The sequence below is a fragment of the Echiichthys vipera genome (assembly GCF_963691815.1).
Source record: "Echiichthys vipera genome assembly, chromosome: 16".
Classification (NCBI taxonomy): domain Eukaryota; kingdom Metazoa; phylum Chordata; class Actinopteri; order Perciformes; family Trachinidae; genus Echiichthys; species Echiichthys vipera.
The window spans coordinates 22,108,826-22,397,183 of NC_139841.1; the positions used below are offsets into that span (position 1 = coordinate 22,108,826).

The 288,358-nt window shown below is 41.5% G+C and overlaps 9 protein-coding genes across 17 annotated transcripts; 5 read left to right on the forward strand and 4 right to left on the reverse strand.

The window, feature by feature from the left end:
• Nucleotides 1–25,066: 25,066 nt before the first annotated feature.
• col27a1a (collagen, type XXVII, alpha 1a) lies at nucleotides 25,067–98,625 on the forward strand. The gene is made up of 61 exons (XM_083929625.1): nucleotides 25,067–25,420; nucleotides 30,237–30,307; nucleotides 35,280–36,796; nucleotides 41,825–41,878; nucleotides 48,198–48,251; nucleotides 50,016–50,069; nucleotides 50,214–50,267; nucleotides 57,398–57,442; nucleotides 60,113–60,166; nucleotides 60,624–60,668; nucleotides 61,788–61,841; nucleotides 62,626–62,670; nucleotides 66,073–66,126; nucleotides 67,973–68,017; nucleotides 70,343–70,396; nucleotides 70,598–70,642; nucleotides 72,403–72,456; nucleotides 72,841–72,894; nucleotides 73,617–73,670; nucleotides 73,765–73,818; nucleotides 74,252–74,305; nucleotides 74,454–74,498; nucleotides 77,085–77,138; nucleotides 77,238–77,282; nucleotides 77,365–77,418; nucleotides 77,511–77,564; nucleotides 78,920–78,973; nucleotides 79,678–79,731; nucleotides 83,906–83,959; nucleotides 84,232–84,276; nucleotides 85,070–85,114; nucleotides 85,386–85,439; nucleotides 87,350–87,403; nucleotides 87,754–87,807; nucleotides 87,901–87,954; nucleotides 88,056–88,109; nucleotides 88,214–88,321; nucleotides 88,415–88,468; nucleotides 88,584–88,691; nucleotides 88,809–88,862; nucleotides 89,546–89,599; nucleotides 89,985–90,041; nucleotides 90,150–90,203; nucleotides 90,292–90,345; nucleotides 90,468–90,521; nucleotides 91,030–91,083; nucleotides 91,331–91,438; nucleotides 91,950–92,057; nucleotides 92,447–92,554; nucleotides 92,657–92,710; nucleotides 94,265–94,327; nucleotides 94,413–94,466; nucleotides 94,547–94,582; nucleotides 94,716–94,733; nucleotides 94,848–94,883; nucleotides 94,988–95,014; nucleotides 95,143–95,193; nucleotides 95,282–95,450; nucleotides 95,543–95,652; nucleotides 95,773–95,991; nucleotides 96,121–98,625. Exons 1-61 carry the CDS (start codon nucleotides 25,368–25,370, stop codon nucleotides 96,265–96,267), a joined length of 5,301 nt encoding a protein of 1,766 aa, XP_083785751.1. The 5' UTR covers nucleotides 25,067–25,367; the 3' UTR covers nucleotides 96,268–98,625.
• A 2,396-nt stretch (nucleotides 98,626–101,021) lies between these two features.
• On the forward strand, nucleotides 101,022–134,501 carry cdk5rap2 (CDK5 regulatory subunit associated protein 2). Of its 5 annotated transcripts, none has more exons than XM_083930315.1 (51): nucleotides 101,022–101,134; nucleotides 104,858–104,913; nucleotides 106,852–106,913; nucleotides 107,711–107,821; nucleotides 108,873–108,949; nucleotides 109,117–109,240; nucleotides 109,345–109,517; nucleotides 109,611–109,758; nucleotides 109,982–110,035; nucleotides 112,830–112,946; nucleotides 113,022–113,141; nucleotides 113,295–113,391; nucleotides 113,547–113,761; nucleotides 113,912–114,082; nucleotides 114,220–114,330; nucleotides 114,411–114,548; nucleotides 114,682–114,861; nucleotides 115,008–115,202; nucleotides 115,515–115,706; nucleotides 115,910–116,039; nucleotides 116,135–116,274; nucleotides 116,373–116,489; nucleotides 116,619–116,762; nucleotides 116,877–116,989; nucleotides 117,107–117,246; nucleotides 118,975–119,115; nucleotides 119,211–119,320; nucleotides 119,477–119,620; nucleotides 120,130–120,219; nucleotides 120,346–120,533; nucleotides 120,630–120,978; nucleotides 121,078–122,623; nucleotides 122,857–122,958; nucleotides 123,401–123,543; nucleotides 124,684–125,087; nucleotides 125,244–125,476; nucleotides 125,821–125,872; nucleotides 127,263–127,432; nucleotides 128,156–128,503; nucleotides 129,100–129,225; nucleotides 129,360–129,476; nucleotides 129,700–129,889; nucleotides 130,509–130,639; nucleotides 131,004–131,216; nucleotides 131,323–131,412; nucleotides 131,533–131,795; nucleotides 131,985–132,137; nucleotides 132,225–132,363; nucleotides 132,704–132,750; nucleotides 132,867–132,921; nucleotides 134,025–134,501. In XM_083930315.1, exons 1-51 carry the CDS (start codon nucleotides 101,082–101,084, stop codon nucleotides 134,147–134,149), a joined length of 8,847 nt encoding a protein of 2,948 aa, XP_083786441.1. In that variant the 5' UTR covers nucleotides 101,022–101,081; the 3' UTR covers nucleotides 134,150–134,501. The 5 variants fall into 5 exon arrangements, with proteins under 5 accessions (XP_083786441.1, XP_083786442.1, XP_083786445.1 ...); XM_083930316.1 differs by having other exon boundaries at nucleotides 120,133–120,219; XM_083930317.1 differs by lacking the exon at nucleotides 101,022–101,134 and adding an exon at nucleotides 102,504–102,623.
• A 181-nt stretch (nucleotides 134,502–134,682) lies between these two features.
• On the reverse strand, nucleotides 134,683–149,534 carry nup188 (nucleoporin 188). Its single transcript, XM_083930455.1, has 43 exons — nucleotides 149,516–149,534; nucleotides 148,048–148,102; nucleotides 147,713–147,786; nucleotides 147,542–147,626; nucleotides 147,337–147,417; nucleotides 147,165–147,209; nucleotides 146,959–147,051; nucleotides 146,730–146,849; nucleotides 146,365–146,576; nucleotides 145,799–145,913; nucleotides 145,444–145,644; nucleotides 144,826–144,906; nucleotides 144,640–144,732; nucleotides 144,412–144,531; nucleotides 144,203–144,329; nucleotides 143,872–144,030; nucleotides 143,556–143,682; nucleotides 143,357–143,444; nucleotides 143,177–143,253; nucleotides 142,948–143,062; nucleotides 142,666–142,786; nucleotides 142,505–142,571; nucleotides 141,935–142,060; nucleotides 141,576–141,816; nucleotides 141,255–141,461; nucleotides 140,971–141,140; nucleotides 140,766–140,835; nucleotides 140,441–140,508; nucleotides 140,156–140,351; nucleotides 139,726–139,803; nucleotides 139,530–139,615; nucleotides 139,267–139,412; nucleotides 138,989–139,167; nucleotides 138,576–138,776; nucleotides 137,682–137,774; nucleotides 137,415–137,567; nucleotides 137,036–137,173; nucleotides 136,844–136,918; nucleotides 136,296–136,511; nucleotides 136,041–136,172; nucleotides 135,881–135,954; nucleotides 135,525–135,654; nucleotides 134,683–135,363 (listed from the first exon to the last, which is right to left on the reverse strand). Exons 1-43 carry the CDS (start codon nucleotides 149,524–149,526, stop codon nucleotides 135,184–135,186), a joined length of 5,226 nt encoding a protein of 1,741 aa, XP_083786581.1. The 5' UTR covers nucleotides 149,527–149,534; the 3' UTR covers nucleotides 134,683–135,183.
• A 1,685-nt stretch (nucleotides 149,535–151,219) lies between these two features.
• dolk (dolichol kinase) lies at nucleotides 151,220–154,525 on the forward strand. Its single transcript, XM_083929551.1, has 2 exons — nucleotides 151,220–151,336; nucleotides 151,920–154,525. Exon 2 carries the CDS (start codon nucleotides 152,058–152,060, stop codon nucleotides 153,627–153,629), a length of 1,572 nt encoding a protein of 523 aa, XP_083785677.1. The 5' UTR covers nucleotides 151,220–151,336; nucleotides 151,920–152,057; the 3' UTR covers nucleotides 153,630–154,525.
• A 732-nt stretch (nucleotides 154,526–155,257) lies between these two features.
• Nucleotides 155,258–161,048, reverse strand: phyhd1 (phytanoyl-CoA dioxygenase domain containing 1). The gene is made up of 11 exons (XM_083929487.1): nucleotides 160,958–161,048; nucleotides 159,391–159,549; nucleotides 158,938–159,013; nucleotides 158,753–158,800; nucleotides 158,621–158,676; nucleotides 158,479–158,541; nucleotides 158,353–158,374; nucleotides 157,770–157,898; nucleotides 157,559–157,675; nucleotides 156,584–156,710; nucleotides 155,258–155,404 (listed from the first exon to the last, which is right to left on the reverse strand). The coding sequence occupies exons 1-11, from the start codon at nucleotides 160,988–160,990 to the stop codon at nucleotides 155,356–155,358; spliced, it is 879 nt and encodes a 292-aa protein (XP_083785613.1). The 5' UTR covers nucleotides 160,991–161,048; the 3' UTR covers nucleotides 155,258–155,355.
• Nucleotides 161,049–161,903: 855 nt separating this feature from the next.
• Nucleotides 161,904–180,384, reverse strand: lrrc8aa (leucine rich repeat containing 8 VRAC subunit Aa). Its single transcript, XM_083930456.1, has 3 exons — nucleotides 180,254–180,384; nucleotides 167,974–170,098; nucleotides 161,904–166,331 (listed from the first exon to the last, which is right to left on the reverse strand). The coding sequence occupies exons 2-3, from the start codon at nucleotides 170,086–170,088 to the stop codon at nucleotides 166,056–166,058; spliced, it is 2,391 nt and encodes a 796-aa protein (XP_083786582.1). The 5' UTR covers nucleotides 170,089–170,098; nucleotides 180,254–180,384; the 3' UTR covers nucleotides 161,904–166,055.
• Nucleotides 180,385–184,397: 4,013 nt separating this feature from the next.
• On the forward strand, nucleotides 184,398–186,893 carry dnlz (DNL-type zinc finger; the record flags this gene model as incomplete). The annotated part of the gene is made up of 3 exons (XM_083930152.1): nucleotides 184,398–184,780; nucleotides 185,715–185,854; nucleotides 186,740–186,893. The coding sequence occupies exons 1-3, from the start codon at nucleotides 184,499–184,501 to the stop codon at nucleotides 186,891–186,893; spliced, it is 576 nt and encodes a 191-aa protein (XP_083786278.1). The 5' UTR covers nucleotides 184,398–184,498.
• Nucleotides 186,894–187,346: 453 nt separating this feature from the next.
• uck1 (uridine-cytidine kinase 1) lies at nucleotides 187,347–191,180 on the forward strand. Its single transcript, XM_083929816.1, has 7 exons — nucleotides 187,347–187,516; nucleotides 189,079–189,238; nucleotides 189,621–189,717; nucleotides 189,831–189,973; nucleotides 190,051–190,145; nucleotides 190,231–190,279; nucleotides 190,361–191,180. The coding sequence occupies exons 1-7, from the start codon at nucleotides 187,424–187,426 to the stop codon at nucleotides 190,552–190,554; spliced, it is 831 nt and encodes a 276-aa protein (XP_083785942.1). The 5' UTR covers nucleotides 187,347–187,423; the 3' UTR covers nucleotides 190,555–191,180.
• Nucleotides 191,181–191,322: 142 nt separating this feature from the next.
• Nucleotides 191,323–235,193, reverse strand: rapgef1b (Rap guanine nucleotide exchange factor (GEF) 1b). 5 transcript variants are annotated; one of them, XM_083930164.1, is made up of 25 exons: nucleotides 234,949–235,193; nucleotides 212,424–212,569; nucleotides 211,610–211,788; nucleotides 209,705–209,861; nucleotides 209,520–209,608; nucleotides 209,270–209,425; nucleotides 208,578–208,628; nucleotides 207,923–208,037; nucleotides 207,642–207,828; nucleotides 206,709–207,227; nucleotides 205,744–205,946; nucleotides 200,244–200,336; nucleotides 199,218–199,303; nucleotides 198,502–198,607; nucleotides 197,713–197,788; nucleotides 197,238–197,326; nucleotides 196,476–196,564; nucleotides 195,536–195,721; nucleotides 194,258–194,342; nucleotides 194,058–194,152; nucleotides 193,884–193,962; nucleotides 193,696–193,797; nucleotides 192,959–193,056; nucleotides 192,751–192,879; nucleotides 191,323–192,492 (listed from the first exon to the last, which is right to left on the reverse strand). In XM_083930164.1, the coding sequence occupies exons 1-25, from the start codon at nucleotides 234,974–234,976 to the stop codon at nucleotides 192,342–192,344; spliced, it is 3,294 nt and encodes a 1,097-aa protein (XP_083786290.1). In that variant the 5' UTR covers nucleotides 234,977–235,193; the 3' UTR covers nucleotides 191,323–192,341. The 5 variants fall into 5 exon arrangements, with proteins under 5 accessions (XP_083786290.1, XP_083786289.1, XP_083786288.1 ...); XM_083930163.1 differs by having other exon boundaries at nucleotides 207,642–207,825; nucleotides 209,270–209,428; XM_083930162.1 differs by having other exon boundaries at nucleotides 209,270–209,428.
• Between the last annotated feature and the right edge of the window lie 53,165 nt (nucleotides 235,194–288,358).

The window sequence follows — 288,358 nt, forward strand, 5'->3', positions numbered from 1 at the left end:
TATGCAACCGGCGAACATAGGAGCCTTTTGGGGGGCAAAGGAGAACATAGGACATGGGCAACATAGGGACAACGTCATCTTTACCGTGTTCATTGTCTTAGTTTAGCATGTTAGCATGCTAAAATTTGCTAATTACTTAACACAAAGGACAACTAAGGCTCATGGTAACAACATTAGTAGTGCAGGTTTTTGGCCATAAATCAACGTATTGGACAAGTTAAAATTTTGACCTAATGATTTTGAAAAAGGAAAAGTCATTAGGATTCATGTCTGTGCAAAATTTCATGGCAATCCATTCAGTACGCCAGATGCTGGCATGGCTTAAAATCAGTCTCCCTCTGGTGTCCTCATTGTCCTTCTTTTCTCTGCTACTTCTGGCAGGTTCACATGTGGCTTCTTTTGAGTACTGCCATGGTTTGGGCATTCATGGGCAGTCTGTTAATGATGAAATATTTTGGGAACTGCTTCTGGTACTACTACTTTAGTTGTATTCCAATGGGCTGGGCCTGTCAGTGAGGCACTGAGTGATTTATCAAAGGGATCCTCAGTCACTGCTGTCAGGATCAGTGCTGGGTGGAGACTCAGTCTGTAATAGAGCATATCACATCACATGTTATTAGAGGCTTGTACTGTATTTGTTGATGGGTTCTGGTGTGGTTATGCGGTATCTTCCCCTCTACTTTGTCTCATACGCTCACTGCCAGATGATCAAGATATCAGCAAACACTCTAATGCTCCAATTTTGCCTTTCATCGACTAACAGTGTTCTCTAAGTTGACTCCAAGTCCACTTACTATCTTGCAGGGTTTTCTGACACATCTCACACACACACACACACACACACACACACATTATAATGATTACAACTGTGTTATATTACATCATCTACCATTTACAGATATTCAGAAGAGGAGTGAATATTGCTGGCAAATTCATTAACAACAACAACTTAAAATGTCATATGTAGTGTGTTGTAAACCATTTATGAATTGTTAATATATATATATATGTATACAGTATATAGACGTATATATACAGTATAGTGTATATACAGTACTACACTTAAAGGTCCCATATTGTAAAAAGTGATACTTCCACGTTTATTATAAAGCTAGTCAAGAAACTCAAACTCAATTCACAAAGAAATGCACACAGCCCGTATTCACAAACTGTGACGAGATGTCAGAACTTCTGCATGGCTGTGATGTTACAACTATATTATATATAGGTAGAAAGTGCAGCTACAGTGCAGTTACAGTCATTCCCCGGCTGCAATGACCGCAGACGAGGAAGAACCAGAAACGCTGACCAATCAGAGTAGACTGAAAATACAAGTACAGTATGGACCTAAAATTGAGCATTATAGGTCCCCTTTAAAGTAGAGGATCACAGATTCTTGAATATAAAAGTATAACGTGACATCTCCTCACATGCCACACATTGTAACAATTTGCAACGTTTGTCTCTAATAGAATTAGCAGTCTGATTGCAGCTATATTTTAATCACCAGAGTGAAGGTAGATAGGAAAAGAGTCAAAGAGAGAGACACAACGCACACAAGTGTTTTGCAGGGATGATTAAGTTGTAATAATAGTAATTATAAAGCTGGGTTTGCCAATAAAACCGCCCCATCATGCAACACATCTCATTAAAGCTTCCTCCCCAGCAGCGCCACAGGAATGATGGTTTTATCATGTTCTAAATCCATGACAGTGCCAAGGATAGCTGTCTCTTTAAGCACGCTTGTATCAAACCTAACCTAACTTTTACGGCCATGGCTGAGGTTTAGAGATCCAATAGGGTACACCAACCACAAATTTATACTACTATATTTGTCTGACTGTAGGAACTAAATGAGTCCTCCAACCGTATGCTTCTATTGTTTCATGGTCAAACATAGAAGATGCCTCAAGTGAAGTGTTACCATCTCACCCCACTTTTATTTTACTTGCCAGTCAGCACATTGTTGTTTCCCTGGCATCTATATTTGGTTGTAGATCCTGAAGGAAAGGCAACGTAAAAGAAAAACTGAGGAGGTAAAAGTTAAAGTTTGGCATTTTTTATTAGCTGTTTTTTATTAGTTTTTTAAGTGTACAATAAGATCAATTCCACAGTCACATCTGTCGGCTAACATGAAGCTGTAGCCAGTTAGCTTAGCTTGCACAGATACCAGTAACAGGTAAAATGGTTATGTCTTTGTTTAATCTGTTCAAAATTGTGTGTAAAAAGTGTAAAAATGACAAATCACTGTTTTATGGATTGTTATGTGCCAGACTATTCCAACCGTGGATGTCTTTACAGTTGAAAGCCCAGTGTCGTTTCTGATAGACACTCAGCAGTGCCTCGTGCATTGGTATCAAACGCCAAGGGCTGTGACAAACGGTGGTATTTGCTGCTCTGAGAATGAGAACGTGCTGGGATAGGATGTGAACAAATCAGATTTCTGGTATCTCATACGTGCATGAACGTCTGGCCAATCCTTGCGTCAACGTGTCTTTCTGAGAAGAGTCAGGCTAGCTGTTTCCCCCTGTTACCAGTCTTTATGCTAAGCTAAGCTAACTGGCTGCTGGCTATAGCCATGTTGTTAAAGGATACACATGTTTCTCCATGTACAATCTGCCAGAAAGTAAATGAGCATATTTCCAAAGAAACAATAGTCAGCAGAGCAGGGCATCTCAGCTGTGGTCACTTGGCCACTTTACCTATTGAATGCCCTACAGAGCATACACAAATACACTACAGTATTTTTAAGTTACACCCATTCTCCAACTTTATTTGTAATTAAAAAGTGTTTCAAAGTCAGTATAACTAATACGATTAGTGAAATCTCTTTTCACCCTTATACCAAAAATTCTCAGACTCAAGTGTCTGCAACAGTGTCTCTGGTTGCTTTCAAGCTATAGCAGTCGTTTGGAAGAAAGGTGTATCTCTCGCTAAGATCAGTGGAGCAACCTTCTCTATTTCTGCTGGCCTCAGATCAGTGGGCCCATTGTCCTCCCCCAGAATGTGATCTTAATCTGACTTGACTAGAGTTTTGTTTCAGGAAGGACTTTCAACCAACCAGACGTGAGACGCACTGCAGTAAGCTGCTTTTCCACCTTGAGGGCTGCAGCCAGAGGTTTCACAGCAGCTGAGATCTGCAGCTCCTGTTGGTCAGCGAGTTTTACTGATGTCTTTTATCTTTACATTATATCATAGGGTCATACTTTGTATTGGTCTTTGTGCCAGAACTTTATCTTATGTTTGTAATTTTCTTTTACTGAAATTCCTTTTCAGCATCATTTTTTTATTTGAGGGAGCTTTATGTGGATGCTTGAATAAAAAAATAAAAAAAACATGTCTGCGCTATGTCTGTGCAGTCCATTGTCTCATGTTGAGAAACAGAAGCAACTATTCTGTAATGATAGCTGTGACTATGCAAGCTCTATTCTTGTACCAAATGGTTCTGTCTGTTGGATCAGGTGCCAGAGAACTGGCTTTGGGATTATGGTATCATGCTCACCCTCTTATTTTGTCATTCATTGTTCTTCTTTCAATCCTGGAAGATGCTTTCTCACTTTCACTGCTGTCTTTCTCACAGTCTTTTGCAAGTGTACATCCGCACACCAGAGACACAAAGATTGATGGACAGACTTTGTTTCCTTTGGGATGTTTTTGGGCCCGGTGTGATGTTGTAGCCCAGTCCGCCCCTCGCTGGTCAGCTGTTATGTTAAGTATGCTGGGTGTGCATCTCTATTGTCTGGTCAAAGGGTATTCACTAATCTTATCTGGCTGTCATCCATGACAACCTGGCTGCTGCTGTTAGAACAGTTCATTTACACTCCCTATATTTAACACATAAATATCCGTTTACTTGTCTTGACCTCGGGATCCCCCAGTTAGAGCTGGTTAATGTGGCCCGGGAAAGGGAAGTTTGGGGTCCCCTGCTAAAGCTGCTGCCCCCGCAACTCGACCCTGGATAAGCGGATGAAGATGAGATGAGATGATGAGATGAGATGTGATTAATAGAGGTATTTCATATGCCTGAAACAGGCTGAACAACAAGAATTAGGCACTGACCTCAAAATGAATCATCAGCTATCCCATAAAGGTAAATAAAAATACCTACAAATATAATTGATTTTTTAATTTTAAAGAAAATTACACTAGACACTACCAGAAAATGTAAGATTGGTAGGAGGAACTTTACTGGAAATTCACAGATTGTGCCTTTTTTATTATCGGGAGGGTTTTGTTCATCTCTGTTGTGGTGTGTGTGTGTGTGTGTGTGTGTGTGTGTGTGTGTGTGTGTGTGTGTGTGTGTGTGTGTGTGTGTGTGTGTGTGTGTGTGTGTGTGTGTGTGTGTGTGTGTGTGTGTGTGTGTGTGTGTGTGTGTGTGTGTGTGTGTGTGTGTGTGTGTGTGTGCGCACGCGTCAGAGAGAACGAGACCGCTATGTGGTTTCATCCACAAACTGTCGGCTCAGTTTTGGAACATGTTCCGGGAAAAAACAACTCACTGCAGGTTCTTCCCTTTGTGTGTGTGCGTGTGTGTGTGTGTGTGTGGGTGAGCGTGTGGATGTGTGTGTGTGTTTTCAGCTGCAGAAATGCCATAAAATTGTTATATCTCAGGTAGAGATCCACAAAACTTGATTTCATGTGCTCAGTCTCACTCAGACTCAGCATGTCACACAGCTGCTGCACTGTATGGTCGCTGTGCATGCTTCGATGAGCAATGAAATGAAATGTTCTGCAATGGTCAGACAAATCTGACACTGAAGTGTATTTAACGTTAACGCTGTAATAGAAACAAGATACAGAAAGGAATAGATTATCCAGGGTCATGTAGAGCAGCGATACTCAATTTATGGCCCGCTGACCATTTTCTAATTCACAATGAAAATAAATTGATTCGCACCACACTGTGAATTTAAAGAAGGTGCCAGACCGCATAAAAAAGGTAAAATGTGCTATTCATTCTGTCCCTGCAGGAGCACTTGATGTCTGCACGATCTAAGAGTTTCCAGCTATGTTTAATGCTGTCAAACTCTTTCAAATGTAAGAAGAGCATTTACAACTAAAATGCAGCTGCAGCTATTAAATGCAGTAAAGTATTTGATTGATCTGTCATGTATCTTTGTGCCAAGTTCATTTGGTTTAAGTAAACAAGTCAGTTTATAGAAAGAAAGAAAGATGAGTTAAGGGCATTTTAATGTTTATTCATTTTATCTGATAAATATTATTAATGTTTGGCCCCTGGTCTCCTGTCATTTTGCAAAAGTGGCCCCCAGACAAAGCAATTAGACTATCTCTGATGTAAAGCATAACTCTAAATCCTTTTATTTCCTGGTTTGTGTACTATTTTATTATGTTTATTTATTCTACATGTTATATTTTAGTCATGATGGCTCAGAAACATCTGGTAATATTTTGATGCTCCTGTCACTGGGGATAATTTGACTCACATGCACATTAAGCTTACTGTTCTTCATGCTGCGCTATAGACCAATGTTTACTTATCTCTCTGAACCTTCATTAGACATTTTACACGTTGACAACTAGGATGGCAATGTCAGCTGATCAGTTGAACCCCCACTTTGGTCCAGGATAAAACATCTTAACAACTATATGGATGGATCCCTCCATGATTCCCAGAGAATAAACGCTGATGAATGTGGTGATCCACACACTTTTCCTCTGGCGTCACCATGAGGTTAACATTGGATGGTGAAATTTGGTAGAAAAATCAATACAACTCTCATTCATGCACTTTCTTTGGCTATTGAGATGTCTACCAAGGAGATACGTGTGAGTATATTTACACTCATATATCAATAAATTGATATAAATATAAGTAATCTCAGTGTTTTGTGAAAAGGTGTTATGTGTTTCACCCTTGTTGGATTTCCCACCCCCTTCCTCTATATAGTTCTCTGATAGGTATGAGTGCAGCTTTAGAAATATGTTTTAAATATTAAAGTTGAGTTATACCAATTCAATGCTGTCTGTGCGTATGTGAGCAGTGTTGTGTCTTCAATAGGACAGAGTGCAATATTTTGCGCCAGGGGTGCCACTTCCTTTGATGCATGTTTACAGTTTATGTTATGCATACAGTGTGGACGCAGACGCACCCACATGCATTCCTTCTTAACCCTGTGGCAGACTGAATGTAGCCTTTTAATGGCAGGAAGGGCTCTGCCCTTTTAAGTACAAAGTTGCAGATTTTATGAATATGTTGGACACTGTATGTACTCATTTCAGTAAAAGAGCCTTCATTCCATGTCACACGTGTCAACCCTATGATTGTCTGTTGTCTATCATGCTGTTTCTGACCATCTACGCCTGAAGGCTGTGGTCTTGCTGTGCCAAAATATTCCCACATGGCAACTGAACGTAAACGGCAACATTTTACAGAGGAAAACACAAAACACTTGGAAGTGGAGTTGTTTCCAGTGACGCAAAAGCAACATGATTAACATAACAACATGCAGTGTTTTTTGTAATAGATGTGACAAATGTGGAAAGTAAAGGTAATTTACAAGACTGTTGTTAGATTCCTGAAAACTCTGGATTAACTTCTCTTTGTATCCACACTCGTGTGCACCCGAATTATCCGAAACAATAATATGGAGAGCAATGAAATTAAATATGGGAAGAGTAGGTTGTCATCCAATTACCTAAATCCCCTGCAGGTGTGAGAATTGCATTGTGTACATAGACGGAGTAGCGGACAGGCCTACTGAGCTCAGGCCGAGGGGCCCAAAGAGTGTCAAAGGGCCCCTGGCCTCGAAAAGACACATAGCCACCACAAAGAGATGCAAAATGACCACAAAGAAACATAAAACAACTACAAAGAGACTCAATGTGACTACAAATAGATACGAAACCACAGAGAGGTGTGTAACAACAACACATAGACACAACATAACTACAAAAAGTTGCAAAACAACCACAAACAAACAAAAAATGGCCACAGAGAGAGGTTTAATGACTACAAAGAGACACAAAACAACAAAAACAGGAAGAAAGAGCATCACAAAGTCTGCTCCTTTGTAGTCCAGAAGGTGGGGCCTTTTGCATGTCTGCGCCCAGGGGCCATCCTCTCATAATCTGTCTATGATTGTGACCACATTGAACATGACAGTAATTGCCTTGTTATATTTAATTCACATAGTGTAAAGTAAGAAAAACAGTTTTGACTTTGTGACTGCTGTCTACTTTATATGGTTTAACAGATACATATAAAGCTTTACAGTTGGGGGCGGCTGGTTGCTGAGTGGTTAGAGCAGTCGCCCCATGTAAAGAGGCTGAAGGTCCTTGAGGTAGCGTCTGCGGGTTCGACTCCGACCTGTGGCCCTTGGCTGCATGCCCTCCCCCCCGTCACCCCATTTCCTGTCTGTCCTGTATAATAAAGGCTTGAAAAACTGCCAAAAAAAAATCTTTAAAAAAACCTTCTTAACCACGCACACGCACACACACACACACACACACACACACACACACACACACACACACACACTACCATGCAAGGCACTGGCCCAAGCAGCGGGAGCAAATGGGGTTCTTTCCCAAGAACACTTTAAAAGGTGAAGCCATGGATCACCCATTGGTGTATTACAGTCAATCGTATTCATCTGGTCACAACCTGAATACAACATGCATGTTAAGGATTAAGAAGGAGGCCTGTCTTTACTTCCCTGCCTTAGTTTATGCGTGAAATTGAATCAAACACAAAAATTAAAGCCCCGTTCACACATGCACTGCAAACCTGAAACTATCTAAACAACTATAAAAACAAGTATCTAGAACGCAAATCAGTCGCACATCAAACAGACTGTATTTGCAAGCGTCCTAGTACTCAGACCCTATAATCTCGAGGTGAGCCCATGTGTGAGAAGTCACAGCAAGCGAGTGGGCATGTCGATGACATCCAACATCCGACGCCGAAGAAGAAGGACGATCTACATGAAAATGACAAGAAAAATGTGTAACTGGAGCGATGACGAGATATAGGAACTTCTGTCAGTAAAGGGCCAACGCTGAAATTGTCAGACAAATTCAAGGAATGGCAAGAGACCCGGTTGTCAATGATCAAATTCCTAACTGGCTGCGTAACTGCCGTGTAATCCACATCATGTCCTGCCTCCTGCACGCTCTACCCAGATGCCACCCCTCACCTTAACCAAGAGTATTTCCACTAAGACAGTGAGACAGTCTCCTTTTGTGTGCTACATGTGTGGTTAAGGGCAACTTCGGGCAATGCCCACACCTGACACTGCTCACTGACGTAATTTCATTTTTCCTGAAAATACATTTCTTATTCAGTTTAATTCAGTCGGTTTCATTGGTATAAAAGTCGAGGACAATATTGCTATATAACCAGGATGTTAGCAGTAAAATAGTACAAGTTGGTTTGAAATACATTAAAAAATATTGTCACGTGCACATTTTTTCTTTTTGTTCGATGTTAAAACTTGTTATGACAACCGAGAAATATTGACTGTCCAGGAAATATGTCCAGGAATTGTACCGTATCTGACCAAGAATGATGCTCCTGTTTGCTGCATATGAGCACTTATAAACACGTTCACACAGCGAGGATTACCCCGTGCAGAACAGAGCAGGCATTTGATCCAGTGGTGAGGGCCATATTTTTTTTTCATCATGTCGAAAATATGAGCACTTCATGCGGACTATCACTAATCATGTGAAGGAAGGAGCCTCGTACACAGAAGGTGCTTTCGATGTTTATGTGTCGGAACGTAAACAGATGAGAGCGTCAACAGGCCAGGCTTAGGGTAGAGGAAGGAGTTAAAAGGCTCATCTTTCATCTCTAGTTAAATGAAGCCTTTTGATGGATGTTTTCTGTGAAACGAGTCTCAGTGATGCCTTAGTGAGTGCCCTTCATAAGGCAGGACCCTGGCTCTACACAGGCCTGCTGTTCTAGCGGGAGGCAAACACGGGGAATTCTCAAAAGTCCATCTGTCTCTTCCTAACCTGTTTGGATTTCTGCAGGAAGTTCAGCTAGCGAATATAGGTGTGACTGTACTATGATATTAATGAGTTTTGTAGAAAGGCCCCATTCAAAATAGCCCCTGAAAAAAAAAAGAAAAAAACACGGCCCCACTGGGATTTCAGTTGAGCTCGCATCCTGCCTGCCTCTGAGAGAGAAGGAAGGAGTGGAATCAAAATTTTATAAATTGTGCACTTATCTTCTATTTCAGTTGCTGGAACGAGAAACAGCACAGGACAAATGTCCAGGTGCCAGTTTTTTTTATGGCTGAAACAACATTTTTCTCCTATAACCGGAAGCAAAAATCCAGGAATATATAAAAGAAAAGCGCACATAAACTCAGAACACAAGATATAGGAAATAGACATAGACAAACAGAAGTGCCCAGAGGCATTTTTACTGACTCCAGCTTTAGACAAGCCTGTCATTAAGGTTTGGTTTACTGGGACAAGTGTGGCGGTTTAAGCCAGGAGGCTTCATATGAGACAAGGCTGCCTAAGACTGAAACCTTGTTGAGAAAATGACAGTGGCCTCCGCCTGGTCGCTGGCACCAAAAATACACAGCTGGAGATGGCTAAGCATTGGGTTTGGGAACGTATATATAAAGTTAATTATTATATAAGCTCAAAGAAAAATATAGTAGGCTGTTGCTAGCTTCTAATTTTCATTCTGTCTCTTGACTATTAGACTTTCAGTAACAAGCTCTCTCCATGTACGGGAGGATTATTGGATTGTGTTTTTTTTTAGTGAGTCACTTGTAGTATTTGTTAAGTCGCTTCTTGTTGTAGAATTATTGCCTAATTTTCAGTCATTGTGTTCATAATTCCAGATCTTTTTCTAAAATCCCTTATATATAAAAACGATCCATTGCTTCAGGGGTGCCACTTGCTTTGATGCATGCAGTTTATGTTGTGTAAACAGTGTGTATGCAGCAGAGATTGCAAACAGAATGCAATGATTTGCAAATCATTGAAAACTCATATTTAATTCAAAATAGCACAGATGTTGAAACAGAGAAGTGTGATAGGTTTTGAAAATCATATCCTCATTTGGGATAGAGTCATGTTTACCCCACTGCTGCATCTTAACAAGATGTTAAGCGTTTGGGAACTGAGGAGACCAATTGCTGTCATTTATTTACCATTCTTGCTTGATGTAGGATTTCCGCTGCTCAACAGTTGGGGGTCGTGTTTTACGTTTCATAATTCTCCAAACATTTTCAATGGGTGACAAGTCAGAACTGCGAGCAGGCCACGTCAGAACCCGGACTCTTTTACTACGGAGCCATGCTGTTGTAACACATGCTAAAATAAGCCAGGCCTTCCCTGAAAAAAATATGTTGTCTACTTGGAAGCATATGTTGCTCCAAAACATATATATCGTTCAGAGTTAATGGTTTTATATGGTTACCCCTGCCATGCGCACTAACGCATCCCCACACCATCGTAGAGGCTGGCTTTTGAACTGTGTGGTGATAACAAGTCCCTCTTCTATTTAGTCCAGAAAATGTGGCGTCCATGATTTCAAAAAACGATTTAAAATTTGGACTTGTCAGACCACAGAGCAGGACAGTTTTCCACTCAGTCCATCTGAAATGAGCTCTGGCCAGAGAAGGCGGCGGCGTTTCTGGATCGGGTTTATATATGGTGTCCTCTTTGCATGGTAGACTTTCAGTTTGTATTTGTGGACACAGCGATGTACTATTTTCACAGGCAATTGTTTTTGGAAGTGTTCCTGAGCCCATGCAGTGATGTCCAGAAGAAACAGAATTGTCTTTTTAATGCAGTGCCGTCTGAGGGCACGAAGATCACCAACATCCATTATTATTTTTTGGCCTTGTCCCTTGCATACACAGGTTTCTTCAGATTCTCTGGATCTTTTAATGATATTATGTACTAACCTCACCATTTCACAACTTTTCCAGTGTTTTGTTGCCACTTTCACAACTCCTTTAAAACGTGTTGCTGACATCAAATTCAAAATGGGCATATCATTTCCAAAAACAATGACATTTCTCAGTTTCCGAATTTGATATGTTGTCTTTGTGCTATCTTCAATTAAACACGGGGTTTCAATATTTATGTCAAATTCTGTTTCAATTTCCATTTTACACATACTTCCCAACTCTTTTGAGAGCGGCGTTGTAATATCTAAACCTTAAATGAATGGACTGAGGGATTCTGCAGCATGCATTGTGCATAAACAACCACCAGAGGTAGCATTGTTCCTTTATGGGCCCATCACTCTCAAGCATCACACACAACTTTAATATTTTCCTCATTGATACTTGTTAAAATTCAAATGTGTCCACAAGTGTAAAACTGGTTGTGATGCTGCTGGTTTGTTGGTCAACAGAAGACATACATTTTATTTCTCCTACACTTCCACCTCCACCTAAGGGTTTGCCCATTTCACCCTGTGGTGTGCGCAGCTCGTGGCCTCTATTTACCTGGGTTCAGGGAAAATGGAAGGCAGAAATAAACAGTGAAAAGGTGTGTGCTAAAAGGGAAGAGTCAGGAAAAGCACAAAATTATGGAGGGAGGGACCCTTATGAAATGAAAGAAAAGACTGATTTAATTATAAAGGGAGTGAGTGAGAGATTAGAGGGAGAAGAACAACAATATAAGGGGATGGCTACATTCATATAAAAATGACAAAGAGCACATGAGAGGCTGCACTGTGCCCTTCTTCTCCTCCTCTAGACCTTGGAGAAACTAACCATGAATCCAGCTTTTGTGATGTAACAGTGTATTGACCCTTGGAGGGGCCCCTGACCAAAAGAGGGTGTTTACTTGAACACGCAAGGAGCTCTAAGCGTTTCACAGCCCCCTGTTCTCCAGTGTTCGTTGACTGCCACTGGAAATGGCACAGGAACGGCCCGTCTCTCCTTGGCTCCCTCCCTCCCACAGAAATAACAGAGGCACATAGAGACCGTATTCAATGTAAGTATAAGTCACTCCAGCTACAGTCAGTCACATGTGCCAGAGCCGCAGATTAGCATGGCTCCATGTACAGTGGAAGTCCAGGCCAACACAAAGCAAGTCACAAGAGAGATTGTTTGTTTGGAAGAGAATCCTACTGTCTGTCATTAACGTGGACACTGCTTTTCCATAAAGACCAATTCACTCAATTCACTGAACTGTATTATAGAGCATTATCACCACGTATAGGATCCCAGTGGAAGCTGATGTCATGTCTTGAAATTTCCAGAGGTTAGACAAGCTTGCCTAAGACCAAGCGGTCAAACATCCCCAGACAACTGAGTGAATAAATGTAGAATAAAAGGGGCACGCTTTGACTTCCATTAGTTCAGCAAAGCACTCAACTCTATGTTGAACCAGTGTCGGCGACTGACAAGGAAGAGACACTCATACTCGTGGCAGAAGGCTAGAAGCTTCCATGCAAGGTGCCACCTGCTCATCGGGAACTAATCTAATCATTCAGATGCACATTCACACACCGATGCACAGTTTGGGTTCAGTTGCTTGCCCAAGTACACTTGGACATGCGGACAGTTAGTAGATAGCTGACAACCCGCTCAGCCTAAGACACAAAGTGCTAAGGCTGATGGGAATGTCATTTTGCAGGTATTTCGTCATTAGCCAACGTATAGGACAAATTCAAAATTTGACATATAGAAGAAGCCAGAAGAAAAGTTAGGGAAATCCTGAACTTTCATTTCCAAAAACGTGACTCAAAGAAAAGCATTCATGAAGAAATGGGGATTCCTTAAAATACGTATGTGTTTGTTACTGTGGTAATTTGTGTCAGTTTAACTTGACCTTAATGTGACCACAGTATATACAACTCTGACTAAACAGCGTTATCACTGAAATGTGGCATTTCTTCCCAAAGTTTCACCCTCTTATAACTCAGAGTGCATAGAGTACTCCTGAAAAAAAAAATAGAAAAGTATAGCTATACCCGGGTGGCACGGTAGGTGGTGGTTAGCACTGTCGCCTCACAGCAAGAGGGTTCCTGGTTCGACGGGCCCTTCTGTGTGGAGTTTGCATGTTCTCCCCTTGTCTGTGTGGGTTTTCTCCGGGTTCTCCGGCTTCCTCCGCAGTCCAAAGACATGCACACGTTAGGTTAATTGAATTGAATTGTACGTCTCTGTTCGTCTCTATGTGCCCTGCGATAGACTGGCGTCCTGTCCAGGGTGTACCCCGCCTAACGCCCGATGTCAGCTGGGATCGGCTCCAGCCCCCCCGCAACCCCGATAGGTACAAGCGGTTGAAGATGGATGGATGGATAGTTATCCTCAACATGCATGAAAACTTTTGAATTGAATAGATGTTGTCAAACCCTGCATTGCCCATTGGAAGACAGACAATAAGGCAATTTTAATATACCAGTACACATCAAAATGGTGTCAGTCAGATTCACCCTGCTAATTACAGCATAAATCTTCTCACCATTCACTGCATGAGAAAGCAGAAACCAGCAGAAACACACAATGAAGACGACGTGAGGCAAGATGGTGGAAATTTGCAATAAAAGCAGTTACAGCAACAGTGATGTTATGGAACAAGCTCATTTTTTCTGTCCAAGAGAGGCAGTTATTCATACAGTGTTGTAATTATTTCGTAAATATTTTGATGATGTATTACTCGCCTCCAAGCTTGCATGTGTTTTAAAGCTGAGTTTTGAAAATGATCATTTCCAGATTGGGACATTTATTGAGTCATTATGCAGACACAATTGGATCACTGCAGGCATGTACATTACAAACAGCATTTGTGTCCTAATATCATAATGTTTTAAGTTGCAACAAAAATGATCTGACTATGATGAAATATTGGAACCAGCTGCAAAAGATCCTCTATGCATTAGTGCAAGTGTGGTGCTTTTAATCAACTAAAATATTTTGTCATCCTCAAATCCAATAGCCCTCAGTCCTATTCGCAGATGTCTTTGTGGGCAAATCATGTTGGGCTTACCCTCCACGCCCAGCCATTCTCCCTCCGTTCTCACAGAGTCTCTGCTACCTAAAGGTTGGATTCTGCTGTATCATTATCATATATATGCTCTCGCAGAGACACGCTGCTGTGCATTCCACTGGCAACATTAAAATACTTCTCTTATTTTACAACAAAAGCACAAAAAGGCGAGGGTTTTAGGATAGAGGAATGATGGCTCTTAAAAAAGAAATTGAGGTTCTCAGGAACAGCACTACTGTATAACAAGACCAGGTTTTAAAAGCCAGGCTGGCAGCTGTGTGAGGCTCCACTTAGGCACAATCATGTTCACAGTGACAATACCAAGCAACGACCTCTGGTGCAGAGAAATGGAGCTGGCATCAAAGTTTCCCCAATCATGACAACTGTACACAGACACTATGTCCATTTTTTATACAGTCTATGCACAATAAAGAAATGCTGATGATAAGCAGGTCATATTTACAAGGTACACCGTCTTCATTTAGCAGTCTAGCATTCTAACATTTGCTCATGAACATGGATGGTAAATGGTAAATGGACTTGTACTTATATAGCGCCTTTCTAGTCTTCTGACTACTCAAGGCGCTTTCACAGTGTTTGTCACATTCACCCATTCACACAGACATTCACACTGATGGCAGTGGACATCTACAGACCATCTAACCTAACCATTTACACCACATTTACACACCCATGCGCAGCACGGGGAGCAATTCGGGGTTCAGTGTCTTGCCCAAGGACACTTCAACATGTGGACTGGGGGAGCTGGGGATCGAACCACAGATCTCTCAAACGGAGGACGACCCACTGATTCACAGCCGCCCCCAACAAAATACACCTGAGGTTAAATTGACTTGATGATGGCTTAAGAAAAATATGAAAAATCAAGGCATGACCAAATTCCGCTGGATTGTTCACCTGGAGAACATGAATATCTGTGCAGAATATTATAGAAATCCATCACATAGTTGTCAAGACATTTCACACTGAACGCCCCACTGGTGACAGTAGAGAGGAGGTCAGAGGTTCGCTACAACCATGAGGATATATCATCTGGAAACAGTGAATTTCTGTAAAACATTTGAGCCAACCCAATGAATACTATGGCCTGAGTGAGAAGATTCATCCACTGGGGACTTTTATCCATCCAATAGTTAGGATAGTTCATGGCAATTCATCCAATAGCTGTATTTCATTAGCAACAAAAGTGTTGGAGCAACTTACCACCTAACAGACTGACATCCCTAAAAAAAGATGAGGTAATCCAGGGACACGGAGACCATGAAATTCAATGATCAGACCTTGAAAATGGAAGCAGAAAGAAACTAAAGGCACGGTGCAGCTCTCAGATTAGAAACTATAGGGATTAAGGGGTGAGAGTAGCAATGGGTGCTTATTTGTCCAGAAGACCGAAACATCATAGTCCTCTCATCCCGCATAATGTGTGATGGTTTATCAGCAGCATGGAAGATGTCTGCCTTTCAAACCTAAATACACTGCAGGTAAACACAGTGAACCTAAGTGTTATCATTACTAGTGTTTATTTTGGGAGCAAATGGTAATGTGTGTTGAGTGTAACAATCTGTTAGAATAATTAACAGTCTGGCACTAAGAGAAGGAGAGTGTGAAGGGTCCCTGTGTCAGTCTAGCCAGAGAGGTGGCAGTGCATTTATACAGTATAGGGCCTGCTCCAAATATCTGCGTTATTATAACACTATTAAATTATTGACTGAATGACGTTGATTCAAGCAGACAAGTGGTCCTCATATAGCATAAAACTAAATTTCCACCATACTGACGCCTCACCTTGGGCTACCACATTTACTTGGAACTTCCCATCTCATGCACAACCAACTCCTACGCCATGCCCACTTCAAAGGGCAAGAAAATGCTAAATAAGCAGGCAAAGGTTGCCATATGAACATTTGAAAGTCGGTAAAATACCACCTTGTCACTGAGCTGCAGGCGAGCATCTTTGTGCTGGCTTGAAAAAAAGTGTCTTTGTTCTACTTTTTCCCTCGTTTCTCTAGTGTTTGAGTCGATCACTGCTGTTCACATAGCTTTGATTTTGATGGTAAAAAAACTACCCTGTGATTTTTATACATGCTCCAAACTATTTAGGGTCATTAAGTTCAGCTGGAGGCATGTTTACGACATGGAACGGCTTCTTTCATATTTTTCAAAGGGTCATTAAGTTCAGCTGGAGGCATGTTTACGACATGGAACGGCTTCTTTCATATTTTTTAAACTACACGGAGGGAGGATCTTGGTGTCAAGATGATGGAAGACGAATGGGGAAAAAAGCACAGAGCGAGGTTTCTCTCACCAAATTTCTCTCACAAGCAACCAAGTCAACTTCAAAGTGCTCCAAAGTCTCCTTTTAAAAGGATAGATTCAAAAATCAGTGCGGTCGATTCCTACAGTACCACGATGGGATGTGTGGTGTGGTGTGGCTTGGCTCTGCACAGAAGTACAGATTAAAAAAAGTGTAGTTTCCAAAGAAAATCCCATCTGCCGACCAAACTCTGTAATAATATTTAATAACAGGTAAAAGGTTTGTAGAAACTGGTTTGAAACAGGACAAACGTCAAAAGATGGATATTTAAATAGTTTGGATATAAAACAATTAAATTTTTTTAAGTGAAGTGCTAAATGTTACTCAGTAATTAAACAAAATGTCTATGACTGGAGTAGTGACCTAAAAGGTCTGATGTAAAGAGCTATTTATCTTTTTTTACTGCTTTTATTATACTCACTTCTGTCTCATAACAGACCCAGAACAGACGGATAGTCCTTATGTGCACGATATATATTGCTACCAATAAATTACTGGTAACAGGAAGTTTTTATTATTGTGTATCATTCCGATGATTTAATCATAGCAGCTGATAAAACAAAATGCTTTCGTAGACTCAACAAGTGCAGCTTCTACACACAGTTACACACACACTGCACTTATGACTTGAGTATGCACTGACATGTCTGATTTGATGGATTATTAAGCATTTAATATGAATTTTAAGTACCAGGATATATTTACGAGATTTTTCGATGTACTTCACAAGAAAATAAATAAACATTTGAAGAATCAGAGCTGTTGTTTGGTTTTATTTTGAAAGTGACATCAGTCAGAGTTCAATTGTCCATCTTTACTCACTACATCATATCATTTCTGACCCTCAGGTGTGAATAGACTCCAGGTTATGATTTTCTTTTTTAAAGTATAAAAATGTATCGGTATCAGCTGAAAAACAATCCATACCGTGCGTCCCCTCCATTTGAATTGACTCTGTTTAAAATAATGCAGTTCTATCCCCTGCAATAGGATAACCTCAGAATAAAAAGCCTCTTCATACACTGATCCAGCCGTTCAACTGGAGGAATGAGCCAGGCCTGAGGAACACAGAATGACAAGCATTTTTCACTCGCTATTTCTGCTCTTTTACATGATATAAGCCTTCCTATTGCTTGCCAGAGGAAATGAAATGTTTATTATACAGCCCTGAGGGCTTTTGCAGTGAGAGTTTGGTGGACTTAAAGAAAGGATAAGCTCTCTCCCCTCCAAACTTGGCTTCCTCTCTCTCGTGGCATATGAGAGGCAGGAGGTGGAGGTAGGGTCACAGAAATAGTAAAAGAGAACCAGCATGAGGAATGAAAGAGGGGCTAAAGGAGTTAAGATTGGCAGCAAAGTCAGAGCTCTGCCATCTCCTGCATGAGCCTTGGCATGGATGCCCTGCTGGATGCAACAAAGCTGAGCACAAGGACATAAGCCCTTCCACTCACCCGGGACAGCTCTGCGGCACATTAAAACCTCATGACCTCCCCGCTGGGAGGCTTGAGTTTGGATGGATGGACCCTAAGTCTGTTCAATCTCTCCCTTTTCCTATAAAGGTTTGGATAAATGGAGGCCAAGCTGATAGATTTTGAAAGAAATGCGTTAAATAGGAGTGAAGCCATAGGGTCTGTTTTGCTACAGGAAACCTAATTTATTTCTCTCAAAAGCAGATTTTAAAATATATGGTATTTTATCTGTAAACACGTGAGATATGCTGGAGATGTCATTAATGGAAAGCCCTGTGCTTCAGGCTAAGAGAGTTACAGTAAGCCCCATTTTGATGTGTAAGGACTCCAGGCTCCAAGTCAGGATTTCTTGAAGAAGAAGAAACATTCAGCTTGGTCATACTAATAGTGATGGCTTGTGTCGCCGAAGACAAAGTTATGTCAGTGGTGTGGACTGGACACTGGCTCATATGGTCCTGTGACTTGTGATCATAGGAATATTCTCCAATTTCCTGCAGTCGCTGTGGCCACAGCGAGTCAGATCATATCCCGTTATCAGACCCATCTGAAAGTGATTCCCAGACACAGCTGCCTATGTAGTATGCACACAAGCAGCAACATTTAGACTGTATAAAACACAGACATGGATGAAATCTGCAGGCTGTGCTTGCCACCTGTCACATCCTTATTTATGCATAACTTTAAGCCTTCATACCATTGTAACGTGTGAGTTATATTAACATTCACCCCCAGTTGTCATGAACAAAGAAATGAGGAGCTCTTTTCTAAAACGCTATAAATCCATTTTAATAGTTTTCAGGAAAATTACATTTTTTACCTAGACCCACACATTTGGTTAATATTCAATTTATCTTGTCAAAATGGTTTATGACTCCGTCTGAACATGTTGAACGGACGGACGAAACAAAAAACTCTCCCGCTTCAGAACGCCGCCATGTTGGATTGCATAGAACGCTCACTAAATTCTGATTGGTCGAAAGGACGTATCGCATTTAGGCTAAAAATAGGTTTGGCGCTTGTCGCGGTTTGGAAAGGAACTGCATCTTGCGGACCATCTTAAACAAGGAAATATAGCGATTTGGCATGAAACATTGATGAAGCAGTGAAAAGGTTCTGTATACAGCAAAGTGGCTCAAACTCATTTTTTTTAAATGTGGCTTTTATCTCGTTTTGGAAAAGAGCTCTTCAAATAAGCCATATACAAAAACTATTTTTGCACCAGGCTGTAATATTTCTGCTGTACAGTGGTCGTTTTAACATAAAAGTCTATGGGGACTGATTCGCCTTTGGAGCCAGCCTCAAGTGGCCATTCGAGGAACCACAGTTTTTGGTGCTTCTGTATTGGCTTCTTTTTTCCAGCACCAGAGGTTCACTCAATATGTTGTCTGACTGTTTTGAAAGTGTTTATCACCGTTCTGAATGGTCACGCTCAAAGACGGAGTGAAAAGCCAGAGATTTGCACTCATTATACACACAGAAAAGGAATAAGTATTGTACAGAATGAAAAAGAGAGGGTGGTGATGGAAGTTTAAATCCTGCTTGCTTTCCTCCCTCCACACCTATTCAATTGTTGCCTGAGGTGGGCGCGGATATCTGTTGGTTTTGGGAAGTTACAGAAATTGTCGAAGGCTAAAAATTAAAAATGTGCAGGCTGGTCATCAGTGGAATCTGGGATAGTAGTGTGTGTGTTTGTGTGTCTGGAAAGGAAGGTGGGAGTAAGGGTAGAGAAAGGGAGTCATGGAGCAGTAGTTGACGAATCTGAGTGAAAGACCATCTGTTTGGATCTGGGGGTCCGAGGGAGTGACACTTCCTGACCACTTCTGAATTATGTCAGAATGATGGAGACTTTCGGAGTAATCTCTTCCTGAAAAAGCCCCCTTAATGTTCAATACCCGTCTGTTGTGATTATTTCAAACATAGATATTGTACTCCTGGTGTTTTACGATCCCCTTGAGGCAGGATAATACCTCTCTAGTAATCTGTTTCTGTGTATTTCCTGCAGGATTTACTTTTTCCTTTCTTCCCATTTGGCTCGTGTCCGGAAGGAGACAGAGAGTGGCTGATGGGGGGTAGGGTGAGCCATCTCTGGGATGCAGAAACACTAAGCCTGGTGTAGAACCTGGCTCCATGGGGGGAGTGGATACAGCATCATAATGACCAAGCCAAATATTTGTCTAGTCCATATTCTGAGAGCATAATGAAGTCCTTTTACAGAGGGCATCATTGGAATCTGGACACTGATTTTATGCCAGAGAGAGCAGGTTTCACTCGGCCCTGCTGTTTCCACTTAGGCTACCCAGGTCTCTGGTGGCCCAATCCAAATTCAATACAGAGCCTTGTGTCAAGAATAAGAATGAATTATGGCTCTGTTTGACAGATGATAGTGAGTCGGAAATTGAAGTTGGATTTAATCAGGAGGTGAATTGCATACTCAGGTGGGATTATATTATACTGTGAATAGAAGAAGAACTTGCCTAGAATTTAATATAAGGGTTGCTCCTGCTATACATGCTGTCAGGGTCTGCTGTTTATGGAGGGAGGAGCTTGAAAGATGGAATTTCACAGCACCCGATCCAGCCAATTTCTCTCACACATCTAAGACCCTGCATACCTGTGCACACTCTTACAGTATGTATATACAGTACATCTTCTATATACTCACACAGGTGTGGACTAACTTCCTAGTGTGTTGTGCCTTTCTGATGGTGCCAAGTTGGTCCTGTGTCAATATTCTCTCTGAGTGCCAAAAAATGTATCAGGGATGAAAAGAGGCAAAAGCTATACAGCCCAGGACTCTCCCGCTCCACTTTTACGTACTGCAAGAAATTTCTTCTGCAGGCTAACAAGCTTTACCTGCCGCAAGGAAATTTCTTGCAATATGTGAAAGTGGAGCAGAAGAGTCGTGGGCTGTATAGCTTTTACCTCTTTGGCCCAAATCTTCTATCCTGATATAAGTAATATCATAGCTCGCTAATGATCATCACAATATAGCAGTTTCCTGTTAATTCAAAAGATGAATATGAAATAACCACATGGCATATACTTGACAAATGAAAAATAATGTGCAAGGATCTGTAAATAATGCAGTTAAGCCACTGTTTTTTTGACATTGCGATAGATATAATATACAATACAAATGACAACTGTGTGTATTCGCAAAGTCTTCCCGAAACTGAAAGTGTAAGGGACTGTATTTAAATGATCAGGGTTGAGAGGGGAGGGTGGTTGAACATTATGCTTAACTCTCCATAATCTCTTTAATTTATTTTGGTTAATTTCCAAAAATTATATCTATTCTTTTCTATTTTCCTGAATTGTGTATTTTTTATGTATGCAATCCAGGGAATAAATTGCTTTTTTTTTTTAGAAGAGATTTTATCTTTTACATTTTAATAAATCATATTTTTTTTGTGCACTGTCAACGTGGATTCATTCATTTCAGGGAGAAAAAATGTATCTACTCTTTAATTCATTTTGCCATTCATAACCAAATTGCACAAATAATTTAAAGTGGTTATAATATTCATTTTTATAATAAGAATTTATTTAATTACCATGTGACAATGTGAAAGCGAGTCACTCACAGTGATGAACATAAAGATTTATCAGCCGAATCTGTAGCTTATAGAGCTTCGTAATGAGTTCCAGCTCATTGTTAGGCTGTCTGTTACTTTACTGTTTTGGTTCACTCTTGTTGCTCTCATAGCAACCAGCCAATCTTGTGTTCACAACTTGTTTTCAAGTTTCCAAAAAAATCCCTATTTGTAAGTTTAAGATGGTGTGGTCCAATTAAAACATCAATATGTTAATGGAATAACAATGTCCACATATGTTGTATAAGTGGAATTAGCAATTGGTAAAACTCAAAACAGTAAAACAACCAAAATGATGTGTCCTGTTAAATATTCCAGCAGTTCTTAATTTTTGAAACAAACACTGTCACTGTCACTTTAAATCACTCAACCTTTCACCCTCCCTCCTAACAATTTGTGTACAGTCCCTAAACACAGAGCAAGGTGTGAAAGGAACTGTGTTATGATTACTGTAAATGTGCATCATTTTAGCACCTTACAACAACATCCCAACCCTCAACACAAAAATACAGTAATAAAATAGCAAACATTGAGCACATAGTGGGGAAACACAACTCCATAGTCCACACTTTAACAAGCGCGGGTCTGTGTGGTGTTGACACTTTGAATCCATGGTAGCCAGGTCTGAGAGCCTGCCCCCAAAAAACCTTGCCTCCCCCAGCAGGTTATTCTGGTGTTATTATGAGAACTCAACATGCTCATTATGGTTGTGGCACAGCTTTCGGGGTGGCTGTCTACTCTGGTGAGCCAGCACTGGAAATGCTTGTGGTGAAAGAATGACAGGGGGAGAAAGAAAGAGAGACAGAGATTGAGGAGAGAGAAAGGAAACAGGGAGAGATGGAGAGGGTTTAGCAGATAGAAAATTACAAAGACAAAAGAAGATAAAGGAGTCAGCGTAGAGTAGGGTGTGACAGATAAAAGGGAAAACACAAAGAGAGATGAAAATAGAAAGACCTCGACATGGAACTGAGCGTAACACAAATCACAGCAGACAGGGGCTTGTTTGACCACTTTCCACCTCCCAGTGCATCACTAAACCATCCCTACAGGAAGGAGACAGAACTACTGGACACAACCACCTGTAAAGGAAAAACACAAATCACAGAGACACACACACACACACACACACACACACACACACACACACACACACACACACACACACACACACATTCCTTGTATGAACAGTCTTCTTGTGTGCAGTGGAGCTGAGAGAGACAGCACTGTCTGGTTCACCGCCACCACCTCCATAACCTCTGCCACTGCCCAGCGTGAAAACACACCTACACAGAGGTGACTGTCTTTACAACCTATTTATTTGTTGGCCGATGTTTATGTCCATTTTTGTCTGAAAAGACAGCTTACGTTACTTTTACTTATGTTTAAATGATCAAAACTATGCGGCCAATGTAATAAGTTTAATAAAAAGAATTGAACTTTTTACATAACTTCAGTCATTTTTCATCAGTTCATGCTGCTTACTGTATGTAAAGCAGCGACGACATCCGGATAAATATAAACCATGAGAAACGTGAACACCCAACCAAGTCCAGCGCTCAATTTTCTTAGCTTTTAGTCTGCAAAACACTGTATTGGTTGTTTATATGTACAGTACACAGCTCACTGTAAACACTGATATCCAAACAGCCTGTGTTGCTGTTACTCTTGCTGTGCATCAAAGAACAGTCTTGTGTCCTCACTAGGCCCAGGCTGCAATTTGGGCTCAAGGCGTGGCCCAGCACCCATTGGGCTGTGTCCGCCCTGCGCACCAGTAATGACCCCTTCCCTATGGGGAGCGTTTGATCTGGGCTGCCTGTGTGCTTCAGCAGGGCCTATTTCTGGAGCGTGGGGGGGATAAAGGGAGCTTTCAGACTTGGTGCCAATGACCATAATTAAGCAGCTTTAAGGGGTGGCAGTGAGCGCGCTAGCAAGCGCAGAGTTTGTAATTTTAAAAGAAGGGGGCAGAGTCGCTGTGGCTCATTGGAAGTACATGGGAGGGTCGGGTGGCACCCAGCTCTGAAACACAAGGGACAGAGTGTGTGAATAGGACTTTAAAGAGGATGTTAATGACTTACGTCCATTAGCACCCACCCCTGAGGCTGACTTACCAACGGCCTTGGGCTGAAATGCATAGAGATCGCCCTGACTGACACACGAAGTCAGCTCCACCCTAACAAAGTGTCAATCAAGGCGACCTTTCAGTGCTTGAGGCCTCTGGCCAGTCAGCTCAAAGAGTTAGCGTAAATGGACCCAAGTCCTTATTCTGTAGCCTCCTCAGCTAGTTGTTTGTCCACTGACGTTAACTTTGCTATAATACCACTTGTGTTTGGCTATGTTCATCCAGATTCAGTGAGATTATGGCGGTGTTTAGGTGATAACATCTTCCTATCTCAGAAATCACCCATTTATTCACTTCAAATTGCTTTAATTATAATAAAAACATGTTTGCTAAAAATGATTAGTCCTTATTTAGAAAAGAGATGATGGGCTGAGGCCCAAGCAGGAGTGTTTTTCTCCGAAATGTCCAAGGTAATTTGCAAGTTAAGCTGATGTGAGTTTGTTCATTTGGCCTCAATAAAAAGATCTATTCAACCCCCACAAAAACACACATTTCTCATTTACGACTAGGATCATCTGGCCATGCAAATACTTTTAGTTGTAGTATTACCTGCCCAGGTTTTGAGATGTGTGCATCCATCCTAATATGACACAGTAGAGGTGAGCGGAAATGCATTTGTGGTAGTCACAGCATTGAAAATGACATTTAAGTTACTGTGGATAATCCACTCTGAGTGGGTTTCATCTGAATCTCATTAAACTAATAAAAATGGTCCTCGTGAAAACTTCTTTTTCCACTCTTTTTAGGAGCACAAATTGTCTTAGTTATCACCCTGTTAAGCATGCATGCTCATGAAGCATCTCAAACAGATGATGTCAGGTGGTAATTACTGGCTCTTGCGGCTGTGAAGAGGTCTTTGGTAAGCCTCATCCTGCAGCAGGCCACGACCCCTCTTCGGGTAATGGGAGCTGATCCAGGTGCTGCTCCCTCTCCATTAACACTTCTCTAACACAAAAGACTGGTGTCAATGCTGATGTCTCACTCAGGGAAATGTTGCAAAAATATCTGTATGAACCAAACAACCGGCCCAAGATGTAACAGTATCAACCGCCATAGCCTATGTGTGTGTCTTTGTAACAAAATAAGAGAGACATCTTTCCAGAAAATGACTGAAATCTATATGGTAGACACCATTGTGGCTTGTGAGTGTGCTTTCCATGTGTTACTCTTTTCATATTCAAAGGAGAGCTGAGACACACTTGAAGTGTGCAGTACTGTGCCCTAATAAAGTTCTCCTTTTTGCCACTAATTCTCACACACCATCTCTCTTCCAAGAAGTGGCTTGAATGACTCAAGGCCATCCTAGATTTTTTTGCAATCACCCACATCATTACCTATATGGAGGGACAACAAGGTAGGTGCATAGAGGAGAGTCCCTGGAGGAGCTGTAGGCGTTCCTGTTTTTTGAAGTGTCACCGCTCATTCATATGGTTTACCGGTACATGGGGCTTTGGGTGAGATCCATGTGGCCACCCCCTGGAGAAGGCGTGCAGTTGCTCGATGCAACCGCTGGGTTTGTAACTTGACACCTGGCCGTGCGGTGCGCTTGCCATCGCTTTACCCACAGAAAGCCTATTTAAAAAGGAAAGGGATGAGTCCAACGCTCCTGACTCCGTAACCCCCCTCCAAAAAGAAACCAGCTTTCTCTCCGGCGGCGCGTCCCTCAATCTGGATCGGCATAAATGAATGAAACACTGGGGAATATCGACAGACAATCGCACAGGGAAACTCTCTGTCAAAGCAGCCTGCCAGAAGGAATTTATGTCGGGCTTGACAGGCAAATCAACATGAGTTTTTTCCTCTGGAACTTCATCTCAAGCTTGTCAAATGTGTAAAACGGTGACCGGTGTCTTCTGCCCCCCTTGCAAAGGAGTCACGCTGTGATTAACGGTCAGGTTTTTGACTGCCAGGACAAATGAATACAAATGAATTTAGGCACCCGAAGGAGAGATTGCAGAACCTCTCATCTAGACACAAAGTAAGTACCATTTTTTTTTGTTTTTTTTTGAATGTGTCTTTGTGCTCTGATGAGAGGATGTTGGAAAGGGCTGAGGTGTGAGACGGATCACTGGCGGGGACTGAGTTACAATTTAGGGAACTAGATGCCTCCATGTGCGTACCTGTGATGTGCCGGCTGGCTGTGGTCCAGCTCACCACGCAGGAGTGGCGGCCACTGGGGACTACTGAGGCTCCGTATGGGGTCTGTTTGGACCCTGGGTGTCATTTGTAATCTGTGTGACATTTACCACAACTTCGAATAAGTCAGTTTGTCCAAATGTTTCACCCCCGCCCCCCTTATTTTGTCTTCTTTAAACTGGACAAAAAGACAAAGCATGATCATTTGTGCAGGCTGCATTTAATATTCCCTCATGTCTCTGTACTTCTATGCAAAACAGACTGTGGTTTCTTAAGGAACACTTGTTGTTCTGTAGCAAATTTACACTAGGTGCACGCAGGCACTTTGTCACTTAAGTGAATCCTCTGAACGAGCTAGAAAAACAAGCAATTATTCAGACTTCTCAAGTTTCCGGAGAAGTGCATCAGCATCCTCTCTGGAGAGTTGGCTCGACTGTGTTAGGACGCTTTCCATGGTTTCCCTTTATGCGCATTCAAAGTCCAGAGCCACATTTACGCAGGGTAGTTAAAATGAGTTATTCTTGAGGTCCAACTTAATCCCAACTTTAACGAAAACTATTGCACTTAGTTAAATAATACAACTATCAAATGTAATAGTTTTCCCAGACAAAACATCTGCAAGAGTTTTATGACTCTGAGACATAAAATGCAGATGTTTTATGCGTGTGTTTAAAGCATAGATTTTAACAGTGATGTTACTGAGATATATGGACTGAGGTATTTGCTCTTCACTTGGCTACAGTGCTGACTTTATCAGGTGAGTAAGTAAGCTACATGCAGCAGTCAGCTGTTGCACAGTTGCAAAAAACCCTCATCTATCCATTAATGCATTCATTTGTTTACATGCATGCTTCAGTCTTATCTTAGAGTGGTATTTGGTTTTATTGCCCGTGGTGAACATCTGGTTTAGTGGTGAGATAGTGGAGATGCAGTCATTTAGGGAGCAGGGAAGTCTGGAGATCTGCTCTCCAGTTCCCTGCAGTTTCTTGTAAAAAAAAATACACTGGCCAAACCAGCATCAGCTTTATTTATCACACGTGACTCCATGTTTTGCAGAAACTGCCGTTCTTTAAGAAAACTAAAAGGTCCATATCCTCACAAATGTAGCAACCCCCCAAGCAATGGTGAAACTGTGACATTCATTACCATGCATTGCATTATAATAAAGAGTCTACCTGTGGGGTGTCCACTGCATGGAGCATCAGCCACCACACGTCCACATGGTGTCGCCCTTTATGTCTTGCTCCTGGAGTTTTTGCATGCAATTAAACAGGGCAATGTGTTGGTATTTATTTAGATTTTGACATTTTTCAAAACAACTATAATATTTGAAATATAAAAAGAGATACTTTCTGAGTTTGTCACTCTGTGTTTAAAATCCAAGTAGAGCAGGGTTTCACAATGAGTCACGTGCAATTTAATGTTTATTTGCTCTTAGTCATAATAATAGTTGGAACAAGACGGCTGTTGCTGATGAGATAAGTAGAATTAGGCGAGAAAGTACACTTTTCCATCCTGGCTGCAGAGAGAACAGATGATGGACGTACATGTCTGGTCTTAAGAGATGTCAGTTACCTTCTCTTACTCATCAGCCAGTTAGTGTCAGCTCATCCATAGGAATTTTCCACTGTGTGTGTGTGTGTGTGTGCGTGTGCGTGCGTGTGCGCGCGTGTGTGCGTGTGTGCGTGTGTGTGTGTGTGTGTGTGTGTGTGTGTGTGTGTGTGTGTGTGTGTGTGTGTGTGTGTGTGTGTGTGTGTGTGTGTGTGTGTGTGTGTGTGTGTGTGTGTGTGTGTGTGTGTGTGTGTGTGTGTGTGTGTGTGTGTGTGTGTGTGTGTGTTCTCAGGGGGGCAGGGTCGCCTTTGGGAAATCCTTTCAGGGAATCATTGAGTAGTCCAAACTTGTGAAAAGAAACGGAAACTATAGTGGCTTCTCGGCCTGTTTTTTTCCTCAACCTTTGACTGGTTGCTGTTGCCTGTGGGGAGGGAGGGATGGTTGTTTTGGGGGGTTGAGGGATTAGTATCAGAGTTTAGATTTGGGCAACGAAGGGTTAGGAAATACAGAAAGGAAAGAGAACAGTGGCTTTGAGGAAATAAATGCATGTTTTCATCTGTAGAATACGACTGCAGACTGTAGAATGTAGCACCCAATGATCTCTATGACTGAATTTCTTTGCCACTCAGATACATTTTGCAAACATTGTAACCAACTTCCAGATACTCTGACTCACTCTCTCCATCGTTGTATTGCTCAGTCATACTGTTGATCAGTCTATGCACATTTAGTTTTTCCATGAAATGACTTGGCTTTTTAATAGCCAAGGGGATGATTGTCCTAATGTGCTAATCCCAGTTAAATTAAGCAGTTGACCGAGTAGAGATGATGTTATCAGCAGTAACAGAGCAGCGTTCCTCTCCCTCCTGTCTTTGAAATGTGAGTTCAATTCTCTGCAGCACAATATACAGTAGGTTAGACTGTCTGCTTTAATCGATGACTCAGGGGGAGGCATTGTTCATCTGGCCTGTATTTTGTCCACTCAGCTTAGCCAAGAATTCCCTCAGGGAGTCATGACATAGCTCACTGTTGCAGTATGAAAACCCCGCCAGACAGGGTCAGTGTACAGATGTCAGCCCCACTGATTTTAAATGTCCACTGTGCACAAATCCACCTCAGTGCAACCGCCTCCAACTGCTGCACAGAAGGAAAATCCGAACCTGTCACACACACTTCAAAAAGCACCCCAATGAAAATAAGAAAAAAGCTACTGGGAACTTTTAATATGAAAAGCCAAAGAAAACAGCACCGTTTCCAATAGAACTTCGTCTGGTTTCGACAGATGTAAACAGCCTGAGAGACAGAATGAGAGTCAGTTTTGCTGCAGTAAAAAATCTTTGCGTTCATGACTCATTTCCAGAAAGCGGATCTCCCCTCAGCTGATAAGGCACTGAGTGAGACTGTAACCAGCTGGGAGTCTGGGAGAAACACACTCACTTCCTCTCTCTCTCTCGCACACTCACACACACACACACACACACACACACACACACACACACACACACACACACACACACACACACACACACACACACACACACTCACACTCAAAGCATCCTGATTAACCACAGCCAGCTGTTTGTGGGGTTGATTGTGCTGAAGCTTTATTAGCGACAAGGAACTTCAACATAGACACCACAAACACGCACCATCACACACATGCTGATTTGGATTCGTACACTCACCCTGATAATGATCATTCAGGCCAGTGTGGGAAACAGGCACTGGTTAGTGCGTGGGTTGTTCGCAGAGACATTTCTAAAGAGATCTGAGCCTAGCAGGTAAATATGATTATGCAACATTTACTGTCTTTCCCACATTTTATGTATTTAGAACCATTTGCTTATGCCCCGACTGCCTGCTCCGCTCTGGCCCTCCATCCACAGCTGGTATACACATTTCCCCCTCTGATGTATGTGTGTGTGTGTGTGTGTGTGTGTGTGTGTGTGTGTGTGTGTGTGTGTGTGTGTGTGTGTGTGTGTGTGTGTGTGTGTGTGTGTGTGTGTGTGTGTGTGTGTGTGTGTGTGTGTGTGTGTGTGTGTGTGTGTGTGTGTGTGTGTGTGTGTGTGTGTGTGTGTGTGTGTGTGTGTGTGTGTGTGTGTGTGTGTGTGTGTGTGTGTGTGTGTGTGTGTGTGTGTGTGTGTGTGTGTGTGTGTGTGTGTGTGTGTGTGTGTGTGTGTGTGTGTGTGTGTGTGTGTGTGTGTGTGACCATGTGTGTCTGGATGACCTCCAGAGGTAAACAGTGGCTCCCCTGCCTGTCACCAGATCTCAGTCCCCCACAGAGCTCTCAGTCCACTTTCCAATCAGTCTCCTCAGTTCTGCTGCACACCTGAGGGTGTTGAGAGAGGCCGCTCTGTTTTTGTTTTCTGTGTGTGTGACATGTGCGTACCATACACATGTTGGTTTTGGGAGGAGAGTTGATGGATCAGTCTACTGTAGTATTTCTGTCTTACAAACCACAACTTGAAGCTGTGTGCGTTTGTGTGCTGGAGAGCGAGTTGTAAGTGGTTTTGCAGAATCCAGTTCCCACTTGTTATTCATGTGGTGTCAGTCTCTGAAATGCATAACATTTTGGTTTGTTTAAATCGTTATTTTGGTGGGAAGTAAAAACAATGGTTACAAATTATTAACATATCTGTTAGGATACTTAAAACATCAGTTTTCAACACCAGTCTCTTGAGACACATGCCACAGTTTTGTCTTCATTTAAGCATCTTCAACAGGATCTTCATACCATAATATGCTCCTTTTTTGGCCAAATGCAAGCAATTCCAATGTAAAGGCACCTTTTATAATGGGGTTAAATAAATAAACCTTCTCTAATGCTTTATAGAGCTGTTGAAATTATTAATGAGGATCATTCACATTTGATTTGTTGGACCAAAGTATATATTTACCAAATACAAAGGATAAACACCAACACAACCTGGCAACCCAAAATGTGTTTCTGTTAATGGATTTCTAAATTAAGCATTCAAAATGATTTGATTTATTATTTAATTGATGTATTTAAGCTAATAGTTACAGCTCATAAACGGCTTTATAATTGGTTTAACTGTTGTTTGATTCACCGATGTGTAACTTCTGCCTCTCTTCTCTTCCCTCAGGAGAGCCCTATTGCTCTGTACCGTATTATATTGTACTTGTTACCTGGGACTTACACAAGTACACCCTGAAGGTAAGATGCTACTTTAATGTCACCTTTACTTCTCTCACTTTTACTCACTTCACTTTCTCACTACTTTCTTTTTCACTGAAAATTTACCAGTGGAAAAAGAAAGGTTCAACTTATTGGAGCACTAGGGGGGGATTTTTACACTTATCCTTCGCCTATTTGGCCCTTGCCCAAGCATTTAAACACATTGCTATGAGAATTGGGCCAACCGTTGCCATGACAACAAGTGTTGAGTAAGCTGTGAACGAGGGAGTGATCAGATCTTAGATTGAAAGCTGACCATTATAGAGAAATATCTCAAAACGCTCCTGTTTCACAACTACGCACTCAGTAGATTGGACATAAAGGTCACTGTTGTAGACATAAAATAACAAACTAATATTTTCTAACAAGTGTTTCCAACGCCAGTGTGAAAGGAGCTGCTCGTAACGATGAACCTACAGAAGATTATTATCCAAATCTACCTTTCCCCTCGACTTTACGTAGCTTTATATTGCTCACTGCTCTTAGCAGTTAGTTGTTTTCACTCAAAAACTCTAAAAAAGCACTGTAAACTACCTGCTCAGCACCAAACAGCAGACAGACACAGTTAGCGACTAGCTGGTGAAGATTGTGGAACATTTAGCAGCTAAAGAGAAAGATATTCCCTTAGGAGTTAGACCAAAGAAAGAGCTAAAAGAGAGTAATATTGAACTTGCAGTGGCAGATGAGCAACTGTTTGCTTCATCAACTTTAAAGCTGCCAAATAATCTGTCATTTTAGGTTTTAATTAAGAAGGCAAGTTAGGTAATAATGGAAATATGAAATACAATCTGTTTGTTTTTGGTTCACCTGTAACAGTGAGTTACTTGTTATATGATTGGGCAGGTAAAAAGTGTTCTTTTTGGGCAGCTTGTGATAATTTTAATTAATAAAGTTATAAATACAGTCCAGTGAATCGGCCGCTTCTCTCCTCCAATTATCATGATTGAGAGTGACAGGAAGCTCAATAGGCCCGACACGCAGTCACTGTAAACTGTTGAGTGACAAAACCAAATGTCGTCTCAGTTCATTGCAACAAGGCTGAAACCTTTCTGTTCCTATTCAAGGTCATAGCTCTGTGATAAAAGCCTTGTAAAAGCTTACAACTATTTTTTTAAGTCATGCATTTTTTATTTAAAATAAAATGATTGATCATTTTCCATCGCTATATGGTTTTGGATATAGATAGGTCTAGATGCAGGTGAAAAAAGGTCCCAGATTTGATTCAGGCCAGGGACCGTTGCTCCATGTTTCTCTCATATCACTACCAAATAAAAGCAAAATGCCAAAAAAAAACCTCTTAAAATGTATTTAAATATTTTGCCATGTATTGCTGTGCAGAATTTTTTTTCACTCAGAGATATCACAAGTAGCTCACTGTAGACCAGCGAAGGCCAGCCAGAGAGACATCTTTTGAGTATGTTTGAATGAACTGGTGACTTCATTCTCTACAAGGGATAACATTACAGACTGAAGAGCCTTGGACTTTCTCTCTGTCCTACTTGAGCGACTTGGCACGGAGCAAGGCTATGAACTCCAGCCATGTGTTAAACACAAGTCTCTCTCTGTCTGTGTGTCTTCACATTATTTTGTATATATCTAAAGCCACATGGTTGATGCATGCCCCAGTAATATTACAAGTGGTATTTAAATAAAGAAGTTTGGAGACAGGAGTCTATGTACAGATACATGTAATACACCCTCTGCCTCAGTGCCAAGTCCTGTTGTCCCTTGCTGCAGTATAGACCACACAGAGAGGGTAATTCACTGTGTGGATTGGTGTACACTAGATCCCATGTAGGTCTTGTTTCCGCTGACTATTTTATAAAGCCCTAATGTTTAGAGGCAAGGAAAATCTTACAGGCCTATATAGAGCATGGAAAGACCATACAGAACTGGCTAAAACAAGAAAATGATTGTTTAAAATGTCATTGAGTGCCATGTTTTATTCAAACTTTATTCAAACCTGGTACGCATCAATAGCACTCCATAATTCCAGACTAGACGGATTAGTTTTTGTTTGACATGATACACATGAGAACTCTTTCTGGAAAAAACATTTGAGTTCTGAGTGGCTTCCTCCCCCAGGTCTAATTCCTTGATCACTACCACCACTACCAGAGATCAAATTCCACTATCATTTTTTTTTTCTCCAACTTTCCGTGCAATTATATATTTCCAAAGTCTGAGCCCCCCGTCAGTGGTCTAATGAAGCAAGCATCGTATTATACAAAGACAAGCATCTCATTGAAGTCCTTTCTCCCCATGGCTTACCAGTACAGCAACTGTTAGGACATCCCATCTGTCTTTCCCCTCATCTTTCCCACTTTCTGTCATCTCATCAAAATTGCGTTCCCACTTTTCTGTCTGTTCAAAAGCAGGGCTTCTATACACATGTCCCCATTAGACAAGGTCCAGTGCCCGCAGGTCAGAGTGAGCCCAGAGACAATAAAGATGTCGAGGGGCCTGGGTCTGAGATCACAGGTCATATAGAGAGTGGGACCCCTGAGGCTGAATAGAGAGTCAAAGTTGGCGGAAAAGACTGGAAACTGTATTCTGCCTGCAGGCATCGAGATGCTGTACTCACTTGTGGTCACTGTGGTCATGTTCTGAAATTCCAAACTGGCTCTATTGATGAGAAGGACAGAGAAGAGTAGGGAAGAGGGGAGGTTTTCTGATGATGCCGATGTCCTTTGGCTCATTAATACCCCTTAAAAGAAAGAGGCCATGCCTTGATAACTGTGAAGCAAACAGCACATATACTTTAGAATACAGTACAGCCAGCAAACAGACGTGCTAATTGGTGTGGAAGTTATATAATTTCCCCACCAAATGTACATTTAAAGCCTGAGCCTTGTCTCTTGTGCCTCAAACACATGTTGTTTTATATAGTATCCAACAGTGTCTCTTTGCCTTGTAGGGGAGTGCTTTGGCCAGATGGTTACTAAGAGAGGATTAGGTCCTTTAGCCCGATGTGCGTTCCTGGTACTGACTGCTTCGGCCTTGACTGAGCTCCCTTCACAATTTTCTCCGCCAGCCGTGGTACTTGCATCCGCACGGGGTGAACAGCAACGGCAAAGTCTTGTCTTGCTCCGTTCCTCACATGACAATGTTGATGAAGGGGACGGTTATCGGCAAAAGAATGTGATGAGATTAATTTCATGAATCTATGTAGCTGGATTATCAGTAAGAAAAAAGCACCAGAACATGAACATTATTCTTGATGATTAGCTGTTACATCACAAGTGCAAGACAGACTTCTCATGTTCATGTTTCATTTATTTTGTAAACCAAAAATATGCACATTTCATACTTGTATTTGGAGTTTCCACTAGAACATGCTTACATTCTTTAATGTTCAAAAAAACACATTATATTTCTCATGTCTGTCTGAATTGAAATGCTCCATTTTAGCGCCTGTCTCTTTAAGACCCCGTCCCAAAAACGCCCATTGATCAGCATTTCAGATTCTTCCACCTCTCCCTCAGCTCTCGGCGTCTCTGCACCGTCTGACTGTAACGGCACTTTTTACCTGTATATAGTATATTTGTGACATCACAACCTTAAAGAAGTCCTGATGTCTCAGTGAAAGTCACAGTTTCTCAATACAGGCTGTGCATTTCTTTGTGGATTGAGCGTTTTGATCCTTTTACAGTATTTAGCACTTCAACCTGCTTTAATGAATTGTCATTTAGCCCCTGCAAATAGCATAACCTGACACACCCAGTTTAATGACCACGGACAGGAAGGCAAAATTCAGTAAAGATCATACATTTGGAACAACAGATTTGGTTTGGCTTTGAACTTTCAAATTATTCTTTCATTACTCTTTGGAGATGTTGTATGGCCAAATTAGACTTTTGGAGTGAACAGCTCCTTGAAGAATTTTCAGGCCTTTGTAATAAACACACTGTGTTCTGAAGCTGTCTGTCGTTGGCATGCTTAAAGCTGTTTTATGCTTCATGAGAGTATTATGGTCAAAACGATACCACAACTTGCCATGTTGGAGAGAGGCGTGAGGCTGCAAACCGCTGACATTTGAAACAAAGGCCAACCTCTGTGCAGTGTCTACCCACTCAGTGAGCAACCGTCCAAGGTCGCTACATACTCCCCTATCATCAGCCTCGTTTTATGTCTATGTGGACCTATACATAGTCATTTGTTTTGGCATAAAGTTGCCCTAGACAGCCCACAGAAGCAGTTTGGTGGCCTCAAACCCCAGTTAGTTTATTATTCTTTGTATTTCTTTTATTTTTTTCCCTCCAACCAACTTTTTTCCCATCTCATCACCCTGAAGTGTTTGTGCTCCATTACTTTGTGAACTGCTGTTCTGTGTTGGCTGCAAGACCAGTCCGACAAGATGTATGGCTATGATGCTGCCATGCCTGTCATAAATTGGTTTTATTTTGTTAATGAGAAGTTAGTGGAAAATTGGCTCGTAGGCCAGTGTAGTCAATCCAACCGTTGGCACTGGCATAGACAGCTGAGTCTCACTTGTTTCAGGAAGAGCTGTGTGTAATTTTTGAGTGTTACTCAACAAAAAAGAGCCTATTATTCTGCCCATTTCCCCCCAGTGTTTCACTCCCAGTTAGCATGGATGATTTCACTGAAGTGTGAAGTATGTGTTTAGGGTCAACACAGTTTGGACACATACAATAACAAAAGAGTTTATTATTAGTGCAAATGGTCAATGGGAAATCCCTTACTCTCCTGTGTCCTGTCGTTGTCCATGTGTGATGTTTGACATTTTTTTAATATTAGACGTACTAGTTTATCCCTTGGCAATTATATATGTAGCCATTTTTCTTTTTCACAAGGCAAATGTAAAAGGATGTACTTGTTCCTGATTATGGCAAAAAAAAATACAGCTTGTCGAACAGCACTGATGTGTAACCTTCATAAACAAACTGTCATCATTATTTGCACCTCTCACACCACTCTCTCTTTTGTTCAGATGTGGACATCCTCCAAAAATTGGGGCTCAAGGGAGAGAAACCGTCACGCTCGGTACCAGCAGGGGTCATTCCATTCAGATCAGGGATCATCCTCAACCAGCGGGCGCACATTGAAAATCCATTGCGCTCAGTCTTCCCAGCAGCCATCTGGCCCAACCTGGCACTGGTCCTGAGTGTGCGCTCACATCGTGTCAACAGTGCATTCCTCTTCACCCTGCTCTCAGGCCGCAAGAAGCTCCTTCTCGGTCTGCAGCTTACACCACGAAATCTGGTCCTCCACACGGGACCGAACACCTCGGTGGCACTGCCCTATGAGCCCCATGATGGTCAGTGGCACCAGCTGGCAGTGGGAATTAATGGACAGAGAGTGACTCTATATGCCTCCTGCGGAGAGCAGAGTGTTCATGCAGACTTTGGGTGGGATAGTGAGGAGGGACTGGCTCCAGAGCTCCAGGGCTCCTTCTTGCTGGGGCGGACAAGCCATCAGCAAGCCTCAGCACACTTTGAAGGAGCCATCTGCCAATTTGACCTGGTCCCTTCTGCACAGGCAGCTCACAACTACTGCAGGTACATTAAGAAACAGTGCAGGGAAGCTGACACTTACAGGCCTAACCTCCCTCCCTTGTTGCCTATCCTACCACGAGAAACAAACATCACAGCTACCGCTGCTACCCCTAAACGTGGTGGCCCGGAAACACCCAAGAAGACCACAGGGCTGAGCCTTGCCAGGAGTGTTGCCGCTGCTGCCTCGGCAGTCAGATATATAACCCCCACCCAAACAATAAAGCCCAGCCATGGGACCATTCCTACACCTTTTCTGGGAACTGTGATGCCGGTCACAGTCCAGCTTGGTTTGGCATCCCCACCTCCCAAGGCCAGAACTGAAACTGTCACTGCACCACTCAGGACAAGAGTACCCCCAACAAAACCACCAAACCCAAGACCCACCACCTCAAAAGCTTCAAATCAGAAACCCTCCAAACCCACTCCCCCAAAGTCCACTTCTCATACCAGCTCCAAAAAGATGATTGCAGGAACAGACAAAAAGAAGAAACCTACTATTCCAGCCACTACTAGCACCAAACCCTCCAAAACAAAGTCTGACTCTGCCTTATCAGAACAAGGTGCAGTCCCAAAGAAACCACAACCCACCACAGCCAAGAAAACACCTCCCAAGCCTAAAGTTACACCATCCAAAGCCACTCCATCTAAACCCAAAACAAATTCTGTCAAAGTTGTCCCTTCTAAACCCACGATATCCAAAGTCAACCCCTCGAAATCAACAATCTCCAAAACTACAACTGCTAAAACCTCCAAGTCTGTCTCCAAGCAGGTCATCAAACCAACAAAGCAAGCCAAAACCACCAGGGCTACAGTCACCCCGCCACCAACCAGACTTTCATACAACCCAGTAACACCACCTGCTACTGATGGCTTCCAGAGCTGGGAGGTGCCACCCACTCAGTTCTCCCTGCTGGCTGGACCTATAGGACAGAAAGGAGAAGAAGGCCCATCGGTAAGCACCTCTGGTCTGTTGGGTTGGTGTGCGAGTGTGTTTGTGCCAGAAAAGAGGCAAATTAAGTAAATTTACAACAGATGCATACAGCTAGAGCACTCTTCTGTGGATTAAGGGCTAGCTAATACTACATGCTTTAAGGATGTAATGTGCCGCGTGGATTAGTGGGGGAACGCAGAAACGTAGCAATAAAAAGGGGCACAGGCTATGGATGACTTTAGAAGATTACAGGAATATATGTATATGTAGCACAGCCAAGATTGACACAATATGGTCCCCTTTTTGGCTATGGTCATTAGCCTGGCTGTAGCACTAAGGGTCTTGGCTGTTTATGCTGGCAGTCATGAGTGTTGAGTTTGATAGTTTATGTTAGTAAAGTGGTGAAAGTGAGAGAAGTATGCTTCTTTAGGGATATCTTTGCTGATCTTTGTCACCAGTAAAAGACCAGGTTTGATTCTGGTGCTCTGGGGCTGGAAATACGAGAGCGCAGAGATATGTAGATTAATGTGGCACTATCTCTTTTCCCACACAGGATAGAAATCCTACTTTTCCTCCCTCTTTTCCTCCTTCCTCTTTGCACTGAACCCTCCAGGCTGGGTGTGACGTGTCAGGTCTGACGCCTTGCCGTCTCTGCACCAGATTCCTCTTTCAGTGGAGGTCTCATGGCCCTATTTCAAAGCAAGGTCAAGGGTCAAAGCAGTCAGTAAACACAATCATTCAGCTTCCCCATGCAAAGGAGGGCTGGGCCTATACTATATCACAAGGAGCAGGAACACTGGAGCAGGCAGGTCCATTTTCAACTTTTTCTTTTTTCACACACATCAAGCGTCTCAGTTGCATCTTGACTGATAACTAGAGATGGCCTTTAGGTTCATGCTTGATTTTGAGTAAACTGTGGCTCCTTCTTAACAGAAAAGATTCCCATGCACACTCATTTGTACAATATTTGCCAACCCTCCCGATTTTCCGTTTTTTACTAACGTCAGATGGTTTGTTATATGCATATACATACCTGGCAGGTGATCGGGTGAATCATCTGTCTATAAAACTCTCTCTTAAGTCAATCAGGAGAAGAGACAAAACATATTTTCCATCGAGAAAAGCCTTCAGTGCCTTCAAGCCTTCTTCTTTTAATGAAAAAAAAAAGTCCATTTCTGATATATAAAATCCTCCCCTTATCTGCCAGTAGCTCCTGACAGGACACTGATTAGCCGAATAACTTCTACAAAACTTAGATGTGTTAGTTGGAGCCTGACTAGATGGACTTTCATTCAGTTTCCTCCAATGGTAACAATTGTCCCATATTTCCCCCGGGTGAAGTCAGACATTAATCTTAATTAATGCGGAAAATAATAACTACATATTTATCTAAAATGTGAATACAGCAGAGAACAGGGCTGCTGCTAGAACACTGCACTTAATTATTTCAGAAGCTTAAAGTTTAGTTATGTTTCCTCCGAGGACTTTATAACTACATTTTTTAGTTTTGCAGCTAAAATGTCCTACGATATTTTCTGCAGTCGCATTCCTTTGTGCATGGAAAGCAGCAGCAGCAGCATGCACAGACTCTCTTAGGGACAGGCGCAAATAATGAATGAATAAATGAAAAATGTGAATAGCAGTATATGCCAGAGATTCACACAAGTTCACGCCAGAGGGTGAAGTATTCTGTATTATTTCCAGAGAATTAACAGTCATATTGAAAGTATATAGTGTACTTATTACTGCCAGACCCCTAAATTAGTTTTCCAAATCTTCCCTTTTTTTGTCCGGGTAGGCAAGTGTGATTTGTGCTTGGCCACAGAGCAAAGAAAAGGACTTTGTTAACTACTTGGTGGCAGATATGGATTCAGAATTTTGTTGTTTGGCATAGACAACTCAACTGTTTGGGAGTTTTCTTGTGAAGCTTATTCATAATTGTCCACACAGTTCTTCACCTCATTGTGGCCAGATTAATCCAACCTCCTCAGCACGTTCTGGGTGTGTTTGTAATTGTATTTAAAGCTTCTGAATGAGTCATTTTAGTCCAAGGTGTGAGCAGGGCCTGTGTGTCAGATACGTGTGCCTTACTTAGTGCCTTACTGCAGTGGTCTGTAATTTGTCACTGTAGATTGCAGAGTGCAGTATGTCAAGGGTTGGCTAATTTACATCTATGTTGATGAACACACCAAACTTGACTGTCATTGAACCAAATTACTGTCATTTAGAAAGCACACGACCTGCAATCCCAATATGAAGTGCTGTAATCTACCACAGAAAAGAGACTGTGGACAGAAGATTAAGGGAAGTTGTTCATCAAGGACTGTCTGACACATTTAGAGCTGAAACTATCCTGAGGCTAAAAAAATATGTCATGTGACGCCACATTTATGGTAAATTACACCAATCTGAGAGCCAAGACTTTATGTTAAAATGTCTAGGTTCTGATATAAATGCAGTTATTTGGCTCAGGATCACATATTTAGACGTTGAGGATTTATTCTGAGAATATATCAGGGATTAAACAGATGCTTCCTGTCAAAGTGTATATTTGGACCCATATGTGTCCGTGTTGCCATGTAGTGCCCCGGGAGATCCCAGATGAACCCAGTCACGCTTCCTTTTCAGCATAGCTTGGATATCATAAACACACATACCATGTGCATATACTCTCTCTCACTCCTTCTCACAGCACAGTCTTGCACACGCATTTTGACAAATGTAAAGCCAATGAAAAGCATTGCATTCACTGGGCTTTCAGTCAGTAGCTTTGTCTTTCATCACTCTTGCTGCCTAAAGCATCAACAAATCTACTACTGAAAGACATAATAGAAGTGTGATTTGGACTCTTGTTTCTTTTGTGCCGATTCTGCACTCTGTCTGCCAGGAGAAACAACCAGTGCAGGCACAGATATGGTACAGCTGAAGCACATTTGGCTCCTCGCTGCTGGCTTATTTCTCTGCACACCTGAATGTGATTTATATGTTCAGGAGTTTTATGTGATTGCTGAAAGTGAGAGTTGTGTATTTAATCTGATTATCTTCTAATTGGAGCTATACTGGCTGTGAGTTTTAATTTGATTTCAATTGGAACTCTTATACCTCTCATAACTAGGCTTCTGTATTCAGTTAAATTATACCTGCAAACAGCCAGGGTACTAAAATGTTACCACAATAGGAATTTCTAAGCATTTACTTTGAAATGAAGGCCATTATGGTTAGTTTGCAAATTTGCACTCTTTATTCCGATGGTATAAAAGTCGAGTAGTTTCACGAAAAGTCAAGCAAGTCATTTGAAAACATTTTTGAACTTTGAAACAATTGATCGTACGGATCACAGCACAACTCTGAGTACATAATGTAAACATCCAATCTACTTCACACTTGGCAGGTATATTGCTGGGTACGAAAGAAAGTGCCGTGTCAAATGTAATGCAGTCTGAATCTATCCATATAAGCCACCACCATTTGCATATATATTGATTTGCTGCCACTTTGAATTGAGTCCAAGTCTGTTTCTGTGTTGTTGTTTTTTGTACCTCCTACAAATTTTGAGCAATCGTCAATAAATTTGGTACAGAACATCTTTGGACAAAGGTGGAAAAAGTGACTTTTTCAGATTTTTTATGTTTCATTTAGTTTTATTATAGCTGGCCCACACTTTTTGCTATTGCAACCACATTTGGTGGACAGGTTTAGATAAGATGTCTGAGCAGCCGTGACAAATTTGGTGCTGTTTGGCTAATAGGTGGTGCTGTAGCGGATTAATCGAACTATAAAGGAATGAATCTGAAGAACCGTTCATCCAATTGACAAACTTATTATGGTATTTTGCTGAGGGCCCAAGGGAGTGCAGTGTTGAGTGTGGAGTCAGACTAGCAGTTCTAAACAATGCGGCTGTCAGCGAGCAAAACATTGGTACTGCACTAGCCATTCATATTCAGTTGACACAAGTTATGTTCTAACTTCCTCACAGGCACAGTTAGCAGGTATAAATCTTACTGACGTGGGAATATTGTAGGACTGCTACTTCCCTGGCTAGAGAGCAATAAAGAAAGAAATATGTTGAAGGGGGACAGGTGTAAAGAGGAAAGGACAGTAGGAATAAACAAACAAACAAGTGTAGGGAAGGAGGACCAAGGCAGGGGGTGGAAGTGTGAGGATGGACAGGAGCATGTGTTGATGTTGACAGGTCCTTAGGCCACCACAGCGCATGCCACCTGTAACAGTGGTGGTGGTCTCAACCATGGAGGTCATGCTGGAAAAGACGATAGGGGGCCAGTGCTAATCTTCAGAGTGATACAGTTAGCAGGCAGACTCGCTCAACATACAGCTATGGTCGCAATAACCTCTAGACGCAGGTTGTTGTTGTTTTGAAGTTCAAATTGTTTTTGAAGTTGTGCTTTGTGTCTTGGAAGTTAATTGCCTTGTGAAAAATGAGCCGAGGAAACTAAAGAAAGGGTAAAACTTTCACACCTCAGTAACTGTGCTTTACGGTAGATGCTGCTGCTTTTTTACTACATCCGCATCTCATCTATGTCATCGCAGGCATTCAACAGCATAGTAAAAATTTGCTGTAATTCATTTACAGTGAAGAACACATTTTAAAAATCAGGATCCAGCACCCTATGGGTAGCTCTTGTTAGCCAGAGCAGCCGCAGTCTCTCTGTTTTTAGTCACTTCTCCTTTTCCCCTTTTTTTGATTAAAAGAAAACGAATGAGCACAAGGCTGATACAGTCACACAGGGGCATTGAGTGGCGCAGGAAATGACCTGTTATTTCTAGTGTTTCTATGGTTTCCTGCCACACAGGCCAAGAACTTCCTGATGGATAAGACTGAACTCTCATCACCATGACATGGAATAACTTCAGAGGGAAAAGGTGTAATTTTTTTTACACTGCGGCCACTGTGCAGCCTCTCTGTGGAAACACACAAAGCCGTCTTAATGACCTGACGGGTTTGATTTAGTATGATAGAGGGGGAATACTTAAGTATTGAATAAGATCGTTTGTATGCTGTCACTCAATACACTCTCTCTCTCTCTTTAGGGACTGCCGGGACCTCCAGGGAAGCCAGGCCTGCCAGGCAAGAGGGGTCCTCGGGTATGTTTCCTTGGTGGCTCTCAAACCTCCGGCCACATCAATCACGCTTCCATTCCTAACCTTTAGAAATGGTTTTATCTGGTGTTTGATTGTCTTTTATGGAACCATATCAAAAAGTGTGTCTTTATGTAGGTTTACTGCAGGGATCTATTTGTGTGTATGTGTGTGTGTGTGTGTGTGTGTGTGTGTTTGTTTGTGTTTTTGCCACTGCTGCTGACATACATGTTGACGGAAACTCAAACACAAACAGTCTGTAAATAACCCAATTGGCTGAGAGGTGACTCCGAAACACGGACAGAGAGGACTGTATCTGTGTGTGCCAGCCTAGAAGGCAAAGTCCTAGACCATTTTCTAAAGTTACAATAATAATCCGCCAAGTTAGGCTCCACCATCACTTTAAATCCCTTCCATCACCCAGCTGACACACACTCACATACTCACACACAAAGTTTTCCTATGCAGGCAGATTGACCATATTCAGCACGGGGCTGCGAGTGCTGACCTCCCACCCCTAAGCATAAACAGGAAAGCTCCTATAAAGACGGCCTTTCAAAAGGCTGGCTGTGCCACAGGATGCCTAATAAAAGCACTGTAAACAGACAGAGAACACATGGCTCCACTGGACTTTCTTCTCCGCAGTGAGCCGTTGCAACAGGCTGCACCAACACTTCATAGGAATCCCGTTCTGGACTAATGAAAGGCCTCTTTCTCCAGGGCAGTTAAATAGATATTGGTGGGTCTTCTTTGAGGGATTTTACATCCTCTGTTTCTCTCTGATGTATAGGCTTGATTTGACATTTTCTAGGCATTTCAACATTTCACTATGGGGTGAATTGCCATGAAAATTTGACCTTTCCTCTAACGCCACAAGCAGGTAGACATTTGTAGCTCTGAGTGAAATGTCTCGACAACTATTTCATGGATTATGGAACAAATACCTGCAAAATTAATGACATTCCCATCGGCATTGGCTGTACTTTGTTTTTAGCATTTTAAAAAACATATATTAGCATCCTAACACCCTTAACTAAGCAAGATAGCGAACACGGTGAACATACCATTAGCATCCTTATTAGCATTTAGCTCAAAACACTGCTGCACAGTTGTAAGCACAGTCTCACAGAGTTGTTGGCATGCCTGTAGACTCTTAGGCTGCACTGACACCAAATCTGGCGTCGCTTCATTCAGCTCAGGGCTGTGACGCGGTCTCAGAGTGTCACCTAAATGGCCCATTTTCATCTTCATTTTTGTTCCCCACATTGTTTCTTTCTGAATGTTTGTAGGGTACAGTATGTGATAGGCCACCAAAATTTCATGTTGGGTTGCGTTTCTCCAAAGGTTGATTAAGTTTAAACTTTTTGCTGCAGGACACCTTTTTTCAGCATCCCTACGGCCACAACCTAAACATAACCATCCACATTCAGAAGAATGTTAGGACCGGCGTTTTTGCCACAACTATTGATTTGAACATTGAACACTGAACACATGAAATTTTTTTTTAATTAACTACAAAAGTGTTACAGTGTGAATTAGTAGACAAACACGACAGACAAGCCACTCAATCAGTCCAGGTAATACAATAATCCAAATGCATCGAATACACAGTAAATGACTGACACTTTATGTCCATGGGTGCATGTGCTTGTGTCTTTTTATGTGTGTTTTTTAATTATTACGTGCTTGTGTCTGTCTGTGTCTGAGAGACTCTTAAGCTAAAGTCTCTGTGATCCCCCACCACTTTAGATGTATAAGGAGGTCTTTGTCTGGCTCTAATTAAAGCTATTTAAGCCTCCGCAGCACCTCCCATCCCGTCTCTAGCAGTTCCACAACATCAGCCCCACTTAGGTGGATTTCTTATGATCCAAATCAAACCTACCTGGAATAAAACTTTAATTGGGCGTATCTGAACACAGAGCTGCGTGAACTTGTTTAAGTGTATTATAAGTATGACAAGTATGACTGTGAATGGAACTTTTTTTTGTATGACTGAGCAACAGCGTTCCTCAAACTATGCACCCTATTTACCTTGAGGGTCTTAAGACTTTCTCTTTTTAAGACTTACAAATATGCACTGCTATGCAATTCCTCCAGCTTAGGTTAGAGCCTGGACAGGTGTGGACATACAGTTTTGACTCAAACCTGTCCTTTGTAAAGCCTCTTTGCCTGTCTCAAACCTCATTAATCAGCAGTATCACCTCATACTGATTTACATCCTGGCGGCTTAGACGTGGCCTTTGTCAACCACAGCAAACCAGCTGTTGAACTGCCTGTGGCGTTGTCAATGGAAGTGGTCGGTTTGCAATGCGCAAACAATGAAAACAAGCCTGTTAAATAAAAAAGCACTTGTGAAGGCCTTCGGTTCTGATGGCACTTTAACAGGTCGCTTGCAAACACGCCGCCTGTGTCCGACTCTGACCTCACAGTCATTTTGTTTGACGCACACACTAGTACACATCAGCGCTCACACAGAAATGCATACACACCACAGCACTAATCCCACGCCTGTGTAGCACAGGCATATGTGGTTGTGTTTATGACCTGCCTATATAAAGAGTGAGACAGATTATGGAGCTTTCCTGTAAACAAAAGCATTTATCAAGTTTAATTGCTGCTGCCATGTGTGTGTGTGTGCGTGTGTGTGTGTGCAAACATTGAGCTGCATATACACATCCTCACACACTTTTAAACTCGCACTCACACACACGTCTCTCCTCCTGGCCACATAAGAGTGTGGTTTCAATTTGGGAAAGGAAATTCATTTGTTCATCACTGAAATAAATTAACTCCAAATCTGAATTGCAGGTTGTTTAGGCTGCAGGCTCGCAGGTGGTGCTGCATGATTTGATCATAAGCATCATCTCGTAATGTGAAAACATTTTTTTTGCTGAGGATAGAGCTCTGCCAGGTTTCTTTTTTTTTGCATGACCTTCCGTAGCCTTGGATTACTGGAAGTCTGCATGATGACACACAGAGCACCATTGAGCCCACCAAGCACCACCCATGAACCTTGACCTCTGATCCCACGCATGTGAGTGTGAGACGCTGTCGCTAGGGCAACCGCTGTCGGTACAGAAGCTTTTGCTAGGTGTCCATGAATAGCCAGGGTGAGTCTCTTTGTAGGTGTGTATAATGACGGCGGTTGTAGGAGGGTGTGAGAGGAAACGTGCGGTGGATGCAACGCGGGTACACAGGCTGGTATCTATCTGAGGACTGGCTGCATGTATTTGTCTGGGGCCTGCTGGGTCAAAAGGGTCTTTGTGTGAGCGAGAAAAAAAAATCTGTCACCCATCTTTCCTCATGCTTCCCCTCCAAACCACTTCTCTGTCACTAGACAAAACCCCCCTACCTTGCTTCACCTGCATGTGAAGCTAATTCAGATCCCAGATGGTCATTTCATATAGAAACCTGGAAAATGATGACTATAAAGGACTAAATGAGGGATGGTGATGGGTTCTGTGTGTCGTTTGTAGTGCAAAGCGACAGATCAGCTTTTTAAGGGTCGTAATAAGCTCTTGGCACAGTAAAAAAAAATCACAGTCCATGCTCCATTTCACTACTTTGGGCAATTAAATACATTTTTTAATACCAGATTTTTAATGTCTGGCATAACTTTAGCTCTGGGTTTCCGTCATAATTTCAAACTTGTCATTGCCATCATTACCTATTACTGTTATTGTTGTAAATAATACTTTTGACTACTTACTGTTTCCTTTTTCATACGCTCTGGTTACTGCATGATGTATTTAGCTTTTAAAATGTTGGCTTTTGAAGCATATAAATTTATATGGTTGGCTTTTTACCAACACGACTTAATTCATTCGGCCTGTCTGCTTCTGTTATTATGAAGTTTTACTGAAATTTATATGGTTTTGGGCTGCAAATTGTACTCTTTTCACTCACTAGCTATTGGGACAGTGAAATATTTTCCTGATCCTCGCAGGAAAAATTTCAAGTGTGTGTGTTGGCTCTTTAATGAAGAAGACGTCCAGGGGTTTCACATTCTCTTGATCTAATGTAGGTTTATCAGACATCTCCCCTTAGGCTCTCATTTGGCACAGCATCATACAGGATCTCTTTTATCTTTAATACTCTGACTGTATATACATTTAAACTGTCTTTTACGAGCCAGCGTTTAAGTCAGACTGTGTTTACGGCATTGCCCGTTAAAAGGCCTCGTCTTAAATATTCTGTATGGGGATGTAACCTTTGGAGTGAAGTCATACATCCGGATTTAAGATCCACAAAGTGCATAAGCAATATTTTTTGGCTTTAAGCTGCACATATGGTGTCGATATAGAATTCTGCAGATTTAAGCATATATATTTATATACCTCAGAGCAGACAGCATGTATGTTACCATAACATTAAACAAACAAGGTAGATTTTGACCATTTTATCTCAAATTAGAATCGTAATGAATTGCACAGAGCAAGCAACATTATTGCCACAGAAACCACCGTAACGCCCTGCGTCGCTCATTCAGAGGTTGGTGGCTTTTCATTTGATAGCCCTCAGCTTGTGTGTGCCCCACCCTGGTCTTCTCTAATTAGACACCTGTTGTGCGCGCGAGGGACACGACATGGAGGCAAGAGCACAGTACCAAATGGTGGTGCCAACCCGTGCCTACTAGTGTACTGCCCAAGTTGCGGTAAACCACAGGGTCAATTTTGAAGCATGTAATTGAAACATAGTCTAGTTTGTTTAAGTTTATTTAGGGCGCAACAGCGTCCTTTAACACTGTCTGGACACACACTCTCGAGGGAACGCCAGATGAATGCAAACCAAAACTGAAAGAGGGAAGAGATTGTGGGAGGAAAACGGGCTAGATCTGTGTGTAATGAAGTGATTACAGAACAAGTTATATAAAGTAAGCAAACGACAAAAACATATACAACATAAGTTCAAACAGGTGGGTAAGAGTTAAAAAGGGAGGTCCAGCCTGTATGCAGATGGATGTGTGTGTATGTGTTTTGCATGTAATTGGGATTGGTGGGGGATATGGGTGTGTGTGTGTTTGTTTTATTTGTTACAACGGACCAGATCATATCTCATCCAAACAGCATTTTTTTCTAGATATCAGTTTGGAGTGGGGAAATGAGTGTTCTGTGTTTCACTCGACAGATAACATCACCTTTGCGCTTAGTAACACGCTGTTCATTCATGACAAGCTCTGTCTCATCAAAGCGCCCTTTGAAAGGAAGAGCAGTTACAGCAAAAGGCATGAATGTTGTCATGTCTGCACCCGACCAGTCTGTTTTTAAACTTTTCTCAAAGGTTTTCTTGTAGTGCTGTATAACCCAGCCCATACCCCACATTCTTTTTTTTTACTCTGTTGGATAATAAAGAGCAGCCTGTCTGGATGTGACTAGATGTTGTTTTTTGATGCTGCAGACCAGATCACTTATGTAATGGCTTCCTGATTTGTTTTGACTCACCTCAATGAAACCCACTGACCCGGCTTTTAAAGCAATTGTGGCTCTTTTTCCGCCCTCTCTGACTCGCTCGACCCTTGACCCACTCCGGGGGTAGGTTAGGGGCCCACGGGTGCCGCAACACGTGGAGGGCATGAGTGAGGTCAGAGATCTACGGAAAAAAAGTCACTCAGAGGAAGGTAGACAGACAGATAGATAGACGGATGGCGGAGACGTAGCAACAATCCCTTTTGTTTATGTCTGATGGCTGCAACAGAAAAATTGTTGTAGATTCATTCTCTGGCTTCCAAAGATTTTCTGCTAAACCGTCCCATGAGGGCTGTTGGACGGAGCGAGATGGTTCACATTACCAATATGCTGCTACTGTAGATCTCGCTTTGTTTGCTTTCAGACACAGTCGTGTTCATTTCCTCGGCAAAAGTCAATGTGGACAGAAACACACACCAGTGAAGGAATTCAAAATGTTATGATACGAGGTGATCTGTATTACTCATTAAGACGCCTGGCAAATGTGTGTTTGTGTGTGTGTGTGTGTGTGTGTGTGTGTGGGGGGGGGGGGTCTATGGAGGCAACATGGGGCAGGAAAACCACATCCATATGGTGAAGCAGATCCACAGAGCTGCATTTTCCATACGCTTCTACCCCCAACACCAACCCCAAATACCTCACCAGTCAACTCACACACACACAGCTGATGTATAGGAAAATAGGTTAAAGGGGTATGAAATCTGAGGTTCTCCAGACAGACCCCCAACAACCCTCTCCCCTCTCTAGTCTCATTCACAGTAGCAAAGCCACAGTCTGCATCAGCTCTATCCCAATATGATGATTGATTGAGAGCTCCATCACCGTTTGATTATGTTTTTCTCCTTCTGGTTTTTCCACAGGGCGACCCAGGTCCCCATGGAAACCCCGGCCGACCTGGTCCACCCGGGCTAAAGGTACACACTTTAACTAATGAGCACAAGTCAGACTTTATTTGTTAGGACTACTACTTGCCTCCACTACTAATTGGATAAGAAGTTTATGATTTTGCCTCTTACGTGACTCATGAGGATGTTGTACTGAAGATTTTCAGCTTTTCTATATCACCTGGAGGTCATTTAGAACAACATGGGTGACGGATTTCTGAGGCTGAAGAGTTGGGGCTATCAACAAGCCATTCATCAACAAACACCACAGCAGTTAGGAGCTGTATCACTTATGTGCTGCCAAGATGAATGTCATGTGAAAGTTCAAGGAGGTTTAAGCTGTGAGTCTATGAGGTTCCTATGAAACTCGAGCGAGGGGAAGGGTTGTTGGAGACCAGGGGAGTTGACGTGATTTATAAGAGGAAAATCATTACGAGTCGGAAAGTGAGAACTCCAAATAAATCTGTCCGATTTGAACCTGTGAACAGGAGATGACCCTGCCCAAGACAAATTCTTTGCATCCCTCATCTGATTGTTCGGACTGATGTATGCTTTAGCAAACACCCTTGACCTCTGGCACTGTGTGCTCAGAGTACATAGTAAGAAGCACAACCTGTATTTAAAGTGCATTATAAAAATGCCTTCCATAAATGACAACTGTGTAGCTGCCCTGCCCAGAGCCCTGACCTCCCCAGGTCATCGCGAGGAACTGTTTGTCCCTGTCTCCACTATGTAATTTATATGATTCTTTGTTGTATTCTTTATGTTTTACAACCTTTGTCCCACCATTATGTACCTGATTCTCACCCTTATCTGCTACCTGCTTATCTTTTATGTACTTTAAGGAATAGTTTGATATTACTTGCTTACTGCTTAATCAGCCCGTGTTTCCAGTCATTATGCTAAGCTAAGCTAAATGAAATTTCAAACTCTTCCTCTAAGAGATGACAAAAAGTTATGTTTCACTGAGCAGAAGCCACTCTTTACCCCACCCAGATTTATACTGTCAGTCCAGGCACTGAACCGACCCTCGGGTCACAAGTTTGCTTCTAATCTTTAGGCCACCATTGCCCCAAATCGTTAGCTACAGTATGGTTGTGGTAGTTTACCTTGATACAAAGACTGGAAAGGGAAACATCTAGCCTGGCTCCGTCAATAAGTAGCTAAATGCACTTACAAGTGTCTCTTAACCTCACTAGTAATCACTTTATATATTGTTTGTTAAAAAATAAAGGAGGTATATTAGATCATGTTCTGAACATTTTTTTGCAGTCTCTAAAAAGTCACTACTCCCAGCCAACAAAGTAATTAGTGAGCTTTATACCTGCTTAGTAAGTGGACTTTGTATTAGATTTAGTTAATATTCCCCAAAAAGGTTGAACTATTCCTATGAGATGCACAGATCATATACCCATAGAAAAGTCCCCAGTAAATAATGACTGTATAAATTAAAACTTCTTAGACCTGGCAGGTGTGTCCAGAGAGGGGTTCTTAACGTTAAGAAATTAAATGAAGTTGTAAATAGCAGGGGTCCATGCACTCAGCGCTCAGTCCAATTTCCGATTCCAATGCTTTGATGTGCTATGGCCTCGTTCTTGTTACCTGCTGACAATGAAGCTCGCTGTGTATAACTGGAGGGGCACTGAACCCACGTAATGCACTGCTCCTAAGAAAAGCATCTGTACTGTGAATTTATCCGTCACATGGTAACTCAATCCTGTTGTTGAGACTGAAGTACATTTGGTTAATTTTCACCCATACAAAGTCCTCCTTTGCGTTTTTCTTTTTCCTCAGGGGAGAAAAGGAGACCCTGGCCTCTCACCTGGGCCGGCACCTAAAGGAGAGAAGGTATTGTGCCCCCCTTTTCTTGCACGCTACATTCATTTTTAACAACGTCCTGCTTGGCGAGCTCCTAGCACATTTATGATTGCTTTTTGTGCAACCAGTCATTGCAGCTTGTGTACCTTTTGATGTTCTTGCTTGGTGTTTTAGGGAGACTCAGGGATTCTTGGCCCGGTTGGACTGACTGGACAGGAAGGTCGGAAGGTAAGACCGAACAATACACTTGAATACCGTCGCACCAAATTCCTTCCAATGACATGAAATCAAGTGTTTTTCAATGCTTGTCAATGAGCACCTATCTACCAACTGAAAAGTTTGCGAAAGCCCAGAAAAGAAAGTTTGCATGAGCCATAGTCACCTTTTTATCAGCTTTTTGTTTTTATATTGTGTCTTTTTGGATGGTTTTATATTTATGTGTGTGTACGTGTGTGTGTGCTCATCTTTGTAAAGATCTCTCCTTGAATTTTCCTTCTTAATTCATCCATCTCCCTTTCTCTGTTTGAACTGTGTTCACCATTTCTTCCATCTGCGTTGGCTGGATCCAGCACAGAGGGGTTTTAATGTTGGCAGGAAGGATGTCATGAGGGATGAAGGAAGGGGTTTTTGTCATCAGGGAAACGAAAATGGGGATCATGCACTCATGCGCTTAAACACAAAATCACCAGTGTCTTAGATGTTACTTAACTTGAGTGATTCATGAGTGTAGGGAAGAAAAAGTAGGACAGAGGTTCTGATAGAAAGGAGTGGAACAAGCGAAGACCAAGATTGACTCCAGGAGGAATCATTGAGTTGTGCATCTGTATTCATGACTGTGTGCATGCAGTCCTACATGTGTGTGCACATATCAGACATCAATTAGATAAAATACAGCAGTGAAGCCCAACCAGGGGTATGTACATAGGGGGGGTATGAGATTAAAGTATACTCACTAGCTAGTTATCAATTTGGCAGAGAAGTCAGTAAGAAAACAGCTTGGAGTGATGCTTTAATGGTTGAAAAGTTAGTGGATAGTTAAAATGGTTAGCTAAAAGTATTGGGTAAACACTAGTTGAAGCAGTTGAAAACGTTATCTAATTGACCAAACAGACCTAACCAATTTTATAAAAACAATATTGCTATGTATGAACAATGGGGTTTAATAACTTCTGGATTACAATGAATTGAAGTGAACATCTAGATGTCATCAGATGTCATCAGACAGCACTGTGAGGGTACTTCTTAGGAACTACTGTAATCACGATCACCACAACTGTCTTAGTGATTCCTGTGTTTCTCTGGTCTTAAGTAAAATAATCTGTTTCACTTATTCTTAAACAATCAGACATAAACACACATCTCATGGTGAGGAGAAGATTTCACGGTCACATTATACATCAAATCGAATTGAGCCCATTGATGCACACATTTCAAACAAAGTAGAAGCATTAGTCAAGTAATTGAATGCAGCAGGTAGATTGTATGCATTTCAGGAGAGGTGTAAAGTGCCTCTGCATGTATTCACTGACTTCCCATTGCCACAGTAACAGAGCTCCAGTTGGATGGCTGCCTCAAACTCAACATATGGCTTTTGTTAGGAGTCAGCTTTTCTCTGTGTGTCTATGTGTCTAGTTGTATGTCTCTGTCTTTCTCTTTCACACACTCAGGCAGAATGGAAAATGTAAAGCTGGTGGAAAACATTCGCAGATTTCTTTCAAGCCAAATGAGTCTCAGCAGTGATGTGACGGCCTATCAGAAAGTTGGACAGTACCATGTACATGTGAGAGTCAGAGTGTAAGACGGACGGCTGTATGACCTCTTATACTTCACTGATGTTAGACATATATTATTACTTGGCAGGGACAGAAACTAAAAGTGCATAGTCTCTTTCTGTTTACACTTATTAAATCAACAGTGCAGATGCTCAGCAAATTGTCTTTATGAAGCCCAAGGGCACATTGTAGCTGCCCCTTAGGAGTATATCAGAATGACAGCACATCATGTTGTTGCCATGGCATCTTCATCAACACACACTCTGACATCATCGCAGCATGCCTCAGGTATTGGTCAATGAACCACAGACTGTAAAGGAAACTCGTAAAAGTAGCCACAAGGTTTCATTTCCATGCACAAACAGAGCAGCTAATTAACCCATTTGTGCTTTACAATGTACAATAGCTTCACACAGGTCTCAGTTGTGCTTCATGCTGTTGATGTTAATGAATCTGGACTCTACATGTCTACACATTGCACCACCATGACAGAGACGTGAGTCAATGTCCAAACTTCTCAGCAAGAGCAGACTGTCTAGAAACAGGCTTTGTTTTGTTCTGTTCAGTCAGCTCAGGTGGAAAATCCCATGCGTGTACTCTCCTGATGCTTCTCTCCACTGAGACACTGAGGCACACCGGAGGGTCAATACAATTTTGAGTAGCAATGATGACTTTAATTGCAATTACATCCCAGTTATGGGCCACCCTGAAACACCCATGTGCTGTTTCTTCCTCTTCATACCTCTTGAGCTGTTCATCCCGCTCGTTTGGCTTGTTACTCTGAAGCTGTGGTTTCGGAAAACGGGAGAACAGCAGCTTTTCCTCTGTTCTGTTCTGTATTTTTCCCTTCCACCTTCTGTGTCTCTCTCGCACACACCCAAATACACACACACACACACACACTCACACACACACACACACACACACACACACACACACAGAGGCTCTTTATCAGGCTTAGTTTGACACTTTAACCGGGGATTCTGGAATTTGGCTGCTGGTTTTCCATGGAAAACTTTAATGGAGAAAGCAGTAGGGCTTTGAACGGGCGATGGCCGAGTGTGATTTTACACCGCCAGACAAGCCAAGCATGTTCCGCTCTGTACAACATTTGTTCTACCAAGCAGACTCTGAATGACTTTTCAGTATGGTGGGTAGGGTCAGGGAGAGGGGACACACACGAGGCCAAACCTCAACTACAAGGCCACATTACAAGCCACACATCTTATCTTACTGCCTCCATCCTTCTTTCTCCTGTGTCTATTCTCACAGCTAGTTGATCTGTGTCTTCTCACTGCCTTTTCTGCATCTGTCTTTAACTCTACGACTGCTTTTTCCACCTTAAAGCCGAGACTTGCTGTACAGTACAATAGCATTGTAAATGCAGTCTTACAGTTTGCCTTTACATCTTTAAAAAGAAGTACTGGTCTTAGTGCAGTTTGTATTTATTAATGTATTACCTTGTCTCAGTAGCCCTATATCCTTTAGAGTCTGCAATTACCAAACTCATAACTGTATGGTGGATGTTGACTAAAGGAATTATTTGACATTTTGGAATATATGCTATATTCACCAAGAGTTGGATGAGAAAATCAATAAGACTCACATACAAGAGCTAGAGTCAGGATTGCAGTTCGTATAGCTGAGCATAAAGAAGACTCTGAACAGCAGGTAATGCCCAATAAAAAACATATATATTTTTTCCATTTCTGTTTCTGTATATATTAATAATAAGTCATTGAGTGTGGTCTTTACCTACTCTGTAAAGTGTCCTGAGATAACTTTTGTTATGATTTGACACTATAAATAAAATTGAATTGAATTGAATTGAATTGAATTGAATTGAATATATTAAATGAATGCGCTTTAGGGGTTCTGGCCGCTGTATTTGTAAACCTTGGATTCCCTCTGCTTCCAGTCTTTATGCTAAGCTAAGATAATCACCTTCTGTCTCATGCTACTGACTTGAGAGTGTTATCGATCCTCTCATCTTACGTGTGGCAAGAAATCAAATATGCTTATTTCCAAAAAGTTTTTCTTCTAAAGTGTCAATGGTTTCTGTATCTGCTTGGCCGTGTAGCACTGCTAATTGAAGTGGACCCAGAAAAATCAACACATGTAAAGAAAATGGAAATGCAATATCATTTTTGTTATAAAATTGTAGTGAACAACTTTGCTAGCTGTAGCTACAGTATATTATATAAATAATAAACGTGAACATATCTATCTATCTTGAACTCCAGACACAGTCAGACGATTCAGATGCGGACATTGTTCGAAGCTTTACGTACCGCAGAAGTTTCTGTCATGCTACGTTCAGGAAAACTGTATTGAGACACATTATGTTGGGTGTTTGCTTATAAGAAGTGCCTATATTTTCATGTGCTTTTCACATATTTGTTATACAAACATGTGTCAGGATTTTAGGGTCAAGGATAGGTGATACTAGACCTCTATGTATTTGTATTGCCTCTCAGTGCACAGTGAAACATTTGTGTTCGTAAATGTACTCTGATTTAAACCTCATAGTGGATTGTCTAGTGATAATTGCTGACTAGTTTGGATTTTCTACAGATAATTTTCCTTTCAAACTACGTCCAAACCATAGTTCCCTTAACAACAACATCCTACGAATACAAAGTAGAATGATTTTCTGTAATTTCCCTACAGGAGCTGCACTGTGTATTAATCATTCTCATTTTGAGTTCGACATTAAGCTGTCTGAAGCTCCCCAAAGACCTGTTCCAAACCAAACTTTCTCCATTTAGCTCCTGCCCACTGTTCAAACTAACAAATCCACATGCTCACCATGATCGTAATTACGGGAGAATTCAAATCAACCATCATTTTCTTTGCATGTTTCACAGGAAGAACAACAAATCATTTATCTGTCTTCCAGCATACTAGCAGTTTAATAGTGATACGGCATGCACGCGAACAGGCTGCTGAAATTGCGGTTCAGACGGGGATGAGATGACGGATTTTTTTCCACCGGGTAGATTTCAACCAAATTGTACAGTTAGATGCTTGCAGTTGTTACATCTGTGCCCGCCAGACATCCGCATAGAGGGTTTATGTTCTGCTGTACATGCAGCACATGCATGGAGCCAGACGATTGCTCTGAGCAATCATCTGGTTCCATGCTGCAGAGGCAATTTGGAGAGAAAGAGGTGGAAAGATGAAAGCAGAGATTAATAAGGTATATTCCTGCCACCAGGGTGCTGTCTAGTGGAGGTAGGCAGTGGAAGATACATATTCATTATTTACTGTTGTTAAAAGACATGAGGTTTGGGCTCATTTGAACACCATCATAGTTAAGTGTGTACAGAGTAGCTGGTAACAAGTCAGAGGAATGACATGTCTTCTGCAGGCGTAGTATGTCTATTATTTTATTTCTGCCAAAATGCCATCGATGTTCCCTGGGGCACTCCTCGGCTTAGTGAGGTAGCATGTGAGTGTGTTGGGGTGGGTGGGAGGGGGAGTGTTTTACAGGTTGCTACCAGGGAGCTGTTGTAAATGAAAAGCATTCTGGTGGGTTTATCTGATTGAACCCACATGCTCTTTAAGCAAGTGGCTTTGTAAACACAGGCGGGCCGGTGGGAATGGCCGCTCTCATTAGCAAGCTCATAATGAGTGAGATAAGGATCTGAGATGGTCTGGCCGGGGTTGGGAAGGTATGGTTAGTAACCATGACCCACAACATGTGTATGTGTGTGTGTGGGTGGGGGCAACACATGTTTGTACTATAAGTAAGCCATGTAAAACAGTGTGTACATGATGTATTGTTGCGTGTGAATGTGCATATGTGTGTTTCTCTTCCTGTCTTTGGTTGCATTCATATATGTGCACACATGCAGGGGTTGAATTGGGATTTGTTACGGGGCTCTGTGGTTTCAGAGTTGCAAGCTACCAAAGATTGGAGGCAACCTGCAGAAAACTATTTTGCGTTAAAGTTTTATTTTGTGAAAGCAAAACATTGTTTATGTAGATCAGAGCAATTTACATTCTGTTTTGAAACCTGCCAATTTCTGACCTATTTTTCTCCCTTAACCTTGTCATCCACCTGTCACTCTCTGCCATCTGTGCTGTCTGACAAGTGCGCTGAGGTCATGTTGGAATAATTAAGGCAGATATAAGTGTAAAGATATATGCAGTGTTGAAGATGTGCTAAGTTAACTGTCTCCTGATGGCATAGAGGAGCGTAGGACGGCCCAGGCCTAATTAATTGGAAGGTGTAGTACCTTCTTAAACGTGGATGGAAAACAGAGACCAACTTAGGAGGAAATCAGGCTACAGATGGTCATTCAGATTTCGACACATGTAGGCGCGTCAGCTCGTTATTATAACAGTCCAACATTAAATGGAAATCTTCAAAACGTCAGACACAGGCGCCGTGTGTCTGCATGTGCATTCATCCCTGCTCTCTCCACAACACTGCTTACCAACAGGGCTTTCACAAAATGATGGAACACAAACACATTTCTGCTTGTGTTACGGGAGCGGTCTGTCAGCACCTGGTGACATCTCTGTTTGTTTAATGTGAATTACTCATGTACTTTTATCCCTGCTCCAAGCGTCTCCTCCTAGTGGTCTTTTGATGATGTGCAACAGACGATGTAAAGTGATAGCAAGAGAAAAATGATCCAAAAGAGAGCTTAGATTTATCTTAGATACAGAGGGAATGGTATAATGTTTAAGAATTAGCTCTGTGATGAAAAAGAAATCTAAAACTCATATTCATTTGATTTGAACTGTAACATTGGCGACAAATGCATTTGCTGACACGGTTGCGGTACCTTTTTAAATACCGAATGTGGATTAAAATGCTGACAATGGCACATTGTGCTGGTATGAAGGTATGAGAGAGTAAGAGTGATCATATACTATAATGAGAAGAGAGATGCTGTGTCCTCTCCCCATGCTGCACTCAGATGTCAGGGCTAAAGGATGGTTTACAGGAACTCAGGGAGTCTTGGCTTGGTACTCTGAAGCTGTGGTTTAGGAAAATGGGACAACAGGAGTCTTTCCTTTCTATGCCCTTCTGTTTTTATTTTGTTTTTTTTCTCCCCGTTTCCTTTCCTTTCCCCCATTCTCTCTCACTCTATCAAACTGCGGTCTGGAAAGGCTTGTCTTCCTACCTTTGATTTAGTTTTTATCCACCCTTTGTTGGGGGTCTGTGTTGCTGAAGTCAGCAGAACTGTAGAAAAGCACTATATCAGGCTGTCTTTAATGTAGTAGTCTGCTATGCAGGCGGAGAGAGCTAGTATCTGACTCAAATAGGAAGGCATTTATATCCTCAACATGCCATGACTCTGGCACGGCCTCTCAAACACCATTTCTCTACAGTATGAACACAGCAAATGGAAAGTCTGACCCCTTGACAGTAAGGGTAGATTGATTCCTTGCATATGGCACTGAACTTGTCTGTTGTGAACATGCATATTTTACTTTGCACAAAACTCCACTTGTTGCTTGTCAGGTTTTTCCTCGTCTGTGAACGGTTTCAGAATTTATGTTTCCCTTCACCCGTCCATTATTTAATGCTTCAAACTAACAACCCATGTCTCTTTATGTTTGTCTCTTTAGGGACAGAAAGGTTATCCCGGTCCACATGGTCTCCCTGGAGAGCCCGTAAGTATCTTTCTCCATTCCATAGATAACGCTTTCCCTGGCTTTGATACTCCGTAAATGTTGTTTTCCCATGCCACAGCTCTTCTTCACACTTCCATTAAAGGACCCATATTGTAAAAAGTGAGATTTCCATATTTTGTATATTATAAAGCAGGTCGAGGTGCTATCTAAATACTGCGAAAACAAAACGCTCAATCCAAAGAGAAATGCACATGGTCAGTATTCAGATATTATATTGTATATTTTTATTTAGAAAGTACTGCTTCAGTGCTGTTACAGTAATTATTAGGCATGCAAAGACACCACGAGTGCAGAGGTATAGATGACCAGGAAAGGCTGACAAATCAGAACAGACTTGGCTTTGTTTGTGAGACAGTCTTAAAGAGACAGGCACTGTTTTTTGAACGTTACACTTTAATATTTCATGATTAAAGCATTTAAACATTAGAAATACAAAAGACAATAATAAACCTGAAAATGAGCACATGCCCCGTTTAATCCCACACTTTATAAAAGTTCAACATTCACATAACTTGCATCTCATGCCAAGATGATGTAATGTTCTTGTTCTTTTTTATTGCTTATAGAAATAACATCCCTCTACCTGATGTACACCCCACATCCTCTACTTTATGCATTGGTATCTGAATATTTTGTCCACCATTAAGTCCCTTATTGATGACTCATCATTTATATTCTCACATCTCACCTCATTCTTTAAAAGCTCAGTCGTCATGCACTCGCACAGTCTCTGTGTATTTGTGTGTGTGTGTACACCAAGCATGCCTGCAGCGTAGCCAGATTAGATTAGCCTGTTATGAAGCACTGGTGAGGACAGACATCTGGCCAAAGAGCTGTGCTGTAGCGATGCTCTCCAGGATATCAGAAAGCGGTGCCAAAGAGAGAGAAAAAATAGAGAGAAGAGAAAGAGGAACAAGCCAAATAGGCCAACAGTGACACCCTCATGGCTATAACACTGCAGCTTCGGGGAGAAAGTTTGAATGACTTTCTTTCCCTGCCACAATGTTCGGCCTCTCCTACGTCTCCTTTGCCACGATGCTATCTTAATCTTGTGCGTGCATTACATTTCTCTAGTACTCTCTTCCTTCTCTATCTGTCACTCTTTCTTTCGACTGGGGGAATCCGTTCAATGAACTCTTTTATTCATCACTACAAGTGGGAGGGGACGTGACTACACGTGGGAGGGGACTGTTTAGTCCAGCCCAAAAGACTATTTTAAGTATGGAGCATCCAGCCCCGTGTTCAGAGCTATTTTCAGTTGGGATGGGTCATACTACTGTTAGTATTAAGGAAAGGCCTGAGTCATGGAAACCAGAGTGGAACATTCTCCTCATTGTCACACAGTTTTAAGAAACAGTAACGTCACCAGCATAGGGAGTTCCCGCACTACTCATCACGGAGAAGGAGTACTCTTTCTCTCTTACCCATCACGTCCTTCCACTCTGTCCATCCGCCCCCCTCTTTCCCACAGAGCTGCTGATGATGATGATCACGGCTCTAGCCTTGAGTCTAAATCACTGCAGCACCAGTGACTGCACAACTGTTTGGCATTTTGGACTCTTAAGCTATTGAGAAGCCAGCTGGTGTTCATAAAGTGTTGATGCCTCTTTGTTAGTGTAATTCACCATGGGCTGCGCTCAAGAGACCCACTTCACTGCTGGCCAGTTCAAGAGCCAAACCTCAGTCGGCCAGATTCTTGTCTGGTTTTAACTGGATGCATTATGCACTATATTTATCCAAGAGAGGGAATGGCAAGCAGTGCACATGGCTGCATGTCCAGAGTGTGTCAAAGGAAGTTATACATCAACATTTGTGCCCTGCAAATTTTGTGTGTGTGTGCGTGTGTGCGTGTGCGCGTGTTGCCCAACCAAACTGCTAATTAGCTTTTATGCACAGACCACATCTCATCAAGTTTCAGCAGTAACCATGAGTCCTGGTACACAACAGTAGGAATGGGCGATATGCTGTGGTGGAATACATTTACTCAAGCACTGTACTTTAAGTACCAGTTTAAAAGTACTTTATTATTGTCATTTCGTGCTCATATATACATATTATCCACCACAATTCAGAGGAAAATCTACATTTATTGAACAGTTATAGTCATTTTGCAAATCAACATTGTATACCCAAACCCCAAGATCATCTTATCAAATATCACGCATTGTTTTAAATTCAAATACCCAACAGTATAAAAAATACTTTACAAAAATATCACAATGACAAACAACAGCCATAAAGTGCAACTTGCTGTATACATGCATGAATCAGTAATACTTTAAAGAACAGTATACATTCACTGGGGCATTTAGTGCTTTACTTTTGATGCGTTCGACTTGCTGATACATACTTTTGGCAAATAAACACATTCATCTCCTTATTATACAGTAGGTGGCTCTTTTAACTCTAGCCCATCTACTCTACACTGTCTCTCCATCTATAAAACTGTCTGCTACTGTGCAGAATAGCCTGCCTGTTTGTGTTACTGTAATTTTGATCACCCACCCCACCCCACCTCTTTCTCTCTCTATTCCTCTCTCTTTCTCTCTCTCTCTCTCTCTCTCTCTCTCCCTTGCTCTCTCTCGCTCTCTCTCTCTCTCTCTCTCTCTCTCTCTCTCTCTCTCATCCCCTCTCTCTCTCTCGCTGCAGGGAGAGCAAGGTCCAGTCGGAAGCCCAGGTGCCAAAGGTTATCCTGGCAGGCAGGTGCAGTAAATCCTCTGCTGTGACTGGTACAGTTGTAGTCAGGGCCATAGTAAGGGCAGAGGGCCAAATGGAATTAAGTTATGTTGAACAGCTGACTTGGAGGAAAATATTTGTGTAAATGCTGCATAGAGGAGTTGAAATATTTAGCAATGTCACAAGCTACAGCCTCAGAAATGACTGATTTGTATTATTTGTTTGTAGATGAAGTGATTTTGTCCACTCCCTCTATAGTATGTTGGCCTAATGGCATATTTACAATGAATTCTTCACTTAATAAAGTGAATAGAATTTAACTTTTAAAACAACATGGTGGTTTTTATTTAATGTGTGATGGCTTATTTGGCCTACCTCTTTTTAATGTTAACATGATGCACAATGAGAAACACATTCACAGTTTATTTGGGAAAACATATTTTTGTTGAGCAGCTGAAATAAAGTTCCTCTCTTTGCTTTTCAGGGTTTACCAGGGCCTATAGGACCAGTGGGGCCTAAAGGCGTTCGGGTAAGTTAACGCGACATCTTCCCTTCAAATGTGCTGCTCAAGTTTGATTCTATCGGTCTAAATGACTAACATTGGTGCTTTGACAGGACCGGTGAACATGTTTACAGGGAAGGGGTCAGGCTGACAGCTTTCGGACATCTTTTATTAAGCAATATTTACAGAAGGAGGCTCAGTTAAAACACGCAGAAAGTTGTTTAATTAAAGGTTACAAACTGTTGGAATTGTGTGCTGTAAACCTGTTGTTGCATGACGACATGCATGTGCACGTAGATGCAACAAAATCCGGTGCCGGCATCCACCTCTGCACACATAAACACATTCATATACCCTTCTCACCCACTATTAATAGTTTGCTAAACTGAGGAGCCTTTACTTGTAATGTAAACATTGTATTACTGTATACGGACACTTACTGAAAGACTGGCTGTTGATAAGCTCAGCATGCAAACGCACACCCTTAAGGTACACAAACAAAGAAACACACGCGCTCACAGACACAAACAGGGATTTTTATGTTGAGTTCCAATAAAGGTTCTTTATCAGCTCCCCTTGGCTGCTCCAAAGACTCCCCTGCCCCCACTGGCTGGAATTTCCTGTTTAAGCTCCGTATGAGGCCCTGCTGTCTTAAGGAGGCATTCTAGTCCCCTCTCTCTTTCATTGAGCCACCTTTCCAAATATTCTGCACTCTCTATGTAGCATACTCCATATTGTGTGCACGTCAACTTGCCTGAAACTAGCTACTACTGTACCTGTTCTTCCGGTGTTTCAACTGTTGTGGTGTTTGTATGTGCTTGTGTTCCTCTATGTGTCTCCCCCCCCTGCGCCGACAGCTCAGTGTGATGTCCTGGCTATCTTCAGAGATCCCTGGCGTGAGGGTATGTGCCCTTGGACTACATCGTGGAAGCCAGCACCATGCAGTCCATGGGCATATACACTTGCCTCATGGCTTGGTTCTTCATGGAAGTCCACCCTATCCATGCTGGACCCTTCGCCCCATTGAAACCCCGCCCTAGAGCCAATGGGAGTTGCTGTTCCTTCTGCTGATTTTGTGGCGTCCAAACACTCACATCCCATATTCCTCCTCTCTCCTTTTCCCTGTCTTCCTCTCCTCTCCTGCAGGGTTTCATTGGAATCCCGGGGCTTTTTGGCCTGCCTGGGCCTGATGGCGAAAGAGTGAGTTTATTGTCAAAAGTGTATTTTCTCTCAAGAAACTCAATAATTGCAAAATGTACAGGGACCAGTTGAACCTAGCTAACGGGCCCTATGAGATGAAAACAGCGCCTCTCATTTCCCATTTCATTCAGCTGTCTCATTGTTGTTGTTATAATGCCGGAAACAGTCCCCAGCTGTCCGAGACACTGTATAAGACTGTGGGAGTGTTGATGACTCATATGATAAAAGCCCCCTCTTAGAGCCTTTGAACTGCCTGAACTCATCAAGGCCTCCTCCTTCTGTACAGCCTCTAAAACATAAAGAGATTAGCCTACTTATGACATGCTCCAGGAGGTTGCGTCAGCACAGGGCAGGCTGTAATCAAGACCTCTCCAGGCAGCCCGTTAGTGAAATCACTCATACCTTAGCTGCACACACAGCAGACGGTGTCTGTCTGTCTCCTCGCACATCTCACGAGACTGGTGTTTATTTAACACACACATATATATTGTATACACTGCATATATGAGATGAAGGTCTAAATCATTCATAATGGGCTGGGAAAATATTGGATAGGCTGTAGTCAGCTGTTCCTCACATCTGTCTCAGGAGTTGAGAGAAGCTCACAGCTTTGGCTTTTTAATGGTGTGTTGGGCTTGAATTAGTTCTGCTTTGGTGTTGATGTGTTTTTTTTACATAATGTCTGTCTTTCTTCTTTGTTTTTCTATCTTTCCTGAACCCTTTCCTTTCCCCCTTTCTGCTTTGTTTTCTATTCTACCCCTGTCTCTCTTGTTTTGACTTTCAGGGCATTCCCGGTGAACCAGGGAAGAGGGGCAAGATGGGTAGGCCGGTAAAGTTTTGTCTCAACATACTTTACAGATAATCTTTGAAAAGTGTGATGAATTGTTCTCGGTTGACTGTGAATGTATCATTTGTTATTAATGACTTGTGAAGGATAAGACTGAGCTGGGGAGATTGGGACATACAATATATCAGATTTAAAATACCATTCCAATGAAGTGATAAAATGCATTTTCCTATTTAGGTCATATTGAGCGCTCTTGATGTAAAGTCTCCTATACCTACTCTGCTCGTGAAAATTTACAAGGCCTAGATTTACGTCATTGTGTCAGCTCAATATTTCCATGGTGGTTGGAAGGGTTAACTGCAGCCTGAATGCATGTGGAGTCCCACCAGCCAAACATCAGGGCTTGGATGCAACAAGAAAAAGGCTTTTGTTGAAATAAAGGGCTTTTGGTCCTTCCCCCAGCATGGAGCCAAGCCATTTCAAGGAAGCTGTCGGTTCTGTTGTGTGTGTCAGATAATGTTCAGAGTTAGTTTGACAGACTGTTTCAGAAAGAGTGCGTAACCCCAAAATGCACTTCTGAGCTCATTCTGCAGCTGTTGGGTATTGGCTTTTCAGTAAATTAGGCATTTTTAGACCAAAAAGCCAATGCTTGTTTAGTGTGAGGTTTTGAGAACGGCAGCTTATTCTGTAATTAGACATATGTTTAGGAAGTAGTTGTGGATGCAGATTAACCATGCGCGGGGTTTTGGATCATGCGTTTGCATTTGAATCAGGCTTTTATGTTGTGTGCTCCCGATTCAAATAGGGCTGTATTCTTATAGTCTTGAGCTGATTTAGTTTTTTAAAACAATTTTCTGCAATAAAGACCTTGGTATGGTCATTTGACAGCTTGGAACAACACTTGGTGGTAAATAAGAAGAAATGACTGAATGCACTCCTCAAACATAGATCAAACAAGAGCATTATCTAGTGTGCAGTCTCTGTTTTTCCGTCTTCTACATGTTCTTCTGTCCAGCACCTAGTATTTATTATCTTGATGTGCATGCTCCCGTAAACCTTTTTAGGACAGTTTTGGCACAGGTCACACAAAACTAATAGTCTTCATATGGAAGTGCTGTCCTGTCAGCTTGGTCTTTTCTTGCTCCGAGCACATCCTTGATGTTTTGATGACAGCCGCAGCTCTGCTGTTCATGGCCGAGCGCGAATTAATGTGAATGTATCACAATCCATAATTATTGTTTATGCAGTGCGTGCGTGCAGAGTGTAACTTTGATCATTTAAGATTCTGTAAAAGGCCATTTAACCGCCCTATAAATGACCTGTAAACGTAAGTGGAAAACATGCATATCATCGTCGTCGTTGTCATTTGATTTCAGTGCTCCTGCATGGAAAATGGAAAGTTAGGACACTTATGAAGATGATCCCTTAGAGATCATCCCTCTCCTCCCTGACGGAGGACAAAGAACAGAAGAAGCACCTGAACTGCAGCCAGACATTTTAATGGCCTTAACCACAGCGCTTGTGCTCTGTCGAGGAAACACACACACACACACACACACACACACAATCAGCCCGGAATCTACCAAAGAGTGATGAGGGAACGGATATATCTAAAACAGTGGAGTGCCGAAAAAGTTTCCGAAGTGCATCGCCAAGACATCTGCATTTCAACTTTACTTTTATTTTGCACTGTTTAGGGTTTGTTTGTCTGTTTAAGGCTGTCTTTGTCAGGCTCATCAGTTGCAGGTCCAACACAGTCTAGTATCTGACAGTGAGTACTGCTGTGGTGTGTTACTATTTGCTCTTGAAGCTAAAGAACAGGGTTTCTGACATCATGTAAAAAGAGGACTGCCTCATATGAATCTCATCAAAGTCTTTTTATTAAGTGCTGTGCTTGGCAAAGCTACGTTTCCCACATTTGTCCATGGTTCTTACGGCAGTGGTGACAGCTGTATGATTCATCCTTTGGGTCAGTGTCATGCTTCATACACTTCTGTTGCACTTGTGCTTCCCCCTGTGCGCATCTCTTAGAACCATAAACAGTCCCATGCAGTCTTGGGGGAGGGGGGGATCCTAAATGTCATCCGGTGGCCAAATAAGAACAGAAAATAGCTTTTGTGAAACTGTACAATTACCTCATTTAGTGCAGTTATTTTTGCGTTGTTGAACTGTTGGGATGTGTCAGTAGATTGAAGGAAAGGTGAACTATTCCCAGAATGGTTTTCTGTCAAATACAAAGGGTTACATTTAGTCCGCAGATTCTATTTCCAAAGCAAGTCACAGATTAAAATAAACATACATGCTGTATATCTAGAACATCTCTACTATTACAAAAATAACTGCCATTTTCTGGTGGTATCCACAATAGTTGCATTTCGCGGACCACAGCAGCAGGACCTAGTCATTATGAATGTTTCTGGGTTTGAGATGCGTTGGCCCTCGTGCTTTCTGCAGATGTGGTTTGTCTTTGCAGCACCACTTAGCATAGCTCAGATTAGCATCCCATTTACTGCTAAATGGACAGAGTAAGTACTTGGCTCTCATGCATTCATAAAGTGTACTCAGACTGAGTAGAACATTTGTCTGCCCACACCCGGCAGCTGATAGATGTCATGCATATAATGGGGCACTTATGCTCTTATATTGTACATATTTCAGATTTCTTTATGTCTAATGTTATGTTTAACTCGGTCAAATTGTTATAATCGCTGTGCAATTACAGTAGTAGCATTCTTAGTTGTGTAACAGTCACTGGTATTTGAGAAAACAAGTTTTGTAAATTTGAGTCCATGGTTAAAGACATAATGATTTGCTCCACTTTTGTCATATTTTACAATGGGTTTCTTGAATTTTGCAATTGCTTATTGTGGTTTTTTTTTTATTATTGATGCAGTTTTTGCATATTAAAATGGCTACAACAAAAATATTTGAATATTAACGATATATCAAATTAATACTTTTATGCGATGTATGCTCCACCTCTGCTTTATGGAGATGAGATTTATTGCATCTTTCAGCTCATTGTTTTTGTTTCCTGGTCTGTAACTTTACTCTTTTGTTTCTGTCTCTGTGCTCTGAGACACAGCAGGCAGATGTTTTCATCAAAAAAGCTCTTAAAAAACATACCTATGCTGCCCAGTACCAAACAACAGATGGACAACATTAGTTACTAGCTGGTAAACATAGTGGAGCATTTAGCAGCTAAAGAGTCCGAAATTTTCCCTCAGGAGTCTGCAGAGACCAAACAGAGCTAGAAACAAAAAGTGACCAGAAACACAACTCAATTGAAAGCTAATAATGCTCCATATCTGCTGGATGTGTAGAAAAACAACGTTTAATAAAGCAGACAGTACTAATATAAAGCCTCATTTAATGGATGTCTGAGTTTGATTATCACAGTTTGTGTGCAGCCAAACATAAAAGCCAGTCTCTCTCTGTCCTCAGGGGTTTCCAGGGGACTTTGGGGAGAGAGGACCACCTGGACCAGATGGAGAGCCAGTATGTCACACCCCCACAAACAGTCACACACCTAAATACATAACCAATCCACATGGTCACACACAAACCCACAGCCCTCCCACACACACACACACAAACTGAGAGCAGTGGTTTCACTCACACACTCACCCCCTGGTGTTTTAGTACTGACATTTTGGCAGTGCTGGTGAGTAAATCACCTTGCAGTTCTGCATGTTTTTTCTCTTTCATTTGAAGTTAGTTTTTTGCGCCGGACAAGTTTTACTGCTGTATTTAATTTCATCCCATCCCGATAATTTTACTTGGCAGTCGTTTTCCGAAAACCTGCAGCCTGAAGGGGGGGATCGGTTTGCTGGCCTGGCTTTCAAACCTTTTCCATTCACCAGTGCAAACTCGCCATGAACACACACACACGTGCAGTATTATTAGGACACGATATCCAAGAATAGTAAATGATGTCATAGGATGTTGTTTTGAATAACTGTGTCCAATTCAGTAAAGACAGGTCAGCAAAGATCAGTCTGCCGTATGTCTGCGTCCACATGGAAGCCGTCAGCTTAGTTGATGTTAGCATTTTCACGATTTCTGGATATTGTCATTCAGACAAATGTAGCACTTCATCAGTCAGAGTGGTAAACTCTAAAATGAAAACATAAACACATCAGCAGGTTGCTCTTTAACACACTCATAAACATAAAGTGCATTCAAGAAAGATTTTGCTCACTCATCCATAACTTTTCCAGGGGCTCATTCCTGTAAATCAGGAAACTGAACTCCCATTACACTCTTTCTAAGCCATGATGCTTTTTGTCTTCCAGAGTGAATTATGCATCGGACACATCAGATGTTGGCGTACATTTTGAATTGTCTGCACAAACTAGTTCCACCCCACATGAGCGGGGTCACCCCTATGTTCCCCGGTCACGTACAAAGTGGCGAACATTGGACCAGGGGAACATAGTTACGCCCCCCCATGAGCCACTCTTTGTCATCTCTACATTTCAAAAAAAGAACGTTTTGTGTATTTTACTTCTCCTGCAAAGTTTACACTGTCTTGTTTTTTTTTTTAGGAAATTAAAAGTAGCTTTACAAAAATGATCTAGAAAGAATCATCTGTAAAAGTTTGCCTTGTGACACGTTTGAGATTCACTGCTCTAGAGCCCGTATAGCTAGTAGCTCTGTGACGCCGTACTTAGACACAGCAGGGCTTTGACCTAAATGCTAACATCAGCATGCTAGCATGCTTACAATGACATTGTTGACATGCTGATGTTTAGCAGATATATTTACCACGTTCCTCTTTTCAGATTAGCGTGTTAGCATGCTGACATTTGGTGACTGATGATCCATCAGTGGTTTTGCAGGTATTTTAGTAAAAACCAATGATGATGGCACTAAATAAAAAGTCAGGGGATCAGTTGTCGAGTGATTTAACAAAATAAAAGTCAACAACACGGTGACGCTAGAGAAAATCAAAGATAAATCATCTTAAAGCCATAAATGTTTGTACCAGTTCATCAGGCAGACATTGAGATATTTCCCTGGATAAGTGAAAACCTTGACCAGCTGGTGGCACTAGTTGAAAAGTCAAGGATCACCAAAATCATTAAGATTTATTCTCAGAGGACCATGAATGTCTGTATAAAATTCTTTTGAACCCTTTTTCATGGGCTCACATCGCCCTCCACCTTCACCTCAGACACACTCACACACACATAGACATGCACACAGCTCCCTCTCATAAGCTGTGATGAACACTGAGCCACTCTTCTGAGCATGTTTGTTTTAAAAAGAGCCAATAACCCCAGAAACTTGCTCCTTTTCCCGCTCCCTTCATCTCACTGACTCTCTCCTCCTCTCTGACTAGGGTGAGCTGGGAGCCCCCGGTCCAAACGGAGTTCTTGGACTTATTGTGAGTAGCACTTTGTGTGTATTCCTGTGTGCTCGTCTAAACATCCTATTTTCCCAGACACGTACTCCAGAAATACATCGCTGTAAATGACTGTTTTTAAATGAGACCGAATATGCCTGCTTAATTGAAAAATAACTCATTTAGCTCTTATCATCACTTACACTGCCGACCAATTTGGTGGGAAACTAGCTACTCTCTGTAGATTCTTTACCACTGTAGACGCTTCTAAATGTGGATGCTTTTCAGAATTCACCGCGGAAGAGAAAGCCTTAATTGTAAAGTTTGAATCGTCCATTTGTCCCTCCCACTTCCTCTTATGACAAACATGACTCCACTGATCAGTCAAACAGACCTTAATGAGGCATCTTGTTTTCTTCTTCTATCCCTCTTATTAACTATTTTTGAACAGGAACTCCCCCTGCCCACCCATCCCCTCGCCCACCATGCCTGCTCAGCCCGACAACAGCCACATAATTGCGTCTGATTATAATGTCTCCCTGGTTTCTCTTGTCGTGTCCCGTCTTCATCCGTCACTGCCGCTCCTCCCGTTCTATTCTAGGCCACCGGTGGTGGTAGTAGGCCTGTAATTGGAGGACTCTCTGATTACAGCTCTGCTCTGAGCTCCGTGTCTTCTGCATCCATCTGACCCGACAGTATGCTCTACAGTACACACCAGCAGCAACTGAGCTGCACTTCAGAGACATAAATATACAAACACCCTTCTCTGGGGACTGGAGGCCTCAACTCTGGGTGAAGGCAGGCCACTGTTGAAGAAGGGAAAGTATTGCATTTAGACAACTTATCAAGAAGAAGAGTGGGGACCTTCTTAACAGCAGCTTTATCAGTTTTTATTTCTCTTCCTCTTCCTCCTCCAACTGGGGTGGCAGCGTAAAATAGTTTTACACACACACCATCTTCCTCCTATCCTGCTTTGAAATGATGGAGGTTGAAAAGGTTGTGATGCTGGCCAGAATTGAACCTGGGCGCCCCCTGTGGCATGCATTCATAATAAAAGTAGAAATCTGAATTCTATTAAGCACATTAGACAGATTTTAATATATTGTATTTCTTCATGCATTTTTGCAATTGGACAGGAGAAATATGGAAATATGTGGTTGATAGGGACAGTTGGTAGGGACAGCCGTAGAACAGTTACAGACGTGTGTTTTTTAGAGATTCAGATTACTTTATTGTCCTTTTAATGAGCATAAAATGAAAATTCGTCTTCGGCACTAGCATGACATGACTACCATATGCGCCACACACGAGCCTTATGCATCTTAAAATCTTTTTCAAGTGACATTAATAAAAGTGATCCGTGGATTTTTCTTTCACTGGCATGCGATTCCATCAAAACATCACAACAATGCATGATGCTCAGCAATATTTAACAATAGATAAATAAACATACATTAAAATAAGTGATGGTGTTGGTCCAGAATGTCCTTTAATGGAAAATCACTCCAGTTTAATCTTGAGTAGTTTTTTATTACATTATATAATCTTGTTCATTTCACTTGTTAGAAAGTGTTTTCTGTTTTAACACTGAACACCAGACGAAGTAACTTTTTGCGAGGGACATTTTTGTCTATTTATCTGCAAATTCAATGACATGCTATTTCACACATGCGGATCAGGTCTATGATGCAGATGCTACAGTTTTAATAGAGATACAAATATTTAACACACTGAGCCAAGGGCCACCCTGTCGGTCTTTGAAAGCAGAAAAATGCAGAGCAGCCGAGAATGAAAATAAGATAACCACTTGCAGCCTGTGATGCTATAACAATACTCTTTCCTCCTCTCACACACTGACAAGAAAGCAGCAAATGCAATCCAGTCTTTAAGCGTTCTGTATAATTGGTCCTTACTGAATGAAAGAAACCCAGTTCTCCCTGGTCATTATGACTGCAATCTTTCTTTGCTCTGAGCCATGAATCCCAGCTCTGGTTCCCTTTCTTCCAGTAGTGAAACAGATGTTACCTCGAGTATGCCTTCGTTACAGCCACATCTTATCGATTCAGGCTTCAGATGACACACGATCTTGGCCTCAGGCAGCAAGTTCTAGTCTTTATCTCTCAAGTTTGGTCGTATGTTATCATCGTTTTGTGTTGTGTGCAATGTGATGGCGGCATCATGGATCATCTGGATTCAAGACAATGAGGCTTATTCTTACGTTTGAATAATGCAAAAGTGAACTGTAGTATATTCATTGCGTTTGTGCGTGTTTGTTGAATGAAAGTCAAGTGTCTCAGACGTGTTTATCTGTAATTGAATGATATCACAGAATCTGAATTGCTTATTTGTGCCTTCTTCTGGTGGCAGGGTGATACGGGACCTTTGGGAGAGATGGGCCTTCCAGGACCTAATGGACTGAAGGTAATCTCACACACACATGGACACATCTTTGACACATTGTCTTTCAGTTATATTATTATGTGTTATATAAAACAAGAGAATGGTCAATAAGCAGAGTTTGGACACAGTTTCAGTAGCCTATGTTCCCATGAGGGTGGATTTGAGGTGAGATTTAGTTTTTGGGGAGTCCCTTTCTAACCCATCTGTTGGTGCTTGTTCCAGGGGGTGCCCGGGAATCCAGGAGAACCAGGACTGAAAGGTGATAAGGTGATCTGAATATTCCTGTTATTGGCCTGTGTTTGAGCAGCATGTGATGGATATGTTCCTTCTTTGCATCCTACTGTAGCCATCTCTGTCCGACCTTTACACATAGAGCATGCTTTGATTAGGTCCCGCCTTCAACAAAACAGATACAAACTTGTTTTTCTTTTACTCATATAAAGCATGAGATCCAACAGGTTTCTCTTATTTCCACCAATATGAGTCCTTTCTGTGCCATTTCTTTGAAATCCATCTTGTGATATTATGCTTCCTTGTTTGGCAGTCAGCAGGTGCTTAAAAATACAGAATTAGTTTAACATTTTGGGAAATAGACTGATTTGATTTCTTGCAGAGTTAGATGAGTTAGAAGATCAATGAGAAACAGGAAACACGTCCCAGGATATGGTTATTGTAGCGTAGCATAAAGACTGCAGTGCAAACAGGGGGAAGCTAGCTAGCCTGGCCCTGTCCAAAGGGAACAAAATCTGTTTACAAGCACTTCAACAGCTCACTGAGTAACATTGTAAATCTTGTTTGTTTGATTGGTTTGTTTAATTGATTATTTTTGTTTTTTACGAGGAGTGAGTTGGTTTTGCTGGTTGTCTGGGAACCTCACAGTGATGACAAAACTCTAGAAACTCTATGCACCTAGCTAATAAGTGGTCAAGCCAAGTTGTTATGCTTTTTTACAAACTTCTCATAGAAGGTGTAAGGATAACTGTTCCCCTCAGTTTCCATCCTTTAAGCTAAGCTAAGCTAACCAGCAGTTCGCTCCAGCTCGATATTTACTGTACAAACATCAGAGTTAGATAACATCAGTATCAATCTTCTCGACTTACTCTCGGCAAGAGAGCGTAAGAAAGAATTTCACAAAATGTTAAACTATTTCTTTAAGTTTATTTTGAATATGAAGTGGGACAAATAATAATATATATATATATATATATATATATATATTATATATATATATATATATATATTGTATAGCACCGTAAAGGGTACTCAAAGGCGCAAATTTAAAAGCAGTTTAAAAGCAATTGTTAAAACAAAACTAAAATACATAAAACACAAACTTATTAATGTAAAATGATTAAGACAATTTCAGAAGATAAGAGAAGAAGAAGTAAAACAGGAACATTATATTTTTGCTTGTCTGAGACCCTTGGTGGAGGGATTCACAGCTTACTTACTTACTTAACACCGTAAGGCCAGTATTGGCAGTATCTGCTTGAACTGGACAGATAGGTAGAGTCACATATTTAAACTAAGACCAGCATCAAAGTATTAAAATCTTAAGATGACTAGAAACATTTGCACTACAATGATTGAACCTGGAGACTAAAGAGTTTTTGATGGGCCTCAGTTGAATGAAACATCATTGTAACACTTACGTTTCTTGAGCTTCTAATGAATGGTAAAGAATACACAAAATTAGGCACTTTACATCTGTACGGAGACCACTTAGACAAGAGTTAAAGTAATTAACTGAACACTGGCTTTTTCTACAAGACATATGGGCGTACAGAATGGATTAATTGCCATCAGTGCCTTTCATAAAACAGGCTGACGCCACATGAAGAACTTGGCTAATGCGATGAACTTGTCTCATTGTGTGTGAATGTTTACAATTTACCAAACAGTGATTAGTATTGTCTGTGGTGAAAGCTGAATGCAAGTGATGAAGTTCCCCCTAATGTTCTACACTTCTCTCTCTTTCTGCCCATACCTCATCTGTGTTCCTGTTTGTCTCCTCCTCTCTCTGTCAGGGGGAAATCGGGATACCTGGAGAGCAAGGGGAGATTGGATACAGCGGAGACAAGGTAGATCACCGCTGCGACAAATATGTGCATGTCATAAATGTTCATGCACAGACCTTGCCCTGCATGCTGCCTCCAACTAACACTTCAGGAAGTTACACAGCCTTTGTTGCAGAACTGATCTTTTGCAAAAGGACTTTCCAGATGTGTGCTGACTAGTTTATGGAAATTCTTATGTAAACCCTCCTCATTTGTCTGCGTGTGTAAGCAAAATCTAACCCTTTTAACTTTATAGAACAGAGTGATCCCACGAGATAATAGACATACTGAGCAGAGGCATGCATGTCTAATGTTTTCTAATTCCCTAGAGGAGAAGTCAGGGTTCTGCTTTTTGCTTCTGAATAATGTGCGACTGTCTGTCTTATGTGATGTGTTTGTATTGGACAGGGCATCCAGGGGGCTCCAGGGTTACCAGGCATCCGTGGGAAACCAGGACCACAGGTTAGCTCTGGCTCTAAAGACCAGAAATACATTTAAATGCTAAAATGTGGATGTAATGCTTTAAATGTAAATGATTCTGGGATCGAAACACTCATATCTGTCTGCTCTGTATAAGGCTACAGCCGGTAAGCTTAGCTAAGCATAGCATAACGACTTTAAACAAGAGGTAACAGTTAGCCTAGCTCTGTCTGACGGTAGCAAAATCCACAGATGAGCACCTCTAAGGCTCTATAATCTGTAGCCCTAACATGTAAGTCATGTAATACCCTTACTATTCCTTTAGTGTCCCATATTGTAAAAAGTTTCAAGGTGCTATATAAGTACTGTGAAATTAAAGTAAAAACAAGCCACTCAATCAACAGAAAAAATGCACACAGCCCGTATTCAGAAACTGTGCTTTTAAACGAGCCTTTCGTAAGGTTGTGATGTCACAAATATAATATATAGGTAGAAAGTGCAGATGCTAATGACCTAGAAACACTGACCAATCGGAGGAGACTGGGCTTTTTCGGAAGGGGGGCTTAAAGAGACAGGCGCTAAAGCAGTGCCTTTTTATAGAGAGAATGAATACAGGTATATTCAGACAGGCGGGAGGAGAAATTGACCGTAAAAGCATGTAAACATGTTCTAGTAGAAACCCAAAATACAAGTATGAGCCTATAAATGAGCATGATGTTTTCCCTGTAAGAAATTTCTCATGTTTTCATATGTCTTTGTTACAGGGGAAGCTAGGAGAGAGAGGCCCTGCTGGTGCACCTGGACCGCCAGGCCCTGAGGTTTGTATTTACATTGCTGTATTGAATTTGTGAGTCTGTATTTCAGACAGAAAATAGAAACTTATTTTTTTGTTTTTTTCGCTGATTATGACAGGGTTTTCCTGGTGATATGGGACCACCGGGAGATAACGGCCTTGAAGGACCAAAGGTGAGAAAAACCATCACCTTGGCCGAGAAGCCTATCAACTGTTATATGTTTTCAAACATAAAACAGAACAAGACAGAGTTTGCAGTCATGATAGCATTACCTCTAAAAGCAAAGTGCAGCTGAGGCTCATGGCAATGTCATTAGTTTTGCAGGTATTTGGTCATAAAACGTAGTATTGAACAAATAAAACATTTGACCTGACAGTGGTGTTAGTAAAAGTACTCTAAAAGTAAAGTGATCCCCAAAGTCTTAAGAATATGTTTATACAACATTTAATGGTTATCCATCCAATGGTTGTTGAGATATTTCAGTCTGGACCAAAGTGGTGGACCGACTGACCCACAGACACACCACTCATGACTAAAACATCTGTGTAAATACCACATTTACCTTTACACATTAGCATTCATTTGACTGCTTTTTACCCATCCAGGGAAAGCTAGGGGCCAGAGGTTTACCGGGGCCACGAGGGGTGCCTGGCTTGGAGGTAAGACTTTCAGACACCGCCCACATTGCAACGACCCCAAAGCACCAAAAGGCATTTAAAAGTTTATGGCACAAGGCTTCTCTTTGCTGAGTGCTGCTTTATGTCCCCAAACATAATTCATGCTAAGATCAATATCATCTGTTTGCAGGGCGATGAAGGCCCGATTGGACCACCGGGCCCAACAGGACTGGAGGTGAGTTATAAGATAAACACCTGGTGTTGCCTGACTGGTGAAAAGGAAGGAGAGAGCTAATAACAGGGAACGCTGTTACCAGTTTAGTGTGTGAGAAAATACCATTCATGTGTGTTTAGTCATGGTCTGTGTGTGTTCGATCACGTAAGTTTGCATGTTTGTTTAAAACGTTACACATTCAGGACAATCAAACCATCCATCGTGTGCATCATTATGGTTTCATTTCATATCCCTTGTATATCTGTGGTAAACAAATCATAGAGAGGGACAGGAAGTGACAGAAATATCACTGAGTCAACGACAGAAACCCAGCTGGAGTACTGTGGAGCTAAATCTGTTTGCATGCTTTGCGGCATAACAAACTAAATCAGTCTTGCGTTAGCAGAACAATGAAATCCTTGCATGGAGTTCGCCACCTGGTCTGCATTGGAAGCCTGTTAATGTAACTCTGCATGAGGCATTGAATGTGTGATATAAGCCTACTGCGATCAGTGTACTCAGGTGTAACATGCTTTTCGTCTCAGCTGTCTGATACAGCATGCAGTTTAATTTCATTGCATAATTTTAACTGTGCATCCCAAAGTTTGTTGTACCACGGCGAGGGCTAATCAGAATTTTATTTAAGGTCATAAACCAGGTCATCAATATGGATTGTTTTTGGTTTGCATTGGAGAGAAGCTGCAGATATGTACGGTTGGAGTTTTATGGAGGTTGTTATGGCTCTCTAGACAATCGTCCTCTCAGTCTCAACGACGGACTGCATGTAATCCACATTCTTGGCCACCAGGGGGTGATAACTGCCATCACCGTGTTTATATGTGGCGAGATTTATAGCGGCCATAAGGTGCTAGAAGATGTTAATGGGTCATGGCAGAAATAAAACATTTCTCGACTTTTTTTTCAAATGCTTCATTGAATCACAAAGAAAATTGACCATTTCTAGTCATGCTTTTAACACTGCTCTTCTAACTTTATTTCGTTCCCACTGTCCCAGATTCTACCTGTTTTTCTTCATCAGTTTATCGTTAAGTTCTTCCTACTCTGAGTCACCCTGTGCTGTCTTTGACTCTAGCCTCCTCCATACTCCTCTGTCTCCAACCCACTCACTTGTCTCATCCATTAACCCCCTCTCTCCTCCATCCGAGGGGAAGTGGTGTATGACTCCTTCAGGAGCTGTGATTGATCTCTGGCCAGGTGCCACAGGTCCTCCACCTTGTCCTCCTCCTCAGCCAGCTGTATTTTCACTTCAGTGATCTGCTCAGAATGACACCCTCTCTCTACCTTCCGTCTCCCCTTTTTTCACCGTCTCCCTCAGCTTCTCAGTAATGCTCTTCATCCCTCAGCTTAGTGCAATGTCTGTTCTTCCCTTCTTTGGCTAAGGGGAGACACTGCAGGTGAATAGGGTAAAAAAACATGTGAATTAATAGATTTCAGCATTAAACTTCCCCAGTTGATGACTTGCATTCAGACAATATTTTCTGTACTAAATAAGTTTTCTGGCATTATCTTGGTAAATATGCACTCATTTGGATTCATTCCCAGGACAGAAATCTAAAAATGAATAAAGCCAGATTCATGGCGATATCAGGGTGATATCAATAATCAACAGATATCACCCTGAAACTTCCCCAGTTGATTACTGACATTAAGTCAGTTATTTTTTTGTATTACAAGTTTTCTAAAAATGTTATGTTTAAATATGCAAATAGGCATCATCTTATGCTAACTTTTGGTGAATTTAGGAGAATGAGTGTAGTAAAATAAATACCTAAGGGGCGGCAGGTGGCTGAGTGTTTAGAGCAGTCGCCTCATGAAGAGAGGCTGAAGGTCCTCGAGGCAGCGGCCGTGGGTTCAACTCTGACCTGCGGCCCTTTGCTGCATGCCCCCCCCCCCTCTCTCTCACCCTATTTCCTGTCTGTACTATAATAAAGGCTTGGAAAACTGCCAAATAATCTTTAGAAAAAAAACACCTAAATGTGTATTTTGGTTGTTTTCTTTCCAACAAAAGAAGACATGTTATGGAAGTGAAATAGCCCAAATGTGTGCATGAAAAAACAACATCTTTGCCTGTAGTGTCTTGCCTTAGTGCGGTAAGTCGCAGACATAAATCTTAATCAGGTGATAAGAAGTCACAAGTCCTGGACAGCTTGTATTAATTCTCATGTTACTATAATAATCTTCTTTTACTGTGTGCTCCTGAGTAAAATATAGTGTTGGCCTGTACGGCCTTATGAAAGCTGCCAACCGGTCTGGAGTAAAACATTGGAATTGTTGAGTCACTCAGTCTTTAGGAGTTTGGCTTCGACATCTCTGACCTGGAGTTATTGCTGGTAAAAAAGCACTTAGCCCCCCTCTTAACCCCGGGAATTATTGTCTGTGCAAGAGGAACATTACAGTCACTTTCACAGTCTGCCAAAATGTACTGTCAGCATTACCTATACACGCAATTGCACATTTCAGCAGCATGTATATTGAGCCGCGACAGCTCTACTACTTCCCAGCCTTCTCCTCAATGTGTCACCTCATAGGAAGCAGACTGGCATGTGTATGTCTTGTAATTCACTATTCATTATTGTCCCTTTTCAGGGTAGGATGGGCAGAAAAGGATTTCCTGGGAAGGTTGGGCCAGAAGGAGTCAAGGTGAATAAAGAATAAACTGTTTTTTTCTTCTCCATTTACTCACAATTTAAAAAAACATTGATTCAATTATATTATATAATCAATGTCATATCTCTGCAGGGAGAGCCTGGTATCACAGGGATAGTGGGAACCATGGGAGAAAGGGTAAGAAACGCTAACATAGACACATTTCTTTTTCCAAATGTCCATCCATTCATCAATCCAACACTGAGTTTGTGTATTTCAGGGTTTGGTGGGTTTCATCGGACCTGTGGGAGAGGCAGGACTTGCAGGAGAGAAGGTAAAATAACTTGTTCTTTCCTTGTAAGTGTAATCACTTAAATCCTCGCAAGGTGACTTTGAAAACTGAATGTTGCACTCGTGTGTATTCAGGGGGATCGAGGGGAGATGGGCCATCCCGGGCCACCTGGAGAAAAGGGATCAACGGTAAGACACAGTGAACAAGACATTAAAGTTTGATAACATTTAAAATATGATTATACACATTTCTTCTGGTTGTCATTAAGAAAATCCCAAGAAATGGCCGTCTTAAACTAAACTGTGTGTGGTATTCCCATGGGAATATACTGATGTGTGGGATTAGGTCAGTACCACAAGATTAGGCCAAAAATGGAAAGGAGGCACATCCCACCATGGACGATTAGGACCTTGTTTTCTAAGCAGTGGTTAAGCACTCGGCAGGGCGCCTTTTGGATGGAAAAAGTTGTAACATTGGTTTAAACAAAGGACAACATAGTTCCAATGGCTCACGTCCAATAATTTACCCCCTTGACGTTATTTAATGGCCACAGGAAGTGCTGACTTCTCATTCTGTGAAATACTCCTGGGATTGGCTGAAAACAATAAAGAAACAAATAAAGACAGCAATTCATTTTCAGACATCCTGATGGACACCTAAGTGCGCCCAAAGATCTTGTGTTCCATGGGCCTTGGTTGTCCCGCACCTACCTTGCTCTTTCAAACGTAGAAAGTGGCCTCTCTCTCATATAGTTTCTCCACAGTCTAATGCACACTGTGTGAATAAAGATTTTAGTCGTCATTCTTGCTGAAACAGAGAAGTTTCCTGCTGCCTGACAGCCAGTTGGATTACTCTCAGGGCTTAGTCACACACACAAACACACACACACACACACACACACACACACACAAGGAAGTTCCCCGATGTCTGCAAAAACAGAAACAGACCCCCTGGAAAAGTCTGCATCATACAAAGCGAAGGGAGCTGACCAGCAGACATCTTTAGCCGTTAACAGAGACCTCATACTGCAGGCATTTATGATTTCTTTTCCTGTGGATGCATGAGATCAGAGCTGCCTACTGTGCTATGGGCTTGTTTATTGGATAGACTTTTATTGCACTCAGCTGATCTGAGTGGTCTGACTGAAAATACTCCCCCATTACATAGTTATGCTTTTACAAATGGTCCGGCCAGAAAATGAAATAAAATAAATGAGAAAGAGAAGCAGCCAAAAAAAGTATGTTTTCAGATATAAAATCATCCCCTCAGGCAGTCTGTTTTTCTTTTTTTCCCCACTGTCTCTTATTGTTTCAGTCGATTTGCTTCCCAGTGTGCAGAGCTTTTCTGCAGATGTATTAATGCTAGTGTGTGTGTGCGGCTAAAATCCAATTCATTACCTCAATCAGATCCAAAGTGTACATATGTAGGATTGAGATTGAGTTTGTGCCTTTATAACCTGTCTGATACAGACAGTTTTAGGGTTTAATTTGCATTATATTGTCATGTAATCTTTCTACTGTGTGCGTGCGTGTACATGTTATAGGGTCACCCAGGGACACCAGGTGAGACCGGGCCTACAGGACCACCAGGAAGACCAGTAAGTCACCACTCTTTTTTCCCATTTTGAATTTTTCTGCAGTCTTTTTGCTTGATATCTTTTTAACAGATGATAGTCTATGAGCTGTATCAACAACTAGCTTTTGTCTGAGGCTTGGAGTAGCAAATATGACTGTCAGAGAAAACTGACAGATAATAATAGCCTAAAGGTTAAAATAACAGATGAACAAAGATGTCTTTGAGTCACTGCTGTATCTTTTTAGATGACAGTAGTATGTAGTGTTAACAACCCACAGGCTGCAGCGAAAGTTTCTCTGAGCATTATGAGAGCTGGCAGCCTCCTGCTGAACCTGCATTACCCTCTTGTCAGTCAAAAGCGCAACACCTATAACCAATTAGGAGCTGCCCCTGCCTCCCCTTGCTCTGTCCTTGCCACGGTCAGGTTTGACAGAGCGCGGGCTGAGCATTGGCTGAAGGAGGGGGCCACTGAGCCACCAAAACAAACATAAATACGGGGCTCTGGGGTGCAGCAGGACAGGATTCCAGAGCAGGCCCTTTAATTGGTGTGAGTGACAGATCTAACAACAAACCTCATAGTGTGTTCCTGAGGTCAGACTGCCCCCCTGGGTCAAAAACCAGGGGGCTCTGTGCTCTGTCAGTGTAAAGCTTCGTTTTATCTCTCCTTCCCTTTTTCCTTTCCCCCTCTGTTCCCCCTCTTTATCCCCCTTCTCCTTTGTTCATCAGGGCCCTCCTGGTGCGGCTGGGCCAGCCGGTACCAGAGGACCCAAAGGCTTACGGGTGAGTTTGAGGTTTCACACCTGTTGTTTTTGCAGCTTAGCTGTTGACCGGTGTCCTGCAGTCACTGTATCATAGTTCCCAGCCCTACTACAGATCATCCACTCTATAAAAGAGTGTCGATACACGTCACTTTGCGTCTTCTGTGCATGCTGTAATGTGTGTCTACAGGAGCCATGTGCCACGGCTGTTGTCGATCTGTTGGAAAAACTTTAGTGGGGGATCATAATGAAGTGATATGGAACTGCCTCTGAACTGAGGTCATGTGTGTTTAATGGACATGGGCGCTTGCATAACACGCTCTCGGGTTTAGAGTCAAAGCATGAGTCTGTTCCTTCCCTTTCAGAAGTCACTGCTCATTATAACTGCTGGAAGAGCTCCAGTGATGTAAAAGAATCGGCTCTTTTTTTCCCCTTATAAATGGAACAATGAATATTAGTTGACGGAAGGACCCAGGGTCCATCCAGCTACTCGACATATGTCCTGGAAAATGTGAATGTGACTATTCTGGAGCTTGATTTGTAGATACATTTGGTAGACTGAGGAAGGTGATTTATTGGGGGATTATCAAAGCAGAGTTTTCCAATCATTCTGGGCAGATTAATCGATAATAAAAAAAATAAGACTTTTTTTGCAGCCCTAGTTGCCAATCAAAGGTATAACTAATACTATTAATGATGGCTACATACCATTTAGGTAAATCACCGTCTCTACTAAAGTTATTGGAGTAATCGGTGTTGTTAGATACATGTGTGCTTTTCCTCTTAGAAAGTCGGCTGTCAGGAAAAAAAACCTGTCATCGTAAATGTAAAACAACTCAAGAAAGTTCAACAAAAGGACAATGATAATACCGTAAATACAGATGCCAGTAATCACCTGAGATTTGTCAAATTACGGCTTTTCAGTTGCACTCAAAGTGAAATCGACCCCGGAGTATTTTCACAAAAGATGAAAACAAGTTGATAACAGCTGGAATTTTAGCCAGTTTAATACTACCATCAAAAATGTTAGACCTACTTGAACAACATACAGCAAATAAAGAAAGGATTTTTCTCTGCTCATATTGAAGTAGACGTCAAGAGAATGCATTGGCAATAATTAATAACAGTAGTTGAATTTTGAAGATGAAGGCTTTAACTATGGCAATGTTCTTGGGGTCAGTTGACACACTTCTGCACACAATGTTGATCTCTTGTGGGGTTCAGATGCTGTGGCTGACCTTTTTCAAAGATTTTAAAAATATGTTTTATCGCTACGGTCTACTGAGCCAGCTGGAAAGAGGGATAAAACAGCATTGATCTTCTCTGTCTGAGGCGTCCATGGGAGATGGGCCTCGCTACTCTCATGTCTCAAGCTGTGTTTTCAATTAATGCTAATGTCAGCAGCTTCCAGTGCCAGTAAATCTGCCTCCTGCTTCATGACTTATGTTGGTAGTTCAAGCTGAGAAATCCGAGTGTAGCAAGCCAGAAGACATAGAGGTGGTTCTCTCACAGACAGTAAATATGTGCAACCACAGACGTCTCACCCCCCTCTTCCAACCACACACAAGCTTTGTCTGCACAACAAAGTTTTCATGACAAAAACAAAATTCCCCTTTGTTTAATGTTCCAAGTTACCAAAAAAATGGATTTCATTTAAAGGTCCCGTACTAAAAAAGTAAGCTTTGTAGCAGATCGAGGTTCTATATAAATCTGTGAAAGTCAAAACCCTTGATCTATGGAGAAATGCACACGGTCCATATTCATAAAATATAGATCTGGAAAACCTGGAAACCCTGAACAATCAGAGCATCGAAGAACGAGCTATGACGAAGTCTGACTGTTGCGTCACCTCACATCGCCTGTATCTTCACCAAAAGGTTGCATTCGAACACAACGAGTAGATAACAACCAACTAGCACATACGTTCTGCTCCTGTGTGAAGGGTAATAACTCCCAATACCAGCAGGTGGCAGGTAGTCTGTTTTCGTCAATCAAAAAGGGAAACCGTAACACTATCAGAACAGCTCGAGATGATGGTTAGTCAGCTACTACATAAACAACACAACTAACAGTCTCATTTGCAGAGGCACTGCTTGCGAGCAGACAAATCAGGGAACTGCTTGGGGCCCCAGGCCAGTAGGGGGCCCCCAAGGGCTCACAGACTTTAAAACTACAGCAGTGGCAATGTGCAAAGTTTGCAATGACACTATGAGCATAGACTGTATAAAAAATGGATGTAGCGCCGGGGTCCGTTCTCTCAACTTGATCCAATCGTACCCGCTACGGGAGTCGGCATCTTGTTTTGTCTTTGACTCCACCTCATTTCCTTTTTCCCAAAAAAAAGCATTGATGTGACGTTGGGGGGAGGGAGATATGTCCTTCTGGCTGACGTATACCTCAGAGGAGAAGTGAGGGCCAGCAGCTAGCTATCACTCAAGAGGCCAGGCCCCCAATTATTTATAAACTTTAACCTCCAATGAAATAAAAACTAGCCTGGTACAAAAAAATTCACCCTCCTCAGTGTTGTCATGGAGATACGACCTTAACATACAGACTGGAATGTTTTTTTTGGCCCAGTTTAATTAGGTTTAATTATGCTGTGAAAACGGCCTGTGGTAAAAGGGATAATCCACTCAAAGAGTTGTTGATAGACGTGCAACATGAGGAACTGTGTCATTCATAAGATGATTTCAGCTCTGAATAAAACATCTTAGTGCTATGGTCATATAAAACTTTTACACGGACTTAAACAGCATAATGTCTTTTAGATGTTGGCTTGCCACTTGGCTTGAGACATAAGGTCTTAATGTTGGCATAAATGTAACATCTGGCACTGGACTGTTTTTTAACATGGAAATATTGTGTCAGAGACCAAAAAATAAAAGTGCATGTTGGCATCAGACCAGCTCTCTCTGTTTTCCTGTGTGTAAATGTTTTATTTGCTTGAACTAGAGCCCCTTTTTAACTCAAATGTGTGGATTTCAGCCACGAGGAATCACCCTAATCGTGTTTTGTATCTAATAACTCCTCATGACGTCAGACCTACAAATGCTCAGCTAATGATTTCCATACTGAAGAGCATATTAATCTCATCACATCTCCCTCTCGGCTCTTATTAGTGAGCTAGTTTAAATAAATGTTTTGGATTGTTTTGAAATCATGCCTCTGCTGATGTTCCCCTCTCTGCTTTTGTTCAAAATGTCTGTTTCAAACCAATGTAACTCAGTGTAATTCACTAACTTTGAAGCATAATATTTGAGTGAATGTGTTCTACCGTGACCTGACAGGGTGAAATATTTTCCCTACACATCGATCGGTTAATCCAGCTATGTAAACGCAAGCAGTGGGTAGCAGGTACCCCAGACAGGAATGTTAATGAGCTCTGCTTATCCAGCTCTATGTACAGTATAATAGGCTTATAGCACTTCATCTCCACAGGCCAGACTATCACTGTGCCCAGTCATCAACCACCTACACAAGGCTGCCTGTGTGGCTGTGTCATGTTGCTTTCTCCTGTAAAACAATGAATGATCCAGAGAAAATCACTTTTTATATATAGTCACTGTTAGCTAACATTGACCCACGGAGTATCACATTATTGGAGGATCTCCACAGCAGTCGGTGAAGTAGCATCTCCCACTGTATAGATGAGAAAGTTGTGTGGGTGCAGGTGCAGAGCAGATGTATTGGTCCACTGCCTGGCTCCCATTTATTATCACTGCTCACTGGACTAGCAGACCTTTAAGCGCTTTAGATTGATTGTGTTTGACAGTTGCACACAGGTAATCTAAACAGTCAGACTGATCTGACACTGACAGTGTGTGTTTGTGTGTGTGTGTGTGTGTGTGTTAATGAATGTATCTGCGTGTGCCCAGGCTTTGTGACCTGATTATTAAAATAATGATTCATAGACCACTGACTTCCACTGCCGTGTGTGACACCTTACCTGTCTCTATTTCTGCTCTATCCCTCTGTGCACACATTCAGCTTTAAACAAACACACACACACACTTATACAACTTACTTCCTTATTTACCCTGAAAAGTGTCACATACAGGCCCTCACACTGCCTCTGACATCAGGATATTGTTGGCATTTAAGCACTATACAGAGGTGTTTATTTGTAGCATGTTGTGGCTGTCTGGCTGTGTTACAGTGACATCTGTTGGTGAAGTGACAGCTGTCTTGTGTTTCAGGGAGCGATAGGTCCCGACGGTCCAACAGGAGAGATGGGCTTAGAGGGCAAGAGGGTAAGAAATCTGACTTGATTGTGTGTATTTATTGGAATTTTCTTGTTGACATATAAAACTAGACACATTAACAAAGGCAAGCTGTATAAACACAAGAGTAATGCCCATAGAATAGCATTTAATAGTGTTAAAAAGTATATCATCTTGCATGCAAAATGGATTCTTAGAGAGGGAACACCAAAAACAGCAAGCTACAAATCTTCTCAGTAGTAGAGGCAGTAAATATACAGTGAACTGACTGCTTTCTCTCATCCTCCCCTCTCTCTCCGCAGGGCACTGATGGTCCTCCAGGAAAAATAGGTTTCCCTGGTCCACAGGTAAAGCACTAGGGTACTTTTCCACTCCTTCCTCTCATATATTCTTTTGGTGGTTATGTTCCTCTGGAGAGGCAAAGCTTCAGAATGATTTAGAAGACCTGCATGATACCAACAGTGTGGCCGCTCACGGTCAGAAACATTTTTACTCTGGAGGAGGGAACTGTCCTTGGAAGGTTTCTACAGACTGCGGGCCAGATTTACATACGTGACAGTTGAACGCAAAATTATTTGCACGGCCCATTGGTGAGATTTTCGAATATTTACTCAGCCTGCAATTAAACTGCACTTCTGGGAATTAGTTGAGCATTGGGCATCGTTCCTTGTTGTTCCAAGGTCCAGATTCACACACAAAGGTAATAGAGCCTTTGCAGTCAGGGCTGCTAGTCTTTCAAATCTTTTTAAACCCCACTTTTTTGGTTTCATGTTTTATGACATTAAGGTTTTTACTCTGTATTATTATGTGTTCTGTTTTTTTATTGTAAAGCACTTTTGAGGTACTATATCATTTTTTGAAATTATTATTATATATCGCTGAAAATGCTACTGATCTTTATGTATAGAAATGTTTGTAAATCCAATGTAAATACTTACAGTATCTTATCAGACAAATGCACTTGCCGTTACTCAGTAAAAATCCAGATCAAGTTAAAGTTTAGTGGCCACACAGTCACGACTCGCTTTCCTCCTCTTTGTTTTGGGTTGTAAAATGGTCAGACATTGTACTTTTGCATTATTCCATAAATAACATGTCTTTATCCTGTCTCATACTCTTCCTTTTATGGTGTCCCTACAGGGGAAGATCGGTGAGTCAGGAGAAACTGGGCCTAAAGGTTTTCCTGTGAGTTCACTTTGCTCATGCATAGAAATAATAAACATATAGTACTTAAGAGACTTGGACGCAACGATGGACTCAAAACAGCAAACGTCTTATTGCATGTTGGAAGTTCTTTGTGTAAACAACCCATACTGTTTTGTCAGCTATATTCTGTTGCTGATGCTATCACAGTAAAAAACCCAAAGCTTCATAAAAACTATGCATGTGTGTAGTGTTTCATTAATGTGAGATGATGTGTACATGTATTCTGAACCACTTACCCTTCTGTCTCCAGGGTATCCAAGGGCCCTCGGGACCTCCAGGGGACAAGGGAATAGCAGGCGAGCCGGTATGACCCTTCAACTATCTCTCCATCATTTTGTATATTTCTTTACTGTATATCTTATTTACATCTTTACCACTGACATATCGTGACACAGTCATCTGCCTGAGTCTCATTCCCTCTCTCTGTCCCCTTCGATGTTCTTTGACGAGGCAGGATATTGCATTATCTTTACTCCGGATCATCAAACTTTTTCCTCGTGTTTTATTCGATTCTCTTTGGCAACATACCCTGGTTCTCTTTGCCCAGTCCTGTTAGCTCCAAAATATCACAACCAGCCAGGAGGATGTTTATGAGACATATTTTAGTGGATATTAAAAATATATTTGCCTGTATTGAATGTTTCCTCCAGAGCAGCCAGAGACCTGTCTCATCCTTTACACATCTGCTCTGTAGTGGCATGGGAGAGTGAACTGCAAGCATGCTGGGGGATTGACTGAATAGAGCATTTAATTTTTTTTAATTTTTTTAAAGTGCAGGTACAATATATGTGATTATTGCCATGATGGATAAAACCTCTACCGTGGAAGATTTGCTGTCTGTTTTGGTTTTATCCCATGCACACTAAAAGAGGCAGACCAGAAAAAGTTGGATCACCCATATCAGAAACAGGGACCCACTCCCTCTTTGTTTTCACTGGAACGAATGAATCACAGGCTAATATTCTCTTGTTTCCATGGATCTCCACCTATTACTCTTTCAGTGGGACACTGAATGTTGGTTATTTCATACAGCAGACTGTTTATACCTACAGTAGAAAGAATAAATATTATGAGAGCCTGAATTTCAAATGTATTTTGCTTTTATGATGCGTAATTAGCATTTCGTTAGCTTTTTTTAATGGTAGTAGTTTGAATTTAGGCAAAGCTATATAAATAAAGATTCAAGACAAAGTGGATTTCACAGCTATCCTTTGTGTCTGAAAATGATTGTTGGTAATGATGGTTATCATACCTTGTACATTTGCTATTTTCAGTATTGAAACAAATAGTTTTGTTTTCAGAAGGGAGACTTTTAAGATATTCTTCCCTTAAAAATTATCTTTTAAGTTTCATTTACATTACAAGCCTTCTGTTTTCATTTGTTTAAGGGTCATTGTAACTGGTGATAATGATAATAATGACATATTCTGCAACGGTTATCATAAATCCTGACAATCTCATACCGTTGCAACCCTAGTGTTCATATACAGCCTCTGTAAATGTGAAACCAAACAAGTGGCTCAGACCGAGTCACATAAAGCTATTCCAGCCAAACTGCAACCGTGTTCATGTGACAGGGGAAACAGGGGGCAGGGGACAGGCCATAGATAAATATAAGTATAAGAGTATAAGTATAAGATAAACACAGTGGGAGTGGCAGGGACGGCAAGCAAATGAGTGCTGGTGGAAGGATGGTATTTGTTTTGAGGGGCTGAGCTCAAATATTAACAATATTGCCTCCGAGTTGCAGACTCCACCTTAAAATATAATTTCTCCCTCATAAACATGGTTCAAAGTCATCTTTCTTCCTTTCATTTGATCGTTCTCCATTGTCTCACAGCTGCTTTCACTGAAGAGACATTACACTTCTGAGCCTTGCCGTTAACTTTCTTTGCAATATGAATTATGGCATCACTTTTGTTTGGACATGATGTAAATGAACCAGGGGAGCAAGCATTATTCATATGCAGTGAGATTAAGAAGTATTCATGGCAAAGCGTTTTAGAAAGGTAATTAGTGACACAGTTAGTCATTTCATTCAGAGCCAAACTGTATACACATGGTTTACTGATGCATCTGCTGCTGGCTCACCCATAGTCACCCTGAGCCAGAGATTTTCTATTTTGTTTGTACAAGATCTGATATTGATTAGCGTGAAATTTCCCCAGTTGGTTTTTAGTCTTTCATTCAAGCATTTGGGTTGTCATCTCATAGGGATCACCTGGGCCACCGGGGACTGTGGGACTGTTAGGAGACATTGGTCAAAAGGTGAGAGATTTTGCACTCAGCCATATGCATGCATATTCAACATGGATAAGGTCACTGGTGTTCATCTGCACACACACAAAGGGTAAGACTAAATGATTAAATATGTGACATCTGTTGTTCACTCTTCTCCAGTGAATCAACAATGATCTCTGATTGAAGTAATCTGCCCAATTAAACTAATTAACCCACATTACAAAGGTGTCCACTTTCCCTTTTTCTCGTGACAATGCGTAATTGAACTCACCCCTGACACATCGTTCATCTCCAATGCCAGAGACTCATTAGCCCTTAATTTCTGTCCTAAATCATTCAACATTTTCCTTTCCCCTGTCCGCTGCGTATTTATAAAGGGTCCTCCGGGCAAGGTGGGGGAACCAGGACTACCAGGCGAGCCAGGGGAGAAGGTGAGACAATATGTTGCTGCAGTTTTTACGTTTGAGAAAGAAGAAACGTTGCCTGTGTTTCGATGCTAATGTGAATGTGTCTGTATGTGTCAGGGAGCCATTGGACCTGCTGGGAACATCGGAGAGCAGGGACTAATTGGACAGCGGGTGCGTTTATCAGCATTAAACTGTTGAATATTTGTAACAGATGGAGCCGTTCATTTCTTTAAACTTTGTATATATGTGTGTGTGTTTGTGTGTGATAACAGGGAGAGCCAGGCCTAGAGGGCGAAGCTGGTCCAGCTGGTCCCGATGGAACCAAGGTGGCGAGTTTACCTAAATTGTCCTTCATGTTGTAATATTAGGATATGGGACACAAACTCCAAAACATAGCCACAGATTCATGTTTTGATGTCCATATGTCCAGGGTGAAAAGGGCGACATGGGTCAGGAGGGTGACAACGGAGAAAAGGGTGAACTTGGGCTAAAGGGAAAGGAGGGCCCACCTGGAAGTCCTGGACTCAATGGCGTCAGAGTAAGTCTGTCTGTCTCTCTGGTCAAATTCATACACACATTTTTTTTGAAAATTGACTTTAAACTGTTTCCTAATTTTTTTTTCTCTTTGAAGGGTCCAGAAGGAAAACCTGGCAAAATTGGGGAAAGAGGCAAACAAGGGTCCAAGGTATTAAAATCAAATCATCTCTGATAACACTTTAATCCTTCAGACACCAAAAGTATTCTTATGCAATAAACGGTGGAGTTAGCTGTTCTGTAACATATCCTTTGTGTATGCTCAGGGTGCCAAAGGTCATCAAGGTCACCTTGGAGAGACTGGAACAGTGGGGAAGACTGGACCCCCAGGTTTTGTTGGACCAAAGGGGTCCAGAGGAACCATTGGACACGTGGTAAAGTGGAACAGTAATGACATACATATTTATCATTCCTTTTTGAAACAGTTTTCATAATATTTTAAAGTTCTATATTACCTACAGTGTGACTGACGACACTTTTGTTTTCTTTAGGGAGCTCCTGGTCGAATGGGTCAACAAGGGGAACCTGGTCTTGCAGGTTATGAGGTAAGATCACCTTTTAATAAGTGGACATTGAAGGTTAACCTGACTCTCGCCAGCTGTTTTTTGTTCCGCCTTGCTTCACTCATCCATCTGGGATCGCTCCATAGCAACGTGATTTCAGGAGGCTGGGCCTTATCAAAAATCCTTGCATATGATTGGATAAACCACTGGTCCGTATTCTTTATTGACGTGCTACTTCAACCACTCACATCAAAAACTAACGCTGATGAGAGCGAAGGGCAAAACATCGTTTCCGCCAACAAAAGCCTTCAGAGCCGTTCTCTGGTGTTCTTTTAAAGAAGAAATATTTGCAAGATTGAACAACACGGATGAAATAGCAGCATCCATGTTGATGCCTGCTTTCTCGATGCGAGCTGTCATTGTTGTCTGAATCACAAACAGTCGCTTCTCCGCTACGTCACATCTCTAAAACCCCGCCCGGCGGTCCTGATTGGCCTTAACTTTTTTTGCGGACCCTGAATGCAATGGAGCGAACTAAAGACAGAGCGTTTCAGACAGAGAGTGATGTGTATATTTTTTATATTAAACCACATTAACATGTTGTAGTAGATACTCAAAATACAAGTAATAACCTGAAAATTAGCACAATATGTCCCCTTTAAACAAGAATTTTGCCTTTAGTGTATCCTTTAACATAACATAATGTCTTGTGTCCGTCTTTGCAGGGTCATCAGGGATCACAGGGCCCCATAGGGCCTCCAGGACCAAAAGGTGAAAAGGTACACCTCGTTTACTTTATGCGTAACTCTGTCTGTTCCAAGTTTATCTCTGCACCAGTTAGGTTTGGCCACAAATTGCCTGAAAGTGGATCAATAACAGCAAATGAAGTAAAAAAAAGCATCTTAAACTACACGTCTCTGTGTAAGCAACTACTGATCAGCCTTGTTTGGATACCTCATTGAATGGCTGTTATTTTTACTACACATATGGGGAGGTTATTAGGTTTCATGTAATCATAATCAGCCATGTGAGCGTATCTAAAAAATGCTTTCCAATTATGCAACATTTTAAAAGACATTTCAAAAGCTAGATGCAGTCTACTGAAGCAACAGGGATGTGTGTGTTATTTAACACATCTAACATTGTTCTCATTTCCATTCGCAGGGCGAGCAGGGGGACGATGGGAAGGTAGAAGGTCCTCCTGGTCCTCCAGGTGACATAGTAAGTCACACCTGACTTACTTTTCTTCCTCATTCTATGGTTTGTCTGCTATAACATTGCATAAATCAAGTAATTTGCTGTTAACTCATATATTTCTTGTTCTATCAGGGTACTCCAGGTGACAGAGGAGAGAGAGGGGAATCTGGAGATCCGGGATATAAAGTAAGCTCCATCACTGCAGGTGATTTTAAAAGGATTTATTTGGGTGTTTTTAGGTTCATAAGGTTTATATTCTGTTACTCTTTTTCAGGGTCAAGTTGGTGTGGATGGGGAGAGAGGCAGATCTGGAGCCCCTGGACAACCTGTAAGTGTCAAAACTTCGGATTTCCATACACAGTTCTGTCATTAAGTCTACATAAACAACCAGCGGGCATGCTCACACAGGTCGTCTTTATGCGCTTTCATTAACATAACTGGCAATTTCAGGGACATCCTGGACCTCGTGGGCAACAAGGACCAAAAGGGGCCAAAGGAGACCAAGTAAGGATGTCAAAACAAAAACATCTACATGTTTCCTAGACAGTGATTGTGCCTCTGCATGCATGCTAGAATACTTTAACAGTTATATGCAGTCCTATTTCTTCTCTGTATTTCATTAGCTTCAGTCCGTGAGAGCTTCAAGCTTTTAAATGATGTAGGATGAATGCTTGAGTAATGATCTTAGGTAAACAAAAAATTATTTGACCTAATTTATTGACAATCTAAGGGTTGCAACAATGTCTGTAAATCTCTGGCCAAGTAATAAAGTTAGCTAATGTTGCAGAAATCCAACAGAAACATCTTATAAAGAGGCCATTAATCAGCCTGAAATTACTGTAATAATACAGAAATACACAGCCGTCATTTGCTTCTTTTGCTATGCTGGTCGCTAACACCTTGTTACTTCACTGTGTGTCATTGGCAGTGGCTAACAGTGACCAGCAGACGTGGGGCAATAATAACCAATTAGGATCTTATTCCCACTTTAAAATATTTTTTCTCTCCCCAGGGTCAGAAAGGTAAAAAGGGTCAGTTGGGACAAAAAGGAAACAGAGGAACAGAAGTAAGTATACATTACCTGATTGTACACACCTGATTATGTGACTTACAGTATTTCATTACAAAATACAGATGTTTTGAATCCGGCTATCAGCCTTTAAAAAGTTTGTATTCATGACTAGAACACTTGGAAATGAAGCATAAACAAAAGTGTTCATTAACTTAAGTAACGATGGATGGAAAAAGAAGCCTGTAACTCACGCTGTCACGCTTGGTCCAGATTTCTAATTCTAAGTCCTCTCTTTCCACAGGGTGGCGGTGGTCTTTCTGGTCCCAGAGGTGTGGTCGGCCGAGAGGGACTGGAGGGTGTGCCCGGGGCGGATGGAGTCCCAGGAAAGGATGGCAGTACAGGCATTCCGGTGAGACTAACAAAGAAATCTCTTGTTCATTAATCAGATTCATCCTATTTACCCAAGAGTCCATAGCTTTGGTAGCATGCCCTGGAGGCATAAATAAACATTAAGCCACACAATGCAAAACAGAACAAGCAACAATATGATGACTTCCCTTTAATGGGGCTGAAAAATACTAGATCTATCCTGAGGTTGGTGCTAGAGGAAAGTCATTAAACTCATGGTTTATCCACTCAGAACAATGAATGTAATCAGCACATTTCATGGCTCTCTATTAAATATCGAGATGTTTTGTCTCAAAAATGTAACAAAGCTTAAAGAATTCCAAATATGGAAAAGTCTTATCTTCTGATGATCTCTGTGGCAAAGTGCTGGACAGATAGACAAGTTTGTTCTGTATCGTCATCCTTAGGTCGTGCCAAAGTTTAAATATTAATAAATAATTTTAACATTTTAATTTTAAATTTAATAATTTTAATGCTTAACCTTTGCCTTTTCCTCCATTATATGTCACAAGGGAGAGCATGGTGATGATGGGGAGGCTGGTCTTCCTGGCAAAGCGGGTTCACGTGGTAAAACTGGCGTTCAAGGACTCCCAGGAGATCAGGGGACCATTGGACCAAAGGTAAGAGGGATACGTGATATGCACTATAAGGCATTTAGACTAACAAGCCATGAATAAAATTGAACTACAAGGGTACTTGGAGAGCACAGACGTCAGACCTTCAAGGCATGCCCTATCGCACATTGTTGATGCAATGTGAAGTTTGATCAGCTCAAAAGTGTAATGGGTTCTTCTTTGGCCCATGCTACACTATTCCACCAAGTTTCATGAAAATCAGGCCAGTAGTTTTCCCATGATCCTACTTACTAAGAATCATACTTTTAGATATAATGTTCTGCTGTGCAGGTGATATATTGGTATGACTGCTTTGATTATCAGATTAATGCAGAGATCATTATTTAGCCCATGAGACCTTCACTCACTCATTTGATCATTATTCATCCATCCAGGGTGAGCAGGGGCTCCGAGGCCAGACTGGACCTCCAGGAAAAAGGGGCTTTAGAGGTGGAATGGGACTGCCAGGGTCGCAGGGGGGCCAAGGACCCAAAGGACAACCTGTGAGTAGCATACGTAATATAGACAATGACTCACCAACACCATCAATTATATAATGTCATGACATGTGGGAGATTCTGATTGCTGACTTGATTCTTCTTCAGGGTGATACAGGGGGACCAGGTTTTCCAGGGATCCTGGGAGTTTTTGGACCGAGGGTATGTTCACCTACAAACAGCATGTGATTCAACCACACACATTACAAGTACACAAGTAGAAGTCAGTTTACACTGTTGACAAAGCATTTGTAGCTTTTTGGTAAATGGATGTACATTGACTTAAAGACACAGACACAACAGAATCTATTTTCAGTCACTGAGGGACTACTGAACAGTAAATTAGCTGCTGTAATAAGGCAGTTGAAGTCATTGCTGTACAGTTTGCTTGATCACTCCCCCCTTAGTAACAACCTTGGGGTGTCTTTTACTATTGCATAACTATATATATCCCATTTGACACATTCATTAAAGAAATGAACATCAGCTCATCTATAACTATTCTGTGTTGTCCGCAAGCCTTTCAAAACTTTTCTCACCCATCACCAGATCCCATTTACAAACAGCACACTTTAAAGGTCCCATATTGTGGGATTTCCATGTTTTTTTTAAATTAGAAAGCAGGTTGAGGTGCTATATAATTACTGTGAAGGTATCAAAACACTAAATCTCATAAGAAACTATTAGTATAGTATTCAGAAACCGTGCCTTTAAATGAGCCCCAGGACTTCTGTAATGTTGCGATGTCACAACTAAATTATACATAGATAGAAAGTGTCAATACAGTGATGTGACAGTCATTCCCCGGCTGCAGTCAAAGTGCAGAGGTGCTTGGAGCAAATGCAGAAGACCCGGAAACACTGAGCATTCAGAGCAGACTGATCTTTTTTGTGAGGGGGACCTAAAGAGACAGACACTAAATCAAAGATTTTCAAACAGAGGGTGAATACAGATATATTCAGACAGACAGACAGACATGAGAACAATAATGAACATGAATATATGTTTTTGAACATTAAAGCATGAATACATTCTAGTAAAAGCCTAAAAGCAAGCCAACAGATGTCCTCCTCACCTCCTCTCCTGTTTGTGGTGTTGCTTTCTGGAACATTTCTACGATAACCAGTTTTGAGAGCATGTGGGCTTTTATGTAACTTTTCGATGATTTAAAACAACTGCTGGTGTGAAGCAAAGTTTCCATCATAAAGCATAAACCCGTTCCTGCGTCGGGTTGAGTGTCGGTAAAAATTGATTCTATTGAAATCACTTCACGCAGTCTAAAGCCAAAACCTGATAATACAGCTGGAAACATTGTCTTCAGTATGGGAACAGTTAGTGGATGTCAGATGTTCCGTGATGAGACGTAGATTTAGTTAGGAGATAGGGGTTGGTGTGGAAAAAGCAGTGGTGGAAAAAGCACTGAGCTCTAGTGATATCCGAGTGTAGAAACACTCTGCTACAAGTAAAGGCCGTGCAATCATACTTAAGGGAAAGTACAAAAGTATCAGCATCAAAATATACTTTAAGTACCCAAAGTTGAAGTACCTACCTACTTTACTGTACCTAAAGTACAGTAATTGAGTAAATGTGCAGTACTTAGTTACTTACCACCTCTGGTAAAAAGACATTCTGCAAAACTAACATCAAGTATTACAGTATTAAACAGGTGTAGATGTGTGAGGAATGTGTATAAATATTAATCACTGCTTTTTTCAGGGGCCTCCAGGAGACTTTGGTCCAAAGGGCATACGAGGACCAAAGGGGCCACAGGGCGCAATGGTAACTAGACTAGCCATCTAGATTACACCGATGAAATACACTGAAGCTCTTATTTAATTATTTTTCTCCCTTTTCTTTCCATCAGGGAAGTGGAGGAGTCATTGGCCCTATAGGAATTATTGGTCCCAATGGAAGCGCAGTACGTGTTACACAGATTGAGATAAGCTTTAACATTTCTCTTCTTTCTCCAGCCAACTAACTCTGTACATCTCTCTACAGGGTCCTAGAGGAGAGAAGGGCAATCGTGGAGAGACTGTAAGTCTTGCATCCTTAACCACGTCTATTCCTTTCAGTTTTTTACACTTTGATTACATTGCCTACTGTAGAGAAAGCCGATTTGATGACAATATTCAGCCTGAAAATATGTCTTTCCTCTCTCTCTGAACAGGGATTCCAAGGCCCAATGGTATGTTTGCATAGTGTGTCATTTTCTGTTGTTACAGATCATTTGTATTTTCTATGGACACTTGATTGACAACATGAAACCTCATGCAGCACATGTGTTTTTCTTCATAATTAGGGGTCTCCTGGACCTCGTGGACCCCCTGGACTTCCAGTAAGTTTTCCACATATAAAGGTTTAAGCAGCTGTCAAATAAACATCATGTCATATTCAAGTTGCCTGACTCATCGTCTAAATAACTATTTTTTTTCCTTTCAGGGTCGCCCGGCTATCCCTCTATCATTTGTAAGTCATGTTGTGTTTGTTGATTTTATCACATCCGATACGTCTTAAAGTAGAATATGTGTCATCCAGAAAGATACAATGACATTGGTAAAACAAAGATATAATAAGATTGGGTTATTTCATTGCAGAAGGAAGACGGTCTTTTGTTTATGGATTCATACACCCCACTCAGGACTGAGGTTAGTGGAGTATGACGTCTACATTTCTCTGTATTGTTACATCATTTATTGCAGACTGCACAGACTCATCTCTCTTTCTGTCCTCCAGAATAAGCCTGTGATGGACCTGCCGATGCTGGACCAGGGCGCAGAGATCTTTAAGACCCTCCACTACCTCAGTAACCTGATCCAGAGCCTGAAGAACCCACTGGGCACTCGGGACAACCCCGCCCGCATCTGCAGGGACCTGCACAGCTGTGAACAGAAGTTAAATGATGGTGAGTTTGTGTGCGTGTGCCTTGCTGGAGACTGACACAGAGTGTTTTATGTTTAGATCGACTAATGACCCCAAATGTGTTTGTATTTTTAGGCACTTATTGGATGGACCCCAACCTGGGTTGCACATCAGATACAATAGAAGTCTCTTGCAACTTTACTGGAGGTGGACAGACTTGCCTAAAACCAATAACTGTATCCAAGGTATTTAAGACACAGCTTCAATGACATCAGCAAAGTCTGCTAGATTATACAGTCTAAAGAAATATTACACACATGAGCACATACCAGACTTGTTAACCTGTGCCTGTTTTGTCCGAGCAGCCAGCAATCAGTGTCGGGCGTGTCCAGATGAACTTCCTGCACCTGCTGAGCTCAGAGGCAGAGCAGCACATCATCATCCACTGCCTGAACATATCAGTTTGGAGGTCAGCTGAGAATCAGCCGGCCGCCCTGAGCTCTGTGAGATTCAAGGCCTGGAGTGGGGAGGTGTTCGAGGTCGGAGGAGAGCTGGAGCCAGAAGTCATAGAAGATTCCTGCTGGGTAGGACCGACATGATGTCACCTGGCTTTATGCCCTATAGATGACATCATTCTCGATTTTCAAGCGTTTTGCCCTAATCATGATGTTCGTGTTTTGGACTAAAAAATGTCTTGTGCATCTGGGTTTCAGATAAAAGATGGCCGCTGGCACCAAACCCATTTTGTGTTCCACTCCCTGGATCCCTCCCTGCTCCCTGTCGTCGACATCTACAACCTCCCCAGGACTACACCTGGCTCACATTACCACCTAGAAGTAGGCCCTGTATGCTTCCTGTGAGGGCGGCCGTGTAAGTCTTTCTGAGCATGGGGGGATGGATCATCACCCCTCGGTGACACCCTGATGCGGGCGTGGAGATCGGAGAAGTCTCCAATCCATGGCAAAATAATCCAAGCGAGTATACAAGTCTTCCTCCAAACAGATCCTGCTTCACTCTTCCAAACTCCCGTTGGACTGCAGACACAGAGGGAGGAAACACGGGGAGACATGGGGAGGCAAAGAAGAGCTGAGGAGGAACAGGGGAGTTCTTGCACTAATAGCTTCTCCATATGGCAAAAGCTTCTTCAAGCTCTTCAAGAAGGATCTCCATGTGTACGCCAGCTTGGAGGAAAAAAAGGCTCTATGCCACACAATCTCTCGAGAACATTGCTAAGTGAAGGGAGACCAAGGCCAAGTTAATCAGCGGACATTATAGTAACTTATTTTTTAAACTGTATACAATCTGTATACAGTCTGTATACTGTGTGTACTTTTTTGGAAATACCAGGAATTCAATTCTGTCAGGAGAGAAGAATTAAAGTAATTGGAATCAGTTAAATGTACATATATACGTATGCTTATTATTAACTTTTATACATGTATATCTTATGTAAAGAAATAATCTTCAAGTGCAATAGAAAATGAGAAGATAATTTGATATTTTAAACTTATATGGAAGGATTTTTCAGGGGTGCCATTTAATTTGCCTTTTGGTGCTCATCTCCGTGTGATCTTGTGAATAAATCCAGAGGCAGGCTCATTTGCTTAAACTGAGCAGGAAATCACATCTGTATTTACTAGTGCTCCAAATGGAAGAGCATGGCTTTCAGTTGCCTCCCTAATGTGGGAAAAACCAGTGTCAGCTCCCAGTAATAACGTCTGAAGCCACACACTGGTGCACACAGGTCGTCCACAGGGAGAGTCAGAGCATTACATAGTTATTGCTATACTTATTACTCATACATTATTGAACAGGATGCCACTGATGATTAGGGAGAATATCTGCGGTTGTGGAGATGAGAGGTCAAAGTAATAATAAATAAAAAAAAGAGTACGGAGCTCTAGTTCTCAGTAGTGTTTTATTATGTTCTCTACAACTGTGGAGTATCAGTTCCTTGCTTCCTTTTTATGATAAGAGTTAATATTTACCCAGCACCACATGGGACCAGGAGTCTCTTCTTTTACCCCACTTACAGTAGACAGACTACAGGTACAGGCATTCCTTAAGAGGAGAACTGAGCCACAGGAGAGAGAAGAGTGCGTGATCGTCCATGAATCAAAATAAAACCCCCATCTCATATCCCATCCTTTTCTCTTATACATGGTGCTAAGTAAATGATCTAAGGTGCTAACCATAGTGCTATAATTACACCACTTTGCTGAAATATTCTGATGTTCATAGTGCATGCTTGTTTAGAAGAATAAAAAAAAAAGTCCATATAATATATTGCCATAGCTTCCATAATGCACTATAATGGAAATGTCCCAAACTACATAGTTCCCCAATAGTCTGTTTTTATTCAGTGCTGCAATTTACAAAGATGCTTATTCTGATTGAAAATGTCTTAGAGGTAACTATTAAAAATTAAAAAACAAAATTCTCATTTTATATCCAGTATAAATCACAGGGTTTGAAGTATCTTTTTAAGAATAAAATTGTCTTTTACTCTGTACAAAGCCCCCCCCAACAGCTGTATGTAATATTTTTTAGAAACACAACTAGTGGAGATAGTTTTAATTAAATAAGTTTCTTCGTTGTAGCTGGACACAAGTGTGTATAATTGTGCAAACCTTGCTGTATACAGTGGATCCCCTCTTGCTAATTTAATGTTATTTAATGTTGTTAACGTGGTTGCTGACTGAGCAAGTTCTGTTGGTTGAAGCAATACTACTCTTACAACTTTATCAGTTTGCCCAACTGGTCTTGGAGTTTATAGATTTTTTTATGTGTAAATTTGGGGCTCCAGAGAACAAATTTATTGCAATGTTAATTATCTTTTATTTTTTTATTTTTTGTTATTTTGCTTTGTTTGTTTTTCCTCTATGATAATCAACCATGTACTGTACAAGGACTCTGTGCTATACTATAACTTGTGTTTTAAAGAAATATGCAAATATGTGAAAATTGTTTCTTCTTTTTGTAAATCTGTTGTAGACATTAAAACGAGCTAAAAAAAATACCTCACACTTTTTTTTTCACATGCCTTGGAGCAAAGATTTTCTGTTGCCTTTTATAGTTAAAGCCGGTTTGGAAATATCAGCCAAATACAGTAAGTCCTCAAACTCTGAAAAAGACCATTTCTGGTGCCAGCATCCTTTATCTGTCTACTGTTTATTCATTGTCCAATGTCCATTTGTTCAATAAATACTTTCAATTTGTGTGTGGATTATTACTTTTCAACTATTTGAATGGCTGGAATACCCACAAATAAATAAAATAATGTTATACCATTTACAAAGGTATCTGAAGCCTTATACGTATTCAAAAAATACAATTAAAAAATTGCACATGTGATTTCTTACTTGCTCACTCAAGATCTTCCTGGTTAAGTATCTAAAACTGAGTTTCTACACATACACTTATATGATGTACCAGATGCAGAGTAAAGAAGATAGCCAATGGTTTTTGCTGTACAACTATGATATGGTTACTTTTATATAGAAACTCTATTTTAACACTGACGGATTGTGTGACTGCAGATGCTGTAACACAAACTGAGAGATATACTCCATCTACAGTTGATTCATAGCAGTCAGAACAGAAGCATAGACCTCCAAGGGGAGGGGCTTGGGGATGTATTGAGCTGGTCGCTATATTAACCTGTTAGCAGGCCCTTGTGCAAAGATACAGTCTGCTGTTTTGGGGCGGCCGTTGGCTGAGTGGGTAGGACAGATGCCCCATGTAAAGAGGGATGAAGGTCCTCAAGGCAGGGACCGCAAGTTCGACTGCGATCTGCGGCCCTTTGCTGCATGTCTCCCCCTCTCTCACCCCATTTCCTGTCAATCCTATATAATAAAGTCTTAAAAACTGCCCCAAAAAATAACCTAAAAAAGAAAAAGATATGCTGTTTGGACCTTGCTGACCGTGTATGTAATTTGTATGCACGCCGAGTTTCCTAAAAGTGCAGTGCAACCAGTACTCTCATGCTGGAATAATGTTGTATTACGGATTTACCTGTGAGCACAATAAAAACAAATATACACATGGTCATTTAACTAGATTTTGACACACAGGGCCCTTCTCTGTGAATGGGCCACAAAATCAGAAATCAGAAAGGTGTTTATTGCCAAATACGTTTACACATACAATTAATTTGCCTTGGTGTTCAATGAGCACACTAATTAAAAATAAATAAACAATACGCAAAGTACTGTAGTCAAGAACATAAATAGAAAAATGACCATAAACATATGAAAAAGACACTGTGACATATATAACAAATGTTGTATCATTTAAGTAGGGTGTGCAAAATTTCACAGTATAAACATACAAAATTGTAGGCTACTTATCATGTAAATTCCATAACAATTAGTCAAAGTTACCATTACAGTATCGTGATTCTTTTGGGGCCCAACTTGCTCAGTTGACAATTCTGCTTTGATTGAGCCAGTTATAGGATAAAAAGGAATTTATGACCATCATTATATCTTACCTGGGACATCACACTACATTTTATATACCTTACAATTAAAAACAACTATGTAACATAGCAGTTAATTGTCAAACTGTACCCAAGCCTAGATGAAAATAAGAGTTATACCACTTGATGTCGCTATTGTTGTCCGGATACATTTCACCTGGAGCTGAACCAGCTGTTTACGTCAAGGAAGTTAGAGATGTCTCAGCCCTTTCCTGAACTCAGCTTAGTGGGTGATAAAACACCCAAACTGTAGCCATTACTGTAGACTGTATACCTACTAAATGTTATAAATAGCCCACTGCAGCAATAGTGTTAATTATTCCGCGCCACCATGCAACACACCCACTATCACACTCGCCACACACATGCAAATTATGTTTAAGCATACTCTCTGATGACTGTTACACTTACACACACACTAACACACAGACACCCCACCCACATATAATGATCCATGTACCAGAAAGTCCTATTTATTAACTTGTTTACTTTTGTTAAGAATGCATGACAAACACTTGACACAGATATATGCCCCTACTTAGCACCAATGCGATTATGCTGCATTATAATTAACAACGAGACCGGATTCCCCTTTGTGTGAACGTGATCATCTTAATTTGTCACTATGATATGGAGCCACCATTTCTTAGAAATGTGTTGTCATAGTATTCAGCTTCACTACATAGCTGAATACTAAAAGGAGCCAATTCTTCACCTGACTCCCACAGCGTCTGTATTTTTGAGCCTCCACGTCCCTCCCCAAAGTGTTTGTTTTGGCCAATCGCTTAGTCCCAGTATCTACCCTGTTCCATGCTGCCTTTGAGTTACTCGTAAATTCTTTATTTTGTAAGTCTTAAACAATTAATTTGAATATAAGCATCGTTGTGAAGAAATAGTGAAACATATACTGAAATTATTACTAGTATAGTCTATGTTATTGTACTTTATATCGTCGTATTCATCTTTTAATTGTATTTACTGTGGGCGTTTCAGTCGTGAATCCAAATATGTCCCACACAGCCTGAAGGCAGCGCCAGTTTCCAACGTGCACAATGGTGACGTTTACCATATCATGATGGCGGTTAGCCTGGACTATTTTGAATTCCGTCCCGCTTTTCGAAGTTTACCCCGCGTCTAGTCTGTAGAAATGTGTTATTATTCCGGAGAGGACACAAGATAAGTTACACCTCTATCATGGATTCCGTCTTGGGAGCAGATTTGACGCTCCCCGTTGACATCAACGGAAGGTAAACCCAACCTACGATAGCTAGCGAGCTAACGCTAGCATGTAAGAGTACGTTATAGCCATTAATCCTGCAGCAGTTTACTAACTAGTTACCGCTACACGGGCCCCGGCTATTAACTGGAACAACATGGTAACGCTATACTGAGGGGTGCATTACCAGGAATTAACTACATAACGTTATACCTCACTGCGCATATACATATATATTTATATATATTTATAATGTTAGGTCTTAAGAAATGACTCTTTATTATGTTTCTGGTGGTAAACGAGTAGGTCATCTGACATTTGGATGATCACACATGTTACAATGGCACATCTAACACAATTAGTAAAGCTAGTAACTAACTTACATAGACAATGATTTTTTCTAGTTTCGGTTGCTTGTGTCTAATGAGGTAGTATCTCAAATAATGAGTTAGTATCTCAAAATAATGAGTTAGTATCTCAAATAATGAGTTAGTATCTCAAATAATGAGTTAGTATCTCAAATAATGAGTTAGTATCTCAAAATAATGAGTTAGCATCCCAAAACAATGAGTTAGTACCTCAAATCGATGAGTTAGCATCTCAAAACGATGAGTTAGCATCTCAAAACAATGAGTTAGTACCTCAAAACGATGAGTTAGCACCTCAAAACGATGAGTTAGCACCTCAAAACAATGAGTTAGTACCTCAAAATAATGAGTTAGTACCTCAAAACAATGAGTTAGTGTCTCAAAACAATGAGTTAGTACCTCAAAACGATGAGTTAGTACCTCAAAACGATGAGTTAGCATCTCAAAACAATGAGTTAGTACCTCAAAACAATGAGTTAGCACCTCAAAACGATGAGTTAGCATCTCAAAATAATGAGTTAGTACCTCAAAAGGATGAGTTAGTACCTCAAAACAATGAGTTGGTACCTCAAAATGATGAGAAAGTATCTCAAAATATTGACTTAGTATCTCAAAATAATACTTTCTCATTATTTTGAAAAAGTATGTCTTTAATTCTGAGATAGAAATTCATTATTTTGAGATACTAACTCATTTTAATGACTTACAGGATCTTTTCTTATCTTTTTTTGCATCAAACTGGCGGAGATAATAGTGAGAAAAATCTCTTAACTTATAATAATAATAATAATAATAATAATTATTATAATAATAACGTATTCGTGCTCCCAGATTCACTCAATCAAATTGAAGTGCGATGGAAACACTGGTGCAGAAAGCCTGTCATGGCGTAGAGACTACCATCACGTTATTTCCGTTATGAATCCTATTCAGCTCATTACATGTCGCTGTGATACTGCTTTGGTTGGCGGGTCGTGCTCGTTGTTGACCTGTCATTCAGAGTGAAAGAAAGCGGAAATGAGCAGCGTGTCAGCGGGGCTCAGGCTGAGGCAGCGACGGCTCCCTGCGCTCTTCACGCACAATGTGGAGTAACTTGTTTTGTTGTGTCCCCCCCGCGTGTGCGCCTTGACGCGACAGGAGGGTGTGATTGCGGTAGGTGGACTGTGCATTATTAGCGCTGCTATATGTGCTCTTGCTGGAATAGTTTTTGCTGAATATAGCTTAAGTTTATAGCTTTTTTCCCCCCATGCTTGACCAAAAAGCTAGTCGTAGCATATGTGTTTAAGTTTGTAGTATCCCTCTCTCTCTTTTTAAATGACCTAGCTCAGCCGTGTCCTGTGTAAAGGCGGTCATCCAGGTGGTAAGCGTGCCTCAGTAACCCAAGATGTTAGCTGATATGTGTGGTTCAAATTGCTTATTCTGTAATTCTGAAACCTGATTCACTTTGCCCTTTTAGTTACAAAAAGCATGTCTTCAGTTCAGTCATTGTGTTTCTTCACAAACTACTGTTGGTGACATTGCTGTGAAGCTTCAGCTGCTTCCACGTTGAACAAAAGTCAGAGAGAAAAAGGGAAGTCACTGTTTACACGCTCTTAAATTGTTTCCATTTGGTGCTGGAGGGGTTACTATAAATTTAGCGTGGATAACACTGATGCATACATGTGTTTAATGTCATTTATTCTTTATGAGACTTTCAGTTGTGACTGGCTTCTATGGAAATGGTTTAACATATTTTTGTTTGCTGTTTTTACTGTTATCGCGGCTCTTGTTGTAGAGTGCTTCCTCTCCATTTACACAGGAAGGGGTTGCTAAGCATGTGCAATCTCAGTGATGCAACAATGACCTTCGGTGGTTTGTTGAGGATATTCAAGTCACGCTGCTCATGTTCTTCATGTTTTATTGTTTAACGAATCACAGGGACCACTTTGGCATAAAGCATCTTGTTGTTTTTTTGTCGAGTGCTTCATGTTGGTTAACTCTGTAGTGTTTGCTGGCAAAGCAAAAGGAGGATGGGGAAGAAGAGCTGTGTCATCATGGTTTATTGTGGCAGCCTGACACTGGGGAAGCTTTAGAATGAAGTGTAATTATAGCAGGGATATTCAGAGTTCCCAGAGTCACAGAGAGCCTAGAAAAATAATTGAAATGGACAAAATGGGTTAAGAGTTATAGTCATCTGATTCATGTTATTGTTTATAGTAATAGAAAAACACCAAATAGCAATAGTGTTGTTTTTAAAAGGTCTCAAGTGATGATTAGCTTACAGCAAGACAAAAACAAGACACAGGGTCTGGTTTATAATAATCTCATTTGCACATACATATTTTATAAACGTATCAGCGTGTAGACATATAAACAATTCATGTTGGAACTGTTGATTTTTGCTGATGAATATACTGAGAAGCAGCAGGGCGGCTGTGCGTCCACTGCCGGGGAAGGTATGGGAAGTAGTTGTGCAATGCTGTACATTATATTATTAGACACAAGGGTCAAGGTTGAGGGACTTGAGCTTGAGCCCAAATAATTCATGTTTTGTTTATGCAAGTAATTGACCTCTTAAAACCAGATTTGTAAAGAGATCTGCTTAATAAACAGCTTTACTACATGTGCAAATCAGCGATACATTTGTGTTGTGGTAGTACAACCCCGCTCCCCTTTGTGTCATTGTGATCCAGATGTGTGTTGCTGATGTTTGGTGCATTGTACCGTGTCTGTGAGTGACGCCACTGTCCCATCACTGTGTGATGCTTAGTTAGCTGATCAGAGCCACAGTAGTCTACTTGTCTACCAAAAAAAAAGCCTTCCTCACCCACTGGTTTCTCTGTGTTTCTCTCATCTTGTCTGTCTGAACATGAGAGCAGGGCTGCCACTGGCACATGGTTTTAGACACACACACACACACACACACACACACACACACACACACACACACACACACACACACACACACACACACACACACACACACACACACACACACACACACACACACACACACACACACACACACACACACACACACACACACACACACACACACACACACACACACACACACACACACACACACACACACACACACACACACAGAAAGGACACTCCGCCAGAGTGGATGTAAATGAAGCAGAGAGTCATTCTTTAGCTATTTATGGTTTCTTCTTGGGGCTCAATGGAACTGGCCAGCGTGAGTAATGCATAAACATGGCGCATTTATGTAATAATCTGAGTATGTGTGTACAATGTGCAAGGATAGAGACTAGAGAGCAGAGCTTCTTTTCTTCTTAAATGTGAATTGTCTTTGATAAAAGTGACGAAATGTAACGGTTATCCTTTTTCTTAATATTTGTAGTGACTAGGGTGCATTGCTAACAAAATGATTGTGTCCACAGCTGCAGACTGCCAGACTCCTTAGATGGTGGAGAATATTCCACAGACAGCATGACAGGTACAGTAAGACTTTCTTTTGTTCCCTCTTCCTTTTTTGCCTTGCTTAGGTTGTGTGTCTCTTGTGTATTAATTAATACTGCTTTTGAATCGTTGCTGTGGCGTCCCACAGTTGTGTCCCCATTAAAGCTCTGATGTGGGATTAGCTGTATGATGTTAATTAGCAAATCCTATTTGTAATTCATTGTCAAGCTCCGGTTGTGTGCCAATAATATACTGAGGGCTACAACAGTACATACAAGCCAGTAAACAATTGAGTTCTAGATATAGGTCAGCATCTGTGGCTTTCTGTCAAGTTGGTCGTAAAGACAAATGCACAGAGGCACCCAGGCTAAACACTGACAGTTGCATCATTGTGATAGTTCTTTTAATGGTAGTTCTTGTACGTATGTGTATATTAAAGCTGCAAAAAGGGGCTGGGTGATAATTCAGTGTAATAATTTGTCATCTTTTAATGGAATTGTGATCCTATATTGGGACATACAGTTACGTTGTCTCAATTGAAAATAACAAGCACATACTAACTAAATCTGATATACTGAAAAAATAAACAAACATATATACATACTGTGTGTGTTTTTTTTATATATATATATATATATATATATATATATACTGATATTTTGCGTGAATATAATTGGAAGATTGCAGTTTTTCTTTTTACATCAGACTATTTGTGTGTATTTATGTAAACATATTCAGTGTATAGTAAAAAAAACAAACTTTTTTTTGTTTGTTTGTTTAGTCATTGTTTAGTCAATGAAATGTCAAAAAAAGCAAAAGTATTTTCAGGATTGTGGATAAAAAGAGAAAAACAACAAATACTCACATTGGAGAAGCTGTAACCAGGGAATGTTTGGAGTTTTTGACTGAAATATGTCTGAAATTTATGATCAAAATAGTTCTCAGTTATTTTTCTGTTGATCAATGAATTATTTGTTTTTTCATTTGACTTTTATGAGTAATGGTTTTGTGGAAAAATATGTTTATATTCTACAGATCGATGTATTGAAATAAGTATTATTATTATTATTATTAATCTGTGCCAGGACTCAGGTATCATATTAACACTAGTACTACAGAATTAGGCCGATACTCAGCCTTAATAGTAATATATGTGCTGGAAGACGTGTTGTGTCTCTGTTAGCTAACTGAGTTGTTACAATGCTACCTTGGCTATAAGGTCTGGATAGAAAAAAAATATTTTTGTTAATTCAAAAACATTATTTCAGGTGAACTCTCCCTGCACTTCTTCCCTTACTTTCTTACTGTAAAGTACAACAATGAAGCCAGTGCTGAAATTTAAAAAATCATCAGGAGAAAATAAGCAGAATTGTACTTAAATCATAGAAATTGGATCAAACTCTGAAGTTTAAAGTTTAATTTCCATCCATGGCTGCAGACAACATTTTGTCTCCTCCTGCTGTGTCGCTACCCCTCTCTTGGTTTTGCTTGCTCCTAGTTTATTCTCAGTAGTAGTCAGACACTAGAACCAGGAACCAAGAGTTATGAATAAAGGCTAATAAATACCATCTGTAGAGATGTAGGTTCATGTTTTCATTGAAGACATTGACATACACCAGAGGCAACAAGGACAAAAGCAACATCTCTCTGATTTAGAAACAAAATGTAAACAAACAACCCATGCCGTAAGTGGAAGACATCAAGTTGTGAAATGGAGAAAGTGTTGCGAAATGTGTTGACTAGTGTTACATGATCAGCTGTGGGCTGCTTGCATGGCAGCTCTCCAGAAGCTGTCTCACCTCTGATGCATCTGCAGTGAAAAACATCTCAGCTTTCTCTTTATCTCTCTCTCTTTAAACACATTCCTGAGAGCTGGGAGTTGACTTCTTCTTGTCGGCAGGGAAGATTCGCTATGCTATAGAGACCCTAGTTGTGACTCAAACGAGTAAAAGTCTACCTCTTTGTTGTTTTACAGCTCCGTCCTTCCCTGACAAGATGTCCCCAATCAAAGCTCTCACCATGAAGGACTATGAGAATGTGAGTAATGGATATCAAGTGGTTTGATGTTTCTTAAATTGGGGTTGCTACGATGATACAACGCCTCTTGGATTGCCCCAAACTCTTTTTATATAACATCAACATATGATAAAGACTCATTTTAATGAATTGTTAAAACATCGACATACTGAGCTTGTCAGTTTAAGCTAATGCAGTCATTTTTACCCCAACACAACAAACAGGGTATTGTCGTTAAACCTGATCCTCAGTATGATTAAAACCAAGCAACTCTGACCATTTATGGAGATTTAGTGATGATGCGCGTGTGTAGGAGGATGATTGAGGTGAAGCCTATATTTCAGCATTTGAGTGGAATGCTAGCTCAGATTTTTTGGCTTGTGCTGCCTGACTAGCTTCATGATGATTAGAGGTTTACGGAGGGGTCCAGACTTCTACCTCCTCCCTTTGACAGTCTACCCAACCCCCATTACCAGATGTATGCTGTTCTGAGCCTGCAGCACAATGATGCACAGTCCACTTCACACACATTCGCACTCCAACACACGTACAAGTATGAAGGCCTCCCTTTATTTTAACAATAACCATACACATGACCCCTTTCTGCCATGTAAACACGTTGTCTGGCTTTACTGTGGTTTTCTTTGACCCAAATTATTTGTCCTAACTTCATTTTCTTATTATTTAATATAAGTAAAGTAAATGCATGGATTAAATTTGTTTGTTAGACAAAGAACAATGAAACATTTTCAATCATATGTCATTTGTTGGTCAATTCTTTTCCTGTGTATTAAAATGTTTTTGTCAATCTTCTGCAGCAAATCACAGCTCTGAAGAAAGAGAACTTTAATCTGAAACTGCGCATCTACTTCATGGAGGAGCGCATGCAGCAGAAATGTGACGACTCCACTGAGGACATTTTCAAAACGGTGTTGTATTTACTTTCGTATGCAAAACATGGGTATTAAACTCTTTGTCTATGTCATTCATTTATGTGGCCCCCGCAGCGTCTAAGGGGCCTTGTCCACCAAAGTGTTTGTTCTTGCGCCCAGCATATGTTTGTTTTTCTCTTTACGTTGGAAGGAAAGCGTATTTAGATAATGCGACAAACTGCAGTAGCGCAATGAGATCTATTCGGCCACTGTCACTTTTTACCCACCCATCCAATCACATTGGAGGAGTTATGGGACAAATACCACAAAAACTAACCGTCACATCCTGCATGACGTGAGAGGTCAACAACAACAACAGAGGAGAAATTATTACTTCTCGTATCTATGTATGAACCCAAATAAACTGGAGGATCATCTCTCCCTGCTTCAGCCATCTCCACTCAGCCCTGTGCCAACATTATATTATTGTATCATAGCAACCAAAGCGTCTCGGCTGAAAAAAACCTGACGCGCCTCCAAAATGCTCACAAGTGCTCCCAGCTGTGCCTTTTTCAGAAGAGCGCCTGGCGTTTTCGCCTGGGGACAAACTCATTGGTGGAAATGGCCTTAACGTTGCATGTGACTCAGTGTTTCCTACCGGGACTACTTGAGATCACAACTTCAGCCACAACAACAGGCGGATTTAATTCAACCAATATGGCACATGTATGATCTTAGAACAGCTGTGTTGCCTTTTTATTATTTTTTTTCTTTTGTGTGAGATGTAAGCACATTGGAATCTTGCTGTCTCATTGGGGCTGCTTGTATTTCATATCTTTTTTTCTTTTCTTTTCTTTTTGAGAGGTGAAGTGTCATGTAAGAATGTTATCGTTATGTACAAACTCCAAGATAAACTTTAAGATTCATTAATTTGGTAATATTGGGTGGTTTCACATCTTTACATTTTGCATCTTTTTGTGGTGGTTTTTAGACATTTTACGTTTCTATGTTGTCGTTTTGTTTCCCTCTGCATCTCGTTAATATTTCCCCACTGTGCCGGTGTTTCTGTGATGACTCCAGATTCGCTATAATGGTTGTCTTTTTATAGAACATTGAGCTGAAAGTGGAGTTGGAGTCTATGAAGAGAGACCTGGGAGAGAAACAGGAGCTACTCGTGTCTGCATCGTAAGTATGGTTCCCTATACAGTTCAGCATCGGCTAAACTCACATGCCTGGTGTCATTTTAAGAATTCTGAAAAAAAAAGATCTTAGTTTGCAAGAAGATGTCATGAAACCCTGTGTCGGAAATGTAAATGAGCACTAACCTAATCTCCCCTGTGAATTATTTTCAGGAAAGCCTTGGAGAGTCTGGCAGGTCGAGAAGCAGGAGAACCCCGGCGTGTGAGAGAGCAAGCTCAGAGAGAGATGGATGCACTTCGAGATGTGTTCAACAAGAGGATAGCTGAACTAGAGCAGGTGAGGAAAAATGATTTACTATACTTCCTGAGAGCAGTAAGTTTCTAATTCATCCTTTAAGGTTGGAGCTAGTTGTCTAATTTGATCATTTTGCCTGATTTCAGTGTCTGCGAACAGCAGAGGAAGAGGTTGACAAGATGGCAGCCATCGCTGAGCAGGAGAAGCTTAAAAATATTGACATGGAGAAGCAGTTCCAAGCTCTGGGTCCACCAAGCACCTTTTCCCCTGTCCCCAGCCCAGTCCAAGACCTGCAGCAGACCCTACAGGAGAAAGACAAGTGGGGACACAATAGACAAGCAGAAACATTAATGTATGTATGTTTTACTTCTTTATTAGAGTCTAAATGTTGTTGTTTTTTTGCTCACTCCAGGATCATTGAGCAGCTCAAGATCACTTTAAAGAACCAGGAAGCTGTGATCCACCAGAAGAAAAGTGAAGACCAAGAGACAGATGCACCATCAGCTGAATGTTTTAAACAACTATCGGATCTTGTCGCCAAGAAAGATCAGGAACTTGAGGTATAATTTATTGCTAAAGATATGTCAATTAGGAGCTTTCACTCTGCAAAGATACAAAAACATATCAAATAATTTTAATTTTACAGAGTTACAAAATGTTTAAATTCATTTGTTGCCATGTTTTGAGAATACATACAGTAAATTCAGTTTATTTATTGCCAACCACTTCACTGCTTGCAATATTAAAAGGCACTTGAGTGACATATGGCTGTCTGTTTCCCAGGCAATGAGGAACGAGCTTCATAGAGAGAAGGACAAAACAACACCGGACCACCAGGTTGGTAGTGTACTTAAATAGTGTACTTTTTTCCCTTTTAAATCTTTTGCTGTTGTTTCTGTCTTGCCCACGGGAGACATTTTACATCAATAATTGTAATGTCATTCTTTCGTTTCCAGAAATTGCTTCACACCAAAAGCTAACTCATTTAACTGTGAATTATTGTGACAAGCTATATGTAACACCCACAGACCAACAGATGAACACAGGCATGTTCTTTGTGTTCAGACATTGTCAACTTCAATGGATAGTCTTTGTTCTTCTGTTGAACCACAGGAAATATTCTTTGACGTGTTTTATGACTTGCTTTTTTTCCTCTGTGCGCCTGCTGGTGCCGTTGATCTTTGTACACTGCTTCAGTAAAGAGGACTCTTGTTTGTCGTGGTAATCTTGGGGCTTTAATGGGTTGTCAAATGTTTGTTTCACAACAGGAATCTTATATCACTTTTATTCTACTACACTACTGATGCTCTTAAATCATGACTTGCTTTCCCTTACATTAAACTTATGTTTGTAACCCATGGAATAATCTCTCAATTTCACATAATCCTAAACCTGTATTGGAAATCATTCTCTAATCTGTATCTCTATAGCAGCTCCAGTATATGGTTTTATATTCTGTGGGTTTGGGGGCTGAATATTATGACATATACCCTTTAAGATCAAATGTGAACTCTGTTGAATGGGCTGATACGATGTGTAGTGTTAAGTCGATAGTAGTTAGATTTCTAAGATAATTGATAGTTTGTCATTTTTTTTAGATGTCCACTGTATAGAGACTGTGCAATGCAAGCTTATTGGTGAGGGTACTGTGTTGTTGATGTTCAGAATAGAAAGCTGTTAGTTGGAAAGTATTCCTCATCAGGCCTTGGCGTCTGGACTCAGGTCACAATGTTAAGACTGGATTATCATGCTGTCTGGAGACAGTTCCTCTAAGAGTTATTTATGTCCCGCCTTCTTCATTAAAGGGGAAAAGTAACCTGTCAGTGTTTGTCAGGTCTGGGTAAACAAATGAATGTGCTTTTTGAATGAAGGATTTTTGATTGGAGACAATGTGTCTAGCAGGGATGCTTTTGTGGCATGGCAGGACTTCGAATGGCCTCTCCAGGATAGAGGTGTAATGGAATGTGATTGCTAGAAAACTCCTCTAATCTTAAAGCGGATTTTTAGATGTAATGCCAGGCAGGATGGACTCTAGAGTGGTGATTGGCTGCCATCTTTACCAGTCTCCCCCGGAGAAGCACCTGTATGGGGCCTATCGTCATACCTGATCTGTTATCTGGGAGAATGTTTTCTAGAGATGGTTTGGCACCGGCCATAACCCAGATCACTGCAGCAGTCCCAGAGGATTTGATTTGATTGAATGTGCGGGGGAGAGTGGAACAGAGGCGGGAGCAAGGATTATCAAAGGCTTAGGGCTTATACTGCTCTGCACTCAGTCATTCTCCTCTGTGCTTCTCTTGCTGATGCAGAGAGAGAAAATGATAGATGGCTATTCCATGGTTGGCAGGCTGATGACCATTAGGTCACTGGACAGTCTGTGTGTCAGTGAGAGGCTTTTTGGACTTGCTTCTTAGTGGGTGAATCTGGAATCTAAAGACCTAAGGTGCCATGAAGGACCCGTGTCGCATATGTGGTGTTCGTCTGGTGGGAAGCCAGTGTCGCTGGATCTTCAGCTCATCAGCACAGAGGAAGCTACAAGTCGTCTTGTCCCATGTGCTCGGCTGGGAGTTGACTCGCGATGGTCGTGGAGAATTCCTCTGTGGGAAATGTGTCTTCCAATTGGAGAAGGTGGTACAATGTGATGTTAACATCAGTCAGCTGCAGGATGAACACAGCAGTCAGATCCAAAAGCTGCAGGCGGATAAAGACCACCTGATCCAGTGCATCATCCACATCTACAACAAAAATAATCCAAGCCTGTCCAAGAGTTACATAGGGAGCACCAGCTGCAAGACTTTGCTCAGGTCCTCTGAAGTGGGCAGTCCTGATGATGAGGCTGTGTCTCGGCAGGCCTCTGAAGGACAGCTGTTCAGAGAGAGTGGAAGTGGTCATGTGGAGAATCGCATGAGAAGGTGTGTGAGTCTGGACTGGATTGTTGGTAAAGGGGCAATTCCAGGGCGCTCAAGCCTCAGGAGCAGCAGGATAGGATCAGCGACAGGTCTTGATGGCTCTATAAAAAGCTTTGGTCTCCGAGGCACACACCACCGTTCGCAGAGTATGTACCTTGACCTGGTCCAACGTAAGGGCATACTACCTAGACCTGGATTTAAAGGTCGCTCCACATCCCTGCAGTCCCTCAATAAAGACTTTTCTTCAGACACCCCTCCAGAGCCTCCACCCAAACTAAAACTCCGACAGCCCAAGGTGTTTGTTGCCAGACATGGTGCCACTGACAATCCAGAAGGAAAGGTTCAGGCCAGAGCGCTGCTTCGCAGTTCCCCAAGCCAGCCTTCTGTGATCTCTGACCTGATTCAGCTCCTGCGCTGCATCTCCAAGCAACAAGTCTCTGCTCCTGCTGGGAGCCACATCCCTGTCCTGAGGAGGTTAAACACTGGCCCTCTCAACCCCAGAGCCAAGCGCAGACACAGAGAGGCAGAATGGAAGTCTCTGCATGATCTTACTGAGGAATTTGATGATGAGTACACCCCTGTCAAAGTGATGGAGGTAGTTAGAAATGCCAGCTGGGCAAAAAACTGTGGCCTTAATGAGCTGTGACAGACAACAGCTTTGCTGCTTAACATTGCTGGTATTAATACATTTTTCATGTTTTATGTGCTCTCTGGATTTGCAGAGTGAGGTTAGGCGAGTGGAGTCCTGCAATAAGCTGCTGACTGAAGAGCTCACCCGGACAAAAAGCACCAATGAGAACCTGACTAAAACACTGGAGGATACCCAGAATCAAAATAAGGTACGTGAAGATTTCATTTTTGCTGTTTTTTAATTAGATTGATCTTTGTGTAAGATCACTTCTTTGTGTTTTCAGATCCTGTTAGGGAATCTTGAGGAGAAGGAGAATGAACTGAACACTGAGAAGAAAAACGCTCTTAAACGAGACAAAACAATTCAGGGGCTTACCCAGGTCTTCAAAGAAAAGGAAAAAGAGGTAATGTTCATCGTGTAATTAACACATTTTCTTCATTATAATTAATAATATTTGTTATTAACTGTGACATGACTTTACCTGCCTGTCCTCTCACTATTCTGTATTACGCAGTGCCCTAGCACCAACCGGTCTGTCTTTTTCCTGTTTGCACAGATTGCAGAGTTGTGTCATGAGATTGAGGACAGGGATGACGCTTTGGCCAAGGCTAGAGAGGCAGCACATAAAGCCCAACTGCAGAAATACCAGGCAAGTCCTGCACTTTTTATAGTCTGTACATTCACACATTATATTACTTAGAGGTCAGTATCTCAAAGAATGTTAAAGAAGCAGGAACATAAAAGTATTTTTGATTTCCATTGCAGCCTCTGTAAAGATAAACATTTCTTGCATTTATCCCTCAGGGAGTAGAGGAGCACCAAAATCTATTAATGACAAAGCAAACTGAGCTGGCCCAACTCCAGGGGGAACACAACGCCAAGGTGCTTGAAGCCCAAAAGCTGCAGCGCGGCCTGGACAGGAAGGAGCAAGAGCTGGCTGACTTGCAGCAGGCGAAGGACCAGCTAGAAGTAGAACTGGAGGACCTGCAACAGCAGAAGAAGAAGGGAGACAAGGCCCTAAATGTAAGACAGTGGTTGTCTAGTAAATATTTTCAAATAAAACTGTATTGTTGTCTTCAGAACAAAGCCACAAGGCATTTTAATTCTTCTTTTCTGATATCTGTCACCATCAAAACATCTGATTTTGTGTGACATTATCACTTACCCCTACAGGATCTGAACAATCAGCTCAAAAAGCTGAGTGGTGAGATCGGGGACAGGGAGAATGCTCTGGAGCAGCAGTACCAGGAGCTGCTGGATCAAACCAAAAGAAAGGTTCAGGCCCACGAAGTAACCATCCAGCGGCTCACATCCACCCTGGCCGATAAAGAGCAGCAGCTACAGGTGACGTAACAACACTGGACATACACAGATAGATTCCAGCAAGAGATACAATCTTTTCTAGTGTTCATGTTTATCCCCATTGGAAAATCTGCCATCGAATATATTCAGATGGTTGCTGTTTTTTGTGTGTTCATCAGGAGTACATAAACATGGTCAGAGACTTTGAGCAAAGCAAAAGTCCGGGAGGAAATGATAATGTGCTTTCCAAGCTGCGGCAAAGGCTGAAAGAAAAGGAGAAGGCGCTGGAGGTTTGCATTCCTTCTGTGCAATCTTCTCACCACAGTGACTATAATTGAATTCTGACACAGTTCTGTTTGCTCTCCCACAGCAAGCGCTGGATGAGAAGTTTGCTGCCATTGAGGAGAAAGACAATGACATACACCAGCTGCAGCTGTCTCTAAGGGAGAGAGAGCGAGACCTGGACAGGCTTAATAACTTGCTCTCTCACAACAATGAAACCATCAATGTAAGAAGCCATGGCCATGTTTGATTTGGAAATATATGAGAAACCGAGGGCAGAAATGTGCATTTTCATCAGTAATGAAATTATTGTTGTGCTTAAATCTGATGCATCTTTCTGGTCATTCCTCTCGTTCTAGAGTTTTGACAGCCTGATCAAGGAGAAGGATGTGGAGCTGCAGCATCTTGCAAACACACTGAAGAACCTGCAGAGAGCCAAGCAAGATGCAGAAGATAACATGAATAGATCACTGAGGGAGAAGGACTCTATCATCAGCCAGCTACAGCTCTCCCTGGAAGGCAAGACAAAGGATATGGAGGTTAGTTGAAAAGTTTCACCTTCACACTCCATCTGCTGTATTTTCAGAGATTCTGACCCGGAAAATGTACATGTACAAACACTTAATCTTTAGACGCTTCTAATGTATTTGTTTATTTTGGTAACTCTGTCAACCTTTGCTTGTAGGAAATGGCTGAATCAATGCTGAGCCAGTCGCAGACTCATGCACGTGACCTAGCTGAACAGATGGGTCAGAGGTTAAAGGTCACAGAGGCTATGTTGGCTGAGGCCGTGAAGGCCAGGGACAGGCTGGTTGCTGACAATGAGAGTGCTGTTGAAGGACTGTTGGCTACAATAAGCAGCAAGGACCAGCTTATCAAGGTTACTGTTTATCACTTTATCACTTTCATTGACACTAAAGTGTGAACATCTATCTATCTTTTTTATATAGTTTAAGAATGAATTACAACATTCATGCAACATTCATTATTAGAATGAACAAAATTGTGATATGGACAGCTCATTTAAATGACAAATTCATTACACTTTTATTGGGTGACTTCACATATACAGACACACAGTGTGCATTGTATTTACATTTTACAGATTTGCAAAATGCCATTCATATATACAGGATGTGGGCAAACATCACTAACTCGTTACTTTCATCTGTTCTTTCTTCCGTCTCTTCAGGAGTCTGCAGAGCATTACAACCGCATGCTGTCTGAGCGCGCTCAAGAGATTCAGGACCTGAGGAAGCAGCTGTCTGACAGGCAGCAGCAGCTTGCCACCGCTGAGAAGCAAAGCTCTACAACAACCCAGGAGGGTTATTTAGAGACCGCAGAGCTCAGAGCCCTGCTTACTGAAAAAGACAGCCTCATCAATGTAAGTTCCTCTGGGATACAACACAGTCACTCAACTGTAAAATGTGCTTGACTTAGAAGCTTCACGAGGAAAGGAAATGTAACCTCCAAGGGAGAATAACACAAATTATACTCCCTCCCTCCATTCTGACATTAAATGACCTTTTGGCTTATTTTGACAAAGCTGATATGTATCAGTAACTTAATATCTTTGTTAATGTGCAGAAGCTTTTGCAGCGTGGTCAGGAGAGGGACCAGGTTCTGGCAGAGATGAAGCCCAAGGCGGAGTCGGATCATGTGTTGGAGCTCAGACAAACTATCCAAATCATGCAGGAGAAGTTGGACGAGAGAGAAGGTGAGACCTTTAGCTTGTGAGCTTTAAACCCTCTTACCAAATATGTTGGAGTGCATGTCGGCCCTACATTTGATTTGATTTTGTCTGTACTGAAGTTGAGCTGTCCAGGAGAAACAGTGAGGATAATGTGGAGAACATTCTGCTCTCCAAGAAGACAGTCGTTGTCCTGAAGAAGGAGCTAGCACAGAAAACCGAGGCACTGAATAAAGCTCTGAAGAGGGAGAATGAACTGAAGGTCAGTCGGTTATAACCATTTTATTTTGTCCATAATCAGGACTTCCGCTAACAAGATTGTTTTTGTGTAATCCTCTGCTTTATTTTCTCGACATCCAGATTTCTCTGGCTGAGCTACAGTCATTGCTATCTGAGCTGGAGGGTCGCAATGAAGGTCAGACTGCTAATATTGAGTCCCTTACTGCCACTCTAAAGACCAAGGATGAGATTATCAATGTAAGTATTGACTCATTCACACAGTCAAACTCAATGAAACACACAGCAGCTTTGGATAAGGAGCTTTTCTTTTGAAAGCATTTGGACTTGGTGTCTCGTCTAGCAGTTCTCTTGTTTTCTTACGGGCAGGTTCTCCAACAGCACCTCGGTCAGAGAGGGGGCAGTCGGGCTGATCATACCCAGGATCAGATCATTGGCTCTGGCATGGAGAGATCCCTACCAGGACTCCCTCAGAGAGAGAAAACCATGATTGGTGGAGATAGCCAGCAAGAAGTAAATTAACACATTATACATTTTTCTAGTGAATGAAATACCTGGAAATCACATTTTGCACAGAATTCTCTGACATTAAGACGATTTCCCTTTTATTTTTTTGTCCCCCTCAAGGCTTTGCCTAATCTTATAGCCTTGCAACAGGAGCACAATGCTCTGAACAAAGCACTAAGAGCTGAACAACAGCTCTACTCCAGCCTGGTCAGGACTGTAAAGGAGCAGGACAGGTAGGGATAATGGCCACTGTAACATCATTTGTTACAATCATTGCAATAAGTGACGGTGAACAGATTATTCTGAGTAGCTTAACTTGACAAATAAACCTTACTCTGTGTGTTTTGCAGCGCCCAGCGTCTCCATGCTCTGCAGCTGGAGTTGACAGCAGTGCAGCTCCTCAGGCAGCAGCTAGAGGAGAGCATCAAAACTAATGAGGAGCTAAGGGACGACTTGGAGAGAGAGATACACAGAGCCAAACTCAGAGAAGGTGCAGTGCAAACACACTGGGTGGTAAATGAGGAGGGGAACTGAATGACAGAGAGAGAAACACAAAGCATGTTTATCATTTCATTTGTTAGAAGAGTTAGGAACCTATAGCTCAGTGAGACATACAGTTTAGCCATAGGTCGTAGGGTAAACACACAAACACACTTGTCTTCTTTGTGCACTGTGTTTACTCTAATAATATCTCCTGCTGACAAGCTCATACCCCCTCTTCCTTATCTGTCACTTTGTTCTGCATGCACACCTGGTCCTTTCACTCATCTTTGTGCACTTGCATCTATGTTCACTGTTCTTTCCATCATCACCTCTTCATCTGCATGTTTTGTCCTTTGAGTTTCTTTGTCACTCTTCAAATGGCTCCACAGTGTTTTCAGTTTGTCTGTCCTCTATTTACAAAAAAATAAAATAAAAATAAAGGCTGCTGTTTGCCTGGCTTCCTCTCACATTTAACATGTCTGCTTGTTTTCTCTGTTCCATTAAAACCTTGTTTGGTTGCATCACCTCTCTATCACCCCTCTGTTCATTAATCCAACTCGTCCAGCCATCTGTCACAGGACTCCATTGCATAAGCATGTCATTATATAACAACTTTAAGAAAGATAATAAACAATAAAGGTTTTATTAATATAAAGGTACTTCTATAGAATCACAGGATATGCTTCTGTAGAGTAGCCCCCCTGAAATTGATCCTAATAAAAAAATCCTGTTAATTATCTTATGACATCACTTAGTTTATCTAATTTAACTATGTTAGTGACTGTGGCTTTGAGACAGATCAAGAGTCATTATACGCTCAGGTAGTCGTCTAAGCCAAATGACTTCAGTATCTGTCCACATACGTGTGTGTGTGTGTGTGTGTGTGTATGTTTGCTCGCCTGTGTGTGTGCATGTCAATTGCATGCTCATCCCCCACCCCTGTCTGAAGAGAGCCAGGTGTATAAATAGGTCAGCTGTAAGTAACAGGCCCGTGGCTCATAATCACACTGAACAAGATAGATGTAGCTAAAGTAATTAACACTGAGTACATTTCCATATTTCTGGTTTTGGTCATATCTTTATAATATACACTACATACGTGTGCATCCTACATGTAGACAAAAACATAGTGATAATATTTATATATCAATATATTTTTGAATGTGTATTTTTCTGAAGCTGCAGCCTAATTCAACGCACTGTGTAGAAGATTAAATATAAAATGAACAAGCATGCCAAGATGCATCAAATGCATAAAAAAACGTTTTTCTCAAGATAGAATATGAAATAGTTAGAGTACATTCACAAAGCATAGATGGGCTGGGTTTTTGTACCAGATTTTACTCCGAAAGTGTTTTTTCTTTTTTTTTTTTTTCATTCATTCATCTGGGGCGGCACAGTGGAGTGGTGGTTAGCACACACCACTACTAATTTTAATTTTCAGTTTAAGCTTTTATTTTTCTCCAGAGCTGCATGTAATCCTGTGTCAACACAGTGCCTCTTGGCTAGTCTCTTTATACATGATGCCATTGTTTTGATAGTTGCAGTATAGAGATTATCTTAATGACCTTTTTAACATAAGGTCACACAAATTCCTAACTAATAATGAGGCAACATGCGAATCATTGTGAATCCATGTTAAGTTCAAAACATTGTCAGTAGAACACCTACCTTTGCAGAAATGTAGACACCAGAGAGATTGTGTGTTTGTCTAACCCTCTGTGTATGTATTCAGGTATGGACCTGATTGATCCTAAAGAACTGGAGAGCACGAGACATCAGCTTGAAGATGCACATCGCTGGAATGCCTCTCTGCAGGCTCGCTTAGGAGCCATACAGAACCGTGGAGGAGGGGTTGGTGGGGCCAATGATGGCGGTAAGAGTAGAAAGAATACACTTTTATTCTCTTATTTTAGAGTTCTGGCCGATAGAAGTCCTTTTTTGTTACATATGACTCTATTTTTATTATAGGTGACACTTTGAGTTTTATTGGAGATCAGACTTCCTACATGAGTATCTGTGTGGGAGAGGGGCAGGATGACAGCCTGTCTCGACTCTCTGAGCAGGAGCTCAGGCAGAAGGTGAATTCCTTTTCAAACTAAATAAAATGTTTGGACTAAAGCATTGGCCTGTAATGAATGCAACAGTGGATTTTAGTTAGTTGGAAAGACATGTCACTGAAATACGTAAAAACAGGAAGATAGTTATGCAAATGGGTGAATCTGTCTGGGCCTTAGGTGCCGGAGCTGCAGGACTGTGTCAGCAGACTGCAGACTTTAAACAGCGAGCTGCAGAACCGGCTGTCACTATTGGAGAAGTCAGACCATGACGCTTTCAACAACGAAGACAAAGATGTGACCAGCAGAAGCCCCTTGAAACAGGTTAGAGGCTGCAGAAGATGGCTGAAGCTGAAGCTTCAATGTTCCTTTTTAATATTTACAATGAAGGGCAAATTTCTGTCATTTTTCAGAAAGTGTTTTTGCCGTATATTCACCTTTAGCAAATACTCAAATCATGTCGGAGTCATTGTCTAACATCCACCTTTATTAGCTCCTATCTTACCTTTGAACCTACATCTTAACCTTTAATCTGTCTAGCCTGTAACTAATGTCTCTTTACTCTGTGTACTGTATGTCTTATTTCTCTAACTCAAGTGTGTTGATTGTCTTTGGTAGAAGATCCTCTTTTTCTCCTTCACCTTTCCTAACCAGTCCCTGTTTTTTTTTTTTATCTCTGTGTCCCATGAAATGCTCTCTCCTCGCCATGCCACATTAGACATATCATACCATTCTGCTGTTGCTGTGCAGTGTTTTATTGATTCTGTTCCCTCATTAAGTTTTCTTTTACCGAGCCATGTGTGTCATACTCGCCTCCCATCCCATTACTCTAGCAGCTTGAGAAGACGCAGGAGATGCACAGTAAGAGGACACATCATTCTGGTCAGGATAAAGATACTCAGACGGACATCCAACTAGGACAGGTATGAAATAGATGATCGTTTATTGAATTTTGAAATATTCTAAGACAAAACGTTATGTAAATACTATAGGGAATTCCTTTTTGCATGTAACTTTAACCAAAAAGCCTAAACTGCCCCTTTTTGTAGATGGTGTCTGGAAAGCTGTTGGGTGACATGAGTGTTGACAGTGGTCTTAGCCAGAGTAGAGAGCATGCTCAGTCTGGCGATGACACCTTGATCACTGAAGAGAAATATTCTACGCAGAGGAACACAGATGTAATGGCCCTTGAATCCCTGCTGACTCATTGTGGAGCCGCATCCGTCTTGCACCTTAGGTGGGTCTTTTCTTTAGTGTCTAGAACCTGCTCCTTAGTCTCACTTTAAGAGTCAGTTGATTGAACAGTAAACTAATTAAATGTCCCCTATTGCAGAGAGGAGCTGCTCAGACTTCGATCTGAAAATGTGGAGCTGCGGGGTCTGCTGAAAGAACAAAAATCCGCAGAGTGTAAAGAGAAAGAGAGCACAGACAGCTCAGGGAACAGCAGTGATGGACAGGCTGAATTGAGGAGGAGTGTGGAAACACTGCAGGAGACAAAAGGTCACTCTAAGGTCACCAATCTACCAAAGGAAAAGGAAGAGAAGAACTCTAACGAATTGTTGGATGGACACACTTCTGTCACCGCTGAGCTAATTGTCAGCAACACAGAGGGGATGGAGACTACACAAACTAAAGGCCAATCACACAGCAAGAGTGCAAAGCAGCAAGTTGCAAGGCATGGGGTAAGTTTTGTTTAAAATTTTAAGAAACACTACATTGTTTTTTGCATGAAGTCTAATCGTTAGTGTTGTTAATACCTGTTCCATTTGTTTCAACTGTAGGCTGGTGTCAAATCTCGCCTCCCGGTCCCTGTGAGGCAGAGAGTGGAGGCTAGCAGCAAGCAGTCTGTGAGCTCTGACCATCTCAATGATGCACTTCAGCACCTTCATTCAGATGGTGTATATGGGTCTAACCAGCAACATGAAGACTCCGACTCCCCCATGTCACCTCAGCATAGCACGTCCCCTTCTTCCACACCCAGATATGCACACCGCACCGGCAGTCCAGTAGAGTCGGAAAAGGGCTCCGAAGCCGGAACAGCACTGGATCACACCCTGGTAAACTCTGCACTTTTCACTCAGCTGGAGCTTCTCCACCAGGAGTGTCAGGAGAAAGAAACCCTGATCAACAAGCTAAGTGAGCGGCTGACTGATTGGGAAGAGCTCCACGCTCAGCTCCAGGAAAAGGACCTGCTCAATCGCCAATACGTGGAGGCCTTACAGGCTGCAGAATCCACCATCGCTTATCTGACTGCCTGCAGTCTAGACAGCCAGCGAGGATTTGGGTCACACACCAGTCCGTGTACAGGTTCTGGCTCTGTGGGTTCAGATGCTGCCCTTTTTACCAGATGCATGGAGCTTCAGAAAGCTCTACAGGAGAAGGAGGCGCTTAACAGCCAGCTTATAGAGCTTCTGAACATGGCGGAGAAAGCTATCACCTCCACTGACAGCCAAGAAAAGATTCCAGGAATAAGTGATTTATGTTCGAAGCTAGAGATGGCCTCACAGCAGGTGAATGCATCTTCAGATAGACCAAGAAGTGTTTTGGGAGGGACGGAGAACTCTATACAGGAGTTACAACGACACACTGACTCTTTGCAGGAGGCATTGTGGCAGCAGAATAGGCTTAATGCAGAGCTCCAGGAAAAACTGAGAGCTGCAGATGCTGCTGCTCAACATGGCTACAACAGTGACCAGAATGGTACATGCTCAAGGCAGAAAGCAGCAGAATCACTTAAGGAAAAGGAGTCTAAGAGACATCAATTGGGAATGGGAAGTTCTGATAATATCAGTTTAAATCAGGAGATTAAAGTTCTGATGAACTGCCTTAGTGCAGCAGAGTCTGCCATTGCCTCTCTGGCAGCACAATGTACAAATACCAACTCCTTGGCCTCTGGTAGGTCATCACAGCCCAGCCCTGACCTGCAGATTAATTTAGACACACTTCAGAGAGCCTTGCAAGAGAGGAAGGAACTGAGACAACCCACCAAGCCAACCACAAAATCCAGCGGCAATCAGTCCACTGCTTCAACTGGAGCAAATGGACAGCTTCACCAAGAACTCCATAACAACCTCTGCCGCCTCTACAAGGTCTTCAGTGATCACTATCGGAGGATCTCTGAACTGCAGGCTTCCCTACAAGAAGAGAGGGGTCGTAGAGAGGAGAGTGAGGTCCATATGACGGTACAGGACGGCAAGGGATTACCACCGAGTGTTCAGCTCCAACTGGAGACTCTCCACAAGGCACTGAGGGAGAAGAAAAAAGCATGTAAAAACCTGGAGGAGAAACTGGCCACTGCTCTTACCTCCCCTGAAACTGCACGAAAAGGTAAGATCGAGTATGCAAAGGTTTTTTTTTAATACTTGGCTACAAGTATTTGAATTGCGCATGTACGATTCAAATTTGTAATCATTTTGTGATTCTGCAAAGGCATGATTGTGTAAAGTTAAACTTCTTTTGTTAATCAAAATTGAACATGAACACCATATAGGAGAGAGACAAGATTATGTACACGTTAAATGATTTCTTCCTAACCCAACATGTATTGCCTCCAATGCCAGCTCTGGAGCAGGATGACAAAGGCGTGCAGGTGGATTTGCAGGACCTGGGTTACGAAACCAGTGGCAAGAGTGAGAACGATAGGGAAGAGAGCAGTAGCACAGGTAGACGGCTTTTAGACAGACCTTGCATGTCTGTCTGCTGAGTGGACACTAATCTCAAATGTGGATAGATTCTCTCTATATGTCTGCATGAGGAGTGAACAAGGGCAACTCTTATCTCTTACCTTGAGGAATGTTTTGTTAGGATCCCATAACCACACACTCTACTGGTTTTAACCTGGTGTTTCTCTGCACTACTCCCAAATTTGAATGGTCTGTCAATGATTTTGCACTGACAAATTCTTGCATGTTTCCACTCTGGAGTTTGGGAATGTCTATCGAGCACTCATTAACCTTTCACTTTTATTTCTTATCTTATTATTTCACAGCCCAGCTGTATCTCAAATGATTTATTTCTTATTATGGCACTATCAACATGTTTTCCACAATTTCTAATGCTTTCCTATTCCCTAGTTGATTGTTTCTGTGTTCATTGTGTTTCCAGATCTAGAGGTTGGCGTCAACCCTAGTTGCAGCGCCTCTAGTCTGCCTTCACAACACGAGCAGGCCACCTTCTCCTCCACTGAAAACCTGGACTCAACCTCCAGCACCCCGTACCCTAGTTCCCCAGCTCTCAGCTCAGCCAAGGTATTCACCTTTCTTTGCGCTTTGCATTTCTCATGTTGACATACATGAGCAGTGCAGATAGATACTCTGTATTTAAAGAGTTCACGGGCTGGGGTCTCTCTTTTTTTAGCCTTTTCAAAACCAAAAACAAGCAAAAATGTAAGAAATGCATTTAACATTGTAATAGGTTACCACTGTGCAGTACTTCCCCACTGGCCCGGAAGCAGCTAATATGAGTGTAGACTAATATTAGTAGCTCTTTATTGTAACTGAGGAAGTTTACATTCCAGCAACCCCAGCAAACATTACCTGAGACCTGTTGTTTGCCACTGGTTAGTCCTCATCCTTTACTTTTGTTACGCTAAAAGTGAAAATATCGTTTAGAAATTTGAGCAATGTAAGGACAAAATAACGGTCTGATCTTGCATTTTTCCTTATGAAACATGCAATATAACACCAAGACTAATGAGCTCTACACTGCAGTAATGTTTCAAGAGCAGAGCTGTCTAAATTTTTCTTAGCTGGTGGAGATGTTAATTTGTTGTCCGGGACATGCATGGTTAGCCTCTTTTAGCACATCATTATGCATATTAATACCCTCTTTACATGGTTCTTGGTTTAGGTCTATTCAGATAGAAAAAAATAAAAAGTCAGCCGGGGTGCATTTTAAACAAACTGCAGATAAATTCTTCTGGCTACAGTTCTTCACTGCAGCCAGCAAAATTGGCAGTCGCTGGCTAGAAATGAAAAGCTTTTGTATACATCTGTGTGAAATCAAGGACCCATTGTTTCAAAATGACCAAGAATTGTAAACTGCACTGGTGCCGTGGGAGGACAGAAAGCTTGACAGTTATAGCAACAGTAGTCTGGCTCACTGGATGTACAGTGCATTGGGGGATATCGTGGGATAAAGGCATTCTCCTGGCCTCATGCTATCTCCGCTATAAGGTTTAGCGCAGCCCAAGACATTTCTGATTGATTTAAAGAAATACAAACAAGCCAGGCCGTTTTTTTTCCCCTACCACAATGATAAGCCAATGTAGCCAGAACATACACCGGCACTGACACAGCACTGTGGAGATAGTTCTGGCAATGGCAATTTGCCACTGTACGAATTGTGACCCAAAATATCAGTAGAAACTCTCTCCTGTCTGTTTTCAGGTCAGTCTGAAAAGCCTCCAGGTCTATGACGAGTACGGTGTTTCAAAGGACCCTCTGCAGCTTCAGGGACAAGTCAGAGAGCTGAAGGTCCAGCTGGAAAACCAGACCAAACTCATCCTCCAAATGCAAAGTCTTCTGCGTAGGAGCTCCCTCTCCAGTGATGTAGCTGCCAACACCTTTGATCCCTCAACCGTCAGGGATCAAGAGGGGACACAGAGAGAGCACCATAGCCAAGACAGGAGCTACAGAAGCGGGCAGCTAAGGGAGAAAAAGGAGGGTGAGAACCAGCCGATGAAGGATAAAACCAGCCACTCGAATATGGAACTGGAAAGAGAGAGGACACTGAACAGAAGCACAAGTGAACAGCTGCAGCAGACCCACAGCCGCTCCGCATCACCTGCAAGGTCAACACTCTTCCTCAGTGCATTATCAATATTATACTATACTTCTACACTGGGTGAATGTGTCACAGTCATTTTGAAAATCAAATCTTGAGTCATACTGTTGCTGACTTAGTTATTTTCTTTCCCCCCGTGCTTGCCCTCATTCTGTCTCCACAGACTGGATTCCCTGGTGCAGTCACAGGCCAGGGAGCTGTCACAACTAAGGCTGCAGATCAAGGAGAGCCGTAGGCTGGGAGCCCTGCAGCGTCGGCAGCTGGGCGAACTGAGCAAGGCCTTCAAGGAGCTGCTGCAGGCCGGCGAAGTCGACTACTACATGGGGGAGGCGGTTAAAGAGCAGCTGGACAAGAGCTTGAGCATTCTGGACAAGCTGGAGGGACGGCTGGACAAAGGTAGATCACAAGCACAATTTGATATTTGATTCATCATACAGCACTGTGCCAAAGCACACAAATCTCCAGCCAACACACATGCTAATGAAGAGTAAGAGAATAAAGTTAGGCTCTCCAACTTGATACTTAACCTCAATATTTAACAAAGTTAAAGGCAGGTACTAAGTTTTAAAAACAGCTGTGTTTGAGTCATATGCAAACAGTACTCTCCTATTGTGCAGAAATGTCTTGATGCTTTAATAAAGAGAGAGCACTATCAGAGAGAGAGGAACACAAAAGAGCAGTCATTCGTAACTGATTTCCACAGACAGGTCCTTGACAGCATCTTTTCCTCTGTCTGTTAGGAGAGTCTTGTCTGGATAATGAGGACATGGTCGCCCTGGAACTGTCTCGCAGGTACGCCCTTAAACTTTCACACTGCGAACAGAGTGTCTTTTAATCAATTTTGCTCGTATTCAATTTGTCGCATGTTTATTTGTCATGGAAGTCAACTAGAATGGTCCATTCCTTCCTAATGTTAGGTTACAGCGATACTCTAATCACATGCTTGAATGAAATGGTTTGACATTTTGGGAAATATGGTTATCCACTTTCTGGTGGATAGATTGATGATATGCCACATAAATGTCGTCCCGGAGCCAGCAGCCACATGGAGGAACAAATAGCCTGGCTCTGTCCAACCGTAACAAAACGGCAACAAAAAAATAGTCCAGCACATGACCCTCTTTTAAACGTGGACTTTACATGTTGTTTTCTTTTTTAGGAATTAAACAATTTAAATACAAATTAGATATAGCGTGTTAATTTGTCACCAGTTGTGTGTTCTGAGTTCTAAGTTGATGAGATTTATTTTGACCAGTTTGGATCGTTCTCATGAAACTGAGATTTGAGATTTGCTCGCTGAGCTGTTTTGGTGTTTGTCTCGTGACCCTTTTATAGACAGCCCCCCCCCCCCCTTCTCGACCCAGCCAATTGCCTTATGACCCCAGGCGGTGCGTGTGCTGTTGATTTGGAATAGTGTCCTGCTGTTGACCTAATTATTTCAGTGACAGCCAGAACATTAAGGTTACACTGCCCCCTAACTGGGTCACCGTTGTCTCTGAGAAACACACACACACACACACACACACACACACACACACACACACACGTGTCAATGTTCTGGAACAGTATCATCCAAAAAGTAAATTAAGCTTTAAAGTTGATTGGCCCGATGGCAAGTGTCTTTTTTTACTGTGACCCGGTGCAGGGAGAGAAATTAAAGTTACTCATAGTGACATACGTTAATCGATATTATTACCGATGTGGGCAGCCCTGGGGAGCTTCAACAGGGTTCACAGCTGTCCTGTGAGGAGAGCATGAGAGATCCTCTGGACAGCCCGGCTAGGATCCAGCGGGAGATAGATAATCTGCGTCTGGAGCTAGAGGGCGAAAGAGAGCTGCTGCAGCAGCACATCGGCTTCCTCGTCCAGCAGAACCTCACGCTGGCTGAATGTACCAGGGAGCAGCTTGACCTGTGAGCGGGTTTGATCCAGACAGACAGCATGACGTTTGCTGTGAACCTTTCTTTCATATTTTCCAGCTGTGTGTTTCTGCTGAAAGTTGCAAGTCTTCTCGTCAGGGACATATTTTTCTTGACATCTCAGATGTCTCTTGGGTGCTGTTCCTCGCGCTGTGTACTTCTTTGTTTGACATGGTTACTCATTCAGTGAGATGATGTGTGCACTTGTTGCATCCTCTGGGAGACTAAGTGACTAACGTGACTAATTTCTCCTCCTCCTCCCAGGTTGGCTAAAGAGCTGCAGGAGAAGAACCGTCTGATCCAGAGCCTGCAGGGCCAGTTCAGAGGCCAAAGTCCCAGCAGCCACCACAGCTCAAACTCTGATCCGTACCATTCAGACAGGACCTCCTCCTGCCAGAGCAGCCCGACCACACAAAGTGACAGTCGAGTCCACAGTAAGCACAAAGATATGTTCATATAAGCTGCAGATTTTTAGATGTGATACTTAAACATATACTTAAACTTAATCTTAGTCTAGTACCCTATAGCTTATCTGTTCTTTAAAAAATGCATATTGTCCTCTTTTCTTGACTCAGTGGTATATCATTGAGACTACCTGAGTCCTTGTCCATGGGCCCTGCTAGTCTAGTCACAGTCTGTAATGGCACTTATTTTCCACTCAGATCCATTCTGTTGCAGTGAGGCATCCCACAGGACAAAGGCTGCAGGCCAAGGGTAGCGCAGGTGTCCAGTTTCAATCAGCCCCACTAAGAGTTGCATTATTCAGTGGCAACTATCCGGTTCAATCTTCAAATTGTGTTTCCCTCAGGAAAAGAGACAATGTAGGCTATTACAGAGACAAGTGAAGCATGTGGATATGTGAGAGGTCCTGCAGAGGGGCCTGTAAACCCACTAAACTCACATTTTCCTTTCTGCTACACTAACTCTGTATAGTTGCCAACACTTTATCTGTTTGGCTCCTCACGTTTCAGAGTGTTGTCAGTGCTTGCTGATATTTTGGTTTACCAGCTCTAACTATAGAAGGTGGAACATGACCTAGTATTAATTTAGGTATGTAATAATGAGGGATGAGGGGTAACAGAGAGGTCTTTCATACAAAAAGTGTGTCTAAAAAGGCACTTTAGACCACCCATTGTTGTCACTCTGTGCATCGTTAGGCCAGCACAACCCCTCTGAATGGACAGCAGCAGTTTTTCCTACTGTGGGAGGAGCTCAGGAGGAAGGTGTGTGCGGTCACAGGGACGCTGCCAGCAGACTGCAGGGCCTGCAGAGGGAGAATGGGCGACTACAGGAGCAGCTGAGGGACAGCGAGGAGCTCAACACCACCCTACGCAGTGAATTGGACCTGCATCGTTCAATTATGGCCCAGACCAGCTCCCACCATCAGGAACAGGATCACAGCCATGGCCAGGACGCATCCGGGCCTCAGACAGATGTCCATAAACAAGACGGAGACACCGGCTCACAAAAGAACGCTGCCGAACAGCCTCACACTATGGCTTCAGGTAAATGTGGGTCATAGGTAGGCTGATTATCATGTTAGTTAGTTTATTTATTATTCATTTTTAAACTTTACATAACAATAGTGTAAGTCTAATTCAGAAACCAAAATGCTCTCATAATTTCATTCATTCAGGTTTTGCTATTTGATGATAGTGTCACAGCATTATGGGGGTTTACTGTCTCAATGAAAATATGCAGGATTATTTATTAAAGGGGCACAGATTTCAAGTTAGTTTTGTATTCAGCCTCTCAACAATTGAATGGCTCTGGAGGAGCTTCTTTGGAAAAAGTCGTAGTGATGTCATCAGCATTATCTCAGCTTGGGCTTGGAGAATACATATTTTTTACCAGAAAGTCTGTTTTACAAACTTTGTGTGGTTGTGGTGTTTGAAAGACACAGTCATTTAGACTACTATGCAGGGAGGGTTATCAAGTTGAATTATAGGAAATGTAGGGTCTAGTGTTGTTGTAGTTTTCACCCATGCTAGAGATTAAAAGTCAGGGTATTTTGACAATTTCCTATTTTCAAATCTGTTTTCAATCCTAAATCTCCTTTAAGTACCCCTATAATTTAGCTCTGGGCATGTGCTTCTGTCAGACTCGCTGGTGGAACATCTGCAGGAGATCCGAGCTCTGCGCCTGCGCCTGGAGGAGAGCATCCGCACCAACGACCGTCTTAGGGAACAGCTGGAGAAGAGATTAGCGGAGGTGGAGAAAGACCCAGGTACACACCTGAAATCACCTGCCTGTGTTTCATTTTCTCTCTGTGTGATTATTAAGTTGTGTGAAATGCATTGTATGTTAATGATTTAGTTCACATATTTTTTGAGTGATGAGTGTGTATGTGCCTATGTTCAGCAGCCACAAACATCTTCATCCACGGCAACGAGGAGCAGGGTCAGCTGGCCAATGAGGTGCGAATTCTCTGGGGACAAAACCAAATCCTGAAGGAACAGCTCAGCCTTGGGTCTAGAGGTAAAACACAACACAAGCTCACTTTGTACTATAATCATTACTCACCTTTTCAGTCAGTACGTTTCCACATACCTATTTGCCAGTCTGGCTTGGCTGGTTGCTGTTTTGCCCAGGACTTTATCAAAAACATACACACATCTATGACTGAAGTGGTGCTTGCAACTAACTTTAACTTTACAAACATAACTCTTCACTAACTTTAAAATGTTTTAATTTCCTTCAGACAAGCAGAAGGAGAACGAGAAGCTACGGGAGACTCTGGCCAGGCGGACGGCAAAACTGGAGCAGAGCAGAAGGGAATGTGAAGCTCTGAGGCAAGAAAACAGACAACTGCAGGAGAGGCTGGAGCACAGCAGCCAAGAAAACTCCCAGCTTCAGGAGTCACTGCACTACAGCAAGGAGGAGCTGCACAGGTACACACACACACACACACACACACACACGTCTCCTCACTGTACACCAACACTATCATTACAACCTGCAACTGCACAATGCAACTAATTACCATTCATTCAAGAGTCATTATCATTACTATTATTACAGCTCAGAAACAGGATAGCCTATCATTTGTAGGCTAATCCACGAACACACATCCATAAATACCATGTGACCTCTTGCCCCGGGACCTCATGACACGGGGAGTGAGGCTGACACCCGAAACCTGGAGTCTAGTTTACTGTCAGATCACTTTTCCTCTCCCTTTCCTTTCCTCGTTTCTTTAGTGTGTGTAGTGTGGTGGACTTTATACTCAATGGCCAGCAAAGAAACCTATCTAAAACTAATAAATCATCAGAACTTTAATGCAGTTTTTTGTTTGAGATGATTTTTTGCTTATTTTCAATTAAATAAAAACAAAAATGTATCCCATGGTTTAGAATAAAAAACAAACACAGGGAGCCCTACACATACAGTGCAGTGCATAGAAGTAGTTGACCCTCTCTATTCCCTCTTAGTTGATAAATATGAATCATAATTTTATAAGTAATTGAATTTGATGTGTATTTGTGCGTGTGTGTGTGTGGATGCTTCCAGGTTGCAGGGTGACGTGAAGCTCCAGAGGCAGCAGCTGTCTGACTCCCAGCATCTTCTGCAGTCACTGCGGGTGGAGCTGCACGTTCACGAACAGATCAAGACGGAAGCTCAAACAAAAACAAAACACAACGGTACAGCCAGTTTTGTTTTAAAGAGCCTATTGTTGTGTTATCTAGTTTAAATCATAGGTTCATTAATAATGGGGTCAAGTCAGTGTGACATAGCCAAACTCAGACATCAAAGATTTTTTAATCAAAGGTGAACAATGAAAATAATGTAGAACAAATGAACTCTCTCTCTACATTTTCTTTTTTTGAAGTGAGTGCCTTCAGAGAGCAAAGATAATGTACAGTTAGACCGTATAAAGTGACTCTATGTGGTGGAAAGAGAATGCTTTAAGTCATTCTGGTCCAGTTTGCTTCTGTGTCCTGTTGGTTTTCTGTAACACAAATGAGACTAATGACTTTCCCTCTCCTTCACTCTTCCTCTTGGCAGAATCCAGTGAGGCGACCAAGGAGCCCGTCCCTGTTCCTCCCTCCGGCTCAGTGGACCTGGGCGAGCTGCTGCTGGAAATCAGACACCTGAGGCTGCAGCTGGAGAGGAGCATCCAGACCAATACAGCACTGCGACAAAAACTGGAGGAGCAGCTGCTTAGAGGACCCAACCGCTCTGAAACCATTAACATAAACTACCTGCTGTCCTCTCCAGGTAAGCACAAGGCACAGTCTCATATGCTGATTCCATGTTGCAGGTATACAGATAAACACACAGGGATCTGCCTGGCCACTAAGTGTTGGTTTTTCATTTGTCTTAGATGAAGGAGGCAAGTCACCCCGTCATGAAGGATGTGATCCTCTCCGTCACTCATTTCAGAGTCACAACGAACACACCTGTGTCCTCCATGGTAAGAAAACCTCATCAGAATTAGTATCATGTTAAATTATAACAGTGAATAAGCCCTTACAGATAAAAAGCATTGTACATTTCAGAGAGAGTATAACGGTATTTCAAAACCTCTTTCCAGATGACAAACGTCGTGCTCATTCAGATGTGGACGGTGGGTCATTCAGCAACAGCTCCGGTGACAGTGTCTCCGGCGCTCCCTCTCGCCTGGTGCCGGGCCACCGGATGTGGGCCAGTCGCAACGGCCGCCATATTTTGGGTCTGATTGAGGACTACAACGCCCTCCGCAAGCAGATCTCAGAGGGCCGTAAGCTGTCGCGCAGCATGGTCACACAACTGCAGGAGAGTCTGCACGCACTCAAACAGCAGGGCTCTGACAACAAGGTACTGCCAACACGCCATGTTTTAGATGTTTTTCAGTTGCCGTCTGTGGTGTATTAAACAAATTAAATGTATGAAATCAATCGTAATAAGGTCGTAATACCAGTAATTTTAAAAACAAACTTTTCATTCCACAGCTTGCACAATTTATAAGTATTTAGTGTTAATGCCATTATGTGTACATATTCATAGGTGACAGAACAACAACAACATCTGAAGAGTCTGAATGGCAGCGTGGACACCATGCAGCACGTGTTGGAGGAGGCTGGTCGACTGCTCAAACTGGTGTGGAGAGTCTCTTTGCCTGCTGGTAACATAGCAGGGGACGGCGGCAACAACCAGCAGGTAGACATGTACTAAGTATTCTGCGTGTACCCTAGCTAATTAAGTATCTGCAAAACCAAAGCTTAATCTTTTTATCCTCCTTATCAGGATGAGCTGCTGAAAAATGAGATGGCCAGACTGAAGAGCAGGCTGTCACAGCAGGAGAGGATGCTGAGTGGAGCCGTCAAACGCCTCCGGTCAACCAACCAGCTCAAAGAGGGGATGGAAAGAGTCATCATTGATCAGTGTAAGGTTCTCTTGTTTGACTTAGACACTTACTGTACTGTATACTCGTAAAGATGCGTCTTTACATCTACTTCCATTTTTTAAAAGTTATTTGTCAAGCTAAACTGTCAAATATTGTCTGTTCCTGGCTTCTCTAATGTGAGGATTTGCTACTTTTCTTTGTTTTATACAATTCTAAATTTAATATTGTTGTTTTTTTGTGACAGAAAATTGTGAAAAAAATGTTGTTGCCCTAAGCAACAGTCCCAAACACATCTACAGAGTTCCATCTCTGTTTACCAATGTGAAAATAAACTGGGGTATGTGACTTATTTGATGTGAATTTCTTGCCCCTAATCCAGTGTATCTCACCCACGGGGTGTTGAAGAAAGCCAGGGGGAATTTAGAGGTGAGTTTACCAAAGACAAATGTGCCCCAGTTAAATGTGCCTGTGCGCAATGATACATTGTCCTTCAGTGAATCAATCTTCTTTTCCTTCTCATCCTCTATGTGAAATAATGATAGACAAATTACTGCACCCTCTTTGGCCTGAAAGGCCTGTCTGGAGGACCAGACGAAGGTCAGTGTGGTTGAAGTGCAGGCTTTGAGATTGATCTCATGCATGAGACCCGATTTGATTTGATTTTGTCTATTGCATGAAGCATATACCAAAGTATTAAAGTATCAGGAGCTGCTCAGATTTACCAGTTTATAGGATCAACTCAATACATTCTACCGTTGTGTATGTATGTGAGTTTTTTATGACTCTTTTGGCTTATTATTTGGACACACTTTTCTATTACTTTTAAAAACAAATGTTGCCATGCCTGTTTTAGACAGGCTATCCTATTGATCTTATGCATGTGACCCGATTGATTTGATATTGTCTATTGCATGAAGCATATACCAAAGTATCAATCTATCAGGAGATGCTCAGATTTAACAGTTTATCGACTCAGTCGTGTAATACATTCTACCGTTGTCTGTATGTCTAAAAATGCCACCCTATAGTCAGTTGACATACTATGCCAGGGGTGGGCTATTCCGGTCCTGTAGAGCCACTGTCCTGCATGTTTTAGGTTTCTCTGTGCTCTAACACACCTGATTCTAATGATGTGCTTGTTATCAAGCAGCTGATGCTTGTCATAGTTTGATTATTGTTAGACTCAGGTGTGTTAGGGCAGGGAGAATCCTAAAACATGCAGGACAGTGGCTCTCTAGGACCAGAATTGCCCACTCCTGTACTATTTTTCTGGTACACACTTTTTTCTATGACTTCTTCAACAAGTTATGATATGACTAGGTCAGGCTATCGTATGACTGATTTAAGCATTTTTTGGAAATATTATATTTTGACTTTTTTGCCACTCTAAACTATGACTTTTTTTGTGGACACACTTTTCCATGACGGAATTGTTTTTGTTTTGTTATTTCATTTTTTTGGACATATTATATTCTGACTTTTTTCGACATCTTTTTTTTTTAAATTTGTGAGAAAAAAGCCCCAAAAATTGGTAGAGCAAGTCCTAGTATACCGACTAACTATACTGTGGCATTTTTCAACATACAGACACAATGGTAGAATGTATTGTGGAAACTTGCATTACAGGGAAAAGTTAACATCAGGATTCCCTAAATAAACTACACAGACATATGTACTGATGTACTGTACTTTTGTTTCAGGAGGTCCCAGTCAATGGCCAGTAGGGGGCGCTACAGACCTCCAGTCTTCCAGAAGAAGTGCGGACAGATGCTCTGAATCCTCAGAGGATCACAATAGCGATGTTTCTTTACACAGCAGCTACTAAATCTGCTGGTTCAATGCCCTACACTGCTTTTGATAATGTAGCTTCGAGTTCATCAGGTCTCATCCTGCCTTTCTGTCCTGCTGTAAAACTGTCACCTTACTCTCCATCATCGAATCCTTTTTGTACTAGAATTGCACATGGCCCGCCTATGATTTGATTGATTTTAGGTACTCAAGTTGTAAAAGTTCTTTTAAAGAAAAATGCCTTTGTAAATAGTAAATCCTGCATTTTAAATATTTTTCCTCTAAGCTTTTATATGATGCATATAAGAAAATGTATTTTATTACTGACTTGTTTTGACCTTTTTGTTCTCATCGGTCAGTTTATGTATAGGATGTTCCAGGACTACTGTGTGTTCAAGGAATTATGTGCAAATGCAGTAAAGAAAAGAATCTAATGATGAAACATAGTTGCGGTACAAAAGTCCCTTTATTTGCATATACATTTTTCTCATTACTAATCTTTGCAGCTGCTTCAAATATGGATAAGCACAGATAAGAAAATAGGAAAGTTCAGATCAAGACTTAGTGAAAATTAAGAAGTAGAAAAGGTATAATGGAGCTTTACAGAATAAGCATTACTACTACACTTAGGCATTATACACGAGAAGATTTGAATTGAAAGGTCTAATTTTTTAAGTAGCACTTGAAACATGTCTTGTCATTAAGTATCATCAAAGTGACCTATAAAACTAGGCCTTGGAAAGATAAACCACAGTCAGTGACTGGTGTTTAGTAGCACCAAGATCTCTTTATAATACATGTTTGGACAGTCAGGCAGCTTCTTGTTGGCCTTACAAAGTAAACACTTTGGTTGTGGTCATGTCAATTTCAGTTACAACAGCAGTTTTGGCAAGATGAAATAATGGCTCCGATCGTTATCAAACATTATATTACAATAAACACTCACTCCAGGTCACAACATTGTGCTATTTGAACTATTGTAATAACTGTGTACATGGTATTACACCAGAAAGTCTGTTTTGTTACTGTACTACTGGAGGTAAAAAACAAACACTGTTGGCTTTGTAAATCTTATCTCTGCACAAGTCGGACAAAGGCCTGAACCAGCTGGATGAATGGCTCCTGGCCCTCATGGCTTGCCTTGGAGCCTGGTGTGGCAGGTTTGGATTGAGATGAGGGGAGGATGCCGCTGGCAGGAGACGATGGAGAGCCCCTGCGGAAGTGGCGGGAAAGGCTCGAGAGTAGAGTGCTCTGGAGGTGAAGAGGAAAGTTAGGTCATACTGAGGAAGATTATTATTAAAGATAAGGCTGATGGTGTTCTTCAATGAAAACACAGAGGAATGAACTGTCAGAGGCTTCTCATACACAAAATTACTTGAAACAAAGAGGTTAAGAGAGATGTGATGTCTCACCAGTTCAGAGCTGAGCTCCTGCTTGAGCCTCTGTTTGTCTCGGGGGAGGATGGAGGGATCTTTGAGACACCGAACTGCCTGAGAGATCAGCACGTAGAAGCAGTTCTCCATGGTGAACATTAACAATGACCTGAAGAAAAAATAAGTACAACTTCTTTAGGATATCAAAACATCTCAATTTAATATCCTAAAGAAACGTGAAATGAGTTGGAGGAAAAGATCAGTACAACTCTGGCTGTTGGCTGTAGCTTCATACAGACTACAGACAGTTAACTTCAACCTTCTCACCTAACTCGCAGCAAGAAAGCAAATCAATTGAAATAATACTTGACGTAGGTGGAGGGAGATGTACTCACTTCAGAGCTTGGATCTCCTCTGATGAAGCCAGTGAGGCTATGCTTAATGAAACTGGCTCTTTCTTCTTCTCCATCTTTGAACACAGAACACAAAAACAATCAGGCATCCGCTGTATGTCGACTGTAGTTGAAGTTATTCGTGGTTACACTGAATATCTACCTCGCTTAACATGCTCAGGGCCACGTTGATGGTGGCCAGCAGGGTTCCGAACGAAGGAGCCACATCAGGGTCAAACGCCGGAGTTGTGAAGCTGAGCACAAACAGGGTTCGAAACTCTGCCAAGTCCATACTCTGTAAAGACAGGAAAACAATCTTAAATGTCAACATGTGGCATTTTCTTGTGATGGTCATTATCAGGATACATTTAAATAATTACTCATTTTGGAACTACATGAGCAGGATGAACAGGCTGACCTGGTCCAGGAGTATCTGGCAGCAGTCTGGAGTGAAGTGCTGCAGAGTTGCCAGAGTTTTGCTGAGGATCTTCAAAAGACTGCACTGCACAGCCAGCAGGGCCTTCTGCTCGGCTTCCTCTCTTTCCCCTACACCGTTTGCTTCTTTAGATGGGGTTTGCGGGGCCCGTTGTGTCCTGGGAAGAGGACCCGGGGGCAACGCTTCGCCATTTTTGGCCTAAAAAAATCCAAAGCAAACATTAAGTCTAAATCAACGTAAACATCTTTGAATAAAGCCATAGAAAAGTGTGTCCCCCGCTAAAAAAAGTCACAGTTATTATGTCAAAAAAGTCAAAATATAATAGGGCCAAAAAATGCTTAAATCAGTCACAGGATAGTCTGTCTAAAACAGTCATAGCATAATTTCTTGAATTTTTTATTGGGTTCTTTAGTTATCGGCCGATTACGTTATAATACATTGGTTATAATACAGAACAGATATGTACTGATGCTGCAGTGCCTGTTGTTGTCATAATCATATAAAACGTAGTAAATGTCCTGGTTTCTGACCTGGAGGTAGTGATGAAGCATCTTCTTGCTGTGGAGCAGATACGTGCAGGTCTGGCACAGGTAACACAGGTTCACCTGCAGGGAGGAGACAGAAAGAAACATACTGACTGACTGAACACTGCAGCGTCACTGCACCAGTGGAGCTGTGGTGTTTTCATCTTTTGCTGATGTGGCGCTTTCTGCTGGACTTGCCTGCACATCTCTGAGCAGGTTGGGCAGGTGAAACTGCCATTCTTTACAGAAGCTCGAGAGCTGCAGCAGGAAACCGACAGTATGATCCGCCTCGTCCAAACAGGCCAGGCTTTGCACTGTTCGCACTGCATTCAGACACTGAGCAGGAGAGAAAGAAAAGGTCAAGGTAAGTAATGTTAAGGTCAACAAGAAAAACACCCACATTACAACCAAATTTTCTTTCTTCTTGTAAGAATATTTTTCTTAGTGCGTTATAGTATCAAAGTGTAGCTTTGAGGAGAAGTGATATGTAAATGAATTCAAGAAATTAAGAGGAACAGTTTATAGATCAATCAATTCATCAAATTTTGTAATAAGACAACTGTCATTACAGTCATACCTGTAGTATGCGTTCTTGATGTACTCCAACAAAGTCCAGGGCTTCGTTGATGAAGTTGTAGCGCAGCGTCTTGAGCAGGCTCTCCATTAAAGACATGCAGAGGCGGTACACCCCCGGCCAGCAGGCGGAGTCCTGGGACTTCTTGGAGAAACTCTGCTCAGAGACATGGACGGACACACTACGCTATTATATCATACTAATGCTATGTTATTTAGAAAGCAAGGCAGAAAAATGTTTCCGTAAAGGCTAGAATCTTATTTTTATTACCTGTGAAACTCCGTTTGAAGACACCTCATAGACACTCAGAAGAGGGAGGCAGATAGTCTGGATGACCCCTGCTCCAGCAACAGCTGCTGCCCCCTGGAGGAGAAATCCAGACAAATCTTTAAAATGTGAAATCATAAACTGATAAAAAGGTTTGAAGAACATTAAAGGATGAGGCATGTATGTTGATGTATCCGAAGCCTGATACAGAATATTGCTCTGTGCCATAGAAAATGTGTGTTAGTCGTCAGCTGAAAAAAGTCAACAAACCTACTCGTGTTTGAGTAATGTTTGCCAAAAACCACAGTGTCCAGCTGTGTTGGGACATTTATGAGCCATTCTAAAAATATATATTTCTTCAGAAGCGATAAACAGGTTTGGGGTTGACAGCCAGCGGCTGGATAGGGAAAGAGACGGACTAATAAGCCTTCTAGATCACTAAGATCCTCTGAGACCAATCTGTTGGTGGTTCGCAGAGTAAACTTAAATCAAGGGAAAGCATCTTTCAGTCACTATGCAACAAACAGCTGGAATAAACTTCCTGAAGATGTGAGACTCTCACCCACTCTGACCACTTTTAAAACTAGACTGAAAACTTTTATGTTCACCTTAGCTTTCTGCTAAATCTTTGCACTTTTAACATCCGCACTGTTTTTATTGTTGTCTATGTTTTTATTCTCTTTGTCTTTCTGTAATGCATTTTAATTCATGACATGTTGTGCTGTGAAACACTTTGAGTCTGCCTCATGTATGAAAAGTGCTAATAAAGTTGCCCTGCCTTGCCTTGCCCAATGTATTGATAGTTTTGTTTCACACTATTTATTGGCAAGGACAAACACAGACGTCCTCCAGCCTTATTCTCTAAATATCGCAGCAGAAAAATGTTTTTGTTGTTACCTGAGGAGTGCGGGCTAGTGTGAGCAGCAGGTGAAGTGCAGCCTCGGTGAAGTAGAGGTTGTGTTTGGATCGCAGACTGAGCTCAACAGCGCTGAGCACCGAGGGCAGAACCGGAACCTTCCTCATCACTGAGACCCAGTGCTCGCCATCCTCGTCGGTGCAACACAGCTCCTTTGCTAAGTGAAGCGCTAACACACACACCTGGTAAAAAGAGTGAAAACGAATTTTATTTCCTAAAGTATTTTTTCATATCACAGTAATGAAGGTGGACCGAAAAAAGACATTTGTCTACGTAACAGACCACCAGAGGCAGTGCTTGACCCCCCTGGATCACTGCCGGTGTTATTCACAAGATCACAGAATCGTCTCATGGGTTCAACAGATTTCTGTCCATCATTCCTGTCTCAGCTCACCCCATCTCTCTGGTCCTTCTGTGGACCGCGGAATGACTCAGTCTCCATGCTGTCCTCGTCCTCCACTGTCTCTCCCGCCTGGCTCATGTGACGAGTATTATCGATGAGCGCCAGAGACTCATCTTTCACCGTCTCACACACGGACAGCAACAGCTGGGGCAGCTGAGAAATATCTCCACCTAGTTGGCAAATAAATGAATGAACACCAAAGATTGAACAACAGACCACTGCCACCTTAGATTAAAACACAGACAACATAAGACACACACGTCCCTTACCATTGAGTCCCTGAATCTGCAGCACAGAAATGAGTGCAGAAAAGATTTTGGCTTTGGTCCTCTCCATCATCTGCTGGTCAGCTTGAAGGACACTCTCCAGGATCAGGGAGAGGGGGGACAGGATGTCAGGAGCAGTTGCTACCACACTGGAGACAGGAAAAGAGAAGTTTATTAGAGATAAAGAAGTTAAGATACAAGTGTGTACTGTTGACTACGACATTAAGGAAACCTATAAACTCTCTGTCAAATGCATTAATACATACCATCTCCACTGTTTGAGGAGGATGAGCAGTAGAGTGGCCATCATGGATCCAAGCCGAAGACAAGGCACAGACATGGGTGTAGTCAGCTGAAAGAGACAATAAGAGTTAGAAAGTTAAATAGCAATAAAAGGAGTATGAATAGAAAAGAAGTGAAACAAGAGGGGAAAAGAAAATATATTATGCAATGATGACTTACAGCAGCTTTGGTCCCATCGAGGACGTCCATGAAAAGCTTCAGTTTGGTCGAGTCCTCTGTTAGCTGCATCACATCGGACTGAAAACAGAAATAAATAAACATAAATACACCAATCATCACTGAATCCATCCAGGACACTCAAACTAATCAATCAGAAATAAAGGAATCGTTTGACATTTTAAATGAAAGAAACAACATTCAACATATTAAGAGAACTTTAGAGGTTTTTGATTACTATTAAACTATTTTTGCCGCTTTTCAAGTGAACAACTGAGTGCAACACTATGAATGTCTCCCAGGAGAAACGTTATCCGATTATTTAAACAATATTACATCACTGCCCGTCTATTACAGTAGACTTTTCACTCTGCCTTCCAGTTTAGTTCTTAAGAAAAACTAGAACAATAATACACTCGAGGATCAGACATACATGGGTCGTGGAAAGAATTAGTAGCATCCGCCAGGCAGAGATCAACATCTGAGTCTCAGGGAAGGAGCAGATGCCTTCCTCCTCCATCTCCGCCACATGGCACACTATAGACTTGACATACTGGGACCAGTACTCATATCGCCGTGCATTTGAAAACTTCTGGAGCCCATCTTTCAGAGACTGCTCCAAGGAACCACTGCAACAAGACAGGCATAATGTATCTCAATTACTTGAGATATGGTATAAGCTAAAGGGAAGTGATGAATTTGGGAACAATGAAATTACCTGACAACATAGTAGATCTCCAGGCCGATGATTTTCATGACAAAAGCACACGTCTCCAGAACACAAGGCTGAGGGTGAAATACAATTCTGGAGTTGATATGCTTGACATCTTACTCATACAATTAAAGTTGTTCCGATACTGCCTAAAATGTTGATATGGGTGAGTATGCAAACATATGCACCTATCTGACACCATGTAATACAGCTCTGAAATAGATCTACTTTACAGTAGTTTATGTCCTTTTTTCCTTATGACTTATTTTGAAACTAGATAATAAAAGAAAATTGTATGGCATTCACTCTATAAAGCAGTGTGAAACAATACCTCTGTGGTATCTGATGGTTGGGTGAGGGTTCCAAACAGAGGCGTTGTCAAATTTTCCCAAAACCTTTGTCTGTAAAGAAAAAAAAAAATTATATATATATATATTCATCAAACTCCAATATTCAGTCATTCATAACATCTAGTTGAACATATTTTTATTATTGCAGGTCAAAGGAAGTAATTTTGTCTCAGATAAAGTGCTTACTTGGTACGTAGGACTGAGATGGCACTATCTCTGCGGTCCTGCCAGAGGGCGAGGAGGAAGGCCAGGGCCGCTCGGTGGAGTAGCGGGGGACACCAGTATTTTCCCTGTTGTTTGGAGTCAATCAGGTCCAAAACCACATGGAGACAGCTCCACTCACCAAGCAGAAACTCCTACAGGTAAAAACAATAAATATATATATATATTTAGGATCAAGATGCAACACTACAAAAAGTAAAAACAAACACACTTGTTATTTTTTCTACACATATTCCTGCAGTTCATACCTTTGACCCCTCTTTTCCATCTTTGACTTCCAGGTTAAGGAAAAGCTCAATTAGACCGGGCTGGGTTTCCACAGCGACGGTGAGGAACTCAAGGATCATGACCTTGATCCTCATGTCTTCTGTCTTGCTCTGGAGCCGAGTGAGAAACGCATCCCGAATGGCTGCTGCGTCGCTCCCAAGGCAAGCGTAGACTGACATGGGAGCAACCTACGGACAAAATATAAGTTGAGCATTATGGATATTTACTGTTGTTAAAAAACGACAGCACATCATCAAGACAAAAACCGACAAGTACAGCGTGGATATAACGGAAGTCCTTACTGTGGCGAGTCTTTTGAGCAGCTGGATTGCCAGGCGAGGCAGTGCCGGGTCATGTTTGTGGTAAATATACTTGGCCAAGACGACTATGAGATTGTTGCCATGGCCACCATGTTGTGTCAGGGCCTGCTCCAGAGGGGACACAACGTCAGATGGCGGCTTCAGACGGATGACGTTGTTGGTAACAGAAAAGGCTAGTTTGACTGTCTGGATGAGGATCTGACCAGGACCCTCAGCGCCACAGCTGGATAGCATCAGAGAGAAGGAGGAAATTAGTCCATGTCAATGATGTGGAAGGTTTTAAGATAATTATATCAAAAAACAAAACAGAGAAAACTAGGCATGAAGACTTGTCTGTTCACCTGCTGGGCTGTGCAGCCAGGACCACATCTATGGTGTCCACTCCAACTCCCATGATATTGACGACTGCCTGTCCAGCCTCCGTGTTTGCCAGGCTGTAGATGCACAGAGACTGCAGGGTGGGAGTGCTGCAGAAAGAAAGGAAAAAGTAAATCAACAAACTGAAGTCTGACAGTTAATTATCAAGGGCAATCATGGCAACCAACAATGATTTTCATTACTGATGAGTCCAGAAGCTAAAAATAACTTATTTTTTTAAAGCAGCAAATCCTCACATTTGAGCTGCTTGAATCAGAGGACAATTCATTGATTGTTAAAACTGATGAAGATTAAATGTCAATCAACTAATTCAGCTCAGCTCAAGAATAAAGATAAACATTTTTAACTGAAGCCAGTATGTGGACTTTGAGCCGAGATGGTTTTGGCAAATCACTCTTAACATTAATTTACAAAAGAATAATTAATAACACCACATTGGAACATCCAGTACTGTATATTTCAGTGTGAAATCTTTAAAGTAATTTCAATCATATTTTTCAAATAATAAATATTCTGTTAAGACTTATCCTTACCTGCCCTGGTCCTCTCCCTCTGGACTCAGATTGAGAATGGCATGGATCAGCTCCAAAGTAAGACAGCCTGCAGAAACAAAGAGCCGCCAGAGTTCTATCACTTTTTACTCTCAGTTTCCGGTCTGGTAGAAAGAAACCGTCTTTTCAGCCATGTGCCTTACCTATCCTCTCCCTGACTCCATAGGTGTTGTAACGCCACTTGTGGTACGTGGGCAGCATCTCCTTTAACACGAGCAGCACACAGGGGATCAGGCCTTTGTTCTGAGTGCTGCCAAGCTGACCCTGAAATGAACCAAAAGGAGATAAGAATAAACATATTATGTGCAATAAAGCAGCTGGACACAGATTTATAGATTAATTCAATGTTTTACATAAGTAAAATAGCACTGTCCAACTTCACACGTGGGCTAGAAAACATCTAATTTGGTAAAAGCTGTTGTCACCTTGACCAGGGTTGTAACAAGACGAAGGAAAGCGATGGTCACAGCATACTCCCCCCTGGGCTGCTCAATCTGGACCAGCAAGTTGCCATAGTTCCCTGCCTTCATCCCTTCAGCACTAGAAAGAAAAATGTTTAGTTTAATACTTTTTATTTCCCCAAAAACTAATAGCCTGATATTTTCCAGGCAAATAAAACACTAGGTAGAACACCTTTTTCCTTTTTTCCTTTACCTTACACACTGAGCCATGCTGGTCAAAGGGTTGGAGGCGAAGGGGAGGAAACCTGTGTGATGCAAACTGGACCACACCTGAAGATTAGAAAAAATAGGTGTGTGAGGAGGATTCAAGAACTGTAACTTTAAATCTTTAATTTCACCTCCTGTTCACGTCGGATGAACCCATCCCACCCACCTTTCCAGGCATCCTTGCAGCCAGTACAGACAGGCAGTTCACACAGGAGGCGATTACGTCCACTGGAGGGTTGATGACCGATGTTAATCTGACGGTAAACACACAAATGACAACATTCATTCTTGGTTTCTAATCAAGACTGTTACATATAGCAAGTACAAGATAACAAAACTGTTAAAAGTGTGTCTGTAAAGTTTACCTCTGCAGCAACATGTAGATGCGTGAAGTGAGAGGCAACAGACAGTCTGACACAGTCCAGTCTGTGCTTATGATCTTATGGACCAGGTCCAGGATGGGCTTCACACGTGCACAGTGAGCTATAACATCTAGCACAAGAAAGCCATGTTCAAATGAATTATGCTGAAACAATGAGTGGAATAATAATTTCATAAGTTGACATAAAAAAAACATTTGCTTAACAATATTAACCAAAACATAGAATATTGACAATAACCTTATCCTTCTAAGTATTTAACAATCTTCTTGTGAGAATATATGAACAGACTGTTGTGTACCTGCAGTTGAAACAACATGGAGCAGCATCTCCACCTCACAGGTGAAGAGAGTCCAGGAGCTGTAGGAGTGTTCCCAGCGAACCACATAGCTCTGCTCGCCTCCAATCATCACCTGGCCCAGCACTCCCTGTGGCATCCACAGGTTAGTCTGCCCTGTGCCTGATGGTTGAGACAAAGTGTTACAGTGGAGGTACATCACACAAGAGAAACAGGATAGTCTACAATTATGTCTAGTACAAATATGCATCAGAATCATATTACAGATATTCTTGGGCCCACAACATTTTGTATCTGTGTTCAACTCTCAGAGTAACAAACCAGAAAAACTAACCAAGTGGGTAGAGAAGTTTTGGGGTTTGTCTCCTCCACAGTGTCTCATCATCCTTAGAGATTATATCATTCGGTTTATGTTTGTAGACTTGTGTGTAGAACGACATCTTATCCAAAAAGTTATACACCTGCCACACAGAGGTAAGAAAAAATACATTGTCAAACCATTTATACAGGGAGTGCATATGTCTGTGCATGTGTGAAATCTACCTTTTTAACAGTCGACTTATTTGACAGAAGTGCAGTTAGGAGCTGTAACAGTGGTCCAATTTTGTGAGGGAACATCCCGACGGCACTGTCCAGGATCATTCCCAATCCCATGTTTGGTTTCTGGGTAAAAAACAAAACGTGTACAAACATGTTATCAACAGTTGTTATTTTTATTCCTATCAAAGTTTATTTTAAAGAACCTTCTTTGCTTTGTTTTTTTTTTCTCACCATTTCCCAAAAAACTTCAGCAAGACTGGGAGCAGAGAGGACCTCACAGGCAGCATCGATAAGGTGGGAGGACTGTGTCGCCACACCGCCAGTCTGTCACATGCATTAAGATAAGGCAAGTTACAAACATGAATGTACTGAGTAACATACAGGTATATACATGCTGAATCTGGATGTACTGTATACCTGCAGGCTTTCCTCTTCAAAAGAAGTGACCACAAATGAGAGGAGACCATAGATACACATCTTTGCTGTACTTGCTGTGCACTGGAGAGAAAAAAAAAGTCCACATTTAGACAAAATGTAATGTAGTATAACAGTACAAATACATATGAGAATAAACACTGGCTCCTACTGATATGTGTTTGTAATGGTTTGTTAGGGGTACTTGTTATTTTCAGTGTTGGTCGCACACAAAACATTTCACAAAGCTGCTGAAGTATATTTTCTCAGCCTTGTCTTCAAATCAAAGTCTGGCTGCACTGCATATTTAAACTACAGCTTGAGGGGTATGATGATAAAACCTGTAGCTCAGATTCTGACTATAAAACTAATCAGCATGTTTCCATACTGCCAGGTGGTTTTCATTGTAGCCATCTCATTAGAGACTGATTTAGGTCAGAGGCCCCATGTGCTTCCACTTAACTACCTGGTATAGAAAACCAGAAGCTCTCTGATCCCTTTTAGTAGCTGTGACAAGACGGTAATCATGAAATAGATTTTGTTTTAACTAAAGTTACAGATTTTCCTCCCATCTTCTTAAGAACTTTAATTTTGCCCAAGTGTGTTTCTATGTCCTCTTACATTATTCCCTGAGGATCCAAGGCCTTTCAGCATGGTTGAAATGTACTTGAACACCCCCAGCTGCAAGGCAGTGTTGCCTATTCTCCTGACCACAGGGCTGGATTCGTCCGGTCGCAGAGTGTGTCTCAGCAGGACCCAGGCCAGCAGCACCGGCCCGTGATGAGGGATGTCACCAAATGTCAACAGCAGCTGATCTATTTCCTGGGAGAAACAGAGGGAACACGGAGGTTCAGATTTCTGTGTGGTTTATTCTACCTGCCTGAATCAGTTCACATGCTGTGGGGTTGACTATGATTGCTCTACAGTTACATTACATAACATTTGTGTCAGCTGCATTTAGAGACTGGGGGCAAACCTTGATGACGTCAGGAGCATTGGAAAACTGATGCTGCTCTGTACAGTCTTCCAGGGCACACTTATGCAGGAAATCTATGTCCATTCCCTCAACCAGGATGAGAGAGCTCAAATATCTGCAAGCCAAAGAAACATATTAGGACAATGGGATACATTAAAGACAACACAAGGAATAAAATATTAAGCAATGTACTAGATCGGCCAATAAATGCTGATATATTATGCATGTGTATATCAGCCAATAAGTCACAAGAAATTGCGCTACAGAAAGGTCAAATACATGTTTGAGATCATTCAGAAACAGCCTTCACACCAAATATACTGATACAGTTGTCCCATTCAGTAAATGTCTTGGTCACAGAGGACAAATTTAAGGAATCTCTCAAAGAACATTGGCTTATGTTGTATGTTTATGTAAAAAAGTATATCTTGGTAGCTGAGCATTTGGTTACCCTTCAGCAATGTCACATGCATACCACAGACAGGCACACTATTTATACTTCATGGTGAACAGCTGTCTTTAAACATGTGAACTTCACAAACACAGACACAATGAAGTGCTCTTACCCGATGCGGTCAACCAGTGAGTCCATGCTCTTGTCTACTAGGTGTCTGTTGGTCTGCCGCAACCCAAAGCCTTCTTCTTTGAACATTTTGGTGAAGTTCAGCAGGTCCGACGAGCTCATCTCAAAGTAGGCGTAATACAGAAAAATGATCTCCAGCAGCAGAGACTGTTCCCTTAGACACTGCAGGAACCATAGTGACACCTGCCTCTCCGTCTTAAAAATAAAAAGTCAAAAATGTACAGTTGTCACCATAAGTTATGACCTTTGAGTCACAGAAAAAATGTGAGAAATATGTGATATTTGCATTAGATCTAGGTTACAATAAACAGTGTTATGGTATTGACCAGATATAAACAAAATTATCACCATGAGGTTTCCGTGAGTTTCCCATGTTGGTGCTTCTGCTTTGAAGAGGTTCTCAAACTGCGACTGGTACTTGCTCACAAGGTCCTTCTCCAGTTTATTGACACAGTTACAATATTCGGCCTGGACACAAATAAACACACCCAGATTTATTTTACAGAAGCAAAAACAAATAAACATATTTTTAAAAGGGAGAAATGCCCAATGTGAACCAAATCGAGCTGCTTCTCACCCTGTAAGGATGTCGCTCATCCTGAAAGTATGTCAGCAAGAGCAGGACACATCTGAGCAAGCACATACGTTCCTCATAGTAATAGTCAGCTACCTGTGAATACACACAGTCACACTTTTTGGATTAAATATAGATGTTTAACTATCATATTGAATCAAGTACAACTATACAGAAAGTGTTAAATGGCTTCAGCTAACTGTACTGACCTTCAGGAGCAGTGCCTGGCTTTGTCGCTCATCCTTGAGAACAACCTGCATGAAAGACTCTGTTAGCCACCATCTGAATAGCTCTCATGTCTTCTGACATTCACACAAGAACGGCAATATTTCAGACCTCAATTCAGAGACAACAAAAAATGATCTAAGTAAGATTAGACACCTTTAACGAATCACGAGTTCCTCTGTAGTCCTCCTGTAGATAGCACTGTAAAAGCTGCACACTCTGCTGCTCATCGAGACCCTATAATTTAAGAATTAAAATGACCTCATTTAAGAATTTAATTATTACCAAATGGTCATGAAATGCACCACCAAATAAAAGACAGAGAATCACATGTTTTATGTAAATCAATTTTAACTCTCACCAATAGTTTACTGATCCTCAGACCAAAATCCTTCAATGGTTGTGCAACATCTTTGTTCTCCTTCACTTTCCCAGCAGAGGATGAGCTGGAACAAATGATGGGGACAATTACCTTTCCAGTATGAATCACAGTGGATTTGATGTTGATGTTATCAAAATAACTGTAACATACCTGGGTGGCTTATAGTAACTGAGTCCTTGATGCAGTCTGTCCCAGTGTCTGTCAAGCTCTGCCTCTATCTGAGCCTGTGCACATCGAACATTTCACAATAAGAAAAGAAAATCAGTAGTGTCTATACTGTCAACACATTCTTCATAAGTATGATAAATTATTTGACTATACTAATGTTGTTTTGGTACATCCAAACTCAGTCCAAAAAAAAAGCTGATTCCACTAATTACACAACCAACACTCAAAGTATTGATGAGACCATATGACAATCCTGTCAGAAACTCTGGTTCTACCCCGACACTCTTGCATATGGGGCATGTGGAAAGAAGACATACCGGCTCTCGTAATGCAGATCTTCCCAGCAATATGGTCCATAATTCTCGACTGCTCCTAAGAGAATAACGGGTGTATTTTAGTTCATCTGCATGTGAATGATTTGTCAAGAAAGATTGTGAAGATTTGTCGATACCATTTATAACTTAGATGCTATTGTTTTTTTTTTAAAACATATATGTATAATGTGGAATACTGGATGAGCTAAAAAGAAACATTTCTGTCTGCTAATTCTATAAATAAACTTTCTCATCTTTGAATATATATATATATATATATATATATATATATATATATATATATATATATATATATATATATATTATCGATATTTCATTCCTATAATAAAATAAAAAATAATCCAATAAAAGCTTAAGGAACAAAAACACAAATATTTACTTAACATGCCTGAAAAGGAATAGGGAGAAGCAAAAGCTTATTCAATCCTACCCAATTTCCACTACTATATAATATGAATCACAATGAATGGCTTCATATTTATATCATATCTTCAACACATTAACACAATTTGCTACATATACACAACACGAAAAAGAAAACATGCATATTTTCATATGCATTAACCATAGAAAAAATAATGTAAATAAACAAATAAACAATGTGAGAACACCTGGACAAAATACTTTCTTCCTCCCCATCTTTAAACTGGATATTGCCTTAGTGATACACTCAACCTGCTACACAGCTTTATTCCACATATAGAAACATAAAAAGTGCTTAAAGTTATGCGGACACAAAGCTGTTATAATTTATGTTATAAACTACATCCCCCATCTTTATTAAAACATTGTTTTGAATATTGCCAGGGAGTAGGATGTACGGTATATTGCTTCACAACTTATTTGTGCCGTTTGAAAATGAACCAGATGAGTGAATTTCTATGTTTTTGATTGTAGGAATAGTGACTGTAAAAGTCAGTATATTTCATTTATGCAGGTCGCTTGATGAGGTACTTTCAGTGGCGGCTCATGGGTCAAATTTTCAAGCTGTGCAAATGTTCCATTCAAGTAACCAAAGCTAATCTTACTTTGTCATTGTCGTCTCCATGTCTGGACACTAACGTTAGCCTCTTCTCATATAACAAACCTTCCCTATTGTCGGTTACTGGAACTAAGTGAGGCGCTTTAACTAGAAACGTGAGCGCCTGCCTGTCGTCCCGTTAAATAAGCAGTTATATTTACGAGTCAACTCCACAGACATGCTGTTGTTGTCATGCGGCTGACACACACGCGCTGCGAAGAGCCATTCAAAATGTTCAACTGCTAGCGCTCGCTAAGCTAAGTTAGCGCGGTGCTAACAGCTCAAAAGAAACGCTCACAGACATAAATGTCACAGCGGACAGGGCTTAATAAACACACGAGTTGTGTTTAAATGTCCCCTCGCTGGTAAATACTTGAAAACTATTCAAACAACCCAGACATTAGCTAAAGTTTGTTGCTATCTGCCTACCCGACGCTCATCTCCGATTCCGCCATCTTCGTTCCTGTGCTGTGATTGGCCGTTAAGCTCTGTGGTCATCGCTGACGTAGAGTGCCTACGTCAGCGTTCTTCTTCGCTGGTATTATATCTGTTGTTCTATTGTTGCTTTACTGCCACCTTTTTTTAATTCAATAATTCAGTGCATTGCATGTAGTACAGTTAAACAAGTGCATCCATTCTTATTACATGCTTGCATGCGGATACACAAGACAGACGTAAGATTTACATAAAAGGTTAAGTAACAAACAAACAAAAAAACAAAGGGAAATTACACATTTATATTCGAAGTGTTTATAGAATAGAATAGAATAGAATATAATTACTTTAATGATCCCAGACTGGGAAATTATTTTGTAACAGCAGTAGTGGGTCAGCAAATTAAAACTTTGTACATAACATAAATAGGTTCCAATATATGCATAGTGTATATATACAGTGCACAGTGCGCTATAAACAATAAACAATAATAATATATATACAACAAAATATGCAAAATATACTATAACAATAATAATATATACAAAACAAAAAAAAAACAGTAGAGAGAGCAGAGTTCTCTGTCAGGCAGAGGTGAGAGAGTTATTATAAAAAGTGATGGATTGTGGCAGGAAAGATTTCCTGAATCTGTTGCTACGACATTGCATTAAAATACCATAGATGATTGTAACAGGGATTGTGTCACCGTTTTTTTTTTTCTTCTGAAGGGCTTATATATTTTTTCATAACTGTTGCTTTCTTCTTTGTCATTTTATCAAGGGATTTCTTATATGTGTTAAATTCTCTCTTAAATAAAAAGAGAAAAATCCCCTAATATAATATATATAATCACCACATTTACCATGTCATTTTCTTCTGAATTTCCCCTTGGTCCAGAAATTGTCACTGCCATCTTCCGAAGTAAAATAAGTATTTCCAAATGTTTCACTCATTTTTTTACATAAAATGTTTCTTTGTTTTTTAAAGAAAAATTTCAGGACTTTTCCTCTACACCTCTATCCAGTATAATTATGTTTTCCTGTACGGTGACATTTTATTTGATTTCTTTTTATTTCAATTTTATTTCAAACATGTAAAAAATAAAACAGAAAAGGTCAGAAAATAATAATATTACACAACTAAAAACCAGAGAGATACACGAATAACAAATAAACATTTTTTTTTTGTTTGACATGTCCAAAAAGAAGTATACACTCCTTCCCCTTCTCTATAATTCATTGTTAGTTAGTTTTGAAATGTCTTTATTATTATGATTATTATTATTAGTATTACTATTATATTAATGTATTATATATAATAATTTTATTATATTATTATTGTTCCAAAACCTAACTAATGTTTTAACTTGACGCATAGATTTATTTTTCATATATCCCTTTCAAATATATATTATAAAGTCTTGCATATATATTACATTTAATTTAAAAAAAATAGTAGACTATTAGTTGAATATGAAACATGTGTCATACTAAAAAAGCTACGGTGTAAATAAAAAATATATATATAATTAATAAAAATACATTAAAATGTTAAATACACAATATGCGCTTCCTTAACGGCACAATACCTTGAAAATTGATTTAAATTAAAAGAAAATAAAATCAAAACAATTAAAACCACGCCTTTAAGAGATATTTTTATGGCTGCACCACGTGACCCCGGCTGTCAAATATGGCCCCCTCCTTCTGGGTGTGAGAGAAGCGACAGCTGACAAAGGAAAGAAATCTGTCAAAAAGGACGGCACCGGCTCATTTAACACCGCACTTCCCCTCCATACAACACTGCACTTATGTGGTACGTATGCGTGTCTCTGTCGGCCTGGGTTTTATTACTCTCCCGCCTGCAGTTTGGCAGTTTTAGCCTCCGTGGCGTTATGATAACTCAGCTGTATTTCGCTGCTTAGCTTAGCTCCGAGGTTGCAGCATCCTTGGCTTGGAAGGGCTTGCGTTTAGCATGTATGTAACAAATGATTGGGGGTTATTTATTTTTTTATTATTATTGTCACCGTATCCCTCAGATCAAATGTGATGGCTATGTGTTAGCACAACATTTACATCGGATTTAGCACCAGGAGAAAGTCAATCCGACCCTTATAACCTCCCACAGGAACAAAAGGTGCATGCAGCTGATGTAGAGAGAGCATGCATGAGGGGTTCTCATTCATGGGATAGTGGACTGGGTGAATGTTCAGTGTGGCCATAGTTCAAGAGAGAAAGCAGAGCAAGGTTCACTGTTATGAACAGCTAAGATGACTCATGCACTCTGCACCCAGCCTCACAACTCCTGGATTCAGTAATGCTTTATTTTTATGATTCTATTTTGTGTTGATTTTTACATTTTCCTCTTAACACTGTTTGTTTTCTTACCTCTCTTCTAGACATCCATTGTGTGTGAAAAATGGCTGCCAAGTGTGCCAGAGAGAGAAAGTGACATTAGAAGGCCTTCATTGTTGCAGACCATCTGTTCAGATCAACCCTTCTCCTCCCTTCTCCCTGTGAGCCTCCACCCTGCAGCCATGCTCCTCAATCCAGTGCTCGTGGAGTCCTCTGTAGTGTTGGCTGTGTTGCTGTGCGTCCACATGGTGATCTGGAACCAGCACTCCTGGAGCAGCATAGCCCTCTTCATCCAGGCTTTTTACGTACAGCACAAATGGGACCGTCTGCTCAGGTCTGGAGGCGCCGTGTTCCAGTTCCGTCCTTCAGCGAATAGTGGCATCGTCCCTGCCTCCATGGTGATGCCTTTGCTGGGCCTTGCGTTGAAAGAAAAGTGCTCTGCCTCGGGGAACGTTTACTTTGAGCGCTTCTTCATGGTGGTCACCATCACAGGCATGATGCTGGCTCTGTTTCTCTCGTTGATTGCTCTGGGAATCACAAGACCCGTGCCCACCAACACTTGCGTGATCGCAGGCATGGCCGGCAGTGCGATTCTCTACACGGCAAAACAGACGCTGACGGTGTCCGAGGTCATCGAGGTCTTAGAGGTGCTGTTGATCTTCGTTTATCTCAGTCTGATTGTGCTTTACCTGCTGCCACGCTGCTTCACACCGGGAGAGGCGCTCCTCATTGTCGGTGGAATTAGTTTCATCGTCAACCAGCTCATCAAGCGCTCCCTGAACCTGGCGGAGGTCAAGGGGGATCCAGTGAACTATTTCCTGCCGGTCGTCGTGGTGGGCTCACTGTTGCTGGGAGTTTTCTTTGCCCTGCTCTTTTGCTTCATGGAGTCTGAGACCTGGGTGTCATCACTTTTCTTTCACATGATGACTGCCGTTCTGGGTCTGGGAATCCTCATGCCGTGGCTCTCCCTGTTCATCGGCCGGCACCCACTCATGTGGCTGTTGGACTTTATCACGTTAAATGACAGAAGACTTTGTCTGCTGGGGTACTGGGTGTTTCTGGCTCTTGTGGCCACTTGTGTTGTGTTACACCAGAACTACCAGCGGCTGTCAGGGTCCAAGAAGCACCAGGCCTCGACTATTGTCAGGAAGTACTTCCATCTGATTGTAGTGGCCACATATGTTCCAGGGCTGATATACGACAGGCAGCTGCTTCACGTGGCGTCTGTGGGATGTTTGGCAATTTTCTTGTTCCTGGAGTACGTGCGTTACTTCCGGATCAGGCCGCTGGGTCAGCTGCTCAGGCAGCTGCTCACGTTGTTCCTGGATGAGCGGGACTCTGGGCCTCTTATCCTGACCCACGTCTACCTGCTGCTTGGCATGTCCCTGCCCATATGGCTGTTCCCTGGGCCCTGCGCCCCTAAAGGGATACTACCCGGTGCAGGAGGCCTGGTGCCTTATGCTGGCGTGTTGGCTGTGGGGGTCGGAGACACTGTGGCGTCTGTGTTCGGCAGCACCATGGGCGAGATCCGTTGGCCCGGCACTAAGAAAACAATGGAGGGGACTGCAACCTCCGTGTTCGCCCAGATCATCGCTGTGGCCATGTTTCTCATCTTTGATGGGAGCATCAACCTGAACTCCACCTACTCATGGATTGTCGGCTCCATCACTCTGGTGGCCATGCTGGAAGCATACACCTCCCAAATAGACAACCTCTTCCTCCCACTCTACCTCTTCATCCTGCTGTTGCTTTGATGGACAGCAGACACAAAACAAAAACACATCCCACACACTGTCCTCAGCTCTTTCTTGGGAGGTAGAAGAGTCATGGATTTGGAAAAAAGTTTGAGAAATATGATAGTAGTAACAGCAGTCCATTTAGGAATCAGTGGGCCGATCAGCACAAAAAAAGAAAAGTTAAAAGCAGATAGCTAAATGAAGATGGGTAACCGCTCCGTAAACAAACCAATTGGCTAGCAGACGTGATGTTCGCATGACATTAGAGTCTGCAGCCCTCAGATCACAAGTCATTTCAGAATCAGATAATCACTTAAGAATAAGTTCCTAAGAAATGTGAGTAAGAGTTGCTAAGTATTCTTTTAGCTGTGTCTGTCGTGACGGCGATGGTGTACGGTTTCTTTGCATGTCACCGTTCTGACCACAAGGCTCCTGAATCCAACAACTCCTGAATTATGCAGCGGGAGATTACAGTTCAGCTCTGCACAGCACAGTCGCTGCTAAACGGCATGTTTCGATCAACACTGAGGTGGTCTGTGGATACACAACTTTGTATTGCCTTTGAAGAACATTATTTAAAGTTAGCTTATTGGTATTGGTTTATTTTCGCCTCCTCGATGGCAATAGGAAAGACTTACTACTGGAAACATTTGCCTTAAGAAGTATATTTTCTATCACACATTACCTACTATTGTAGATGAAAGCATGACAGCCCCGGTCAACTCTTGTTTATAAGGGTGGATTTATACTTCAGTATGGCAGAAACTAACTATGCTCTTGCATGACACTAATGTGAAATTCAGTACTGTGACATGTACACAGGTATCCTACAGTGTATTCTTATTTGAGGTTTGATGGGACCCCTTAAAAAATACACTTGATATATACATTTCCTTGTGCTACTGAGCCTTCAAAACCGGCATATTGGTAGGCATCTGTAGATATGCTTTGGGCTAAAATGATAAGCCCTTTCTTTGCAAATATTGATCCATTTTGTTGAATATTTGCTTTGTATAAATACCCTCAAATGTTATCAGGTTTCATCTCATCATTCTTGGATGAGTTTATAACCTGAGACTTGTTTTCAGCATGAATTAATTACCAGCCTTATGTCCATCTGTAAAAGTGCGTTGGTGTTTTTTATTTTATTTTTTACGTTGTACCAATTTATAAGCATGATCCTACTAGTATGTTGTTTTTGCCATCACCCTTACATTTAAAAAGAAATGTAATATTGCATGTTGAGTGCATCAGAGAAGAAAGATAAAATTGATAATCATTCATACAGTTTTAGTGGTTTTTCATTTAAGCTGCGTCTTAAAAGGAACAAAACTTAATAGAAATGCTTACTGTTGTCTGTAAAAATAGGAATCAGCCATCTTGTTTTGACACAAATCTGAAAAAATGACCTTTAAGAAGAAGAAGAATACTGGTGGGTGACAAGAGTTACTAAATAAAAGTATGTCCACATGTCAGTTGTATTGTCTCCATAAAAATTGATCAATAAGTCAAATTCATTTCCCAATGTATTAAAACTTCTCTTTTAAAAACCTTGATACATTCATGAAAATATGGGGGAGTCATCATTAATCCAGCACTGACTTTGTTGTGAAACTACATACCAGTCTATGTGTACTTTGGCCGGTGCCAAACTAAAACAAGCACATTTTCTGTGATTAAAACAGTTCATCCATGTTGGTCCTCCTTGTGTCTTTCCATGAAACACAGCACCAAACTTCATCCTTCATTTAGTGTAGAGAGGCGGGAAGGGGAGCTCCTCAGTGGGCTGCAGCCTTTAAGGACCAAACAGATGGAAACTTAGTGAAGCTTAGTGAGCCAGATATCCTCCTCTTTCACATTTAAAGTTACATTTGTAAGCAATACAACACGCATTTGATCAATTCAACACAGGCTGCCACAGCTAGTCCTGGTCTGGTAGCTTATGCTGGCTAATGTTAGCTAACTTTATATTTTATTTATGATCTGTTTTCTCCCACAGACATTGCTGTTTCAGTTTGATATCTCTTCTCTATCTGTTCTACTATTACGGTCAGTTTTAGCGTTTATCATTATCCCACAATTGTCACTTATGGACATGTTGTGTAGTCTCGCTAAAGCTGCGTCAGCAGCTAAAGTCCTGTAGTCTTGCTGCCTTTTGCTCACCAGCAGCTACTGAAGCTAAATTCACTTTTTCTTTAAGGATCTCCTGACCCCTGAGTAAGTGACATTTTGGGGTATTTCGTAATATATTCAGTGCATAACAATAACAGTACAGAAGAACTTAATAAACTGTACAATTATCCCAAATAGTGAACATAACTGCAGAACATTTGTGTAAAACGAGCGATCTGCATGACTTTTGAGCAGATTATTTCCTCTGAATAAGATGAGTTTTCCTATTATTTGTTGCTACTTTGAATACAGTTCTCTGTATTGTGTGTTTTTTAATTTTTTTTTTAATCTACAATCATTCATACTTATTAGGGTTCTTTTTTGACGAGTTCAGCATTTTCTTCTCCCCGGCACTTGACCATTGGTGTGTTAGCTCTTTGGTTGTTTTAACTGCGTGCTGTTCTAATGCAGGGAGTGGATATAACTTGTGTGTCCTTATCCTGAGGTTTTTTTTAGATTGATCTCCTAAATTATAATCCAAACTTTAAAAATATAATATAATTTGGTTTCAACAACCATAAAATCCAGAAGGCCTGGCGACCCTCCGTAAAGCTTGGGCGACCCCCTAGATGGACACATGTTGACCTCTTGTTTTACTTTTGTGGTAAGACAATTGAAATGTTTATCTGTAGTGGTAGAAGTACTATTTAGTTACACAGTAATATCTAGGAGTTTGCTAACATTAACTAACATTAGCCACCAGGAGTCTGATTTTCATTATGTAAGATTGTGATAACCGTTTCTTTAAACCCCTCATTAACATAAAAAACAGCATTAAAATAAACAAAGCCAACTCTCACCAGTTGTCAGGGCTCCAGCAGGTGTCCTTGCTTTCCATCACATGGAAGGTGTAGACGTGGCGAGAGTCCTCTGAGGTGTTTTCAGCACTGCGATGCACCACCTCCCCGTGGATCAGGACTACACCTCCTGAACACAGAGAGGTTGATGGATAGGTTGGGAATGTGCAACAGCTGACCACCTTTCACAGATTAGTTTGGTGCTACACAGAACTAAATCCTTTTTTTGTTATCAATTAATCACATGAATCACTTAGTCTATGAAATAATGACTTGTTTTGTCTGACAAACTGTCAAAAACTCAGATATTTATATAAAAAATAGCAAATCCTTACATTTCAAACAGCATTTGTTTGGCAGTTCTTACACGATAAATTCCTTAAACATTCAATCAATCATCAAAACAGTTGCAGATTTATTTTTAGATCAAGTTGAGTCATTAAACGCATCATTTTATATTTTGCTAAATACATTTTACCCTATCTTTCCAAGAGTTGATACCCCTCTGCTGTTTGTGAGGTAAATATGAAGCTACAGCCGGCCGCCACTTAGCTTAGTTTAGCGTAAAGACTGGAAACAGGGGAACAGCTAGGCTGGCTCTGTCCAAAGGTAACAAAATCAGCCTACCAACACCTCTAAAGCTCCCTTATTAACATGTTCTATCACATTTGTTTAATCTGTACACAAACCAAAGTGTAAAAATGACAATTCGTGTTTTTTTGGGGGTTATTCATGTGCAGGACAATTTCTTGGCGAGACGTCACACACTCGTGACGAGAAAGTGAATGAGCGTATTTCCCAAACCTTTAAATGACTATTTGTTTCAGCACTATAAAATACACATTGTGCATGTAATGCTTATAGATACTCTCTGAGTGTATCACAAATATGTGTGCTTCAACAACCTCAAACAAAACCCACAAATTCCCTAATCACCTGTCAGTTGCCCACTTAAATTCAAAGAAACAAGTGAATTACCTTTTTTGACAGGTGCAGCGACAAACTTCTGGTCATCGTAGGTCTTCTCTAGACCGGTGAAGTCCGTCAGGGGAAAGGTGCCCTTTGGGGTACGCACCATACGCCGAGAAATACCACCTGGGCAATGAAATCATTTGATGTACTTAATCACACAGCATGATGGAGACACAAAAGAGTGGCTGGAAATCACAGATTTCTAGAGTGAGTTTACTGTTGTGTGACCCTGGGATGAACCAAAGGCAGCCATTGTTCACAGTGGCATCTTCCAGGGCGATCCACAGGCCCATGACTCTGCCCAGGGGCTCCGTGAACAGAAATGTGGCATCTTGATGTGGCGTCACTACACAAAAGGACCAAAAATGAATGGATAAAATGAGTTTTACATTTTGATATCTCTATGCAAGAAAAGAGAATATCAATCAAAACAGGTGTTGTTGTTTTTTTGTTAAGATATCTATGTTTTTTCTTTAATTTTTCTTTTTTCGACTCTAAAATCACCCGTAGGTGTGAATGGTTGTCTGTCTGTGTTCATCTCTATGTGTCCTGTGATAGACTGGCGTCCTGTCCAGGGTGTACCCCGCCTCACGCCCAATGTCAGCTGGGATCGGCTCCAGCACCCCCTGCGACCCCGACCCCGGGATAAGCGGTTGAAAATGAATGAATGAATGAATATATTATATTTTCTTATTGTTTGCTCAAAGGGGAAATCAATCAAATTCGGCTTTTAATGGCTTTTACGTGTTTTTGCAAGTTCTTCATTTGATTTATTTATTTAATCCATTGAGCTTTCTTACCTTCTCCACCATTTCCTGGTTGCTGGAGAAGAGAGAAAGAAAAAACATGATACTTTATTGTGAACTACTCAGACAGCATCCTCTGACACTACAAGTTATTTCTTTCTGTAGATTTTAAAGCTTTACCTTAAAAATGAACATGCTTTGCAGTATCACAGGACTTACGAGACCCAGCTTCTTCCCTATGCCCTAAAAAGAACATTTAATGTGAGTGTTGGTTATTCTGTGAGCCAGTACATCCTTCTCTGACATTCAACAGCTCACTCACCTGGATTTTGGGTGAATGTGTAACCTTTTTGTACAGCGGCTCATACGCGTGAAGAGCTAAAACACAAAAACCAGAGTAAGTCATGGATTATTGACAGAACTCTTGTAAAAGTTGATTTTAAAAAAACCTCACCATGTCCGACTTTATTTAACGACCGCTGTTTTGGTACGATGAATTCCCCTGCAGGACAAGAAATGTGTTAAAACTCGAGTAAAAAACGTGTATCTTGTCCTCACCGGTGATGACATAGCATTTACGTGCAGGGACAAAGGTTAACATCAGTCAACGAACAAGCAAGAAATAAGAAACAGGTTCACCTTTGTCATCAAAAGCTCCTTTCTCAAAGAAAAAGCGGATCTTATCTCCACTGGTGATGAAATAGTCGGCACTCCCCTGCAGGTCAAAATGTTAACATCAGTCATCTGATCCAGCAGGGAATGATGGCATTACAGAACGGAGAGGCTCACCACACTGACACAGACGACATTATTGACATAAATGTTTGCTATTATTCTGAAGGGAAGGGCACTGAGGGCGGGGGTACACAGTGTAAATCAGTGGAGAGGTAATGTACCTACAGACTGGATGAACCTGATCACAAAGGGAAAACACACACTCACTCTCTGCAGTTATGTGGGAATCTCACCTGCATCTTTTAGTGCAACGTGATCGAAAGCATGTTGGAGAAATATTGCAGGATAAGACTGTGAGTTGCTGACACTTTTTAAGACTCGTCTCACACTGTGCAGCGGTGCGTTACTGTAGGTCACCTGGCTTTTGAGCTGCTCGTCGTGATCGGTGGAAAAGGTGATGCGGCAGTGCTCCGGGACGTCCATCTGGTCCACTATCTCTGCCATCCTTTGCCTCAGCTCATCGCACTCCTGGGAGCTCAGCAGCCCGTCCAGAACCACATATCCATCCTCCAAGTACTACAACAGACATGTCCTAATAGTGATGTTTTTTTACACAAAGATGCTTTTGTTTTCTCGAGCCTAGGATCAAATGTACAGCATTCTCGACGCAGTATAGTTACATTTGAGATCATTTGAATGGTGCGGCAATAAAAACATGGGTTTAAATTTTTGTTTAAATCATTTAGTTTCAATTAGAAACTAGGACAAGCTGATCGTTCATGTCTGTTTCCACGTTTTCCACAAAGATGCAAGTCTGTATCTTTGTTTTCTCACATTTACATCCACTTGAGCGTCACATGTATAGAATTTACACATTTGATTTACATAATGCAAGAAGGAAAGAGCACAGAAAAAGACCGGTGCTGCATTTCACACCAGAGCCGCAACTAATGATCTTATGGTCTATTACAGTGGTTGTCAAACTTTTTTTAGTAACGTTTGGGGGGCTTTATAAAGCCTTTAAAATACAAAAACACTTTCTACTGCTACGTTTCAACCATAAATCCTGATTGCATTTGTTTACGGCAGTTAAAATAGGAATGCTAAATATGAAATGGGGAATTAGGATCCATGCATTAGTAATATTTTTTAATGATTATATATTTTTTTTTTAGTCTCATGTACCCACTGCAGTACTCCAAAGTACCCCCAGGAGTACATGTACCCCCATTTGAGAAAGAATGATCTATTAAATATCAGCAAAATAGTGTCTGTTGTATGCAGAACTCAAAGATAAACCACTGACTTTCCCATAAAACAAAGAAATGCAGCAAACCCTCACAATTGAGCGGTGGGAACATTTGAGTATTTATAAATAGCTTAAACTATTGATAGATCATCACAAGAGTCTACTAATTGAATGGAAATATGTAATCCATGTGCAGAGGGATGTTTAAGTCCTATGTGGAGTAAAAATGTACCCAAAGCCTACGCACTTTTAGTTGAATTACATAATATTTGATGTTGTTGGTTGTTTACTTTGTGACATCTGCTCCTGAAAGGTTCTTTATTGATACACTCATTTACTTGATATATATATAAAAAAAGATCTTAGTAATTAAGTGCTTGTGTCCATGCTTTAAGTCTGAACAAATGATTTGTGCTTCAGTGCAAAAGATCTGGTGCTTCACACAGCAAGAATAAACGGACACTCGCTCCAGGCTGCCTTTGAGGACCACTTGTAGCTGCAGCAGGTTATGTAATGACTGTGAAATTAATGTGTCGTCATATCAACTACATCAATGAAAAAAAAAAACACAATCCTGCAGATATATGACAGTAGATTTTAAAAATGAATCTATATTTAGTGTTATAGTCTAATTAACAATATTTTGTGTTTACAGTTGAAGCATATGGTGCAGGGTGTTAGTCAGCCTCAGCCCACTGTACCTGCTGTACCTTTGTGTGTGAGGGAAACACTCACCCTCTGCACATCCCGATCACTCATGAAATCCATGTTGGTCTGTTCGGAGACCTCCAGCAGCTCCTGGGCGCGTGAAATCCAGCCTGCAAACACTTGGTTTCCGACCACGTGACGTGTCCACATCAATTAGAGTGGAGGTGCTGGAGCCCGTAATAGGATTTTGGACTTTAACTCTTTCCTTGCTGATGAACTGTGCTCATGGTGCCGCTGTAGTGGCGCTGCATGGCCTCTAGATGTCGCCCTCGTCGTTGCTGTAACCATAGACTGTAGGTAACATGGGTTACAGCGCCATCTCGTGGTCACTCACTTTTTAGCTCCACTCTATTTATTTGGAGGTTTTTGTTCATTTCTAGATTTAAGCTATTTTAAACAAAACATATATATGTAATATATGTATCATAAATACAATGGTGGAATGTAACTAACTACATTTGTATAACTACTGTACTACATTTTAATATAGTGTTTTATCTGCGATACTGAACTTCTATCTTATTGTTGTTCATATTTTGTATTTTATAGTTTATCTTATTTTTAGTACTTCTGATTGCTCTGTACCGCTGCTACATTGACCTATTTTCCCCTCTGGGATAAATAAAGTTATCTATCTATCTATCTATCTGTAAGCTGCTTAAGTATAAGTTTGGCTTACTTACACTTGATATTTCCATTTTATGCTTCTTTATATTTTTAATTTCCCTGCTAAGATCAGTCAAAATGCCAGCAGAGAAAAAGGTCTGTTTCATCTTCGGTATTTAAAATACATTGCTCAGCAACAAGTTCGACAGTGCTGAGGACTTTCCCCTGACAGAGGAACCACCCACCGGATGAGGAATGAACACTCGTTGCAACAGGATGAAGTGTTAAGTGTTTATTTCATTATCATGTGTCAGAATGGTACAAAAAGTAGGGTCTGAACATCAGGAAATAACGTTCAGTTGTCCACTGTTACAGACGTCCCGCTTAAAAAGCCAGTGCTCATTCCACTTGGCAACGATTCATTAATAAAGGCCTTGTCACGTGTGATAGACGGTGCTGATTAAAACAAGGCTGTCCCTTCAGAGTACAGTTAATGTTCAACAAGGATTGCTGCTAGGGGTTAGCTTTCAGTCTGCCTATTACGCACTCGGCATAACTCATGCTGCAACATGACGTAGATGTGAACCCCGGAAAAAAATCTCTGCTCTACAGGCAGCAGAGTATAGAGATGAGTTAATCATACATAGTAAATACAATCATGTATTTAAAAAAAATAAAAGTATTACACATAGGTAGAGATTAGATGTCAATGCAATCATGGCAGTTTTCTGAATAATGTGGTTTCTGGGGTCGAGTGAAAAGGTATACACGCTTCAGAAATGTTAGATATTAACAGTGTGTGTGTGTGTGTGTGTGTGTGTGTGTGTGTGTGTGTGTGTGTGTGTGTGTGTGTGTGTGTGTGTGTGTGTGTGTGTGTGTGTGTGTGTGTGTGTGTGTGTGTGTGTGTGTGTGTGTGTGTGTGTGTGTGTGTGTGTGTGTGTGTGTGTGTGTGTGTGTGTGTGTGTGTGTGTGTGAGCTCACCTCCATTTACAGTATGCTAGATTGTCATGGGTTCTTTCTGTTGACATGTGAAATCTTGTTTTTGGGGAAAAGGAGCTGTGTCCAAAGAAATCAGCATATCACCGTCCGCTGTAAAACCCTCTGTGGATCCTTCAGTCGCACTGTTTCACACAAACTACACTACTTAAGGCATACATAACATAAATACAGACCATTTATGACATTTACATAAATTCAGGAGAGGAAACACAAAAGTTCAAAACAAAACTTTTATGGCGCGTTTGCAAAGAATTCAAAAATAAAAGCTCTTAAGTGTATTAATTGAGGTTATTTAAGATGTTTAGCTGAGAATGGGCTGCTTCTGATGTCATACTAATTAAAGTGCTAGCATAAAGGGTTTTCAAGTAACCAAGGGATGTTTTATGAGTCACCAAAACTTCCTCCTTTTGGCGCTCTGCAAATGGCTGACTGACCTCAGCTCAGACCTTCACCTGACTCACTGACGCTGACACGCAGGAAAAAGGGAGTCTGACTGTGGGCTTCTAATGTGCTCATCTTGTGACTCAGAGGGAAGTGAGTGTTATGCTGTAGTCAGAAAAAAAATCCATTTTCTGGATATAAATCCAAAAGGTTAGCAGGACAGAGTGAGACTCAGAAACACGCGGCTGACTACAGATGTGCCGTGATGCTGACGTAGACCGACCACAATAAGAGCTGAAGCGGAGAAAAGATGGATGTATGAATGTATCAATATGTGTGTGGTCATTGTAGCAAAGTAGATTTTAGCTGTGACTATCCGACCTCTAATGACCAAAAAGTTTATGCCAATAGACACGTGACACATTAAGTGACGGACATTGTTTTGAACGTCCTAATTTGACACTCTGTGGTGCACTGCAGGAGGGAGATCTTTAGCGTCAGCAGCACTGGCAACTGCACTGCACCACTACAATGAGCCATGTTGCCATATCAAATTTACCTTGGAATGACGTAAGAGTCGCCCCACAACGTTTCCCCATATGTATTTTGTTTTTTTGCAGTTTAATGTGATAGTGAAGAAGACTTGCTTGTTTGTATTCGTTGTTTGGCATCCCAACAGGTCACTAGTGAAAAAGTCTGGCTCTTTCTTTTCCATAGAAATTCGAACCAGAGCAGACAAATCAAGGTGGACACAAAAAAAAGTTTAGACATGCTGGAAAGGCTGAGATTTCTCTGAGGGTTTTCCCTGGCATCATGTAGTCCTTTTGGCCTTGTCTTGGACCTTTGCTTACTACTTTAAAAGTGGTTGCTAGTCAACACATTCAACAACGAGGCTCTTCTTTCAGAAGAGGAGCAATTTACTAATGACCTTTAGAAGGGCATTTGGGTTTAGCCAGGGCCTCGGTGAAACTAAACTCACTGAGAACAAAGGTGCAGTTGTATGATTACAGTCAATCTTTCTTTACATCTCTTTAAAACAAACAAACCAAAAGAAACAGCTGGTAACAATAAGACCACATACCATATATGTAAGAAACAAAGACGTTAAACAATTTCAGCCATACGTTTTTACAACACACGAAAAAAACAAGTCGTGAACGTGATGTTTGTGATCGTTAACAGGGCATACAGCTTGTAAAAGATAAGGCCATATTAGCAACGAGATGCTTGGCTGGAGTTAACATAGCAGGGTTACTCCAAATGATGCTATTAAATCCAACGTCTTAACAAGAAAAGTGTTTCAAGGAGACAAAGCACGTTGCACTAATTTGGAACGTGAATGTGGAAATCACATACTCTGCATACTCTCTCCGCGAATAAATGTTTCCCTTGTGTCCGTTTCCCTCGCTGTCATTTCCTGTTTGTCCTCATTCGGCTTCTGAAGGGATAAACAAAACGCTGACAAATGTCCAGTTTACCCTGGAGTGAACCGAGAAGGATAAGAAAGAGGGGCTAGCATTCGAACAGCTGGGCACTTGAGTCGCCAACATCACTTTCCTTTTAGAGACAGGCAGGTCCCTTGCAGCTGGTTAAGACTCTCCTGTCTCACATCTGCAGGAGTTCATCACTCGGAGGTAATAATCAACTCATAATTCAAAATTATACCGAGCATTAATAAAGTACCATGATTCTGGCTTGCTTTATTGGTCTACATAATATCTTGGTTGTGTTATTAGCATTGTGCATACGTTCTTAATTTAATAAAGAGAAAGAAATCAACACTTTTAGGGGGTTTCATGAATGTGTGTGGCCCTGTAACTTGAATACAGGAACGGCCAACCTCCTGTCAGCAGTGGACACCTTGTGTTATTACAATCTAGTCCATGGAGCAACATATATCAACCTTCAATAGAACAAAGGTCACTTAAGATCTTTGACTAAAGGTGTGATTCCCACAAGCGTATTAAAAGCTATTCAGTGACTGTGTAGAATGTGTGGCATTCAGTCACTCACTGGATTTGTATCGTGTATCTTGAAGGTCGAAATAACCTCTTCTGACCTTGTTTCAACAGGTCCAGTCACAATCAATCTCACGTACTTAATAAGACACCAGTAATGTGTGTGATGTCCTGTCATGCAAAATAAATGTAAAGCCGGTTTCACATGCCTAAATAAGACATGACGTTTAAAGAAGCAAAAATGAAGAGTCCAAGAAGAACGGGGGCTTTTCTCCACCACAGCTCCCATACGGAAAAGAAACCGCCTGCCACACAGAGCGGTGTTATAAATTAACAACTGCAGGGTATTTAGACATTGTACTGTAGAGTTTGTTCCCTTTTTTATGTTGTCTCACCAGTCCTCTGAGTTAAGGCCTAAGCTGTGAGATCATCGGTTGATCTTCATCACAGAGTCATTTTGTTGACGTAAAAAGACGCCTCTGAGGACATTGAGCGTACAGGGAGCCTGAAGAAAACAACAGGACCGAACCTTAATGCCTCAACGGTTGCACTATAATTTCTCCCCTCACACCAGCCAGTATTCTGAGACACACGGCGCCATAAATGTGATTGTAAAAATCTCAAAAGTAGAATTTTGAGTCTCAAGGCCAGAGGAAGGTCAGGCAAACACTGCATGTTCGATTTGTGCATGTATCCCATGATCAGCGAAGAAGTGATAGTGAGCACATTTAGCTCACTGGCAAGGCAAAGTTTGTTTTCTCCATTTTTTTTCGTCTCTTTGATAAACAGGTTTGTTTTAGCAAGGTCCTACTGTGGCATGCATATTCAACATCACCTGCTTGCTTCTTTGCAACATTATATTCCGGATGATATTACAGAAAAGTCACATTACTGAACCGCCTTTCATCACCAAGATCTTTTCCTCGGTGACCACGTAACTAGTGATTTCCAAAAAGACATCCTTGGAGGTCTTGAAAGTTGACAACCCTTGCTTTTATAGGACCTGCCAGGGAAGCCTCCAGCACCAGCTAAACAACAGGCAATCACATTTTTGAGCCTGCATGGCCGACACTGCTGCAAACTTTCTTAAAGTTTGCCTGCCTTTACAAAGAAAATCACTGTTTGATTACTTCTCAAATCAAACTTCTCTCCTCTGCAGCTCTCCACGGAGGGGGTTTGGCTCACGCTTGCTCCTTATCAGCCCTCCAAAGCTGCTCTTTGACTTCGGGCGGCAGCGTGTTGAACAGGTCCTCCTCCACCACCAGACTGCTCTTCTTCAACAGCCGACACTCGCCGAGCTCCACCGGGAGACACTCGAGGCGGTTGCCTCTCAGCTCGAGCTGGGTCAACCCGGTGAGTTCGCCGAAGCGTGATGGCAGCGTCTGCAGGCAGTTGTTTCCCAGATTCAGAGTGCGCAGCTTCTTGCACTTGAACAGCTCTGGGGGTAAAGTCTCGATCTGAAGTGGAGATAAGAGACAGAATAATGACAGGTGTAAGTTAACTGGGAACAGAAAGTCGGAGTTGTTTTTAAATTTTTAATCCATATGCATTGGCAGATAAGGCAGGGATTTGAGATGTGAACAAAGGGCGTTAAGAAAATGAGGCACAGGAAACCAATCAAAAGATTAAAGGGCACTCGAGCTTTGCTGTCAGACTTAAGTTGGTCTCAAAAATGTTAATTTTAAACCCCCAAGTCTCTTGTAGCCTTTGTGTGCTTATGTTTAATGAACTTGCTTAATTTGTAATTCATTCATTCATCTTCAACCGCTTGTCCCAGTCGGGGTCACGGGGGGGCTGGAGCAGATCTCAGCTGACATCGGGCGTGAGGCGGGGTACACCCTGGAGAGGACGCCAGTATTGTCAAAATTTCAGTCTTTAATTATCAATGTCCAAAATCACATCCTACAAAAGCACCTACATGGACACAATGTCCACAATTCCGCATCTAATTTGAACTGACAATGTGCCATAAGAGCAAAGAGGATTTAGGCAAGAAGGGCCTTAACATGAAAGACACCGGAGGGGTCCCATTTATTGGAGCTATTTTTGGCTGCACACAAACCTGCTGGAACCTATTTTCAGTCCGCAACCACACAAGCAAACAGTAAAACGGCAGTAATAGTAGTCTTTACTTAAAGCACATGATCCTGAGTGAAAAACAGCGTCTTCAAGAGAGTTTCTCCCAGCAAACAGAATGACATTCCTACATCATGGATCAAATTAACAGCGTTGGCGTGGTCCATTTCACCCGAAGCCAAATGGACTAATCCAGCCATGACTGTCACGGCAGGATTTGGGACAGCTCTCAAAATATTTAAAGTTACTTATCTTTGCAACTGACTTTGAATAAACAACATCCTAAATAAAGCTTGTTTGTGAGGGTTTACTTGGAAATGAGTTTACTTCCCAGAAAGTCTACAGGAGACAGGAACATTAAATCAACCTTATCAGAGAGAAACTGGATAATACTGTGAAAAGGGCCAAGGAGTACATCATGCTTAAAGAATCATAACGTGGTTTCACAGAGAAAAAAAAAAAGAGTGTAATTATACCATAAAATTCGACTACGCTCTGAAATCCCTAATTGTTTCTGTTTAACCTGAAAGAATAAAAGTAAATGGGCATGGCAGTAAAAACTGGTGTTTCATTCCAGGTGGGAAGACTTTTATCGAACATGTATGACATTTACAAGCGTGTTTGCAACATGCCACTGAATCACGGCTTCTTTTATTCATTCACTGGGAGGCAGGTAAACAGACCGACATTACATCAGTGCTTTCAAACTTTTTCCACTCGACTTCTACATGGACATAAAATCTGAACTTCAGGACACTTTTAAAACTAGCAAGTATACGGAAAAAAAAGTGTTGATAATGCTTCCAAAGTCTCAGTCATGTGGTGATCTTTAAATCCATAATTCCCAACCTGTCTATGAAGATAACAGCGCTGACCTTATCTGGCCTTTGAGCTAATCTTATTCACACATGACAGTAAGATAGATGCGTGGAGACAGATTACCCCTGTAAGAACCTAGATAAATGAGAATAAGCTTTCACTAAAGTGAAACTGGACAAATTTAAGGACATTTTTGCCACTCACCCTATTTGCTGTCACAGCAAAGTACTGCAGGTTGTGGAGGAAGCCTACATCAGCATGGATGCTGGTCAGATTGTTGTGACTCAGGTCTAAGAAGCGCAGCTTGCGGCAGAAGAACAGCTGGCTGGGGATTTTCTCTATCTTGTTCCTGTTCAGGTACAGCCTCTCCATGTTGGTAAGTGTTCCGATCTGAATGGGGATGTAGGCGATCTGGTTGTACCACAGCTTCAGGCACACGAGCCGGTGCAGGTGCTGGAAGCTGATGATCTCCTCTATCGTCTTCAGATTGTTGTCCTTCAGGTCAATCTCCTGCAGGTTGTGCAAACTGAAGATGGAGTGCGGAATGCGCTCAAGGTCGCAGCGGACAAGCTCGAGCTCTGTCAGGTTGACCATTTTCTTCAGGCTGTTGAGCACCATCAGCTTGGTGCCCTCGTTATTGATGGAGAGCTTCTGCAGGTGCACGCCCACGTCCGTCACCACCTGTGGCAGCTTGGTCAGGTTGCTTTTCAGACGTAGCACTTTGAGCCTTTTGAGCTCCCGGAGCCCGTCGATGACGATGTAACGATTGTTCTCGGCACTCAGGTTCCCGGTGAGGTGCAGCTCACTGAGGTTCTTCAGGCTGTAGATCCATAGTGGGATCTCCTTGATGTCTGTGAACTTGATGTGAAGAGACTTCAGGTTCTCTCTCAGAAAAGCAAGAGCTGGAGCCTCAATTTTAGCTGGTGTGTGATAGAGCCACATCTCCCTGAGGTTGGAGAGCTGGGCGATGATCGGCGGGATGGTTACATCGGGGATGAGCTCCAGCTTGAGCACTTCCAGCTCGATCAGATCAAATACTGTGTCTGGGATCCCGCTGAGCATGAACAGATGCAGCTCCAGCTTCTCCTGGGAGTTCTTGGTGATGCGCTGCCTCAGCTTGTCCAAAGTCCACTCGTTGTTCAGGTTCAGCTGCCTTAGCTTGTTCTCGCTCACCTCCGACAGAAATACAGCAAAGCGCTTGGAGTAGAGAGGGTCATACTGATCGATCATGTGCAGCATGAAGGCAAAGTCGTTCTTCAAGTCAGGGATGTCGCTGTAGCTGCTTTCCTCGCGGATTGCTTCGAAGGAGTATCGTTTGAGGGAGCGGCTGACCATCCAACAAAGAGTGTACATGCAGATGAGACCATAAACCCCCACCAAGCTGATGTAGAAACAGGCCAAGATCTTAAAAAGAGTTGCCAATGGGTGGGCACAATAGAACGTGCTGTACCCTGTTAATTTCTGAATATTCACTGTGCACACTACGCTGAACCTGATGTAGCGTACATAGTAGGCTGTGTAGCTAATTATCAGTATGAACTTGATTACTTTGATGATGGTCTGACGTATATAAAGACGGTACACTATATCACCCTCCTCTACATGGATCCTGAACTTCTTCACCTTCTCAAAGAGAGCCTTGGCCTGCTCTCCTTCCTTTTTATCTAAAACCCCAGTTTCCGAGCGATCAACGATTCCTTGTTCAATTCTGGACTTTGTTCTTTGGAGCATGGGCACGCTCGCCTCAACATCCTCGCTCACACACGAGGCCTTCTTATCCATCGAACCGTTCATTTTCCCGTGAGGCTTGGGGTCGCTCTCCTCCACCACGGTCTCGGACAAAGCCCTTGTTGTCCACGGGGAGTCAAAGCACTTGAGGAGGATGGAGACAAAGTGCTCCAGTTTAGAGCTTGTGCGGGGGAATTTGAACCAGAAGTTGCTGCAAGCCAGGAAGATAAGGGTGTGGAGTAGCACCAGATAGGGGAAATATTTGGCAAACCAGTGTAGTTTGTTCTCGTAGCAGACAGCATCGACGTAGTTGTACTGATGGCGGTCGAGGTCATACTGAATGCCTTTGGGTTCTGGTGCATAGGCGGCGCTCACATTTTGAAGGGGCATGGTCTCGCAGGACTTGTTGACCACCCACTTGCAAGGCAGGCAGATCATCTTGTCCTGCGTGACCTGCAGCGTACCACCGAACACCGCAATCATCAGCATGACGACCGAGATGTAGTCGGTGAAAACGTCCCACCATGGCTTCAGGATACGGTACGCTGGCTGGGTGTCAGCAAAGTACCGGAGCTCAGTGATGGGAATCATGATGGTTTATCTAAAAAGACAGAGGGAACAGGGAATTATTTGGTGACATGTCAAGTTTAAAACTTAATCGATTGGGGTACATGTTGTAAGTGATAATAAACTGAATGTCTTTGGGATTTGGACACACAAAACAAACAATTGAAAGATTTATGGGGGTATTTTAATCCCACAATTTACAATGCAACATATGTTTATTTTCAAGATCAGCTAATCTGTTTGTTTTCTCAATTAATTGACTGTTTTTCCATTAAATGTCAAAACATGGTGAAAAATACCCATCAAAATTTTAAAGCCCAAGAGGACATCTTCGTATTACTTGTTTTTTGTTGTTTCCAAACCATTTTGCTTCTGTGTCCATTATGACATTAGAAATCCCACTTGTTAACTGTAGAGTTTAAATGTGTGTAGTACGGTATTATTACCTCTAAAATAATGACCAACTACAAATGAATATCATATTAATATCACAAGTTCATGGTCAACAAGAAAGACATTCACCCTTCTGCTCTTTTTACATCTGAGCAGAGGAATTAGAAGAAAGTCTTGTTAAACCTCAATGATTCCTGTGTTTCTTATATTGTGAGAACAGAGCTTCATGTTAAAATGGTAATACACAATACAGTAGTTTGCTATACATCTTGCATGTCATTCATTCATTCATTCATCTTCAACCGCTTATCCCGGGGTCGGGGTCGCGGGGGTGCTGGAGCCGATCCCAGCTGACATCGGGCGTAAGGCGGGGTACACCCTGGACAGGACGCCAGTCTATCACAGGGCACATAGAGACATACAGAGACAGACAACCATTCACACCTACGGGCAATTTTAGACTCATCAAATAACCTAACACATGCATGTCATTTAAAAAAAAAGATACAGCCATCACTCTTAGCTCTGGTTCAGGCAAATTCATAAATGCTACGTATAGTTTGTGACTGAACTCCAATTCAGTTATCATCGTCATCGTCATCATCATCATCGTCATCATCATCATCATAATCATCATCATAATACAGCTGCCCGGTGTATTTTTAAGTGTACTGTGCGTCGGGGACATCCTGGACACCGTGCATGTGCCGACAGCACAGTGCAAGCTGGAAGTATTGAGGACTACAGATCCTGAGACAGCACGCATGCTCACACAGGTCCCTGTTTCTTCATTTATCTCCTGATGTGCAGCGACATATCTGAAGTGTCTTCTTTTAGGATACTAGTTATACATTTAATCATTAGATCAGTATCAAATCACACTTTATCCCAGGGCTGGGCGGTATGGGCAAAATCTTCTATCCCGATTTAGGTCATTTCATATGTTGTTAACGATATATATCACAATACAGCACGTTTTCTGGTCATGTAAATGGTCTGTATGAAATAACCACCTGGTTAAAAGTATTTCTCATTTAAGAAATTGAGCGGAAATTAACATAACTGAGTTTGATGTCATTTTTTTGCAATGAACTGAAGAAAGGAAAACATGCATGGATTTACGGTTTTCGATTTCCAACCATTATGATTTAATCAAGATACAATGTCATTGGAAGGTAATACATTATCATATTAATATACTGTATATCATATCCGTTTTTCCTTTTTACTTCTTAAACCAGTAGATTACATTATCAGAATGACTTGGGATACACCACACAAAACCTTGACTGGAAGAATCGCTCAGCAAAATGGAAGCAACACGAAGTAAATAAGGCCCAAAACCAAAAGCCTCTCCCAGGTGTCCATTCACACTTGAGTACTGTCAAACCACAACAAGACTGCTCCCTCACCCAGTAAGGTAAGTAATGCAATCTAACCAGTAAGGTGTTTTAAAGCTTAATGTGAACCTTAAACTACACTGTTATCATAGAGAATAACCAAATATCATGATCTAAGTACAAACCGGATTTCAAAAAAGTTGGGACACTATACAAATCGTGAATAAAAACTGAATGCAATGATGTGGAGGTGCCAACTTCTAATATTTTATTCAGAATAGAACATAAATCACTGAACAAAAGTTTAAACTGAGAAAATGTATCATTTTAAGGGAAAAATATGTTGATTCAAAATTTCATGGTGTCAACAAATCCCAAAAAAGTTGGGACAAGGCCATTTTCACCACTGTGTGGCATCTCCCCTTCTTCTTACAACACTCAACAGACGTCTGGGGACTGAGGAGACCAGTTTCTCAAGTTTAGAAATAGGAATGCTCTCCCATTCTTGTCTAATACAGGCCTCTAACTGATCAATCGTCTTGGGCCTCCTTTGTCGCACCTTCCTCTTTATGATGCGCCAAATGTTCTCTATAGGTGAAAGATCTGGACTGCAGACTGGCCATTTCAGTACCCGGATCCTTCTCCTACGCAGCCATGATGTTGTGATTGATGCAGAATGTGGTCTGGCATTATCTTGTTGAAAAATGCAGGGTCTTCCCTGAAAGAGATTACGTCTGGATGGGAGCATATGTTGTTCTAGAACCTGAATATATTTTTCTGCATTGATGGTGCCTTTCCAGACATGCAAGCTGCCCATGCCACACGCACTCATGCAACCCCATACCATCAGAGATGCAGGCTTCTGAACTGAGCGTTGATAACAACTTGGGTTGTCCTTGTCCTCTTTGGTCCGGATGACATGGCGTCCCACATTTCCAAAAAGAACTTCAAATCGTGACTCGTCTGACCACAGAACAGTCTTCCATTTTGCCACACTCCATTTTAAATGATCCCTGGCCCATTTAAAACGCCTGAGCTTGTGGATCTTGCTTAGAAATGGCTTCTTCTTTGCACTGTAGAGTTTCAGCTGGCAACGGCGGATGGCACGGTGGATTGTGTTCACTGACAATGGTTTCTGGAAGTATTCCTGAGCCCATTCTGTGATTTCCTTTACAGTAGCATTCCTGTTTGTGGTGCAGTGTCGTTTAAGGGCCCGGAGATCACGGGCATCCAGTATTGGTTTACGGCCTTGACCCTTACGCACAGAGATTGTTCCAGATTCTCTGAATCTTCGGATGATATTATGCACAGTTGATGATGATAACTGCAAAGTCTTTGCAATTTTTCGCTGGGTAACACCTTTCTGATATTGCTCCACTATCTTTCTGCGCAACATTGTGGGAATTGGTGATCCTCTACCCATCTTGGCTTCTGAGAGACACTGCCACTCTGAGAAGCTCTTTTTATACCCAATCATGTTGCCAATTGACCTAATTGGTGTTAATTGGTCTTCCAGCTCTTCGTTATGCTCAAATTGACTTTTTCCAGCCTCTTATTGCTACTTGTCCCAACTTTTTTGGGATTTGTTGACACCGTGAAATTTTGAATCAACATATTTTTCCTTTAAAATGATACATTTACTCGGATTAAACTTTTGATCTGTCATCTACGTTCTATTGTGAATAAAATATTGACATTTGCCATCTCCACATCATTGCATTCAGTTTTTATTCACAATTTGTGTAGTGTCCCAACTTTTTTGGAATCCGGTTTGTACTTCTGCTTTCTGAGTTGGAAGATTAAAAAAACCCTCTCTGTCGGCTCAACTCACCCCTTACTTACAGGAAAAGGATGAAAGAGGATAGCTGGTCAAGTGGTCACAAAAAAGCCTTGTTTTATCCAGTTCAAACCAGAATGGCAGTACAGTCACTGTGGGCCTCCCCTGTGACGCTGCTGGCTGCTTCAACTCAGAAATTACAGCACACACAGTGACCCTGGCAGCTGCCTAAACACCTCTAACTGTGATCATTGGTTTGGTATTAAAAGCACCGACGCAATTTAGAGTCCACTCCATGGGGACAGCTTAATTACACATTCAAAATCAGAACAGTATCTTATACTGAAACACAAACTACTAAGATCTGCTCACTTTCACTGCTTCAAACACAGATAAAGGTGAAACCTGATGCAGTAGGTGTGTATAGATAATCGCCTGCCACATGGCAGCATGGATAAGATCACATGAACTGTAATACATCATGTCATAAAACGAAAGTTTTTCAAAGAGGTTCACCCGAGCATCTTGTTCCAGTATACAAACAGTGTGACAGTCACCGGTATAGTTCGTTTAAAATCAGATCCGAGATTCAATATCCTGGCACTCTCCTCTGTTATTTCAACCAGGGACTTCTCCTTTGTGAAACTACAGCTATCTGATCACTCCAGTCACCACCAGAGGAATATGATGTCCTGATCCTACAATTAAAACTGGATTAAAGAGGAAAAGGTCAAGATTGGATCACATAGCGACCCAGCTCTTGGCTTCCTGTTTGTATCTTTGTCCTGGCACATTTCTCCTGAATTTGTTCCCTGAACAGAGCTTCTTTTGTGCATGCAGTCTTTGTTGATGAGGCCCTGACGTATGGGCTGATAGAGGTGCAGGTGAACCTGGCCGCTGTGAGAGACAATTTATCACAGAGGCAACCACAATTTCCTTCAAGGACACTAGCTTCTCTCAACTCAAGCTACAGTCAAACAGAAACACAGAGAAAGAAAAGCCCCAAATGAGAGGACTTCTGAAACCGATACTATGCTCCAATGGAAAGCACAAATCATCCGGTTTTAGAAAAAAAACGTGCCTCTACGCACACCTAGAGCTTGTTTTGTTTTGTTTTGCAAAAATCCACCGTACCCGTATCATCTCAGGGCAGGGCTGTGTGAGAGCTGCCTGACAGTCACAGTTTGCACACACGCCACAGATCCCACCTCCTCCCTCGCGCATGTTACAGTATCACAAGCACACTCTCAAGCTAGGCATACGCTAAATGACGTTAGCAGTTGCCGGATGCATATTGGAAAACATATAAACCAATACGGATATGTCTGGGATAGGACAATATCGGCTGACCGATATATCAGTCTGGCTCTAATTAAAACTACCCAGAACATTAGCACCCATCTACTGGGCATCAGTGATATCGGAGAGGGGCCTGTGCAGCGCCCCAAGGATATTAAAAGACAATACCAGCTCCAGCAACCCTGCTTCCATCAGGTATCTGCCTTCATACCACCAGACTACCGAGCAGCTTCTTTCCTAGCGCTGTACGTCTCCTCAACTCATCCTCCGTTCTCCATTATGTTTCGTTTTATTCTTATGTAACACAAGAACAACTCATTGTGCAACCCTGTGTTGTAGAAAGACAATAGTTATGTATAACGGTACACTCTTAGCTGCCATTCATCAAAACTGCTTGTCATATAGACACCTTTTCATTGTCTGAATTGAATAATATGGTGACTCCCTACTCTCTGTCTCTGCTTTCAAGTTGTAAAAACTCTGACGAGGGCGAACAACACACTGTACAAACTACTTCTTTTCAGGCGTAACCCTTAAGCTTCATTCACATTGCGGCACACTAACTAACCCTGGCAGCATATCACTTCCATCCTCCAACAGCTCCGCTGGTTGCCAGTCAAGTCATGCATCGCCTACAAGATCCTCCTGCTCACCTACAAATCTCCCCATGGACTCTCACCACAATACCTCACAGATCTCCTCCACCCCTACACTCAGTCACGCTCCCTGCGGTCCTCTGACAAGGACCTGCTGGCCACCCCCCGCACCAGGTTACGGACTTTTGGGGACAGGGCTTTCTCTGTCAACGCTCCCACACTCTGGACAAGCCTACAACTCCATGCCCGCTCTGCCCCGTCCCTGCCTATGTTCAAAAAGCACATCAAAACATTTCAGGCGGCAGAAAGGAACCAATTTTGACCACGGCGGCCGGGGTATGAAGCAGTTGCCCCCCACATGAACACAGACAGATGTTGCTCTGCTGCCCAGAGTTCACCGTGCTGAACTTTAGGCGGTAACCACCCGACAACAGGAGCCGCTTTTAATTTAAGATTTGCCTTTTTTTGGAAACACTCTTGAAGGTAGGCGGTTGATAGGGCAGTGTGAAAACAGCTTAAATCTTGTTTGTCTCTTGTGTTAGAAACCTGTCCTGTACACCACCCCTCACCCAAGCCAGGCTTCAGCCCACTTGATGGATAGATGGATGGATGGAAAGATGGCATTTATTCACTAATTGTTGGCTTGAACTTTTATTACACTGTATCTGACCGATTAGCCCTTTTTGTGTTTGGTATATCTCTCAATATTCTTTCTGCAACAGATTTCCATCTAAGGGCGAGAATACACAGGAAGGCCTTTCGAAAAGCTCCAGCAACTTCTCTGTCCTGACGGTGCACACCCTAGGATACAGACGGGTGATCTTAAGGGGATGGCACCCTTCAGGATTCTTTCACCAGTCCCAAGTTGTTGAAACCCTGATATCCAGATCCCTTAGTTTGTGTCCACAGCGTACAGTCCACGCTTGTTGCTGAACACATACTGGACTTGTTATCCCAGACTAGTTTAAGATCAGGATCACAAGAGTCTCATCTCATACTGACATCCATTAATTGATTAGTCAATTAACAGGAATGCGAAAAAATCTCACAAAGAGACTATTTTGCTGGTTTTCTGTTTTATATAATTTGAAGATAAATTAATTATTAAAAAGATCACCTGTAGCCTAATCAACAATGAAAGTATTAATTAGTTGTAGCCCTATAGTACAACTTTTTCTCCCAATACATCTCATCTCATCTTGAGCCTCTTATCCGGGGTCGGGTCGCGGGGGCAGCAGCTTTAGCAGGGGACCCCAAACTTCCCTTTCCCGGGCCACATACACCAGCTCTAACTGGGGGATCCTGAGGCGTTCCCAGGCCAGTGTGGAGATATAATCCCTCCACCTGGTCCTGGGTCTTCCCCGAGGCCTCCTCCCAGCTGCACGTGCCTGGAACACCTCCCTAGAGAGGCGCCCAGGGTTCATCCTTACTAGATGCCCGAACCACCTCAACTGGCTCCTTTCAACGCAAAGGAGCAGCGGCTCTACTCCGAGTTCCTCGCGGATGGCTGAACTTCTCACCCTATCTCTAAGGGAGACTCCAGCCCCCCTCCTGAGAAAACCCATTTCGGCCGCTTGTAACCGCGACCTCGTTCTTTTGGTCATGATTCTCCCAATACAATACTGATATATTAACTCAAGGGATTTACCGCCAGAAATTGATAAAGAAAATATATTCAATGTATTTGGTGTATCCCTTTATAAAAAGCCTCATGTGATTTAAAAAAATCTGGCATATACCACAAACTCCTAGCTCTAAGATGTAGGCCTCTTCTGCATAAATAACCTTTCCACGCATAAATATATTTGAGAGGTTTCTGATTTTTATTCATCCGCCTGTCGCTGAGCAATGCATCCTTCACAAAGCATTAAACATTTCCTGTCCCTTGAATACAAAAGAAGCAGCAGAAGCTTGGGATCTCAACCCATCTGCCCAAATGTGGCAATGATAGACTTGCGACATCAAGAGCTACTGCTGCTGCAGACATGGCATTCTTTCTGCTTTGACCAGGTCCAACTGGTTCTGGCTCACAAAAGCTACTTTCTTTTCATTACAGCAACAGTGATGTATATTCACACACGCGCACACATGCTCACACATGCTCACAATACACATCTAAGACATGGGCGATTAAAAAAAACACTTTGCAAAAGCACATTTTAATGATATAATTGAATTAATGTGACTAGTTATTAAGCCATTCCCCTCTTACTAGAAGGGATTACAATAATGCTATATAAAATATCTGACACAGATATAACACAAATATCACCAGTAAGCTCTGACATGATACAGAAACACCATCTATAATCACTGCAATATTTGTGTCTAAATAACTATACTATCATTAATTTGACTATATCATTAGGCTACCAAAGAAACGCCATTCACATAGAAAAAATACAAGACGAAGATCACAATTTATATCATAATTGAAGCCTTTTATCCAATGTTTATGATCCAGTTTGTGTCATAATAGGCTGTAATAACTATACTATCATTAATTTGACTATATCATTAGTCTACCAAAGAAACGCCATTCACAAAGAAAAATACAAGACGCAGATCACAATTTATATCATAATTAAAGCCTTTTATCCATTGTTTATGATCCAGTTTGTGTCATAATAGGCTGTAATAACTAAACTAAATCAGTAATTTGACTATATCATTAGGCTACCAAAGAAACGCCGTTCACAAAGGAAAAATACAAGACGCAGATCACAATTTATTTCATAATTAAAGCCTTTTATTCATTGTTTATGATCCAGTTTGTGTCATAATAGGCTGTAATAACTAAATAACTAAATCAGTAAATAGACTATATCATTAGGCTACCAAAGAAACGCCATTCACCAAGAAAAATACAAGACGCAGATCAGAATTTATATCATAATTAAAGCCTTTTATCCATTGTTTATGATCCAGTTTGTGTCGTAATAGGCTGTAATAACTAAATAACTAAATCATTAATTTGACTATATCATTAGGCTACCAAAGAAACGCCATTCACCAAGAAAAATACAAGACATAGATCCCAATTTATATCATAATTAAAGCCTTTTATCCACTGTTTATGATCCAGTTTGTGTCATAACAGGCTGTAATAACTATACTATCATTAATTTGACTATATCATTAGGCTACCAAAGAAACGCCATTCACATAGAAAAAATACAAGACGAAGATCACAATTTATTTCATAATTAAAGCCTTTTATCCATTGTTTATGATCCAGTTTGTGTCATAATAGGCTGTAATAACTAAATAACTAAATCAGTAATTTGACTATATCATTAGGCTACCAAAGAAACGCCATTCACCAAGAAAAATACAAGACGTAGATCACAATTTATATCATAATTAAAGCATTTTATCCACTGTTTATGATCCAGTTTGTGTCATAATAGGCTGTAATAACTAAACTAAATCATTAATTTGACTATATCATTAGGCTACCAAAGAAACGCCATTCACCAAGAAAAATACAAGAAGCAGATCACAATTTATATCATAATTAAAGCCTTTTATCCACTGTTTATGATCCAGTTTGTGTCATAATAGGCTGTAATAACTATACTATCATTAATTTGACTATATCATTAGGCTACCAAAGAAACGCCATTCACATAGAAAAAATACAAGACGAAGATCACAATTTATTTCATAATTAAAGCCTTTTATCCACTGTTTATGATGCAGTTTGTGTCATAACAGGCTGTAATAACTAAACTAAATCATTAATTTGACTGTATCATTAGGCTACCAAAGAAACGCCGTTCACCAAGAAAAATACAAGACATAGATCACAATTTATATCATAATTAAAGCCTTTTATTCATTGTTTATGATCCAGTTTGTGTCATAATAGGCTGTAATAACTAAACTAAATCATTAATTTGACTATATCATTAGGCTACCAAAGAAACGCCATTCACCAAGAAAAATACAAGACGCAGATCACAGTTTATATCATAATTAAAGCCTTTTATCAATTGTTTATGATCCAGTTTGTGTCATAATAGGCTGTAATAACTAAACTAAATCATTAATTTGACTATATCATTAGGCTACCAAAGAAACGCCACTCACATAGAAAAAATACAAGACGCAGATCACAGTTTATATCATAATTAAAGCCTTTTATCCATTGTTTATGATCCAGTTTGTGTCGTAATAGGCTGTAATAACTAAATAACTAAATCATTAATTTGACTATATCATTAGGCTACCAAAGAAACGCCATTCACCAAGAAAAATACAAGACGCAGATCACAATTTATATCATAATTAAAGCTTTTTATCCATTGTTTATGATGCAGTTTGTGTCATAACAGGCTGTAATAACTAAACTAAATCATTAATTTGACTATATCATTAGTCTACCAAAGAAACGCCATTCACCAAGAAAAATACCAGACGAAGATGAGAGTTTATATCATAATTAAAGCCTTTTATCCATTGTTTATGATCCAGTTTGTGTCATAACAGGCTGTAATAAACGACACCTTGTTGGCCTTCAACAGTGGACGAAACGTGTCCGACAATATCTCATAAAGAGTGGCTTAAAAGTGTGAAGCAGTGTGTTAAAATAACATGTTGTCGGAGAGCGACCTTTAATGAGGCAGTGGGCTCCACCACCACCACCACCACCACAACAACAACAGTCAGCCGAGCGGCGCCTGCGAACGATGTCTCATACCGATGCCCGGTGAGGTAGCACGCTGCTGCGGCAGTGAAGCCCCACACAGACCCGTTAGAGAATGAAGGAAAAATAGACCCACCTGTTTTATTAAAGATGGTGTCTCTCGCCTCCGCCGCACACGGGTGACACATTTCTCAAACGTCTCTCAGCAGCTGTGGCTGAACGGACACCGGGCCCCGGAGCCCCGCACGACAGTGACGGAGGAGGAAAACCACACGAAGGGACGAGCCGAGTGGGTTTGACGGCTCCACACACACCGACCTCCCGAGGACGAGTGCTGCCGCTGCACCGAGTCTGGAGGAAGTACTAACACCAGCGGATGTCAAAATAAAATACCCATATGTCATTCAAGTCCGGGACTTCTTTTAAATCACTCCTTAAAACACTTTTATAGACTTTGTTTTAAATGTATTTTAATTTATTTATCTACGGGTGATTGAAGACTATTGAATTTTAATGTTGTGTTTTAAAGGTTTGGTTTAAAAAGTGCTTGAATTTTGATTAAAGTGCTTGAAAATGCTTAAAATTGTATCCATATTTCCCCCCACAAGAAATAGATGTATAAAAAATAAGAATAGAGCCTTTAATTGCTGTTTAAATTGTATTTATATTTATATAGTTTATATATTGCACAGTATTTCCATTGCATTGCACATTTTCATCTCCTGTTTTTCTGTTTCTTTGCACTACTCTTGTGTTTTCTATTTCTCCTGCACTATTTAGAATATATTTTATTTATTGTATATATACTTTATTTTAGTGTTATTGCACCATGGGTATGTCTGGCACATATTGCAGAATTGAGAAGAAAGCTGCCTTTGACTTTGAAAAAAACAAAAACTCTTATCCTTCTGGTATACAGGACACAATTTAGTGATAAAAAAAAGTGAAATAATGATTTTCAATATGTTTGTATTCGTATAAATATTAATAATATAAATATGTGATTTACCACAGCTGTAAAGAACTGGAAAACCCTCACAATGGATCTCGAAAGTGCCTTGACTTTAGAAAAGGTTTAGGAACCATAGACTGTATAAATGAATGGAAGGAACCCTGTATCTATTCTTTATTTCTTATTTTATTGTCTCTTTAACCTTATCATGTTGTTAAAGGTGTCCTATCGTTTATCTCACCTTGTTGATGAGTATATATGTATATTTGTTTTGGATTTAATGTGCTTTTGCCTTTACTCTGTGTGTCAAAGCACTTTGTGAACCTTTGTTTTTAAAGGTGCTATATAAATAAAGTTATTATTATTATTATTATTATTACATAAGAATTCTCAAATACTTTTCAAAATTGTACATCTATTGTGTACTTGTTTCATTATTATGAACAAACAATATATTCAGTCCTATGAGTAATATAAGACCTTTATTTTCAGTGGTTTCTTGTCCCATATTTTTTCCCATTTTGGTGCTTGTTTATATTTTTGATTCAGTGTTGACAGCTCAGTTTATGCAGTAGTTACACCAGATAAATGGCTTTATTATCATATTATTAAATGCTTATTACACCTTTACACACTTTATATGCAGTACTAGCATAGTTATGTCATCTCATCTTACCTCTCCACTTATTTTCTTTCTCTTTTATTTATGCCTTTTTACCTAAGTATTGACACCTTATCTTGTTATTGTATTTTTACCTGATCAATGTCATTTTATAAACTTAAATACACTGTTTCCAAGCACTGTGTGCAAACAAGTCATTGTTTGTTTTATCCATGGAACATAAATGATTTGACCGTGCAAACCAACTCAAAGTGTCTGATATTACCACTGTAGAACTTAATCTGGAATAACTAGATTATGGAGATGATTGAGGAAATCTAAATCAAAAGCCACACAGGGAATAGAGTGAAATACAGCCCCAGCTATGCATTAAATATATATAATTTCAAATGATTATCCTCATGACCAAAGCACATCATATTCCAACTTCTGAACATTTGCGTTTCAAAAAAGCTTACCATCGATTTTTGCAGAGGACTGTTCCGACTAAATAATAAATGTTGTCTCAAAATTAGGTCTTATGAATAAAGAATGAATGCTTCCTGTAAAAATTAACTGTGTAGAATATCAGATAGACTAGCATGTAGTGTGATATTAAACAAGCAGCATGGGGATCCTGCGTTTTAAGGTAGAGAACAAGGTTCTTCTTGTATAAGGAAAAGGATATGCTTTCTATCCTCTGGTCTATCTTACGTAATGCATGTGAGCCCCAAACTGATTTATCTTTTTATTCAGGTTTGCTCAGGAATAGTTTTAGTTCTCAGTAATAGAGAAATACAGCACACAAAAACTGCACGAGGGCTCACTAATGTGGTGTTGTGTCAGCACTGGGAGGGCTTGTGGACTGACTGCAGTTCCCCCTAAACAAGCTCAGCCCACCTTCCCGAGCAGGATTAAGCCACCCACCCTTCAGTCACCACCAAGCCACTAAATGTATCAGTTGTGCTGATTGCCATTAAATAAATCTGTGCACTCCTGCAGCATCCTTTAGCCTGTTGGGACGACAGTGAAAGTTACTTTGTTATAAATGCATAATCTGCTTTCCCCAATCCTCTCTAAGGCATTGAGTGGCAACCGGTGATGATAACTGTGCACAAAGATAATACTAATATACTACAGGAGGATGAAAATCTGAATCTCAGAGGTGATGTCCAAGTCTTTATGTCACCCTCTGGTGGTTGTGTTCAAATAAATTACTTGACTTCTCTGCACTGGGATGTTTACTTAACCAAAACTTAAATTTGATTATGTGTTTGAATACAAACCGTCTTTACTGCTGAAAAACAACAAAAAAAAACTACTCCAAGCAAACAAGATCTTTAGTCTTTTGGAAAATTGCCTCCACAAAACAAACACAATAAGAAGATTAATGAGCATGAACAAGAGCTAATTCTAACATAGTTTCAATGTTCACTTAGAAATGTCATCTACAAAACTAGTGCATCAACTGTGTGGCTGACCGGAAATGTATGATGATGTGGCATCAGCTGTACTCGATGTTCCAACCCTGAGGACTACTGATAAGAGAGAATCAGTGCAAATATGGTGTCTACTGATTCAAGATTCAAGATAATGTGTTGTTGTTTGGGATTGTGCCTAGCAACTGTCCAGTTTCTGGTTCAGCTCCTGGGGCTATACATGTCCCCCTTTATATTCTCCATGATCGCCTTGATCCTGGCTAAAAAGTGCTCTCTCTTTTGTTGATCGTGTAGGCTCTTACTATTTAAAATCAGCAAAGTAACAAATAGCTGTCAGATAATAGGCCCAATAGGCTCGTGGAGTAAAAAGAGGGCTACAGTATATCCCTCTGAAATGTGGTAGAGCAGACTTTACAAATAACTTGGTATAAAATGCAAATACCTAAGAGTAAAAGTAGTAAATGTTACTCTCCACAACTTAAAACGCTAACTGCCTGGGTACCCTCCTAGTACATTTACAGAATGACATTTGTAAAAAGCTCATTTATATATTGATCTGTCAAACAGATTTCACGATCTCTATACAAATCTTTTTTTCCCTTTGGTCTGTGTGGATATGTGTGTAAATATGTAACTATGGGTGGGATAATTGACAAGTATGTCAAGCTTTATAATGATATTGTATTAATTGTATGTTATTGTAAATAATCATTTAATCATTAAGGGGTAGGCTTAAATAAGTTTATACTTCTTCCTACTCCTTTTCGCACATGTAAATTAAGGAAAACCGCAAATGGAATTACTTATGTTATCTCTTTCTAATTTTTTACACTTTCTTTTTTTATTGTTTTTTGTTGGATAACTTTTTTTCTGTCTGTTTTTTCAAATGTCCCATGCTCGAAACATTTTGCAGTTGCACCCATGGACATTTTCTTTTTTTATCTCATAATTTCGATTTTTATCTCATAATTTTGACTTTATCTCCTAATTATGACTTTTTTTTTATCTCATAATCTCGACTTTTATGTCATTTTTATGACTTTTTATCTCATAATTTCGATTTTTTTTTTAATCTTATGATTCAGTGGCGGAAACTGCCTTCCATATAAATAGGTATATAAAATACAAAATATTAATTTAATGCAAACAATTTGCAGTCGCACCCGTTGAAATACAATGCTTATAAATTGTAATATGTTGAAAGAACAATTTATGAATAAAGTTTAATTTGAAAATGTCAACATGTTTGACGTCATCAACTCGCGACAAACTAGCTGTTGATGCAATCTTTAGTAACGTTTGTAACCTTGTCGTTAAAAAGCTCACCCGTAATGTTGGTTTAACGTAAATGTTTTAATATTTTACGGTCCTCCAGACTCTCCCGGGGCGATGCTGACCGTCAGCCGGTTGTTTCGGTGTCATTACAGCCGCTTGGCGCCGTCCCGACTCGGTGTTGTGCTCGGGTGTTTTCCTCCAGGACCACCTGAGCCCACGGTCGGGTCGGGGCTTCTCTCCTCACAGGACCGACGCTGTTTCCATGTTGTTTTACCCGCTCACAGACGCGGAGCTCGGCTGAGCAGTTACAGAGGAGTGTCCACTTCACCGAGCATCAGAAGCGACTCTATCGGACAGATCAAGCCGACACATTACCAGCTCGTTTACACGTGCAAGGTACCAGTGGTGGGATATGGAGCACTAAGCATGACTTAAGTTTCTCCCCCCCCCAAAAAAAAAATAAATAAAAATAAATATATACATAGATAAATAAATGGGAGCTCCTACCTTATTAACATATGGAAACAGAAATAAAGGAATGTAGGTGAACAAAAATGTAGGAATAATTGTAAAGCATTCGTTTATTTATTTTATTTATATATGTATATGTATTTATGTATTTCTTTACTCATTAATTTATTATTGTATTTATGCATTTATTTATCCATTTCAGCATTTTTTTTTATTTTATTCATCATTGATTTCAGAATGTAGTTATTTGTTTATATATGCGTTTATTTTTTTATTCCTGTATTTATTTATGCATGCATTTATTTATACATTTATTCCAAAATGGGGGAGGCTGGCTCAGAGATAGAGTGGGTCGTCCTCCATTCGATAGATCGGCGGTTCGATCCCCGGCTCCTCCAGTCTGCATATCGAAGTGTCCTTGGGCAAGACACTGAATCCCGAATTACTCCCCGTGCTGTGCGTGGGTGTGTGAATGTGGTGTAAATTGTTCGATAGATTAGATGGTCTGTAGATGTCCACTGCCATCAGTGTAGGAATGTCTGTGTTAAAGGGTGAAAGCGCCTTGAGTAGTCAGAAGACTAGAAAGGTGCTATATAAGTCCAAGTCCATTGACCCTTCAAGGATTTATTATTTTATTTATCATTGATTCATACATTTATTTATTCATTTATTTCTGCATTTATTAATTGAGACTTAAGTCATGTTTAGTCCTCCATAGTGGGAGAGTGTTGCTGTTGCTTTAATGGACTAAATGTTATAGTTATTTAAACATTTTGGTTGTCTTTATCTATTTTCCTGTGTTGTGAAATGTGTCTGAGTCATACACATACCTGACGTGCAGGTTGCATCATGTTTGCAGGTCTGCTCTACCAGATCCACGCAGGAGATATCCAAGCTGGCTTATCACAAGGGAGTCGTGATTGTGACATGTCCAGGGTGTAAGAATCACCACATCATCGCTGATAACCTCAGCTGGTTCTCTGACCTGGAGGGAAAGAGGTTAGTGGTGCTTTTTGGACTTCTGAACATAAACAAGCATATGTCACTGATTCATAACAGCATCGACAACATTACCATCAAAAGTGATTTTGATGAACTGATGTTGTTGTTCCTCTTTATGCTCACTCATACCATTTAATGGATCCTAACATTTGGCAGCATTTTGGTGACATCAATATTTGAGAGTAAAAAAATCAAACCTGACTCAACACATGACATAAAGACATTATTGATTAACATACCAAAAAATTGGTGAATGACAAATTGTTATCAGGACATGTACTAAGTGAGAAATAAACATGTTAGTGCACTCCGGTGGGCGTATTCTGTAATGGTCTGTTTCTAAATCACTGGACTATGATTTATTTTTACTTATTACTGGCCAACATATATAGCCAGTGTTTAACCAAACAGCAACACCTCTTTTAAAATAATATTTAAGTTTAGACAGTTGAGAAACTAAGGGGTCCGAGCACTTTATTGGGAGCTATGAGGCGAGACAGATCCCAAATCTTTCCAGGTAAATGGAAATCACAAAATACCGGTTAACAACCAATAATTCAATTCAATTTTATTTTATTTATAGTGCCAAATCATAACAAAAGTTATCTCAGGACACTTTACAGAGTAGGTAAAGACCACACTCTATGACTTATTTATGATAAACATAGACCCAACAATTCCCCCGTAGAGTACGGTGGCAACGAAAACCTTCCCTATTACTTTAGGTATAGATATATACCTATAGTAGGTATAGACCAATAAGACAACCGGCACCTCTGCAACATGTTTTAGGGTGTAAAAGCAATTCAAAATGCACTACAGAAATTGAGACTGTTGCTATATTTCAGAATGACTCACATGTTGCGATGCTTTACACTTCAGAAACATTGAAGAAATCCTTGCTGCCAAAGGAGAGACTGTGAAAAGGATTCAAGGAAGCGCTGCTTTGGAGATAGTGTTGGAGGAATCTGGCAAAGAAGAGACACAACACGGTGAAGAGACAGAGAAATCTGGCAATGAGCCAGAAAAACAATAATGCTGTGTTTGAACTGTATATAAGCTGTATAATAAACACAAATCTTTATATCTGCTAATGTATTTGTTGTTATGAATTCTAGGTAAGGAATAGGGAAATAAGTCAGACTAGCTTTTGCAGTGGATATAACTTTAATAATAATTTATATTATATATATATAATATATTCTACTCATGTATTGCATATGTTTAAACATTTCCAATGTATTGATAGATTTTAATATCCAAAATATAAAGGAATTCATAATTTAAAAATAAACAAATAAATGGCTTAATTAATAAACACTTACAATGTAGTGTGTGTGTATAAATATTGAATGAGTCTTCCTTCCAAATGTGTAAAAGTAGTGTTTAATCTTATTTTATGTAAACACTGAACGCAGTTCCGCTCCAAACTGTCCTGTGTTGACACTTCGGGCTTCGAGAGTGTGAGATCTCGCGAGAACGACGCGTTGTTATTGCTACAGATAGCGTAGCTAGCACTCAGCGAAGCTATCTAACATATCTGCAGTATTTCTGAATTGTTGGACTATGATGGATGTTCTCGGAGCCCTAGACATGACGGAGAGGCCCCGGCATCACCCGTTCCTTATCGGGGTCAGCGGAGGAACAGCCAGCGGCAAGGTCAGTCCGTTTACAGCCACGGGTTCTCCGGACTACGGAACTATAGGGAATGTGTCACCAATCGGACGCCGTTCGCTTGTATTCGCCATATGCGGACAGATGCAGTCTACCGCAGTTGCCGGTCTTTTCGTGTTGCTTGTACTGGGTGATCGCCACCTAAATGCAAGCCGAATTAATTTACACACTTCTTAGAATTTACAAGTGAAGTTTCATATGTGTACATGTTCATTTACACGTCAAATTAGAAACTGAAAGTGACCATGATGAGAGGAGGCAGTGAGAACGTTTGAGCGACGCTGAGTTTGAGCGGCTCAGGTGCTGTTTTAGATTAAAAATGGAAATTAAGAAGACTTTACGGTATATTTTCGAGCTGTTAAAAGCATGTCATTCATAATTAAGGACTGAAGTATGATCCTGGATGTTTTGACAACATTGCTGTTAATGTGAACGACCAGCAGCTCCCAGTGTTTACGGCGAGGAGATCGGGGTGTCCGACTAGGGCCGAGAGGAGCACACGGCTAACTCAACAGTTAGCGTCCTTGTGACCACTCTTGTAAACACAAAGATAAACAAGGCCGTTAAAACGATACATGGTTACAAAGATAAGAAGTTAGACTTTGATTTAACACCATGAAATAAACTCTAAACATTACACTATCTGTGATATTCGTAGGTTAAACAGACATTTTGATAGAACTTAGGCAAATACTGTCCGACTTGTGACACAGTTAGCATCCCGAATAGCTTAGCTTTGCAACATTAGCATTTATCAAACTGTCAAACCAGCTGGCACGCCCCCCTCGCGCAGCTAGCTCACATTTTCTTTACATTACTTCATTAACACACTAAAGCGGTCATTACATGTATATTCTGCTTATATTACCCACCTTTTACCAACACTTGTTTGTGACCTTTTAGCCCAGAAGAGCTTCATACAGCGGGCTACAGGGTCCGTACGGGTGCGGGGAATCCTTGAAACCACTTCAGTGTCAGTGTGGTGTTTTCAAGGTTTGAATAAAGTGCCTGAAATGTTATGTTATATGGGATGGCATATAATGGGATGGACATTTTTGCATGAAAAGGGACTTTTGATGATTAACAAATTTTCAAAATAGTTGATTATATTTCTATCGATCAATTAGTCGAGTTAGTTTTCCTTTCACTTCCTTCTGTACAAAGTTGTCTCAAAACATCTTGTTGGACAATAACATCTAATCTAATGTGATTAACAATAAGTACGGAGTATTGTAAACTGAGTATTGTCCACTGTATAAATATGTAGTTTACCATAGCTGCAAGGTGCTGGACAACCTTAAAATGCTATAAATTTGACTTTGGAAAAAGGTGTAGGAACCCTGGAATTAGCTGCTGTAAAGAGTTCGACAATTCTCTCCCCGATCTGATAAACATACACTGAGAGAGTCCCTGATATAATACAGTTTTGTTCCCCTCTGTTCCTCAGGACACTAAACAGAAACTGCATTTCTGTTTGTTAGTTTAAAGTATAACAATACCAGGTCATAAATACCAGTAGTTGATCGAAAGGAGTTTTCTTGCAACAGTCAACAGTTTGCGCCAAGATCATGGAGCTCCTGGGCCAGAACAAGGTGGACCACCGCCAGAGGAAGGTCGCGATCATAAGCCAGGACAGCTTCTACAGAGTCCTGACTCCAGAGCAAAAGGGGAAAGCGCTGAAGGGCCAGTACAACTTTGATCACCCAGGTATGTCCAGGCTACAGAGCGGCCTTTTTCCCGTCCAGTTTCTTTACAACAGCTGTATTGATATGTTTTAGACTTCCCACCTGTAATATACAACCAAGACCAAAACCTACTCCATCCTCAGCCTGCAGTGACAAAGAGGTCATATTGCAGTTAAAGATCTAAATTGATTCATTATTGTTAATACTGGGGCTTCCTGGCAGTTCACTTAAAGATCTTATTCTAAAGTGTGCACCGTATGCGTACTCATGAATGTAATTTCTTTCCTCATATGCACCAGAATGTGAGTTGAGTGTGTTGTATTTAGTATACAGTATATCGTTTACATGCTGCATGCACTGCATTGATTTTTAAACTTCTACCATTTCTGTTTAATGTCTTGCAGAGGCGTTTGACACAGAGTTAATGTTCAAAACCTTAAAGGACATTGCGGAGGGAAAAGTGGTTGAAGTGCCAACATATGACTTTGTCACTCATTCCAGGTAGGAAGGACGTTTATCACATAACTTCATCCCTAAAGAGACTTCATCTTTCCCCCCAGAACTAATAATTCTCATCAACACTGCATCTGTATATAACGTGTGCCTATTTCCAGGTTGGATGACAGGATCACAGTGTACCCAGCAGACGTGGTCCTCTTTGAGGGGATCCTGGTCTTCTACCCCCAGAAAGTGCGCGATATGTTTCACATGAAACTCTTTGTGGACACAGATTCCGACGTCCGACTGTCTCGCAGAGGTATCGATGTCCCCCTCACACACAATATTCCAGATGTTGCCACAGTATAACAACTGTTTGACTTAATTTTTCCGTAGTTCTGCGAGACATGACCAGAGGGAGAGACCTCGAGCAAATTCTCACGCAGTATACAACATTTGTCAAGCCTGCTTTTGAGGAGTTTTGTTTGCCCGTAAGTATGATTGCTCTCACGAATGTGTGCCTTTTACAATGTCTTACTTTATAAACAAACCTTAACACATCTGGTTCTCTCTCAGACAAAGAAGTATGTAGATGTCATCATTCCACGAGGAGTTGACAATATGGGTAAGTGTTTCCCCTAATTAAGTTGCTTTTCCATTAATTTTTCCAGCATAAATGCCTGACAAGTCATCTGTCTCTCCCCAGTGGCCATCAACCTCATCGTACAGCACATCCAAGACATACTGAATGGCGATATTTGCAAATGGCAGCGCGCTTCCATTAACGGCCATGCGCGAGGCTTCAAACGGGCGATATCCGACCAGGGTGACCTGCACAACGGAGTCGCTAATCCTCCAGGAAAGAGGGTCCTGCTGGAGCCCACTTGTCGGCCTCACTGAGACTGTGTGGGTGCATGGGGGGTGGACAGATGTGTCCAGACTGTGAATATGAGCTTGGAGTCGGTACCGATTTGTATAGAAAAAAAAAGGGTCAGCAACTGAATCTCCCTCTGCAGCATTTTCTGTTTTTTAAAGTATCCACAATCACACTGTGCAAACATGCAGTGCTGCCACCTCTTCCTAATTTCACTGTACTTATCGGTCATAACCGATATGATAATAGATTATGCTTTGTTCACATGTAACAGTCTTCCATGATAGTGTTTGACTTTTCAGTGTCGACTGGTCAGATCACTGGTTACTGAGCGGGAGGGTGATATAGTTCAGGGTAGGAAGCGTTATTTAAATGTGATTCTTTTGCACTTTAACCTTGTATTTACAGTTGCCTTTTTGTTGCTTTAATTGAGACATTTAAATGACATTTGCAGTTTGAATAGCATTTAAATATCTCGAGGAATTCCACACTAACATGTTATCTCGCCACTTTCCCGTTTTGTTTTAACTTATTTAAATCCGATTACGCCAGATGACTGTGTAGTAGTGTCACACCTAGATTGTTATTGCGTGCTTACAGTTGAATACATGCCTTAATTTTTTTTTAAGTTCATTTTCCACTGACCATTCTGTACACCAATAAATGGAAAAGTGTAAGTCCTATTTGAGTTTTGACCTCGAAAATGAAGCGTCTGACCGACACCGTGTATAGAAACAGAGCTGTTTTGTTTTATTGGAGTTTGAGAGCACAGTGTGACGTGTTGGTTTTGACCATTATCCCAAAAAGGAATCGAAATTATTTACTACAGCACATGTTGGAAAGACAAACACACACAAAGTCACCGAAGACTTCAGTCACACACAAACACTCTTTCACACACCGACATGACTGGGACGTGATTGTGATTGCCCGATGGTTCTCTACACTTGAACACGGCACACAATGATTCAGTATGACATACATAGATCACAGCATCTTTAGTAATTTATCTTTTTGTGTTTTTGCTTTGCTTTTTTTAGTGCACATACATATGGCACTTGGGAGAAGCTAAGCTCTTCTCATAAGCATAAACATCCTTTTTAAGAACAAAAGGAGCACTGTATATAATACATTTCATAACCGTACGTGATTCTTACACAACATGTTTCAAAACAAACTCATAGGTTCCAGTCTCTAATGGTCATCCTCTCTTCAAGTTCAAATCCCCTCACGCCTCCAGCAGATTCTCGCGTCTGCAGCCTGCGTGTTGACGTCACAGTTCAGGGCAGGCCGCTCTCGAGGTCTTGCTGTGTGAGGGGAGCTCATGAGTCGGGGGGGGGCTGCAGAAGATGACCAACAAATGGCACATACATAAAGGAAGAGGAAGGAGCAACTCTTGAGAGTAATGGACCATTCAGTTCAATGTCACACACACGAAACAGCTCCACTCTAAAACAGAGAGCCCAGGGAGCAGACTTTGGTTTATTTCCGTAGCATCTCCCTGTCCGCTCTGTGTGATTCTTCACTCCTCCTTGGCACCGGGCTTCCTCTCCTTTTCACCGTAGTCACTGAATCTCTCCCCGTCTACACGCCGGAGCCGCAGTAATCCCAATTACAATCTCCCAGAGCAGCGGAGCTCTTTGTAAACCTCAGCCACGCTTCAGTTTTCCGTAGTTTGTTCTGCATTCCCCACATCGAGTCTCCCATTAGCTCCAGCGGATAGCTTCCATTCTTCTTTCTCTCAGTCTGTAGTAAAGTGGAGTTAGTGTCATGAAGCACAGTTGGAGGTCAGTCTTGAAGGCCCCACGGGGCTCTAGGTCTTCTCCTCGCGTTCCGTCTTGCGCCTGGTGATGTTCTTGGGCTTGATCTTCAGCGACAGCTCCCACAGGGCCTCCTCTGCCAGGTGGTCGCTGAAGTCGTTGAAGAAACAGACAATGTCTTCATTGCGCTTCAGCTCATAATGCCTGAAATGAGAAGAGGTGGAGCTTTGATTAATGCAGTCATTCATTAATGAAAAAACAAACGGCTCGTGGAGATGCCAGCGATGCTTTATGATATTAAAATTTGATGAGAAACAAAGTAAGCATCCACCGTATTTCCTGCCAATGGCAAACAAATGATGACATTTATTATTCTGATTGATGTTCACAAAGCTTTCTAATGATATATCAAGATTAGGTGCATCTTTTCATCATACTGTAAATGCATCCCAGTGGACCTACACTTGCTGGAAGCGCCGCATGCTGTCCAGAATGTTGAACTGCTGCCAGCGTTTCGAGAAATTAACCTTCCCGTCAATCAGGTCAGGGTTCCCTAGGTGGACGAAGGTCAAGTCCTGCAGAATGAGACCCCTGGAAGAACAAGGAGTCACATCAAATCGTGGCTATCGGCTAAAAACATCTGTACGAGTTCAAACATTTATTAACTTACAGGTATGGGATGCATGGAGGCTCCACCTCAGCCAGAGCAGCTCTGTACGCTCTGAAGGAGGAGGAGCTGTCAATCAACGTGCAATATTCCTCCAATCCCTGAGAAAAGGATAAGGGGGGATGCAAGAGAAGAGGGATAATTATGATACTTGAGAAGTGATCAATTTCTTTATTTTCATAACATTTCCTTATAAAATTACAGGTTATTTTACAGGTCAGCCTTAAAAAGTACAGTATGCCTTCCCTCCCAAGCTTGGCAAATGAAATCTGCTTAAAAAGTTCCCTTCCTGAAGCACAACTCAAGTTTTTCATAGTCATCCAGCCAAAAGAAATAAACAAGGAGGTCGTTTTACTAGAAAAAAAATACATCTCAGCTTTAACAGGAAAAACAGTACCTAATTCCCATTTTCATCTATCTCCCTCACACTCAATCTGTCCTTCTCTAGAGTGGAATTAAACCTGCCAGTCTCTAAGGCTAAAGGGAACGTTCCTGCGTAACTGTGCACAAAGGGATCTTTGTCTTTTATATTATATTATACTTCACATAAAGTTCTGCATTGTAGCTACTCTTTATGACAATAGGTTCATCATTTTGGTTTACACCTTATCAACGGATCATTTCTCTTTATACATGAGAAACATTTTGTAAAGTAACTGGTTCTGGAAAATAAAGAGACGAGACTATCTCTCTTGTTAACATGCTGATACGCAACATCGTAACCGTCCCACTCCTCTCACCTCTGAGGTCTGTTTCTGCCACTCCAATCTCCTGATGGGGGCAGAGTCCAGGGCGGACAGTATTGCCAGGTAGGAGTTGAAATTATTCAACTTTCTTAAGTGCTGTAAAGACATTTGTATGGATGTTATATTGGTAAACAACAAGCACATTAACAAATAGGATATTTTTCCACTATAATGTGACTCACCTTCATTATCTTGATGAACTTGAGAAGCAGCTTCTCTCTGTCTTGGGCTTTCTCCTGCTGAATTATCAAAGAGCGGACCCTGTAGGGCGAAGAGAACGTGACAGTATGGTGTCAACAGGATGGAATAACGATGAAAGACGGCGAGACGCCACGGCATAAAGTTCAGGGTCTCACCAATAGCTCATGTTGTTAAAGTGCTCTGTGAACTGAGTCAGGTTCGGACTCTTCTCCTCGTTCTGCTCCTTGGCCCAGAGCAGCACCTCAGGAATCTGACGGAGGACAGGGAAGAGTTAAAGCTGGGGTGGACTCCGTGGAGCTCGAGACATAATCAGTGTCGACATACTAGGAGGACTGACACAAAGACGCCACTGTACCTCAATTTTATAGAAGAGCTCAGCATCGAGGAGAGTGAGCTGATCGGCGATCTCATGACTGCGGAAGTCGTGCAGAGTTCCGGGCCTGTTGGGACACAAACTACCAGGTGAGGCCTTCACTTTTCCCCGGTCAATCTTAGTCGTTCCTTGTGTGGCAGCTAAACGGTTTTACAAGTCTGGTCATGTTGTAAAATAAACATGAACCCAAGAGTTTGAATCTAATTTTTTTTTTTAAATAAACATATTTTAACTAGTGAGGTTCTACCGTGTCAATTTGCATTATGTCACACTGAGATGAAATCTTCTATTTCAGATTTTATATCTATAATATTTTAATGTCTTCTTTCAGTATATTTGTATCCGCTCAGCACAAAATCACCAGCTCAAATTCCTGGTATGTAATCCGTTACATACTTGGCAATAAAGTTGATTCTGATTCTGAAAGGTTGCATTTAGGAAATAATATTTACATTTCTCTTACACTTCTCTCCATATATTTCTTCATCCAATAGGAGTAAATATTGTGTTTTGTAAAAATCAATAAAAAAAAAAGAAGTACCTTTTGATGGTAATGTTGTTTTGTTAATTAAAATACTTACATTATTTATCAAGTGGTAAATAAAGCACGGTGTACGTCAGAAGAGTTGTTTTATTATTTCAATGGAAACATTATCAAACATTTGAGAGGAGCCCTTATATATGGAGTTATAGGAGTGCCATAAAAAAAGAATAAATATGTAAAAGAATAAGAAAAACAAATGTGACAACACTCAGAAATAAATCAAATAATAAATAAATGTGGAAATGCAAAGACAAAAAAACAAATATAAAATAACTATTTTGAGTATTTTCATTCATTTCCTGTATATATTTATTATTATATTTTAAAATATATTTATGTTTTATAGACATTACTATAATGACTAAATAATAATTTTAAGTAATTTATTTTACTATTTGTATTTATATTGTTTTTGTCAAATAACATTTATATATTTTCATCCCTTCATTTTTACTTATATTTTTCGAGGAAGGACACATCATGGCAGAAGCGGGACAAGAGTTAAAGGAAAGGTTGGCTTGTTGGACACATTGATTATCAATTTAAGTAATCTTAACCTTGTGTAGTGTTATGGTTTCTGATGGTCAGTTCAGCATGTAATGAATGAAACACTGTCTGTTTTCATCAAGGGCGCTGAGCCATAAGAATGGCCTCAAAGCAGCGTTACACTCATCTAGTATCCACACCATACCAGTCTCAGTACCCCCCCACAGTACCTTGCAGAGACCCCTCGGGCGGCGAGCGGCTTGAGGGAGTTGGTGTAGCGCAGCAGCTTCCTCTGCTCCACCTTATCTAGGATGTTCTTGCGGAGCACGCGGGCGAGGCTGAGCTCGCCATTGCACACCAGCGTGAACACCAGGTCCATCAGCTGTTTCAAGATGTCCTCTGTCAGCTCCACCAAGCTGGAGGACGGAGGGAGAGAAGAAGGGAATGATTCAAATTTGTGATGGGGTAAACAAATGAGAGAAGCACTAATTCAATTGGTTGTTGATGACCAGATGTGCACGTTCATGACCACAACTCCTCAATTAAAAAGGGAGATTTGGAACAAAAAAGAGAAATGTATCAGGATGCTCTTGTAAACATAGGGACATACTTTATGGTTATAGCTGTCGGAAAAACAATAACGTAAAGCTCTTATGATGCTTGAGTTCAAATAAACATTATATAACAGTGCAATTCATTGTCTGAAGGGTATTACGACTGAAGAATTACTTTTATCCTGGTATGGCATCATCAAATCAATCATTCATGACTTTACATAATGCAGTTTGGCTACAGATGTCAATAACCAGCCATCTCTGAGCACAGTTTTGACTCATGAAACTTTAAAGTGAAGCAACATCTAATTCTCATAGGTCGTTTATATCTATGAGTCGTGAGCAGTTCAACTTCAGAGTGTCTTTCCTTCTCAGATTTTTTCAGTTGAATTATTGTTGTAGATCTGAAGAGGTCGTTTCTTGGTCGACATTTCTTTATAAAACCTTGCTTACACATGACATACGCAGTCCTATTTAAAGCACGAGCAATAGCCATGTTTCTTTATTTATTCATTCACTGAGAGATCATGTTTCCTCTCCACATATCTGAGACATGCTTCCCTGAGGTGGTTCACCACAAACTCTGATAAAGGTCTTCCCCAGATTTTCTACTCACCACAGCTCATCCACCACACGGACCAGCACAAAGAACGTGTTCTTGCTGACTCGTTTCTTGAAGGTGTCCGGACTGTGGCAGAACCGAGTATATGTGCGCAGTGGTCAAGGACAAAGAAAACAATACTATATGTGGTATTTAAAATACGACAACACATTTCATCAAAACCTCTGGCACGTACCGAATATGATGCTTCATCAAGTGAGGAGACAAGACGTCTGATGTTTTTCTCTCATAAAATACAGTGCAGCCCGACACACATATGGGATTTTGGAGGCTGATAATGATTTTAGAGGAACACTGGCACGGCACAGTAACTGTGGTTTCTTTTAAGTTGTGTGGTTCTCTTTTAGCCTTATTATATGCAAAACCCCCCCACGTAGAAATCACTGTAAGTTCTATGGAGTAACAAGCTAGTTGCTAGCTAAAAACAGTGACAAAACATTACACATGGAAGATGCTACTGGAAAGCCAGCTTTTTAGATAATAGCAGAGAAAAACACAGGAGGGAGAAGTTATTTTCTCTTGAGGTACCATTAAGCAAGGCACACGATCACAATATTTTCAGCAGTCATTTAGACTTCAGTATCCATCAGAAGAGGATCACAGTCGAACTGGAGGTCTCCATCTGTGTCACTTCTAACTGATTGAGCTAAATAAGAGTAGAGTCTTGGTAAATAAGGATTTAAAAAAAATCACTAAGCAATAAAAACAGCCTCCAGTGATTGAGCACACAGTGACATGTCGAGTGATTTGAAAAGGATATCTGTAGTGTAGCTTCTTAATGAGGTCCTCTGGGGTTATAAAAGTCCTATACGTAGTCAGAAAGGCTTCACAGTACAAAACAAGATCTGTGGAGCAAAAAGAGAAGAAGAAAGCAGCATATTTCAGTTGAAGTGCAGCCAGGGCTCCCAATTAACTGAATAAAGCTAAAAACACACCATCAAATGTGAAGGCTACATAGCCTGACTGACACATAACACACAAATAACTGAACCAGAGAGAGAGACTGAGGCTATTTAAAATGCTACTCACACAAGAAGATTAGCAATGTAATAACACATCAGTCAAACTACAGAAATAAAAATAAATCTGTCTTTGAATATAGAATGATTGCAAGTACGTCAAGCTAGCAAAAATAAAGCTGCACTAGTGACCCAGAAGCCCAGTAACATACTGAACTGTGCGTAGGAAACACACAGGGTAAGAATGAGTCCTAACGTGTTCTGTACTGTACCTTTGCGGTCTGTTTCTGTAGCGTGGACTAATAGAATATCTCCTGATCCAGCACGAACGTCAGGGCCATCGTCATTCTGGGAAAATTAAAGAGAGCAAGCGAGGCGCAAAGAATTGGAACGACAGAAAGATGGGAGAGGTGGATGAGATTCAAAGCAGGAGGGGAGTGGTTAGATTTGATGTGAGGTGATGCAGTCTAGATCAAAATGTAGCTTGCACCTTTCCTTCTTGTGCCTGTTTTTTCCCCTCTTTGCTTCCCCCCCCCTTCTTAACAGCCCCCACCTCTCCCTGTCCTGCACCAGCTCCTCTGATGACGGAGAAAAAGTCAGACTTGTGCGTGATAAAAGCCCCGCCACTGCAATATGCCTTCTGTAGCAGCTTTAAATGTCATCACAGGCTATAAATCTTCCCTCCTCCCCATTTCTGATCCCTCTCTATCTCCTTTTGTAAATGATTGCTGTCACATTGGCCCTAACCTTGCAGAGTGAAGCATTTTCACACATCTGTCTATCAGACTGCACCACACAGGACAAAAGAGGAGGAGGAGGCATGGGAGGAGGGCGCTTTGTCAATTTCAGCTCTGCAGTTCCAGATACTTTACTCCAGAGGGCAGCAATGGCCATCAGTGGTGCATCACAAGATCTGATTTCATGTCTGAGTGACTCAAAGTGACCTTTAGCCTGCTGCTGGACTAACGGGATAAAATATGCTTTGTATGCAGGTGCTGCAGTGTTCTGTCACAGCAGATTTCTAAAAACAGCACACGGCATCAGCAGTGTGGTTGTCTTACTTCTTGTTTTAGTGTTATCCTGCTCATAATCTCCTTGTGGTCGATGAGGGAGAGCTCGTCCACATCTTCCTCGTCGCTGCCAGCCGACTCTGTTGACTTCTGCCGCCTGCAACAAACACACACACACACACACAATGAGCATCAGCACAGGAATACTCACAATTTTCGGAGACGCCGATGACTTATAGCTCTGACCCAAAGCCTCACTGCTAACAGGAGCTGAAACGTTGATCAATTAATGGTTTCATTCATTTTAAACACAAATGGCATACATTCTTTGGTTTCGGCTTATGTAATGTGTTCACACTGGAAAAGTGACTAGTGTCTGTCTCACTATTTTCCCACAATGCAATGCACAATGGCAGTGAAGAAGGAGCTCACAGCTAAAAAAAAAAAAGAAGAAATAAATTACGGATGGTTGTGAAACAGCTCCAGGAACAACAACTACAAAAAAAATGAATAATTTAAGTTTTGGAAAATTAATTTTTATGGGGTTTTTTTGTTAAATTTTAACTGAAACTGCATTTACATATCTGCTCCGTAAATCACTTCATAATTCACAACACATTCTTTGAGAAACGAAACTAAATCATGGAGAAATTTTCCCGATGGCACCCTGGGGTTTTCCATTCATTCGTCAGAATGCATTTTAAACAAGTAGTATGAAAAAGGACATCTAACAGTGCATCTAAGGATGTAAACATTTCCACCCTTACCTTTCCTTGTCCAAAGCCTCCTTGCTGTTGGACGATGGAATCTGAGGGGTGGGGTCTTGAAGTACATCGTCGGCTGTGATCGTTTCCTGATCATGGAGGGAAAAGCAATAATCAACATGTGTACTGTGGGTTACATGGAACAACACTGATGAATGGTTCCATGCAGTGACAGAGGGCTGGCTATCGATGAGATCGTATGAACCACCAGTGCATGCAACACTTGTGGTGGAAGGGAGGATGGAAGCGTACAAAATGTCTGTTATAACTATGTTTAAAAAGTATGTTACACGTGTTGATGGGTAAAATGCAGCTTTTCCTCAGAATGTGCGGGGAAAACCCCAACAGATGATGAGACCCGAAAAAGAAAGACACCAGAGGGCAGAACTCATACACACGGAAACAGCACCCGATGTAAAACCCCAAGTACAAATCACACATCCATACGTTGTTACATTTGCGCTCACAATCTCAACACACCAACAATACACCCTGAAAGTACAGGCTGAGCCGAGGGAATACAAACACAACCACACACGCTGTAAAACATGCACAGGTGCACATAAGCAGTTATGAGGAATGTTATTGGAAAATTGAAAACCGGTGAACCATTGAGAATTCCTTCTGGAGCGGTGACATGTCAGGTGTTAGATCGGAACAAGGTTAAATGCTCGTTACAGTAAAAGCGCAGCCAGAGAGACAGCAAGTCACCAGCCAGGCAGTCAGAAGAACATACAGATGGACATCTTTTCCACAGACACCAACCATAGCACAGAAGTCCCTTGCAGGCAAACCTGTGAACCTGAAGTCATGCTCAGTCAGGTTTGGCTACATTCACATTCCATTTCAGTGCCATCAGTTCGAGGGATGAATCAATAAGAGCTGCTCACAGCAACAGTTGAGTGCCGCGAGTGAAATCTGCCCGTCAAACTTCAAATCCCTCGCCGCGTTTCAAATTGATTCATACTCCTGAAGTGATGGTACGTGCAAATGGAATTGACCTTTCACCCGTGGCGGTCAGCTACTTACTCTGAGGGAGAGAGGCAGCTCCCCATTGGCCTGGCTGGATGAGTACAAGTTGACGTACTCCCCCTCCCCGCCCTCGTCATTTGCACTCTCGCTCTACGGGAAAAGAGGAGGGACACAAATCCAGGCGTGAGGGAGCGGAGAGGGGCACAGAGTGTTTACTAACAGACGTCAAGTGTGAATATATGGCTAAGGAGGAGAGAAAGCGGCTAGCTGAGGGTTTGGTATTGTACAGTGAGCGGTGTGTTTTCCAGCTCAGTATCGTCATGACCACCAGGTGGCACTGGAGTGCATCATTTGTAAAGGTAAGAGTGTTTACTGGCAAAAAAGAACATGCAATGCAACATGCTCTACTGGGATTCTTTTAAGACCAATAATCAGACAGCAGACAGTTTGTGGGCAGTGATAATGACGACAAGATGCCTCTAAGTGAATGAGTCACTGTATTATCATCTGAGCAACAATACTGAACACCAAACTGCTGCAATCTGTACCAATCTGCCAAGGGAAGGGGTCCAGTATCACATTTTGTTATCTGTCTTCGAGAGCTGGGTCATAGGAGTGTCCTTCCAACATCTATCCTTTGTAAGCTCACCGCTGAGGTGTGGAGAGAGTCAGTGAGAGAAGACTCAGAAGGAAGACAGACAGCCACAGAGCCCATTGAGCCAGCCAGGGAACCGTTGGGCCCGCCCCCGCCGCCATCCAGAATGGTGGCATTGGTCAAGGCAACCTGGTCCAAGCTCTGTGATTGGTGGAAAGAAGGAAAGCAGGAAAGAAAGAAAAAAATAATAAAATAAAATACAGCACCAAAGGGGATCAGAGAGGTGAAGACAGAGCAGATAGAAAAAGAAGCTGAACAAGAGGAAGCAGTGGGGGAAGGGGTGTTCACCCAACACCTTCATGAAGCCTGGACTGTGTGAGAGTGATGTGCCTGAACATGAAATACACTGCACACAAAGATACACCCCATAAAATGAAAATGTGGGACTAGTGACAACAGACACATCTCCAGTGAACATGGAAGATGGCAAGACAGAAATGTATAACAAGGAAACGTGTAGATAAGATAACTGTGCATGTGTGGGGCCAGCTGAGGAGATGTTTGGGAGGAGGGCAGTGGTGACCTGTTCTAACATGTTGCACCTATCAACCTTGTTTCAGCATACCAGTACAGAGGGGTGCTGCAAACACACAGATCACTGATAATCACCACACACACTCAGCTGACACACACAGAAATGCATGCACATGTTCATGCACAGACACGCAGGATCAGCGGGAAAAATCAAGGCCTCTCACTCTCCTCTTGCTCGTAGCAGCAGTGTTAAAAAATACTGTCTATACTAACAGCAGCAACACACACGAGGGAGCTGAGGGACGATTCTAATTTTAAATTAACTACGGAATATTTTTTTACCACTCAACGTATGCAAAGCAGCTTCCCTGTCATACCTAAACATCCCCAAAAATCACCTTGCCTTAAGGAGTCGAGGAATGCAAACAATTCCCAAAAATAGATAAATGGGAGGTGTGGAAGTGTGTGTGCATTTAGGGTGGGAGGAGGGTACAGCAAGTGGGTGAAGGGCGAGACAAGACAGATAGGAGAGAGCAGAGAGTGTGCTGGCAGAGACTGACGCTGGAGGATGAAAAAGACGAGGTAGAGAGGAAAGAAGAAGAGCAGAAACGGGAGAGGAATGTGTTTTCCATCAGGTCCATCTGGTGCTGCATTCCACTGGAGAAACCCTGAGGGAGATCCACACCGTGCCTTAGGGTGTCTCGCACACCAAGGGGTCACCACGGGTCAACCACCTCCCAAAAGAAACCACTGTGATGCATCACCAGGTCGCTATGCTGTCAGGGTCAAGGAATATGTAACTGGAATATAGCATTGTTTAACCACAGGTTGAGTCATTAACAAGAACCTGTTGATGGTTGAAACGTTCCACTTAGACCAACACAGGGCTATGTTGCTCTTTATAATCCCCAAGCAAAGGCCTGACAGTCTCTTGTGATATTTGGATGGACTGCTCCAGACACACAACACACTGACTGTATCTCTGAGGCAAACAAAAGGAGGCAAAGGGTCAGATATTATCTGTCATGTGGAGGAATGCTTCGGTGCAACGCAGACACACAAACTTGGCTAGCCAGAGGCACACACTCACGACCAAGCAAAGCACGCATTAATAATGCTTCAGCTTAAAAAAACAAATAACACACAGAAATACAACAAATGCACACTGTCAAAACAAATGCACACATGGATGGGGTGGATGAACACAATTAAGGACCACACAGCAACCAAGCAACTGCCCTTGAGGGATGATGACCCCATCAGGAACCTCAAAGGGGCAAGGGGTAGATAAGCAGACGGTATCACATATGGAGCACACAGAGGTCAAGCCGCCCCCTGGACAAGTCCAGGTCCACACAGCACCCACACCAGAGTGGAGAAATGGAGGTGGAGGGATGGGGGGTGTTAAAGAAAGGGGGTTGGGGCTGACTCACCGTCGGTGTGGTCAAGGAAGCTTGGCCAATCAGGTACGAGTTAGAAACAGACATGCTGAGGCCCAGCCCAGAGCCTGCCTCCTCCATGGCCGCCACAGACGGCTGGAGGTGGCAAGAGAGAGAAGAGGAGGAGGAGGAAGAGGGAGAGGAAGAGTGAGAGGCCTGAGGAAGGAGAGAGAAAGGTAGAAAAGATAGAAAAGAAAGTAAGTGAGAGTAATGTGGGTTAAGAAAGGCAAAGAGGGATAACGGGAGTGTTAAGGGAGAAAAAAGAAAAAAAAAGGGGACAGTTGATTACACTAGTAAGCAAGACTGAATTAGAACAGATTTAATCAAAGTTCAGCAGCAGAAGAAGCGGTGAAAGCTGAGGAAGATTCTAGTAGTTGAGCTGAGAGGCATCAGCTTACTGGCTATGGAAGTAAATACTGTACAGACTACCGCTGTTGAAGTGTTACCATGTTTAAATTATTTCTAGAAAGAACAAATAATTACTAGATGTACAGGTTACACATATTTATGACCACTGTGACAACTTTCTTTTAATATCCTGAGCTTTAAGGGCTTTCCAGAAACCAGGCAAAGTCCAACATGTTCTAAACAGGGCCAATATGATCTGCTCTGGGGTTTTTTTTCCTTATCCAAACAGCAGCTGAAAAGATTTTTTTTTTTTTTTTTGCAAAGCCGTGTAAAGTCGCCAAAGCGTGTAAGCCTGGAACATGGGTTTATGGAGGAGGCAAACCGGCTTATTCCACTGGGCCACTAGCTCATCAAGTCCAAAACATGAGGCCAGATTAGGCCTTGCGGCAGGAGCAGAGATGAGCGCCGTCGGACTGTACGCTCAGACAAAAGAATGATAAAAATAAAAGCTGGGCGCAGGGCTCCAAATACACAGTTGTGGTGGCAGGGAGAGGACAACTGACAAAGAGAAAGAAGACTCTCTGAGGTGGCCTGGGTGGACTGACACGCAAGGCTATTTTCATTACTGTGCGATGATACTGTACATCCAGCTATACTCTGGAGAAGAGCTCCATCTGTTTACTGTCCACAACAGTACGGTCTTCATTACTAAACAGCTTTAGGCCAACCACAGATCAATTTGTCACCTTCAAATGTGTAGGGCAGGTGTTAGTGTGGGAAGATAAGTAAGTGTGTTTCTTTGTGAGAACACCATGTGCCACAGAAGACAATGTGGCAAACCACAGACCATCTACTGTACATGCAGTGTTTTGCTGGTTAACGGAGCTCTACAGTGGCAATCATTTAAGGGAAATTCCTGTATATTTCAACCTTGTTGTTCCCCCGTTAGCCAATGTGGTTATTCAAGGGTACTACTGGAAATCAGGTTTGATTGTTTAGTGCGAGTCCTTGTTTCCCTCAATCTCAATGGGGTTGGAGAGTGCAAAGTAATCATGATATATAGTCTCAATAGTCACATTAATGGGAAATATGAAAAAGTTAAATAATTAAAGTTAAATCTTAATATTATGCTTATTTTCCGGTTCATACTTGTATTTTGGGTTTTTACTAGAGCATGTCTACATGCTTCGATGTTAAAAAAAGAAAACAACATTATTTTTCTCATCTTGTCTGTCTATATCTCAGTATTCACCCTCTGTTTGAAATGCTCCGTTTTAGCGTCTGTCTCTTTAGGGCCCCTCCTGAAAAGGCCAAGTCTGCTCTGATTGGTCAGTGTTGCCAGATCTTTAGCATCTGCGCTCTCTGCTTCTCTGCCCCGCCACTGCAGCCGGGGAATGACTATAGTAACACTTTTAACCTATATATAGCATAGTTGTGACATCACAACCATACGGAAGTCCTGACGGCTCATTTAAAAACACACAATTTCTGAATACAGGTTGGCCCAATATTGCACCTTAACCTGCTTTATAATCAAAACGACATGGAAGACTTAACTTTTTACAAAATGGGACCTCCGTAACAATATTCATGACTACATAAGCAGCAAGCAAATAATATAAAAATCTTTAGGTACTAGTATTCATCAAGAGTTTAACACTCAAAAACTCAGCTAACTTGCTGCTAGACTGTGATTGGTGCAGGTGAAGTATTGTCATCATCTTCATCCACTTCAAACCAGTGAGAAGCACATTGATAAAAAGTAAATACACAAATAACAATAACCCAAATTGTTCCAACCTTGGCAAAAAAAAACACTCATATTGTAATTAGTAGTATGTAGTACTTGTCAGGGTCTTTAAAAGGTTTAATTTCAAACTTGCATGGCTCATCACAGAGTAACCTCCTGTGCTATGATCTATCCAATAGTGCCTCTTCCTCTCTCTGCACACTGACTCTCTGTCAGCCAGTTGTCTCAATTAACCTAGACGCCGACCCAGATTAAGATAGGTGGACTCAATCTGATGTGAGGCTGATAAAAGGCGGGTCTTATCTGCTACTAACAACCAAACACCTCCGTGTACGAACACATGTCTGCTTTGGTTACAGAAAGGGGAGATAGAGAGATTAAGGAGGGGGGCTGAATAGGTGAGAGAGATAACAAGATAGGAGGAGGCTCAAAACAAAATTGATGAGGATTACCACTGGAATGTACTTTAGCCCCAGAATGCAATCTGCATTCTTTCCCACTCTTTCCTTCCCAGCCACGAAAAAGCATTAAGATATTGGGAACATCAAACAGGGTTGTTTGTTTTGTTCACACATGACGGTAACCCAGTCCTCACGACACCCTTTGTCACGGGAATCTCATATATTAACAGTATAATCAATGAAAGCTCCACAGCCTCGAAGTTTTGGTCCAAATTAGAAGAAGATGAACTGAACATTTTAAGGAATTTAAATTACAGCTTTGCTCACAGACCAAATTAGTTAACCCAACTATGTATTTCTCCCCACTTGTGGAAGACACTTTAATGTAACCCTGGTAGTTTATGGGAAACAGCACAATATCAAACTCACTGGTTTTGGTGCTTCAGAAGGATAACTCTCATGATACTTGCACACACGGAGAGTTTCTTACCAGTTGCCTTTGTTTTGGGGGCAATGCTGGAGGCAGCAGCGGCTCATGGACTGAGTCGGTGCTGCTGAAGGAGTCGTTGAAGCAGTAGACCTCCTGGAAGCGCTTGTTACGCTGCTCGTAGATGCTCTCGCTCTGTGGCATCTGGTAGAACATGGACGGCTGCGGCTCGGAGTAGTCTTCCACAAACTGCATGTACTGGAGGACTGGGGGTGGATTAGATTATAAAACATTTGTGGTTTATTTTGCTTAGAGCTCTGACTTTAAACGCAACCAAGTCAACAGAACATTTTAGCCTGTACAGAGTCATGTATTGCATTTTGGTTTAAATTACTTCTCAATTTTCAGTTAAAGGGGCGCTCATATGATTCAGTATTGCACCTCCACAGTCAGGAGACTTACAAGAGACACATTTTTAAAAAGAACCGTAAAAAGGCAGAGATATCTTCCCCATATGCAACTCAAAATCATCTGTCATTAGACCCTCCCTACCCGGTTAACACCCATGTCTTTTCCATGTCCACTTGAAATCATACATGCATGTAGTCATACACTATGATAAGTGCTAACAGGAAGGTCTGACTGTATGGAATGACATAATACAGTAGCTTGAGAGGAAGTGATGTAGCAGGTGTGTCAGGAAATGAACAAATGTTGCCCTCTGTGCCCCTAAAGCCGGACCCATTGTAGCACATCCTGGTATTCACTTCCTGCCTCTATTCACAGTGGAATATTTCCTTGACATAAGATTTGCTTCAATGAACTGATGATGAAGTGCAGCCAATGTCTCACTGTCCCATCCTAAATCAACTTCATCCCTTCCTTTATTGTTCCCTTCATTAGACTCTTTGTCCCTTCCTTCGCCTTCTACTCAGTCATCTCATTTAAAGGTCTTTCTTCTTCCTTGCCTTCATCCCTCCCTCATTACATTCCCATTCCCATTCCCTCCCTCCATTTCCCTCACTTACTGTGTCTGCTTTTCTTTTCTGGCAGTGGCGGTGGGCTGGAGGGGACATCTGCATTCTCACTGGCTATGTACTGGGCGACGAACACGCCCCCGTTTGTCTGGGGCATGGGTGAGATGGGTGTGAAAAGGGGGAATGGCGGTGTAGGGTGCAGTTCCTCTTCTGACAAGTTGTCATATTGGGAGGGGTAGCGTTCATACAGCACCCTGGAGCCTCCCTCGGGGAAGGGCGACTGGGTGCTGCGTCGCTTCTTCTGGGGAAGCGCAGGGGGCGCACTGATGCGGCAGGCGATGGGATTGGTTTGGTTGGGCTGAGGGGTCCAGTATTCTGGCTGCTGCTGTGGCGGAGGAGCACTGAAGCGGGGATGTGAGGGATGCTGTCCGGGGACCGGGGAAGAAGACTCGCTGTGAGACTCGGGCAGGGGGCTGAGACACCCTCCTACCGGTATTGGGGGCAGGTTCTCCCCAGCTGACAAATCCTGGTGGAGGAAGTCATAATCCGGGTCGTAATTCTCTGTATTGTCTGAAAATATAAAGAAAGGGTACACATTATCATATATTCCGATTTAACTGGGAACTGGAGTGTAGCTTTTTCAACAGGTGAGGTGAACATTTGAATGGTGCGTTAGCAAAGGTTTGTCATAGGTTGAGTTCCAATGGTTGGTTCCATTTTGGATCTGGCTCCCTGTTGGGTTAAAATATTCGATAGCTTGGACACTAATAGATCTCATGTTGAACCGTTTATCTCTCCTCCCTCTTTATTTATTAACTAAGAGCAGTGAATAAAACATTAAGGTAGCATAAGGAGGCTTTTCATTTATAACCAGCAGGGAATAATACTGCGGAAACTTCTGGGTGTTTTGGGTCACTGTACTGTAAGACTGTATACGTGTGTGAATTCAAAAGGATCTGGGTTAGATATGCAACTTGGTCTTACCAAGCGTCTCACAGCTGGTGTTACGAGAACACTGACCACTGTCCTGCTCCATGGAGGAGAGCTGTTCATCGGACTTGCTTAGTTTGCCCATGCTGCTGCATGGAGACAGGCGTGGGGAGTCACCACCATAGGACTGGCTTCCCCCGGAGAAACGCCTCTGAAGGAACTCCTGCTCATAGTCCTGCTGCTGCACAGACAAAGAAAGATCTTTAGCCCTCCTTTGTCTTAATGGTTACTTTATTGAAACCGATGGTGCCTAATAATGGACTATAATCTCCCACCTGTCTGTGGACGCTACAGGGCAGGCTGGAGCCGCGGCTCATTGGTGCAACCACTGCGACCCGTGTAGGCGAAGGGGCCGACTGACGCTTCTTAGGGGGAAGAGCAGGTGGAGGGCTTTTGACAGAACAGCAAACGGCAAAAAAACAGCAGAATGAAATAAATGTTGGACAATTTTGTCCCAGATGCAAAGTCAATACAGACAATCAGGTAAGCAAGCAAAACACGCTTTCTCAGGCATGTATGCACACACACATCCATGTATGAATACATGAACACCCACATTGTCATCCCTCCTGTGGAATAGTGAGATGAAAGTGAGTTTCATGTTAGCCTCTCTCAGCTATGACATGAAGCTGTCCAGCTTGTCAACCCTAAATTCAGTGAGTTAATACCAGGTCAAAATCGGGCGACGAGCGGAACACAAGGCACCATGATATGGAGGCCGGCAAAGAGACACTGCATAGGTCAGTCACACACTCTCATGCACTGTCTTCTGATTGGATGATGAATTCTTCAGGGAATGCCCGGGATAACACAAAGTTTGGGATGATGCAACCATGCAAGTCAAAAACACTTTCATCCAATCCAGAAGCTTTATGGGGGTCTGGGGTGGGATGTTATAATGGAGACGGATGATCCTATGGGCTAACATACTTCTCCTTCTGAGAGGGTCTCCTTTGGCCAGCGTCAGCACTCAACTGTGCTCTGTTCCCAGAATCCAAAGGGAAACCAAAGACGGAGGAAATTGAGAGAGGCAGCAGAAAGAGTAAGAAAGGAAGAGACAAAGCAACAAACAAACCAATGTGTGCCATATTTAAAGCCTAAAGTGTGAAAGTAATGAAAGACTTTGAAGAGTGGATTTTTGAGCATTTGGAGCTGAAGCTGGATCTTTACAACAAAATGTCCTTTATTCTCAAAGGTCTAAATCACTGAAAATGAAAGCAACGGAACTCCCCTTACACTCCCATACCCACATCCTTAAAAACGTCTTTATTCCTTATGTGATTTGTCAAATATTTTAGAGAATGTTCTAAAAATAAGTTCAATTTCTAGTGAAACGGGGGTGGATAAATTCAGAACTGACACTTCTGCTTTCTATGGTCACATCATCACCACCAAGCCCTTGTCTTTGCTTCTTATTGTGTGGAGACAAAACAGAAAAAAAGAAAAAGAACTGAGAAAGAATGTCATACTCATGATGACATCAAAAAATAGAGCTACATGAAGTATTAGCACTTCCTCAGTGAGAACTGTTGTGTGTCATATTTTGCATCCTCTCTATACAAACATGATTAATGGATCCGACTGTGACATTATAGTGTTTTGAGTGTGTGTGTCTTCCTCACCTGAGCTCTGCCATTTTGGCTTCAGGAAGGGGGGGTTTGGGAGGGGCCACTTCCTCATCTGGTATGTCAGAGACAGCCTCTGCCGGAGTAGCTACTGGAGCCGTCTTATTCGAGATCTCCTGCTCCCGATCTATCGAGGGCATCTCTGATGACACGCTGCTACACACACAAAAGCTATCTGAGTGAATGAACTACTTTTGAGTGTCTGAATGAGCGTGTTTGTATTCTGCGGAGCACACTTTCTACTTACCTCTCTGCTGTGGTAGCAGGTGGTGCTGGTTTGTTGGGGGTGGTGGGTGACGGCTGCTCCTGTTTCTCTATGGTCAGCTTCACCAATTCCTGTTCATAGAAAGAGTCAATGGCTGCTACACTAACAAAACCACAGGACATAGACAACATCATCCACAACATTTCCTCTATCGGCGAAGGGCTTACTTTTACTCCATCCAGCACAGCTTTGATTACACTGGTGACGGACGCCACATTTTCCTTGTCCTCCAAGTCGATGCCATCCAGCATCACCTGGTCAGCCCAACGGATAAGATTGGCCAGGCTCTGATACACACGGTTATGGCAGGAAGACAACGCCGAACTGTTGACAGGGTGTGAGAATACGATTGGGCACGGTAAGAGTTAGAGCAAACCATTGGAGGGAAAATGGCAAGGACAGAGAAAAGAAAAGTGGCATATGGATAGATAAAGAGATGCTATCAAGAAGGTGAGAGACGGTCCAGAAACCAGAGGTGCTGAAAAGCAGGGGGGGTGGGCGTTAGGCAAGCACATGTTAGACTGGAGGTGACAAAAATCACATATACGATCCACTTCCATCTATCTACAAGCTATAAAACTACATATTTAGTGGGTGTTTGTGAGGAACAGCAGGTATGCCTGACTACAAGCTTGTGGGGGTTGGAATAAGTCAACTAGTGCAGACAGAAGAATGTTTAACCACACGGGGAAGCGGGGTGTTGTTTCTGCCTGTAGTGAATGGTGCTTTCAGGCACAACACTAAGGTGTGGCCCAGGCCTGTACCAACACGCTGAAGCTGATTCACAGTGCTGGAATATCCCTCCACTATCTCTACACAGCTTAGCTCTATGGTGAGCAGGACACGACTGAAGCTATGGGGTTTAGCGGAAGGATTTGAGGGATGGTGGAGCAGTTGGAAGGGTGGAGAGGTTTGACCCAGAAAGACTGAGCAAGCTAAGGACTATGGGTTACACTGGAACTATGCAGGAATAGTGGAATTACAATAAAGTTTTAAACTATGGGGGACGTTTCCAGATATGAGATTGATATACAAACCGTTTGGCATATAAGCACTTTAATCAAGAGAACACTGTGTGCCAGGACAGCGGGTAGGAGTTACACCCACTGTTGACCTACTTATTTGACCAATATTGATTTAAATCACTGCAGACAGTCTATCACTGTAGTACACTGTGCATGTTTAACAGATGGTAAAACTAACCTAGCATTATTAACATGTGAGGGCAAAATTGTCACACAATAGTCATTTGATGTTCAGTAGCTTATTGGCCAATAAAAACCCGACATGTATTAAACTTCTACTATGATCTATTTGGGGTTTGACCCCATCAGACCGAGGTCAAATCCCCAGAGATGGACTTGTCAATGTTGCAGCAACAATCCATCAATCAATTCTAAACACAGGGCTGTGAAATACAAAATCTGTCACCTCTGACCTCATTACTTTCATCTGTACTGACGGGGAAAGGGGAAAGGCAGAAAGACTCTAACATGTCTTGAAAGTACAAGCAAAACTGCTGCTAAGGTTACTTCCACGGAAAGGGGTTACTTTACGCAGAGAGAAAAAACAAAACTACTGGTTAATAAATCTGACAGGTGAAGTCCGTTTTTCTTCCTCAGGGGTAACATTTCTGTTACAGTTGAAGTAACACATGAACGTGATTTAAAAGGCTTCAGGCATCAAGCCCAGGAAGCTCTGATGTGAGGGATGCTGTGACATATATAAATATATATCAATCTTCACAAGCTGCTAAGTGAGTGGCTGTCTACATCATGCTAGTTCCAACAGGTCCTGCATGCATACCAGAGTTGCGTCAAGAAGCAAGAATGATAAGAATGAATTGAGAAATGGTACGGCATGAATTACTTCATCTAAACCTGGAAAAGGACAGAAATCTGGAAGCAAGAGTTTATTTTAATGAATATTATCAAAAGTTCTGCATTGGAAAAGAAAAGTTTGAAGGTTGCAGTCTGTGCAAAAGAAGAAAAAGACTTCAAATACATCTGGTGCTATAAATCATGAGTTTTCAAATATACCTATCTAGCGTTTGATAAAAACATGTGACTCACCTGTGCTGTATCCGGGCCTCTACCTGAACCAGAGGCAGGATGGCTTCAAGCACCTTGCTGGCCGAGCCTGGGAGCATCTCCAGCACCTTCTTCTCCACGACCATTTTGTCCACGATTGTCTTGAAGTAGCGCAGGGCACTGACCACCTCCTTCTCATGCTCCTCCAGCCGACTAACCTTCTACAAAAAAAAAAGCAATAACACAGAACAGTGACTCAGAATGGCACTACAAAACTGCTTATGATTTTCATGACGATTTCGAACATTTTACAAACTTTTTAAACAATGTAAACAGTGCACTCAGTGAAATACCTATCACTTAACCTATTATATTTGGACCAACACAACAGTCTAGGCTCTCTCATATGGTTCTATTATTCTTATGGTTTTCCTGCAGTTCAAAAAACCATCTATTAAGTGATGTGGCTTGGAGCCATCTTGGTACTACAGCAACAGGCTCTTTCAGCTTCGGTAGTCTTTCACAGCAGGGCTGCTGGGGAATATACTCATTACAACGAAAGCCTTAAGAGGGAATGGAGGAGTTCGTTCAGGAAGTGGCCCAGTTCCATTCATGTTTTTATAGGTTGAGACACCTGCTGTAGTGCAGCCAGCCGCCACCATGACCGGGAAGCTGTGGGAACCAGCGGGGAAACTCGCGCACACACATACAGACACAATGGAGTATGGGAGCACAAAACATTAAACAGGAAAACAATTGGCTCATAAATACGCAAACAAACACACGGAAAAGGTGGGAATTGGTGTGGATTTCCCACAATACACACATATTTTCTGGCACATGACCGTTCACGCACCTTGTTCGCAGGTTTCTCTGTACTCTTGGCTGCTGGCTCAGGCTGCAGTTGCTTGCCCTTCTTGGATGGAGTCCTCTTGATCTTGGGAGAGTGGAACTTGTCCATCAGTTTCATGGTGAAAGAGGACAGATGGGACCGCTGGGAGTCTATGGACAGAGGGAAAACAAGAGGAAGTTGAGTGGTCAGTCGAGGAGGAGAGATTCTCACGGGTGGATAGAAATTAGACAGATGGCACAAGCACACTGTAGTGTTGATATCACATCACACAATGCCCTTCATCTGAAATCACGCTCAAGCGACCAGCTGAAACACCAGTGAAATGCAAGAACGAGACTTGTATCTTTAAGGAGAGAAGTATTTGTCAGAGGCGCATTTCATCTGCTCTTTCTGTTCCCAACAATAAATCTGCTGGACAGGCACAGTCATAGAGCCTCTTCCAGCAGTCAATTATGTGCACAGATGTGTGCGCTCGCATGTGAGTGCACACAAAGAGAGACAAGGACAGAGCAGAAGAGTGGGGATATAATAAAATACTCTAGTTAGTGCGGAGATGAAAATCTCTTTATGGTACATAATTGAGAGAGGCTTCATAATAGCGGAGTAATTTAGCACAATTCCACTTGTTCGCTGCAGAGAGGGCTGATTGCATCTAGGGATGGAAGAGTCCCTCACTCCATTAATCCCAAAGAGAATTGCCTGCTCACTCACTGTCTCCCTGCACCTCTCTGCCCCCTCCTTCTGTCTCCACACCAAACTGAATCATAAGATAAAAACTAATAACAGTGGTGAGAGCTGGCAGGAAGTATGGCTTTATCAGCGACTAAATTACAACTCTATCTGGTGTAATCGCCCCTCAGCTCAACAACAGCGGGATCTGACATTCCACGGCCATCAGCGTAAAAACACTGAATGCCGAATAGCGAGCAGCAGCAGGAAAACACGACCAACTAGACTTCCAGCAGGGCGGTGCTTTCATCTGCACCATCGATCCACATGCCACGCACATCAACCCTACTGTTCTTTCACTCCAACCCTAATCCTCATCATCCCTTACTCTGAGCAAAAGCCAAAGTTTGCTGAGGCAACCAAGTACAACTGTGCGTCTCATTAAAAATGTTGATGAGAACACTTCCACTGGAGTTTCCTTCCGATACAGATATATGTGATGAGGCATGCATGACCCCTCAGGCTGTAGCTTTACACTGCCTTTAAAAAAAATCTTATCTCAGTGTTGTAGGAATAAATCAACACTGGCTGCTGTGCAGGCATTAGTAAGTTACTAATGGTGCGTGGCTGGTTCAACAAACTCCTGAGTTAAGGGAAATGTGCCCTGTGTTCGTTGTGTCACCTTTAATCCTCATTTGACCTCATTCCTAACCTCCAAACAAGCAAAATTACTCACGTATACATGACAGGCAAATTCCCTCTCTTGCATACATGTGTTGGCTTTGTTAAAATACAACACAGCTCTCATATTAGAAGACAAGTGCAAGACAAATATAGAATTTTTGTAAATTTCATGAGTAGCCCAGTTATGTCACTACAAAGGAAAAAACAACAGAGATGGCAGCCTCTTTGTTCGGATGATAGTCACACTATCAGTGGAGTAAACAGATAAAACATCAGCTAGTCAGCCACGCAGGATTGAGAGAGGGAGAAGGAAGACTAAAGCCCCTTTTTACAAAAAGCACTGCAAGCCTGAAAAAAATCTAGACATTACCCGGCGGAGCTGTGTTTGCAAAAGCCCGAATCAATTGGATCAAACAATAAGGTGAGCAAGTCTATGTGTGCATAGAGCAGGTCATTGTGCGGAATATTAACAACAAGCAAGTTTATGATGTTTCTTGCCAAAACTGTAAAAAAACAAACCTCCGAGGGTGGAGAAGCAGGGTGAATTATGGGGAATTCGGATTAGATCATGCAGCTGGGTGAAAATGCAAGTCCTCCTGTTCATTTTGCGGGAAAAGTTAAAGTAGATTTAACTTTTGGAGGAATACAACCTGACGTCACTCAGCAGTGGCCAATCAAGTAACCGGCGATCTGACTTTCTCAGTCCATTTTGGAGGCTGAACAGGACTTCAGTCAACAGTTAACATCACTGCCTTTCTCACTGCCACAAGCAAGAGAAGACAACACAACAAAACCCAAGTACTTAACTGCCCAGGAGTTTGTGTAACAGCTGACTGTTTAATTCAACAAGCTCCATCCAGCTCAGTCCCTCCGTCTCTTTTCTTTCTCTCCGTGAAATGAAGCTGCCTTCAAGTGTGGTCGGAAATGCCAAGATCTTAAAAACAATTTGACGGAAATATAAAGTCCATTTGTGCTACATTAATTGTTATTGGAGAGACAACGATATGTCAGAAAATCGTCAGACAAATTCAAGGAATGACATAACGTGTGTAATGTCTTGCCTCTTGCACACTCTACCCAGGCGCCAACCCTCGCCTAAACCAGACAGAGTATTTCCACTAACTGAGAGCCTGCCATGTCTGACAGGGAGAATCTGCTGTTGCGTGTATGAAAATGAAACTCTGGACTTTGTCTTGAAATAGTCAGGAGTTCATAAGTGAAAAGAGTTTAAATGTATCACTCACACTAGTGACTAGACAATGAAAAGCCTGCAGAAGGTGACATCCTGCTCATCTCCACAGCTGTCTGGATCAATACACTGTAGCTTAGCCACAGGGGATGATGTGCTGCATCAGTGCACCTAAACAGAGCCTGAATAGCATAGAGCTGACAGTGTGTGAGGAGTTTTTTTTAAAACCCCTGAGGCTATACCTGTGTTAGCCAGTTTCGCTGCAAGCCAGAGTACTATCCTGGCAAGGTTTCACTTTATGGCAGGGTGTAGGGCGGACCGTGTGCTTTTGATTGCACAGCAGCCTCCACATGAATTAAGTCACACATCATCTGTTTGACCTCGTTTCCCCCCCATATTCCTGGCAAGAGTGGCTGATGTCACAATGTGCTGGACCCTCGCCTCCTTGCTCATTCTCAGCTTGAACGGGCCCAGAAGGACTATGTGTGAGTTTACAGCTGCAACCCAGAGTCCCAGCAGCACAGAGTTGAGAAGCAGTGACATCAGCACAATGAGTCACCGCCATGATCGATACAGCTGGTCCTGCAGACACCATCGCGGCCTCCGTGGCTCAGCTGTTTATCATGCACACTGGGCCGGTTCCCTGTCTCCTCTGCTCCCTATTTATTTCTCGACAACCACCACCACCACCTCCTCCCTCCTTCTCTCTTCAGTTCTGAGGACAGAAAGCCTCCCCCCCCTCCTCCAGAGTTCACTGGAAGTCTGGCTCAGCATGGAAATGACATCACCAACAGGAAGAAATGAACAGAGTGAAAGAGAGAAAGTCAGCGCCAGAGAGAGAGAATACAGTGAAGTGCTCTGTTATAGTCATGTATGCCTTTCAGCGTCCACCCTCCGCTCCTCCAGCAGAGACTGGCCCAGCCATCCCTCCCGCTCTCCCCAGCCGCTGTCCAAGTCCTCAAGTTATGAGGTGGTGATGTCATTGGTTGTAATATCTATTACACTGAATCTGACTGGTCGTGGACTGAATAAAAGACTGAAAGAAACCTCACAGTGAAAACATTTTTTTTCGCTTAAATTTTTTTCAGATGCCCAGACCACAACATGCCTTTTCTGCTGGTGTGCCTTTCTAAACTCTGTGTAACATTTTCATACATCATTTTGTTTTTTATAGTCAACATACAGACTTTCACTGCCTTAAGGTTGCGTTTAGAGGAGTAGTGAAGAAGAAAAGAATTGGAAACTGACACTTAAATATTCCCAGAAGGGACCAGATCCTTTGTAACAGTTTTTACTTGTTAATAAAGGGAGTACTACTCCCTTTAAAATACAAGGCAACATAGCAGCGGAGTGAGCCTGACAAACAGTAAAGTTTGGTTACACTTCCATAAAGGGTGAGGTTTGACTCCTCTGTTGTAAACTGCAACAGTCTCACAGAGAACTGAACACACACACACACACTCCCCTGAGCCTCACCATTATACACTGCAACCTCACAGTCAGTGTGATTAGTTTACAGTGAAGGCTCCTGTATAAAGTATATTGTAGCAATAAAACATAATAATAACCCATGTTTGTTATTATTATCATGTCTATTCTAATTTGGTAAAAGTCCAAATCAGATTTCTTGGAAAACTAATCACTAAAATCACATTGTTGACAATAAATAGTGAGGGATTTAGCAAGTAAACATATTTTGGAGGCATTTAAATTTGTACTACTTTTTACTTCTTTGTAATACTTCGCTGCTTTGAAAGGCCTTGGGGACATTTAAAACAAACACTCCAGTCTGAACGACTCTTCAACAAAACCTTGGGGGGTTCTCACACAACTCTATGGTATAGAAGAGTCCCCAAGAGCCTTCCAAGCTGCTGGAGTGTCTCAAAGCTTCATTACACAATAATAAATACAAACATGCAAAAACACAGGGGAGCATATTTACAGGTGCTTTGCATATTTTCTCATTTGTTGAGTTAACTGTTGGCCCTCAGACCTCCACATTTAATTCTGTTTTGCCAAAGCGTTATCGATTGCTACAGGCTGGGCAATATGACGATATCTATTGTCAAAACTATATCATTCATTCATTCATTCATTCATTCATCTTCAACCGATCCCTGCTGACATCAGGCGTGAGGCGGAGTCCACCCTGGACAGGACGCCAGTCTATCGCAGGGCACATAGAGACGAACAGAGACAGACAACCATTCACACCTAAGGGCAATTCTTAGAGTAATCAATTCATATATTTTCTATATAGTATCTATCGCGAAATGGTATCGTTGAAAAATCAGCAGCTGATCTGCATTATGACAATAGTTACATCATTTTGGACGACCTCTGACATTCTGATCCTCGCCTTGGTTTTGTTTCTAATAAAATACTCATACTTTTTAATTTTTCAAGTATTTAATTCACACTGGAGTACATGTAAATAGGTTATTTTATAGAGTTTTTAGCATGACTGCCAAAGTAAAGGAAAACAGCCCAAAAGTGTTATAAATAAATAAAACTTCAGCACATCTGAGAGGCTTTCTGATAGAGACATCCTTGAAAGTGTTTGAAACGCTGCCTTCTAATAAACTGAATGTTGCGTACACAGTGTGTGTTCTTATTTTTTTATAGGACAGTCTCTGTGAGCATGAGAAGGTTGATATAATTGGTGCCAGATTGCACACTGACACATATCCATTCAGTTGGCGTAAAAACGGTGAGTTAATGTGTCGACTTATTATTCCTACTTTGACGTGTGGGATTTGCTTTGACTGCTTTATTTTGTGTACTTAATGCAATGACCCTCACATTTAGTTGCACATTTCGATGAACGCGATGCTGCCTGACCAAACGTCTGGAGAGAGGATATACAGTAAAATATTTCAGTGGGAAATCCCTGGGTCCCAGTTGTTGTAGTCCCTCCGACACAATTGATGACTGGTGACATATGAGCATGTCCAGATCTGACTGAACTGACAGGCTGCCGGATTGATCTGGTTCTTGTTCAGTACAGGTGTGATCTATACAGGACAGCTGGTCGGCCCCTCACTGACCCTCCCCTCTTACTCTAGGAATAGGATGAAAACTGGGTGGAGGGATACAGGGGAGGCTATGCTTGGGGTTACACACAGCTGTCACCTCCCGCTGAACTCCCTCAATGAAGCCTGCTCGATGAAAGTGTGCGAGGCCTGCGTACTTCAGCTTGTTCAGCCTGCTGGAAGATTGAAGCAAGAGTCAGAAAGGTCACTGTGCCAGCTGTTGAAGAGGGACTCGTCTGAAAGTGTGTCTACAGGAGATAGTTAAAACTCTGTCTAAAAGATTCTTATCTACAAAGCAGGGCATGACAGTTATCATTAGTTTAACTGATGAAGGGGCTGCTACCTAAAAATGTAGTAATGTAATAAATAAAGTAATAAATGTAATCTGCTTCTGCTCTCTGACCTTCACAGATCCACAGGAACGAAACCCATGAGTATGTGCACGGATGAGGATGGAGATTAACACAAGGATGCATATTAATTTCACCTCTCTTTTAAGCATAGGCCTCCGGCAGCTCTAGCGATTCATGGCTGCGTTAAAGCAGTGGGTGTGTCACTTAAACGGCCCATTTGTGTGATGCCCTGTTGTGTTATTTAACCCCCTAATGAAGCACAGGTGGACCTTATACTTATACACAATTTTAGTTTTTTTCATCAGTTCGTTGTTATAATGTTGATATTTCTGACCGCACTTGAAGGCAGCATCATTTCACAGAAGGGGAAAGAGAAAGTAAAAGAAAAGAGATGGAGGGACTGAGCTTTGCGCTGGAGTTTTTTTGCAGGGGTTGAAGTGTTTGTGTTGGTTTTTTTTTACTTTCTTGTGGCTGTGCTAAAGGCAGCGGTGATACTGTATACTGTACGGGACTCTCACATCTCCTGAAAACGGACTGACAAAGTCTGATCACCGGTTGCATGATTGGCCACTGCAGCGTGACGTCAGGTTGCCTTTCTCCAAAAGTTCAATCTGTCTCAACTTTTCACTGCAGTAAAAAATTTTCCGCACCCCCCCTGAAGCTTCCACCGCCGCAGCCTAAACGCACTACCCTGATCAAAATGAATGGGAGGGCTTTCATTATGGCCGGACTGCCTGATCTAGTTTGAATGCCAACTAACTGGTGTTAAAAACTAAACCTTAAATCTATTCACTTTTAAAACACTAAGGAAAATTAGAGAAAACCTGCCCTGGGATACAGGGCAGTGCATTGTTTATAAGCAACAGTGTCTGCAATGTGGCCTCATTTGTCTATAAAAACGACAACATAGTGAGAGAATTAATGTCTGCCACACCGTAAAACAAGAACCACGGAGGTGCAGTGCCGAGTATTATATCTCCACAGGCCAGAGCTGCTGTGGAGCACAAGTGAGGAATGCAAGTCTGAGGCATGTGGGGTGAACAGCAGGTAGAAAATGGAGAGGAAAGAGAGCAGAATTTAACAGGAAATAGTTAAGTGCTTGAATTATTTATTTTTTTCATTGTAGTGGTTGGCTTCCTGTTGGCTGTGTTCAATTTACAATAGGAATCCTCTTCATGTCCTCAGTTATCAACAGGCAGCACTATAGCACACAGCAGGCTGTGTGTGTGTGTGTGTGTGTGCGTGTGCGTGTGTGTTGAAAGCTGAGCTACTGCTCAAGATGGCAGGGAAAGAGGAAGCCCTGGTATGGAACGTGGCCCTGGTTAATGGCTGATTGCAGAAGTAATGGAGGAAGAAGTCCACTGGTGGGTTTTACAGTCTGCCTGCTGTGCTGTTTGAGTATGCCGTTTAACAACGAGCCACGGGAAGACAAAGCATCCAGTCTACTTACCGAGTAAGTAAATGAGATACAGTGGACGCTAAGTGCTCAGTACACTTACCATCTATTGTATTTCACCTAACAAATGAGTAAATGAGAGATAGAAGATGGTTTTCATGTGGCAAATCCAATTATCAATGCAAACTGACACATCCAAACACTGGATTCGTTCAGCCACTCAGTTCCCAATTACTTCTGAAGTCCTAAAATAAACATAATGGGCCAATCATTTTGACTTGGGTAATAAGGGATTACAATAATCTATTTCTAACTGAGAGGACTCACAGAAATGAATACTTCGCCGATGTCATTGAAAACAGCTCATTCTTAGCCAATTTATATGATAACATAGAATTACTCTTCAAAATTAGAAACTCAAATTTGTTTTTCACGCTTAAGTTTTGTAGACCATTTTTACGATTTTTACCATTATTTCAATTCTTGTCTGGAAGAAAATGCTGCACTTGTTATTTGAGAAAGAGATGGTTTTCTCCTGATCTCCTCTTTCATAATCACAAACCACCTCAGCATGAGACTGAATTTTAAGCTATTAATAAACTTACACAAACATGCCCCTCAGTACGTCAATGACTAGTAGAGCAGCCCCAGCAACCAAGGGTCAATGATCAGGATCAAATATCAATGTGATGATGTGATGAAGGTGATCTGCGTGCTGGGTTGCATGGGAACGGACAGACTGGTCAACCATGGCTAACAGAGGATGACCACGCAACACGGGAGATCTATAACCCAGATCCATGTTACAAAACAGCAAACCAGATCCATAACTGCTTAGTGCAATCGTGCTTGGTCAAACATGCTCAGCTTGTGAAGAAAGGAAAGTGAATAAAATACAGTAGAGAGCAGTCTCTTTTTTTTCTGAGTGTGCCATCTGCTCTCAAATCTAACCACAGGGGTGACACAGTAGACGGAGTGGCTGATGATTGAGAAAACATCTATACGGGGAAAGTCCTGCTCTGTGATCGAGACATCTTTACCCTTATGAGTAATGAGATAACACTGTGAGATTAAAAAAAAAACATATCAAAATTACTTTCATCCGCCTTCTCACCATTTTGGAAGCTCATAAAAAAGGGGTGAGAATAACACTGAACATGCAAATGCATTCTGATTCACGATGATTACACAAACAAAACAAAATCCTCACTCAATACTGTGTGACACATCTACAAAGTGAGCGGAGGCTAGAATTATCTTTGGGGATGAAAATATGGTGCATTAAGAAATAATAACTAAGCAACAAGCAGCATGTGGAGGCATATAACAACAAAATCCAGCCTAATCTCTTGGTGACACACCTTGCATTCTTGAGTCTGTTTATTTGTACGGTGTTATGTTCTTATTTCTCAGGATAAATGGCTCAACTCCGACACATACCATCTAGATATTTCCATCGTATCTACAATGGAGATAACGGGACAAATAAACCCTTTTATTTTAAATAACATACGTTTCTTGCTTTTGTTTGAAAGCCTGCTGAAATGAAGTGTGATGCGCAATATATTATCTGAACCTTCTGTAATGTTAAGCGACAAAAGAGTGGGCTTACAGCAATGTTTTGCAACAATATATTAAGAGCCCAATCACAAGGTTATACTGCTGTAGGAACATCACAGAAAAACTGGGTCTGAGGCAGAAGACTGAGGGGAATCAAATATATTGTTTTATAGTCATAACATAGCTTAAAATAAACTACTACACTTGAACTTGAGGCTGCTGAGGTTAGGACAGACTATGCACAGCTCCATAATTACACAGTTTGCAGATGAGATGTGGTGGATGTTGTGTAGATAATATTGGGGGCAGTGGGGTCAATATGAAGACTCTTAAAGCAAAGCACTTGCACTGACATTTTATTTTTTTCTAACAGGAGGAACGATGTCTTCTGACAGGGAAAAATGCTGGCATGTAGTTGTTCATGACTGTAATGCATTTTGTTTAAATGCTGTCTAATAAATACACAGCTCAGGCTGTATAAAGTTCAGAATGAAACAAAATAACTCGGAGGAAAGTGTTTCTAGTCTGTTTTGAAGTAAGTTTTCTATCATGAGAGTATTAACAAAGGCTGTTGGATAATTTCATCAAATGAAGAAAGGAATTCCACTAAGGCCCTTTATACAGCATATTATAACTAGGAACTTCATATATAGTAAATTACGTATAATATTCTTAAATATTATTTGATAAAGTTATTTGTTGAAGAAAGCAGACTTACCTTTGCATAACCTTTGCATACTCACATCGGGGCAAAATCGGTTTACAATCTACAAAGAAAGTCTATTTTCATTCTGCCATATCTAGGGTTTCCCCCAGTACATTACAAGCCCCGCACCAGGCCTACATTGGCTCCCTGCTGGGATTAAGGGGATTTAAAAAAAAATTATATAAATCTTGTGAATTTTCCCTTCTTAAAAATGGCAACAGTCTCAAAAATCCCATATTGGTCAAGCTCTACCAAGTATAAAAGTAATACAGATTGTAACTCAAAGTCCTTAAATATCAACAGTTCTCAATAATATGGAAGTATTATGTTCTGCTTTTTCTGTTTAATAATCCAGATAAGATACCGTTAATACCATAAAACTGTGTACTTAATTACATTTTTCATCTTGACACCATTGTACACGAGGATACCTACTCAACGGTCTGTTGAGGTAAAATACACGTTGCTTGATTGAATTAATTAACCACAAGCGAAAGGTGAGCTGTGTCAATATATAATTGTTATTTGCAAAGTAAGTGTGTGTGATCAGTTAGTGGACAGGTTAACTACTGGTGCACGGACACCAGAAAGCTACAGTAAATCCTGGCAGGGACTTTCCGCAGTGCCATAAAAGGGAAGCTGGTTTTACAACTTGATGTATTCAAAGCTCACAAAGAGAATATTTCATCTTTGAAAGCAGGAAATTTGAAAAATAAAAAAGTCATTGCATGAACTCTTAAGGGCAAGCATGTCAATTATTGACGAGAAATTTCAAAAGTGCTCCATCAAAACAGTACATTACAATACATCAACCGAATGACTGATGCCGAGCTCTCTTATGTGACAGATGTAGGCCAGTAGCCTGGAAGGTGGTGCTTTAGAAGAGGGTGGGACTATTAGGCCTGTGCACTGTGTGGTGGCAGAAACATTTACAAGTCTCTAGGCTCAATGCCTCCTCTGTTTAACTATGAAGCCAACACAACTCCTTCTTCCAAAGCTCTCTGTGAGCAGAGTCAACAGCATCTTTTCTCTCGGCTGTGCCTCCGACTGGTGGTTCATTTGTACTGGTCCCATTTGCTGGTAGTTAGCCCACACATTTCCGTCATTCTAGGAAGTGTCATGACGGTGAAGACCTCATTGTTTGTCCACAAATACACGTCACTGTGCAATTGTGCATTTGAGAAGTTAAAAAAATTAACCAAAATATACCGAAACAGCTGGTGGCTCAGTTGGCAAATTAACCCCCACCCACAAGCTATTTTTGTTATTTTTAGTCATTCAATTCTCTGCTTAACAGCTTTTGATGGCCACTCTTCACACCTTCCCTTTTAGGTCAGTATGTCTGTGCGTAACTGCAACTAAATTAACACCAATTTATTAGTAATACTGCATGTGACAGCTTTAGAATTACAATGAACACATACAGTACGAGCATTATACCACACCGCATTGACTGTGTGCTGTGACTGACCTTTACGTATTATGACTATTCAAATAATCCTTCCTCTGGCAGTAACTCTTTCTGTATGGTTTCAATATGAGTTGAGGTCTCTTAGTGGGCACTGGGCGTGCTAATGGAACTAGTTAATAGGAGCTTTTGGCACAGCAGTCCAGCGGGGATGTATTGAAAGCTATGGAGGGAGCCCCGAGGTCTGGGTCACTCAATTGTCCCATCTACAACAGATACATACATGTACACACAATGCACAGCCACATCCCCAGACAGAAACAAATGAGTACACAAAGAGTGCCTCTAAACCATCCAACCAAAAGTGAAAGTTGCAGAGGGATGGCCACAGGGCCCGATTTTTAACAGCACCGACAACAAATAGTCCACAGCACATGAAACAAGAAAGCTGCACACTCTGGCACAGTGACAAAGCTAACAACAAAGGGAAAATATGAAATGTTCAGGCTTAACCTCACGGGCTATTAATCTAGTAGCCAGGAGGATGATTAAAAAACAAAAGGAACTTGTAGAGTCCATGTGTATCACTGAAAGAAGGAAAACAGTTAGGGCTGGGAGACTTTGCTTTTCTCTCGGTTCAGTACTATCACGAGACTTTGGTGCCGATTCGATATGTCTTGTGATTTGATATTAAGATTAATTGCAATTAATGGTTTACTTTTTTAACAATAGACCATGGAAAAAAGTTGAATCTTACAGACTTTTACTTCGGAAAATCTTATATCTAATATGTATAAGGGACATCGGTAGATATAATCCTATTAATACCATTTAAACATATACATTTTTTCGCTTAGGCTTGTTTTGGTAGAAACGGATACAACGTCACGTTACTCGTAGACTACCACAATAAAAGCAGTAACTTCCTCCAACCTTCATATAAACTATAATGAAGCAATTTCATCGATTTTAGAGTATATCTTGGACACCATCAGGACATTTTTCACTATATCCAGACAGTCCAAGGACTACATAATGAATTGATTAATTGAGCAAATACTCAGAAGATTAATCAGCAATGAAAACAATCGTTAGATTTAGCCCTGTTTCTCAGCCATATTGGGAATCCATTGGTGGTGACAGCTCCTGATTGCACTGACATAGGGAATGTATGAGGCTTCAGACAAGTGACATACATTTCCACTGCTATACTGGAGGACAGGGCAAGTACATGGGAGGTATGGTGTTGAAAGCGGGAAATCACACAGCATACACACGTACACACAATCCTGGGTACCCCTCCTGTTCCTTCCCCCCTGACGCCGAGGTCACTGGCACGATTTCCTGTGCCTTGCCTCCGTCATGTAGAGCCGCTCCCTCTTTTTTGGACAAACTTCACAGTCCAGAGCAGCCTGGACTCAGAACCTCTGCTTTTACAGCTACCTTGTATAACAACTCACCTCATCTAAACAGGCAAAGCCTCATACCCCAGCGCATTGAAACTCACACAAAGCTAACGGCGCCACACAACCACCCGACGGAGACGTGCTCAAAGCAAAGCATGATCCTTCAAGTGACCTTATGGTTACGGTGGTTTGCAGCATTTTGTGGAGTTCCATTTAAAGCTTGCTTTCTGAACCGAGCGTTTCAGCAAAGGCAGACAGGCAGCAAGTTCACCTTGGGTGAAACCAATAGACTAAAGAACCACAAAGTGCTATAAATACCCCGCTTGTCAGTATCTGTAACATCACGCAGCACCAGAACAGAGACACTGCGACAGCTAAAAACGCTGTGATCTACCGAGATGAATTCAGAGATCTCAGTGAACGGCAGCTGTTTTGGCAAGAGAGCATGAGGCAAACAGGCACTATAAAGCACTTGAGATAGGAGACTGATCCTACACACAGACAATCAACCACAAGAGAACCAATCACTTCACTGCCATAGTACAAGACAGAGACAGATACAGAGAAACATAAGCAACAGCGTTCTTGTGAGTAAATGGCCTCAAGCAGCGAGGAGTGGTACCACTCTCCCCATGTTAGAGCGCTGTACAAAGCGGATCTTGTGCGTACAGCGGGCTACTTGTCATCCTCTCGACACTTTGTGCATACACAATGAATTGGACAAGACTGACAGACAGATGCCAATAATACACACTCATCTTGCAGTTCAAATGCAGTGTGAGAAACCAAACTTGCATTCAGATTGTTTCACAGCCTCTTAAAAATAGGCTGAGATGACAGATGTGTCGACCATAGAGAACAAGACTCGTGCTTTCCATTATCTGGTTTGAAATAGAGCCAGACTACAACTAATATTGCCCTATCACTGACATAACAGTGTCTATTGGTATTGCCATATATGTTTTCCAATAAGCGCTGATGTGAAAATCTTTTTTACAGAACATATAATGCAGAAAATGATTTTTGGGCTGATTTAGAAATTGTCTCTTCATTTATTCTTTATTTTCTCAGTGTTGTTGATTAGATTGACATTGTATGTATAATTTTCTTTAAAAAACATGATTTGTCTAGGAAAGCAGCCTTAATATCAGTGCATTCAACTAGAAAAGGTCCATTTTAATTGCAGCCTAATGTTGAAAATGACTGTGACATAGAGAACCAAAAATGTACGATTATCATTTGTCATGTTTTTCCAGGTTCGTCTTTTTCTTTGTCAGTTGAATCAATTTGAATATTAATTTGTGATGTTGACGAATTAGTCAGATTCTTCAGTCCACAGTCAAAAAACTTAATTTGTTTTATCACGTCTTTGAAACAAATGTCTGCGGCATGAGTAAACGCACATGCAGAATTGTGTGGTTCACAGAAATGTTAAGATATCACTAATGCAACACATAAAAATATGTATTTTGTGAAAACACATTTTGCCATTTACTTTACCCATTTCTCATATGTTAAAAAGTGCTTGTCACTGAAGGCAACCAAAGGCCAAGAATTGGCTGCCAATTTCTCAAAATAGTTGCCAATGGCAACCAGGCACCTATGTGCAAAATCTTCTTCACTGAGCCTATTTTGGTGTTGTATATATTTTGGAAAAAAGTGACATAAAACTGCTTTGAGATTGTACGTTTCTTTGGTAGTTTATAAAACGGCATGTTGGGACAGGACAAGAGTTGTGAGGAAAATTACTTGAGACTTTAAAAGAAGGTAGGGCAAATACTGCAAAAGCTTTATTGTTGAGGACCACCTGGGATCAAGTCTTCAGGATAATAAGTCCTTCAAACAAAATCTCTTTAGTTTAAGTGTATTCAAATATAGATGGAGAACTGTTTTGGTGTCACAACAATAATGTCTGAAAACAAAAGGCTACAAACATTATATTATGCAGCAGTGTGTGGAAAAAATGAATGAAAATGCATCTAAGTTACTTGTCATCTTCCAGCTCTATTTATTGATTGATCACTGTTTTGTCCTCTGGTCTTCCTCTGGATGCAGACACACTGCAGCAGACATACTGGATGACAGAGATGGATGCTGCATTTGTTTTTTATTACAGCTGCACATGGTCTACGTTATAAGCTGCTGGAGAACGATTTGAACAAAAGTTCGTCTGTTATAGATTAATTACAACTAAAAAACAATATGTGGAAAAAATACGATATGCTTTGAAAGATAATCAGAGAGACTTTGCAGAAACTTCCTCACTTAATAGGAAAGAGGTCAGACACAGACAGTTTTTGTTCATCCTGATTTCTTCCCTTTCCTCATTTGTTTCAGTTTGTCCGCATAATTGGGATGCTCGTTAGAACTGTGCAAACTAGATGCCCCATATGCGTTTCCTCACAACTACAATAATAAAAACATCGAGACATAATGAAGCACAAGGGGGAAAAAAAGAACTCAAACATATGTTTGCGTTAACAGAATGAACAATAAGGTTTGTGGTTTTGGTCAAAACTTGACTCGTGAATATTCGCTGTAAACAGAGCTAGACCTGACTTAAGTCACATTTGTAGTATCAGTTCAAGCATTAACAGCAAAATTCTTTAAGTTGTTTCAAGTAGTGTTGAAAATCTATGAACAAGAGCAAAACGTCTAAATGTATGAGGAAGGTCTGAAGAGGATATATTTTGTGTTTGACCTAATCAGACCGACAGTCTCTGATCACAGGAGCAAACTTAATTCACTATTGCAAAGTATTTTGCAATTTCCTTACAAGCTCATGAATCCACAGTGTCCACAAACATATAACAGGAAGTGGGTCAGTGAAGGTAGACACACACAGTCACTGACGAAATAGCAGTGTGTGTGTCTGCATGAAAGAATGTCATATAATGTTTGGGTATGATAAAAAGATATCAGACCAATGATTCAGAATCATTTATGTACCCAGACAACCCAACCCACGCGCACATGCACGCCTTGACAACAACAGTGACTTATTTGCCACTAATGTCAACTTCTCTGTCTCCATTCCTGATTTAAGCCGGCATCGGAAACTAGCAGCAACTGTGGGACATCCCCTTGGTTGTATGCCAGTTGCCTGATCCAGCCATGCCACCCTGGGGTCTGAATGATTTGACACATTCAACACAAGAACACACAGACACGACTCGATGTAAAACTCTTTTTCAGCCATTGAGATCATTGCTCTCAGTCGCACCAAGGCCACTCACTATTTCACTACTCTGCCTGCTGCTCACTTTGCTTTGGATGTTTAGAAAAGTGCATGCAGACAGCTATTTCTTTTATTCATTCAAAGTGGTGACAATATTATACCAGTGACGTATGCATGGTAGTCAGCAAGTGCATTGAATAACTATTTGATATACTGTGTTTCTTCACCGCTACTGCACAATGGCAAGACTGTCTCCCTTTGGATACAATACATTCCAATAACTGGCTCTGGTTTTAAATTGAAATATATGAATGCAAACGTTGTAGCTCTGCACGAAACACAAATCTCAGCCAGCTGAAACATGAACTCAACTGAAACCTCGCTGCAGAAGAAGAAGAACTAAAAGGAAACGTCATAGGTCTCATTGCGAGTTTTGGTAGTGGTTCTCAGTCCTGATCATTTTAGTTATAGCGTCTAAAGGATTACAATTAACTTGTTTCATGATTAAAAACAGACAGGACTTAGAAACACTGATTTACAGTATTGGTCCCTTAGATTTATTGAACTTTAAAATGATTGAGAATGAACACATACTGTGGAGACTTGGGGTTTGGTAAATTGATTATTCAATCTGGACATCAATGCAGTAGCTATGTATTAAGATTAAACTGAAGAGTGTGCTTACATTTTCTGCAGTTTAGAAAAAGATTTGTGAATATGCATTGAGATTGGCATCAGCTGATTGTGCTTATATTAGATTGGAAAGTAGAATCATCCGACAAGTTACACACAACCATACAAACACTGATTCTTACTGCCGCCTGGGCTGGAATGCACAGATTTATTAGACTGAGCGCACACACAGACTGTTTTTTCAAAACAAGGTATTATGGCACTCTGCACTGTGTAATTACACAACGATGGACTCAACTACCTTAATTATGGAGCCTCTATGTGCTACTGGCTCACCAGGGTGGGTCTGTTCACGCAGCTTAACAGCAGAAGCACAAACTAACTGCAAATATTAACAACTTAAACAGTGTTGACCCCAAAATGTGGCTGAACAAACAGGCTCAGTTACCATGGTGAAGCAAGACAGGCAGGTTGGATTTGAGATGCCAAGATTACAGACCATGGTGTACCAATGCATATTTTTGTATATTGTGTAACTGACACACTGGAAGATCCACCCCTGATGAGCAAAGATCAGAGAAGCTATGGCTTGTGTCTACACACTTTGGAGGTGATAAGGCAGTCTGTGGCCCTGCAGAGCAGCCTCCTAGGGCTGGGTCCACCCAAGACTTCAGCGGAGCAAATGAGCACCTTCTATAAAGCCACACGACACAAAAAGCACAGCGAGGAATGTCCCCTGCATTTCATTCTGCCAACAAGCCAATTTTACATTAAAAGCTCTAAAACTGGCTACAGCAGCCTTAAACAAAGAAGCACACATCCCTCCCAAAAACAATGCGAGTATGCACTTATTTCACAAAAAAAAACTGTTGAATAAATGCATAGTGTGCCTGCGATGAAACTTCTGTAACCCGCTGCTCCCGTAACAGAGCAACCCTGTGCCTGAGAATAATTTTAAGCGGTGTATAGAGCCTGTGTTCTGGCCTGTTCATTGAAATAATGTCTATTCTTCCGACTTGTTTTGGCTCTGTGCTGTTTGAATTGTGGAAAAAAAATTGCATGTCTCAGGAGAAGAAGTGTATACATGTTTGTCTTTACCTGTGTCCTCATCCAGATCTCCCTGTAGAGAGGAGTCTGTGTCCTCTGAGGAGGCTTGGCTCCTCCAGCTTATATTGCCCATCCAAGAAGCCCGACTCCACACACAGCAACTGGTCCAGGAGTGATACTGATGGTTACACTTGTTACTGATGACTTGCTGATCAGGCTGGCATTTTTTCACAGCTATCACTAAATAGCACTGCTGAGAGTTAGTCACAAACTAACTGACCCGCATGATCATTCTCTCTTGACTCAGCCACACTATGCAACACTTTGTAGGAAAGATCCACAAATAGCCCAGAGAGAAGGCAAGAGGAAGTGAAAAAGTAATGTGCTTTTCCAGAGTCAATTCCTAATTAAATGATTCTTCTTGTAAATATGTCTAGAATCACACAAGCATGGACAGAACCTCTGAGAGAGGCCGTCAAAGCTGTCATCGGTGGTCCTGGAGAGGGTCGAACCCAGAGTTATCAGTAGTGGGGATGTACTGGAGAGTCACGAGGAAGTGAGCATGCCACCTGCGGGAATGAATGACCTGCTCTCTCACACAGGGGAGAAATCAAGTGAAGCATCATCTTTTAAAGCGATCCCCTCTGAGCAAAAAGTCTGAAGAGCAGACATGAAAGTAGAGCGATGAATACGACCTGTAAATGGGAGCCGGGTTGAATTACATATGAGATCTCAAAAAACTGCCAACTTTAGCTCCTTCAAAGATGTTGCAAGGTAGTACAGCCTTGAAAATATCCATGTTACAAAGACCCGAGTGCCTTCACAGACATGGCCTTCCACTGCTCATTGATATCCGCTGTCCAGTCATTATCCAACATGTAATCCATCCATTTCTCTCCAAAATTCTGTCTCTGTGCAGAGATTCAATTCCCATCATTGCTCTACCTCCCTCCACCCTCTTTCTTTCTCTCCCTAAGCTCTATTCCCTCCCTCTTTTTTTTTGCTTTCCCATACACAGCTCACACACACAAAAAAAAACTAATTACAACACAGCTAAACCTATATGGGAACAGCAAGCCTCTCATTCTGTGGGGGAGAGGGAGGCTGAAATGCTTTTCGCCATCAAACCTCAAAATTGCAGCATGTCAAACCAAGAGCCATAACTTGCACTGTGCAAAAGAGGGATCACTCATCAGCAATGTGCATGAACGTTATCATGCGGGGAACCCTTTTGTAATCACTTTGCACTTGCTCAAAGTTTTGGTGATCAAGGCATGCGGGTCTCGCTATTTCTGAACATCAGAAGAAGAAGATATTTCAGTCTGAAGTGACGCAGTAACCACTTAGCAAACACAAAGCCATCAAAATGACTTACACTGCTGTGTTAACTCAAGGAATGCTTGAGAGTAAACTCTCTACATTACAGCTGAACCCTTTCAAAGGCAAATACAGAGATACACTCTCACACTATGCAGGGGGGGTGGGGTTGGTGCAGGAATCTAAAATAAGGAACTGATGGATCAGTTCCGCTGTGGCTGGCTACTACCATTGACTGTCCAGTAAGAGAGTCAACAGGCTAATAATAAACATTTTGCTACACCCACAACTTTGTTACCAACACAGACGCACCAAAGCTGTGTCACAATCACAGTCCATGTGGGGAAAATGAGGACATGCTAGTTCCGCAAGTGCAATAATTGCATTAGTACAAATATAGCCTTAGTTAAGGCTTGTTCCTTTTAGTCATGAAGTTGGGTGTTCATAATGGTGTTTCTTACTGCAACATATGTCAGACAGAGAAACAAAACCACCACTCAGACTCATTTCATTGATGGAAATTAGGGCTGGAACTAACAATTTTTCAAATCAATTAAACAAATATCTTGTTTTGTCCACAACTCGAAGCATATTCATTTGACTGTCACGGAGGACTAAAGAAAATGGAATATATTCACATTTAAGAGGGTGGAATCAGATTATTTCAAAACAATTAATCAATTACCAAAATAGTTGGCGATTCATTTGATAGTTGACAACTTATCGCTGCAGCTCTAATGGAAATGTAACCGTCAACAGCAATACAAGCAGTCCACTTATGCACTACAGCCATGCTTAAGCCCTAACGTTTGGATTTATAATCATGCCATAATTAGGTCTGCGGTACTTTTTCAACACAGTATGGTAAATGCTGCCAGAAATTCAGCTTGGCTTTCTTCTTATTTTCAGAATAAAAGAAATGTCATAGTCTGTAAAAATGAACACAGAGTGAATATGCTGACAAGAGACAGCTTTAATTATAAGGTGTAGTCAAGCCATTCGGTTTTAGAATTATTCATGTGAAGGCAGAGTTCATGCACAGGTTATACACACTCTTGTTTCTGCAAAATAAAGTCACATCAAATGTGCCTCTCCACTGTATTTTTTTAACAGAAATGTTTTCCTGAAAACTGGATGCGGGGTTTATTCCACAACATGAAGCTATATTAAATGCATCACTACGACTGCGACGGTAGAATCATTCAAGGGTGTCTAATCAGGTCATTAAAAGCATTAAATTACACAAATTCACATACTAAACAAAGACCAATGTTACTAGTTTCAGTAGTCAGAAACTACTGCTGAAGTACATAGAACAGAGTCTGAACTTGGATAATGGCTCATTAGACGAGTCACATACAGCACAGTGGAATGGCTAGATTTACTCCGCACTAAAATACAGCAGAGATAATGAGGAGAGTGTAATTTTATTTCATAACCAATATAAACAGACCCAAAGCATTATATACATCACTCATCATTAGCTGGTTTTGCACCAGTGAGAAAAGTGACATTCTGGATGTGACCTACAAGAGGGACCTACGAGCTGTTAATAAGGGCTGACGTAGACATATCAGAGTGGATAGTTATTTACCACACCTTGTTTACGTGTAAAGGCAGGTTTAAAACCTCCACAGGTTCAAGAACTTATATTCTTTTCCTTTTACAATCCAAATAAACCTGACAGTCCCCTTTTCTGAGTCCATTTAAACAAGTGCAACTCGCAAATAAAAATGCACATTTTTTCAGTCTTCTCTCTCCACCCAGTTCATTTTCTCTAAGGAAAGCTTTGCAGATGAGTTTGGCTGTCGGCTGCTGCTGGTGCTGCTCTTTTGGGCAACACCACTGCTGAATCTGTTTATGGATTACAGTTTGGGCTGCCTGTGTGATGAAGTCATGTGGGTGCGTATACAGGGAATGGGGTTCAGTGTCAAAACAGACACAAGAACCACCCACATGATTCTCTAGGTGATGACATCCTTACTAAGCCACACACAAGAGGGAGAAAAGGCTCTAAACAGGTAGCCGTATTTACCCCCTAAGAGAGGACGAGTCAGTGACGGCAGGACACAGTATCCATGGTGAGGAGGGAGTATGTTGATGCAGCTAGTGACTCTGGAAGAAATGCTGGCCATAAGTCTCCTGCTAGAGCTTGGTGTCCATGTGTGCATTGATACTCCTACTCGCTCTGTGTCCTATGGTAACCATTTGCATTAGCTTCATATCATGATTTAAACCCTAACCAATGACTATGCCCATTTGCAGGAATCCCTACTTACAGACGAGACCTTTATCTCACTTTATTCAAATCTTTTCCGTTTTAATTTGTTCATCGAGGCACCAGTGAATTAATCTCCTTCTGTCACGATCTAAAACTGGTCCCCTTTCTGTAGAATCTCCACAGCCTAAGCCCACAGACAGCAGTCACCTTTTAACACCATCTACTTTCTCCAATCCTCCTTACACACATTCTCTCTCTAAGGAAAAGGCTTAACAAGCTGACACTGAAGCTATGCCCACTGCAGTATTTCAGTGCTACCATGAGTCCCTGGCCTCGTCCCCTCTTTCCATTTCATTGGTGTCTGGCATTTTTGGGATTGATGGGTACATGTGGAAGACAGCAGAGACTGCAGGCCAACAAGTGACCTGGTAAACACAACTACCCTGGGAGAAGCAGGTCCACATGAGAGAGGTGATGGATTGGGCTCATAGTGACTATTATCCTGAGCCTTTATTTGCTTTTCACTTATCATTGAACCACAGTCTACAAACACTGCACTGCCTCTGGAGTTTTCATTTGGCCGTGACCATATGTAGTCATCTGTCTGCAAGACACGAAAGGAATCGGAAACTTTTACGCCTATGAAGAATGACTGAGCTAGTGGTGGATGACACTCCCTCCCTGCCTGTTACTGGGAGCTGTGTGTCTGTGATGGTGTGTGTGTGTGTGTCCATTTACTGCAGGCATCACAGACAGGACTGAATGTGGAGCTAAGCAGGGAGACAGCTGGTGGGAGTGGGATGCAAGTGTGTAGCTGGCGGGTATAAAGTTTCCTTCCAAAGGCATACCCAAAGAAGACCACCCTGTTTCCCTCTCACACTCACTGCACTCTGCACTGCTTTGTCTTTAAAGTAGCATACAAAATGAACTAGTGGACACACACAACTTGGGTCAAAGCAGCATTCAAAAATGCCACGTGCACAATGTTGAAATCAACACAACAAACACACACACGGCAGTTTTGGGCGTGAACGCATCTCAACTCAGTCAGTCAGTGTACTAGGTAACAACGTAGCTAAGCGTTAGCTAGTGAGAGGCTAATCTGTAGCTGTTGCTAGCGTTACCGTTACAAACCCATTTTAAATGTGAGCTAACGGTCAAGTAAAAAAAAGCAGGCAAATGGTTACAAACGCTCATAAATGTAATTGACTTTAAATGTTTCGAACACGGTGAAAAGCCGAGATTTGTTCTTGTGTGTTAGCTCCCAAACAATCAAAACCAGGGTATATTTACGACCATTGGGCTCAAGAGTGAACGGGGGAATGCCGGTGAAGTAAACGTTAACGGCTATAGAATGTTATCATTTAAATTGTATATTCTCTTGCCCGCATTATCTTAGTAACAGTAACCTAGTAACAAGGTTAGTCATTTAACGCTACTAGTCAGGTAACCAGTTAGTTATCTCCACCCAGCATGAGGTTGAAACGGTTACAGAAAAAGCCATTTGCTCCAGCAGCTAATGCCAGCTAGCTTTATTTAACTAGATAGCCGAGAAAAGAACAGTCCGTAAGGCCCAATTAAACCACCATTTACACTCAACATATCCCTCCACTGTTACATGGAGCCCCGTCTATTGGTCCACAGAGCCCCACATTTGATCCATCCGTGTGAGGAATACCGTTATCCCGAGGTGGAGCAGTGTGGTTGAGTCTATCCGGGCAGGACTTACCTTGCTTGCTCTCTATTTTCCCCGACATTTTCGCAGCTGTGATCCCACTCGCAGTTCAACAAAAACGTTAGCTACACAGTCGAGCCTCGCCGTGTGTCTCTCTTCCGATTATTCCCTCATTTTCGTTACACTCTTGTGTCCATGAGATGATTCCGCCGGGGTTAATATAGTATATTTGTAGGCCAGACACATTGGTACGGTCAAAAACTGTCTAGTCCGTCTCCGGGTAATTTTCACTGGGTACACACACCACACACACACGGCAATGTCTTGAACCAAGAGTCGGGCACAGGGAACCTCATCCAGTAGAGCAGCGCCCCCTTGCGGGAGGAATTAGCCACATCAATCTGTCAACAAGGGGATGGGCGTGTTTTTCGATTTCAATTCAAAGAGTTGTCTGTTTTGTGGGGACCGTGGAGGATGAGCTCAGAGCTGGCAAGTGTTGCACATAACAATAATAATAAACATTATTGATAGAGCCCTTTTCAAAACACATACAATACAAATACAATTAAAACAATAATTCATTAAAGTGTATTTATAGAAGCAGAAGAATTCCTTTATTAGTCCCGCAAAGGGGAAATTCGATTTTCACTCTAGTATTGTTATTCATGTTACACACACACAGGCCCGAAATACACACACATGCACAGAAAGGATCTGTACATGCAATTAATGGAGAGATGTTAGAGCGAGGGGGCTGCCAGTGACCGGCGCCCCGAGCGATTTGGGGGTTATGTGCCTTGCTCAACAGCACCTCGGTAGTGCCCAGGAGATGAACTGCCACCTCTCCAGCCTCCAGTCCAAGCTCCATTCATGGTCCACACAGGGGCTCGAACCGGTGCCACTGCTACTTATTCTTCTTATAGTGCCAAATCATAAGTAAAGTTATCACAAGACACTTCACATATAGAGTAGGTTTAGACCACACTCAGACTTGTTTATGATTTACAGACCCAACAAGAGCAGCAACAATTCTATTAGCAATATCTAATATTATAATAATAATAATAATAATAATAATAATAATACATTTAATTTGAGGGCGCCTCTCTGGGCACTCGAGGACACCGTACAATTGCAAAATAGATAAAAATAAATAAAATAGATAAAAACACTAAGAAGGAAATACAAAACAGATAAGAAAAGACAATATGGATGGTTAAGTGGGGTAGGCAGTCCGGAATAGGTGAGTTTTTTGTTTTGATTTGAAGTGTGTGAAAGAGTCCAAGTTCCTGAGATCCGGTGGAAGTGCGTTCCAGAGTTGGGGGGCAGAACGGCTGAAAGCCCTGCTCCCCATGGTGACATGGCGGGCGGGGGGGGCAGAGAGGTGGACAGAGGAGGCAGATCTGAGGGAACTGGAAGGGGTGGCGATGTTGAGGAGTTCAGACAGATAAGGAGGGGAGAGGTTGTGGATGGCCTTGAAGGTAAACAGGAGTATTTTGAATTCGATGCGGAGTTTGACCGGGAGCCAGTGGAGTTGCTGCAGAACAGGGGTGATGTGGTGGATGGAGGGGGTTCTGGTGATGATCCGAGCTGCAGAGTTCTGGACCAGTTGGAGTTTATGGAGGTGTTTGTAAGGTAGACCGAAGAGAAGGGAGTTACAGTAGTCGATACGGGATTATTATTATAATAATAATAACAACAACAACAACTACAACAATAATAATATAGATAGATAGATAAGCTTTATTTCAGACTCAAGGTCCATACAAAAAATAAAAGCAATACACACAGTACAAAAGGATTAAGAATCACACAATCAAATAATAATAATAAAAACAAAAAAACATAATAATCTAATGACTGATTTTTAAAAGACACTTATACCAGTGCCCCCAAAAACTGAAACGTGCAGCGCGTGTCACTTTACATAATGTTCACCATTGCCACAACATTTAGATGCTTATATATGTCTTGCTTAATAATAAGAAGTCTTGTGCACACAGTGGCAATACAAAAATACCCTACAATAATATTAATAATTAAATAAATATATACGTATAAATATGTCACGGATTCTGCATTAAGTCATAAAAAAGTTTTTTTGCATGCATACAATAACACTGGCAATTTGCTGTGGATCAAAACTGAGTAATTTGTGCAGAATGTAGTTCCCACATAGACAGTTCCAAAAATCTATCTATCTAGTCCACGCCACCACACAATCATTTCTGACCTCACCATTGATCCCAGCAGCTAGAGGCTAATGAAATGACATCCTGTTGGCTTGGAAAAGCCTGGTCAGCTGTTCAGAAACTAAACTGTACCAAGCATCACTGACCAAAAGGGACCACTGACTGTAAAAATACAGATTAGAGGGATGCTCAACAATACTGGTTTGACATGTGGCATTCAGCCATTTTCTAGGCTACATTCTATATTAATATAATGGTAATTAGAACAGCCTCATCTAAATTTGTTATGTTAATGTATCTCTGCTTCACCGGTTCCTCATGGAAAAAGGTACATTGTTACTTCAGATTTACTTTAATTAACTCTAAGGCAACTCTTATCATGACCGAAAGAACGAGGTTGCGGGTACAAGTGGCTGAAATGGGATTTCTCAGGAGGGGGGCTGGAGTCTCCCTTAGAGAGAGGGTGAGAAGTTCAGCATCCGTGAGGAACTCGGAGTAGAGCCGCTGCTCCTTTGCTTTGAAAGGAGCCAGTTGAGGTGGTTCGGGCATCTAGTAAGGATGCTCCCTTGGCGCCTCCCTAGGGAGGTGTTCCAGGCACGTCCAGCTGGGAGGAGGCCTCGGGGAAGACCCAGGACCAGGTGGAGAGATTATATCTCCACACTGGCCTGGGAACGCCTCAGGATCCCCCAGTTAGAGCTGGTTAATGTGGCCCGGGAAAAGGAAGTTTGGGGTCCCCTGCTAAAGCTGCTGCCCCCGAGAACCGACCCCGGAGAAGAGGCTGAAGATGAGATGAGATGAGATGAACTCTAAAGCAAGACAAAAGCAAATTAGCCTATGGCGTTTTTAGTGTAATAGTACACCGTTTTCAGGACCCGAATGCACTGCAGTAATGACTTCTAAAAAATTGTCAAACAAAGATTTTCTGATTTTTCGGTCTATAAGGATTCCAAAAACATATAGTTTTACAAATCCCCCGCAAAATTCGAACAAACAAGTTGGTCTGAACATAGTGTCCTTGACTACATGGCAGACGTCTACAAAATAGTCTGTTTCTCTTGTATTATCAGTATAGTCTGGTTTAGTCACTGACATTTGCCTTAATTTATGTGGTTCTTGATGTCTGTGATGTTTTTGGGCTGAATTTATAATTACATAATATAATTATAATATGCACACTGAAAAAAACATCTTGATTTAAAAGAGACTAAATAAAAGACCAGGTTTTTGCTTGTCACTATATCTTTTGTCGTTTCACTGTAGATATTCTTTGTGCCAATATTCTTTCTTCACGTGCCAAGTTAGACCATCTTTCCTCAGAACTGTGCAGCTTCTACTACATTGTCTTTGTAAGAATATTGTTTGGGTTGATTGTTTTCTTGTCCTCCATAGCTCCTCTATAGATTAGCATCAAGGCTAGTCTACTTTTGCGCACATGTATTCCTCTTCTAAGTCCGGTTAAGGTATTTCCGCATTCATTGTTTACCCTGATAAAACAGCACAAGACCTGCATCCGCTTCCTTAACATGGTGGCTTATCATTTTGTGTTCGGTCTTAATCTTCATTAAGTGTAGGGTTTCCCTCAGTAAATAGTTTAGCCCAGGTGGTAAGTGATCATTTCAGTCAGTAGATGTCTGGACAATAGGCAACATATAATGGAACCAATGCTCTTTTCACACAAAAGTGTTTCAATTGTAATGATGTTTGCGGAGGTGGTCTTTGTTTCAGGTGAAGTGGTCCCCCTCTGCTATCAAACTCTGCCGGACACTCTGATGTGTGTTTTCTGCATCACCACTGGCCATATTAGCTGGGGCATCACCTCCAAGTGCTATAATTAAAAGCAGAGCTCAGTGCGTAATATCTGCATTTTCCAATCTTCTTATCTTAACAAATACACTGAAAAAAGGTCAGAAATAAATCATTTCAATTGTGATGTGTTACCTGTACAATGGGACGTGAAGCCCTAACATTTAGTAACTTGTTGACACCTTGTGATTAAAAAGGTTAGTTGCAAATCTTGATATTTCACTGAAAGATAATCTGATCTGAAATATATTGGTTCACTTTTAATTGAGTTTGGCTATATAGAGCTTAAATGGAAGCACACAGCCCCCCTGTTGGGCATGCTGAAACCTTGGCTGCATCAGAATCAGAATCAGAAATACTTTAATAATCCCAGGGGGAAATTGTTTCAAACTCCAGCTATATAAACAACCTATTTAACAACAACAACATTATACAGATAACTGCAGCTATTCTTTAGTTTTCTCCCGTCTACCACTCCCCTACCACAACTTAGGACAGGAAAATTCAAGTAGTGAAGCAGAAGAGCGGGGGGGAGGATGACTTCGGATTTAACCCTGATTTCTGCAAACTGCTGACTATGCCTTTTGCCTATTAAGTGCTGCACATTATCCTGGGCCATTAAGGAGCAACCCTTTAGATTATGTCTCTGGCATATCAAGACGAAGCAAGCATGCCCTGTCATCTTTTTATGAATAATTGATCTGACTGAAATGATCTACATTCTCTGAGTGATCTGGGGCAGGATGTACGCTTGCACGATTCGCCCGTGAAAGCAGAGGCATGCATTAAAAAACACTGAGATAAGGAGTTCATTGAGGCTTCTCTTAAGCTTTGTGCAGCTCATCTCATCATCAACTGTATTTAATCAGTTATCAAACTCAAGGCCTTGAGAGTCAAGGGTTCATATTTACACTGGCTGTCATTATGCCTGCTCCCTTGTGCTCTTGCTTGCACAGCAGAAACCACACCCATAGCACAAGTGCAAAGTGCTTTCTGTATGTGTGTTTGCACTAGTGAGAATGTGTGGGCGTGAGTGGTACAGGGGAAGGAGTGGAATACCTTCCCTCAGGCTATGATAAAGTCACACAGGGAAGACAATGAACTCCTGAGCAGTGGCAGACTTGTCGGGGCACGATAGGCCTCACGGCACAACCAGAGTAGGTCTGTTTTCCGTGCCTTAGCTTTCCTTGACAGGCTACATTCAGTCTGTCAGTGCTGTAATTTGAATCAGCCGAGCAGTTGTCTAACTCAAAGGTCATCTGGACAATTTGGCCTCAAAATATTGGCTTCAGAAGGCGGTGCGAACCTCTCTGTCATTAAAGACGACGGATCGGCTCTTATAAGGCGGTGGAATGGAAAATACTGTATATCCAGTAATGATGAGAAGTGTAGTACTAGATGTCTGTGACGAATGATTGACATGGATCACTTTTCATGTCAGTTTTGTCATTCAGGTCACACAGGTATCACAGTCATGCATTGTAGCTCTTTGCTGCTATCTAATGGCTACATAGCACAGTACAAAGCCAACGCTGCCATTATACTTTGCGCCACTAAGGGGTGCTCATGAACTACTGATGGTTTTTGTATCCTGGAGCTCAGCTTTATGCACCCTGTAAAGGTTTCTTTGTAGCAATGTATGGGAAAGTAGAGGGAGTGCTGATGAAATGTAATTTGAGAGGGATTAGCCCGATGTAACTGAATCGGGCATTACAACGGTGAAGTTGCTGTTTTCTTGATGAGATCCACTGAAATTAAAGTTGAGCTTAGCAGGAATTCAGATTCGACGATGACAAGGCCTACGAGGAAAGTCTATAACAAACACATGAACTATGATTAGTAAATGATCATATTTCTCACAAATATGCTGCCTGAGTTGCTTTGTATTTAGTGGTGCCTCTAAATCTAAACAGATTATCAAAACAAGCATCAATCAATTTAATCACCATGCTCAAATATTAGGATGGAAATGTATAATTAATGTGGGAAGGTTCATACTGGTTTACACTGGGAAGTTTCACACTGGGATTAGAGTCCGGTCAGGTCTGCTGCCGGCGGAGTACAGTGTAGATAGAGAGGGCAAAGAAAGGAGAAGTGAGACAGTTTTGTTAGCTGAGAGTTGTCAGTGGGAGCTGGGAGAGGAGCAGTGTTTGATCTCTGTGGTGGTGGGCGTGTGATGCAGAGCTCAAACACAGTTTAAGGCTCTGTTAACCTTGGCCAGCGGTCAGGCCCCTCCGTCTGTCTCACATCTGAGGGTTGGGGAGAGAGGGAGAGGATCAGCTAGGCTTAAACGACTGAATACATTTATCTGAGAAGGAGGGAAAAAATACCTCTACAACAATCGGGGTTGTCTATCTTTGGGCCCTTTGTTAACATACAACAGAGTGGTTTTTCAAGTGAGCTTTTCATGGTTGAATTAAGATGGACGGCTAGAGATATCAATAAGGGGGTTAGAGACAAGTCAGTGGAGATAGAAGACGAAGAGGCGTCGGACGAAGAGGACAAGGCGTCTAGGTCATAACCTACTCAATACTGCATGAGAATACAGCACTCTGTCACTGCCACAAACAAACACACGGAGACACACGTTGACAAGGTCGGAGAAATTAGACAAGAGGGTCGTTGACGGGACCTTTGGAAAAACAAACAGAGCTGCACGCTCTTTCCAACAAGGTACCATATCATAGTGAGAGTTCTATGTTTTTATTTTATTTATCATAGTCAAGAGCTCTAGAAATACTGTGTAAGGATCAAAAGGCTCAATCCACAGAGAAATGCACACAGCCTGTATTCAGAAACTGTGTCTATAAATGAGCCGTCAGGACTTCTGTACAGTTGTGATGTCACAACTATACTATATATAGGTAGAAAGTGCTGCTACAGTGCCGTTAAAGTAATCCCTCGACTGGTGCAGAGACGCAGAGAGCGCTGATGCAGAAGACCCACAAACACAGAGACAGGTGTTACTGGTATATTCAGACAGTCATTATGAGAAAAATATGTTGTTGTTTTTTTATATTAAAGCATGTAAACATGTTCTAGTAAAAACCCAATAATACAAGTATGAACCTGAAAAATAGGAGAATACGTCTCCTTTAACATAAAATCTTAAACATATAAACCAAACCATAAGTGTTACTCCAGTGTCGAAGGTAAGTTTTATGTAGGACAGGTCACACACACTGTCACTGCACACATCTGTGGATGCATAAACACTCTAACACATACAGTAGGAATTATTTATGTGCTGAGACAGGCATTGTTGCGCTGCTCTTTGCAGCGCTACAGGGCGGCGGCTCTGGCTTTTGGAAAGCACAGCTGCTTGCCTTTCAAGAACGCCCCGTCCTATCACCATGACAGTGAAGGTCTCACTCCCTAAACTCTCCCGCTCTCTGTTGCTTTCTCTCTATTTCTCATGGCACTTTCAAATGGCAGGGTCAGCCGCTCTTCATGGTGGGACCCTCCGCTCCACTGTGCCAGTCCTTCCAGTGTTCCGGATTGACATTTAACTCAGGGCCAGGGTAAAGAGGGCCAAAGAGCATGAAATGAGACTGGCCGCAGGGGTGCACACATTGAAGACCTCACCACTCCCTATCTCGCACCTCCACCTCCACCTCCATTAACCGGCAGTGTCCCTGGGGTCTGCAGGTGAACTCAGCCCGAGAGGTGAGCTCACGGCTCTTGGTTTAAAAGCACAAAGAGCACAGGAGTGTATAGGCCGACCCTGGGATGCCGTGACCCTGAGAACCATTCCAATTCTTAAGATTATGATTTTAGCAGTAAGCCTCGGCTGCCTTCCCACTTTAGAGGACTAATAAATGTCAATGTGCATACTTTCTTTTATTCTGCTCCGCAGGTTTGAGGCATTTTATGGGTGTTTAAGGCTTCAGTGACACTAAATATTTATTTTGTCTTGCACACATCTTGTTGAATATCACTCGTGTTTATTCTTCTTTAGCTTCTTCCCTTTACGTGCTTCATGGTTAGGATTTAGAGTTTAAGTAACATTTAAATTTGTATTTGATTTTTTGTCTTTTAAACCCCACAATGTAAAATCTGACCCCTGGGTGACTACCTCTTCACACAACTCATTGCAGTAGCTACGTGTGTATTACTGATAAGTTGTACTGCTAGGTGTCATCAGTGGATAAGGCAGCTGACCAGGATGTGTCACAGTCTATTCACACTAGTCCTGCCCAGTTTTGACAGGAGCATGTTAATATGAACTAGGTGCGGAGTGAGACAGTCTGGTCCGTGGGTGTCACGCTTAAGTTCATGCCAGCTCCTGTGCCAGGGGGTTACTGACAAGTCCAGCAGAATGGCTCGGCTGCCCAGCTATCCAACATACAATCCACACAAGGGCCATTTAACAGGATCAGTGATTAAAGCTGAGTAATTGAATTAGGATTGTGCAGCTGGAAGCTAAAGCTGTCTACCGGAGACTTGGGCGGAATAAGATGAGGAAGCTTGTGGTTAGAGTGAAAGAGGTCAGATGAGCCCACGCGTTATTTAACCCATAACTAATGATTACAGATTTGAGTCATTCATCAAATAGTGACACACCATAAAGTTTTAGAACTTTGAAAGAAGCGTTTATACATTTAAAGACAACATATTATCTAATTTATAGGCCCATGCTTGTGTTTTGGGTTTCTACTAGAACATGTTTACACGCTTTAATGTTCAAACACATTATTTTTCTCATACTGTCTGTGTGAATATACGTGTATTCACCCTCGGTCTGAAATGCTCCATTTTAGTGCCTGTCTCTTTAAGACCCCCTCTGGAAACAGCCCAGTCTGTTCTGATTGGTCAGCATTTCCAAGTCTTCTGCGCTCTCGGCATCTCTGCACCATCATTGCAGTCAGGGAAGGACTGTAATCTAGCAGCACTAGCAGCACTTTCTACCTGTATAGGGTAAAGTTGTGACATCACAACCTTACAGAAGTCCTGACGGCTCATTTAAAGACACAGTTTCTGAATACGGGCTGTGCGGATTTCTCTGTAGATTGAACGTTTTGATACTTTCACAGTATTTCTATAGCACCTCAACCTGCTTTATGATAATAAAAAAAATGGAAATCTCACATTTTAATATTCTCTGATGTACACAGCAGGTGGAAATGTTGGTATACAGACTAGAGTATGTGTATCATGATCCATAGTGTGCTCACTCATAAATGCATGAGATGCTACAATGGAAAATAAAAGCAGGACCTTTTCTTTGCATTTTCTTAGGTCTAGCCCAGCCTGTGGTATGCTGAGAGCAAAACTGTGTCCCAATTCCATATTCCATATTATTTTTGATGGAGTATAATGGGAATTTATTATGTGGTGTGTTCACACAGGAAAAATGATGAAATTATTCTTAAAGATGTCAGTATGCATGCTAAATACGCTTCATTATTGAATATCGCGTTGGTGAAGAATCTGCTCACAGCTGGAAAAACATAAATTCTGGATGGGGCTGAGACAGCTCCATGAATATTAAATAAGTATTAAATGTTTAGAAAAACATTTTGCTTTCTCTTTGTTTAGTTTCCAAAATTGAAGTTGGCACCGACATTCTTAAACCAGTGTTTGATTGATGTTTGTCGGGGCAGGTTTTGTATCATTGTTAGTACAAAACAGCAAAGTGCATGGATTTCTTGAACATCGACTGCCAATATAGTACAAAATGAAGTGTAGTACATAGTGAAAATTGTATTAGTAAACAGAGTGGATGCGGGACACAGTTTAAGCCATCTAATTGGCCGCACTGCCTTGAAAAAGCAGACTATGACAGGCCATTATTAATGTAGAACTGCCCTACTTACCTACACTCACATGCAAACGCACTCATGTGCATGCACCTTTTGCTTGCAGTGAATCACTCACACAATTTTAGCATTTCATCCAAATACATACATTTTCTTCCTGAGGGAAAAAAAAGTGCTGTCTTCACTCACTTATTTCTTTCCAGGCTAATAATAACGGGGACGGGGTGGATCCTAAACCTGCACACACTTTGCAGAAGGCAAGGAAAGCCCTGGACATGCTGCCAGTCTATCACAGAGCTAACACAGATTGACAGATAAACACACACACAGACACACACAGACACACACACACACACACACACACACACACACACACACACACACACACACACACACACACACACACACACACACACACACACACACACACACACACACTTGAATTTGTTCCTGTGGGAAATTTAGAATCTCTAATCCACCTGATTGTATGTCTGCAGACTGTGGGAAGAAGCCAGGGCATCTAGAAGAAACCCAAAATGTACAGAGGAAGAACAAACAGAATGCACGTTGGATCAAACCTTTTAGCTGTGATGTAAAAGTGCCACGCTCTGTCATTGATTCCTAGAGCTTAAATCACGTTTTCACTTGACCTCCGTTAACCTTGAGCTCAACCTTGTCAATCTGACTTTTAATGGGCCTATTTCTAAGCACGCAACCTATTAAGGACATGTTGGCATGAGATTTATCTGTAATTAGAACAGCTGGGTGATATATGGATCAGAGGTGGGGGACTGTCAGACTTGAGATGCAAATTTGAGGACGTGAGACTTGCTTGACTGACAATGACAAAAGACTGGACTTGACTTTTTACCCATGACTTGAAATTCGACTTTGACTTCACACAGATGACTTGGTGTTTTCAAAAATTAAATATTTGCATTTTTCTCTGCGTTGAGAACTTTGTCCATTGAGAAAGTACATTTTTCAAAACAGTTCACACTCAGGCCTACACACACAGCCGATGGCAAAAATGACACTTTGTAAAATGGTATAAAAATCACAAAACATTCAAAACATGCAACAAAAGTCAATATTTTTTATCGAACAGAACAACTTGTGGTCAAATGAATGTAATCAGTCATTACACAATGGACGACAAAATAAAGCTATCGATGATGAGCCGGTCCAACCTTAGTTGGTGCTGTATGTCTGCGCCATTTATGCCAAAACAGGTGAGCAAATATATCCCAGCATGAAATTCTATAATCTTCTTATTTTATTAGGGATAACAAAACCTGAGATGCCCTCTTGAAATACTGTAGAAAAAGAGACATTTTCTAGGAAAGTTTTCTTCTTATTTTATTCTTGCAGGTCTTTCTGTGCCCATGAACTGTCGTTGCCATGTAAAACTTGCAGTAAGCACCTTGACTAGACACATTCTGACAGTCATTATGAAACAGCTTTGTACTGCATTCACTCTTCACCAAAGAACCAATAACCAATGTCACCAAAACTCAGAAATATTTTTTTTTTTATCGCATCAGATTTTTCTGCACCATTCTTTTTGACAGCCATATAGTGGACTTCTACCTAGCCTTGTTTCTTAACCTTTCATATTCAGAAATTCTTCATATTATCAATAAAAATAAAATTAACGTAAAAGCAACCGAAGAAAACATATGGGTAGAAATATCCCAAAATACAGAATAAGGAGTCAAAATACTCAGAACTTCACATTTAATCCATTAATTCCTGACTGATTGCTGATGAATAGAACTTTCCTTTAATTAAACTCTTAGTTAATCCATAGTGTTGGGTCTTTCTATGAGTTCTGTGGTAAGCGTTTTGAAAAAGGGTTTGAAAAATGTGTGAAACCAGAGAAAAACACATTTGCAGGTGAAGACTTACTGTGCTGAGAAGTTGATGATGTTGATCAAGTGAAGTCAGTTTCATTTGGCGTATCTTATCAATCGAGAAAAACTGTCAGATTTGATATGTTAAATTTCCACGCCTGTAATTTTCACAGATCTTACCTGGTATCATACAACTTTCTACCAGAACTGCTTTCTTTTAAACTGTATTCTGTGTGTGTATATTTTTATGTATGTATGTAGAGTATAATATATTCATCATATGTATTTATTGTATTATGCATATCGAGCATCTTCAGCACAAATTTTGCCTTTAAGATGTTTTGTAAAGTTCTATCATTTTTTTTAATCTTATCTTAAAGCTGCACTAATCTATATTTTTATTAATCAATTAATCAATGTGTTATGTGAAAGGTATTGGTTATAGTGATGAACGAGCAGTTCCCTGCAGCTCTATTGAGTCTTTTAACTCATTATTTTGGTTTTACGGCTTGCAACTATTAAGGTTAGCTCTTAAGGCTTTCACCACTTTTGTTTCCAGGTGCAACAGGCAGCTGTTTTCAGTGAATAAGCTCTGATAAACCCAGTGTACGTTACCTGCTCAGCACTAAGCGCAAGACAGCAACGTTAATCACAAGCGTAGCAGAGCATTTAGCTGATAAAAGGACAGCTAGTCAACTCAGGAGTTGGTGGAGGCCAAAACAGCTAAAAGGAGAGTGAAAACTGATGTTACATATATTGTGTGGACAGAAACATGACTTCAGATGAATGCTAATACTGCTTTGTGTCTCTTGGATTTGCACATTAGCTGGCATTTATAAGTGATGAAGACATGTCAGTGTACAGCTTGTTTTTCTGCAACCAAAAATCTATTAATACTGCTGAGTGTTTAAACTTCAAACACTGTCAAGGTCAGTATATAAAAAAAAAAAATCCAATTTCCCCGTGTGGGATTAATAAAGTAATTCTTCTTCTTCTTCTTCTTCTTCTTCTTCTATATCTCTTTTAATTCAAAGTTCACGGATGAAACCCTTCAAATACACAGTCTCAATGGGGTGCTTAGATGAAAAGGAGTTTCTTTATGAAAAACTGTGAATACTATCATGATACTAGGGTGCATCAAAGACTCTTTAGATACCCCTATCCCTCACCCACACACATATGCTATGCAAAGATACTGCATAGTTATTCTATGAAGTATGAATGTGTGAGGAAGTGTAAAAGGAGGACATGAACGTGGGGACAAAAAGAAAGAACACCCTCCTCATTAGCACCCCCACACTCAGTCAGCAAGCGCTAAACAACGGAGCAAAGAGGAAAAAAAGGAACTTTAACAGACAAGAAAAGAGAAGCAGCAGTTCTGGCAGAGCTGTGTTGACAACTTTCCAGGAGCTGATTTAGCTAAGGAGGCTACATCTGTTGAGCTACAACGACAGCTATTGGGGTGTTCTGGCTGCTTCAGCTCTGATGTGCTGCAATCAACTTTTTTATGTAGACGGAGTAACCTAGTTTGCTCTGCACACTGCGAAGATAGCAACCTGAAACCCCGGAGCCCCTCAGCTCAGGCATTGTGACGGATATTAGTGTCTGTTTAATTGGCAAAAAACAAATCTTGCACCGAAACATCCCACTCTCCTGCAGCAAAGCACACAAGCGGCTGATGCACGCAGGAACACACCAATATCAGACAGACACATAGTCACTCACTTTCCCTCTCCCCTCTATCTCTCCCACTCAGTCTTAGTCTCTCTGAAGTACAAATCAGTGGTTAGAGTGTTGCTTTTAAAAGAAGCCAGGTACCACGCGAAGGCAGAAAAGATTGAGACAGGCCTTCAAAGGCAGAAATGTTTGGACAGCTTGTGAGAGCAAAAAACGCTTGCTCCAGGGAACGGGTCACTGCGCTGTTCTGGTATGTTTATGACACGAATGAGGGGACATGTACGAGTGGAAAGGTTGTATATGCATGTGGAGTGCAGGTTTGTCATGTATAATGTATAATCTTTGGAGAGAGGTCACTACAGTGTGACGCTGTCTGTCACACAATGTCCCATATGGCTCATCCATCACAGACTAGCTCCCTTTAGACTTCCGCTTTGTGCATTTTCTCACACTTGTCTACTATTCCTGTACTGTCTGTTATGGACACTATAAGCCCAAGGACTAGAAAGGTTTTAAAGGTTATAAATACTGCATGTATTCGGAAGTCTGTGTGTCGAGGGAGAACAGAGCTGCATCAACGGAGATCCACAGCTCACCTGTCTTCATAGTGTTGTTTGTTTGGCAATGTCATGGTTAAACAACTATAAAAAAAAGCCGACAGACGGATCACCTGCTCTGGGCTGTCTGAGGTCACTCATTGTATGCAAGTGAAAGAACATGTGTGTATAAGCCCATGCATTCTCGCAGGTGTGTTTGTCCGGAGACTACAAAAGCAGGGAAAAGGTTCAGACAGTGAGTGTATTGTTAGTCCTGCATCCTCAGCTGATCAAGTTCCCCACCTGGGTGTCTAGTCTGAGGCAGAGGGAACTAGCATCCACAAAGCTGCTCCAGATGAAAATGCAGACAGGTAACACAGCCACACTGTCTGCATTGAAGGGGTGCTCCATTTATCTTACCTTAAATTGAGTTCACTAGTTATCGGAACAGTGAAAACAGTTGTGTAATGTCTTATAAAATGGGACATATCAAGCAATCTGACTGGTTCATAGCCTAATATCTTTACAAAATTCTGTATCACTCCACATCTGAGAAGAAAACTTGACCTTGCCATCAGACAGTCTTTTCCAAAAAGGATCTGAATCCGTTATCTATACTCTCTTCAAAGCCACCAGACTCCTTTGACAAAATCAGTAATTTCACAGAACACATAAACAAACTGCCTCCATCAGTTTGTTTATATTGTTGTGTGGCTTTGGTGAATGCTAGTTGCTAGTGTAGGCTATATTCCATAGAAATGATATATGCAGGCAGGAGGGCCTATTTTATTAACATCATTTATTAATACAAATCTACTCAAATACTCAATGACACCACTTAGCTGTGATATGATCACAAAATACCATGGTGTGTTGTGAGCTATTAGGTGGAGGAGCTTTGTCATGTCTCAGACGATCACCCCAATGATGTCATTAGTAGGGCTTAACTTATTGATTAATCTGAGGATTTATTTTAATCAAAGGATGGATTAGTTGTTTGGTCTATAAAATGTGGATCAGTGTTTCTCAAAGCCTAAAATGATAACCTCAAATGTCTTGTTTTGTCCACAACTCAAGAATATTCAGTTTACTGTCAAGGAGGAAAGAAACCAGAAAATATTCACATTTAAGAAACTTGAGTCAGAGCATTTTAACTTATTCTTCTTAAAAAAGAAGTGGAAATTAATTAATTAATTTAATAGTTGACAATTAATCGATTAATCGACTGTTCATTACAGCTCTAGTCATTAGGGTAATATTAGGGCAAGTTTGGAAACTGGGGATATAGAGTTTGAAAGTTTATACCCATAGTGTATATAGATATAGTTTCTAGTTTATTAGGTACCAAGCTTAAACTAATGCAGTCTACATACAACAACAAACTGTTTAAGAAAGCTGTTGATTCATCTGTATGGGCAATTTGTGAGGCTGCGCTTTGTGGTGCTGTTGAATTGTATTATGTTTAGGGAGGTCACAATGTTAAAATTGTGATATCACAAATATTATCAGAGGAAATAACCCAGTTTTGACAAAAAATAATCAGGGAAATTATTATTTGACACTATGGAATGAAAAAGACACACAAGCATTCTTCTGTTCCCGTCCTGCACATGAAACATGTCAGTCTACTTTATATTGAAAATAGAGGGATCTGCACATGCTCATAGAACTGGAGTTACATCCAGGTAACTTCCCACAAGATTCAAAAAGCATAATACTAAGACCTTGTGAACTGCTCCTGCCAAGGTTGTCTGTTTTGTTCCAGCTGAGTAACGTTGCATTTGTTAGTTATGTTTGTTTTCGGAAAATCGCTTAAACCCGACATACCTAATAGTGTTTCTATTATTGTGTCCATTTGTATAATTGAGGGTGGGCTAAATAACAGCTCTACAGCAGCATAATACTACCGCCTAAGAAACAGGCAACTGGCACTGCTTCCATTTGGATCAATAACATTCTTATATTTTGTGATATTTATCTTATTTTAACATACATACTGAAAATGAATGCGGCACGCCTCCAGTGTTGCTATTTTAATGGCACAGTTGTCGCATGATGTCGTATCACAACCGAGCAGGGAGGGCACTAAACTAATGAACCTTAAAACCACTGACTTTGGAGAAGTGGAGATACACAGTGAGAAAAAAAAGAAACAAGGGATGAAGTGATAAGATATTAATGCACAATCATTTGAAAATGAACAAACTATCCCAATGCTATTTCCACATTTGATCATATCTGGAACTATGTTTCGGTGTGTATCACAAAAAGCATTTCAATGTAATTTTAAATGTATACCACTTATTACTGTAGCACAGCCTCTACACTTAAGGTTAAAGCCGTTTGTAACTTGGGTGAAAGCCTTTTATGTGCAGGCCAGCATTTGTTGGACAGAGAGTTCGGAGTCACTCTTAGTGCACGACTGCTGATGGATGTCACCAAAATGGCAGCATTACAGAGGAAGGTTGTAGTGCGACCTGGATGCAGATTACCTCCAGTGAGAGCCAAAATGGCCGTATGAGTGATAAATAGATGGAAATAGCCCACAGTGTCCAGTTCACAGGCCAGCTGCCCGGCTCTTTGATCTCTGGTCCTAATGAGCTTTCAGTACACAGCCAGAGATGAGAAGATGGGCTTTTTCAAAAGGACCCTTGATTCTGGGGGAAACCTGGGGTAAGAACTGCTATAAGCAGGCCTAAGATGTTGCCTCAACTAACATTAGTATTCCCTCAAGTATACCCAGCTACATTTGTAAAACCTGCCCACCCAACTCTCAAGAGCAAGGTCACTTTCATCATTATGAGCCAAGTTATAGCCTACAGAAGGCTTATAGGGATTGAAACCCTACATTTGTTTATGATACAAAAATGCTCTTTCTACTGTAAACAGCTTAATAATGTCAATAATTCCCTTTGTAGAGATGACAGCTCCCCGCCCACCCCTGGGTGAATCTAGTAGTGGAATTTGTTGGGAAGGATTAAGTACTAAACCACCGGTGGGCTGAGACATTGCCAGGGGAAAAATATTTGTTAAACTGCAAAGTGCTTGTGTACAGCACATTCAGTTAAAAGCAAAATCCCTCTGTGAGAATATGCAGCTGGATATGCAATCAAAAAGAATATTTAATGTCTTCCCCCTCGTTCAAATTCAGCATGCGGTGCACTCTGCAATGCTCACGCTCTCCTTTACCGGTGACAGGCATATATTAGCTCTCCTCATATTAGCCTCCTATCACTCACCTACGATGGAAACCTGCACACAGAGTTGTGCATGGATGCGCCAAAAGAGCGTGTTCATTGAACATGCTCGTGTTTTTGGTGAACTGAATGTATCTGTTTGCAACTAATGAATATGAACATGAGCACTGAGTTATGGTAAGTATCCACAGGGGCGTCTCTGGACACAAGGGGTCATGCCACAAAGGCTACACCTTCCTGCAAACATGCTGGCTGCGCCCGGTTGGACAAACGCTTTCACTCGTGGGCTGTCGGCTCCCAGATTTCAAGCAAACTAACATGGCAGCTTGTTTGGAAACTTTCTCTTAAAATAAAATAGTTAGAAATAAGCCATGCAGTTAGAAATAAGCCATGCATGTAGTGGTTAGCACTGTCGCCTCACAGCGAGAAGGTTCCAGTTTCGCATCCCGGCCTGGGCCTTTCTGTGTGGGGTTTGCATGTTCTCCCCGTGTCTGCGTGGGTTTTCTCCGGGTTCTCCGGTTTCCTCCCACAGTCCAAAGACATGCACGTGTTAGGTTCATTGATGACTCTACAAAATTGCCCTTAGGTGTGAATGGTTGTCTTTCTCTGTTTGTCTCTATGTGCCCTGCGATAGACTGGCATCCTGTCCAGGGTGTACCCCGCCTCACGCCCGATGTCAGCTGGGATTGGCTCCAGCCCCCCCACGACCCCGACCCCGGGATAAGCGGTTGAAGATGAATGAATGAATGAATGAGTTGCTTAATCTCTGTCTTCATTTCATTTTAATGGTTATTTTAAACATTTTTGGGGGGACTTCAACTTTGTGCCAATGAGGAGCGGCCAACGTGATGCTCTTTCTCTCGAAACGTATAGTGACGCTACCAGAATGCATCGCACGGCTGTTTACATAGACACTGGGAAGCATAGAAGTGACGAATCGTGGGGACATGTACCATTAACAATGCTCAAGCAGTAGGATTTCGACTTTCAGATGAATGCGCCCATGGCTGCTCGTAGTGCTTTAGGTAAATGGTTGGTGTAGATCGTAAACACCAATGATATGTATAGATATGTATTTAAAATTAATTCAAGTAAGATTGAATCACGAGGTTCAAAGAAGAACTCATGTTGAATAAAATATGGTGCCATTTGCTATAAATGCTCTTGAAAAGGCAAACCCAGCTGTGTCAGGGTTTTCATGTGTTTTTTTTTATATATTAATTATTTTACATATTAAATACTTTTGATCTCTTCTGTCTTGCTGTGTGCTATAGGCTTCACCATTCTATAATTTATTACCTTTTTATCAAACAGGAGTGCACTTGTGAGGTTATTGTTAAGTCAGCTGTGATTTCAACACCACAGTGAAATAGACAGCTCCTCTGCTCTCTTGGGCTGCAGATGGATGGATGGATGGATGGATGGATAGATGGATGGATGGATGGATGGATGGATGGATGGATGGATGGATGGATGGATGGATGGATGGATGGATGGATGGATGGATAGATAGATAGATAGATAGATAGATAGATGGATGGATGGATGGATGGATAGGTAGGAGGAGGTTCTACTGAAAAGAAAATAGCGTTGAAGAAAAAAAAACAGGGATGAATGTAGGTAAACCAGTTCAGTTTTTGGGACTGTGAACTTCCAAATTCAAAACTGTGAACTATGGACGTGAACTAGTTCATTATAATCTGTGTGAACTGAAGTTTGAGCTATTTGTGTGAAGTGTGAAATTGCCTGCACGTCATTATAGACCACAGACGTGACTGTGATGAAGCAGCTCTAAAGAAAAGAAAGGGCAGCAATCGATTTTCTAACAATGCCAAAACAATATCATTTGGCTAATCACAGGCGGGTTATTTATGGACAAATATATGAATTAAAGTTGATTGAAGTTACCAGTTGAAGGAGAGGCAGACTCCTTTTTACTGATGATTAAAAACTTTTGGGATTCAGTCATCTTTCTACGTGCGACTCATTGGAAGTGCTTAATGATACCCGAGCCCTCTCAAAGGCTGCAGAAGCAGCAGGACATCAAAGAGTGGTTGACAGACAGATTCTGAGTTGCATGTTAAAAGCCCATTCCTCTTTAAAATGAAAATAAAACTGAAACTCACACACACACACAGGCACACACAGGCACGCACATATCACCACCCCATGAAAAGATCCCATCATCCTCCCCATCTCTCAGTGGTGAAATACTACCTCCACCTGAAGACATACACGCAGCTACATCTATCTTTCTTCAAATCTTTTTATTTCATTTTTTTTTTTCACACTCTTCAAACAGCTCGTGCTCAGGCATAGCCAGGCATGTTTTTGCATCATTAGAGCTAGTGGGTGTATTTGAACACAGACTAATGACAGCTCGGCTTTCCGGCTCAAACGAGAGCCATTGCTCATTTACCCGAATATATACCATACATAGATGGGGGTTTGAAATGATGAAGCCACCTTATCAGATATTCTCCAACACAAGCCAAATGACACCACATCAGACTTGAGCCATTTAAATTACAGTCACGGATTTCGTATGTAACAACTGTAAGGCATGTTAATGTGTAGTTTTCAGAACAGTAAATCAATTGGGCATCACCGTGGACATGCTGCTGTCTCAGGATAAATGCTGGGAATGATCAAGAGGAGCAATGGAATAGAAAGAGGAGTGTTGTGTGCCACGATGTGATCAATTTACTGGTAATGGACGGCCTATAGATGCAGTCCTCCTAAGGCTTAAGATTCTGGCATGGTCCTTTGCGATCTATCTGTCTCTCCTTTTAGTTTTTTCCCCCTAATCAGCCTCACTATCTGCCTCTGTTCTGCTTCCAAATTCCAATACAGTCCCCGCACCAACGCAAAGTCACCGATATACTCCATGAAAGCATCGATATGGACCTCTGCCAGAAATCAACACTTTCTTTCTCTCTCTCTTTCCTTGCTTACCACTTCTGCCTACTTTACCGTATCTTCCTCCCTACAGCTGTTCGCTGCCCTCAGGTCACATCCTATTTGAGTGGCCACTCAAGGTAGCCAAATAATGTGTCCCTTTGTTAAGTGTTTGGAAGTAGACGCCACAGTGTCGGCACTGGCCTGGCCTGTTATAGAATATTAACAACCAAATGCAGGGGTCCTATTTCCCTGGGCCAGCTGCAGTTGAATCACAACTTGTTGACACTTCATAAGGTCCCCAAAAGCCTGCTTCTGCGGCAGCCCAGGGTGATACAGATTAGACCGTAATATGGATTGATCCGTGCTCCCCCCTCCCTCCCACCTCTCATCTTCACACTTCGCAGATGTGTGGGCGTGCGTATGTGCGTGTGCACTTTGTGCTGCAGAATTTGTGTACAATTTGATAGCGGACCCCGGCTGCCCCAACATTCAGCAAACACACAGCTTGTTTCGGCACCCTCACCAACCTTCCTTTTTAGCCCCCCCCCCCCCAACCCCCTTTTTATTCCGGGTCTTTCTGTGAGATTAATTCCTCTCTTCCCATCTTTGGGCTGTCAACTCAGGGTATGGAGTCATTTTTTAAAGGCCACTGTTCCCGAGGACGGGAGACTGATTGAGTTGTGGCCTTTTTCTGAGTGGGTAAAGAACAGGATTAATGCATAACTCTCGAAACCAACACGATGAAAAAAAGGAAAAAAAAGGTGAGAAAATGTCCTATGGGACCGGATTGAATAATGAAAGTTTATGAACAAGAGCATTATGTACTATATCATTAATTCTTTATAAAAGACGTGCTTGATCTGTGCGAATGCGAATGAACTGTTTATGACCAGTGGTGTTTGTGTAGAACAACATTTTAAATGAATGACTGAATGATTACAACAACGTTTTTAATGAACTATTGCTCAATATCACAAAACAATGATTGTTCACTAAACCTCTCCCCTGAACAACAATAATAACAATAATAGCTTAGTTATGGAGAGAGAGATATTGAGTACTCTGCTGTACGGAGGATGGTTCTGACCTTCCCATCACCCATTAATTCCTGATATTGGACGGGCATTAACCCTCTACTTAGCTGACACTCAAAATAAGTGCGTTGGAAAAAAATCACCCCAAAATTTCAAGAATTATGTAAGTACATAAAACTCATCAAATACAGTAGTAGAGTTCGTACAGGTGAGTTCAACAGAGAATGTGTTTCTGGAGTAGCACGCTGTTTGGCAGCAACTGAGCACAGTGGACTGGCTGAGGTGTATGGTTTGACCAGGTCATGGATGTAGGATGGGCAATAGGCTAGTGCCAGTGATTTGAATCTGAATTGTGAAGCCCCTGGTAGCCAGCGCAGTGTGCGGAGGAGCGCTGGAGTGTGGGAGAACTTGGGTAGGCTGACGACCAGCTGGGCCATTGCGTTCTGGATGAGCTTCAGAGGTCGGATAAAACATGTAGGCACACCAGCCAGGAGGGAGTTGCAGTTGTCTAGACACGAGATGACAACAGCCTGTACCAAAGCCTGAAATAATATCATTTATTCTACATGCGTGCATTTAAGTCACAGATTAGTCACAAATCATGACGTCACCATCTTTTTTACGCTGCATATCATTAAAGTAATTCTCCGTAGGAGTGAAGCGGTAGAGCGGCTCATTCAGAAACCAACAACACGCAGGCTGCTCCACTGTCTGAAGGAAAGCAAATCTGCATTCACAAAGGGGCTCCTGAGAACCAATGTTCTCAACAAAGGGAGTGAGTCAGAGGCTGGGCCTGCACTTTCTCATGAACTCCTCCCAACACTCTCTCACTGCTCCCTGCGCTCCCTTCCTCTATCCTTCCCGTGGCCACTCCGAGCTGAATCGCTGATTAAGCACACATTGATTAGCGCACACTCATTAGCATCCTGTTTGCGTTGACCCCCCTCTCCACCATTTCCAAGCAGAGCACACACACGCACACATGCACACGCACACGCACACACGCACACGCAGATGCACACACACACACACACACACACACACACACAGACTCTTTCACTGAGCCCCCTTGCTGCCCTGATTCAAATGGATTAACAAGCACAATATTTCTGCCAGGGACAGGAAATCACTGAACACTTGTCAGGAAGCTCGCGATCGATGGAATTCACATCATTGACCCCCTCTCACGGCATGTGCCCCCTAACCCACCTCCGCCCCCCTGTGTCCCCGACCTTTCCACTCTACCCACACACAAACTCTTTATCGGTGATGAGCCTGCGCCATCATCCTATCACAGATTTTATATTTGCATTTTTTCACATCACATCCTCACACAAACAGACACACGCACACGCACACACACACACACACACACACACACGCACACACACACACGCACACAAACACACACACACACACACACACACACGACAAAAATGATCTCACTCTTCCTCTGAAGTTCAACTCTAGTTGTTAGCATATCATTTTTTTCCTTCTGTCGCTTATTTTCTCATTCCCTGCAGAGTTTAAGGCATCCATGCCAGCTCTAGCTAAAGCACCATAGGATGTCTCCAAGGTTAACTTAATACATTACAAGCACAGAGCGGTGAGGCTGCGTGTGTCTATACCTTTTGTGTTTGTGTGTGTGTGACTATGCACAGCATTTCAAGCACGTTTGCACATTTTTTTGTACTAAATCTTAAAAAAACTGTTGTCGGTGAAAAGCGACTTATTCCCAAAGGCATGTACATTCAGTTCACCGGATGATGTAAGTTGAAAATATCTCTGCTGGAACAGAATCAATACATACTAAAATATGTATGCTCGGGTAGCCATCCAATTATGACACAGTTTTGTAAAAATAAAGGACAGAGAAAATAAATGTGTTGCTGATTTCTCCATCGGCCATCTGTTGCTGGAAGATTCACACAGCGTGAGAAAGGGGAGGGGAGGGCTGCTTTGACTATTGAGCTTAATGCGTTTCGCACCTGTTTTTGATTGTACAAATCTCAATTGGATTCTGAACAAATAGCTACATTTCATCTGGGTTTTGGATGGACTTAGCACTTAAAAAAGAGAGTGAGTTAAGTGTTATGAAGGTCCAGGAGCATTTAGCAGAAGAAACAGAACATTAGAAGCTTTACAAATGATATTAAAAAGATAAAACATCGACATAATCCCGATGTTTTAGTTATAAAAGTTGATGCATTTTCCTCTGAAGAGGCTCTGCACTGTGTAAACTCTCGCCCCTTTCTCGGAGGTTCCTTTTCTAGCCGTTGTGAGTTTTCTGGAGTGTGACAAATAACCCGGCAGGCCTGGAGCCCACAGCTCAGTAAGCATTCCAACAATGCCATATTACTGCATTAATATTTAAGATCTAATGTTTCCCTAACTGGCATTCAGACAGCTGGCTGAGGGCCTCTCACTAAAAGCATGTCAAGCCAAGCGCTCAGTGGAATGTCATATATGTTGGGATTGTGTTAAATGGTTTGTTAAATAAAAAAAGAAGGAAAGATAATAACTCATATGTAAAGTATTTCCTTTCTAAATGCCATGGCCTACATGTTTGAAACTAGTCAAAGACTGTACTGATGCACAGAAATAAAAGGATGCTTTAAACTGGCTTAGAAATGTGTTTCTACGTGTTCATTTATGTAAATAACTTTTACATAAAGTTATCAAGAATAAGGCATGATGGCGACACGGTGATCAGGTGGTTCACCTCACAGACAGAGGGTTCCTGGTTCGAATCCCGGCTGGGGCCCTTCTGTCTGGAGTTTGCATGTTCTCCCCGTGTCTGCGTGGATTTTCTCCGGGTTCTCCGGTTTCCTCCCACAGTCCAAAGATATGCTTGTATTAGGTTAATTGATGACTCTAAATTGCCTGAAGTGTGAATGGTTGTCTGTCTCTGTTCGTCTCTATGTGCCCTGCGATAGAGTTGCGCACTGTCCAGGGTGGACCCCGCCTCATGCCCGAGGTCAGCTGGGATCGGCTCCAGCCCCCCCGCCACAGGAAAAAGTGGTTGAAGATGCATGTCATTCATTCATCATTTAAAGCGTAGAAAAAGTATGACAATGTGACATGAAACCAAGGATCTACTATGCTATTTAAAACTGTTTTAACAGACACAAAGCTCACTCTCACATTCACAATGTCTAATGTTTGGGTGAAAAGGCCTTTCATCGTAACTTTAACCATATTTCAGCACCATGGAAAGAGAGTGGAGGTCTAATTATCATTAGTCATTTGTTAAAACTTCACAGAAAATAAAGAAATGCATAGCAAGACATGCTCATTTCTAGTAGGTAACAGAGGCATGTTCAATATGCAGTAAAACAAAAGGCACAATTGGCACAAAATAAACCAAAAACCCTACAATCACAGACTTTGTTAGCTAATCTTAGCAAACTTTGGATATAGTTATCTAAAGAAACTTTTGCTACCTCAGGTTTTAACATGTCATAAAGTTTGTTTATGATCATCCACCTGTTTTTATGTGCGTTATTCAATTAGCGCATAAAAAACCTTGAGTGCTAAACATTTTTACGGATGGCTGAGGTGGAAAAGTCGGTGTATCAATAAAAGTAAAAAGCAATTAAGTGCATACAGATATAATGATTAAATCATTACATACATAAGGCATCAGACTGTAATGTCATTTTAGCTTCCGCTCCACTGAAGAGAGGAAAGATGGCGGCAGACGAGACTGTAATGTTCCTCAAGTTAATACATGAAATAAACATAAATGCCATAATAAATAAATTTCCATCCTGATTTCTACAATGGGTTTGACTGGCGCTCTTTTTATTACATTGTCTTGTTGTGCCCTCTTCTACTGTAATGGATTAGTAGCACCTGACTGAAGAATTAGAGCCATTATATTTTTATCTAAATGCACTCATCTGATTGGCATAGTGGATGTAAACGCAATAATTTGCATTTCTTTTACAGATTTTCTGGAAATTCAGTTTTAAAATTGTCATTACTTTCAGAGGGTAACACGGCTATATGTGTACATTTTAATTTCTACACACAGCGTAGACCGCCAGGAAACATGTTTGTTGTTATTTGCTTGTGGTCTCATTGCAATTGTTCTCTGTCAAGTCCCCTAATGAGGATGTCTTTAAAGAAACTAACTCAACGTTACCTTGACAAATTAAAAAAATCAATGTGCCATCGTTCTTGCAACTTCATCTATCGTCTCACTTTAATGTCTCAGCATAGTTGTCCTGATGAGGCAAGGGGGGAGACAGGCAAAGCAGATTTGTACGTACAGTAGGGGTGGGAACTGGTGGTATGGATGGAGTTCTGGTGTGGCTTGCCTCCTGTATGGGATCTCACATATGACCCTTGCATTACTTCTGTTTGGAGTTTGAGACATACAAGCAGCGTGGAGTCCTAGTTGCCCAGACTGTATTAACAGTGATGACAGAAAGTGAATGTGTTTTTGTTGAACCTGTAATAGTGCGACAACCTGTTCAGGGCTGTTATCCTGCTGTCCAAAACAGTGCAATCTGGAACAGGAAGTACCAGAGGAAGGCAATTAACAAATTACTCACCACTTACATCCACAATAAGCGTCATTTTTTAAATCTCAGATTGCAGATAATAACGTTTTAGGTTGCAGGGTTTTAACTTGAGGATCAGAAGCAGTTCAGATTGCAAAGAGAGAGAGAGGGAGAGAGAGAGAGAGAGAGAGAGAGAGAGAGAGAGAGAGAGAGAGAGAGAGAGAGAGAGAGAGAGAGAAAACATCTTGTACTCCATCTGACCTTGACTCACCAGCAGCATTTTGACCGCGACTCTGATGTCACCTTTCAAGTCATTATCGCTCTGAGCGCTACATGTGTGTTAGCACGTTCATTACCAGACTAATTGTGAAAACATTTATGATTTGAGAAAAAAAAAAAATTCTCCGGAGACATTCATCAGTCACAGGAATGCATCATCCTGCGGCATACATTACAGACCTTATGGCAACATGTTTTTCTGCTGTTTACAACCTTGCCACTTTTCTCTTTTTTTCCCCTTCTGGCTTCTGTCTCCCAGTCTGTGGATCTACCTGCTCTCCTCCGCCCTTAAACCCCTTGCAGGTGACCACAGAGCAATTGCAATTACATCCCTGGTGCCAGAATAACTTCTAAGCAAAGGTTACGGCCGTCGACAAGTATGTGTGGGAGCAGTCTAACATTATGTAGGATTACACAAACGGTTGAGCGGGAGAGCTTAAGCGTTTCATATTCAGTGTGACACAAAATGGGAGCGGAAGCTGGTGGGATCCAGTCAAACCTGGAGGCTAATTTTGTGAGATGGGGAGGAGGAATGTTTCGGGGAAAGCTGGCAGTGCACTGTTACTGAACCCAAAACTGCAGATTAGCAGGGGGCAGTGTCTGACGTATGTGTGTGTATGCGAACGCATGTGTATGTTCGCCTGTGTATATTTCTGTGTGTACAGGAACGTTTGCCATAGCTGCGATGGAAGGAACAGATGGGCGGGGGAAGTGGACTCCTGTGCCTGAGGACTACTGTGGCGCTTAGGATCAGAGTGCCGCCTACGTTCCACCCTGGGCCCCAGTTACCCACTACAGCACATGGAGCCCGTCCAGCACCAGCCCATCACGGACCAGCCCCCCGCGCCATCTGTCTCCTAGGACAGACAACCCCCCTCCTTCCTACTCCTTCTCAGCACTGTGTGCTCGCCAGCCCTGCTCCTCCGCCACGCCACCCCCATCCCGAAACCAAGAAAACGGGCCCACCAGTTACACTGACATTACATGTTGCTTTTTGGAGCTCTAGGAAGACAGAAGGAATTCAGAGAGATGACTCAAGGAAGAGACGGAGAGCCAAGTACATCTAAACCCATACATCAAGAAGATGGAGGGATGATTTATTCATGACAAACCTGCTTCTACACAATTCTCTTTTTATAATTTGGTCTTACAGCATCTCTGGAAGAGTTTGCACAGGAGAGGGGGAAGACAGGAATTTAAGCAAGTTAACATAAACACTCAACAATCAAGCTCAATAATCACAGGATATTACACAATCTAATTACAGAACATGGATGATTTCATTTCACAGCACACCTTGGTTCTTGATGTCATCTTTACGCTGCGTGTAAAGTGCTGTGTATTGGCAAGAATCAGGCAAAACGATATTCAATATACACACTGACATATTATGCATAGATTGTAACGTTGGAGTGTTAGAGTCAAATGGCTTAATATACTGTACATCATTGCTATCTTGCTGTCGGGGGTTTAAACAACACAAAATGAAGCACTCTCTACCATGAATCCTTGCATGTCAACATTGGATTGAAAATCAATACAGTTTGACTAAACATAACATCACGATACTTAAGTTTATTGATATTTTCTTGCACCCCTTTGATATACGATTATATAGTGGATTGGGATAAAATCAGGATTATCGCAAACGTCCACGAATGACTTGAAAAAGCTGTCTCGCTCCCTATCGTACAGTGCTTTTATTGGTTTCCTGATTTATTTGCATTTACCACAAGGGGGAGCATGCATCTCTACAGTCATTCCAAAATCCTAAACCTGACATCATGGCTGACGGCTCGGCTTACCTACTGTATCAGATTTGAACTGTTTACCAAAAATAAAAAATATATGTATCCTATCTGTGATGCAATACAAGTATTTGTTTCTTAAACTGTACGTAGAGTTCTTGTCTAATTGTGTCCTTTGTATGTGTTTGTCTTCATGTTATAAAGAAAAAATAATAATGAACTAAAGTGATCCCAGCATGCTTTAGCACCATTTTAATAGCTTTAAGCATATTTTGATGATTATCGGAAATCGTGATTATTTTGACCAGGATAACCGTGACATTGAATCTCCCTATCGTCCCATGCCTCAGCACCATCTGTTAATATGAAATGACTCTGATGAATTACTTCAGCGTTGTGGGTGTCATCTGATGCAGGGAAAAGCCAATAAAAGATACATTTGCATCTAAATTTGGTCAGCTTTGCATAAGGCTCAACAAAGGTCTGAATGAAGCAGAGCCAGCATTACGTCATCTTAACATGGGACCTTTGAGATGGTTGGTTGATTTACCAATGTGGACATAATGTAGAAGCAAATCCATTTCTGTATAGAGACTGGATTTGACTGGTCTGGTGACAAACATGCAAAGAAGGGTGCATGAACAAAAAGGAAAGAGAGCGTTCAGCGTCTAGTTTGGCTGCATTGATTTGGCCAGATAAAACCTCTGGCCTGCCTTAATCACCTGTCAACTCTGCCAGTAGCCCCCAGCCCTCTAACTGTGGGGGAGTGTCTGATGTCTCATAATGCCCTGCCTCTTTGGTGTCTGCGGAGATAATGAGACAATACTGTACTGAAGCTATGACACCATGCTGGGTGGGAAGGTTGGTTTGGGTGCAGTAAGGACCGATAATGAGGGACAAACTCTTGCAGGCATGGGGGTAGTGGCGGTGGGTGGATGGTGTTTGGAGGCAACCACAGCAGGAGGTTCAACATGAGCCGGGAGGAAGGTTGAGGAAGAGGAGACGTAGGGAAAGAAGGGAACAAAGACCAGCAACAAAATGCAGAAGACAAGTAAAAAATAAAAAACACTGCTCAAACACACATTAATGAAGACACTGAACAGCTGGACATCTGGTACACTGTGCATGTGTGTGTGTGTGTGTGTGTGTGTGTGTGTGTGTGTGTGTATGTGTGTGTGCATTTGTAAGTTACTCTTTTACCAAAGGATTGGCAGCGTGAACGAAATCTCAAACTCTAACAAACAACTCTATATTCTCGTCGGCTCATTTATTTGCAGGGAGTAAACCCGGCTCATTAAGTGGGAGGAAAAACATTGACATAAACACTCTTCAGGCTCTTCTCCCCTCCTCCTATAATGACATGACTATTATGATGGTAAGGGGGTGTTAATTTAGCCCAAGACAAACAAAGCTTCTCTAACTATACCCCCTCTGTGTTATATTAATATAGCTGTGAACACTCTCCCTTAGGAGTCACAGACCGAGCTCTGCGCTCCCCCCCTGCCTCTAACGAATCTCCCACACACACTGCCTTCATTTGTGCCTCTGTCATTTTCGCTACGAGTTTAATTTCTTGCTTATTTAACTTCCATTCTTGTTCCTTTCTTCCTCTCTGATTAGTTTGTTGCAACATTCTGCGAGATAGTAAATCTGCAACACAAATATGTGACGATTCATATCGGTGCAATGACATTTTTTACCAAACTAGTGCTATTTTTTAAACAGTGTCTGGCACTATCTTGCCTACTTTTAACTTCGCCTGTTGATATCCTACGTATGCCGTTGCATCGGTAGATGTGCAGAGATGGCGGCGGCCGCAGTGAGAACTGCACTGAGGGTACAACCAACATGATGCAGCGACACCACAGTGAGAAGCTCCAGTCACCACGGCCTGAGCTAAAAAAAAAAAAAGCCCCCTGACAAGCCCATTTGCAACCCGGCTCGCCAAAACGAGTGCAAAGAGATTAATGATGGTGTTTTCATGGTGAAAGATATGAGGCTGTTTAACAGACATCTCAGCTTCTGCCTGAAAATGTAGAAATGCTAATAATCCTTAAAATAATAATAAAAACAAATAAATACAAAGCTAGCTACACAGGCAAAGCCTTAATCTGTTTATTTAAAGATTTATTTGATTTGGGAGTGGTTTTAAAAATCAATGATTGCTTTTTTTAAATTTAAAACAAAATATATTTTCAGTTTCACTTTTAGAAAGAAAAGCAAATATGCGCTGCTTTGCAATTTATACCTTACCTCAAATAATAATTACTTAATTTTAAAAAGAGAAGATGAGTACAAATATATTTTGCTGATTTTTCTCTGAGAAATAAAGGGATCTTTTTCACTCCTTCTTTGCCTTGAATCTAATTTTGTCATGGGGAAAATCATATTGTGAACCCTGTATTGTGAATTGTGAGTATCGTTACATCCCTACTGATTACTCTTTCATCTATGGGGCGATAATTATTCTCCTAATCATATATAGGCAGCCATATTTCCCTTTTTTAATAATGTCGGTTTGAAAACATTCTGTGGCTGTATATGTGCTGCAATAAACACAAACACACGCACACACAGACACACAGACACACACACACACAGACACACACACACACACACACACAGGCATGCAGGGCAGCAGAGTTACATTAATTCCTCGGCCCTCGGGAGGATAGTATATTGATTGGGCCTCCGTGTGGTTTGTCACAGGTGATCACAGTGATTGGGACACTGCTCAAGCGTGTTATCCAGCTCTGCCCTGGAGGAGAGCACTGTGAAGACTTAAACAGCGCAAACTGACTGGCACTAATGGAGAGCACCACTCTTATTATTTAAGTCACTTGTCCGCACTGTCAAGCAGAGCGGGAAAATGACTGACGCGCAAAGAAATCGCATATTAACTGACTGGATCTGAGCTTGTGGACTGTGAGTAGATGTGTCAGTTCAGGACACACAACAAGCAAAGGGAAATGTTTGCCTTTTAGTGCTCGACCTTGGCTTGAAGTCAACGTGAAAGTATGTCCTCAAAGCCTTTTCGTCTACACAATAGTGGAAGGTTGCTTTACTTTGACAATCACCTCCATCCTGTATCCCTGTCCTTGCAATCCTGACAATCTTACCCTCTAGTCCTGAGACATACAGGTGTGAACCCTAAATCCATCCCGTCCATTCTCACCTCTCTCAACCTGTGTCTTTGTTCACATGTCAACCCTCAAGACCCCCTGTTTCACTCCCTCGACAGTGGGAGGGTCACCATGCACTGGTGGTTCTGCATGTTCTCCCAGCATAATACACTTTTGTATTCACTTCCAACGTGGTTTCTGTTCATTTAACCACTTGAGGAAAATCCAGCATCAACCTTTATTCGTTATAAAAGTGTAATCTGCAGTAATGAAGCAAATCTGTTACTGTCCTATGGCAATGTAGTGTCTAACAGGCCACGTGTTTTAAGACTCTCCTCGTTGGTGTGTTCAAGGATGCTCCAATATCTAAGATTTCAGAGTGGGCTGTCAAATTACAGCTACTGTAATACAGCAGTCTCTCTGTGTTCCAGCACCTCCTGATTTACAAATTAGGCACTGAGGACACTGAGGACACTGAAGTCATGTCCTCCACATTCCTCACAGGGATTTTTAGTTTTTAGCATCCTAGGGGGAATTACATTTTTCAATGTTGCAATATCCCATGATTGGTGTTTTATAGCCTGACTCCATTACCTTTAGACACAATATAGATACATTTGACATTGGGGGACTAGCGACTCATAACCAGTACATCTGTCATGAACATACAGTAATGGTTTACAGACAATTAGCTAAAAGTAATGCATAAACAGTTAAAATAGTTAATTCAAAGTAAATGATGGAATAGCTCAAAGTCATGGATAAACATTTTAAACAGTTGCACAAACACAAATTTGACCAAACCACCTAAACATTCACAGCTCAATTGTATGAAAACATTTTTGTAACAATGATATAATTGATAGTGTTAAAGTAAATAACATCCAGTCTAGGATCCATTGAAATGAACACATGTGGAATCTGGTGTTTATTAGGGGCCTACATGGGAGTGGTTTTTCACTCCTGTTTAATCCCCAGTCCTGGAAGAACGATCCATCCTATTCCCTTGTTGTGTTTTTTTTTTTTTAGCATCCCGCCTACTCCTGTTGACTTTTTTCTCCTTTTCAGTGCACCACTCATTGGATCCCATCCCCGAGGAGTCCTGCAGGAATCCTGCAAGAATCCCACTTGATTCCTACAAAGATGTGAGCCTGGAGTGTCAATGACTTGAGTTCATCTGACAGGGCTCTGGAAGTACGTAGAATACTTAAAATATATCAGTGTGGTCCTTTAATTTTAACTTTCTCACTTTCCCTGAAAATAATTTGTTTCAGCACCTCCGTTCAGTTTAGTAACTTTTAGCAATTTCTTGCCATCTACAACTTCAAAGCAGGAAAAAACAAATTGAAATTATCATGGCTAGTATATGAGAGGTATTAAATATATTTACATGCATTACTTTAAGGAGAGGGAAAAGAACCTCGCCTCTGTATTAACACCTAAAAATAACTCAAGATGCTCATCAGTTGCTAGAATAGGATGAGACTGCAGATTCTTTGCCCAGTGGTCACAATTAAAGCTGAGCCCTCAATATTGCCAGGCGGCCTCCAGAGATCTATCAGAATTACCATAAGCAAATTGGTCAACAACTAGACATATCCCACATGCAGGGTTAGCAGAGAGTGACCCTAGAGTCTCACTGCTGACTGACACTGTTCCCTCTCGACCTCTGGCACAGTCAGCTGATCGAACACACCACCAGCTGGAGTAAGCATTGTATAGAAGTGCGTGTTGGGACACACGCACACACACAGACACACACACACTCCCATCTGCATTACATCAAACATTCATAACCTGACCTGGCATGAGAGCGGGAACACTTAAAAACCCCTTAAACTGTACTGAAAGGGTACGTGTTAATGTAAGGAAGGTGGAAAAGCGTAACAGCTTTAAAATATTAACCTCTTTATAACAGTTTGATGGCTTAATCGCCAATCAATACCATTGTGCAGGGGCAGTGGCTGGGTGGGAACAGGATGGTGGTGATGAAAAATGCATGAGGCTGGGACTGAGGCGGGGGGCCAGAAAATTAAATCCTGCCCGCCACATTTGCTGAGTTGCAGTGGTGGAGCTGGGATAAGTCTGAGAAGGGAGCTTTGTGTGTGTGTGTGTGTGTGTGTGTGTGTGTGTGCGTGTGTGTGTGTGTGCGTGTGTGTGTGTGTGCGTGTGTGTGTGTGTGTGTGTGTTCAGGGGTGTGGTTTTCCCTTTGGTGTATTTTGCCCCTGAGTGAAACAAGTAAAAACTCTCTGGCAATGGAAAACGTGACAAACACACACATCAGTGTTCTGCAGAAAACTATTGGTTTTCCCCTGCAAAGTTTAAAGGGCAGCCATTTTCAACTTAACTCCTGTTTCATTTCAGTCATCCATCCCATAACTGAAAAAAACTAACACTGGGGAAAGAGCACAAGGATGATAAAACTCGGATGGGAGCTGCTGTGACTCGCTGAGAGCTGCAGGCTCTCTGGATGAGCCAAAAGTTAGTCATTATACTGCAGGGCTCCTGCTGGCAAACACGTTATGACCCTAACATCCAGTCTACTTTTAATATACCCGCAATTCCTAGCTTGTTAGGACCAGAAGGCCTCAGCTTCCCTTGGGTCATGAAAGATTAAAGCCCCCTTCTGTACAAATTAGACAAAATCATATTTACACTCAAAAACAGCTTGTATCTCATGTGTGATGTCTTGTATTTAATTTACAGCACGTAGGGGGACATCAGTGAGAGCAAGAATGTACATTTGTCTATAAAACATGAAGACTAACTTCATCATTTTAATATGTGTTATACTCTAAATGACATAATGTCCCACCCAGGACTCAACTTAAAACTCATTAAAGGACTTACACTTCTTTTAGTTTCTGCTTGTGTTGTGGGCAGGGTGTGAAGTAGGGGGGTCTCGGGGGTCAAATCTCTGGAAAAATGTAATTGCCACTAAACTACTATATCCTTTAAATCTTCCACATGCACAGCAGTATTCATGAGTCAAATGTCAAAAAAGAGATTTACAAAAATGACTACAGAAAAGAAATGTTGTTTACTCTTATAATACCCTTGAATACCAAGTTGCTTGTGGTGAGTTTCCCCATTCATTTACTTAATTGGCATTTCTGAAACTCCTTACATAAAGAGTCCAAATCCAAGCAAACCAACTACGAGATGAATCGTGACTATAAAACATTTGATTCAGCGAAAAAAAAATTTTTTAAAAGGGAAGAAAAGGCAAAGACTGTGTACACAAACGACCGTAGTTCAGCGGTAGCAGTCCGCTTGCTGTTCACAGTTTCACCGGGGCGCTCAACATTTCCATGGTAACAGCACATCAGAGACATAGTATTGTGTATAGTGTAGTACTTCTCCATGAGATCACGAATAAAACATATTTTCCTTAAAACAACGTTGATATCACACAGACTTGTGGCTTCTACAGCAGCATGAACCATGGTTTCACATTCTCGTAGCTTAGTTAACTCTACCTTTGTTGGTCTACACACACGGCTAATAATCTGAATCCTGATGCAAAGAATAAATGTGATTTTCACTTCCAGAACCACACTCCTGAGCTCTATTGGTAAATATATTAGACTTGGTGATGTCTGTGCATAACATGCATAGTCTAGTTGATTGCATTGGCTTATCTTGTATGAAGTCTTGATTCTGTATAAGATTTCTACATAACAACTGGAGCACTATACCTTAGTGAAAGTCATTACTTTACTAAAACAAAATGAACTCCTCTTTGTGACTCCAGTGACTATCTAGCCCTTGCAGCCAGCTGACCATAGCAGTGAGATCTACCTCCATCTGACAGAAAGACTACAGTCATAACCCATGAGATGTTTCACTATTAACCATTAGGTCCTAGGAGGCAAAGCTGCTACACCCACATGCCTCTTACCTCTGTGTGGTGCCGTGCCCCGCCACAAGGCTGTGATCTCACCTGTCAGAGTGAATTTAGCGGCAGGTGAGCTCAGCCGGTGGCTACCTGCAGACTACAGCCTTGTTTTACGCTCCAGTTGGCTGTCTCCTGCTGAACATGGTGCTGGAGAAAAATGGAAAATAACTCCCCCCTGTCCGCGCCCAAGTCAATGCAGGAGAAAGCCTCTACTGGAAGAGGGTCAGGGGTGGGGGAGGTTGAAGAAAATAGAGAAAGCGAGGGAGAGAGGGTGCATTTCACACTTGAGCTAGGCTTTCATGGAAGTGTTTTTATAAACTAGCAGAACAGCGGGTGGCACATTGTAATCTGACAGTGATGTAATTGTCCCTGCTGGTAATGTGTGTGACATAGAGCATGCGAAATCTCTCAAAATTAATTCACTATCAACACTTTCGGAATAGGAGAGAAGGGAGGAGTTGAGCCGAGCTGCTGAAAGCTTCTTTGGCCTTGAACGGTCCATCAGCCAAGCTCTTCTGTCTCATTCTGCCTGAAGTAAACCGGGCCCTGGCCTCGAAAACAAAAAATAGCCTTGTCATTGATCAGAATGCATCCTAGCAAACAGGCATAACCAAAATAGCATCGCCATCGATCTTGAACGGAAGACTGATCAATCTTTATTAGTTCTGAGTGCAAAGAGCTTGAAACAACAGAAACGCTGCAAGTTCCAGAAAGTCCGATCTCTGACGATCAAACGTTCTCCCCACATTTGTACCGGACACACTCACAGCTCTGACAGAGGGCCCGAGTAACCTCTTCAAACACACACACATCAAGTCTCCGAGAGCACAGTCTGACAAGCAGACAGAAGCATGCAGGGAAGTGTTTCAGTCAGCAGGAAGCGGCTGTGTTGAACAGCGGCACCTGGCTTAAAGGATAACACTTCCCCTGATCCCCTGTATCTACAGGGCCAGGCCAGCTGAATACACCATCTCATAACAACGGAGGGGGTTACCTACGCAAGAGCAGCCGGCATCATTTCTCTGAAAGTGGATGGCACAAAAAAAAAAAACATCAATACTTTCCATGATATAGCTGTCCTCACCGAGGGACTGGGGACCCATCTGCATCTGATTACAAGCTGTAAATCTGCCTGAGCCTTTTTTACTGTCTGCACATATAGCTCAGCATGTTTATTGATCTTCGTGGACATTGTGATACCTTGTACAAACACCCATAAAAAGATACCAGCACTACTTTTAGCTGCTAACGTTAGAAGTTGACTCAGGCCCTGTTCAGACCTGGCATCGACAGGAGTCTTGAGGGATCAGATCATAAGTGGACAGCTCTAAGTACGTCCGTTCACACAATGCGTCTTGAGTGACCACTTGTGATTAGGGCTGGGGAGATTTCTTGCCGTAATCAACGTCATCGATTATGGATTTGTCACAAGGTGGCTGCGCCTGGTCAAAACATGGAACAAACTGCCTTTAAAAACCTATGTAAGCTCTGCAAAGAGGAAATCAGATCACAGCAGTCTACAGCTGCTGCACGAACACTTGAGGAAATCGCATCTCGGAACTCAAGATGGCAATAAAACAGCTCCGGTTTTATTTTTGGCTGCACCCAAGCATGATATATAAGGATTATCCAGAGATGTATGTATAGCTGTACAATTAAACATCTTTGAGATTATCACCCAGTTTCTGTTAGTAATAATCACTTAACCCTCCCGTTTTTCTGTTTATCCTACTTGGACATACTGTACATGAAAGCCTTGGCGCACACTCTGCAGGTCTTTGCTGCTCCATCCAGCTGAAAGCTCCGTCCGCTAGGGCCACGGAGGCAGCCACACACCGTTAATCTCCCTGCCCAAATTGCTTTAATAAAGAGCTGTAAAGGGGATGTGGCATTTCATTTATGTTACTAGCCCAGAGAGTTAAATATGTTGAGCTGTAGACTGGCTATGCAATAACCGTAGAGTCAATACAATCAATTATAACCAAGATGCACAAGCATTTGAAAAGGGTATTCATTTTTGATAATGCAAAAGTACAAGTTACTTTTTTTAGGTAGGTAATCTAGGTAAATGTAAATAGCTACTTTTCAAATTAACACTGCCAAAGACACATGGTAATGTCAGGTCTGAACAGTGCCTCAGAAAAACACCTGCATGTTTGCACCTAAAAACCAAGGCTAGGAGGAGAAGATAATGCCTGAAAAAAAGAAGCCTGATATATTTAGCAAGTGACTGCTGAGACGCATACAGTGAAAAAATTATCTGAAAAAGCTCAAAACAGAAAACAGTAAAAGTAGTCAGTGAGGACGCATGACACCTGAGGGCAATGAGAAGAGCTGGGAAGTGACAAAGAGGCGGAGAGAGACATGAAGGGGAAGGAGGGTGCTGCATTTAGCCCGCTTCGTTTCTAAGGTATGGGAAGTTTTGACGGCAGAAATAAGAGAGAGTTGTGTGTGTGCGTGTGTGTGCGTGCGTGTGTGTGTGTGTGTGTGTGTGTGTGTGTGTGTGTGTGTGTGTGTGTGTGTGTGTGTGTGTGTTGGGGGGGGGGGGTTTAGGGGATTATCGCAAATGTCTTTGATCCTTGCAGACAGATGTTGAAGAGAAGCTGTCTTTTCTATGTAAAGACCCACCTGGGTTGGCAGGCAGCCATTTCCAGATGGCTCTCTGTTCCAAGCCCAGAACTAATGAGCAGATAGAGAGACAGAAAAGGAGGGGAGGGACTCTGGCAGGGCAACGAGGAGGGGCAAGAGCTTCGGAGGGTGGCATGACAGAGTGTTTTTCAGGTGGCAAAGATACAGCAGTGTTAGTACTGATTACATCTCATTGAAAGGCCTCTCGTGTCCTGACTGGACAGCAGGAACCATCACCTGCGACGTGGAGATCTCATCGATAGCCCATTGCACAAATGTGCAGCAGTGCACTGCTGTTTTGCATATTCATTACACAATCTCATGCATCAATAGATCAATAGCGATGCATGCTTCCATATGCATACATATGCACAGTGGGGTGCAATACATCATTCGCCCTGCAGAATAATCAAACGACACAATCCTTTCCTGGGTGAGTGAATACAGTGCACATGGGGCAAGATGACAGCACAGGTGTTATCTACTTACAGTCACTTTGATGTGTATCCGTGTGTGTGTGTGTGTGTGTGTGTGTGTGTGTGTGTGGCGAGTTAAAGATATGTGAAAATATGCAGGTTGAAATAAAGGTAGGAATTTTGTGCAGTATAACAACAAATATGAGTTCACATACACAGTGTCATTATCTGTGTATGTATTCAGGTCCATGTTACTGTATTTGTACCCCTATATATTTAGTTTGCAGTAGATGAGGCATCTATCTTGACACACATTTTACAATAAAGTCACTGAAACCACCAAACATAATCAATAAATAACTGTTGCTTCTACAGCGTCTGTGCAATGTTGCTTTGTTTTGGAACGAATGTTTTGGCTAGCCCATGAAAGTCACCGCTTGCGTTTATCAGAAGAACAATGCTCACATGAACAATATTAACACACAAAATAAAACCCCATTTTGTGTACCTAATATGTTATTTTCATTTACATTCTAAAGCTGCGCTGTTGAAAAATAGTTCAAGTGACATTTTAGATGGAGGTAATTTAGGCTTGTTGGTCATCAATGACATGGCGGGCATCAGCAGACCTGTCTTTTTAATGTATAAGGCAATGCTACCTAAAATTGCAGAGATATTTGACATCCTTCTTTGATTTCAGAGCTAACAGAAAGATAAGAGGACAGGTATCCAAATTAAGTCTCTTTAAAACTGTAGGCCTCTTGGTGTATCACCTGTGACCATGCCTCATGCTGCACATACAGTATGCTCAGACGCACACACAAAGCCCATTGTGGTGGTGATTGCGGTATGCTGTAATATTGCATCTACATACTGTATGGTATATTGTTTGATAAAAGTGATGCAGAAACAAATTCCCCAAGTGCAAGTTCTGCCCAGTAACTTTCAGCTGCAGCAACAGGTGCTGGCTTTAACACAACGCGCAAATTGGCGGCGAGTCAGCTATGCTATAGGGAGTGCAAAGTAAACAATGGAGAAGGAAGACTATAGGTGTGTTGGCGTTTGTTAAATGCCCCCTTTGTTTAATGGCTGTTTATGATGCTCTTGTTTTCTTTATGTATGTATTTAACGTTTCTTAAACACACATTTAGGTGTAAAATAAGAAGAAAAAAGAGAAAAAATGTCAACACAGCAGTTGTGGGTTTGCCTCCCATCCCCTGTAGTTGGCTTGTTTTGTACAGTGACTGAAACTGAATGATTTCCCTGACCAAAAGTGAAAGTGAAAAAGAAAAGTTGCTCAAATTTAATAAAAAATTGTGTTCTTGAACATTTACGCTGACCTTTATTAAAGTGTGATGGTGCATTGAGATCAAAATCTGTTTTTGACGGCAGCATAATTAAACCAACACAGAACCAACGTTTACAGCAGGAAAAAAATTAATGAAAAAATTTACACTTTAACATTTCACACTTAAGATGTCTGTGGCTTTGTGTTTAAAATAACTTTTTTTTTTTTGTAGTTCAGTCCAAACAGATGGAGCTGCCCACATAAAAGCCCCCTTAGCTCTGTATGTTTCCTTGGTAAAGACACAAGCAGGGAGCTCCGGGAGCACAGGCTGTAGTTTGATGGTGTAAGTAAATATGAGGGCAGATGTAATGGAAGCTGCAGTTCAAATCAAAAACCATAAAGAGAAACAATAAGCTATGGAAGGGATACGGTTTTGGTAGTTTTGCTTTCAAGGGATCTTGTCACTAAAGTTGAGGTCTGCTTTGGTCTAGGCAAAAAAAACTGCTTAGTTGATATAAGGAAACATCTAATGTTTGAAAAATGACTTGGTGGAGGTATTTGGGTGTGATTAGGGTATGTTGGTATTATAGAAACATGTTGGTGACTCAATTCTCAGGTTTAAAGAGGCTGTGTCCATCATTCAGAACATTAATACAGCAGCAAACAAATATTTGTTGATGTAAAGATATAGTGGCGTAAGGGCATCCTGAGCAGGGAATCAAGTCCCTCTGTGTTGTAATCCGAGTTTCTCTGTTTGCGTTCACCTTTGTTCCTGACAGACAAAAGCCATAATTCACATGATCAGTCTCTCATTCTCTTATCTCAGTTTTCAGACCATTAATGGCTCATTATATGGGGTGTGTCATGTGTCTTAAAGTGACAACAGATACTTTTCCTATCCCCCCAGCGTTCCAAAGTGGTATTGTGGGTGGTAAAGACGGGGGGTAATGTTAACTTTATATGCATAGGGCTTTTATTGTGTAAGGTAAGAATAAAGTAGTGAAGCCATGGTGCGCTGCTGTCGACAATTTGGAAGGCAATAAACAGTTTGCAGACTCGGTTCAGACTACGAAGCCTCTGTTATTATTTTATTACCTTCATAAGTACAGGCACAACTCAAGCAATGTCCTCTACCTTTGTGCCATAAGCTGGCGCGTCATTTTGCCGGGAAAGTGAGGCTTATAGAAACCAATTTTAACGCTGGTGGTGTCATTATTCTATAGCCATTACATTGTGAAATCATCATTTACTTCATAATTATAAGTTAAAACAGAAAAGTTATCTGTTGGCACTTTAATTGTCACCCGACAAGACTAGGAACATAGAATGTGACTGGGTTGTGAATGGTCAGTGAAATCTATTATTAATATAACAGATACATGTTTGTTGTGTACTCAAACAGCATATCATATGACATGTTGAAGCCACATTGGAGACAAATAATTGAGGATGGCCTTAATTTAATGAATTCAACAGTGTTATCATGCTAATTTCAACAATGTATTGTTCTGGATTAGTCATCTAAAGTGTTATTGTGTAATTAATGTTATTTCATTAAACAGAGCAGACCCACAGTACACAGGCTGTACCCCATGTCAATTATGAAAATGCCCAAGGCCTCAAATGTTAGTCTTACAGAAAATAGAGTAGGATAACTTTCCCGCTTCACCTTCCAGACGTGGTCGGGAAGCACAGGGGGGACTTTGTTTTGCCTCCAGGGCCGACACTGATGCTCACTTTGGCGAGCATCTATTCATGGATAAACTCAAACCTACACTGTACATGTATTACCACTTGACAACTTCACCGCTAATTGCTTCTCTGCTCCAATCGTCTATAACTGTCTCCTCTGAGTGTGTGGACTGTCACTCTCTAGCAGTCGTGACAGACACACACACACACACACACACACACACACACACACACACACACACACACACACACACACACACACACACACACACACACACACACACACACACACACACACACACACAAACCATACAAATGTAAGATTAAACACCACATGTCTGAAACACACGCTCCCCTTAAATGAGGCCTTCTTGGTCGAGCTTGTTGTGCAGCAACAACGAGTTTCTGTTTGTATCATAGCTGCAGACATTAAGATGTGAAATAGAGGGAGATTTTCTGGGGCACTGACAAAAGGCCTTCTCTCAACACACCTGCCCCTAAATATAACTACACCACAGATGAATAGAATAAATACAAGGATGTGAAAGTAAAATTGCTTTTAGTTGGTCTTCACCTTCTTCACCTCACCTAAAAGACAAAAGGCCTAGAAATGTATAAAATAAGTGATCATCAAAAGTCAACATGTCAAATTAACCATCGCAAAAGGTCAAGTGTGAGGTGTGCGTGTCCATGTACACTTGCATGTGTAGAGTCTTTGTGCCGATGGGCATGCTTTTCCCCACCCAATCGCAGTACACGTGTAATATGTTCAGATTTTCCGGTACTTTTTATGTACCTAAAATGAGGTTATTGTCTACGGGCAGTATCCGCGGACCTCCGTGCTAGCTAAACCATACACCACAATCATACCGAGATAATAACATCCAAGAAAGTCTTGAATTGTAACTGTGAAATCAAGTGTGGGCGTGGAGAGCAGAGGCTGAGTGAGAGCAGTCAGGCTCTTTTGACAACACATGAGGCATACGGCCCTCAGCGAAAGGGTTAAAATCCATAGAAAATCTGAGGTGTTGACAGGTGAAATGTATTGAGGAAGTAGATCATTGATCAGTAAATGACTGATTATCCCATCCTCCCGTACTCAACGTGATGTCAAGAATGCTAAATTATGGGCACAAAGTTTACATTACAACAAAACTCCTCTGAAGTGCAAGCATAAAAAAACTTCCAGAAAACTTCCTTAAGGTGTGCCGATATGCAAAACTGCAGCTGTGAACGACGCTGGTAGATATACTGACAGCCCCCGTGAGTTTCCTCTTCCTCTCTTCACCTGCGGTCTGCGGTGGGTATCAAAATATTCCTCCCTTCTGCTAACGAACACTTCTGCGTGGTCAGAAGCCTCCAGAGAACACTCAATATTCCTTATTTTAACTCAATGTTATGTTTAACTGACGGTACGCTATCCTAAATGTGAAGATCCTTCCGTTTCCAAACTTGTATTCCCCTTCATTGATATATCTTTCAAGCCTTAACAATGATAGAAGTGAATAGGACCTGCTGAGTCACATTGTATTGAAGCACATTGCTTCAGCAGTCTCTAATCAAACCGACTTATTGGCTACTTAAAATGTTTTTAGGTGCATTAAGTTGTTGGTAGTGAGGTGTGTGCAGAATGGGTCTCGACAGAGAGACAGACAAAGAGTCAGACAGAGAGCCTCCTAATCAATAGCTCCTTAATGGTCATCTTTATAGCTGGACAATTGTCCCATCAGTCTGGCGCTCTCTGCTCTCCACTCTCCACTCTCCACTCCTGCACTCGGGGTGTGGTGGTAGTCAGCCTGCCTCTCTGAAGGACGTCCGGAGAGTTTCAAAGGCGATAACAAATCAAACTGTTCCCTGAATCTAATATCAAACAGGCCCGGTGTCAGCATTTATTAGAGAAATCAGATTCTCCCTCTCCTCCATCCTCTCGTCTTCCCCCCCTCACTCTCCCACTTGCAGTATTCCAACACACAGCGGCCCTTTGAAGTCGAAAGAATGCAGGATCGCAAATTACCCAGGAGACGCAGCTGATAGTCTTTGAAGCCCTCCTTTGATAGTGTTGTTTTTTGTGCTCCCCCCTGCATCTCTCTCCCTCTATCTCTCACTTGCTTTTTCCTTCTTTCCACACACACAATGCAGCTTGCAAACATTAATCTGCACAATAGAGAGATCACACAGACACACACACACCAGACACACACACACACACACACACACACACACACACACACACACACACACACACACACATACACACACACCAGACACACACACACACACACACATAATAACACTTAGATTCAATCAGAGGAATAAGCATGACCTGCTGGAGTGGACAGGATCATTTTAAAGGGAAGGTGACGGGGATCCTTACGTCTTTACAACGTTCTTGTTTGGATTTAGTCATTTTCATTTTCCAATAAAAGAAGTGGATCGCTCCTTTTAGTTTTTTTGTTTCTTTGGTTTAACAGAGAAGACAAGGCTCTGGTTTTACATCCACCTGCCAGCATGAACATCTTAACGCTGCCGTAACTCAAACTGTGGACCTGTGGCAGAGCTTGCTACCTCTTTCCCCAAAGAATGACAGATGGAAAACAATGGGTATGATGTAATTTCCCCTTAGCCATAGTCTATTCACAACTTCCTTCAGCACCCTCCGCGCAGAGAGAAGCTGTCACGGAGCATCGCTGTTTACTCTGGTTTCTCCTCAATACGTCTTAGGGGAATAAATGTACAGGCACTCAAAAGTTATTTCTCAAGATCAAAAAGCCTGACAGTTAATACTAGGACGTATCTGCTTAGGAAAACTGACAACAAACTCCCACTTGTTAAATGGCTGTTATTTGGTTTAGGGCTGATTGAAGGAAAACTTTTTTTTTCCCAACAGATGAAAAAATATTTTGTGTAAGCTGAAAAAACTGAAGGGGAAATTTATGTAGTCAATTTGGCATTTGTGCCGAAAATACACTGACACTTTATATACAATATTTTATCGGTCAATGTCAAAATGAAAAAGAAATGTATGTTTCTATTGTGTTTTCCTCCCTCTTATCTACAAGGCAACTGCATGTTTCACTAAACACCGAAGCTTTAAACTTCTCTTGCCAACAGTTGCCTTACAAAGTGCTCTGGGGTTAAAGGGATAGTTTGTATGTTTTGATGTGTAGTTGTATGGAGTACTTACAGTATTCATAGTCGGTGAATTGCCCACAGTTGATAGTGGTTGGCATGCCAACAATTAGGAGAAGCAGGCAGAGCTGAGCAGTGAAGCCTATTTTTGCCACCTAAAATAACAAATCAATATTGGTTTAAGTGTATGCTATATTTAGATTATTTTTGCCACTTGACCTTGACGTCATTCAGCCCTTCCCAGGTAACTAAAGCCATTATACATTCTCAGTTCTCTTCAAAGCCACCAGACTCCTTTGACAAAACCAGCACTTTTATCTGACAGAACCCAAGAGTTGCTGGTCTACTGCTGCCTCGATCTAAAAAAATGTTTGTTTGTGTTATTGTGTGACTTTGGCGTTTTAAAGGATTTGTTTGGATTATTAAAGTCACACAATAACACAAACCTATTGATTGGGAAAGTAGAAGACCCGCAACTCCCATGTTCTGCGGGGTACAATTACTGTTTTTGTCAAAGAAATCTGGTGGCTTTGAAGAGAGCAAAAGCTAAAAGAGATGGATAGCATATTTGAAAGTGAACCGAGAGCCATGTTTTGACTCAGACCACAGTTTGGTCAATAGGTCCACACTGGAGTATGAATGAGCTTTCACACCACATGCATCATACCGGACTATCAGACAAGAAAGTGAAAGAGTTCACTTCCCGAAATGTCATACTGTTGCTTTTAAGTCCCAGTGAAATGAAAAGTACATTTTCCCAGTTTTAACCTGGTGTCTCTCTGTCAAATGTTCATTTATCTCCAGATATATGCCAAATGTATGTCAAAATACAACGTTCTTTTTACATTAAAATTTACTTGACAGAGCTGAGGTCGATTTCATGGAGGCTTTTGGCCGTCAGCAGTAGGATGACTGTTTCCGCTTGGTGTACGGGGAGTTCTATCTCGAAGTGACTTAAAGGTTCAAAACTGATTTTGGTCAGTCAATCAGATTTGCTGCAGGTGACACCGCAGGACAACAATGACAGAGCAAATACGCATCAACAGCTGTTTTAGCCACAAATGAAGACACCCAAAGAAGACATCGACAAAAGTATTTCACAGAGCCAGCGTGAGGCATTTATAGTACAAATGAAACCGCCCACAGGTTGCTGGTTTCATGTGCAAAACAGGCCATTATTTCTTCTTATGTTATCGACTGATTCCCTCCAGTGAGAAACAACAGGATTAGATCTGCTGTATATCAGAGATATGTTGTAATCCAGTCAATACTTCCAAGGACACTTTGACCGTCTATGTTCTAATCTCTGGGTTTTTCAGTGGGCACTGCACTGACTAGTGTCATGACTCACTAACACACATTGACTCATTATGTAAATGAAAACCAGGCTAAGGACTCTTTTAAAGTAGCTGTGAAGAACTTCTTTCTTTCTTTTTTTTTTGGTAAAATGTCAAATTTCTTTCAAGTTTTCTTCCTTTTCATGTCACAAGATCTAAAAGTTCGGCAATACTTCTGAGCATGTATAAAACTGATACCGCACTCCTCCTGTTCTTCATTTTTAATCACCAGGGAATTCAATGCATCATCTCCACAATCCGAGTACAGCTCATTCCCTAAGAGATGATGCAACCGTTTTGAATTCAAGCGTAATGACAGTCCATTGTAGTTGGAATGTAAAACTCTTTCATAAATCTTAAATGGCCTCTGCTTCATTAAAGACATGTTACTCAAGAACTCCTCAGTGGGCTTTTGGGTTTGACAGGTTTGCTCTGCTTTTGAATGATGTGTAAGGAAATGATTGGCTTCCTGTGAGCGTGACATACACCTAAAGGGCAGTATGTCACGTGATGATGGCAACACACAAACAGGCACCAGCTAAAAGTGCCTCGCACTGGTTGGAAAGCACAAGCACGGATCCTTCCTGATACAGAGCGCTAGCTGCATCGCTCTGGTGGTTTGGGAGCCTCACGTCCACTTAGATAATTAACAGTGATCAAGGATCGTCCTGCCTGTCATAGTTGCCTCATGTTACCGCCTGTTCAAAAGGACTCAAACTCACTGGCCTGAGCTGAAAGGAAAGCTACACACAGGCTCGTATTCACATCCAATAAGCTCCAGTGTAAATGTGAGTAAAGGTTTTGGAGGTGGGGGCTGGAATCTGACTTATTTAATATGACCAGGGGAAGATCAAGCGCCTTCCACCCCCATCTACCCAAGGCTTTGAAGGGACCCAAATAATAAAACGTATACACGCCAATCATTATAGCATTACTAACACTACCATTACTTGGTTTTATAAAATATGTGCAAAAATACATTTTTGTATACATATTCAATACATGCATTAGGGGTGGGCGATCAAAATCTTCTATCCTGATATAAATCATTTCATATCTGGGGATTCAATAAATAAATAGTTTATCTGAAATAACCACATGATAAAACCCATTTTTGTATACTTCTGTGTGAATTAAATACATGACAAATGAAAAGTACGGAGTATTTTCTTATCTCATGTAGAACTTTAGTGTAAAATGAACATAACATGCAAGGATCAGAGCGTAAAGCGCAGCCCAAGAACTAATGCCTAATGCCATAACGCAGTCCAGTAGCTGAATTTTGACATCAATATAGAAACAATATAGAAAAATATGTACAATAAACATAATCCCCAACCGGTCAAGATAGATGGCCTGTTAAAGGAAAGGTTTTTGTTGCCACTGTGTGCACAAGATCACTAAATAAATACGGTATATAGTGTGACTTGCTGCTGCTCATGGAGGAATTGTTGGGTCTTTGTAAATCATAAATAAGACAGAGTGTGGTCAAGACCTTCTCTACATGTAAAGTGTCTCGAGATAACTTTTGTTATGATTTGGCACTATGAATAAAATTGAAGTGAATTGAATTGAATTATTATGTAATTTCATCTTAGCTCTATATGCAACAATATCTGCTCACATGTGTGCGTTACCATGGGTTATGTCATCCATTTGATGTCAATTGCATTCAACTGTGTGGTAATGTAAAGTTTTATTGATCATTAATAAAGATATTTCCTCAGGTATTTGAGACAATCAAATTTCGACAATCAGTTCTTTTCACAATACTGATTCCACTGAAGGATGCATGGTTGTGTGCGCGCACACACACACACACACACACACACACACACACACACACTTGACCTCATGCAACCAATCCTAACCACATCTTGAAAAAGCACCCACACCCTCACCAGCTGGTTAATATGGAAGGCTATTTTCAACCACAGTGGACGTGCAACCCGTCAACACCAATGTGGCTTTTAGCACTTCTCCACTAATTCTCTGAGGACCAGAGGTGGAGGAAGCTGAAGAAAGAAAGCGAGGAAAGAAAGAAAGAAGTTCAAGAGGGCATACCATGTTCCCTGTCAGTGGTTCTCAACCTTATTTGTCAGCCCCATCAGATAAGCTCAAGTATCCCTTCATCTACGCCTCCCAACATGTTTCAATGAACAGGAGGTTATTTAACGGTAACAGATATATTTAGGAATATGGTCACACCTTTTTTTTTAATGCAAGAAAGCCTGGAGTGGTAGAAGGTGGACGTGTCCACCATTTATCCGTCACTTTTAGTGACCTATTTCGTCCTAGTTTTCTGGCACTCTCAGTCATGGGACGTGTTAAGGTGTGAAGACTGTCTAAGGCTGGTGGAAGGTCTGTCTCTTCTCTTTAGGGGTCATTTTATTGTAATAGTTAGTTTCAGACTCTAAAGGGCCATCCACACCAAGAAAGATAACTACAATAACTATGAATATATTGTTTTCAAAATTGCTCTAGCTCAACAGTGGTGAACACCACGTTGGGATCATTTCAGAGCATTTTGATGAGCCATATAATTAATCTGAATTTACAGGGCGTCACATTCAAACTCCATCCATCCATCCATCGATCCATCCATCTTGTCCCTATCGGGGTTGCGGGGGGGCTGGAGCTGATCCCAGCTGACAACGGCGGGGTACTACCTGGACAGGACGCAAGTCTATCACAGGGCACAAGTCTATCACAAGTCTATCACAAGTCTATTACAGGGAACAAGTCTATCACAAGTCTATCACAGGGAACATAGAGACAAACAACCATTCACACCTACGGGCAATTTAGAGTCACACATGCATGTCTTTGGACTGTGGGAGGAAGTATCCTGAGAAAACCCACGCAGACACGGGGAGAACATGCAAACTCCACACAGAAGGGCCCCAGCCGGGATTCAAACCGGTAAACCTCTTGCTGTGAGGAGACAGAGTGCAATAATGTGTAGACTACTTACTGAAATCTTACTGAAAGATTTCTCTCCTCGTCGCTCTAATGCTGAAAGACACACAGCACCAAAGCTGGCTACTTTTAAACTGTTTTCTTAGTAATGTTAATCACATTCTTATTAATAAGAATAATGACAAATCAAGTGCTTTATACATGTAGATTTAACTTTTTTATAAGGGCTAATTGATGGCATTTAGGAAACTCAATAATGCAGGACACAGCGGGACCATGCAGCATTACTTTGAGCAGTAGCAATTATGACTCTTGTCAATAGGAAGTTGGGAGATATTGTTCAGAGAATATAAAATATAAAATGAAAATATAAGGTTATATAAAAAATATGAGGTCCCCGGTGAACCCGCAGCTGCACAAAGGAGTTGTTGGGTAGTTTATTGCGACCGTAGCAAGAGTAAATATGAACCTCACACCACCATTGAGCCCCATTTATATGTTTTTTTCCCTAACATCAAAATGTGGATTTTGATGTTTTTATCAAATTATGATTTCAATTTCTTTCAAATTAGCTGAGATACAATGTTTCCAGGTACCTGACAAAAGTACCCCTAGGTGTACAGGTAATCCTGGTTGGGAATCACTGCATCTTCCAGTCCTGCTACCTACGAGAATAACATGACTTGACTTTGCAAATATACTTTGCAGAGTGGTTAAGGGGGCCCCAGGCCGCATTCATCATGGTTGAACACTATGTCCTTGAAACCCATGAGCCACTGGGACGCCCTGTCTTTTTGAAAGTTCTAATGAAGTTTTTTTCCCTTTTTGTGTGGGTTTTATAGATGTGGGGTAATTTGTATGGAGGGGTTGTAAAGCCACATGTGTGTTGGGACACTCGACAGTGTCAGGAGACTCTTTTCCACCTCACGTTGTTTAATCGAAGACACACACACGTGCCTGGTGGCATGTTGGTGTGCCTCTTGCCATTTACGGAGCCAGAGAAAAGTCACTGACACTGTAATGTTGTGTTTTTATTTAATGTACCCCAATTGTCTATTTTAAGGTGATTACTGGGGAATATTTCATGAAAAAAGAGACAAATATTTTCTAGTTCCTGCATCTCGATTGTGTGGATCTGCTGATTTTCTTTGTCTTAGGTGGTTTTGGACATTTGAAGAAGTCCCCTTGGGCTTTGGGAAACTAGAATGTTCTGACATGTTATACACCTGGAAAATAATCAGCAGGTTTATGGCTAAAGCAGATAAGTGCAGCCTTACAACTTTTAGAACTCCCAAAGACGGCATATGTAAAGGCAGAATGAAAAAAATATGTAGATTGGAATATGTAGATTGGTTAATAGCAATAATTTGATAAATTCAGAAACTCATCCCTGTGGTAAGTCGTTGTAAAGCAGACAAAAGTGTTCTCCCCTGGCTGGACTGAAAATGCTCTCTCCCCTCCACAAAGCACGTTAAAACAATGCCGTAAGCACTCCTGTGTGTCTCTCAAGGTTTCAGCAGTGCAGTAAAGCATATTGTAAGCTCACAGAAAACAGCACGGCACACACAGGGGTACGCCGTCTTTTCATCTCCACATTATCGGTGTGAGACTGCTAATGAGAGCCGCTGTATATTCCTGTAACCCCATCAGTTTCATCCTGTTGAGCCTAAAGTGAGCATGCAGCCAGTTCTCTGCTATTGTGGGACTTGTAAAAGATGTGCATGCATGTGTGTAATTAGGTTTGAAGAAGAGGGTTAAACTGTACACTATGGAAAACCACAGCATCTGGGAGAACAGATGAGGGGAAGCTTCTCTCTTTGCACAGTGATGCGCAGAAACGCAGGCTGAATTCTTTTTCTTTACATCGCCTTTCTTTGGCATTTCATCACCCTTTGAGTGTTGGGGGCGGAAGGGGGTGGTGGTCGTGTTGGTGGTGATGGGGGGGTTCTCTGTTGGGAAGAAAGGAATCTAATCTTAAGATTGAGGGGGTGGAATTAATATACATTAGAAACGGGAATAGAGGAGGAAAACAAAGAAAGTTAATTGTCGGATGACCTTGTTTGCCTTTATTTCACTTATGTGGAGAAAGTGTTTAAGTACAGACTCAGGGTGGTTTATACAATAGGCCAACCTCTGTGTTACTGCGTCAGTGTGTGTGTGTGTTCATACATTGCAATTCCACACAGTAGTCATATGTAGATTTGTTTTAATGTCACTTGTAAGTGAGCTTAAAGCTTCTTTATGCCAACAGGTTTCCTGGATGGTTGAGATGTGCTTAGTCTAGGGCCTCAGACAAGCATTTTTATCTATTTCATTAGCTTAGCAGATAAATAGTATGACCAACACTGGTGCTTATGTGATGCCACTGTTATTACAGTGCTTCTCCTCTCTGTTTGATGTCTTATTGCGAGAACATGTACACATGTTAATATCAAAAACCAAATTATTTTCTCATACTGTCTGTCTGAAAGGCTCAATTTCAGCACCTGTATCTTTAAGACCCCCTCCCGAAAAAGTCATGTCTGCTCTGATTGATCAGTGTTTTTGGGTCTTCTGCATTTGTGCTGTGTCTCTGAGAGTAGCTGTAACTACACTGTAGCCGCACTTACCTATATATGATATATAGTATAGTTGGGACATGACAACTGTCCAAAAGTCCTGAAGGCTCATTTAAAAACACAGTTTCTGAATACGGGCTGTGTGCATTCCTCCGTGGATTGATCGTTTTGATACTTTCACAGTATTTATATAGTACCTCAACCTGCTTTAGAATACAAAAAGACATGGAAATCTCACTTTTTACAATATGGGACCTTTAAATTGTATTCTGAGCAGAGGTGTTTCCTCTGTGGTTTGCACACTCAATATGAACTGCAGCGTATCCTGAAAATATTTTCAACTTATGTTTTCATGTATTAATGTTTCTCTGTAGTTTCAGCTCCACTGAAAAAGATAATCCTCCTTTGGCGCATTTCTAAACTTTTGAATAAATATTCAGTTAGAAAAAGATTGAAGTGAATAGAACCAAGCTGTGAGCAGGACATTGAGACATTATACAGCAACGCTGCTGCTGCTGCTGCTGCTGCTGCTGTTGTTGTTGTTGTTGTTGTCTACAGTATGCACAGCAGCACCACTGAAGCTTATTATCTGAAGAAATTAGAACAAACTAAAAAGTAGTAGGAATAGCAGTGGTGGGGTTTAGAGAGAGAAAGTGAAAGAGAGGACGTAGCATTAAGTTGTTACAGTTCAGTGTGGAAAATAGGCACTCTTGCAATCTCAAACCGTATCCATATTAGATAAGGCTCAATTTAAAAAAACATTCAGGAAAAAAATTCTTATTAAAGTTTGGGTTGTTTGTAAGCTACAAGCCTGATTATCAAATCCTACCAAGCTCAGCAGATTACAGGAATGTATTTTGCATCGAAAGGTGGATTCACGCAACGGTTTTGCAAAGACTAATGTTGAATATTAGTTTAAAACTGTTTCCTAAGAAGTCAGATGTTTCCAGCCTAACCAGGAATATTACATTTACACATTAGTGTATGATTATTTGTAACGGGGAGCTATACACAGCCTGTTAAAGGAAAGATCCCCATGTTAATGCCGTGTGCGTTTATGTCATCAAGACAGAGTTGGTCTTGAGAGGATTAAAATATGGTGCATTGACAATTTACACTATGTAATTTAAATTGGGTTTGTTTACACACTTTGAGTCCCTCATCAAAAAGCATTCATGCCACTGCATGCACATAAAATATGATGGAAGTATTTGGGGCAAATGTGGTGCCAAGTGGTTTTAAAAAAAAAAAAATCAAAGACAGATGTGGGAGGAGGGGGGGGGTTTAAAACAATTCAACAATCTGATGAGCGTATGTCAGAATATCTTGACCTCTGCCGTTTCACCATTGTTTTTTAAAAGGTCACTAGCAAAGTCCTCAAATTCACTGGAGAAATGTATATATAATATCATATAATATAATATATAATATATGTGTATATATAAATGTATATATCTATACCTGTTTTAGAAAAAGAAAAAACACAAAAACACAATTATAGCATTCTGCCAAACCAATAGGCACCGGTATATCGCCTACGATATAAAATGTCTGCTGATTGATCAGCGTTTTTGGGTCTTCTGCGTTTGTGATGACAGCGTCTCTGGACTGCCATTGCAGTCTGGGAATAGCTGTAACTACACTATAGACGCACTTGCTACCTATATACAATAAATAGTATAGTTGTGACATGACAACTGTCCAAAAGTCCTGAAGGCTCGTTTGAAAACACAGTTTCTGAATACGGGCTGTGTGAATTCCTCCGTGGATTGATCGTTTTGATACTTTCACAGTATTTAGATAGCACCTCAACTTGCTTTATAATACAAAAGACATGGAAATCTCACTTTTTACAATAGGGGACCTTCAAATTGTATTCTGAGCGGGGAAAGACTGTGTTACTACTTACCTACGATTTTAAACCTAAAGCCATGCTGGCAAATCAGAAGCCTGGAAAAAGCATCAGATCAACAGAGAGCTACCTGGCTGCAATGGTGCATCAGTCACTCCGTAGCACATTCGGACGTCTCTGATCCTCAATATGTTCGAAGAGTAACTGTACATTTATGTGCAAACATGTAAAAAGCACTTTATTGACCACATTCGCCACTGCACGAGATGCCTCATTTATGATGCCTCACACAGGAAATAACTGCGCACATTGTGACATTACAAGCCCAAACTCAGTTTTCCCTGTGGACAAGACAAACCTGAAAACGCCCCTGGCAGGAGTTTTCCAAAAGCATAAAAAAAATGGTGTACCTACCGTAGTTTGTTTTCTGTCTGTCATGTTTCATGAAAATGATCCAGGAGACCACAGACAAGCCAAAGATATATCATACAGATTGAGTTACTTTCATCTTTCCTCACAATCTGATACAGACCCTGGACACTTTCTGATGACAGAGTGATGCTCGAAGGGAACTTTTATTCCATTTCCTATTGCTTAGAAATACTCAACTACTGATATGTCTTTTGCTTCCATACTGAATATGAGAAAAAAATGCTTTTGATCGATTAATAAACAGAATCAGAGACTTTGTACAAGTTGTGGTACAGTGCAAAGTATATCCTCATCATCTGAATTATCTTGTTTTACCTTGCAGGCTACCAAACTGAGAGAAAGTGTGTCACTGACATCAATTTAAAGAGCTTAGGGACTTAGTATTGGTGACTGAGTGCTCACGTATCCACTCCGGGGTACGCATGCTATAATTCAAGAAACTCCCACCGAAGAGTAATATCGCTTTAAGTTAACATATGACACAGACTATTAAAACTCTGAGCCGCTCAGTTTGACGAGTTGAAGATAGATATCTATACACAGTACGACCATCTCCTCTCACAAGGCTGCTGGACTGTGCATCCGGCTCAGAGCGCAGCAGGGGAATTGCCAACCAGAGACGATATCAAGCCCGCTGAAGAAGATGCAGAAACAGTCATTCATATTTCATAAGCAGAGCCCTGTGCATATCCCTCCCCCTCCCTCC

Excerpts from the sequence above, each read along its gene's own strand:
- col27a1a (XM_083929625.1), top strand. The coding sequence starts at position 25,368 with ATGAATTTAGGCACCCGAAGGAGAGATTGCAGAACCTCTCATCTAGAC. Across the intron at positions 57,443-60,112 it reads ATGGTCTCCCTGGAGAGCCC|GGAGAGCAAGGTCCAGTCGG; the intron begins GTAAGTATCTTT and ends CTCTCGCTGCAG. Across the intron at positions 95,194-95,281 it reads ACACCCCACTCAGGACTGAG|AATAAGCCTGTGATGGACCT; the intron begins GTTAGTGGAGTA and ends TCTGTCCTCCAG.
- phyhd1 (XM_083929487.1), bottom strand. The coding sequence starts at position 160,990 with ATGGATTTCATGAGTGATCGGGATGTGCAGAGG. Across the intron at positions 157,676-157,769 it reads CATCCCAGGGTCACACAACA|GTGGTATTTCTCGGCGTATG; the intron begins GTAAACTCACTC and ends TTCATTGCCCAG. Across the intron at positions 156,711-157,558 it reads CGCTGCACCTGTCAAAAAAG|GAGGTGTAGTCCTGATCCAC; the intron begins GTAATTCACTTG and ends CTCTGTGTTCAG.
- uck1 (XM_083929816.1), top strand. The coding sequence starts at position 187,424 with ATGATGGATGTTCTCGGAGCCCTAGACATGACGGAGAGGCCCCGGCAT. Across the intron at positions 189,239-189,620 it reads GTACAACTTTGATCACCCAG|AGGCGTTTGACACAGAGTTA; the intron begins GTATGTCCAGGC and ends AATGTCTTGCAG. Across the intron at positions 190,280-190,360 it reads ACGAGGAGTTGACAATATGG|TGGCCATCAACCTCATCGTA; the intron begins GTAAGTGTTTCC and ends GTCTCTCCCCAG.
- dolk (XM_083929551.1), top strand. The coding sequence starts at position 152,058 with ATGCTCCTCAATCCAGTGCTCGTGGAGTCCTCTGTAGTGTTGGCTGTG.
- rapgef1b (XM_083930162.1), bottom strand. The coding sequence starts at position 234,976 with ATGTCGGGGAAAATAGAGAGCAAGCAAG. Across the intron at positions 209,429-209,519 it reads CCTGCTACCACAGCAGAGAG|CAGCGTGTCATCAGAGATGC; the intron begins GTAAGTAGAAAG and ends TTGTGTGTGTAG. Across the intron at positions 200,337-205,743 it reads CCCCAAAACAAAGGCAACTG|AGCGAGAGTGCAAATGACGA; the intron begins GTAAGAAACTCT and ends CTTTTCCCGTAG.
- cdk5rap2 (XM_083930315.1), top strand. The coding sequence starts at position 101,082 with ATGGATTCCGTCTTGGGAGCAGATTTGACGCTCCCCGTTGACATCAAC. Across the intron at positions 123,544-124,683 it reads CAGCTCTCAGCTCAGCCAAG|GTCAGTCTGAAAAGCCTCCA; the intron begins GTATTCACCTTT and ends GTCTGTTTTCAG. Across the intron at positions 125,088-125,243 it reads CGCTCCGCATCACCTGCAAG|ACTGGATTCCCTGGTGCAGT; the intron begins GTCAACACTCTT and ends CTGTCTCCACAG.
- lrrc8aa (XM_083930456.1), bottom strand. The coding sequence starts at position 170,088 with ATGATTCCCATCACTGAGCTCCGGTACTTTGCTGACACCCAGCCAGCG. Across the intron at positions 166,332-167,973 it reads TTGCTGTGACAGCAAATAGG|ATCGAGACTTTACCCCCAGA; the intron begins GTGAGTGGCAAA and ends TCTCCACTTCAG.
- nup188 (XM_083930455.1), bottom strand. Across the intron at positions 147,418-147,541 it reads TGAGGATCAGTAAACTATTG|GGTCTCGATGAGCAGCAGAG; the intron begins GTGAGAGTTAAA and ends CTTAAATTATAG. Across the intron at positions 143,683-143,871 it reads CCATGTTGTTTCAACTGCAG|ATGTTATAGCTCACTGTGCA; the intron begins GTACACAACAGT and ends TTCTTGTGCTAG.